Below are 284993 nucleotides of genomic sequence, written 5' to 3'. Positions count from 1 at the left end.
CTACCCTCTCCCTATAACCTAATGAAGCCTTCCCCTCTTAAGCTCCCTCTCCACTTTGCATTATCTGTGTGAATTTTGCATACGAGTATTGGATTTACAGGGTGGTATCTAATATCCTGAGAGTGGATTTGATCTCTCTCAAGGCAATGCTCATTTCTCCCAACCATCTCCAAGGAAAGAGATGCATTCTAAGTCAGGAAAAGGAAACAATAATTCCCAAAGTCCACCTTAGGTACCAGTCTACTGCTGGAACTCATTTGCCTGCTATATGAGAACAAGTCTCTGGCCAAGATAAAATGGAATCTGTAATCCCCAGGAATCAGGCCATTTTTTGTAAGAAAAGTTTTCTAGCTTCATGTGGCTTTCTCTACTTCCATTTTATCATCTAGCATTTATTACATTTTCAGTAACTATTCCTACTTTCTGTGCTCTGTGTTGGAGAATATTCAGTTTTGTCCAACTAAGCCTTTCTCGAGCACCATGGCTGGGAGTGGGATGCTGTGTTAAACACCTATGGTATGAGGATGAATAAAGATACAGTCCTCCCTTTAGGGTATTTCCGATGGGAAAGAAAGATATAATTCTAGGATCACGTAGAACATGATATTGCGAATCCGAGAGGCAAAAGGAAGAGTAAAAAAGGGAATGGCGGTAAGGGCTTGCTCAGAGGCAAACAGTGATAATAGTTGTCCATAACCAGCATTAGTACACCTGCTTCATTCATTAATTCCCACCACAACCCTATGAAGCAGATGTCTATCATTAATATCCCCATTCAACAAATAAGTAAGTGAGACTCAGAGAAGGTAAAAAACAAGCTGAAGTCCATGCACTTACTAAGCAGCAGAACCAGGCCTGGGAACCTGGCAGCCAGGCTCTGACTTTGTATCTTACTGCCCGGCCATGCTGGGCTATCCTGATTAGCCAGAACTGGGTCATGTGCCCACCCCAGAAGTAGACTGAGGCTTAGGTGGTTTCCCCCCAGAAAAAAAAAATCATAGTGTCAAAACCAGAAAAAAAAAGAAAACTGGTTATTGGGCAAGGAAAATCAGCAGTTGTCCACTGCAGAATCATTTCAGGAGTGCAGCTCTTCCTCTTGGATTCTCTGCTTGGGATAAATTTTCCATAGATGGTATCTCACTGGGTGGAACCTAAAACACATTAAATTGCTCTTGATATAGGATGCCAGGTAGTTTTTCAACAGGATTGCATATTTACATTCTGTTTGCCAGAATAAACCTATCTCACCACATCCTTATTTGTGTTAGATGCTATTATGTTTAAACCTAGATAATTCTGGGGCACCTGGGTGGCTCAGTTAGGCATCTGCCTTGGGATTGGGTTGTGATCGCATTGTGATCTCTGGGTCCTGGGATCAGACGCGGGCGGGGTGCCCTGCCCAGCAGGGAGTCTGCTTCTCCCTCTCACCTTGGCCCTTCCCACTGCTAGTGTGCAACCAAGCTCTCTCTCTCTCCCTCTCAAATAAATGAGTAAAATCTTTTGTAAGAATAAAAATAAAATAGGGGCACCTGGGTGGCTCAGTGGTTGAGTGTCTGCCTTCAGCTCAGATCATGATCTGAGATCCTGGGATCGAGTTCCCCATCAGGTTCCCCGCGGGGAGGCAGCTTCTCCTTCTGCCTATGTCTCTGCCTCTGTGTGTGTGTCTCTCATGAATAAATAAAATCTTAAAAAATAAAATAAACCTAGACAATTCTGATTTTATTAGATTCTGTATTTATATTTGCATCATCTTCCCTTTCTCCTTTCTAGAGCAGAAACTCTAAGTAAGAGAGCATATAAAAGTTGATTCAACACCAAGCTCTGAATCATCAGATGAGCCAGTTAGGGACCCTGGGGGTGGGGAAGGACAGGTGTGCCCAATGATCCCTGCAGTGTTAGGGGACAAAGGGCTGGGTCTTAGAGAAGAGAGAAGCAGGAGGTCTAGCCCCCGCCTGGGGTTCAAATTCAAAAGGTACTTCCTATGTAAAACCTTTCTAAAAAAATCATTTATGGTCCCTTCACCCGTGTTATCATATTAAAGGTAGATTTCATGCCAACAAAAAAGGTATGTGTGTATCCATAATAATAATAATAATGATAATGATAAACAGCTAGAGGGATGCCTCGGAGGCTCAGTGGTTGAGTGTCTGCCTTTGGCTGGGCTTGACCCCGGGCTGGAGATCCAGTCTGTGTCCCTGCCTCTCTCTGTGTGTCCCTGCCTCTCTCTCTGTGTTTCTCATGAATAAATAAATAAAATCTTAAAATAAAATAATAAAATAAATAAATAAATAAATAAAATAAAATAAAATAAAAATAAAAAACAGCTAGAGGGGCACCTGGCTGGCTCATTCAGTAGAACATGACACTCTTGATCTCGGGGTTGTGAGCTCAAGCCCCACCTTGGGCATAGAGCTTACTCTTAAAAATAAATAAATAAAAATAAAGCGCATTCTTTAAAAGAGAAAAAAAAATCAGCTAGAAAACTGTTGAGACATTCCGGGGTGCCTCATTATGAAGCCCATATCTCCATTTTTCTAAATCGTGAGGATAACTCTATCAGTAATGCTGCCGGATGCACACGTCAAAAGGACCAGTAGGGTGCCCCCACAGACACAGATCAGGGCTCCACCGCGCGGGGCCGGCGCCCCCTTTTCCTTCCCGCCAAACCGCGGCCAGGCGACCAGACCATAGAGGCAAGGAGACCTCCAAGGTCCTAGAGAGGAAACGCGACTCTCGGAGGAGGGACTTCCGCCGGGGGCCACTTCCGGTTCTGCTCCGCCCGCCGGAGCGGGAAGCGGTGTTCCCCGATGGCCGCTCTCGGGCTCCCGGCTCTGCGGAGGCGAGCGAGGTGGGCGCGGGCCCCAGAAGGCGGGGCGCCAGCTCGGAGGGACCCTCACGCCGCGGAGCTGGGGGGCTTCCCGGAGCGGCCACCCTGAAGCCGTGGCGCCGGGGCCTCTGTCCCCGAGTGATGCCTCGGGATGAGCCCCTCGGAGACCCGGAGCCGTGGGCTTGTGCCCTTGGGATGACTTCTCGAGGCCTTCGCGGTGAAGTTCAGGGCCCGATCCCGCCTACGTGAGACCACGACCTCCTTGTCCACTTAAAACAGGCTGGTAACGGGAACAGAAGCAGGTGCCTTAGTAGTTCATCGTGTCCGGGTCGGGGAGACGGGAGTCGGGTCCCGCCGGGAGGCACGGCGGCCGGGAGGAGGGGCAGGTGCCGGCTGGAGGGGCGTGAGTGCCCGCCCTGCGGGAGGGGAGGGGGAAGGCTCAGAACATCCCCCTACGCTCGCCGCGGCGGGTTCCTGGTCTCCCTGCCACCCACAGACTGCCTGAGCACTTGAACTCCATTGTCCTCGATTTTAGTTTTATTCGTATACTTAAAAAAAAAAAAAAAAAAAAAAGGTTTTGTTTATTCCTGAGAGAGAGAGAGAGGCAGAGACACAGGCAGAGGGAGAAGCAGGCCCCATGCAGGGAGCCCGACGTGGGACTCCATCCCGGGTCTCCAGGATCACACCCTGGGCTCAAGGCGGACGCTCGATCATTGAGCCGCCCAGGTGCCCCTCTCCTGGGTGTTTTGTTTTGTTTTGCTTTTTAATTTATTTTTTATTGGTGTTCACTTTGCCAACACATAGCATAACACCCAGTGCTCATCCCATCAAGTGCCCCCCTCAGTGCCAGTCACCCGGTCACCCCCACCTCCCTTTCTACCACCCCTAGTTCGTTTCCCAGAGTTAGGAGTCTCTCATTTCTGTCTCCCTTTCTGACATTTCCCACTCATTTTTTCCTCCTTTCCCCTTTATTCCCTTTCACTATTTTTTATATTCCCCAAATGAATGAGACCATATAATGTTTGTCCTTCCGATTGACTCTTTTGACTCTTTTCACTCAGCATAATACCCTCCAGTTCCATCCATGTCGAAGCAAATGGTGGGTATTTGTCGTTTCTAATGGCTGAGGAATATTCCGTTGTATATATAGACCACATCTTCTTTATCCATTCATCTTTCGATTGTCCTGGGTTTTTTTTTTTTTTATTTTTTTTGAATTTTTATTTATTTATGATAGTCACACAGAGAGAGAGAGAGACAGACACAGTCAGAGGGAGAAGCAGGCTCCATGCACCGGGAGCCCGACGTGGGATTCGATCCCGGGACTCCAGGATCGCGCCCCCGGCCAAAGGCAGGCGCTAAACTGCTGCACCAGCCAGGGATCCCCCCTGTCTTGGGTTTTAAGGCGAGGATAGCGTCTGCCTTCAGGCCCGCCCTGTGTTGACCTTAGGGGGTTGGGAGTGGGATGGGTTCTTTGGTGAAGCAGATTCACCTTTGCTGCTGTCTTAGAAGATCGTGTTGTGGAATATTTCACATAAAGCTTTTTTTTTTTTTTTTTTTTTTTAATTCATAGAGACACAGACAGAGGGAGAATCAGGCTCCACGCAGGGAGCCCGATTGGGATTCGATCCCGAGACCCCAGGATGTCGCGCCCCAGGCTGCAGGCGGCGTTAAACCGCCACACCACTGGGGCTGCCCTCACTTAAAGCTTTTACCATGATGTGCTTACCATCATGGGCAGGTTCAGTGTTGGATTTGGAGTAGGGTCAATTGGCACAGTTACTAGTAAAAACACTGAACTGTTCTGAAAAGTGCTGCAGTAATGGATTAATTCATCTGACTTTGTTTAGCCCCCTGTTTCTCAAGCATTTTGATCACAGAGATTTTTGAGTAACACCCTATTAATAGCTCTCCAGTGGAGGGGGGGGTGGTGTTTTCTTTTTGTTTTGTTTTGTTTTGTTTTGTTTTGTTTTTCCCAGAACACATTTTGGGAAATACTGACAGATCATTCACTTGGACACAGACCTGCTCAGAAGGCACTCCCCCTTCTCAAATTTCAGAAGTACTTTTTTTTTTTTTTTTTTTTAATCATCTCACTGGATTTTAGGAAGGCTAGTTGGTGTTTGAGAAAATGGTCCATAATTAACAAGTATTGCAAACCATGTAACATTTGGAAAAGGAAGTAAACCCTCTTTGGCTTTCCTCCTACATAGGTCATGGACAGTGAATAATATCTCAATATTATTGAGCAAAATACTGTCAATATATAGTTATAAAACAATGGGAATAATTTAAGGGGGGAAAAAAAAGCCCGTGAATTGTTCCTAGTGAAAATTCTACAGTTAAGCCACCTTAATGACAAACTGAGGAAATTTGTTCATGGACTCCTAGAAGGACCTACTTTAAATAGAATGTAGCTAAAAACCATTTAAGGGAGTTGTATGTATGACATTAAGTGACATTCACTGGAAACTTGCAGTAACATAGAATAAAATGTAATACAAGGGTTGTCTTGAACTTTGCTCAGGATTACTTAGTTACTGAAGTTACTGAATAAGCTCTTAATGAGGTAGTTTCATGTATTTGGCACAAACTTCTGTCAGATAGAGCTTTGAAGTAACTTCCTAGGACATTACTGAATTTGCAATTTCGAGCAAAACCTGCCTAAAGATGAGGGTAAAAATAGGTTGGAGTGCCCTGGCTCCATTGTGTAGGGCCAGAAACCTAGTTTCACTAGTTTGCACAGAGATAAGCAGGCTTCAGGACACAGACTAATGCTCACCAAACTCAAAAGGGACTGATGTATAAACCTAGAGTGTGAGTGAATTCCTTTCTAGTGAAAAATAATAATTTTCAGTCATCTGGATGATTTTATTTGCCAACAGGGTGTACCTTCCTGAAAGAAGATCTACGTGGGGGACCAGACTGTTACACTAGGGTGTGTTGTATGGAAGACAACTAGCATGAAATCAACAAGAAGAATGCTAGCCAAGTTTAATGGCATCAGGTGTCTTCGCTCCACAGATAAACCTATCAGAACGGCTAGATATTTATTTCCATGGGTAAAAGGCACTCTCTCCCATGGTGCTAGAGGCAAGATAAAAATTTGTCTTTTTGAATATCCCTTTCAGAGACTCTCTTCCCATATTCTTTATCAAGCTAGAGTACAAAGCAATTAACTTGGTTTAAGCTCTTCTGTTAACAGCTTCTCTCCAGCTGTCCCTCCTTGAAGTTGCACCCTGGTCACCGAGTTAGGATTTGAGGTCCTTTCAAATAGCCTCTTTGTCCTTTCTCTTGATGATTGAGATTTCATTCTATATATTTGATCTCTTTCTAAAGTTTAAGTATTGGGACACCTGGGTGGCTCAGTGGTTCAGCATTTGCCTTTGTCACAGGTCGTGACGCAGGGTTCTGGGATCAAGTTCTGCATCAGGCTCCACGCAGGGAGCTTGCTTCTCCCTCTGCCTGTGTCTCTGCCTCTCTGTGTCTCTCATGAATAAATAAATAAATTCTTTTTTTAAAAAAAGGCTCCCTTTGAAGTTTAAGTGTCTATTGGCCCTGTTGTTGGTTCGAAGCCTTGGGAGCTTCCTGGGTGAAATCTGAAACTGTTCTCCATACACAGCGCAAGGAGGGACCAAAGGCAAAGCGCAGATTGCCAGGTAATAAGCAAGGCTTGTCATGGGTGGTGGTAAGATGAGTAAATTGCATCCACCCACCAGAGTCTTAAAAACTATTCAGAAGCCTTAATGGGGATGATCGGTCATGTGTACTGTCCAGATGATCTCAACACACATTGCTGTCTCAAGGTTACATCCTTGAAAATGGCTCCCACCATGGGAACAGAAGGCAGAATGTATACTCTAAGGGTGAGGGACCCAATTGCGCAGGTCCAGCCTGAGGGTCAACTGGTAATCAGTGTCCTCTTGATGATTTCCTCCAACACCCATTTAACCCATCCAAGAACCAAAACCTGTGTTTATCTATTTACTCAACTTTCCTTTATGACACTACTTGATGTTAAGACTAACTGCATATACTTTTCTAATCAGATAAGACCCTTCAACTCCATTAGGTACAGAGTCAAAATTCCATTTGCCCATTGTTGCAATATAGCTATAATTATTTAGATAGCTCTTAGGTATTTTCTCCCATTTCTAATGATAAATTCCAGTAGTGACTGGCTTTCTGTATATTTTATATGTGCTTCAAACAACAGCTGTCATTTATCTACATTGGTCATAACATACTTGAAGAGTGGCCCTAAAGAGCATCTCCAGGAATTTGAAGAGCTGGTTTTTGGGGTTTGACCTCAACAGTACCCATCTGACAAATGAATACTCAAAAAGGACCCAAGAACCTAGGATCCTAGGATCCCCATCCTCCACCTGAGCAAGAGAAGGGTGGAAAAAGACGACTGTTGGGGGCAGAAATGCAACCAGGAAAATAACACCAGGCAAGAGATCTTATGTCAGCGCTTTAGAACATTCTCATACCAGGTGATGCCAACAATCTATGAGATTTTGAGCAGGCTCCAAGAGCTCTTTTATGAAAGGCTGAATCCAGACATTCACGTGGAAAAGCAGATACTGGAGCTGCTCACACCACAATAGTTCCTGATTATTTTCCAAGAGGATGCCAGACTCCTGTGGAAACCTCACCCACCGAGTGCAGAGGGTGCTGCAATTGTTTTAGAAGCTCTTGGGGAGATAGTGGGGTAAGAGGCAGGAGGTTTGGGCATGTGGAGAGTTGGGGAATGGGGATGCAGAAGGCTGGGACCACCAAGCTACAACAAGATGCGCAGTCCTAGCAGTGGGAGGAGATGCTAAGATGGTCTCTGCCAGGCTGGACTAAAAATACTGGTCACTGATCTCACTCCCTCAGAGCTTACCCTACATCTTACTGCCCTTGGAAATGAGTGAAGATTTGTCTTTGTCCAGGTTCCTGGCACAAAACCCTTGTAATCTCAGCAGTGTTGAGTGTCTTTTGGATGCTGAAGAGATGGCTGGTGGCTGGAGGCCCTGAGGGCTGATACCTAGAAAGACCAAGGCTTGACTAGAAGGTTGGAAGTTTCAGCCCCATCCCCTGACCTCTACGGAGGGGAGAGGGGCTAGAGTTAGTCACGTATATCCAATGATTTGAACAATCATGCCTACATAATGAAACCTCCATAAAAACCTGTAAACAATGGGTTCAGGAAGCTTCAGGGTTGGTGAACACATCCAGGTTCTGGGAGGGTGGCTCACCCTGAGAGAGCTTAGAAGTTCCAAACACACCACCCACCCTCCTGTACTTTCCCCTGTGCATCTCTGCCACTTGGCTGTTCCTAAATTGTATCCATTCAAATCAACTGGTAATAGTGAATAAAGTACTTTTGTGAGTTCTGTGAGTTGGTCTAGTGAGTTACTGAACCATGTGCATGGGGTGCTGTGGATTTACAGCCAGTCATCAGAAGTCCTGGTGACCTGGGACTTACACTGGCATCTAAAGTAGGGGCTGTCTTGTAGGACTGAGCCTTAAATGTGTGGAGTCTGACGCTAACTTCAGGCAGTGTCAGAACTGAATTGAATTGTTAGACACCTAGTTGGTGTCAGAAAACTGGGGAACTGATTGGTGTCAGGAAAGGAAACATAAAACAAAAAGCCCTCATTCATGAATATAGATGCAAAATCTTCAGTAAAATATTAGCAAATAAAATCAAGCATCCAGGGGCACCTGGATGGCTCAGTCGGTTAAGCATCTGCCTTCAGCTCAGGTCATGATCTCTGGGTCCTGGGATTGAGCCCCAGGTCGGGCTCTCTGCTCAGTGGAGAGCCTGCTGCTCCCTCTCCCTCTGCCTCTCCACCACCTCCCCACACTTTTGCTCTGTCTCTCTCTCAAAATCTTTAGAAATAAATACATAAAGTCAATCTTAAAAAAATAAAAAATCCAACTAGGGTTTATTCCAGGAATGCAAGGATGATTCGATATTCTAAAAATCAAGGTAATTGATCACAGTAGAAAAAAATTCATAAAACTACAGCTTGTTATGCTTCACTTTATCATACTTCACAGATACTGTGTTTTACAAACTGAAGCTTTGTGGCAATCTTGAATCAAGTGAATCTGTCAGCTCCATTTTTCTAATGCCATCTGCTCGCTTCATGTCTTTGTGTCATTCTGTAATTCTTACAATATGTCACACCTTTTCTTTTTTAAAAGATTTTATTTATTTGTTTATTTATTTGAGAGAGAACGCAAAAGAAGAAGAAGCAGACTCCCCACTGAGCATGGAACCTGATGCAGGACTCAATCCCAGGACCCTGGGATCATGACCCAAATAAAAGGCAGACATTGAACCAACTGAGTTACCCAGTGCCCCTTGAAAGAGGTAACAGGGCACCTGGGTGGCTCAGCCAGTTAAATATCTGCCTTCGACTCAGGTCATGATTCTGGGGTCCTGAGATGGAGCCCCAAGTGGGGATCCCAGCTTAGCTCAGGGAGGAGTCCGCTTCTCCCTCTTTCCCTCCCCCTACTTGTGGGGTTTCTCTCTCTCTCAAATAAATAAAATCTTAAAAAAAATAAAAATAAAAATAAAAACATTTAAACAGGAACTTAAAAGATAAAGATTTGGGTAGATAATGAGGCTGTATTAGGACAGGCTGGACTATGCTCTGGAATCCAAAGTTTAACACAACAAAGAACTCTCTCGTATGCAAATGTGAATTCAAGTGGGCCAACGTCCTACTACTAGGGAGAGCATGTTGCCTCACCACAGAGAAAAAGGGCATTCCAGACCGAGGAGCAAACGTGTGCAAAGGCACGAGAGCATAGAAGTACACTGTGCATGGGGAAGAGCAGATGGATCCAGGACGCAAGACCGTGAATGTCCTTTCCTAAGTGTATCGGCTTGCTCCCGCTGCTGTAACAAAATACCGCGGACAGGGTGGCTCAAACACCAGACCTTTATTTCCTCATGGTTCTGGAGGCTGGGAAGTCTGAGATGGCGCCAGCAGGGTGGGTGTCTTCCTGGCCTCTCTCCTTGGCTTGCAGGGGGTCGTCCCTGTGCCTGGTGTCCCTGGTGTCTCTCTATGTGTCTTCATGCCCTCTTCTTACAGGAACACCAGTCAAATTGGATTCGGTCGCACCCTAAAGGCCTCATGCTAACTTAATCTCCTCTTTGAAGGTTTTGTCTCTGTTATGAACTCGTATTTATGACACACACCCCCATTCATATGTGGAAGCTCTAATCCCCAGTATGACTGTATTTAGAGATGAGGGCCTTTCAAGAAGAAATTAAAGTTAAAGGAGATCAGAAGGATAGGGCCTGGCTCAGATAGGATTAGTGCTTGTAAGAGACCTGAGAGCCCACTGCCCCCGCCCCCTCTCTGGGCATGCAGAGAGGGGTCTCATGAGGACACAGCCAGGTGGCAGCTGCCTCCAAGCCAAGGAGAGAGGTGTTAAAATAAAATCTACTTGCTAGGACCTTGATCTCCAGCCTCCAAGACATTTCTGCTGTTGAAGCCCCGCCACCCCACCCCATCTGTGGGATGTTATTTTGGCAGCCCAAGCAGACTAAGATAACATCCGAATAGAATCACATTCTGAGGTCCTTCAACACAGGACTCTGGAGGACCCTGCAACAACAAGCAACTGGAAGTTCAGAGAGGAGCATCATAGTTTGCTTTGTTTTATAGACGGTAACAAAAAGAGGGTGCATGCAGAGGTGGGGGCCCTGTGAGCAGCGGTCCTGGCAGAAGCAGTGAGGACAAGACAGAGTGGAGGCTGGCAGCCCTGAAGGTGTAGACGGACCTTTGTCCTTGATCACTGGGTAGGACTTGGTGGGTGAGGGAAAGAGAACAGGTTTCCCAGGTTTCCAGCCTCCCTGCCAAGCAAATGGTGGCATCCACCTGTGTCCAGAATGGGAAACCCAAAAGCAGCAGCCTGTTTGGGAAGTGAAAGACTTCACTTTGTGCCATGCTGCTGGAACATACACGCGGAAGTGTCCAAGAGACACTTCCCAGGGAGCCCCAGGGAGAGAGGAGGGGTAGGGTGTCCCAGGAGGTGGGTGCAGCAAAAGCAGAGCGACAGAGGCAAGACATATCAGGGGTGGTGCAGTAACTACAATAAGACCCAAGGCCCTTCTGGCCCATCAGCACAGTCTTCCTTGTCCTCCCAAAGCCATTCAGCCTGGCCTGCCACACCTCCACCTGCAGGACTCCTGGGCTCCCTCCAGATTTCACTGTTTCAATCCCGCAGTGGCTATTTTCCTGCAAATTCATCCTAACTCTATGCAACAGTGTATGAGCCCTGAGTTCACAGAGCCCTACCTGTGCGTGAACCTACCTGTGGTTCCAGTGGGCCCCCTGGTCTTCCCTGCATCGGAGAAGCTTCCGCTGTCAGCAGTGTGACCCAGGACCCATCATTTAACCCCTCTGCATCTCTGTGTTTTCATCCACTGAGGGAAAAAAAATGTAGAATTCTGGTCCCCTCTCTTTAAAAGGGGTAGTCATGAAGACCAAATGAAAATATTGAACATGAAACAGATACTCTCTAAGGCAATACAGAAGTGGTGACAGCTGGGCCAGGGGTGGTGGTGATAGAAGTTATTGCCACAATGTGCCCTTCAGGGACCAGGCAGTAGAGCTCCATAAGAAAAAACAAAACAAAACACTTAACTAGCCAACTAATCCAGAGAGAGAAATTTAATTGAATCCTTCTTACAGAATCAGTTCTATGATTGCTAAAAAGAAAGAACATAATCTTTGTCCTCTGGGAGCTGGGGTAGCAGTACTCAAGACAGAGATCAACACAAAACACAGGATAAAATGTGTCCCGCGTGGGCCTTACAGATCCAAGCCGCACAGGACCTCAGGGGGAGCAGAGATTATCAGGATGGTCAGGGAGTGCTTCCTGGGGGAAGGGGACTTTGAAGGGAGCCCTCCACGTGGCCAGGTAGAGAGGAAGGTATACGTTGACCTGGCTGCGCTGGAGGAAAAGAATCGGGCAGGGGAGCCCAGAATTGGAAAAACTCGACCTGCCCCCCACCACCATCACCCAGCCCACCTGCTCCTGAGGCTGGAAGGCAGGGTGTGGGACAAGGTCCTAAGTCAATGTGGGGAGTGGGGGCTGGGATTCCTATTTCATCATGTCGCTAAGCCAGTATTTGCAGCTGAACCACCATCCTGAGAAACGGGCTAGAATCAGGTGCAGAGCTGGAATCAAGTGCACTGTCAGTTGAAACCAGTCCAGACACAGTGGCAGCCACTCAGCCAGCCTGTGAGAAGGGCTGGGGCCCAGGTGGCACCCAGGTGGCACCTAGGGCTCCTCGTGCAAAACCGGCTGCACGCTTCATCTGCACAGACACTTTCTTGGCTCACAGATTGCTCTGGATCGGTGGCAGCATATTGGCCACTGGGTCAGCCAGATGCCCACCGCAGCAAGGGAGCAAATGGGAGAGGGAGGCTGCTTCACCCAGACATGGGGGGCTGAGGAGCCATGGGCTGTGGGGGTCACTCCATGTGGAAGCAGCCAGAGATGCCTTCTTCCCCAACACACACGTACACGCACATCCTGTTAAGCCAGCATTAGTTTCTAATGACACGGCCAAATACTTCCTCCTTTCACTCATAACTTTTCAGGTTATAAATAACTTTTACAGAAAATACTATATTTTACTGGATGAAATGACCATCTTCTTACTAGAGAGTCTGGTTTGGTGGTTGCGTGTGTGGGGGTCCTAAGCAGCAGATGGAGGAGTTTTACCCACTTGGCCAATTAGAAATTTAAACTTCTTTGATAATATCAGCAGGTTGCTTTCTCTACCTTTGTGTTGAAAAAAATCAGTCTATGAAGAATTGGAATCTGACCTTCAAAGGGGATCAATAAGAACTATTTTTACATGGCCAAGGGAAAAGAGGCAGATTTCTTGCCAGCGGGGTCGGGGGGGTGGGGGGGGGATCCCACTTTGTACAAAGGAAGGTTTTGCTGGGGAGAAGGGAGCGTGTGTGTGCCATGTAGATTTTTCAGGAGTTGCCATGGTCTGAATATTTGTGTCCTGCAACAGTCATAAGTGGAAATCGTTAAAACCAAAAACAAATGAAGTCCAGCCTCGAAAATTCCCTAAGCAGAAAAAGAAAAAAAGAAAAAAAAAAAAAAACCAGTTTAGTCATACAGGCAAAGGTTGATGTAGCTTATTTTGCAAGGCTAACTTGACCCGGGTCATTTCTTGCTTATGCCTCTGGAAATTATCAGCAAAATGTGAACTGTTTCCCCAGGCTGACGTGAGGTAAGCGCTGCCGACTTCCTCATCATTTAAGAAAATTCTATTATAACCAATAACTGTAAAGAATAAACAGTCACTGCCTCCATGCTTTCTAAGCTGTTTTATTTTAAAGATTTTATTTATTCATGAGAGACACAGAGAGAGTCAGGGAGATAGGCTGAGGGAGAAGCAGGCTCCATGCAGGGAGCCCGATGTGGGACTCGGTCCCAGGACCCCAGGATCACAACCTGAGCCAAAGGCAGATGCTCAACCACTGAGCCACCAGGTGCCCCTCTAAGCTGTTTTATAACAGTATGTCCCTGAGCCTCATGCTCTGCTTTGGTTTGAGTGCTCCCAGTTTGCAAACTGTCTTTTTGGTGTGGGCACAATAAACTTTTACTAATTACCACTGCGGTGATTTGCTAGTTTTATTTCTGTCAAGTCTTTGGTCGATGAGATCAGTGCCCTCATAAAAGAGACCCCAGGGAGCTCCCTTGACCCTTCCCCCATGTGAGGACATGGCACAAAGTCTACGACAGGGAAGAGGGCTCTTACCATACCCGACCATGCTGGCACCCGGATCTCAGACTTCCAGCCTCCAGAACTTCGAGAAATACATTTATATTGTTTATAGCTACCCAGGCTGTGGTATTTTTGTTCCAGCGGCCTGAACAGACTAAGACAAAAGTCTTCCCACTAGGGCACAGAATAATTTTCCTCTGACCTTTTCTAATGTAAATTCATTTAAGTGGTTCCCTAAAAGAGAATTATAATGAATCTCACATGCAGAACATATGCCTGACTCCTAAGTCTCAGAGAGGTGATCTTGGCCATCTCCTTGTCTTTTTTTTTTTTTTTTTCCATCTCCTTGTCTTAAATGAGTACTGCCCACCAACAAGAGAAAAAGTCCACCTCGATTTTCAAGCTCTTCCTCCAGAAAGGGTGTTGCTGGGGCATTTCTCTGGGCTCCCCACAACATGGTGTTCGTTGTGCATCCCTCCTGAGGTATCTTCTCTTATTAGACACAGTGAAGACCACCTCCTGCCCTTCCCCACACTATTACCCCCATCATCCACACACACACACACACACACACACTCACACTCACACGGCATTGTCCAGACCACAGCTTCCTGGCTTTCTAGAATCCTGACTTCTCCACAACTAATTCCTGAGTCCGCAAACAAATGCTGCAAGAAAGAGGTCATCCTTAGCCTATCTGACCCCACAACCAGCCTAGCATTTCCCTTTTCAGATTCCAGCTGACTGAGGTATGACATCAAGCATTTCAAAGAATCCAGACCATCACTACAAGCATTTCAAAAGCAAAAGCATCAATATCCTGTCCACCCCAACTCATGGTTTCTCCTCATATTAAGTGGCTGTCACTCTCTGTAAGATGACAAGGAGCAGAGTGATCCCATAAACCAGAGAGGGCTTCCTGGAGACCTACTAATCATGGCCTTTGTTGTGCAAAGATGTAATAGGATCCCAAACCACTGCACTCCCTTCCCCGCTAGGGACTCACATCCTAACTCCACTGCTGCCAGACACAGTCTAAATGCCCAAGTCCCATAAGCCTGGCTATCTGTGTCCAGCCTCAAAAAGTCCTCATTTTTGTTATATCCTCACTAACCACTGAGAACCTTTCTCAAGTATTCAACCTCCCTCTAGAAACAGAACCGCCTGTTGGCCATCACCCATCCGACTGTGATCAACAACTGACACACAAGAGATCCACAGCTAAGTGTATGTTCCCCTCCTGCTCCTGTGTCCTGCCCTCCTCTGACACCCTGTCTGCCTCCAGAACACCCTTGCATTCTTCAGACCCCAGCCAAACCACCACAGAATCTTCCAGAATCCTTTCATGATATTCCACCCAGAATAAAGTGAAGATCACACTTAGGCACCTCCTCTATCCTCCAGGTGTCTGTCATGTGATGAGCGGTGATAAGCCACTGGACTGGCGTATGTGGCTGTCTCCCACTACTAGCTAGAAGCCACTCGCAGACAGGACCGTGTCTTGAATGTCTTTGCTATCCCAGCACCTAACAATGTCCAAAACACTGAAGATGCCCCATAAGTGTTTAATACATGGAGGAATGTATAGATGACACAAGCAATTCTATAATCCATCCAAGCCTCCTTATGATCGCTACTGCTGGGCACCTGGGTGGCTCGGGTAGAGTGTCTGCCTTTGGCTCAGGGCGAGATCTTGGGTCCTGGAATCGAATCCCACATCGGCTCCCTGCTTCTCCCTCTGCCTGTGTCTCTGCCTCTCTCTTATCTCTCTTGATCTCCAGGAATAAATAAAATCTTAAAAAAAAAAATCCCCTGCTTCTTGTAGTCCTCGCCCAAGTGTCCCATCCCCTCTTGAAGAGAAAAAACATTTTAGAGGCCTGGAGGAATGTTTTGTCCAGCTCACCTCTAGCTGGTCAGAGCTGCCGGGACAGGAGATAGGCTGGAACAGGAGCAGAGCCCTGTGGGTGCCGGTGGCCACACGAGGCTGCCTCATCACGCTATTCTGACTACTGTGTGTCATCAGCTCACTCTCTTAGGCAAAGCTCCTGGATTGCAGACTCTCCACCTCTTTCTGCCACTCTTTTTTTTTTTTTTTTTTTTTTTGAGAGAGAGAGATGGAGAGGAGCAGAGGGAAAGGAAGAGAATCTTCCACACCCAGCATGGAGCCTGATGCGGGGCTTGATCTCATGACCCTGACATCATGACCTGAACTGAAATCAAGAGTCAGTTGCTTAACCGAGTGAGCCACCCAGATGCCCCTCTTTTCTGTCATATCTTAAGTAAGACCAGGAGCCCTCTCTGGTGGGGTGCCAGAGATCAGAGCAGGGGGCTGGTGGGCCTGTCTACCCAAGAGTTGCCTTGCGCCCAAGTTGGGGACATGGCAGCCAGAGGAGAAAGAAGCGACCTCCTCGCCAGTTACCTTTCTCCCAGTCCTTGACGACCCTGTCACTTCCTAGGCAGCCAGAGTTGCAGTGCACACAGGAGGACTTGAATGAACTCTCTCAGCTCAGGGAAAAGAAGACAACCCATGCTTGCAACCAAGTGCATGCTTCCTGTGGCTCACATCAGACTGGGCTTTTGCACTTGGTTTTGTTTTTAATATTTTATTATTTATTCATGAGAGGCACAGAGAGAGAGAGAGGCAGAGACACAGGCAGAGGGAGAAGCAGGCTCCACGCAGGGAGCCTGATGTGGGACTCGATCCTGGGTCTCCAGGATCATGCCCCGGGCTGAAGGCGGCGCTAAACCGCTGAGCCACCCGGGCTGCCCTGCACTTGGTTTTGAACTTGAATCTGACCACATCACTCACCTGCTCCAAATCCCTCCTTGGCTTCTTCTGGGGGAAATGGGACCACCTTTGGAAGGCCCAGGAGCTGTACGATCTGGCCTGGCCTGCCTCTCCAGCTTCACACCCACCCCCCTCGCCCCCATATGCTAAGCTCAGCAATAGCACAACCTGCCTCCAGACTCAGACACGCCGCCGCCCCACCTGGGTCTTCCCTCCGCCCTCTGTCCCGCAGAGGTCCTCGCCTCGGGGCGCCTTCCCCTACTCCCCACACACAACTGGAAACTCCTACGCGCTGCGGGCTGCACACTTTGTGTTTTTACTGTTGTAGCGAGACCAGCTTCACTGTATCGCACCAGGTCTTCCAGCCTTGGTCCTTAACCATGGGGCCAGAACGGACCTATCTCGCGGTGTGGGTGCGAGGGCCGATCCCGGGGAGCGGCGGTAGGTAGCCGGGGGAGCGAGCCAGGGGAGGGCAGGGCAGGTTACCCCGCGGATCACCGGAGTTGGTGTAGGGCCCCTCCGACAGGCTCTTCGCCCTCCAACATCCGCCCAAGCCCTGCTGGTTCTGGAGGCCCAGGGGGCGGCTTGGAACCCTGGAGAGAGAACGTTGTTATGACAACACACGCGAGGCGCGGAAGCCCCAGGGGTGCCCTCCACTCCCGGCCCCGCGCCCCGCGCCTCCCCAGCATCTCCGCGCACACTTCCCGGAGTTGGGGCCCCGCGCACCGCGCACCGCGCACCCCGGGCCCAGGCCCCCCGACCGCGCTCACCTTCTGCAGAAATGCCATCCTCGGCCTGTACTGCTGGCCTTGGTGTCGGATCGTCATCCTGGACCCCGCGCCCAGTCGGAGCCAGGACGCCCGCGGCCGGCAGCAGGGGAAGCCCCCGGCGAAGGCGGCCGCCAGCCCCGCACGCGCCGCGGCGTCCCCGGGGGAGGAGGGCGGCCCGGAGCGCGGGGCGGCGGCGGGAGGCGGGAGGCGGGAGGCGGGAGGCGGGAGGCGGGAGGCGGGAGGCGGGAGGCGCCCCTCCAGCCGGCCTCGGCCCCCGCCCCGCCCCGCCCCGCCCCGCCCCGCCCCGGGAAAGCCGCGGGGCCCCGCCAGCCAATCAGCGCGCCGCGCCGCGGGCTCATTAGCATGCGCCGCGCTGCGCCGCGCCCACCTGCCGCCAGGGGGCGGGGTCCGACGCCCGGGGGCCCCCGCGGAGCCGCAGGTGAGCCCCGCGGTCCCGGGCGCCGCCGGGGAGGCTGGGTCGCAGACAGCCGGCTTCGGACCGCATCCCTAAACCTGGGGGAAGTGAAGACCGTACACCGTGGGGTCCGGATCCCGGGCTGGCCTGCCGCCCGGTCACTACCGTGTGGCCCTCAGCAGGTTGCTTCAACTTTCTGAGCATCGGTTCCTCATCTAACCGGAGGCGAGCGGCTGAGTGGTGAGAAAGGACACCTGTCTGTTCAGGTGCTTTGAGGTCAGAAAGAAGGGCGGAGGTAACCGGCAGTGGAGTGTGGTGGCCGGTGAGGTGTGATGCTCACCTGCCAGGTGGGCTGGCTGCGCACCCTGGACTTCCCCAGCTTTAGCATCTCAAGCAAGTTATGGAAACTCTTCTGGGCTTCGTTTTCTCCATCTGATCGGTGAGGCTAGTGCATCCTCGTTATCTGTTTTTTGGAGGAGTGGGCGGGCAGGGGCGGTTTGGTTTTAAGATTACTGAGCTAATGCACGTAAAAGCGCTCAGCATAGGGACTGACATGTGGTGAGTAGCAGGTAAACCATAGTTTCTCTCATGTCTCTTGGGACGCTTTCTTAAAAATCACCATGCCTAGTGGCTCCCTTGTATGCATAGTCAGAGAGGTGTCATCTCAGAATAATATGAGAACTCTAGTAGTAGTAGTAAATGGAGGTAAGGGTGTATATGTATATAGACTCTGGAATCGGGTCATTTGGGGTCAAGTCTCAACTCTGGTACTTACTAACTAGCTGTGTGTCTTTGGGCAAGTTACTTAACCCTTCTGTGCTTCGGTTTCTGTAAAACGAAGATGGTGCAATGACTGCCTGCTTCAGACAGTTATTAAGGGGACACGAAGGAGCAAACAAATGAGTATCAGTTGTTACTATTATTAAAATTTGTATCATTAGAGACACCTGGGTGGCTCAGTGGTTGAGCCTCGGCCCTCAGCTCAGGGTGTGATAGTGGGGGTCCTGGGATGGAGTCCCGCATCAGGCTCCCCTCAGGGAGCCTGCTTCTTCCTCTGCCTACATCTCTGTGTCATTCATGAATCAATAAATAAAATATTTTAAAAATATATCTGTATCATAAAGAGTGTGTAATAGTAAACACAAAACTTGAAATGAAATTAAGCTCAACTTGACAGTTACTTCCTTCCCCTTGTTCTCAATTTCCTCATCTATAAAGGGAGGGGTAGGACTAACCAATCCCTGGCAGGGCGAGACCTCCCAGGTCAGAGACACAGGATTCTCAGGATCCAGGACGTGCCTGAGTTTCATTTCCAGAGCCGGGCAGCTGGAGCACGACACATGGAAGCCACTGTCAGAAGCGGGCAGGTGGGTAACTGCCATAAGCGGTGCCCTCAGAGATCAACTCTTCAGATAATCTGGTTCCCATTCTGGAGGAAGAACCAAGTTCCTCCCAAGCCACCAAGACATCTTAGCTCTGACTTTAAGTGCTGGAAAACGGTTCCAGAAACCAAATTCCGAAGTCTGGTTGACTCATAGGGAAATGACTTGACAAAAAAAAGCCAAGTGCTATGGCTCCCAGTCCTAGCAAGGCCACTGCATTGGTGTATGACAGCAGAGAAAGCGCTCATTTCACCCCGATTTTCAAATTTATTGGAATGGGTTGTGCAAAGTAATTACAGAGTCTATTTAAATGTGTGGGTACCTGTGGTTATTTCTTCACTATCCTCTTTTGTTGCGTTCGGCTCCCTTTTTTCTTGATTAGATTGGATCATGGATTACCTATTATTGTGAGACTGTGTGTGTGTGTGTGTGTGTTTACTTGAGAACCAGGTTTTTCTTTCTTTTTTAAGATTTTATTTATTTATTCATGAGAGACACACAGAGAGAGGCAGAGACACAGGCAGAGGGATAAGCAGGCTCCATGCAGGGAGTCCGACGTGGGACTCGATCCCAGGTCTCCAAGATCACACCCTGGGCTGAAGGCAACGTTAAACTGCTGAGCCCCCCGGACTTCCCGAGAACCAGGTTTTTTTTTGTAAAAGTTAGGACTTTAAGACCATCTAGTTTATGGATATTTATGTTGTTTATGTGAGTTAACAGATATGAGAGGGCTCCGTAAACTAGAACAAACTTTAGGTATGTAGAATGACCACCTGCGTCACTTGACACCTCTTCTCCTGACCACTTTGTGGTCCCAAAGTGACCATATTTGGGTGGTAAATTACACACTCACCCTAATCACATGTTACTTTACACTCTAACAATAGCCTAATTGAGCCACCACCTGATTTCCTCTCTGTGGGAGACATCATGGGGCATCAGAGAGAGAATATGACCAGGACTCGGGACATGGATTCTGATCACAAATCTATTCCTGACCCATTGTGGGACTTCAAGCAAGACACATCAGCTCTCAAAGCCTCAATTCCTGGTCAGAGTCTCCAGTGCTTCCCAAAGCTTGCTCTACCAAGATGCTTCTCAGACATTAATGCACACACTAGTCTTCTGGGGATCTTGTTTAAGCACAGATTCTTATTCAGCAGGTCACTATGAGGCTGAGATTCTGCATTCCTAACAGGCTACCCGTTGATGCCCTCCATCCGAGTAGCAGGGGTCTAAAAAAGACTTGGTCCACAGACTATAAATCAATATGACATTTAAAAAAATACAAGGAAGGGATTATAGCAAAACACATTCAGAAAATCTTATGCCTACTATACTTTAAAGGGATTGGGGTGCCTGGGTGACAGAGTCGGCTGGGCATCGGACTCTTGGTTTCAGCTTGAGTGGTGATCTCAGGGTCTTGAGATCAAGCCCCACGTCAGGCTCCATGCTTGCCGACCCACCCCCAAAATAAATAAATAAATCTTTTTTTAAAATTTTAGAAAATAAAGGGATTGTTCACTGCAGGGCCTTTAACATACTTCCAAAGAGAATGACTTTAGCAACTCGGAATAAAAGATTTTTCATAAAGACAAAAGTGTCTATTTTATAAACGGATGTAACAGAGCCAAGAGGGCAACCAGTGTTCCCAGGCTCATGCTCAATTCCTCTCCCACATGAATAGATGAAGTCTTTGATTGCTTGCCATATTTAAACCTCATTGCAGGGAAAATGTTTCACCTGCAGCTCCCTCCGCATCCCCACCCCCCGACCCTGGCTGGTATTTTGGATTATGTTGCTCCATCCATGGTTAACTGATCAGAGACACTGGAGTAGCTGACCCAGACCATCACCAGTCCATAGACTGGCCAACAACCAGTAACCTGGCCAGATGTAAAATGATGACCTAGGAAACCAGATTATCACTCTTGGAAATGGCCACTTGAGCCAGTTAGTAGGCATGGCCAAGCCTGAAAAGAAGCCCCAAGCTGGAATCAGGCCCAAGAAGAGGTAAAGCTATAGGTGAGCTGAAGTAATGAAGGAGAAAAACTGGGGAGCCTGGGGTAGATATGAGAACAGAAAAGCAGACCAGAGCAATGTGAGGGAACCCCAAGAGCTCTTAGAACCGGAAGTGTAGGCCACAGGTGGCTATTGTTGGGTCACAAAGAGAAAATCATATCATCCTTAGTTTTTGGTGGAGGTGGTGGCTCCACCATAGGAGAATGATAGAAACATGGTATGGTTGTGCTTCAGCCAGATGTTTGTGGACCAGAGGGGAAAAACATGAACTTTGCTTCCTCTCCTCCAGGAAGCCCTCAGCAAATTCGCATCCAATTTGTAGCAATAGAAAGACTTTATTGCAATCATATCTTCTCTCTGGCCAACCTCACCCTGTACCTACCCTGGTCTTGACTCCATATTTCATTTGTTTTCCTTGCCTTAATTTATAATAATTTATAATTTACCATTGTGTATTATGCATCTTCTGTATGCTGCACTGACTTAATTGTGAAAGGAGATGTGGTAAAAATAAATAAATAGATCAAATGAGAGCTAACTTAAGTGGATTCATGTCTGAATGATTGTGTCCCTGATTCCCCCTTAAATGTTGGTGTAGGCATAGATTTCATCCTACTAAAAATCAGAATGATTGGATGATAACATTGAGGACACGGTTTTCAAAGATGCAAAAGAATGGCTAATACATTAGAAAATCCCATTTGCATCCCAAAGTTCTCACCAGTCTGAGCTTAATCCTGGGCGCCTTTGAGAGTTGATCAAATGCCCACACTGAATCAGCATCTCTGGGCAAAACTCCAGTGTCAGGATTTCTAACTCCTTACAAAAGACCTCATAAGGACTAGCCACGTGAACATCTTTTTGAAAAAAAAAAAATCATTAGTTGATCCAAAAACTGTTGCCAAGGTATTGTCCATGCTCTTCCCCTGCTATGTATCATAGGAGAAATTTCTTTCAAAGTGTAGTACCAACAAAAATTTAGTCTCCCCCTCTACCCTGCAAAAAAAAAAAAAAAAAAAAAAAATTAAAACCCAAAAAACAAAAAATCCCACAATGTTTCCTTTTCCCTGATCAAGAGATATGTGTATCATGTTTCTTTTTACATCCTGATCAGCAGAACACTCCCAATCAGACATTACCCTACTCGGAGCAACGGGAATTGACATTTAATTTTTAATTTTTAATTTTTTCTCCACTCTGTTTTCCTATTTGAGTTCATAGACTATTGGTTTTATTGGCTGGGGTTTTTTTTCTTTTGGTAAGCCACAACAACGTCTCTGAAGTGACTTGGGATATAAATAATTTATATATGAAATGATGAGTGGGAGGTAGCTTGATGAACTGCACAAGATGGGGGAGAAAGGAAAAAATGAGCAATCTGAACACTCTTCAAGATTCATAACTTTATTGAAATTGAACCCACATTGTTTTATTTTAGTCCACGATACCTGCTAAAGGGAGAACAGTGTATTGAAAGGTATTTGACTTTGATAAACATCTTGCTCTCCTTACAAAACGATTGATCAGAGTACATCTGTCCATCTGAATTGATTGGCTTAGCTTGAAATAGAAGGATGTCTCATTCTGCAAGCCTGGATCTCCTCTCTCCTCCCTGCTCTTCCATCATTTCCAGGTGAGATGGGTGAGGAAGGGAGGCAGGAAGGGGGGAAGGGAGGTAGGGAGGCTGCCAGGACTTCAGGGATTTCAGAATAACCTGACCTAAGTAAGACCTCCTAGTCATCCCCAGTATGCCATGCTATAATTAGGAAAGTTTCGCTCCATCCTTTCCATCTTAAGGAGTAGAGTTCCTGCGATGGGTCCAGAGGGGAAATATCCCAGAAATACTTGTTAGAAATCGTCAAAGGGAAATATGACAATACTGTCCCATCTTCTGAACCCTCTCCCCATAAAACACCATGATCTGCCTCCCTTAAACCACAGCCAGGTTTAGCAGGGTTCTGCTAAATAATATCAATGTCCTTGCTGTTACAAGTCTCTTTTTTCCACTGTCAATAGACATGCTCACTACCAAAAGTTTAGAAATAGAGAAGAGCAAATTTAAAAAAATGTAATAGTATGTAATCTGGGAAAAGAGATTTGAATGTCCTGAAATGAAAAAGGACGTACTGGGAGGCAGGAGACACATATTCGGGTCCCAAGGCTGCTACAGCTAGCTAGAGTTGCCTGGGGCAAGTGATTTATTCTTGATTTTTTTTCCCCTTATAAAAGGAAAAGTTTGGGCCAGACACACCCACTGTTCTAACACCCAGGATCACAGAACAAACAGGAAGATCCTATATCATGACTGCCTGGGTTTACACTCCCAGTGTTATTATATATGAGTTGTTTGAGCCGAGGTAAATTTCCTGGGCTATCCGTCTTTTGTTGTCACCAACTATAAATGAAGATCTTACATATTGATGGTGTGGTGAACTTTGGCTACTATTATTATCTTCAACATGGGCCAGTTGGCCTGTCCAGCCATATCTAATGTCACACAAGACCTCTTTTCTGAGAACCATATGCCCTGTGTTGTCTACACGGTTTCACCTTGAATCCCCGTGTCACTCGGGAATCTCAACTTTGTGATGTCCAAAAGTAAGTGAATAATACCCATGCATTTCAAACCTATGCCTCCTTCACTGTTCCCTATCTCAGCAAATCAGACCCATACCCACCCACTTGCTCATCCCACAAGCCTAGGAGTCGACCAGAGACCTCTTTGCCCCTTTGCCCCTTCCTTCTGAGATCTGATCAATCAAGTTATATTGACTGTCTCTTTAGTGTTTCTTTTAAAATCTACTTCTGGGATCCCTGGGTGGTGCAGCGGTTTGGCGCCTGCCTTTGGCCCAGGGCACGATCCTGGAGACCCAGGATCGAATCCCACATCAGGCTCCCGGTGCATGGAGCCTGCTTCTCCCTCTGCCTGTGTCTCTGCCTCTCTCTCTCTCTCTGTGACTATCATAAATAAAAATAAATAAATAAATAAAAAATAAAATAAAATCTACTTCTATCATCTCCCCTGCCACCAGCTCAATCCAAATTATCAGCCTCTCTTGCTTGGGCAACTACAATGATGCCTAATCAGATCACATTCATTCCTGGCCCCACACCTACTTCTAGCTTCCAATTCTTTCCTCTCATGGTGACCAGAGCAATTATTTTTAAACTCTGTATTTGGACATTTCACCCTTTTGCTTTGAGGGCCTCGATTATCCACTGTAGCTCTTAGAAAGAAGCCTATTTGTAGTGAGTGCTGCATGACCCCAAAACCCATCCCATGTCCCTCTCTCCTCATCTTTATGCCTCTGCCACAATGGCCCCCTTCCCATTTCTGGAAAATCCAAGCCTCATTCTGCCGCAGGCTGTCACGTATGGCCAAAATTCTTCTTCCCTTACCTTTTACCTGGCTAGCTTCTCATCCTTTGGGTTCTTGCCAACATGTGACTTCCTCTGGCAAAAATCTTCCGTGACTCCTCCTCCCGACTGGTCTAGGTCCTTCCATTATGCCTTTTCTGGGCCCACTTTTTTTTTTTTTTAACTTGGTAAAGGAAAAGGTTGGATTTGCACACCCACGTTCATGGCAGCTTTGATCACAATAGTCCGGAGATGGAAGCAACCCAAGTGCCCCCTCCCTCTCATTTCTCTCCATCGATGAATAGATAAGTAAAATGTGGTCTACACATACAACAGAATATTTTTCAGCCTTTAAAGGGAAGAAAATTCTGAAACCTGCCACAGCATGGTTGACAATAACATGATTCTCTCCGTGTTGCTGGAATGTCAGTCCCAGGAGGGCAGGGGCTTGCTTCTTTTATCCGAGTACTATAGCCAGCCAGTGCTTGGCGCCATGCCTGGCTTAGAGCAGGCTTTCAATCAACACATGAGAGAAGACGGAGATTCAGAAAGACACGCAGAGAACAGACATGAGGGAACCGTGTGGCCCAAGGAGTCACAATTTCTGTCTGTTGAGCTCCAGCCCGTGAGAGGCCCAGCTGTCCCTTTGACTTTGCCACCTGCCCCTTGGATGCACGGACTTGTCACTGCAATCCCTTTACCTAGGGTGCCATGAGGGTCTTTCTGTTCCCCTGGAACGGTGCTGGAGGCATCACTTCTCCTTCAAAACCCTTCAAGGCCTTTCAGGTACTGATGACCGCAATCACAAATGCCTGTGACATCAGCCGGTTATGAGCCAGGCACTATTTTAAGTGTTTTATTATTTATTTATTTTTTAAAAAGATTTTATTTATTTATTCATTAGAGAGAGAGAGAGGCAAAGACACAGGCAGGGGGAGAAGCAGGCTCCATGCAGGGAGCCTAGTGTGAGACTCGATCCTGGGACTTCAGTATCACAGCACCTATTTTAAGTGTTTTAAAGACCGCTCACTTCATTTTCCTGACAACCCCCAGAGGGAGGTACTGTGACACAGTCCCCATTGTTCAGGCAAGAACCTGATGGGACAGACACAGAACTAGGAAGTCGCAGAGGTGAGGGATTCAAACCTGACAGTCCAGCCCCAAAGTACCAAAGTTAATACATAACTATTATACTGCGTTGCAACACCCCCCCCCCGCCCCCCCACACACACACCCTGGTGAGTTCGGTATAAATGTCCTGTGAAGACACAAGACACACAGCATAGCTAAATTCAGGGAAAGTTGGTTCTCCCTGCTCGAAGTGTTCTTCCTCCACTGTGGCCCTACAAGAAAGCTACAATTATGATCCCCATCTTACAGTTGAGGAAACTGAGTCAAAGAGGCTTAGAGTCACCAGCTCAGGTCACGTAGCCTTGAACAGTAAGCAGCAGAGCTGAGACTCCCCTTCACCCCCACCCCAGGCAGGCTGGTTCTAGAGTGAAAACACTCTAAACTCTGCACTGGGCTGCTTTGGCCCAAGTGGACACCAGCTGATGACCCCAAAGGACACTGGCTACCAACAGGTCCCAGCCTCTGGGGTTTTGGGGTGCCCAGTGTTCCTGTGCCGGGCACAGACTCGGTCTTCCGGACCTTCAGCCCCTTCCTTCTGCGTCTAGCAGACAGCATCGTTCCTCAGGAACAGATGGGGGAGCCCGAGCCAGCGTCCATCCTACAGTGACTTTCCAAAGCGAGGGGCTTTCCAGGGTTCCGCCCAGCTGCCTTCGGCCCCTGCCTTTCCCGGGGAGGGCTCCTTCTGGAAGGGCGCCGGAAGATGACTGATCTTGGATAAGCAAAGGAAATGAAAGCCCGAGCACCTGCGAGCATTTTGACATTTGTGGGTTTCCCTTTGTGTATTTCGACAGGCTGTGCCAGATCCCAGCCCCTCCTCCCATTTCTCTGCTCCCTCCGTCTCAACTCAGCTTCCCTGCCTCCCTCCCCTCCCCCCTTTCCTCCCTCCTTTCTGGCTTTCTCCTTCCCCAGCAACGCTAGCTGGCACCTTGGCCTTGGAAACAGTAGCTCTGCCCCTTTGCCTCCTCTGTCTCTCTTCGGTGGGCAGCCGGCCCTGCTAGGTTCAAAGCCAAGGCTGCTCTACAGACAACAAACTTGGTTTTTTTTTTCCAATTTGAACCCTGAGAATTTATCTTCCTCAAGGATTGCTAGCCTCCCTTCCTCCCAAACCTTCTATGACTCCCAGTTGCCTCCCCAATAAGGACCGCACCCCTCCTCCTGACATTCCAAGGCTGGCCCACCCGCACCAACACTCCCCAAGACCCTGTTCTACTATGGTCAGTTCACGTGACTTGCTTCCTCCCCCCACTCCCTGCACATGTTTTGTTTTGTTTTTAAGATTTTATTTATTCATGAGAAAGAGAGAGAGAGAGAGAGAGGCAGAGACACAGGCAGAGGGAGAAGCAGGCTCCATGCAGGGACTCAATCCCGGGACTCCAGGATCAGGCTCCGGCTGAAGGCGGCGCTAAACCGCTGTGCCACCTGGGCTGCCCACCCCCACCCCCACCCCACCCCCGCACATGTTGAACCTGCTTTTGGCTCTGGCCTCTCCCTCTGCCTGAATCCCCTCCACCCCATCTTCTGCAGTTGCTGCAACCCCAAAGCCCTGCTTTGGGAAGGTCTCCCTGCACCCCCATCAGAGCCACGTTTCATTCTTCTTCTTTGGCCCTGGTGCCTGCCTGCTTGTGACACTGGCTGCACCCAGAGCGCCACATCCTCTCTGGACTGCAAGCGTCCCCAGGGGTATAGCCGGTGGCTCCAACCACTGCCTCACACCCCTCACCCTGCCCCTGCATTGCACACTTCTCCACGACCCACCTCTGCCCGGCTCTAGAAACCCCCTTCCTAAACCGACTCCCCTCTGTCCTCCCTCAATTCCTCTCCCTGCAGAACTCTAACTCCCAGGACACCACCTCTCTACTTTTCCCCTCCCCCCACCCCCTCGGCCCCTAGGCCACAGCACTGGTTCCCTGCTTCCTCGACACAGTTCCCTCTGCAGTTCTCCTACACATCAGCCCTGCTCTCTTCTCAGGCCTGACCAAACCTCCATCAGTCTCATTCTCCACAGGCCACATGGCATTAGTTTGGCTAAGCAGCTGGCAGCCTTGACCCCCTCCCCACCTCACCCCCTCCTCACACTCATCTCTGAGAGGGTAAGCTACGGTTCTCCTGCTTAAGGCCACCGTGTCCAGCTGTGTGTGCTCTTGGGTCTGCTTCTTACTCTCTCCTCTATGACCTTGCTCCATCCTGGTACTCTCTGCCTCTGTCTCTGTCTCTGTCTCTGTCTCTGTCTCCATCTCTTCCCTTGGCTACGGGCCTTGCCAAGAATGGTCTGGTAAGGCCGATGGTATGGATTGAATTGTGTCTCCCTTGCCCCAAAAGACATGTCCAAGTCCTGATACCCAGCAGTTCAAAATGTGACCTTATTTGGAAATGGGGACTCTCCAGAGGAAATTCAGTTAAAATGAGGTCAGGTGGGCCCTAACCCACTATGATTGGTGCCCTTATCAAAGGGGGAAGTTTGGACAGAGGGAAGTCAATGTGAAGACACACAGGGAGAAGAGGGCCAGGCGGGTGGAGTGATGCATCCACAAGCCAAGGGGTGCCAAGAAGTGCTGGCAAACACCAGAGGCCCAGCAAAGGGGGACTCTCCCCTGAAGTGTAGCCCTGTCCACACCTTGACTTAGAACTTGCAGCCTTCAGCACTGAGACAGTGCATTTCTGTTGCATCGAGTCACCCAGTTTTTGTACTTTGTTAGGGCAGCCCTGGGAAACTCTTGTAGGTGGGGGTGCTGACCCTAGGAAGGGCTTCAGCATCTCCTTGCCATGAGGCTAGGGGTCTGATAATACCAGCTGAATGTGGAGCCTCCCTAAGAGCCCGCTGGAATACTAAGTGCCTCCCTACTGAGTTAAAATTGTGCTCTTGGGACGCCTGGGTGGCTCAGTGGTTGAGCGTCTGCCTTTGATCCCGGGGTCCTGGGATTGAATCCTGCTTCGGGCTCCCCACAGGGAGCCTGCTTCTCCCTCTGTCTGTGTCTCTGCCTCTCTCTGTGTCTCTCATGAATGAATAAATACAAATCTTAAAAAAAAACAATTGTCCTCTCAACTGGCTCTAGTAACCCCAGAGTTCCGTACCATGTGGTAATTTATAAACCTGAGGTTCCCCCCAAGACATATCCTAAGTACACTCAAATCCCCAGCTCCAACCCCAGGACCTAATGCCAGCAGGCTCCCGGGGCTATGCACAGAGTCAGTCGATTCTGGCCAGCGAGGGTAGCAGGCAGCAGCAGCCCATGGAGAGTTTGGGGGTTGTGAGGGGCATCCCCAAGCCTGGCATGGTTCTTCTGCACATCCATGCAGGCCGGCCCATGGCACACATTCAGTCTCATGCCCCGGTAAAGATAACCACGCAAAAGCAAGTGATGTGCCGGGGGGTTCTGCAGACCGTTTCCCAGGGGTGACTCATAGTTCTGCAGAGAGTTGCAGGCTGGAACAAGAGCCTGTGCTTTCTTTCCCTTCTTCTGTCTTTCCAGGAAAGACAGGGAAGCCCTTGGAACAGGACGTAAAAGCAATTCTTTTTCATCTAGCCTGGCATCCTGCTTCCAGATGCAAGAGGCCAAGCAGGCCGCAGGGATGACATTCAAGTGACCATGACCACGATGTTCCTATTTGAAAACAGGAGCCCAGCAACCGTACTCCTCCTCCCCTGTCCAGGCCTTTAAAGTGGTCTGATAATACATTCTGATTTATCCGTCTTCCTCACTAGATGTCAGCATCTCGGAAGCAGGGAACCTGTCCTATTAATCTTTAGGGGCTGAGATTCTGTTCCTAGCAGGACGTCAACAAATGTGTGGTAAAATGAAATTTTTAAAAATATTTATTTATTTATTTAAAGGAGATGGAGGGTGAGAGGAAGAGAGAGAAGGAGAGAATTCCAAGCAGACTCCCACGGGACGCAGAGGCAGATGGGGGCTCATGTCACCACCCTGAGATCATGACCTGAGCCGAAATCAAGAGTCAGATGCTTAACGGAGTCACCCGGGGACCCTGGTAAATTTGTTTTATTTTATTTTATTTATTTATTTATTTATTTTTATTTATTTATTTATTTATTTTTGGTAAATTTAATTTTTAAAACAGTTATTGAGTTAGCAGGTCAATGGTGGAGCAAAGTGCCACAAAAGGACCTACTCAGTGGAGGTTTGCCTGCCACCCATTCTATCAGGCTCCTTCTTGCACTCTGCATGGTGACCGTCTTTAAAAAAAAAAATTTTTTTTTAGGACTCCTGGGTGGCTCAGCGGTTGAGCGCCTGCCTTCAGCTCAGGGGTGATCCTGGAGACCCGGGATCGAGTCCCACGTCGTGCTCCCTGCATGGAGCCTGCTTCTCCCTCAGCCTGTGTCTCTGCCTCTCTCTCTCTCTGTCTCATGAATAAATAAATAAAATCTTAAAAAAAATTTTGCAGACAAGTTGTTGCCTTACTTCCAAGGTGGTCACTCCCATCCTGCCAAGTTGGTGCTGGCTCTTGGGTGGAGGCTTCGGTTCTTCTTTACATGGACCCCTGCATGGGCCCCTGCATGGGGCTGCCTGAGTGTCCTCACGGTATGGTGGCTGGCTTCTCCTCCAATGAGGGATCCAAGAGAGCAAGGCAGAGACACAGAGCATGGTATTATGAAACTTCATGCCACAAAAACCCATCAGTTACACAGGCTGGCCCTGTTCATTTGGGAGGGTTACCCAATAGTAGAGACTCACAGGGGGCCATCCTGGAGGCTGGCGACCACAAGTCCTCAATTGGGTAGCAAAGACATGATGAGTTCCATAGGAGTTCAGGTTAGAGGGAGAAAAATGAAATGCTCGAGAATGTTTGAATTTTTTTTTTTTAAGCTAGATCTTGACCATTTCTTTTCTTCTCATATTCCTTACATCTGTTAGCACTTGGGAAAGAGAGGATGGTATGACTTTTACAACCATAAGGGCGAGAGGGAGGCAGGAATTATGGAGAAAAGCTAAGAAGGGGTGAGCAGGACCTGTTTAGGGGATCGTAAGGGAGAGACTGACACTGGGGGGGGGGGGGCGTGAAAAAAGTCTAGAAACAAAGAAGCAGCTGGCTTTGCTCAGAAGAACCCCAAAGCCAAGTAAATAGGCTGAAACTAGCTGCGGTAGGAAGTAAATGTTGAGGGCATCAGGCTTCGGCTAAGCACATTTTCAAAATGCCTGCAGCAGGCTTGTTTGATGTGGGGGAGTTGAGGCTGGGTGACGGATTTTTGAAGGTGAAAAATACTCTCCTCTAAGGGACATTCACTTCAATGTGAGCACGCCCTGGCGAGGTCAAGGCAATACCAGGAAATGGACTTTAATAGCTTCCTTATATCAGGGTAGGAAGCTTCAAGCTGATAAGAACTGCGGAATCAAGTATCCCACTTGGAGGAGGAGCCTCCCCAAAGGAAGCGTTGGAGTGGGAGATAGTCTGTGTTTACACAGCACACCAGAGATGTCTGCAGTTTATACAAACTGTACATCCTCAGGCCTGCAGAAGATAGACCCGCCTCATCTAGAAAAACCCATGTCAGCTGCCCAGCCAGCACTGGGAGGAAGTGCCTGCCCAGACCCACCCTGCCAGGAGCCTCAGAGCTGCCTGGACACACCGGGGGCTGGATCTTTCTTGCACACTCTTGCCCCCATGCTGGACACTGCAGTGCTGGGTAGGACCATGATGGTCACTTACGTATCCCTTTCATGTCCTGAATGGACCTACCTGTTGAGCCCTTCCAGTTATTCCCATCAGCATTAGAGAGGCCCTCGTGACCACCCTAAGACATGACTTTGGTCCACATATCAAGACAATAATAAAATCTAATGTTTGTAGATCAGTGTCCTCAAGAGCTCTGAGGTTGAGGCTGAGGGATTTGCAGGCCCTGGAGCGGTCCGTGAGCTGAGAGAGGAGGCGTGGGCCATGCATTTCTGGATTTGAATCAGCACCAGTCCTTGAGCCTGACCTCGGCGAGTGCATTTTACCGCTCAGAGCTTCAGTTTCCCCTTCTGAGAAATGAGGAGAAGGCTAACAGATGAGGAGCTCTTGGACAGTGCCTAGCATCTGGCGAGAGTTGGTAGACGATGACCACCACTGTAATCTCATTTATTAGTCCATTATTCCTCCATGCCTCCTGGGCTTCATCTGGATGTTATAATCCAGCCCAGAAGGCCTTCCTTCCCAACCCCCTCTTCTTCTTTCAAAGCTGTGATTCCAGGGGCGCCTGGATGGCTCAGTCACTGAAGTGTCTGATTTTGGCTCAGGTCATGATCTCAGGGTCCTGGGATGGAGCCCTACTTTGGGCTCATGCTGAGTGGGGAATCTGCTTGTCCCTCCCCCTATGCCTCCCCCCCCCCCCCATTTGTGCTCTCTCTCTCTTAAATAAATAATCTTAAAAACAAAAACAAAAACAAAAGCCCTGTGCTTCCAGAGAGGCCCCACACAGAGCTCCCTGGCTGGCTGAGATTCTCAAAGGTCTGGGCAGCTGTCCCTGCTGCCACCACTTAGCACAGTAATGGCTGGTTGACCAGTCGGCTGTGCCCACTGTAAGCTCCTCATAAACTCATTCTCCTCGTGTTCTCCCACATGTAGCACACATGTGCCTGGTCCAAGCAGGCACTCCCCACATGTCCAGACAATGCATTGTGGGGTGTGTTTCACAGTGCCAGGCCAGATCCAACTGTGTGCCAACAGCCCCAGGAGGCTTGCTTTTGACCTGGGCCATTGGCATGTGGAGACAGGAGATGACAGCAATTAGGGGGGCCCAAGGAGCAGCTTCCTTTCCAGCAGAGCCTTCCCCCTTCCATCTAACAAAACGTGAATTCACAGTAGAAGTAATGCTTTTCCCAGAGAATATGTCAGGGGTATGAAAAACTAGCCAGGGAATGGAAGGTTAGACCTTTCCTCTGGCTTGTAAAAAGTCCTTAACTCTGCTCCAGCCTAGACCCAGCACCCCAAAGGGTTCCCTAGAGCTAAGGAGTGTCTTCTACAATCTCAGAAACTCTGGGCAAAGTCCAGGGTCACCACGTGATTCAGAGGGTGGAGTGGGTGTTATAAATTCTACATTTGTATAAAAAAAAAACCATAAAAAACACAGTCTCCCAGGCCTGGATTCAGCCATTTGTCTTAGGGGAATGGCTTTCTGATAAGCACCAGCATCCTCCTGGTCTCTTAAGCCATCCCATGTCAACCAGGTCCCCCAAGCGTACAGCCCCCAAACCTCCCACCATCTAGCCCCTTTCCTTACCCTCACTCAGAAGAGCCTCATCACTTTCTAATCCCTACCGGGTCTCTGGATGGTTCTCTTCACTTCCAGGCTAGCCAGGTGCTATCACTCACACCTCAATTACCACAGCCATCTCCAAACTGCTTTTCCTGGCTGCTGTCTCTTCCCTCTCTGTCCCCTCATGGGCTCCATCTGGAGTGACAGGACACAGGTCACCCACCCCTTGCTTAGAAATACTCCAGTACCAGGCACCTGGGTGGCTCAGTAGGTTAAGTGTCTGAGTCTTGATTTTGACTTAGGTCATGATCTTAGGGTTGTGAGATTGAGACCCACGAAAGGCTCCACACTCAGCAGGGAGTCTGCTTAGGATTCTCTTTCTCCCCCTGCCCCACCTGGTGCTTCTGTGCTGCTCTAAATAAATTAATAAACAAACAAACAAATAAATAAAATCTTTAAAAAAAAATACCCAGTGGCTCCTCTTTAGCCACAGAATAAAATCATAACATTGTAACCCGGGATCCAAGCCCTTCCCAACCTGATTCCACTATGCCTCTTCAACCTCAACTGGTTGGTTCTGATCAAACCAGCTCCTGTGTTGTCCTGGACACACACCAGGTGCATACCCACCTGCCTGGAATGCTATTCCTCACCCCTTTCCTTGTAACCAGCCATTGAAGGTTTCTGTCTATTTCCCATGGGTTGGCCTGGGAATTAACCACTAGCTCCATGTAGCTCTTGAGCACTTGAAATGTGGCTACCGACACTAAGGAACTTAATTTTAATTTTTTAAAAAGATTTTATTTATTTATTCATGAGAGACACAGAGAGAGAGAGAGAGAGGCAGAGAGATAGGAAGAGAGAGAAGCAGGGTTTCTGAGGGGAACCTGATGAGGGACTTGATCCCAGGACCCCAGGATCATGCCCTGGGCTGAAGCAGATGCTCAACCATTGAGCCACCCAGGGGCCCCAGGAACTTCATACTTCAATTTTTTTTTATTTTAATTAATTTGGAGACTGATATTCAACTCACTTATTGGAAAATATTTGTGTTTGGAATCTACTTTTGTGAATCTACTTCTTCCACTCTAAATTTTATGAAATCTAAACACAGACCAGATAGATATCTCTGATGACAATTCAGCCTCTGAATTGAGATTGCCATGAATGTAAAACGCACACTGGGTTTTTAAGACTTTGTACAAAAAAAGAAGAATATAAGATATCTCATTAATAATCTTTATATCAATTATGTGTTGAAATGATTTTGGGGGTATATTGGGCTTAATAAACTAGATTGTTAAAATCAATTTCACTCCTTTCTTTTCTTTTCTTTTTTTTTTTTTTTTTACTTTTCTAATGTGGCTGCTAGAAAATTTACAATTACATATGTGGCTTGCATTATATTTCTCTTTAACAGCCATACTCTAGACTCCAGATCCCTGAAGCCATGATCAGTATAGTTCATTTAAAACTAGCATATGTGGGCTGCCTGGATGGCTCAGTTGGTTAAGCATCTGACTCTTGATTTTGGCTCAGGTCATTATCTCAGTCAGGGTCATGAGATTAAGCCCATGCCCTCTCCCCTGCCTTTTGGGCTCCATGCTTAGTAGGGAGTCTGCTTGAGATTCTCTCTCTCTCTCTGCCCCTCTCCCTACTTGCTATAAACAAACAAACAAACAAAATCTTTTTTTAAGTGCTAAAAAAATTAGCATATGTAACTTTGCATTAAAACATTTTTTTAATATTTATTTGAGAGAGAGAAAGCGTGCACACTAGTAGGGGGGAAGGGCAGAGGGAGAGAGAGGGAGAAGCAGACTCCCCACTGAGAGGGAGCCCAACTTGGAGCTCAGTCCTAGGACCCCGAGATCATGACCTGAGCCAAAGGCAGACATTTAACCCACTGAGCCACCCAGACGCCCCTAAAAATACCTTTATATAACAAAATCCTTTTAACAGCTTTTAACCCCCAATGCCTCGAAGCAAATGCTACTATTATCTGACAGCTATTTGGGGCCAGGTCCTTTGTGATGTTTTACATATGTGATGACACTTAATCCTCCCAGTAACCCAGGGAGGCGTGGGCATAATTGGCTCCATTTTTCAGATAAGGAAAATGAATGAAGCTCGGAGAGTTTAGGTGGTTCATGCCAGGATCCTGATGATAGATGGATACAAGAGATAGCAGAGCTGGTATTATGAGCCCACACATGCCCAGTTCTTGCTGATGTTCTGTGTGACCCCGGCTCATGCCTGATGAGAATGGGCACCCACTAAGTATCCGCCGTCACTCAAGTTGGAGTTTTTCATGACACTTACGGACAAACTCCACCATCCTGTTGGCCTCTCTGAGAGCAGGCTACTTGACTGACATCCATCATGTGACGGTGTGTCCTAATTGCCCCACCCCACACATGCCCTCCAGCTAATTCAAGGCACTCAGTAACCCATACTGTGATATTACCTAGCCATTCCAAGTTAGCATAGTAGGTAGCAAGGTCTGGGTCCCTGGTTCTGACAAGTCTGGCTGAGCCGAAAATGTGCTCCCTATTCCTTGTATAGATCCCTCCAGTGCTGGAGGGCAGCAAACCCAGCTGGTCACCCTTAGAAATGCAGGAAAGTGTCTTGGAAGTAGGCACATGGTTGCATAGGCCTTTAAATTGCATACAGTTAGCGAGCCTTGCAATAGGACACAAAATAAGTTAGCTGTGTCCCTTGCCTCAAAAGGCCCACATTCTTGAGCAGTAGGTGAGAGAGGGACAATCTCAGCCTAGCATCACCTGTACTGTGACGGGGCGGAGCGAGGATGCTGTAGGACCACAGGGGCCAGGTACTTCCTTTGACCAACCTGGGGAGGGAAAGAGGGATGGGAAGGGCCGGGAGGAGTAAGGAAGCAAGGGAGCTGGGGAGAGGAGGATGGGAGATGGGGGAAGATAGTCTGGAGACCCAAACAGGGAGAACTTCAAGTGTTTCCACCACTGCTGGCCAAACTGGAAATATGGCTGGTACTGCGAGAACAGGCGTGAATTTTACCAAAAGAATAAATTGCCAAAAGAAACATCTCCCTAAGAAAATGCGATTATTTCACAAGAGGGTTTACTGCAGGTTGGACAGAAACACCTCCTAGCAGGCTGTCAATGAAGTACCCATGGGATGCCTGGGTGGCTCAGCGGTTGAGCCCCTGCCTTCGGCTTGGGGTTTAATCCTGGAGTCCTGGGATTGAGTCCCGCATCAAGCTCCCTGCTGGGAGCCTGCTTCTCCCTCTGCCTGTGTCTCTGCCTCTTTCTGTGTCTCATGAATAAATAAATAAAATCTTAAAAAAAAAAGTGCCCACTATTATTATTTGCTCCATGATTTATGGAGAAGGTTAAATAACTAGGAGTAAGGCCATGGAGGAGCAAATCTTCTGGGGACCCAAGACAGAAATGGAGGTCTAGAGTTCATTCAGATTTTCCATCAGAACTCACTCTACCTTCCCCTCTGTGAGTCCGTTGGGTCAAGTATGCTTGTCCCAGGGGAAGTTAAATAGCCCCCAATCCCAAATCCTTAATTGTAACAAATTAGCATCCATGCTATGTGATTCTTCGAGAGAAAACTGCCTAAGGCAATAGGTGTTAATCTTTCTAAATCTGAGCACCTAGCCCCTTCTGCCCTCCTAAATGCACAGAGTTCTGAAATTACAGAGGATGAGCTCACCTAAAGGGCATCACACCCTGCCTGGGGCAGTCCCGCACAGCTCCCTCTCCTCTTAGAGCTGGGTTTAACTTCTGGAAGCCCTTAGCAGAAATCCAGGGTGAGGGAACGACTGAGGACTGTATCTGCTAGTCTATAAAGCACTCATTGATTGACTTCTTGCCCAGAGTGGCCTTGGGCAGGGCAGTGATAACCCCAAAACTTTGCAGGCTTCTACCAGAGGGATACAAAAGTTCCCAACCAAGGACTGGCTCATGGATGACTTAAATGCAGTATTTTCAGCCATTTTCTCCCCTGGGATCCACTTCAAGAGCCTGGGAACTTGACCATTTCTGAGGTTTCGTTTAAGCTCCATGTCTGTAAAATGGGGGCAATTTAGAGCCCCCTAGCAAGTACTGCCCTTAGCTCTGGGCAAGAGAAGTCTTTACTCCACCTGTGCTTTAGAGAGTCCTGCTCTGGCTCTTTCCTGGTGCTGTCCCTACTTGAAAGATAAGACCAAGGGACCCACCCAGCAGCTGGGCTTCTCCCAGAACAAAAGCCAGGTACCCAGGATGCCAAAGTACCTTATTCAAGCAGGCCAACTCTGTTTCCCTGAATGTGGCTCTGTCCTCAGGGGCGACTGCACCACTGGTGTGCCCATTGTTAGGCCCAAGGGCTGTCCAGTGGTGTCTGTTGGTGGGGGTGCGGTCAGTGCATGGGCTTGTCGGCAGAGGTATCCACATGCATGTCCACGAGGCATCCCTCATTATCCGTGACTTTCGTGACAAAGACACCATTTCATCAATTGGACAATTAAACATTTGACAAAAGGATACATGGTGACATGACTAAAAGCCTGCTCTGTTATTTTCTATAACTTCCCCCCAAAGACTCTAAGATTACTAGGTCTGCTTTACAGATTGGAAAACAAAGCCCATGCTCTTAATTCACTTTGCCAACATCTCCACTTGAACCTCTGCTCTCTGAGCTGATTCCTTACACTCCCAGTACTGATGGGAACTAACAAATCCTGCCCTTCTTCAGAGTTCAAATTTGGGGGGTAGTCCCCAATATACATGTATTTTCTCATTGTTGTATTAGATTCTTTTGACCAGAAAGAGGTCCTGTTTTGGGGCGGGGGGCACATCAGATGCTATGAATGAATCTGAGCAGAATACGTTGAAACTCAGAGAGAAGAGCTCAGGAAAGATCAGGAGACTATTCTGACCAGGATAACATGGCTAAATCTTCAAAGCATTCTTAAGGAAGTTTGGATGCTCCTTCTTCAAATAGTCTAAAACTGAAACTCTCATTTCTGGACAGAGATTGAGTGTGTTTGTTCTATAATCTGATTCTCAGGACAAATCTTTATGCATAAATGCTCCCATTTTACAGATACAAAGGGCGAGCCTAGGGGCAGTGGAGGGGGGCGGGGTTGGGGGAGCTCAGCAGTTTAGCGCCAGCTTCAGCCCAGGGCGTGATCCTGGAGACCCAGGATCCAGTCCTACGTCAGGCTCCCTGCATGGAGCCTGCTTCTCCCTCTGCCTGTGTCTCTACCTCTCTCTCTCTCTCTGTGTGTGTCTCTCATGAATAAATAAATAAAATCCTTAAAAAAATAAAGGGCGAGCCTCGACTATGTTGAGTTCTCACCGAGTTCTGCACCCATATTACATTCCGTCTCTGGGAAACCAGCAAAGCGACCGGCACACAATCTGATATGATTTGTATGATTTAGGCAGAAAAGAGGATGACCTCACTACTTAAGAGATTTTTTTTTTTTTACAGTTCTGTGTATTAGCAAAGACAGAGGGAAAACAATCCTAAGTGCAAAATTGCTTGACACAAAATTGCTTGACAAGGGAGCAGCTTCCACCTTGCTTTTATTTCGTCCTCCCATCGTTTCCTGGGAATGCCTGCATACCCCTCCCAACAGCCAAGAGAAAGCTAATGACTAAAGCAAGATATAGAGACCTTGGTGACAATGCTTCAGCTTCCAGACCTTCGATTCTGTGATTCTGACTCAGCAGCTGCCTTTCCCTGAATCTGACCATGAGCTAAGCTTGCTTTTCCTTAGCAGCTGACACAGGAGTTTGGAGGCAGAGGTGTGGGTGACATCATTTGCTTCAGGAGTCCGGCTGCCACATTCTGACAAAGTCTGCACAGACCATTACTTCTCTGGATGAGCTCTTACTGCTCAATGGTCAACTTGACCAGCTGACCCACCCTCGTATTCATACTGAGGAAAAGGCCGGATCTACAGGCCAGGCCATGACGTGTGATGCTACCTGGCTAGCCAGTTGGCCAGGAGTGTGGTTCCTGAAAGCAGCAGGTCTGAGCCTGCAATCGGGTGTTCTGTTTGAAAAAAAAAAACAAAAAAAAAAACACCCCAGCTTCCACCAGGTTGGGAGCAGAGGATTCTGAGATGCAGGAAGAAATGGAGACTTTGCAGCCTTAAATCTCTCTGGAGAAACAGAACTTATGTTAAAGATACCTGTGTCTGGCAAGGGGCAGTCCATTTACAGGCAATAAAACTAAAAGTATCCCTCATCTTTGAAAGCTCTGAGGGAAAATAAAGGAGAAGGACCGAGCAGGATGTTTTGAGTTTCTCAGAAAGAATCTCAGATTTACAGGCAGAGCTTTTTGTTAGTGGCATATAAATAGACTGCCCATAAATGAGTCCGATGCAGTAAGCAAGGTGTAAGGGTTTAATATGGGTGCTGGCATGTGTCTTTAAGACAGTACAGGCTTCTGACTTCAGATAAGCCGAGTGAGGTCACAGCTGGTCAACAGCAGCTCATGGTTCTTTCTCAGAGGCTGAGAAAAACACAACCAGTAATTAAAGTCATGTTTTCCATTAATAACAACAACAAAACCCCCCACCAACAATGCAATTCCACATGCCTCGTTTCATAAAAACTTTCCACATGAGAGGCAAATTTCATCACACGCAAAACGTTGCCTCCTCACATCTAACTCACGTTCGGGGAACGTCTGGGGTTTACGCATCGTGTAAATACTGCCATAAGCTTGGCTCCTCTTTTCTAATGTCTACATCAGCCACCTGGAACATTTGACAAACCAGGGGCTAAGCTCAAAGTATGGAACATCTTACCAGAATCAGCCTGAGAGCTGGTGAACTTCAAGATCACAGTCAACTGGAAAGAGGCTGGAGAAATAGACCAACCGACCAACCAACCAACCAAACTACTGGATTCTGTGGTGCCTCATGGTTAAGCACAGGTAGTCTTTTTTTTTTTTTTTTTTAGGTTTTATTTATTTATTTATTCATGAGAGACACACAGAGAGAGGCAGAGACACAGGCAGAAGGAGAGGCAGGCTCCCTGCAGGGAGCCCAATGCGGGACTCGATCCCAGGACCCCAGGGTCACGACCTAAGCCAAAGGCAGATGCTCAACCACTGAGCCATCCAGGTGCCGCCACAGATAGCTTCGTGTTTCTTAAGCCTGAACTTCATCCAGCTGGACATGTGGGGCACAACTGCAACTGTGGCATATCTTTCTGTGGCAGAAAGAGCACTGGATTCAGAGTCAAAAGAGGGAGGGCCTTCTGGTTCTGGCTCTGCAACTGGCCAGGTTGAATGAGGCTTAGAGTGTGTCATTTTTTTCCCCCTCAGCCTCCTACTGTGAGACAGGAGGTGAGTGAGGGTGATAATGGGTGTTCCTAGTAAAGCTATTGTGAGCAGAGAATGAGATAAAGTAGGTCAAAGTACTTTGGGGCCTTTAAAACATTCTACACGTAAGGGATTTGTGTCATGGGAGGGCTAGGGAATCCCCTTCCTTTTCTAGTGTGAAAAAGGAAGATATGAAAAATCCATGCCTGTTTTATGTGTAAGAAAGGATTAGAATCCACCTATTTTACATTACTGATGAGGCAAAATGGAGTTGTACAGCAAGAATGTCGGATGTGTTGTCATCCTTATTAGAACATTAACACAAGGTTTAACCATCAAGTAATGTGACTGATTTTTAAATAAACATACCTAAATGGGTGGTGTCTTATCCTGAGTGGTGAACAGTCACCTGGACAGGGGAAGCACTTACTTAAATTATATTTCCCATCATTCAAAAATTTTTTTAACTCTGCTTTTGGAATTGTTCCTAGAGCCTCTGGCTTATTTTTCTGAATATGTCTGAGGGTGACAAATTTTTGTCCTTTTTGGATAATAGTGGTTTTTGTAAATAGCCCACAGTTATCTGGCATGAAGGTTGGTCAATGAGCTAAAAAATACCATTTTTTTTAAATTGTAAAAAAGCTGTGACTATAAGATAGGAAGCCTATCTTTCAGTTCCAACAGAAGAGTTGCAAGTAGTTGGTTTCAAGGATTGGCAGTATTGCTGGAAAGGGCTGGTATCCTCCTGAAGTGACCATGTCAGAAAAGAAAAGCCATTGGGAAATGTGTTTCTACACTTTTAGTCACATCTTCACTATTTATCTTGTAAGACTGTTTGCCACCAGACCTTCGGTTTCCAGAAAGAATAGAGCATTGCAACTAATCAACCATTCAATCATTTTATCACAGCTCTTCAGGGCTTTTGAATCCCTCATTTGCCTGTGGATTAACTGGCTAGCAACAAGACAGATGTTTCCAAAGAATGAACATCTGGCTCTACTGGAAATACAGCATCTAACAGATTCTGTTCTAACCAATAGACTCTGTACTCCTTTAAAAAGTTTGGATTTTCCTTTTCAGTTATGAAACAATCTATATGGAAATGCAAATATCACTTATATCATTACAATGTAACCAGAAGCAACTGCCAGAGTAGATTTGCTTCTGGTGCAATAACTTACATTATTTTAAAATAAGCACGATCACATGTTCATTCATTGACTACTGGACTTCAATGTTAAATTATGCCTTTTATTTATTTTTTTAAATTATGCCTTTTATAGGAAATAACTATTTTCTCTAATTCATATTGTGGTAAAATTCACATACCATCAAATTCATCATGTGACCATTTTAAAGTGTACAGTTCAGAGCATTTAGTACATTCACAATGTTCTGCAGCCGTCACCAATGTCTAGTTCTTAAACATTTTCATCACCTCAAAAGGAAACCAAACTCTGTACCCATAAGCAGTCACTCCCCATTCTTCCCTCCTTCTAGCCCCTACTGATTCACTGTTTCTATGGATTTGTCTGTTCTGGACATTTCCTAGAAGTGGAACCTTACAACATGTGGCCTTTCGTGACTGGCTTCTTCCACTTAGCACAATGTTTTCAGGATTCATCCATATTGTAGCATGTGGTCATTATTTCAGTATTTCAATTTCAAGTCGTATTTCATTTCTTTTTAATGGCTGAAAATTCCATTTTATGGATATACTACATTTTGTTTACCCAGTCATCTATTGATGGGATATATGGGGTGTTTACATCTTTTGGCTATTCTGAATACTGCTGCCATGAACATAGGTGTATAATTTTTTGTTTGAATATCTGTTTTCAATTATTTTTTATCTATGGCCAGGAGTAGAATTGCTGGCTCATATGGCAGTTCTATGTTTAACTTTTGGAGGAACCACCAAACCTCTCACTCACTTTTATGCTTATAATTTCAAGGTGGCTTGATGACAGAAGCAGTTGGACTGCTATAGCTGAACCTAGTGCCGGGCCCAAAGATGTCCATTTTTCAGAAACACCGACTAGAGCAGCTACAGTTGATCTGAGCCAACCTCGTTCTAACACAGGGTTACAGGCAGGGCTTTGAACAACTTTCTCGGCTGCTCTGCATGTCACAACATGAACTGGCTGGGCAGGAATACCTTCTTGCCTCCTAGGCTCCCTTGGTTCTCCATTACACTGCACACACTTTGGGAAGAAGAAAAAAAAATATGTTAACTACCTAACTTATAGGCTTCTCTCCTGATTTTGCAGAAGAGTTCAGACTAGCATCTGGAGTCCACCTAGAAACGGTGCATGGAGGCCAAACCCGCTCCCCTGTCGTGGGCAGAGGTCGGAGGACAGGACCTCCTGAACACAGTTGAGACTCTAGAGAGATTTGCCATCCAGGGTAGAGTTTTACCATCCATTCTGCCTGAAGGCACCACCCAGTGATTCTGACCCTATCAACCCATAGATACTGGAGCTGAACCTACCGTACTTTGTATATTATAGATTGTCCATTCCATGGGCTTGGGCAGGACAACAGGAGATAATCCTACTATAGCCATTCTTTTACTGCAGCCTATTTACTGAGTCATGCATAAGGCTTCTCAGCCATTAAGCCAACCTGACAGTAAACTGGCACTGATTTTTTAATTTAAACTTGTCATGGGCAGCTCAGAGTGCTGACCTCTTACCCCAGCTCCCTAACACACGGGTAGCTTTGGAGCCACAGAGGCCCGGATCAAACAGCATTACCTTTGCACTGCCCAGAAGAGAGACAAACCAAAGCGGCTGTTTCCACTTGCAATGAAATACTGAGAATAAAGAAGCTGGTTTCCGGGGTCCTTGCTACGCACGCAGTCTACCAACCCAGCTGTCACTTGTTGCAGGTCCCCTTAGCAGCCCTTTCAGGTGTCCTGGCCTGAATCTGCTGTTAGGACAGAACAAAAAAAAAAAAACAAAAAACAAAAAACAAAACAACAAAAAAAAAAAACTGCCTTGGCTGCTCACATCCTCTGTAATCTGGCAGGAAACCGAAAATTTGCCTGCTCCGGTCCTCAGTCTTGTTTGCTTATCTGCTTCCTTGTAGGGAAGAGTCTGCTTCTCGGTGTCCGGTTTAGGGGGATTTTCACCATGACCTCACTCTACGCAGCCACCCTGCACACTGGCTTCGGTGCGGCAATTCGGGTGGGAATCCACATTAAAGAGATGTGATTAACAACCCTCCTCCCACGTCTCAGATGAACGTCAACTCCAGTTCCTTTCCCTGAAAGGAGAATCTTTTTTTTTTCTTTTCTAAGATTGTATTTATTTATTTATGAGAGAGAGAGAGAGAGAGAGAGAGAGAAGCAGGCTCGCCTTGGGGAGCAGCCCCATTCGGGACTCAATCCCAGGACCCCAGGATCGCGCCCTGAGCCAAAGGCAGAGGCTCAACCGCTGAGCCACGCAGGTGCCCCTGAAAGAAGAGTCTTTTGCAGGATCTGAGAACACCAAAAAGAGGTGGGGGCTGGAGAGTGAGAAGGGGGTGGGTGGGAGGGGAGGATTGATGATGCTTGGACGTCATCACTGGGCATCTCCCAGGCTTGGGGAGACCACCCCGGGGAAAGGCACCAAAGCCTCGCAGGCTCGCGCCCAGGCTCTCGAAAGCGGGCGCGCGGACGGTGACAGCAGGCGGCGGGCGCGGTAGGAGAGCCCAGAGGGCCGGGTCTGGGAGCGCGTGCCCGGCCTCCAGCGCTCCGGGAAGCCGCCCCCCGCGCAGCAGCGGGTGCAGCTCACTGAAGGCAAACAGCAAGTCGGGCCCCGCCCGCGCGCGCCGGGGCCGGCCGGAGCCCACGTGACCGCTCCCGGCAGCCCCGCCCGCCGCCTCCCACTCCCGCGCGCGCCCAGCGGGCGGCAGCGGCCGACGCCCGGGCCGCAGCGTGACTCCTGGAAGCCGAGCGCGGGAGGGGGCGGGGCCGCGGCGTGCGTGCGTGCGTGCGCGCTCCCGGGAGGCGGCGCGCGCGCACGCGCGGGGGCCACCGCCCCTCCTGGGCCCGCCCTCCATCCCTCCCTCCTCCGCTCGCCCGGCCCGCCCTGCGAGTCACCTCTCTGGTTCCCTCCCTCCCCGGGCGCGCTCGGGCCGCCGCAGCGCTCCCCGCCCTCGAGCCTCGTCGCAGGAGCCGCCCGCCGCCCGAGGAGGAGGAGGCGGTGGAGGGAGCCGGAGGGGCCCGCCGAGGCGGCGGCGGCGGCGGCGGCGGCAAGATGGCGGACTTCCTGCCGTCGCGGTCCGTGCTGTCCGTGTGCTTCCCCGGCTGCGTGCTGACGAGCGGCGAGGCCGAGCAGCAGCGCAAGTCCAAGGAGATCGACAAATGCCTGTCCCGGGAGAAGACGTACGTGAAGCGGCTGGTGAAGATCCTGCTGCTGGGCGCGGGCGAGAGCGGCAAGTCCACCTTCCTGAAGCAGATGCGGATCATCCACGGGCAGGACTTCGACCAGCGCGCGCGCGAGGAGTTCCGCCCCACCATCTACAGCAACGTGATTAAAGGTGCCGGGCGGGGGGCGCGGGCGGCGGGCGCGGGCGCGGGCGGCGGGCGGCGGGGCTGGGCTGGGCACCGCCCTCGTCCTCGTCCGCTCGCGTCCCCGGCCGGCGGAGGACCCGGCCCGGCGGGCGCGGAGGGGGCGCGGCGCGGGGTGCCCTCGGCCGCGGGGGGCAGGGATGCCGGGGGGCCGCCCCGCTGGCCCCCTCGCCGGCCGGCTCGAGTCACGACTGGCTCCCCACACCCCCCTCCCCCGCGGGCCTCGCCCCCCTCCGACAGGGAAGTGAGGCGAGCCGGGCGCCTCGGGGAGTGGGGCGATCGCCCTGCGAGGCCCGGAGACCCACACGCCCCGCGCCCCGCGCCGGCCTCGCCTCCCCTCCCCTCCCGTCCCCGGGTGGGTGACCCGAGTCACATGGGGCCGGGGCTGCTCCCAGCCCCTTGCTGCTCCGGCCGCCTCCTGAGCCAGGGCCTTCTGGAACCCTCTCCAGAAGGAAACTTTTGCCCGAGACTTGTCAAGGGCGGAGGGTGACAGCCCCTGGGCCCTTCTGGGCAGAGATGGGGAAACCTCAGGGAGTCCTGTGCCCTGTGCTGGCATCAGGAAAGAGTAGACCCGTACAGTTAGTCTGAAAAAATCGGCATCGGTGGTTTTTCGCCCCATTGTCACGGTCGGGCAGGATGTTTTGCCTGTAATCACTATGCAACACGTTCCACTCTCCTTTTTTTTTTTTTTTTTTTTTTTTTGCTTTAATAATTGCGGTGGACGGAAGGGGGTGGGGGTGGGGGTGGGTACCACCACTTGCTCTGCTATTTAAATGAAGCCTGTTTGTTGGTATGAAGAATCTTTGGCCTAGAAAGTGATGCGGAGCCTGTGCAGGTAGAGTCCGTGAATCACCGTCGGCGTGGGTCATTTGCTCTGCTTCCGTGGGAGAGTGTTTCCACGGTTAAACTTCGCTCCTAAATAAAAAGATAGACAAGGGATTTTATTTCTGGGCTCTCAGAGCTTTGGAAAAGATGGTTCTTATTTTATTTCAGCGATAGTTAGGCTCATTTTTCTTAGCATCAAAGCATCTTCCTGCTTTCTAAAAGGCGGCTTGGCAAATTTGAGATACATAAGGTGCATCAGGAAACCACCATCTGGGTAGCGATTGTCCTTGTTTCAGATTTCAGCAGATTTGCAAACAGTGTTTCTTTAAGTGAGATATTTTTGTTGTTGTTGTTGTTGTTGTTGTTCAGGAAGTTCTTAAGCAATTCCTTCTCATCACTTTCTTTTCCTCCCAGGATTGAGTAGAGGAAAAGTACCCCCTCCCTCACCGCTTCTCTCCCTCTCTAGGAGGCGGGGGTCGTGGAGTAATGAGAGGAGAAGAGCGCTAGGCCAGGGGCTCACAGATCACAGCCAGCAGGCTCTGAGTCCTGGCACTGCTACAGTTAAGCTGTATAAAACAATCGAATTTATCCCATCTTACTGTTCAGCACAAAACTAATTAAGGTCTCTTTCAAGGCTGTGAGCTCTGCCTTGCCAGTCCTTAATTGAAGGTACCTTTGTATCCTGATGCAGCTGAACTTAAGGAACTATGTCAATGAATAGAATCAACATGTTAACTGATTATGAGCCACGTAAACACCTGGTCTTTACTGTGCACTGGGTCCTAAGTGTGACCTACTTTGAACGCTGGTTATGAGATGAAGTAAGTCACTAGATACCTACTTTTTGAGTTGGCATGATCAGAAAATTGACAGCAACACGGTTTTTCAGTTATGGAGACAAATGACTGAATAGTCATGCAACTGTTAATTAAGATGAACCAAAGGTAACAGTTTAGTGATTAGAGATAATGGGCTTGAATTAATCTCTGTGAGTTGAAGTCTCTGTGTATACTTTTGGCAGTTGTCCTTCCTCCCTGTTAGAGAAATCTAAGGCCTTCCTGTGACTTATGCTTGGTTTGGGAGTTTTTGAGTTTTGAACGTGTTCTTAGAGGACTTGGTGTTGGGGCACCTGGGTGGCTCTGACTCTTGATTTTTCTGCTCAGGGCGTGATCTCAGGATTGTGAGATTCAGCCGTGCGGCAGCCTCTACACTCAACTTGGAGTCTGCTCGGGATTCTCTCTCCCTTCCCCTTGGCTCCTCTGCTCTATCTCTAATAAAATCTTAAAAAAAAAAAAAAACAAAACACAAAGAAGACTCAATGTTGGGTTAAAGCAGGGTGCTCGAGTAACAAATGAACTCCAAGTGATAATGTTTGACTCCTGGCATTTCATAAATATCTTTTTGAGGGGCTTAGAAAATCTTAGCTGCAGCTGTTGTTTCCCGAGCCTGGACATCTGGCTGTGCAGTGTGATTTCTTTTTCCTTCACTGGTTTTGGTTCTCTTGTGACTACCTTCTATTAAAAGTTTATAGTAACTTATTTTATAAATGAGAGCATGTTAAAATCCTTCAGAAAGAGCAGTTGTGTTAATAGTATTTGCTTTTCAAGGCTCTAATTTTGTGACTGTGAACAAGTGTTAGTTTTTTTAAGCTCTGGGAAGTTACGGGTGTTTGTTTCGACGTTGGCCTCCATTTGTGGAGGAGGTAGGCTTGGCATGGTTAAGCTTCAGAAAAGAATACTGGAATAGAATCACTGAGGATATCTAATGACTCCTAGCACACCTTTTTCTTTCTTTTTAAACAAAGGTATGAGGGTGCTGGTAGATGCTCGAGAGAAACTTCATATTCCGTGGGGAGATAACTCAAACCAAGGCAACGGAGACAAGATGATGGCGTTTGACACCCGGTCCCCCATGGCGGCCCAGGGAATGGTGGAAACTCAAGTTTTTTTGCAGTATCTCCCTATCATAAGAGCACTGTGGGCAGACAGTGGCATACAGAATGCCTATGACCGGCGTCGAGAATTTCAACTGGTAAGAGATCTGTTCTTTTACATTGTTGTCATTTTATTTTAATGACATGTACTGGAAGCTGATTCTAACATACTTTTTTCACTGACTTCCACATTAAAATGTCTCCAGAATTTTAGTCTCAGAAATTTGGATTGGATTAGAGGAGTTTCTTACTGAGGCAAGATAAAAATAAGGTAAACCCCATAGATTTGGTGAAGCAGTTATGTTTAACTGGTCATTTTTCCTTTTTGTAAGTAAGAGGATAGTGATTTTCTTAGACATTTTCTCCTAATTTTATTCTAGTTTTGAAAATAATCTCCTCCCAATTGCAGCAGTGATATTCATCCTTTTAAAAAATTCATCTTCTACTCTCAGGCTGAGAGCCCGGTAACTACACCTAGTTGTTCAAGTGTGTCTTTTATATGGTCTTTTGAGGTACTCATTTTATGATACAGATTAATTTATAAAGAGTTTGAAGCCCTTGATAACATTTAAGTCATTGTACTTTATATATTTGCATACTGTGTGTATTTCTCTAAGGTTTCTCAGCACATATTACAAAATGTTTCTTCGTTAAAACCATAATCTTGGGATCCCTGGGTGGCGCAGCGGTTTGGCGCCTGCCTTTGGCCCAGGGCACGATCCTGGAGACCCGGGATCGAATCCCACATCGGGCTCCCGGTGCATGGAGCCTGCTTCTCCCTCTGCCTGTGTCTCTGCCTCTCTCTCTCTCTCTCTGTGACTATCATAAATAAATAAATAAAAAATTAAAAAAAAATAAATTATAAAAAAAAAAAAAATAAAAAATAAAACCATAATCTTAGACTACGGTAAAGCTTTATAGCTGTTACAAAGCACTGTAGGTAGGGTGGAAAAGAAAAGATCTGATCTAGTTTAAAGATACAAATAATTATTGATACAATAATTATTGATAGTAAAGATACAAATAATTATTGAAATTGATTTTTTTTAATCAAGTGTTTTGCAGTTTAATTGTGAATGCTTTGATTATGTTCTGGGTTTTATTTGCCGAAGACCAGAAAGATCCCAGGAATGATAACAATCTAGACTGTATGCAATTTGGAGGTAGTTCAGATTTGAAGTGTTTTACTGTATTATGATCCTGAAAAAGTGACAGTTAAAAGTAAAACTGCTTAGAAAGTTGTTTAGTGATGTCACTGGCATTAAAGTGATACACATTTATGGGTGTGGCTACAAAATGATACACAGCCAGCAGTCTTTGCTATTACAGTTTGTACTCAGAGCAGCCTTGGCTACTAAAAAGTTCTAGAAACATGTTCATGACAGCATTTTATAAAACTGATTTTAAATCTTAACTTACTCTGAATTATGGCTCTCGCAGACACCATATAAATGTAGCACTTGATCACCTACTGTCTTGTATAGTTCTTCTCTTTGATGTGTGTATCTTGTCAAATAATTTGTCCATTAATCAAAGACTCATGTTATTATTAAAATCAAGTCACTGGCAGCATTCATCGTATATTGACAATTATGAATTTAACTTGACAAGTGACCTCTGTCCACTTCTCAGGCTTGTGGTTGATTTTTGTCCTTTGGTCAGTATTTCTTATAACTGATAGTTCCTACACATACTGCTGCTTCTCACCTGTTGTCACCCTGCCTCCTGTTTTTAAGTGCTGTTTATTCTCCTTTTTAATTCATTGATCACACTTTGCACTCTAAGGTTTCTCAGGATGTTATTCATTCTTCCAGGTCAGGGGAGAACCATCCATCTGTAAAAGCATACAGTTCATATTGATTGGATGAATAAACAGCAGTATTCTAAAAGTTTCTGTAGGAAAGTTTTTTAAGTCCATTTATCTAAAGTTGGGCCACACTTACACTTGAATTTGGATATTTACATCTTAATAGTTTTGTATCAAGACTGTCATGTTGGGGCGCCTGCATGGTTCAATTGGTTAAGCATCTACCTTCAGCTTGAGATCCAGCCCCCACATGGGGCTAGCAGGGAGCCTCCTTCTCCCTCTGCCTCCCTCACCTCCCTGTTCATGCACACATGCTCTCTCTTAAAATAAATAAAATCTTTAAAAAAAAAAACAAAACAAAAGACTGTCATGTCATCGTAGTCAAGAAAGCATTCCTAAGTATTTGCCATTAAGAACAAACAGCTAAAACCACTCAGGATGAGGACCTACATGTTTTTGACTTGACCCAGTAATGCTTTAGCAGCAAAGGTCTTGAGCACAAGGAGAGACAGGTTCCAGAAATACTTTTTGCCTCATAAAAAGTAAGGGCAAAATAAAAGAAGAACAGGGAGAGATGTAATTTTAAACCCCTGGAGGACAGGAATTTTTTTCCTGTGTATATCCTTGGTGGTGGTAATGGCACCTGTCAAATATTGGAAGGGTTGAGTTACTACATTGAATTAATGATTCTTGTGCTTGTGGATGCTGTGTGGTGCTTGACACAGTGTTAGACACAGAGAAGGCACCTGGCTCATTTAAAATTTTTCTCATGGTCCTCTTCAATTCCTTTTCTTCTCTACACACATCAAATCCCAAGTCCTGTCTTTTCTACCCTTGAAAAATCTCTTGCATCTGTTGCCTCCTTTCCCCCTTTCCATTAATGTCTTAGTACCTCTTACTTGGACTCCCAGATAATCTTATTCAAACACAGCATGAGTTTGTTCAAAAAGCTATACTCATTCTCCATTACTTCCAGAACAGAGTTCAGCCTCTTAGAGTCAGTGTATTCATCAGTTTCCACATACCTTGATTGTCTGCTTCTGTGGTGGCTGTCTTTATAAGGTCTTTCTGTTATGGTTTTTCATTACTGTATCTATGCAGTAGGTCTTACCCTTAACTTAGAAAAATGGTAGTATTTCAGTGTGACCAAACATGGTCCATGGACCCCTTGTATTAGATTCACTGGAATGCTTGTTTAATAAAAAATGAAATGAAACAAAAACAGAGTTCTAGACTCCCATCGCAAGAGGATCTGATTCAGGAATCTGGGATGGGACCCAGTGATGTGTATTTGTGGCAGACAGTCAAGGATGATTTGGATGAATTTGCTTCTTGGCCACCCTGAGGGATAGTGCTTTAGGATCAGAGATTTCTCCAGCCCTCCTGGCTGGAGCGTTTCTCCCTGCCCTGTGCTCTCCTTTGGTCGCCTGCACTCCACTTGTTTGCACTTGTATTTGGTTCTCCTACTTAAGTAGAAGCTCCGTTGGTATGCCTAGTTCATCTTTTTCTCTCTTGCTAGCATAAGCCTGACACTTATTTTATTTCCTCGTTTTTTTAGACATTCTGAATTCTAAGTTCTTCTGGAAAAAAAGAGACATCCCACATGAAGTGTCTTCTGGGAAATAGGAATCATTTCTGGATGCTAGCTTGTCAATTTTCTAGGAGATGAGAAGTCATTGTCTTACAGAGTCATAATTTTCTTTTTATGTTTGCCAGTGTATATTCTTGAATCTTGGATAGAAAAAGTAAACCATCAGGGGAAAAGGGAAGAGTTAGTAGAAAAATAAAATTTGTCTTTTTTTTTTGTTTTGAGTGATGATTATTAAACTTAGTATGCAAAGTGAAATGCAAAAAAAAAAAAAAAAAAAAACACCAAACAGGAACAGTTCTTAAGCCTTTTTGTGGTTTTTCTTGCTTAGGACGAACAACTGCCTTGTAATCAGTCTTGGGGCACAGGGGCTAGGGCAGTGGTATCACAGCTTAGGTTTTTAACCAGCCATTCATTTGTTAGTAATAACTTCGGGTGCAAACATGAATGTTTTCTTTTCCAAGTTCCCAAAGGCAAACATTTCCTTTTCTGGTTAGTTTCATTATGGGTAAACTAAATAGTTTACTGTAGAAAAAGAAAAATCTAAGATTTACATTGCTGTGATAGCTTTTAAGGTACCTTCCTAATTTTTGTAAAGGAGCTCACAGAATAATACAGCCTCAGAAGCGGTCTCTTTTAGTACTGGTTTATATATTTGTGATACTGAGCTTTGATTGTACATTGACTATGGCCTGCCACTGTACAAATGAGAGACCCTCTCTTTGGAAAAACTTGTGTGGCTGTGTTTGGGAAATTTGGTCACTTAGAAGACTGGAGTTGGGAGTGGGGGGTTGGCTGGGAAGTGATACAACTGGAGATGTGGAGCAAAAGTAACAAAATGACCAGGAATCACTGCCAGTTAATTTTTTTTGGATGTTTAATATCCAGTTAGTTATTAAGAAATATAAGCAACGTTCCTAGAACTGGTTCTATAGGGCAGGAAAGTATGTGCCTGGGAGGGACACTCCAGGGCTTCCTAGTTTCTATAAACACTTGAACTTGTCAGCATTAATACAACTTCCTGTAATGATCTTTGCAATTCCTGAAACCAAAGTTACTTTTTTTGTTATTGTGGTACCTTTAGTTGGACTTAATTTTTCTTGCTCAAGTAGTACAGTTTGTGCTGATGATAGTTAACACTTCTCCAGGTCCATGAGGTCGTTTATCCCTTGAGACAGAGCTTCTCTCAGTCTGGGCAACAGAGTAACTATTTAGCCTCACTCACTGACCTGGAAAGAGGAGCTGAGTGCTAATAAGTAAAATAGGAACTTCAGTTTGGGCTCACATATTTATTCCTTTATTTGTTCTGCAAAATGGATTTGAAATACTATAGAATTAGAGGCATTGGTTTATTCTTTAATTCTAATTTGGGTTGGCTTTAAATAGTGAATCAATTACTACTTTTCAGTCATGAAATACCATGTTTCTGTTGGAGAAGGAATTGATCTATTTTCTCTGAATAAAAGTCAAAATAGGACTTTAATTTCAAGCTGCAAAAAATCTATTATCCTCTGATTTTAGGATTATGGTAAAATATTTGAGCATATATAACAAAAGAAATATTTATACTGTAGAGATTTTTAAAATTCAGGCCTCTATTGATAGAATTGCCTTCTGGTGAATTTGATTAGATGAAAGTGGTTTCATTTTATCCAAATCTTAGAAACCCAGAGCTATTTATAGTGCTGTACATTAAAAACAGAGGATCCTTTAGGCACATGCTGATGGTTTTAATACGACTTTGTGAGATTGTGTGTGTGTGTGTGCGCGCGCATTTACATGCATATGTATCTTTATATATTATGTCAGTGTGTTCATGTTTATATCTTTTTTATTTTATTTTTTTGTGAAAGCTTAACTAGTTGTGGGATGTCTGGGCTCTAGGTGCTGAAGGCCATTGTAAAATACTGTGCTGCTTTCTTTATATTACTTTTTACTGCTAAAGAAAACTAGTGGTGTAGTAATTTATGCTGCTGTGAAAGTGTTCATTAAACACCTAAAGGATGAAGCAAGAAAATGGTTTTGTTATGGAAACTAGACTTTAGTTTCAGAATTCCTTACTAGAGTGGACCTAACCCGGGAGAAAGATTCGTGGCCTCTAGTTTAAGAAAACAATAATTGCCCAAGGCCTCCCTTAATTAAATATTCCCTGTTCATCTTTCATAGGTAGGCAGCAGCCTAACTAAGCTGGGGTACCTAATCATATTAGCCCCAAACAGGTGCCAGTTTCTTTCTCTAGAAAATTAATTCAAAGACTGGTAATTATATCACTTTTTAATACCTTATATTTTATAAAAATTGCTTATATTTTTCAGAGTCCTTATCACATATATTATCACATAATCCTTCAAATACTGTGAGAGGAGTGGAATATATGCTTTTGTCTCCATTTCACAGATGAAACAATTCAGATGTAGACTGGTTTCTTGATGCTTCAGATCATAGCTAGTAAAAGAGGATGGAACCCTGATCAGCTGTCCACAGTGCTGGCCAGTGAACCATTGTGAACCACTCAAGCATTATATCTGTGGAGCATTCTTTCCTTCCATGCCCAGCCTCTTCTGGCCAACACCCATGCACACAAATAATTAACATTCCCCTAGAAACTTCTAGCACACTGTTTTGAATATGTGTAAGGTTTTATTAAGACTGCATGGCATTCTACTGATGGATACACAGTTCTTCTATTCTGAACTTTTATAATGTCCTTGTGCCATTCCTTCTTTATTAATTTACATTATAGTTATGATCCACCATTCATCATGATAAAGGCTCTTTGAGTCTTCACCTCCCTGAAATACTAGTGATCCTCAGCTGATGTCCCATCAGTGAACATGGTTTGTAATGTGTGTCCTGAAAAATGAAAGTTTAATGGCAACCTGTTACATGAAAGGCAATTATATATTTTTCTAGGAAAGTGTCATTTGGAAATTGGCTCATATTTGGCATACAGTTGCCCAAATTTGCACTTGGTATGGAGAAGGGGGTATCAGAACGCTTGTATTCTGTTATTTTATGAACTCTGCAGTGTTTCTCATGTAGTCATCACAGTTTTTTTTACTGCTTGTGAGCATTCCAGATTGCAGTTTGTTGTAAGTTTTTATTCCAGTTAGAAACTACCTTTTTTTTTTTAAGTGCATATTTCTGGATATTGACAATTATTTTTATTATCTTATTTGAAAATACTTGGTATTTTCTAGCCGTATGATAGAGTTCACTTTTCTCATTATTGGGAATATATATATATATATATATATATATATATATATATATTTTTTTTTTTTTTTTTTTTTTTTTTTTTACAAGATGCTTTTTTTTTCCCCCCCAAGAAAATTTGTCACATCCAAATTAGCAAAACATTATTAGAATGGGCTGATAGGGATCAAGAAAATAGTGATTTTTGTTTTGAGAACCGGACTTTAGTGGCCTTGGCTAAAGTTACCGGTCTGTTGCAGTGATAGTAGTTGTTTATCTTAATCTTTCCAATTTAATCTCTTTCTTTGGCAAAATGAATAGAAAAGATTTTTAAATCAGTGCCATGAGTGAACTGTTTCATCCCCAACTATTACACAAGAGATGTAGAAAACTTTAGTAGAAGCCCTCTTCATTGATTTATTTTGGCTTTAGGTCTAAGTCATAAGATCTGTGTACTTGGTTTTGCTACATGAAGCTTTGTATCTTCTAAACAAATTAGAAAATAACCATATTCAAATTCATTGATTAATTTTACATGTCGTAAAACATTTTTACAAATCATTTTAATGTGATGACAATAAACTTTGACATGTGGTTATCTGCTATGCACTGGGATGACGTGGAACTGGATGACCAGCTAGAACTTGTGTCCTGGCTCTGCCCTTCGGTGTGTGATCTTCAGCCAGTCCCTCAGCCTTTCTTTTTCTGAAATTGTAAAAGGGGGACTATTTGAGGACCTATTATTATTAGTTGTAGAAATTACATGAGGTGATCCATATAAAATAAGCCTGTGGCACAGTGCCTGACTCCTATTAACCATATTATTAACATTAGCTGTTAACATTTCTAATAAACCCTATGCAGGTAAACCACAAGTAGCTTTTTTAAAAAAAATAAACCCCTATAGACATTGATTTGATCCCCTCTCTAAACTTGATTACCAATATGAAAATCCTGGAATTCAAAAAAATGCAGACTATGACTCATGTTCTCATTACACCGTATGTTGTCTCTACTGAAGGTAGAACATCCAAGAGAGAATTGAGCTCCTCAGCATTGCTGTATTGGTTATTGTTGCCTTCTCGCATCACGTCACTTGATTTTTAATCTGATGTGTAGGCTGAATTAACCAAATCCTTATCTTCCTGCTGGCAGCACAGTGTGGGGTAGCCTTTGGCAGAGGTGCAGGTGCTCTGCCTCTCCCACCGAATGTGCTTTTCTGCTCTGTCTCTGCGGTGTCCCTCCACCCATACACACGTGTTCTCTCTCCCTTTCCGTGTCCCGTGCCTGCAGCTGGTCGAGGCTTTGCGAGTACGCAGGTCGAAGAGGGTATTGGGACTTCTTTCCCAAGGTAAAAAAATATATATATTCCTTACAAAATACAGAACAGTGTTTTTTAATATTTCACATTACTTTTTGTGAAATTTTATAACTTTTGATCATTATGTGTAAAAACCATGTAAAACCATTAGTCTAAGGGGGAAATACCTGTTTCCTTATGGAGCAGAATAAACAAAATTTCAATCTGTTCCCCTAAAGGAAAAAAAAACATTTTATAGATTTTGGCATTTAAGAACAATATCAGTCAACAAACAGTGTTAATTCTATTGCTAAAATAGAATACTGTCTTTGAGTTTCTTGAGCCAGAGCAGCCATATTTAGCCTGTTAGTGGGATATTTCTCTTCTCTTTTAATCCTTCTAGAAAGGTTAAGAGGGCTAGACTAATGAATAATTGGTGTGAGAGACTTTCACTTTTCAATGTCCTGGTTACTCTTATTCCCTGGATAATCTTTTTAAAAATTATTTTTCTGTTAAGCAAGACACACTACCTAGTAGGAGTTGCATAGGGAGTCTGTCATCTTACTTCATTGTATGATTTTCATTTAGGCTTCATGATGTAAAGTGTAGTTGTATCAATTTATTGATATTAAGTAAAAGAAAAATGGAAGCTGCTAGGTTTTCCTAGTTGCTAGAGAGTCACAAGTTAATTGCTTGACCAACTTCATGCTATAAGAGGTCTAACAAATGAGAAGATCATGCTTTTAAATTGCTGTTCAAATGTGAGACGGTCCCTAAATTCCTGTTTATTGATTTTTAAAAGCCTAAGTAAGTGAATGCTGTATATTCACAAAGCTGATCTATCCTTGTTTGTTAGCTACAGCTTCAAAAATTATAGGGACTTTATACCACTTAGATGCTACACACTTCAATTCTAGACTAAGGCCAGAAGAATTATATGTACTTGCTTAATTTTTTTCCTTGACTTTTTAAAATTATGTTATGATCACATGTTGCAACCAGTTTTAAGTTTGGTGTTAAAGTTTAATAAGAAACCAAGATTTTTCACCTTGTTAAATAGCATTTTGCACATTGGGCTATAATGTAAAATATCTTTGTTTTGAAAAAGAAGGCTCTTTGTTTTTGTTTTTTAACTTTCATCCTGTAGAAATGCATTCTTTTGAAGGGAATGTGTATGTTCATCTTATTCTATTTTATTTTTTTTAAGTTTTATTTAAGTGGTCTCTATAGCCAGTATGGGCTTTGAACTCATGTCCCCGAGATCCAGAGTCATGTGCTCTTCCAATGAGCCATCCAGGCACCCCTCATCTTATATTTTTATATGTAATTATATTTTGTAGTAAATGCAAGTATTAAGGTTTAGAGCATTATTTTGAGCATCCATTTTCATTATGGTAATTCTTTTCTCAAATAGATAAAGTGAAGAGCAAACATAAAAGACACTGTGGGTAAGAAGGCCTCAGATAGCAGATTTCAGATCTGTTCTTTAACAAGTCTTAATAACAGCTAACTGATAAAGCTCTCAGCAGCTATTCAGTAACATGTTATTGAACACCTATTAATGAGCCAGGCCCTTTTTACTTGCTGAATATTTGGTAGTGAATCAAATGAAAGCAGTATCTGTTCCCATTGATCTTGGTAGTTGGAGGAATCTACATTAATATAAACAAACAGGGATCCCTGGGTGGCGCAGCGGTTTGGCGCCTGCCTTTGGCCTGGGGCGCGATCCTGGAGACCCGGGATCGAATCCCACGTCGGGCTCCCAGTGCATGGAGCCTGCTTCTCCCTCTGCCTGTGTCTCTGCCTCTCTGTCTCTCTCTGTGTGACTATCGTGAATAAATAAATAAAATATTAAAAAAAATATATATATATATATATATAAACAAACAAATAACTAATCACACGTGGTAAATGTTTTGAAGGACCAGAAGAGGAAGCGGTAAGGAAACAAGAGATTGGTCTGAGGAGGGGATCTGTAAGTAAGGACCCTGTGGATGAGAAAGGGGCAGCTGGCGAGGACAAGGAAAGTTCAGCAGAAGGCATACCAGGTGTGGGGACATAGGTGGGGAAAAGCTTTCCGGAGTGTGGAAATTGGGGGCAAATGAAAAAACAGTGATCAGTCAGCAAATATCTGTCAAGAGCCCCTGGATGCTAAGCGGTTCCAGGGTTAGGAGACTATTGCTGAATGAACAGCTTGTCGTCAGTGGTAGCTGTAAAGATGGAGAGCAACAGTGGTTTCAGGGAACACTTTGTAGGGAGAATCATGGGGATCTGACAGATTGAAGATGAGAGGAGGGAGGGGAGGCATATGTGAAGAGTGACTCTGCTTGTGATTTTAATAATGAGGTGGATGGTGGTACTTTTTGCTGAAATGAAAAGATTAAAGATTGTGTGAGAAAGAGATTTGAGGGGGAAGATTAAGAGTTTAGTTTGGACATGTTAGGTTGAGATCTCTGTGAGACATATGGATGGAATTAAGTAGACACTTTGTGATGCATGAGTCTGGAATCCAGAACAGAGCTCTGGCCTATAGATAGAGATCCAGGAGTTACTTGTATTGGGGTGATATTTAAAGTCTATAGAATGTGTACATTTACTCAAGGAAGGGGTGTAAAAGAGGATAAGGCTCAGGATGGAGTCTTCAGGAACCTTCAGACCACTTCAGAACATTCAGAGAGGGGAGGGGATGCAGGCAGACACAGCCAGAAAGGTAGGAGAAATTCAGGCACATGTGGGATGCCATGGGAGCCAAAGAAGTGTTTCGGAGAAGAAACAAATGGACAGCAGTGCCTCCTGCCACTGCGGTCTAGTGAGGCAAAAAATAACGGGAAAATTATTGCTGACTACAGCAGGTGACCTGGTGAGGGAGAAGCCTGGCTGCAAGGGCTCGAAGAGGGAAGAGAGGTGAGGAAGTAGCAAAGATTCACTTGAGATGAATCTGACTGTTCTCATTTCCCTTTAGCAGTACTTTCAACCACCTGGCTTTGGTAGGTTGGGCTTTTTCAAGACTTTCAGAGTTCAAGAGGAGATTGTGTTTATATTAACCAGTTTCTTTGAATCTCATTCTCTCAGAAGCAGAGTTTTTACCAGTTAATAATACTGTTAATGTTAGGCCTGGCAAACACAGAAGAGTTTTTTACTTCATACTTGATTGTTTTACTTATGACCATTTCCTGTTCAGTGAGGGCAATAACTTGATCAGTTAAACACATTTGTTCCTTTGTTCCTTCAGCAGATATGTATTGAGTACCTGCCCACACAGTATTCTGGGCTGAGTGGGCCCTGGGGGCTCAAACTGTGTGTGTGGCTGCCTTCATGGAGGCTCTCAGTCGGGTGGAAGCCAGATAAGTCCACCCACGGAGGTTGCCAGTGATAGGATAAATGCTATAGTATATTGCATTTGCTGCTTTTCTGCCAAGAATATCCAGAATCGCTAAGTGTTTACTAACCTAGAAAAGACCTATGAAAGAGTACCTGAGTCCAATTCACTTCATTTTATACATAAAACATTAGGTCTGGAGAGGTTAAGGTTATAGCTAGTTTTGATTAGAGCCGCTATTCAAGCTCAGGGCTGTACGACTCCATAGCCCATGTCTGATACTCCCTACCATGCTTTCCTGCATCCCTTTAATAATACGGTTAACAGTAGTAATTTGGAAACAGGAACTGATAGGCCAATATAAATTTGGAACTATTTCCCACATTCATCAGTATTCAGAAACATTCACAGGTTGTATTGCTCTGCTGTCTGACATGATTGATTGATTGGCACATAGGGGAAGGGAAGGTAGTTAATGCTCTGGTAGGCTGTGTGGAGCTTCTCTGTTGCCAAGAGTTTGGGATGATGAATTGAACAGTAACCTGGAACTAAAGTCATCTGGATTTTCCCCTAATCTGCTGTGTGATTTTAAGCATAGAATTTCTTTATTAATGTTGATTGTTAATGTTAATTAATTTTGCAATTATTGCATGTTTGAGTTGTGGGGATTTCAAGATGCATTGTAGCACGTCATCAGAGAGCAGAACTTTCCATCTGGTGTGCATTCACAAGGACTCTGACAGGCCCCTCTATTTAGATAGCAGGGGAATTGAAACTGTATTTGGGAAGTATGTCCTGTGTTGGAAAACTATTCTTTTTTCCTTTTTTTAACACTTGAGGTCATTTCTTTTTGAAAATTAAAAAAAAAAAAAAAAAAAAAAAGTACTACTGAAGATTCTAGTTCTGGCAGAGCTTAATGTTTCTTTATATGCTGCTGGGATTATATGTAATTGACCATTATCAAAAAAGTATTTTAACTTCAAAGAAATTTTACAGAGCTCAAACCTCTAAGCTTTTTAAGTGTTATGGTTATGTGGAAACTGAAAAGTAGGAAAGTTTTGGTTTTGTTTTTTGAGGAAATTACTTACAGCTTCCAGAATCCAGATTAGCTCTTTTTAAAGTTTAAATTTTAAAACCTATACGTATGTCCATTGTAGAAAATCATCCAGTTGGCCCCTAACCACCATCCTAAGACATCTTTGTTGACATTTTGCTGTATTTCCTTCCAATATTTGAAAACAGTATTGGAAGTGGAGTTAAACGTTCCTGTACTTTCTGTACAATTTTATGTCCTGTTCATTTAATATTGCAATGTTAGCATTTCCTGGAGGAGGTGATTTTCTCAGAGAACTGATAAGGCATCTTTCAAGAAATGGATGTGAATTTCTGACTTACATGTAAAATTCTTTCTCACCTATATTTTTTTAGGAACAGAACCTGGTGGTGCTAAATGGTAACATGGAATATGGGCTAAATCTTACTGTGTTGCCACCCAGTCTGTTGGACCTAGCACCCCATCTCCGCCATATTAAACTTTTTCCTCTTATTTAAAATTTGTATTTAATGTTTAAGGGAAGATTTTATTTTGTTTTTATAAAGATTTTATTTATTTATTCATGAGAGACACAGAGAGAGGCAGAGACACACAGGCAGAGGGAGAAGCAGGCTCCATGCAGGGAGCCCAATGCAGGACTCAGTTCAATCCTAGACCTCCAGATCATGCCCTGAGCCGAAGGCAGAAGTTCAACCACTGAGCCACCCGGGTGTCCCTGAGGGAAGATTTAAAAAGGAACACTGACTTCCACTCAAGCCTATATTATTTTAAAGAAGGGGCTTTAGAGTTTAGAGAATGATTGATACTTAAGATAACAAAATTGAACAGCTTATGTGTGTGAGGTCCATGCACATGAGTAGAAGATACATATGTAACTATACACACTCACTAAATGTAGTGCTGCTACACTTTTCTCTCTTCAGGATGAAATGTTTTAATAAAAATAAGGTTCTTTTTGTGATTTCTGTAGTAGAATTACTAAACTGCATGGTACATTTTGTATGAATTGGAATTTGACAGGACTACAGGAATACTTTTAGAAAACTATGATCATTAGCCTTAAATTATTTTGGTGATAAGCCTCACTGAAAAACTAGATGCAAAAAGGAACTTATTAATTTGTGAGCAAGAGCAAGAAAAGGACATTTACAAAATAAAGTGAAAACTTAGTTCTGTCCAAAGATTTTTTTAATTTTGTGCACTAGTTTGTTTTTTAGTTTATATACAAGGAAAATGGAAATTAACTGCCTAAATTAGGCAAAAGTCTTTTTGGGAAATTCTATTTAGGCTACTATAAACTATCTTAGATTAGTCTGAAGAAGTATTTAGTTTGAAAAAAAAAATGTTTTCAATACTGGGGTGGTTTTTAAATAACTAATTTTTGGCTCTTTTGTACGTTTTAAGTGATAACACATAGAAAATCCTAGCCAGAATTTGAAACTGCATTCAGTTGGAATCTACTGAAGATTGACCTGTTTTCCTTTGACAAAAATAACTTACATATTTTTGATATAAGTAAATACTGTCTTGTTGCTTGTGAACCAAACATGCACAAGTGATAGTACTTTAAGTATGCTTTCATAATGAAGGTGAAAATATGACCCTCATTCAAAACATGTGCTGTGTATCACATCAATACTTTATAATGCTTTTTTTCCAGAGAAAAATGAAAAGGGAAAGCTATTTTTTAAAACAGGGTAGGTCTTCTCAGAGATACAGAATAATAGGTCCTTTGAAGGACAGGCAAAATGAGATTGTTGGAAGGGCACAAAATGAAAGAAGAGCTGAACCTGCCCCATGACAAGCTCTGAGAACCAAGGGGAGGGTTTTGTGTGTGCCATGTGTGCATGTACTGTGTGTAAAACTAGCCTGTTTATCATATTTTAGTTTGAAGAAAAAAAATTAATGGTGGGAGGAGGGGAGACTGGAACTCGTTAGAGTATATTTCAAATATTTGAAATAGGATGGTTTCAAGGTCTTTTCACTTTAGAGTCATTTTCAAAGCTATGAACAAACTCATAATTAGGCTAGGTTTTATGTTTACTGTCTTTAGGAAATTAAGTATAAATGTTAGAATCTTAGATTTAGATAAATAGCATGAGCAGAGCAGTATCTTGGTAACTTTCATATTTTCATATGACTATGTGAAGAGAATAGAGAAAGGACAAATAGGATGAGAAACTGAGTCTTTAAATAATAAAAAATGTTACCATCAGCCTTTGTTATTAGCCACATCCTCAGATGGAATGAAGTCTTCATTCATTAACTAGTTTTAACCCCAAACTTTTCTGGTTTTGTGCTTTATTTATATTTGGCATTTGATTCTTACTGCGAACTTACATAAGTAAATGCTAGATGGAAAGGCTTATATTGCACAAAGTCTATTCATAGAATATTGCCCTAAGTCTCCTTATTTAGATATGGCTTCACCATATTTGCTGGACTTAAGTTACTAGAATACAAATATGAATTACTGATTTAAAAAAAACATATAGGTTGGGGCGTCTGGGTGGCTCAGTTGGTTAGCGTCTGTCCTTGGCTCAAATTTTGATCTCAGGGTTCTGGAATCAAGTGCCCCCCCCCCCCCCATTTGTGCACATGTGCTCTCTTTCTCTCTCAAATAAATAAAATATTTTTAAAAATTAAAATACATATAGGTCAAATGGATGTTTCCTTTTGAATAGGTTTCTCTAAATGTATGCTTAATGAGCCTGCCTAATGAAATATTCAGGAGGCTTTGATCTGGCTTAGTTTGGGGGATTATAAGACTGATGAAAATTTAAAAGACATATTATGGGCATACCAAAACTTTATGGCAATTGAGGAAGTACAATACAATATGGCAGTACAATTCACAGGTGTAATCAATTTGAGGAATAGACAGATTTCTAATTTTCTCTCTTATCTCTTGTTTTTTTTTTTTTTTCTCTTTGAAACATTCTGAACTTGCTTTTGAAAGACTTAATATGTATGGGAAGTGTGTAAACAGCTTTAAACCACAGGACTTAGCCATTTCAGAACACAGACATCTATTTTGTAGTTTACTAGTACTTCTTCAGGAAACGTTTTGCTGTTTATAGCATTTGGCTAGTGGTTGGTTCTCTATATAAAGAGAAACTGGGTATTAACTTTGAGTTATGTCTCATTTTCAGAATCACATGTATACCTAGATTTCAGAAGAAAATTTCTCACTGCTTAAATACCTTGGTAATATAGATTTTCTCTACTATTTCTTATACTATTATGTTTATTTTTAAAACAAAACTAGAGGCACCTGGATGGCTCAGTTGGTTGATTTTGGCTTAGGCCATGACCTTGGGGTCCTGGGATCAGTCCCTGCATCAGGCTTCCTGCTCAGCCAGGAGTCTGCTTGTCTCGCTCTCCCACTGCTGCTCCTCTCCCTGCTCACACTTGCACGGGTACGCATTGTCTCTTTTTCTCAAATAAATAAGTTACTCTTTAAAAAAAGAAAATGAAACTCTTCTAGGTAATGATGGTCTCATAACTAAAAGGGCCTCAACATGTAAAAATGGGATACTTTTTAATTCACTTTTTTTTTCTAATTGACTTTTTTCATTGAGTTTTCTGCCACTTACAGGCACACCTAATTGGCCTGCAGTTAAATTGTAAACATTTTACAGGATTAAACGATGGCAGTTTATTTAGTAGTACACCAAAATCTAATACATTACTTATACTTTGCATATGATTGAATTTTATTTGACCCTTTCATCCCACAGTGTAAAGTTTACCTGTTTACCAGATAAAAAGATAGAATTCTTCTTATCAAGCACCTTGAGTTACTTTATCTTATCATGCAAAGTAGAAGTGTCTATTGTAGAAGTAAAATTATTTTGAAGATTTAATTGAGGTTTTCAGTTCTTCAGGGTTCTGTGCTAAAATATAAGTAGTGGTTCTAATCATTTTTTTCATTTGTGCTTTTATAGCAGTTTCACAGTGTTATACTTGGATTACCAGGGTCATCAATTTTGATCATAAAAATTTCAGGGAGTTAGCTCTGAAGGCTGTAGACTCTGGCAGACATTTGAAAATAGGCTCTAGGGATGCGGAAAGGAAGGCAGCTAGAATTGTAGTAAGGTATGTCTGAGTTACCAAATCAATTTTTAAAAAGAGAAAGAAAGGGAAAGCTCTACTTGTTTGTAGGCTTAAGGCCACTGTTTATGTCATAATTCAGATCTGTCAAAGGAAGGCCTAATGTTTTACCTGTGAGACCTAGTTGAACGAAAGTGATACTTGAAACTTACTCTTGCAATAAGTTAAAGCTAAGTAAGTTTCTAATCTAGTTTCTTAATAATCTTGGCATTTTTGCAAGGCTTAAAAAACCACAGCTGATTTCGTGTAATCAATACTAAAAGTCATGAACTTGATATAAAATCCAATTTTGAGTAAAATGGGTATCCAGATCTGAACATTAGAGGAATGGCTGCATTAGAGGCCCTTCGTTAGGAGCTTATTAATAAGATTTTTGATTTGGTAGATTTGTGGTGGACCTTAACCAACTGAGCCACCCTCTGACCCTGGGAATTAGTATTTTTAACAAGCATATTAGAAGTGCTGAGGCACTGCCAGGTATAAGACAATAGGTCTAGAACTGAAGTCAGAAAACTGTTTCTGAAAAGGGCCAAGTTTTAGGAGTATATTTTAGACCTTGTGTGCCAACAGACAAAATCAAGGGCATTATGTAGGTATTTATATAACAAGAGAAAACACAATTTTCCACAAGTTTTTTGTTGGTGAAATTCAAAAACAGAATAATAAAAATTGTATACAGTGTTTTGTAGTGTAGGTTTACTAATGAGAAGAGTGGAATTCTTTTGGAGATGAATAACATTTTGCTTAATTGGGGTTCAAATGTTAGTGTTCCCTATCAAAATTAGTTGCAAATGTTCATTAATGCTGATCTGTAGTGAGATTTTACACATTTTTCATCCTTGGAAAAAAAAAAAACACGTCTTTTCATACAGATAGGTACTGCCAAATGAGCATATGATTTTAATTGCTTGGAAGACATTTATAGAATTCTGTTAGATTCTTCTGGGTTTGCCTCCTGGCATGTTATTTACATTGCAAATTACCCGTTTCCAGTTGGCGGTTATGTGGAAGCTCCACATTGCGCAGTAAAGTGGATTTTTAAAATATGAAAATCCCCTTTGTACTTGCATTGGGGTCTGCAGGATGCGATAGGAACTATAGTTTAATTTTGGAAAAATGTAGGCTGCAAATTTGTGAGGATAGAGGCCTCACTTCTTGTTTTACTTTTGAGAGCAAATGAATTATATTAAAGCGTTTTGAATGAATTACATAGTATAAGTGTTGCAAAAACCGTTTGCCTTTGAATTTGGAGTTGGATTCCTTAAGGTATATAACCAAGTCTTATCTAAAGTTAATTTCCAAAGCCATTCATGGTCTGCTTTAGTGACAGGATCATTCGTATTCAGAAAAATTCAATTTCATCCGTTCTAAAAATCTCAGTAAAAATTTACCTCTGCTAAGCTATTGAGCAGTGTAATAGGACAAACCAGCATATTCAGATTCTATTTTTTACAAAAATTTATAGAACTGATGACAAGTCCTTGGGAGTGAATTAAATTTATTGTTGACACTTCTGGTTCAGAAACATGATAGACCCCTATGGTTCTTCACACAAAGTACCTAATCATGCAATACGGAATCATTTTTACAGTCTTTCTAAATTTGTCTTTTTTTCTGCTGTGCACATACTTTTACTACTATCAGTTGTAACACATACTGGCATATTGCAATTTAGTTTGTACTGCTTTAGACTTTTCTCAGCTTCTTTGAAAGGATTCTCATCTGTAGTTCTCCCACACAGACTATTCAGACAGGCGAATTTTTCAGTCACTTCAGACTTGGCACTGATTCCTGGAGTAAACAACCACTGAGCAGTGAAGGTAGTCCTTGCTCAACCAGCAAACTGGAACCACTTGGAAATTGACTTTAGTTTCAGTCTCTTTCCATCTTTTACTTTTGCAAAGAAATCCTGCTGTGATGAACTATTCCCTTTCACATTTTGTGATTTCTGTTGTTGTTGTTGCTTTCCTGTGAGTTGGGATTATTTTGAAGAGTGTTTAGTCTGGTAATGTGGACGTGTATTATATTCTCTTAACAGAACCACAATGTCACTGCATAATAAACACAGTGCTTTTCCGTCAAATTTGCTGTATCAAAATTATCCACATGCCATTGTGCCTCAAAAGCAGGACATTTAAAGTCCTCTTTTGCTTTTTGTTTTGATGGGTATATGTTAGTAACATAGTAAAAAAAAAAAAGTCATGCTATGGCAGTCCCAGTGATGTTGATATTTTCAGGCTATAATTGTGTTAGCGCATTATGTCGTGCAAAGTGAAGAGAGCTCCACACACAGCCTATGTCATGACCGCTCGTGGCTCCTGCGGCGTGGAGGAGCCTTAGTGCATAAATGACTGAGGTCGTGCTCCGATACAGTTTTATTTATGGACACTGAAATTTGAATTTCATATCATTTTCAGATGTCATGAAGTATTCTTTTGATTTTTTCCCCCCAGCCATTTAGAAATGGGCTACATGAAAACAAGCAGTGGGCTGGATTTGGCCCTGGGGGTCATTGTTGGAGGATCCTTGCTCTAGAGTATAGTTGCATAAGAAAAATAATCGAATAGCTCTCAACCAGCCTTTCCTTCTGCCACAATAGTAGTTTACTACCACAGCTGTACTTGCATAGATTTTTCCTATAGTTCTGCAATGAGGATACTTTTTAAGATTCTTATTACACATTGCCCTAGTTGCTTTATCTAGAATATGCATGCCTTGCTTTTTAAAAATCTGTATATAAATCCAGCTTAAATTCCACATCCTTTTGAAGTTGTAAATTCTACATGCTGTCCTTTATACATTTTAGCTATGCAGAAGAGAGTATTGGATAAATCTGTCACTTGTTCAGGAACTGGGCAAATAAACTGCCAAGCTTCTCATACTATGACTACACATTTGTTTAATATAAATTACATCCTAATTTGTGTTCTCAGCTTCTCTGTTACCTTTAAACTCAGGGCCTCTTATTTTGTTGCAAGCAAAGAAAGAATCCTTATAACACATAATTCTTGTGAATGGGGGAACAACATTGAGGTGATTCCTAGTTTTGACACAACTTACAAAATACAGTTTGTAGAATGAATAGGATTTTTTAATTCAACAGGACACTGGAGCTAATCACCTCTCTCATCTTATTCTTGAGGTAACTTAAAGCTCACTGATACTATTTTGTGTCTAGAACCCAAGCCCACTGGCTGCCATGCCATACCCAGACAGTCAGTACTCTGAACAGAGGAAAAAAGAACCAAGGGATGACATGAAACATCTTATATTTTAAAAGTCATAGGTGTGAAAAGGCTTTTTGCAATTTTATGAAAATTTCTCTTTAGTAACATAAAAAAAAGTGGGGAAGGTAATAACAGAGTCTCAGGTCATAACCAACAAAAAGTGAGTGTTAGGCCCATGATGTGTCTTGTCCAATACATGAAGTTACTTCCATATTAACCAAGAGATTTTAATATATGTGCTGCCGAAGTGGGCACTCTGTATTAACCAAGAGATTAAGCAACATAACTTGAATAATGAGTCACAACAAAAGTGAATTTAAGATTAATAGATGGAGAGATTTAGGGAAAGGAGAATTTAAATTTAAACCAATTGTATAAACTGAAATTGTTGCCTAGAGCAGAACTTCAATGATTATCCATGGAACCATGAAACTTCCTCATTTTATTGACATTAAACTGAGGCCTGGAGAAGTTTAGAAACTTGCCAGACCAGTGTTAGAGAAAGGACTAGAATTCACATCTTTTCCTTGAAGTTAATAATAGACAACTGGAAGACTTTTTGGTCACTTCTGAAGCTATTAGGAAAAAAATATTTGAGGGAAATTTCCCCCTGGGAATTCATACTTCATTCACCAGACATTTTTGGGGAGGAGAGAGAGGAGGCCAGCAGGTGTTGGGTGCCAAACTAGGTACAAAATTTGCCTAAGAGCAGTAAAGCAGGAACAGAAGGTGACCTTCAGAACCTCTTAGGCTAACACAGAACAGAGATTCTAATACTCATTTTCTATGTCTTTCGTAATTATTACTTTTTATAAAGATTTTATTTATTATTTATTCATGAGAAACACACAGAGAGAGAGGCAGAGACACACAGGTAGAGGGAGAAGCAGGCTCCATGAAGGGAGCCTGACATGGGACTCGGAGATCCTGGGACTCGAGGATCATGCCCTGGGCCAAAGGGAAGGCAGGCACTCAACTGCTGAGCCACCCAGGCATCCCTGTCCTTTGTAAGTAGATTGCAAACAACACATATTTTATATTTTTAAATTTGGAATTGTTTTGAGATTATAAAAAGGCAGATTTTCTCTTTTTTTCCTCCAGTAACACCTTCTAAAGCTACTGTGGGAGATTTCTCCTAGGAAAATACTCATCCTTTTATAGCACACACGTTTGCACATGCTCGTGTGTGTGTGTGTGTGTGTGTGTGCGTGCACACATGCCTTTGTGTGCATGGGTTTAAATTTGCTTGTTCACATTAGCTTAATTTGGGGGGGAAGCACTGACCTCTTAAGAGAAGGAAACATTAGTTTACAGTCATGCACATTAAAAGGTTCTGAAGCCGTTTTTGTGTCCCACTCTGGATTTTCTGACTAATGGAAGGATCCATAGTATTACCTGTGGTCTAAAATGGTGAATTAACATCATTTTTTATGTTTGGGGAGTTATTTTAACCATGATCTGTTTTTCATAGGAATAATATTTTAAAGTATTTATACTCTGAATAGATACTGGCTGAGTGATAGTGGCATAGTATAATCATTTGGCAATAGGGCACTTTATTTGGGACTTTAAGTACTAGAGATAATCCACACTATCAAATGTGTGGAAATTAATTATAAATATTTTATATAGTCTCAAGTGCACAAAGGACTGTGTAAATTACACCAATGAAGCTTCCTTCGGTAGAATTTGAAATTTAACAACATGCCCATGGATATATCACTAATTACTATCATTTAATTTGGGTGAGATTATGAATTCCCAATAAACAGAGGCCTGTAGTAATTTGAACCTAAAAGATCTCAGATACACTCCAAGAGAATGCACTTAAATCAGGATGCATTAAGGAAAAAAACTTTTTTTTTCATATTTTTAACACCAAGAGATGAACAATTAGGAACAATTTTCTTTTCCTTTCTTGAAAAGAGAATATAGTCACTCATTGAGCTACAAAGCTGCCCTTTCCATATTTAAATAGAATAGTTAAAGCATACGTAATACAAATGCATTTTTATAAATCTTTGAGTCCAGATTTGTTCATGGAATTACACATTTTTTGGATTTCAGAAAGATAATACAGTGCATGTGCTGTTTATTATGGAATATCCATTGTTTTGCAGCAAAGCATTTGAATAGTTTTACTAAATAGGAGAAATAAAGACTGTAAAGAAACACATCAGTTCAGGTCAGGTTTTGCTCACAGTTAAGTGCTGGAGGCAAGCTTACCAAAAAACTTGTAGATGAGGGGTTGTCATTTCTTTGCAACCTTCACTCTGTGATCTCCTATTGTAATTTAGCATTTAATGGTGTAAATATGTCATATGTGGCGATTATATTAAAATAATAATAATTATTTGATGAATAGAATATTATTATATTAGTTTACTAAAGCTTATTAAATCATTTCCCTAATGATAGGTGGAAAAATGGACTTACAAACCTTGCTATCATAGGTAGCACTAAGTAAAATATCTTTTTGTTTGTAGCATTTTGTTTATATTGGATAAATTCCTTACAATGGGTAAAAAAAAAGTTCACTAAAAGTTTCCCTCATACTACTTAAAACTTTCTCAAAACTTTGAATTTGCAAGCTCACTAGAATGAGTATAGCAGCTTCTCTGTACCCTCAGAAACAATGGGTTGGTCATAAGCCTTTATTTTTTTACAGGGGAAAGGGGGAGCTTGCTGCTTTAGACAATGTGCTCATCTTAAGGTGACTTTAACTTTCATTTATCTGGCCATTAGTTAAGATAAACAGCAGTACTAATTGAAATATGTTTTTGTGCAGTTGAACTTATATTGTCAATTTGGATATGGAACCTGTTGTTCTCTGTGGTACACAGAGCCCCATTGCTCTGGGGGGAAGGGGGTCTGAAATGAGAAGCATTGGGGATCACAGCGTGGAGCCTGTCAGAGTTTGCACCTTAGTTTATTACAGACTCATCTGCAAAAGATATCTTCTCTGATCTCGACTTAGTTTATTTTCATCATAATTTCACACTTGTTGGGTAGGAGAGAGTCAGTAGAACCTTTGTGGCAGTGAGTAGTAAGCATCTTAAAAATGTTTAACCTCTTTGCCTTAGTAATTCTTTTGAGATCACTCAGGGCATAATTCAAGAGCACATACAGCTCTACTCAAAGCTATTTATCACAATATTATTTTTTTTTAAATGTTAAAAATGTTTATTAAAAACAATGCAAGTATTCAGCATTAGATCAGCAGTTTTATTTAACTTTTTACATAATAAATACCGGGAATTATTTTGACTATTAAATTTACTTAAGTTATTTAAGTGGAGAAATCAGGACACAAACTTGTTTGTAATTATTTCAACAATGTGAATTATACAAAAAGGCATTGGAGGAAGATGTCCTGAGATGTTAACTGTGATCTTTCCTGAGTGCTGGAGGTGATGGCTATTGCCTCTTCCCTCCTTTGTACCTTTATCTAGTTATCAGTTTCCACAGTGAATTTATATTAAATCTAAAATCAAGGATAAAACCAACACATGCAATATACAACACTACCAGTCAAAAAACACCTTTTTTAGAAATCTAGTTTCGTTTAAGGTATTTGACGTTATTACATAAGTATTCAATATACACATTACTGAAAGGTAACAGTTTTGTTAGACTCCTACAGTGACTATCTTTTATCATATTTGTCCAAGAGACTCTAGTGTAACAGAATCATTATTTGTTTGAATTTTACTTTTTAAACACTTTTGGGATGTACAAACAGTCCTGTAAGTAAATGTTGATATTTATAGATTAAGCCCAGATTCCCTTTGACCTATATACCTCGATCAAAACACAAAAATACTAATTTTTTCATTAAAATTCATGATACAATGCAAAAAAAAAAAATCCACACAATGTTGTCCAGATAATCTCTTCATTAATCCAAAATTAATTCCTTGACGATTTTTCCTATCTCCTAAAGATCTTTAGATATTATAAATACAAGTTCCAGGAAAAAAGCAAAATCATCTATCGTTGCTTACAATCGTGAGGAAATCAGCCAGACTCCCCACAGGTGCACAACCTATGTACTTCTCCATGCTCCAAGTGTGTCCCACAGATTGCGGGGGGGGGGGGGGGATTCTTGATACCCTATAAAGAGAGTTGTTAAGTCAACACTCTTTATAATGATACTAAGCTATTACTCCCCTTCTTCACTGTTCACACTGGCCGGGATGGTGCAGAGAGAACAGCAGAGGTCTGTAAACAGCCAGCACCTTAGCACAGGTCCAGGCATCAGCCCCACACAGAGTTGTGTTCTTCACCACCATGCAGTAGTGGTTATCATTTCACACACACACACCCCCCACACACACACAGCCACTTAGGATTGTTCCTAAATAAGCATTAAAAATGATTGTTGTAAATCTCGACCTTTGAGTCCCCATGTCTTTCCTATTCTGTGTGGTGGACTCGGAGGTGCACTAAAAGACCCCTGCAGTGTACTGGCAGCAGGATGAAAAGCACTTTTGCAGCTGGTTGGATTGTGAGCCAACTAACCATGTTTTTCATGGAACACCATTTTTTCTTGAGAAACCAACTAACTTATTCAGACTTGAGCATTGGACAGATATTTTGTAGAAGAGAAGTGAAGTTAGCCTATCACTTTAAGGAAAACTTGGGAAAGTATTTGTTGCCATTGATAAAACTTGGGCTTTGAAATGAAAATCCAGAGTTTAGGAAAACTTGAGTTGGTCCACCACTGTGAGCTTGTCAGCTTCCCAATACTTAGGACTTCTATGAGAGATGGAAGAGATGCTCATGATTCTGATGTTATTAATGTAGTATAGTGAAACAGGCCTGTGTTTGGAGGACCTGTATTATTCACCCACCGTGTTCCTCTGATTGGTGCCTGGTGTTACAAAATAGTGGTTGGGTGACAGATCCATTCTAAGTACAGGGTAAACCAGTGAACTTCAATGTCACAAAGTATGAAAAGTTCATTGGTAGGGTTTCTATGACTAAAACTACCCTTGTCAAGTATTGGTATAGTAGCAAACTACTGAAAATATTTTATTAAAATGCTTCCTTTCCAGCTACATTTTTGTAACAGGCCAGATTTTCTGTATATAGCCAGCCAGGACGACCTATAGTAGCAGTTCAAATGCAGAAGCAAATGAGTATCTCACTGTCTTTTATTGAGCTATACTAAAATATGTTACCATGTAATGGGTTTATTATTGATATTTTTAAACAAATTTTAAATAAAACATTTTTAATTACTTAGTTATACTCTCTAATATAAATATTAATAGCTATAACATACATAAACAAGGTCTGTTTGGGATCCTCAAGAATCTTAAGATTTTAAGATGTGTAAAGGGATCCTGAGATCAAAATGAATTGAGAACCTCTATAAGGCCTATGACCCGGTTTGGTTCCGAAAGTCACCCCAACTGCAGAAGCAACTGGGCAGTGATGTACCCTGCCCAACCCCTCCCCTGCTCCCTATCCCCAGCCCCAGAGCAGAACCTATAGATGACCAAGATCTTCAGGTGATTTCTCCTATATGTGAAAGAAGCACTACCTTCAGGAAGTTGTAGAAGCAACAGCCATGGGCAGGCGGAGTGCAGGGCCCTGGTGGTAGAAAACAAGCCGGAACCTAAAAACACAGGGAGAACGTCCTGAAAGAGCCCTTCTTGCCCCACGTGGCTCCCCTCTTCTCTGTCCTCTGTTCAAGTAGTTCCTCCTTGGATGTATTCTTATATAGTGTAGATATTCAAAATTAACTGGAAGTCTAATAGATATTGGGGCCCAGAGAGAGTAGGCTGGTCCCTCAGGAAGAGACCCAAGGAGACATGAAGCCTACGGCAGCATTCAAAATCTTCTGGAGCAAAGTGTGTCTGTCCAGACAAGTGCCTCTTACTGAAAGATTTTACGGTGTCCTCACCTCATTTCTGGTTTGCTCTGTCACTAAAGATAACCACCATCAGTGTCAACTTCAGGTAGATAAATGTAGACAATAAAAAAAAAAAGAAAAATGTAGACAGAATCCCCCATAAATTATAGTTGTATGTTTATCTCAAAAGCAGTTTTTACCTTTTATTTAATTACATCTTCCCTTTGGATATCTAGATTGTTCTGTCACTAAGTGTACATGTCATCCTGTCAACCAAGAGTGTTACTGGGGGACTGCCTATGGCATTTGTGAAGTTGACCAGGCTGGAGCTCTGGCAGAGGCAGACGCTGTATACGTTCTTAGTGGCGTTAGTTGTACCGTCTGAAATTTGTAACTAAACAAACTGTTTGGATTCAGTGTACGACCAGACAGTTTAATGTAAACTGTTGTAACAAAATCTTCAATTTCTAAGCTCTAATAACTATTTTCTTCTTGTTTTAGGGTGAATCTGTAAAATATTTCCTGGATAACTTGGATAAACTTGGAGAAGCAGTAAGTTTTTGTTTATGTTTATTGCCATTTGAAAGCAGTAGTCAGGATATTAGTTGGGAGGTTTAGAAAAATTATGTATTAAGCTGTTTGCTTCTTCCTCCTTCCTAGTGGCAGTATCCAGACTGTCCCTGCTTCATTTTTTTTTCCCCTCTGTTATCCAGATCTCTGCCATTTCCACGAGGAGTGCCTTATCCACCAATTCATGAACATAAAACTGTTTAGAGAAAGTTTATATTTGAAAATGAGATTGTACATTATCTGTTCTACCTCGGTGTGTGTGTGTGTGTGTTGGTAAGCAGAAACAGAATACAGTGGGTTGATTGATTTCAAAACCTTTTAGGAAACGCTGTTTTTCAGTTGAGAAAAGGCCTGCTGAAGAGACTCCATGAAGGAGGAGAAGGAGTTGCCCTTGGAAAGAGAGTTGATGATTTTCCTCTTGGCTGGCACTGTGGCTGGCTCTGGCCGCCTGGGCCTGCTGCAGACAGGGCAGCTGCTCTGTGTTCTCGGGGGGTGGACTCAGGCCAAAGACTGGAAGAAAGGTTGCTGTGCTCAGAAAATGTTTGAAAGTCACTGCCCTAGAGTCATTTGTTACCATCTAGATTTACTGAAGCATTATTTGCCTCCTCTTAAAGCAGATTTCTGGTAATACCTTTTAATATAGTCTTACACATTCTTTGAGATTCACTTTAAAAATAAAACTGAAAGAAACATGAAATGAAGAACCCACTGCAAGTAGGAAAGTGACATATTCAAGGACACATGATAATCTACCTTCTTTTTGCAAGATAACATTTAAATTCCCTTATTTTGGATTTTACTAAATTGCACTTGTCTGCACTTAAGCCAGTGTTTTTTTCTCATGCCTCTTTCCTAGATACTTGTGTTCCAGAAGTTGGGATCTCCATATTAATGGGTTTTTACTCAGTCCACATCATTGAAACTTGGTATTAAGAGTTTATTTCATTGTCTCTTTTCCATCTGGTTAGATTGTGAACCTTACATTATAGGCCCAAGTGGAAAGAGGAAAGCCTTAGTAGGTAAACTAATTTTTAAGAGTTATTTAGGGCAGCCCGGGGGGCTCAGCAGTTTAGTGCCGCCTTCAGCCCAGGGTGTGATCCTAGAGACCCAGGATCAGGTCCCACGTCGGGCTCCCTGCATGGGGCCTGCTTCTCCCTCTGCCTGTGTCTCTGCCTCTCTCTCTCTTTCTGTCTCTCTCATGAATAAATAAATAAGTAAGTATTTTTTAAAAAGGAGTTATTTAACAAAAAGGGGGGGGGGTTATTTCATATTTTCTAACCCAAACAGTGCTGATTTGACCTGTTCTCAATTTGCCTCTTCTTGTAAGCTTTCCTTGAATGTACCATTCAAATTAGGTCCCTCCTCTTGTGTTCAGTATCAGCCCTTACTTTTTTCAAAAATCATTGCTCTTCTACAGTTGGTTTATTTATTTATACGTTTACTTGTCTTTTACCTGTCTCTTGCCATAAGGTCAAGGACCTCATGTCTTGATTGTGAAGAGTTTGGTTCTGGATGCCTAGTAACGATGCCTGGAATACAGTAGGCACTTAACAAATAGCTCTTGAATTAATGACTCTAGGCCAACTCTATATTATAATAGTCTTAGGTTGAGAACAATTCTGAGGCCACATCTGTAATAAAATAAAAAATGTGTGGTGATTCAGTTGGTAGGTGTAAAGGAGGGGAGAGTAAACCGGCTGTCACAGATTGGCCATTCATTCTATGCATATCAGACAAGTTCCATGATTGCCTTTGCTTCTCCGTCTCTGATTGAAGTACCAGGGCATTGAAGCCCTGCTGTGTGCCAAGCCCCATGACCCTCTAGGGAGTGGAACTGCACAGGGGTCAAGGATGTGGGCTCTGCAGCCAGACCACTTGGGACCTGAGCCCAGTTCTTTCACAGACTAGCTCTGTGTGACCATAGGCTTCTCTAAACCGTAATTTCTTCATATCATGGACATAGAAAGAACCTGACCTCAGAGAGTTGTGGGATAATTACATGAAATAAACCCCATGTCTTCATCTGTTCAGGCTGCCATGACAAAACACCATAGACTGGGTGGCTTAAACAACAGACATTTAGTTCTCATAGTTCTGGAGACTGGAAGTCTAAGATGTAAGTACTAGTATGGTTATTTTCTGGCGAGGATTTTCTTCCTGACTTGCAGACTATAGCCTTCTTTCTGTGGCTTTTTCACACGGCTTTGACTCAGTGCATTCACGTGAGGAAACAGAGATCTCTTACTCTTCTTATAAGACCACCAAGATTATCTCATTAGGACCCTACCCTATGACCTCATTTAACCTTAGTTATGTCCTGTAAAAGCCCTTTCCCAAAATACAATCACATTGGGGTTAGCATATGAATTTTGGGGGGACATAGTTCATCAGTCTGTAACACTCAGTGAGGTATTCAGAATAGTGCTTTGCATGTAGTAAGTGCTCGTTAGCTATTGTGTTCTTTGTTCCCTGTTTTTAAGGAATTCATTGTAGTCAGAGACAAAATTATACATAAAACAAGCAGAGGACAAATAAATGATACCAGTCATGAAGATAAGTATTAGTTCGGGCAGCCCTGGTGGCGCAGCGGTTTAGCGCCGCCTGCAGCCCAGGGCGTGATCCTGGAGACCTGGGATCGAGTCCCACATCGGGCTCCCTGCATGGAGCCTGCTTCTCCTTCTGCCTGTGTCTTTGCCTTTCTCTCTCTCTCTCTCTCTCTCTCTCTCTGTGTCTCTATGAATGGATAAATAAAATCTTAAAAAAAAAAAAAACTGTCTTAAAAAAAAAAAAAGGTAAGTATTAGTTCATAGAATGGAGAGACATATTCTGACCAGGGAAGTTGGAGCTACCCCATAAGAGTAAGTGAATCTAAACTATCTGAAGGATGAGATGAATTTAGATATGTAAAGAGATGCGGCCCACCAAGATGGGAGACAGCTGGATATGTTTAATTTTAGGCACATCCTTCTGACAAAGGACCTGTGACGTTCTTGGCTTTAACTTATAAAACCAGAATTTTAGAAGGCAGTAGCTTGGGTCTGGATACATTGTTTATTGTAGTTGTACAGTTGTGCAAGTGAATGGTCATGTAATGGTACCAAGATGTGCAGCTTTGGCAAGTCTTGATGTGAGGCTCTGTGGTAAGCCTAGACAATGTAGAGCAGAGTCTCCGGTTCCAGAAAACTAGGAGTAAAGAGGTTCATGAAAACCAGTCAGCAAAGTTTGGATCGGATGCAGTGAGCAACCTCCAAGTAAGTTCTAAAGTTATGACGCAGGAGGGTTAGTTTGAGAGTGGCTTAGGGATGGAACCAAGAGATGTGAGACATTCAGGGCAGGGAAATTAGTGAAGAGGTGGTAATCCACACCCAAGATGATAACAGGAATAGCAGAAATAAGGAGAAACAGGATTTGAGATAAAATAGGTAATGCAGAGAAAAGTCCTTAGTCCCCTAGACGGGGGAGTCTTACCGCTGGGATTGTTAATGGAGCAGGAAGTAGAAAGGAGAGCATGCTGGTTGGCTTAGAGGAGTTGGTTAGGAAGAAAATGAGTTTTCTTAATTGAATATGTGTGTTTATGAATAGATTGTCAAGTGCAGAGTGAATGGTGAGCATTTAAAAATGAGAGAGCAGTGGAGGGGGCCCGGCCCGCCTGGGTGGCTCAGTCGGTTAAGCAGTCAGCTCTTGGTTTTGGCTCAGGTCATGCAGGGTCCTGAGATTGAGCTCCACATTGGGCTCTAAGCTAGGTGTGGAGCCTGCTCCCTTCCCCTCCCACTGCCCCCCCCCCAACGGAAAAAATAAAGATAATAAAGAAGATAATAAATAATAAGAGAACCAGGGGACGTGACAGGAGCTCACCCAGCTATCTCGGCATTCTGGATTCCTTCTCTACAGCTAGACTGTGCGGTGCATGCACGGTATGCCGGCCGGCCCAGGAGCACTTCCCTGTTGAGTTCATTTAGGCCTCACAGCCCCCTTGTGAATGTTACTGTCTGTATTTCACCAATGAGGAAGTGGAGATGCACTAGGACTAAAGGACTTGGTCAGGGTCACACGACTAGTATGTGAAGAGCTGGCTCTGGAACTGCCAGTTCTCTACTCCGTGCTTCTGCCAGAGCAGCTAGCAGTTGATTACATTGTACTGGTTTGGGGGCTTCCTAGGAATTAGCCTTAGCTTCCTAACTAGATTGTTAGCTTCTAAGTGAGCAAGAAGAACTTACAATTTTTATGGAATTGGAAAATTAACAACTACCCAGAGCTGGCATGTTTCTGAAGTAGTTGGCACATGTGCACTGCAAATTTGTACTGCGTTTCTGGAAAGCAGTTGGGCTTTAAGTGTCCAGTGTCATCAAAATATTCATAAACTTTGGCTTCCTAATCTTATTTCTGGTTATTTAGTTTAGGAAATCGTCCAAAGAGGGGAGGGGATGGTTACGTGTGTGAGAATTTTAATTGCGGAATTTCTATTAAGCTAAAAAATTGGAAGCAGCCTTAATGAACACTGGTCGGGGGTGTGTATATAAATGACAATACAGGGATCCCTGGGTGGCGCAGCAGTTTGGCGCCTGCCTTTGGCCCAGGGCGCGATCCTGGAGACCCGGGATCGAATCCCACGTCGGGCTCCCGGTGCATGGAGCCTGCTTCTCCCTCTGCCTGTGTCTCTGCCTCTCTCTCTCTCTCTCTGTGACTATCATAAAATAAATAAATTAAAAAAAATCTGGTGATAAAAAAAAAATGACAATACATTAATCCATTTGACACATTTATTTATACTCCTTTAAAGTGAAATACAACTGTCTCAGTGTGCATAACAGTTCATGATGAAATGTTAAATAAAGTAGGGCAGGCTAAAAATTGTGGATGTGCTGTTTGTAAGTAAAGTAGTTAAGTATGTGAACAGAAGCTAAAAGGAAGCCTGGAAATGCCAGCATGTTTTATGGAGGCCTAGCATTAGTTAATAAATGGTTATGGATTACATATAACTGAGAACTGCCTACTTTTTTTTAATGCTTAACTCCATAGAACCATTTTGAAGAAATACTCACATTGTAATGAAATTTCAAAATTATATTACACTATTTGGAAAAGCATAAAATACAGCATTGTTAACAGTCAGCGTTGTTTGAAAATCTTGCCTTGATTTAAAAAAGAAAAAATTGACAATGAGCATTAAAAAGCTCTCCTATTCAGTATTGCCAAAGAGCCAAGTCAAAGTTCTGAAAACACACTAGCCTGAAAAGAAGGAACCAGTTATACTGTATCTGGAAGTATGCTGTCTGGAGTAGCTGGTGACTTCTGAGACTAGCAACTTCTGTCTGTCCAGGGTCTCAAAGCTGACTGGTCCGCTTCACAGAGAAGGGCTCATCTGGTTTTTGCATAAGCTCTCCTCTGGGGCGGCCGGCCCTGTGTGGTCCCCTCCACTTACTTCACAGGCCCAGGCACTGACAGAGTGACTCCTTGTGTCAGAAGTGAGAAGGTGGGAGCACAGCTGCTTGGGCCAGATGCTGGAAGCACACCTAGGAGGCCACCCAAAGTAAATCCAGTACATCGGCTGTAGTAGAAGTGCCGTTTGCCATGCACATGGTGTGGCTGCAGTGATCAAGCGGAGTGACCATTGTGGGAGTTTTTAGTCGTGGAGGTAGGGCACAGGAAAGGGGTGTTTAGAAAGAGCTAGAGAGAGGTAGCCAGAACTGTGCGCCGGGAGGTGGCCTTCACGAATTGGCGCTTCAGCCCTCCTTGCTTTTCACAGAGAGATAAGAAGCAGGTTGGAGGAATGAGTAGGAAGCCCTGGGTCACTCTGGCCGGAGCAGAGGGTGGGTCAGTGAGGAGTAATATTAGGGGTAGAGACACGACAGTAGGCAGGACAATGGGACACCCGAGAGTTAAGACTTCAGTCTGAAGATACTGCAGGAGTGGAAAACATAGAATTTTGAACCAGTCTTCGTACCCCAACATTTTAATGTATCTTTGCATTTTGTAATGAGAATAATAGTGTACTGATGCTTTAATGCAGCCAGAAGTTATTAAAAAGATAAGTTGGTGTGGCGCCTGGGTGTCTCAGTCAGCTTAGCATCTGACTTCTGCTCAGGTCATGATCTCTGATCTCAGGGTCCTGGGGTCAGGCCCCGCATCCCTGGCCCTCCGCTCAGCAGGGAGTCTGCTTGTCCCTCGGCCCCTCCCTTTGCTCATGCCCACAAATGTGTGTGTGCTCTCTCTTTCTCATGAATAAATTTTTAAAATATTTTTTAAAAAATTAAAGATAAGCTATTTGCATATCCAGTCATTCAACCAGTTAGTAGTTCATCGGAAACGTTAATTACTTCTGGGTTACTGAGTGTAAAGCAGTTTTTTTCTTTTCCAGGATTACATTCCATCGCAACAAGATATTCTGCTTGCCAGAAGACCCACCAAAGGCATTCATGAGTATGACTTTGAAATTAAAAATGTTCCTTTCAAAATGGTTGATGTGGGTGGTCAAAGATCAGAGAGAAAACGATGGTTTGAATGCTTCGACAGCGTGACATCAATACTTTTCCTTGTTTCCTCAAGTGAATTTGACCAGGTGCTTATGGAAGACCGACTGACCAATCGCCTTACAGAATCTCTGAACATTTTTGAAACAATCGTCAATAACCGGGTTTTCAGCAATGTCTCCATAATTCTCTTCTTAAACAAGACAGATTTGCTTGAGGAGAAAGTGCAAATTGTGAGCATCAAAGACTATTTCTTAGAATTTGAAGGGGATCCCCACTGCTTAAGAGACGTCCAAAAATTCCTGGTGGAATGTTTCCGGAACAAACGCCGGGACCAGCAGCAGAAGCCCTTGTACCACCACTTCACCACTGCCATCAACACAGAGAATATCCGCCTCGTGTTCCGTGACGTGAAGGACACCATTCTTCACGACAACCTCAAGCAGCTCATGCTACAGTGATGGACAGAAGACTGGCCATTTTAATCCCTTTTGTCCTCTTGATTGTGTTCTGTTTGTTTTGTTTTTGGAAATAGCAGTTTACAACAGGAATGAGAAAAATCTTGATTCTAAGTTTAGCTTCTTGGAAATCTTAGTCCTCCTCCTGCAGACTTTGGTTTGTGGCTGGCTGAAAGCTGCTGAGTAACAATCGCCGATACCTGTCGATGTTCAGTCTTTGATCTGTTTCACTGTGGCTTCCCTTTGAGGGGGTTCTAGTTTCCTGCCAAGCCTCTGACTAGATAGAGTTCAGGCTTTAGCTTTTTCCACTTCTCAAACTGAATTCTGTAGTGCCAAGTATGGAAGGTGTCTTCGAATCTTTCTTGGTATGAGGTTAAGAATATTCGGTTCTGACACAAGCAAGGTCCCTTTTTTCTGTCCTGTGCACGGCAGCGACACTTGTGCCTCGCTTTACGGTGACCTGTTTTGAAAGGGCTATTGGAAAAAAAGTTTGATCTAAGGACTGGCATTCTGTAGCTTTACACAGATTTAGCCTTCGTGTTTTTTTTTAATTGCTTATATAGCGACAGTTGTTTAGTTTTAAAATTTCTGTGGTTTCTGAAGGTAATGTTCTTAGTGTTTTAAAGTTTACATAAGGATTCCTGGTCTGATGCTAATGGAAGTTCACAAATGGTACGGGGCTGAGGGAGGGGAGCAAGAGGGAGCCAATGCCGTACAGAGTGTTTTGATGCAAAGTAATGAGTGAAATATAGTGTGCCCTTTTCATATTTAAATATCATATAATAAATGTGCCATATGTGAAACATTCTGGCCATAGCAGCAGCTATAAAAATTGCAAGTAACTTGATAACAGAGCTTTCTAAATAAACATACTGTTTCCAGGATGTTACGTGCTTTATGCTCAGACTTGTATGTCCTGTCTTGGAAGATTCGGGTCCTCACTGCAGAGAATCACTGTTGTACCATCACAGAACATCTTTCTTTTGCTCTCCTGTTTATTCCCATCAACTCCAACTGTGGCATATATGGGAGTTTTTATTTGGAGCTTGCCAAGGTCAATGTTTTCCTGTCAGATGACTCAAGAAGGCATTGTTTGAGATTTGTGTTCATTCTTGGTGTGTCTCTAAAACATACACCTACATGTTCATATCATTATTGCTTATGAAATTCTAGCTTTATTGAGGTACATTTTGAATGTTTTGGGGATACTTCTAAGAATAAGCAGTAATTTTTTTAGGTCACACCGAAATATGATTGCATTTGACCTCACCACGTATGAAATGAAAGTATACTCTTGCAGCAGCTTTGTGATCTCAGATGTGGTCATGGTGAACTCATCAGAGGGACTGGTTTGCAGTACTGAAAATACTGCCTTGTAGGTTGTGTGTGATGTTAGACCAGGGCTAGAGAGGCAAATGCCCAAGGCTGGTGACAGTTTGGAAAATCTGACAGCTTTTCTCCTTTTCCTGAAAATTGTGATTAAGACTGTGATACCTGTCACTTTACTGTAGAGCTGTGTTCTCAGGTATTCTGTTGGCTAGAAAGTCCTTGAAAGATTGGTCAACATTATGGATCATGCAGCCTTTCCAAGATGGTGGCTCTTGGTGGGTCTGCAGTCTAGTGTGACAGTAGGACTTTAAAGTGAGCTAACCAGGGATTGTTCGTAACTGTTCTTGACTTTTCTTGCATTTGAAATTCCACCATCATTTTATCCATAGTAACTTTCAGTGTTTTCATGCCTTGGTCATACACGAGCTACAGACACGTAGCCCTGCATCATAATTCAAGTCTTCATAGTATACAGTTCGTGCATGTTTGAATAGTTCTACATCCAGTGCTTCTTGCCAAAAAGAATATAGTGTTTAAATTCACAGAATTAGAATAACTTCAGTGCTAGTGAATGTCTGAATATGCGCACAGTAACATTGGGACTTTTTGCTGGAGAGTCTTTGTGTAAATTTCGCAAATAGTTTAGTTGAATGGCCCAAACCATTGAACTTCAGTGAAGGCTAAAGTAAGTTCCCTGTACAAAGAGCAAACTTGGTCTTATTTAAATTATATTTAAGATCTGTGATATGAACCATAAATCTTGCCTGACAAAGCAGCAATCACCAAGACTACCACCAAGAAATGTTACAACACCAAATAGATATGGTATGATTTTGGGTATTTGCAACTTTCTTAACTGATGTTTGTGATGTCTCAACGTTTTTTTAAAATAAAATCTAGACTATATTTTGAGGCAGCAGATTACTTCTATTTAATGGCAGGCTTGTTTAGACAGTGGAAGTGTGAGGTCTCAGTCTGAAGCCTTTAGCTCCCCATTTTTTACATACTGTATTTAAAACCAATTGAAGGAGTCTTAATACCTGTACTATAAAGACTAGATTCTTTTGAAATACCACTATATGAAGAAGAAAATGAAATTTAGTGAACCAAATTGAAAGGGGGCTCATCACTTTACTATGCCAATATCCCTTCATCTCTAAAACAGTGGTTTAAAGTTCTTTGAAGTGTGTTTGCCTTTTTAAGTCTTAATGGTTATGATTTGGAATAAAATGTGCCTAATTCTCTATTACATTGTGTTCCTAAATCCAAATGTCTTCTCGTTGAATTCATAAGAAATGTCACAAAGGTGTCCTCATTGGCCTTGAAGAAATGTATAAGTATACAGAGTTGCCTTATAAATCAAAGAACACCACAAATTTGGGTCTCTGTTTTTATAGGGAAACGGTTTTGCCAAATGTTTTCTGAAGATCCACATGATATAAGGCTTGCCTCTGCCACTTAAATATAATTTTTTAATGCCCCAAATCATTGCTTCCTGCCAAATACTGTATGAAATCAAAGTCTTAATGTTACTGTCTGGAAAAGGTGCTTGGTAGCTGCAGAGCAACCACAGCCAAAGAAGGTGAGGTCGAATGAAAAAGATCACCCGTTTTTGTTGTTTTCTTTGAAGTTGCACTGGCGTGTGTTTTACATAGTGAAGATCCTCTGGTTAATCTCTCAAGCTGAGGTTGTTTAGGGAAATCCTTTTTCAGTTGGTGGCAGTGGTTGGTTTAAAGTTGAAGGAAGTAAGAGTATGTTAATACCAGAAATGATTAGAAGTATTGATTTAGATGCAACAGAAATGATTATGCCCTGTCATTTTCTTAAAGAGAGAATGAGTAAATCTTAACTCCCAGTGTGTATCCAAGTACGTGTATTTATGCTTTTGATGAAATGTATTCTCAGCCTTAGTACATATATCCGGTTATGCCTTATTTATGTGAAGAATAAAGTGACCAAGTCATGTTCTGTTATGTTCTGAAATTCAAATCACTATTTGAGAAGGCCTCAAATTGGTGCTTTCATTATGTAATGATTCATTTAGACAAAACCCCAAACCAAGCCATTTGAAACAAGTTTCTCTCCGTTGCAATTTGTAGCAATGTTATTTCTGTATATGTAAAATAAGAAGGCTAAGGATCAGTGTTAACTCTTAATTTCTTGTTTGAATCCATGAAATCATGCCTGTAAAGCTCAGTCAAACATTTGTAACAAACTCCCCAATAAATCTAGAGAAAGTTTGCTCTGTTACCTTTTTATTGCTATTAGTTTTCTTGAGGGAATCAAGAACAGAAATTTTGCATGTGTCTTTTTCAGTTGGAAGTTTGACCTAGAACTAGGTCACTTTATGTCATTTCCCATCATTTCATTCGTCGCACATGTTGTGCTGCTTCCCTGTAAGGACTGATTTTCTTTTATTGATAGGATGCAGGCTGGCCTTTCAGCCTAGTAAACATGAAAGGGGGGGGTTGTATGAGAGTGGGTGTGTATGAGTCTCCATGTTCTGAATAAGGCAGAGGTATAATACATACCCATTATTTTATGGTACGAGGTTAGGGCTTAATAAGTTTATAATAGAAATTGAAGTCTAAACCTGGACATTTTAAACAGGTTGGACTTTCTGGCTTTTTCAAGTACCATCAAAGCAATGGTAGCCTTAGGCTGGTAAGTGATTATTAACAGCATTAGAAGTACAGTGTTTGTACCACTAGCATTCTTGTGTCTACTTGAATGTATAGTTAGCATTTAAGTAAATATGTTCATTCTTGTGGCATCCAGGTCTGACCATCCGGTTTCAAATGCCAGAGCTCATATGGAACAAAAAGAGTTAATGATTGGGCAGTATTTTCTGGGTTGATGGGAGATTTGGGGACCTATCCAAATCTGCTGTTGATAAAAAAAATTTCCAGATAGATCAAAGTATGCTAGGACCCACTATGCATACATTTTCAATCTGTGAGTGTGGTGATAGAAATATGCTACTTATTGGGTATCTGATTTGGATTTGTATTTAGAAAGCTTGTTTATAATGTTTCTTGCCATAGTAAGTGATATATTTGTCCTCAGTTATGCCCATTTGATGGTACCAGGGGGGAACAAGGGGGGGGGGTTAGGGGGTTAATTCCCGGAAAGTATATGTAACAATGCAACAAACTATATACCATTTGCTCTCTCTTTACCTCTTACTTGAAAGCAGAATGGCAAAATGTTTTAAATGGCTTTTCTGTACCACTCTACCGTGATGAGAGCTCATTTACCACAAGAAGCCTTATCAAGAAGTATATTTTGTAACAACCTCACAGATACTGTACCCAACAAAACATGATTTGTATTAGCTTTGTATAAAAAATACTTGTGACTTAGGTTTTTTTATACGTATTAAATCTTTTTATAACTTTCCAGAAACTAAGAAGCAGGTTATCTGATATTGCTGTAAATTTTTTTTTTCCTGTCAGTGCTTTAGTTCAGGATTGGCAATAAATTATTTCTAAAGGAGGTCTGAAAGTGGAAAGAATGGTTTGATTTTATACAATGAATCGCTAGGCATTAAGGCTTTTTACTTTTGTACATATTTTGCAAAAATTTTGCCTCTTGCTATTAATATTTGCTTTGTAAAATTACTGACATTAATAAACATTTATAAACTATTCAATACTACGATGTTATTTAAACCAACAGTTTGATAAATGAAAGTGTAAAGCAGATACTTAGTTAAGCTTGAAAACAAAAGCATAGTGATTTTTAAAAAGCACCGAAATCTCTCTGCACAACTCCAACAATATTTCACCTTCCTATTAAGCTACAAACTTTTCCTTACTAAAAATGGGGATGTGGATCTCATCCAAACAAGCTCCCAGACACTTAATATGTTTGGACGTGGCAATGGGGAAAGGAGGGCTACTCCTTTTTCTCTCTGCTCCTTTTAAGATTGTTCAACCAACCCGCACTAGTCCTGGTTTGTCGGCCTGCAGGAGTATTGCTGTCGGGTCTATTGTAATTGAAATGGTGATTTAAAAACAAACCCACATATTAACCACTCATTTTTCTTGTTTCAATCAACTATTTTAGATCGTGATTTACAGAAAATTTACAAAGATCATGGAGTTTCTCCGGTATTCCACACCCTTTCAATAGTTGCCCTAATTATCATTACATCTTGCCTTTGTCTGGTACCTTTGTCATAGTGAACCAATACTGAGACTTTATTATTAACTAAAGCTCACACTTTATTCCGATTTCCTTAGTTTTTTCCCTGCTGTCCCTTTCCGTTCCAGAATACATCCAGGACACCAGATCACATTTAATTGTCTCTTCTTCGGCTTCTCTTGGCAGGTTCTCAGATTTTCCTTGGTTTTGATGACCATGGCAGGTTTGAGAAGGAATCCTGGGTGGCTGTTTTGTAAATTGCCTCTCTGTTGGGATCTGTCTCATGTGTTTCTCATGATAGACTCGATTATGTTGTTTGGGGGACCACAGAGGTAAAGCATCATCCTCATCAAATCCTATTAGGCATACCACCTATCTTTTTCCTTTACAGCTTCAGCTAAGTGGGAGGTTCTTAATAACTTTTTTTTAAAGATTTTATTTGTTTATTCATGAGAGACACAGGGAGGCAGAGACATAGGCAGAGAGAAGCAGGCTCACTGCAGGGAGCCTGATATGGGACTCGATCCCAGGACCCTGGGATCATGACCTGAGCTGAAGGCAGATGCTCAACCACTGAACCACCCAGGTGCCCCTGTTAAATAACTTTTGACATGTTCATACCTTTGCTTAAATGGCATATATCCAAAACAGCATGTACTTTCCCAGAGGAGAATGAAGGGCCTTTCCCCACAATCGGGATTGTATAGCTGATTCGGATAAATGTTCCGTGGTGATGGCTGTGCCCCAGAATAATGGGCTCCAGGCCTTAGGGGCAAAAAAGAAATTCTGTTCTGAGGTCTCACCTTGAACATAAATTTCACAGTTGGTCCCAAGAAAAATGGAGATTGAAAAACTTGGACTTAGAAATATCTACAAATCTGCACACACCTACAAATCTGTACCTTGAAAACCGGTCGTTAAAGGCTTTCTTTGAGAGATTTAAGATCTTAAAAAATTGACACTAAACTCACTTGAGCATTTAAATCCCCCAAAGAAGTCAAGACATCTTTAAAAAAAAAAAAAAAAAACTTGGGACACCTGGGTGGCTCAGCAGTTGAGCATCTGCCTTTGGCTCAGGGCGTGATTCTGGAGACCCGGGATCGAGTCCCACATCAGGCTCCCTGCATGGGGCCTGCTTCTCCTTCTGCCTGTGTCTCTGCCTCTCTCTCTGTGTCTCTCATGAATAAGTAGAATCTTTTTTGAAATTAATTTTTAAAAAGTATAAAAGAAAATAATTTCCTTACTGTTGTTGGAAATAGAATATTCCTTTGTCAAAGGAAGCAGCCAAGACTCCGGTATTGTCCAGTAAAGTGTTTTGGCACCATCATGGTTAATTGCCATGAGATGCTCTCAAAATGACCTGTTCCCTGTTCCTGTTGCCCACAGTGTGGGTTGTTGGAAGAGAAAAGAGAAGACTTTGGTTTCAAGAAGGCAGGAAACTCAGAGTTTATAGGTTAAACCGGAGGTTTGTTTTGGTGATGAGAAATTTGGCAAATCCTCATGAAACAAATGACCGAGGACAGTGTTTTAAAATACATGCTGTGATTTTTCCTCAGAAATTAGCGGGGCGACCGAAATACAGTCCTGTGGTTGCAGTAAGGAGTCTCCGAATGAAAACACTGTGCAGCTATATTTCACAAGGGTCCCCCTTCGAATACCAGAGGGAACAAAAGGCTCAAACAAGGATTTGATACAAACTCACTATTCAGGGCGGCTGTGTGAAGCTTCTCTGTTGGCGGAAAGAATAAGGAGGGAAGTTGTGTCCAGAATTAACATTTATACTGAGTGGAGGAGTGTGTTGGTTTTCCTTTTCCCCAGGGAGGTACATTGATGGGAAAATGTAAGCCGCAGAGGCTTTTTAAATGTTGATTATCCTTTTGCAATTAACTGCCCTGCAGCTTTAGACTTGGGTTTGAATTTCGGTCCCAGTCAAACATCACAGAAGACAGGGAACATGCCTCTAAGATGAAACAGGTTAAACTGCTGACCTTGGGAATGAAAAAGTATACTTGGTTTATTTTTCTATTATTCTGCATGGAAAGCCCAATTCTTGTGAACCTTGCGGGATTTAATTAGTTTATTTTAACATCAGGATAAGTTTGTCAAACCTTTATCCTGAATAAAAGAGCATCCCAGCACCTATGGCTCAGCAATATTGGCGACATCGCATATTGAAGTTAATTCTGGGGGGCACCCGGGCGGCTCAGTTGGTTAAGCGTCTGCCTTCGGCTCGGGTCATAATCCCAGGGTCCTGGGATCGAGCCTACTTCTCCCTCTCCTTCTGCCTGCCGCTCCCCCTGCTTGTGCTCTTTCTCTCTCACTCTGTGTTATACAGATAAGTAAAATCTTTTTAAAAAGTTACTTCTGGGGACACCTGGGTGGCTCAGTGGTTGAGCATCTTGCCTTTGGCTCAGGGCATGATCCCGGGGTCCCGGGATCGAGTCCCACATCGGGCTCCCCACCGGGAGCCTGCTTCTCCCTCTGCCTGTGTCTCTGCCTCTCTGGGTCTCTCATGAATGAATAAATAAAATCTAAAAAAAAATTAATTTTGTACATGCAATCCTTGCACGTATCACATATGTAGCAAGTTTGTAGTTTGGGGGAAGATGCTATGAATCTGTAAAGAGGACTCCATGCCAGGCTAAGAGCTGGATGCCCAACTTCATGGGAGTAAAGAGCCCCAATTTAACACCGGCATACTGTATGTACAGCATAACCCCTTCTAAAGTGCACAGAACAAAATTGCATTTGACCCCCCTGCCCAACATTCAAGGGATCTAGTGTCAACCTCCCTTGCCAACCGACCTTCCCTTCCAGCTGCCTTCATGCACTAAGTGAGCACTGCTGCTCCCCCACCCCTACCCCAAGTCCCCTCTCTCTGGCTCACTCTGCTCCAGGCCAGCTCCTGCTCATCTTCAAGCCCAGCTCTGAAGATCACTGCTGGCTCGCCACCCACCCTGGGACCAGGAGCGGTTTCCTTCCTTTGGGTACCACTCCCATCCTACTCCTCTCTCAGGACACGTCAAGCCTTCCACCTTATTTTAGAGCTGTTTCTGTTCCCATCTCAGCTCCTCTGCTGACGGTGAGACTAACTCATCATTGCTCTGCAGATGCTCTTGCTAAGCTCCCCGAGTGCCCATCAGACACCTCTGACTATTCCTAAGAGTAACCAACACAGTGTCCCCTTGTCCAGACACTCACAGTCAAGTCATGACAGGAGCCTGAGTGAAGCCAGGCTGTGAAGAAGAAGTAGCTTCTGAGTTGACTGTCACTAGCTTCAGGAGGGACCTGATCAGACTCCAGATCGGAGACATCAGGAGGTTGAGCTAACAATAATGTCTTCCGTGTTCCTTCCTACATTCAGATTCTTGAAAGCCTTCTAGAACATTCCAGCATGTAGCAAAAATTATTTATAGAAGAATATAGAATGTTATAGTACAAAGTTCCTATGACAAGGTCTTTATTTTTCCCTCCCTCCAAAAAAAAAATTTTTTTTTTAAAGAGGGAGACTGTAAGGGGAAAATTATCTCTAAAGATGTTGAGGGTAACTCAACAGGTTTTGAAAAGTTTGACCCTCAGTGTTTTGTAATTTTTTTCCCTGCGCTCTGTCCTCCAGGGGGAATTTCCCCATCAAGGGCGCATTCGTCTTTCTGAGGTACTGAAAGTTAGAATCTGGCAGCCTCTGAGAGTCATGGGTACTTTCAGATTCATTTGTGTTACGGCCACCATCTTAGTTGAGCCTGTTATGAAAAGTACCACAGATCCAGTGGCTCCCAAGTGACAAAAATGTGCTTCTCACAGTCTGGAGACCAGAAGTTCAAGATCAGGGTGGGAGCATGATGGGGTCCTTGGGAGGGCCCTCTTCTGCTTTTGCGTTGACAGAAATAGCTAGTTGGCCCCTTTTTCTAAAGATTACAAATCTGTTCATCAGGGCTCCACCCTCATGACCAGATTACCTCCCAAAATCCCCACCTCCAAATACCATGACACTGGGATTAGGGTCTCAACGTGTGAATGGGAGAGAGGACACACCATTGATGATTCATAACAGTCACCAAAATGTCATCAGGATTGGCTTGAATCCAGCTTGATCTTCTGCTTTTTTTTCCCCCCTCCAAGAAGAACCTTTTTTTTTTTTTTCAGTGATCAATGCAGAGATAAGGGCCCAGCAGCTTCTGAGCATCTTCTGTTTTGACACCATTTTTGGTATATTTTTTTCACATACTGTGAAAAACGTTTGGTGAAAAAAACCACCCTAATCCCACCACTGTGTCATCATCACTGTAAATAATATTGATGTTTCTGTCTAGTAACTTTTCCCTGTGTATGATTCAGTAACATGTCCTTAGCATAAGTCCCAAGGATAATTGTTTTAAGTAGTTGCGTATTTCACACGGTACCTGCCTAGATCTTTCTACTTGAACTTCTCGCCCAAACCAGAGATACCAACTGTTCTGACAACAGCAGCAATGATGACGCCCACTTTGTTTTCAGTTGCTTGCCAATCAGATTATTTGAGAGCCTGACTCTTTCTCCCAGGCAGTAGTGCTTGGTTCTGAAGTCCTCCTATGTTCTCATAAATCCAACATCTCAAAGACCTTCCAGATTGTCATGAGAACTGGACCCACATTTGATTCGAGGCACCGTAGAACAGAACAGAACAGTCTAAAATTGACTCCATATTGTGCAGATGCCTGGTATTGCATGAATAATTCTCAGTTTGGGGATGATATCTCAAAATGTGAGAGTAGATAATTTTATCCATTTAGCGATTGAAGAAAAACAAAAATGATTTTATTTCTGCATTGTAAAATTAAGCTTCATTTTACTTCTGTTCCTAGAATTGGAGGGCTTTTTAAAAATTAGTTTTGTGTGTCCAAGGACATTCTCTAGAACCACAGGGCTTATGTCCAAGGATATCCTCATGATTGTTTATAAAAGCCAGCTCAAAACTATCCATGACTGGCACCCAAAGGGCACTCAGCTACCAAACCTGGGGGGGTTTAGCTGCCCGTGACTTGATACTTGTCTTTAGTCCCGTCCTCAAGTAACCAAGGTTTTTGTAACAATGTCCAAATAACGTTCAATAAGTTCATGAAAAGATGCTCATCACTATTAGCCATCAGAGAGATACAAATCAAAATCACGATGAGTTACCACTTCAGACCTATTAGGATGACTAGAGTTTTTTAAAAATGGGCATAAGTGTTGGTGAGGATGTAGAGCAATTGGAACCCTCAGACATCGCTAGTGGGATTGTAAAATAGTCTGTAGCCCCTTTAGAAAACCATCTGTCAGTTCCTCAAAACATTAAATACAGAATTGCCATGTGATCCAGCAATTTCAGTCTTTGGTCTAAACCGCAGAGAAACAAAAACATGCATCCACACAAAGATTTGTACGTGATTATTCATACCAGCGTTATTTATAATAGACAAAAAGTAGGAACGGCCCAAATGCCTAACAAATGATGAATTCATAAAATGCAGCAAATCCGTTCAGTGAAATCGTAGTTAATAAAATGAATAAGGTACTACTGATCCATGCTATAGGATAGATGAACCTAGAAAACATTAAGTTAAAGAAGCCAGACGCAAAAGGCTTCATCTTTACAATTGTATTCTATAATTCCATTTATAGGAAATGTCCAGAAGAAGCAACTCTATAGATACTGAACATATATTGATGGTCGTCTAGGAGAATCAGGCAGTGCTGCTAATGGGTATGATCTTCTTTGGGGGATGATGATAATGTTCTCAGATTGAGGTAATGCTCACATAACTCCGTGAATATGATAACAGCCACTTATGGAACTGAATTTAAGATGCTTAGAGTCTAGGGGCTCCTGGGTGGCTCAGTTGGTTAAGCTTCCAATTCTTGATTTCGGCTCAGCTCATGATCTCATGGATCATGGGCTCTGAACTCTACAGAAGTCTGCTTGACATTCTCCCTCTGCCCCTCCCCCTGCTCTTGCTCACACTCTTTCTCAAACAAAGCAATAAATCTTAAAAAAAAAAAAAAAACATGCTTACAGTCTAGTGGGACAGAAAATACATGTGCATAAATAATTAAAGCAGGATATACAGTAATAAATACCGGGGACTAGATAAATTGCTGTGTGTCTTCAGAGAAAGGCAATTACTTCCATCAGGCTGGAATTGGGGACACTCTTGTGGAAGAGAAGGCCTTCCCAGATGACCTACACATACTGGGACATGAGAGTGGGGTAGGCTGCATGCCGGCTGGATGGGACAGCAGAGACACGAGAAAGCAGTGTTCACTGAGCAGCCTCTGTAAGGTGCGAGAAGTAAAGAGGACAAACACCTCCCCCTGTCCCCACCCCAAGAAGTTCACTGTCCAGTAGGGGAAACAAAACTACAAAAGGCTGTGATAAAAGATGAGTAAGTCAAAGGGAGGTTCTGTGCAGAGGGGACAGCATGTGCAAAGGCCGGGAGCTTACAAACGGGAGGAGCAGTAAGAACTGTCCCTGAGAGTTAGAGAGGCCCAGACAGGCAAAGCCCATGGCAAAATATTCATTGTTCATGAGGCTATTTCTGCAAATTTTGTGTAAGTCGAAACTTTCCAGAATAAAAGGTTAGAGGGGTGCCTGGGTGGTTCAGTCCGTTGAGCGTCTGTCTTGGGCTCAGGTCATGATCCTGGGGTCCTGGCATGGAGCCCTACCTCAGGCTCCCTGCTCAGGGGGGGGCCTACTTCTCCCTCTGTGCCCCCCTCCCACTTGTGATCTCTCTCTCAAATAAATAAATAAATAAATAAATAAATAAATAAATAAATAAATAAAATCTTTTTTAAAAAAAGGAAGAAAAATCTGGAAAAAGAGAAAGACATCATGGCCTTGTGGAAGTGGTGTTGTAAGTATTAAAAACAGTTTCAAAGCCTAGACTCGAGTGGAGTCCCTACCAGAAGGTGTGAAGGGCTGAGCCAGGCCAACTCCACGACCTCAAGATGCGTTTGCCTCTCAGCCAGTCGTCGAGTGGCCTCGTCACAGTGAAGCCCCCCGGGGCCGCCCACTCTCAGCAGCCTGTGGGTGGCCCATCTCTGGAATGGCTTCTGTGCTCAGTCATACAAGAGGTCCCAACCACCAATTCCAGCAAAGGACACATCTCATTATGTTGTTTTCACTCAAGCTTTCCAATCCAGATGACCAGATAACGATTTTCTAGAGAATTGCTGGGTGGAGATGAGAGGGGGAGGGGGCTTTTTCCTTTTATTTTGTGAGCTTGTTTAAGGAATGACCAGGGGATGCTTCTGTAATTGAGAAACCAAAGCTTGATCTTGGAAGCAAGACGTGCTTGGATTCACATCCCGGCTTCCCTTACTAAGCTGTGTGACTGCAGGCAAATGACGTAGCCTTTCTGGGCATCTGTGACAGCCTCATCTGTCACACTGCCTGCCCGACGTTGGTTATTAAACATTAAATGCAGAAACTCTGCGGTGTCAGGCATGAAATAGGACTTGGGGTTACCTACTGTTTTCGTCTTTAAAAATGTTAGATTTTTATCTTCATTTTCCTCTTTTATCCCCTTCGATTTCTTTGTCTTTCTTCTTCACCCTCCTTGCCCTCTGTGTCTCCTTTTTCATTTTAACAATCTTGCCCTCAAACAAAACGGAAACCAATGTGTGAAAGTCTCAGCTGTAATACTACCTTTGCCACCCAGAGGTGATACTTGAACTGGAAGTCCCTGAGAAAGGAGTTGTGTTGATATTTGGTTGGAGGAGGAGGGTACAGATACAAAAATCTAACTTCTATTAATTAAACCTTACATTAAAAGATCTGTAAGCAAAAATACATGGGCACCTCCATGTATTTCTTTTGATTGGCACTATGGGTAGGAGGTGTTATTGAATCAATGGCCATTGATTTAGCTCTACTCTATTTGAGCTCTACTCTATTTTTACTATGGAAAAACACCAAATACGTCTTTTTTTTTTTTTCTTAAATTAGCATTATGTTCAGGCAGATACTGAACATTCCTCAGTGGGTAAAGGGTTTAACACTCATTTTGCAAACATGTTTAATTCAGACAAGATTGATACAGAGAAAATGAGGCCTCTAGGTTGCCCCATGTCATTTTGGCCCTTAGAAAGTGAAAACCGGGGGCGCCAGCGTGGCTCAGATGGTTAAGCGTCTGCCTTCAGCTCAGGTCATGATCTCCCTTGCAAACCCACCCTGGGCAAGTGGAGACATCACCGGATCAGGGGAGGCCCCCTGACCAAAACTGGCCCATCCAGCGGCTGACTGGGTGGCCCACAACACAGCTCTCCTGAGGAGCAAGCTATTAGTTAATCAGACTAGCTCTCTGGACAGAGACAGACAGACAGACAGAGACAAAACAGAGCTACATTGTGTCCTGGTAGCTTTCCCGGAAAGGGCTCAAATACCCTCCCTCCCCATCCTGAGGGGAGCCCCGACGGTTCCCCATTGCTCCCTGTCCTTACACTGGCCCCGGGCTTCCTACACAGCTCAGAGGGCACAAGGCAGAGGCAAGGTGCACAGTTAGCAGGTTTCCTCCCCAACCCTTTTGCTTTGCATCTTTGCGTTCAGATGTCTACATTTTAAAATTCCTTTTTGTGGTTGTATATTTCTAGGTGCCTTCCTGAACTTATGTTGCTTTCGCAGGGCCAATCCACCCAAATATCCAGAATGTTCTCCCCATCTCAAGACCATAACTTAATCACACCTGCAAAACCTCCCCCTCTACATATGTGGTGACATTTACAAGTTCCAGGGATTAGGACTTGGACATCTTCTGGTGAAGGGGCAGGGGGTGGGGGCGCTGAGGGGAGTGTCCCAATCAGCTGTGATTCTCTGCCTCCACCTCCCATTTGCACCAGAGCTGTATCCTCCTTCTCTCCAACCTTCCCTAACGGCAAACACGTCCACTTTCCCGCCCAGCCCGGCTCCCCTCTGACTCCCTATCTCTGTGACAGCCACATCATTTTCTCCATGACCCCACTTGGAGCTGTCTGTGACCCTTCCAGCTCCTTCCCTACCCTGACCCCACCCCACCCCACCCACACTTTGTATTAGTCACAGATGGCAGGATCACGAAGAGAAACTTCCCATTGAATACTTTAGATTCGCAGAGACAGAGCAGAGCCTGAGAGGGAGGTGGTGACTTGGCCATGTCACGTGGTGATTTAATGGCAAGGCTGGAGGAGAGCCCAGGGCCCCCAGAACCACCTACGCCGGCTGCCCATCCTGGTAAAAGTCCTCTTGAGAATGGTGCCCCCCATCCTTCCTCTCTAGCCCTGCTCTCACCCCCTCTCCGAGGGGTACTGCAGAGGCCACCTGGGACCTCCCCATCTGGCCTCCCCATTGGCCAGTCGCCCCATCTTCTGTTCCCTGCTTTTACCTGACTTGGGTCACCCCCGTGGAAGTAGTTTCAGCATCTCCCTGTGACACAGAAGCCAAGTCCAACGAGTCAGCAAACATTTATCGAGTGTCTATGATGAGCTGGCTGCCTGGGTGTGTGGGGAGCTTGGGGGGGGAGCAGAGAGGATCCATGATGAACCAGACCCAGGCCTGGCCTTTGATCACAGTGTGCGCCATGGGCTGCCTCGGCCCAAGCACTCACCTGTGTCACCTCCCTCTCAGGCCTTGCCTCCCCGGGCCCCCGGCTGCCCCCAAGCTGCCCACCTCCACAGCTGGAGTACCTGTGCTCCTGCTTCTGCAAGGTCAGGGGCTGGCCCCCCATGTGCAGAATGCCCGGTCCCCTCCTTCCCCAGAAATGCAGGTGGGGTCTTCAAAGCCACAGCCAGGCCTTGCCCACGAAGCCCGCCCTGCACTCTGGTCCAGAGCCCTGGATCGACCCCCGTCGCCAGAATGTGGTTCCCTCCTTCCCGTCCTGCCTCAGAGCAGTTTTCTGTGTCCATCCCCACTCCGCTCCACCTGCCTCTTGTGGTTTCTGCTACCGCCTGGCAGGTGCAGGGGTGGGGGCGCCACAGTGGTCTGTCCAGCAGAGGCACCCCTGACTTGGTGGCCCCAAAGCCCCCTGTCTCTGAATGCTGTGCAAGGGCTGAGAAACCCTCAGGGGTGCCTGTCACCCATTCCCACCCCAGAGACTAGAAAGCTGGGGTCCTTGGGGAACTCCTGTTCGGTCCCCGGTAGTAGGCGCTCCTGCCTGTGGTTAAACGGAGCCCACCCTCTCTTTTGACCCTGAGAAACCCGACCAGCCTGAAGGCGCAGATTCTTGACATTTCTATGGGCGTTTTACCCAGTTCCTGTGACTGTGGGGCTTCATTACCTATCACTGTATAACAGATGACCCCCCCTCAAAAAAAAAACTCAGTGGCTTGAAACACCAGCGATGCAATTTGCATCTGTGGGTTGAGGATTTCAGCAGGGCTCACTCAGGGGGGCGGCTGGTCTCCGTCTGGGTGGGACATCCCAGAGGAGCCTCCACCACCCGTTGGGTGCCTCCCCTGGCTTGGCTCCCGAGTCGGGGGTGGCGGGATCGGGGGTAGCAGGGGCGCACATCAGGCCCAGACCTCAGCTCTCCTTTGCAGACACTCGGGGCCTGTCCCTCGCCGTGGGGCCTCTCCGACAGGGGAGGCAGACTAGTTCCCCCCGTAACGCAGGGAACTCAAGAGCAGAATCCGAATCCACCCAGCTTTCCTTTTCTTTTTTAAAATGAGAGACACAGAGAGAGAGGCAGAGACATAGGCAGAGGGAGAAGCAAGCTCCCCTTAGGGAGCCTGATGTGGGACTCGATCCTGGATCCCCGGGATCACGCCCTGGGCCGAAGGCAGACCCTCAACCGCTGAGCCATCCGGCGTCCCTCCACCCAACTTTCTTAAGACATAAGCCTAGAGCTGGTGCGGTGTCACCTCTGTCACATTCCATGTCTTAAGCAATCCAGACTCAAGGATGAATAACATCAATGCCAGGAGGGCATGAGTGCCAGGAGGTATGAAATCCAGGGATGGGGCTCACAGTGGCCACCACTGTGACAACCTCCTCTCCATGTCCTACCTTTCCAGGGGGAGTCTAATTCTTGGAGGCATGGAGGGGCGGCTTCAGCCCTCAACACCCCTCCTAAGGGCTGGCTCCGAGGAGTTGCTTCACCTATGTTCATTTACTTGAGAGAAGAGTAGGAGAGCCATATGGTGCCATCTGAGTGGTCCTGTCATACCTCGAGCCCCTTTGTCTCCAAGAGATTTCCTTTGGATCGGTTGAAGGGAAGGGAAGTGTAGCATTTTGGGCCACCTTCTCCTTTTACAGATGAGAAAACTGAGTCTCATTTGAGTTATTAGCTTATACATTTGCTAAAGGCCATATAAAAAAAGTAGCAGGTGAGACTAGACACCCCAGGACTTCTTTTTTACTGAAAAATAGGGAAATAGGGGCGCCTGGCTGGCTCAGTTGGTGAAGCATGTGACTCTTGATCTCGGAGTCATAAATTTGAGCTCCACATCAGGTGAAGAGCTTGCTTGAAAAGGAAGAAAAAAAGAAAGGGAGACAGAGAGAAAAAGAAAGAAAGAGAAAGAAAGAGAGAAAGAGAAAGAAAGAAAGAAAGAAAGAAAGAAAGAAAGAAAGAAAGAAAGAAAGAAAGAAAAGAGGAAGGAAGGAAGGAAGGAAGGAAGGAAGGAAGGAAGGAAGGAAGAAAGAAAGAAAGAAAGAAAGAAAGAAAGAAAGAAAGAAAGAAAGAAAGAAGAAAAGAGGAAGGAAGGAAGGAAGGAAGGAAGGAAGAAAGAAAGAAAGAAAGAAAAAACAAAGAAAGAAAGAAAGAGGAAAGAAAGAAAGAAAAAGAAAATTAGAGAAATAAATTTACTTTTCAGAAATTCCTTCCCCAGCCAACTTCTCCAGACTGTATCTAGTCTATAAAACAGAAGATATCCATGCTTTCTTCCACAGGCCACCTTCACCCAGATACTCACTGTTGTGCTTGGATATACCTGATTATTTCTCATGCCCTTTGCTGGAGCCCAAAAACGAGTTATATGGTGGCAGCGACTATCTGGGAAGGCAACTCACTCCAGATGTGATAAAACTAGTTCCCTGGAGGACAGGATAACCCGCCACCTTCTCTCCCAAGAGAATATTTGCAAACATTTCCATATTTGAAAACTACTTGAAAAAAGGTTTGGTGACTCTGGGTGCTTTTTTCTGGCTCATTTTCTGTTTGCACGTTTCTTTCTTCTAACTTATTTTTCCAACCTTAGTCTCTTCTTTGCCTCTTTACGTCTTCTACACTCTGCCTGAAGGAAGTCACCAGATACACCTCATCCTCTCTCTATATTTTACTTGTGTTCAAGTCATTATCTCCACTGAACATGCCAGACCATGCTGTCTCCACCTGGTGATTTTTTTTTTTTTTTTTAAAGATGCATGCAGATACCACCCCTGCAAAGGGGCCTTTCTTCATCTAGTTCCCTCCAAGCAAATGTGATCTCCCTCTCCTCTGAGCTTGGAACACCTGGGGGACCTTCTGTGTGGATCACCTTTGGGGCCCCTGGAGGGGGTTACTTGCACATTCTACACTGTAAGCTCCTGAGGGCAGGGCTTGTGATTTACCAGACTTTACTCTCTCTGAGTCACCCAGCACTGTGCCTTACATGGGGAGGTATTTGCTATTTGTGTGGAATTTGGCTTTGTGCATATAGAATTACCTTTCTTATCTTCCCAGAACCGTGTATAGGTTGTGTGAGCGAGCAAGGAGGTCACCCCCACCTCCAAGAATTTGGAGATAGGAAAAAAAAGATTTCCCTTGGAGATAGAGTTGCCAGATTTAGCAAATGGAAATACAGGATGCCCAGTTAATTAGAGTTTCAGAGAAACAACGAATAATTTTTTTAGAATAAGTATGCCCGATGCAATACTTGGGACATGCCTAGACCAAAAAATTATTCGTTGTTTCTCTGAAATGCAAATAACTGGGAAACCTGCATTATATCTGGCAATCTCACTTTGAGAGTTAAACCGCAAAGCTAACACATCTGGAGGAGAATAAAGAAAGGTAAAGTCACCTTCAGAAGTCAGAATGGGTCCTTCAGCCAGGCTTGATTGCAATTGGAGAATATAAGGAAAGCATATTTTCATATTCAGAAACACTTGAAACCTTCTATTGTGACGGATCTTACGAATGTGCCAGTCAGGAAGGCGGTTGGCCAACGATGGAAAATGGAAAGGCACCCTGACCTCATTGAGGGGACAGACTTACCAGGCCTTTGAGTGGCCACTGGGGTCACCCCAAAGTCCCCACATTTACCAGGAAAACTTGTTAGAATCTGGTGTCCCATTGCCTCCTGGGACTGCATGTGCTGATCTGGGACTATGTGGATTTAGCAGGGTGACAGTTAAAAGGCATTGGGATTTTTCTTTAAAAAATATTTGTTTGAATTTTATTCATTTGAGGGAAAGAGAGAGCACGTGTGGTGGAGCATGAACAGTGGGGAGCGTCAGAAGGAGAGAGAGAAGCAGACTCCCCTCTGAACAGGGAACCCAGGGCGAGGCTCCGTCCCAGGACCCCGGGATCATGACCTAAGCCCAAGGCAGGTGCTTAACCACTGAGCCCCCCAGATGCCCCGGTTTTGGGGTTTTTCTACACCATTTTCTCTGTGCTCCTGGATCACCCCCAAGTGACACCCAGTGTCAGTAAATTGTGTATTTTCAGTTACCACACTCTGTTCTGCTGGCTGTTTACTACAACAAATGGTAGAAAATCATTTCTTCAGGCTCGAAGTACGAGATCATATTAAGGGGGCACCTGGGTGGCTCAGCAGTTGAGCATCTGCCTCCGGCCCGGGGTGTAATCCTGGGGTCCCAAGATCGAGTCCCGCACTGGGCTCCCCACGTGGAGCCTGCTTCTCCCTCTGCCTGTGTCTCTGCCTCTCTCTCTGTGTGTCTCTCATGAATAAATAAATAAAATCTTTTTTTTTTAAAGATCATATTAAGTAGCATTTACTAAGTGCTTCCTATAGCTTACACAATCCTTATAACAACTCCATCCCAGTTTCAGAGATACAGAAACAGACCTAGAGAGATGTCGTGACTACCCGTCCCAGGTCACACACTCAGTAAGTGGCACAGCTGGGACTCAAACCCATGGCTTCTTCCCATTATTGACATTTCGGCAAGCATCTTTCTTCACACACACGCACACACAGACACACACACACACACGCACCCATGTTTTTATATAAATAGGCTCAAGTTATATACACTGGAAACTTTTTAAACCTTTTTTTTTTTTTTTAATTCAGCAAGGTTTGGGAAACATCCTTCCATGGCCCCCAACTGCCACGCCATAGTATCACACATAGGAGAGCTCTCAATGTTAATAAATCCTTTGACAACTCAAAAAACAAACTCAGGAAGACTCCAGATATGAAATCCAATGATGAAGGAGTAAGAAATATTCACCCTTGAAAGAAATATCCTCACGCCCTCTCACATGGAAGGCCATCAATAAAAGTCTCATTAGTTTCAAAGCCACCGGAGAGCCACCCAGAGTAAGCAGAGTCTTTCCACGTTCTGTGTTTTATGGGAGGACACTGAAGTTATTTGAATTTCCATTTAAAAGGCTTTACCCAGATCACGAGGCTGGATCCTGAATCAATGGAGGTGTGGCTGTCAAACCAGAGACTCTTTTTTTTTTTTTTAAGGATTTTATTTATTTATTCATGAGACACACAGAAAAAGAGGCAGAGACACAGGCCGAGGGAGAAGCAGGGACACAGGCCCAGGGAGAAGCAGGCTCCCTGTGGGGAGCCTGATGCAGGACTCGATCCCAGTACCCTGGATCACGACCTGAGCCGAAGGCAGATGCTCAACCACTGAGCCACCCAGGCGCCCCAAACCAGAGACTCTTAATAGGAGGAAAGAGAAGGGTCTGTAAGGAAGCACGATGGGGAGACCCTGGCCAGTTCTTTTACACCTGCTGTTTCAGAAGCCGGTCACTGTCAGGACTGTAAATTAACCCCTGGCTGGAAATGGTTATGAAATCACTGCTTTCTTACTTTCCAGTGTGCATGTCTCCAAACCCTTCCCAGGAGAGTTCCTGGCCTACAGAGTTAAACCACCCCAGTGACTCACGCCAACGGGCTGTTTTGTCAGAGTGCATTTCCATAATTAGAACTTGTGACTGACAAGTCCAACCACGAGGATATATCACAAGGACTTGTCGTGAGTGCCGATTTCTTAGCAAAAAATGACCTGCTAAAATGTCAGGGCTTTGCGTTTTTGCCTTTGGGGTTTTGCTATGCTGTTAGTAATGTGGTCAGCTTCTTGTGATAATAACCAGTTGTCAGGGGGCTTTCCCAAGTCTTGTTTCATCATCTCAGCCGCCCTACGGGGTAGAGATTCTTACTGTCCCATTTTGTGGATAAAAATCCTGAGGCTCGAGCTGCTGAAGTATTTTGTCCAAGAGGGGCGCAGTGGTGTCTCAACTTGAGCCCAAGTCCACTGATCATGGATTCTAGATTCTCTGCTCCTGGTGCACAGGCCTGAGCTTCCAGGATATTATGAAGTAGTTTGGTTTAATCCTCATGATCTCTACAGAACCTCCCCCCAACAACCAGGGTTGTCAGCCTGTACCTCATTCACTCGGGGCCCCTGGTGCCTGCTTGGCTGACCCAGGCCACCGGGCAGCCCAGAGAGTGCAGTGACCCAGAAGGGCAGGGAGGAGAGTTTCCAGGCAGGAATGCTCTGTGGTATCAGATGCCAGGAGTGATACGGCGGATAATGTACCACGCTTTGTTGTGACTTTGTACCTTTTGTACATGCTGTACCCTTTGCCTGGACCGTCCTGTACTGGTCAGTCCCTACTCCTTTAAGACTCAGCTTCAAATATTGCTTCTTTCTCCGCAGGGTGGAAATAGCATTATGTTTAAAATATAACACAACGTCATTATTTTAAAAAGCCAACACAAATAAAATTAAATAAATAAATAAATAAATAAATAAATAAATAAATAAATAGCTAGCCAACCCAAGGTAACAAGTTTTTAAACTTATTTTTGATACACACATTGAACATGTATGTGTGAATTTTATACCTGATGTGTGTCATTTACGTGTTTCTGTATTTGCAAATTTTACATATAAAATATGTACATTTGTATATAAGGATGTAAAATACCCAAGTGGTATCATATTGCATATGGATTTTTTTTTAGATTTTATTTATTTATTTATTCATGAGAGACACACAGAGAGAGGCAGAGACACAGGCAGAGGGAGAAGCAGGCTCCATGCAGGGAGCCCGACGTGGGACTCGATCCGGGTCTCCAGGATTAGGCCCTGGGCTGAAGGCGGCGCTAAGCTGCTGCACCACCGGGCTGCCCACGTATGGATTTTATAACTCTCATTTCCACTCACCGTATAGTGGATACATTTTATATGTGTCAGTAAGTACTGATTTGCATAAGATTTTTTTCAGAATACTCAAAAAAAAAAAACCATAAAACTAGTAAACACTCATCACAGCAAATAAATAATACTAAAAGACATAAAGAAGAAGGTAAACAGCACAGAAAGCCCTCCTTCTAGAGAGAACCATCGTTAGCATTTTGGCAAACATCACCTGTGCGCACACATACACTCGTGCCGTTTCATAAATAGGCTCAAGTTATATATTCTGTTTTGGAAACTTTTTAAAGAATTCAGCAGGGTCTTGGCAATATCCTTCCATGTCAATAAATGTAGCACAAGATTAATCTTTTTCATGACTGCGTCATATTCTATTGTGAGATTATAATTTTACGTACTTGACTGAGATGCTAATGATGAACGTTCAAGTTCTCAGGATCTTCAACAACATCATGATGAACACCCATGTATATAAAGTATTCTCTCTGGAATAAGAGGAATGGATGGAAAAATCAGTATGTACAATTTGGGAGCTTTCCTGTGATTATAGTGATGCTTAAATAACCCATACCACGAAAAAGTGTAAAAGTGCAGCTGGGGGCACCTGGATGCCTGTGGTTGAGCATCTGCCTTAGGCTCAGGATGTGATCCAGGGTCCTGGGATCGAGTCCCGCATTGGGATCCCCAAATGGAGCCTGCTTCTCCCTCTGCCTGTATCTCTGCCTCTCTCTGTGCATCTCTCATGAGTAAATAAATAAAATCTTAAAAAAATAAATAAATAAAAGTGCAGCCAGTGGGCAGAAGGACCAGGAGTGATTTGTCCTTCTGTCTACTTTTCTGTCCTTTCCCGTTTTCCTAGGTCTCATGACTGTCTTTCATCATGTCGACTCCAGTAGAAACATGTGTTCACGGGCACCCAAGGCCGAGTCTTTGAACCACTCAAGCGTCAGCCCTGGCGGCCTTCTGCCCCTGGTTTCCTTGCACACGCTTGCTTCCATCACTGGGCCTCACTGCCAGAGGGTGGCCGGTCCCCGACCCTGGCTGTCCATGGGCAGCAGCTGGGCCCCCTGCAGGGCCTGGGGCTCCCGGGGTCCCCGCACCCCCCGCGGTGACCACGGCCTGGGCCCCTGCAGGTCGTGAGCTCAGCAGGTGGAGCTTGCGAGGGAGAAGCCGGGGGACACACCAGGGCCTGGAGGCCTTTCCTGCCTGAGCGCACAGAGGGCCTCCCCGAACCGCCAGGCCCATCTCCCTGGGGTGCTGCCGCCGCCCTGACCTGGCCACAGGGAAGCTGGCTGCTTCTGGGCAGCAGCTGTCCCCTCCCCCAGAAAGGCTAAAAGGACGCCGCAGAGGATGTCTTCAGTATTTCCATAGAGGTCACCGATGGAGTGGGCTGTTTTATGTTTGCTTAGTGCTGAGACACTTCCTCTTTCATTTGTGTCTCATTCAGGCTTCCTCCCCCCCCCCCCCCCAGCCTTCTTGGAGCCTGAAAAAGGGGAACGGGAAAGAAAACTGAAAATTTCAGATGTGGCTGCAAGGCTGGAGTCTGTCTCCGGGGGTGGGGGTGGGGGTGGGGTGCGGGGGCAGCACCCTGCAGAGGGCCTGGAGGCCCCTCCACCTGCCTCCCTCCTCCCCTCATGCTACCCTCTGTAGCTCCCCCACCCCAGGTAACCTTAAATGCCCCCGGAGATCATTGGAAGCCCCACTTCTTTTGGGGGCGCAGCGTTCTCAAAGCAAAAACCAAAGTCCGCTTTCGTTCCCTTCATTGAGCTGATTGTACTCATTTGCAAGAAAGACAGATATAGGTAACACGAGTGCGTGTGTATGTGTACACACTTGCCCGTGCACATGCGCACACGTGCACACACACACACACACACACACTCAGATTGTGGCAGCTTTTGGAAACCCGTCTGAGGCACAGAAAGTAACTCGCCTGACATCAAAGGACTGCAAAGGGGCCACAAACAGCAAAAACCTTAGAGACTGCCTCGAAATTTCTGCATGATTGACGATAAGCATCTATTTGCTCCAGTAAGTTGAAGTAAAACTGTAACATTTTATTTGTTCCGGGAAACAGTAACTGAAGTCGCAAATCATGAATAATAAAAGATAGAAAAATCCTCTTTTCACCTAATGGGCTAAAAAGATCTCTTGCTTTTCTGGCCATTTCTGCTAATGGCCTCCCCCAATGTGGCGCTACCCGAGCTGGCCCCGGATGGGGCAAATCGAGCCTCAGTTCCCAAGCAGGACGTGGTCCAAAAGATCATTTAGAAGTTGGTTGTCTGGAACGCAGAATGCGTTTCCCCTAAAATCCGCTGTTGCCAGGGTGACTGGGCTCTCAGGTTCCCCTGGTACCATGCTGTCCAGCTCCTTTAGAACCCGGGCCCTGCGTCCTCAAGGGCAGGCTATGGGCCGGGGCAGAGGGAGAAATCAAGTCAGCTCTCACTCTCTGGGTGTAGCCCCGGCTCAGCACCATTTAAATGGAAGTGAATTTTCTTTTCCGTCTTCTCACCTCCTTTGTAGCATCCAGGTCCCAGTACCCAGATCCCCCTGGATCACAGCACCCTCCCCAATCTGCCTTATCTGCTCTGGGCGGCTCTTCTGCTGAGGAACTCTGTGACCCTAAGTGACTTACTTCTTTCCACTTCCTGAGCAGACTTCCATTTCCTCAGAGCAGCTGATATCAGCTAAGGGCTGGAGGAAAAATCAACTGAGCAGACACGAATTCATACTAGCAGGTAAATGACTGAAACCCTCAATGTATTCTCATGTTAAAATGGATTGGTTGTGACACTTGAGAATCATCGCAGAGGGTGAAAAACAAGGGAGTTAAAGATTTAGAAACTGTACACTTATTAGTGGGACGCTCACTCTGTTTCCAGAACACTGGCAGTCAGGAAACAATCCCCTCCCCCTTTTGTTATTTTTTTTTAATGGTAGGGTCACAGGTTCAGACACTAGGGAATCTCCCCTCAGTGAACCAGCTGGTCGTCTGCCAAATCACCCTTGAGAAACCCCAGTGGATAAGCTGCTTTCATGTACACAAAACCATCAACCAGCTTTGTGTGCCTCATGATGAAAGCTTAACAGATAGCCAAAGATCATCAGATGTTTGTAGAAAGTTCTAACATGAAAGAAAAAGACAAAAACAGAGGAAACTGCAGAACTAAACTTCAGAAGTAGCATAGTTCATATCCATAGAGAGACAAGAGAAGACATTTTACCCATTAAATGAGAAAAAGTGCAAAATAGTAAGAACAAGAAAGAATGCTTGGCTATTAAATAATACAATGTTTGGGGAAAAATACCCAAAAGACAGATAGATGAAAGCTGATGAAGACTTCAGAAAATATCACAAAAAGATAGACGGAAAAATCTTGAAGAAAAGATATGAAAATGAGAGGATCCATCTTGAAAGTCCCACATCCAGCAAATATGGAGAGAAGGAAATTTCTCCCAATGAAAATGAAAAGAGACTCAAGATTGAAGAGCCCACTGAGCAAGAAAATGTAACGGGGGAAACAAAGGCTCAGACCAGGTCATATCTTTAAAAAACTTATAGGGGTGCTTGGCTGGGTCTGTCAGAAAAGTGTTCCACTCTGGGTCATGAGTTTGAGCCCCACACTGGGTGTAGAGATTACTTAAATAAATATTTTTTTAAACCTATAAACAATATAGTTTAAAAACATAGAGTTTTTCAGGACTGTAAGGATAAAGGGAGGATTCTAAGATCTTCCTTTAAAAAAAAAAGGCAGGTAACATACAAAGGATTAGGAATCAAAATGGTTTTATTATTACAAGTCAGAAAAAAAATGAAACAAACCCTTCCAATGCTGAGGCAGGATGATTTTCAACCTAAAATTCCATACCAGCCCAGGAAAACTCTCAGTCAAGTATACGGATAGAATAAAAACATTTTTACATATGCCAGATTTCAAAATACTTATTTCTATGTATATATATATATATTTTTACAAAAGGATCTAAAGCATGTGCTACTACAATCAAAGGAGTAAACCAAGGAAGAGGAAGATAAGAATTCAAGAGACAGGACCTAACAGAGCAGAGTACAGCTGCCATCCCAGGGAGACCACAGCAGGCCCAGAGAGGACCCGTTCAGGTGGGAACAGGGGATAGAGAGTCGCAGGATGAAGGATCTCAGAAATAACAACAACAGCAACTGATGTGCTGAGGCTATGTAGAAAATATTGACAAGTGTAACAGAGATGATAAAGCATTTTTTTTAACAATAAAGAATTAAAGGAGGCCTAAGAAACTTGATAAATGAATCTTTTATAATTAAAAAAAATCAATCAACAGAAATGAAATGATGATTAACTCCAGGTGAAATAAAGAGAAAAGTTATATATACATACACTTTATATGTTATGTATAATTACATATATATATAACATATATATCTTTTCATTCTAAAAATAAAGCTTAACACACATGGGGTACTAAATTTTTTAAACAAGAAGTATTACTTTGAGATTGTACAGAAATGTGGTATCTTTCTAAAGTTTGGGAGCAACCAGAAAGTTTTTTTTTAATCCAGAAAGTGAATTTAAGTAGTTCAAATGAAAAAACAAAACAAAACAAAACAAAACAAACCCTGTTGATGAATACATGAGTTGAATGAAAAGCCAATAGATAACTTTTATGTTCCAGATACCTTGAATGAAAGTCTTTAAGCATCTCACAGTTTAGAAAGGGAGACACTGAAGAAATGTCACGATCATCGTGATAAGGATGATGACAGTGGTATGCACAAGGCAATGAGCATTGCAGAGGATGGGGTTTTGTGTTGCAGGAGGTGGGGGGAGGGAGGCCTCTAGGAACGGGTGAACACTGAGCTCAACGAAGCCCCTCAGGATGTCAGAAGGCCAGTAGATCAAAAGGTAAAATGTTCCCATACTAGGGAAGGTCTGTACTAGTATCATCTCTGTTGTACAAACCAGGGAAGAGATGCATAAGGTTAAAAAATGGATGCTGGCCACATGCTAATGAACAGAGGTGGTTCCAGGATTCAAACCCAGACCATCGTCTTAGCTCCTGTGCTACCCTGACTCTTGGGATGTCTGGAGATTTGCATTCAGTCAAAAGGCACAAATACCAAGAAAGCCAAGAAGTATCTCAGATACAGTGAGAGCGGTTGATGTTCTCGGTTTAAAACTTTGGGACCAGGCGGGATATGAACGCGTGTTACTGAAGAATGGGTTTGGGTAAGGGCGGACATTGGCACCGAGGTCAAAGAATGATGTGGGACATTTTAAGGTCCAGGGGGCGTAAAGAAGTGAGAGACCGAGGTGATCACTGGAGCTGAAAAGGTCAAATATTTATGAAGTTACAGTCCCCTAAGGAGAGATGACAAGGGATTAAGGGTGAAGATAACCTTCAGACGGGGCTGAAGTCATCCAGAGAAACGCATGTGTCCTTCCTGGAGCGCGGGAAGGACGATTAGGATGAGGAAAAACCAGCCGGGGATGCCCGGGTGGCTCAGTGGTTAGGCGCCTGCCTTCGGCCCAGGGCCTGATCCTGGGGACCCGGGGTCGAGGCCCACGTCGGGCTCCCTGCAAGGAGCCTGCTTCTCCCTCTGCCTGTGTCTCAGAAGAAATGAATAAATTCTTTAAAAAAGAAAGGAAAAAGAAACCCCAGCCTACGGTAAAATGGCCTGAACTTCAAAAGAATAGAAGTTGCCTGGTCGTGGTGAGCCGAAGGCTTGGAAATGAAGACCAGGGCTCAGGCGTGTGTTTGAGTGAAGGCTGGAGGGAGGAAAGCTGAGCGTCCCTTCAGGTGAGGTCCTGGGAAGAGCTGTGGGGAAAGGTGGAGGGGAGAGGACGCAGGCTGACCTGGACCTGGACCTGGACCTGGGTTCCTGGGGGCGGGGCGGGGCGGGGCGGGGGCCTTTGTAGGTAGCTGCTGGGGCAGACGGAGAGCGGGGTGGGTGGGCTTCGGGGCGGCCCGGGGGGCGACCAGCCCGACACCTGCGCCGGCACGAAGGGGCTGTGGAGGGCGCGAGCAGCGGTCAGGGCCGGCTCCTTCCACGAGGCCCCGCGGTTACCCGGCCCGCGCAGGGCCACCCGAGGGCTCGCTCCTCTGCGGCACCGGCGCCTCGGCCTTATCAGCGCGAGCGAGGCAGCCGGGGACGCGCCCCCGGCGGGGACCGACCCTGCAGGGCGCCCCCCGCGCCCCCCCCCGCGCTCCCCCCCCTCCCCCGAGCTTCAAGGTTGCGGCCGCGCCCAGGCGGCGCCCAGGCCGCGGCAGGCGGGCGCGGAGGGGAAAGCCCGGCGAGGACGGCAGGCGGGGCGCGCGCCCAGGCCGTGCGTCACCCCGCGGCCGCCGCTGACTTATTTTGGACGCGGCCGCTCGCGTGAGTCACGCCCAGGGCGCCCCGCAGGCCCGCGGGCCCCGGCGCACACCTGCGCTCGCGGCAAACCCGACCGAGAGCCGCGGCCGCGAGACCCGGCCTCTCGCCGCGCGCCCCGCCCCTGCGGCTGCCCCGGGACCCGGCGCGGGAGCAGCGCGCCCCGCGGGGACCGACTCGGACGAACCGCGGACCCGCTCGCGGACACCCGGACGGCGCCCGCCGCCCTCGGCAGCGGGGCGCGAGGGGGCGCGAGGGGGCGCGGCGTGCGGCGGGGGCGCGGCGTGCGGCGGGGGCGCGGCGTGCGGCGGGGGCGTGGCGTGCGGCGGGGGCGTGGCGTGCGGCGAGGGGGCGTGGCAGGGCGCTGTGCGCGCGCGACGGAGCGGTGCGTGGCGCGATGGGGCGTGGCGTTGCGGGTTGCGGGGCGCGGTGCGGCGCAGGGGCGGCTGCGGGGGTCGGCGGCGTCCTGGCCTGCGGGGTGAGGGCCGTGCGGGTGGAGCCGCCCGCCGTGGGGGCTTGGTCGTGGGAGGACGGGGGCGGTCGCGGTCGGCGGGGGAGAGACGATGTGGGCGGGGCGGCGGCGGCGGAAGCAGGGGAGGACGGCGGGGGCGGGGGCGGGGGCGTCTCCGGGGAGTCAGGCCCTCCGAGGAGGCTTCCTCTGGGCGGAAAGACCAAGGAGCCTCCGCGGGGGATCCCCCCTCTTCACCCCGACCGGGGACCGGCTCGCGGTTGCACGGGCCCCGGCCCAAGGTGCGGTTGCTATAGCAACCAGCCGGGGTGACCGAGTGGTCCAGGTGAGCCCAGGATGTGCTGGTTTTAGCGCCGACAGCACTGCAGACCCCCCCAGCGCATTTACACGATCCTGTTGTGCCCCCCGCGGTTCCGCCCAGGGACCTGGGGGGCCGGCAGAAGGCCGACCTTTCCCAGGAACACTGCCTTTCTAATGACTGTAGGGTGAAGGCGCCCGGCACAGCCCCTTCCCGGCCAGGCCCAGGCATGCCCGTCCCTGCAAGGCAGACACCTCGATGGGACCCTACCTCCCTGCAGGTAGGTATAGCACGCGGGAGGGCACGTTTAGCTGGGGATTTTGTCCTGTGGGAGAAGGACGATCCTATGCACATGTCAGAGCTTTGACCATAGTGACCTCCGACTGGGAATTCCGTGCATGTTCCGGCCTAAGGTTCTGATGTCCAGCCAGAACACATGTTAGCTTAACGTTTCCCAGCAATTCTCAAACATTAAACAGGAGAGGTGGGGGGGGGGGGAATCTAGATGAGTAGGAAATAGGATAGGCTCCAGACAGTGAAGTCCAAATTTTATTTTATTATTTTTGTTCCTTTTCTAAATCAAAAAGCCTCGCGGTGGAACAGCTGTTTGACGCATTCAGAAGAAAGGATGACAGCCCTACAGAGGAACACGATGTGAATGGAAGAGACCTGTCATTGTGAGTCTGGCTTTTGATTAGTCACCTGATGTCTTCCCCTCCGGGTGACAGGGCTTTGAGGCAATGCACTTCAGTGGCTGAGGTCTGTTACCAGCCTGCAGTTAAATTACAGAAATGGCAGGACTTACATCAGTTCTCTTTTTGTGTTGTCTGGAACATCTTTGAGTCACCTTGGAAAAGATGAGTATTTTTCATGTGGCCCTAATGACTCCATTCGTAATACTGTTACCCTAAGGACAGAAAGAAATAGGAAATCAGGCCATCCTCTTTCAGTTTTTATAATGGGAGCAGGTTCCATAAGGGGAGGAGGAATGAATTTCATGATTTTTCTTTTCACTTTTTCAGATACCCTTCCCACCCTTCCCAAGAAATTGATTGGAAATGGCAAAGGAACACAGTTGTTTGGTGTTAAAAAAAAAAAAAAAAAAAAAAGAGGCAATCAGTTTTTTCATTTTAGGGAGAAATGAGAGATGTATGTATGTGGAGGATAGGTAGATTAAAGTGACCGGAATGGATTTACATGGTGTATTTGATTACTTGTGTTTCCTGGTAGATGCAAACAGTACGGCACTCTGAACAGACTCTAAAAACAGCTCTCATCTCAAAGAACCCAACACTTGTGTCACAGTATGAGAAGTTAGATGCTGGCGAACGGCGTTTGCTGAACAAAGCCTTCAAGGCAGACAATGATCTCTTTGGACCCATTACCTTGCATTCGGAATCAGATTGGATCATCTCCCATCCTGAGGCTCCCCAAGACTTCGAACAGTTTTTCAGTGATCCTTATAGAAAGGCACCATCTCCGGAGAAACGCAGTATTTATATACAGTGCATTGGTATACACTGTTAACATGACGGATTTGGGTTGGTTAAGGCAACAGGGCTGTTGCCAGGGATAGCCTGGGCTGCTGATCTCATGCAAGTGGTAGTTTTTATGATCATTTTTTTGACATTCGTTACCATGGTGGAAGTTATATACCTAAATAGCCCTAAAACAGGACATTTTGTGTCTTTGTAATTATATTCAGATCAACGAGTGATAAAGGTTTATTGAAAATTTAGCGGTAGTTTGCTTCTCATTTCAGATTTCTAATTATAGACTGAGATGAAGACTGAATGTTTAATCACCTTAAAGTCTGTCTTTACATTTTTTTCCATCTTACAGGATCTCTAGGAAACACCAGGATTATCAGTGACGAATATATTAAATGGCTCAAGGGCTACTGTGAAGCATTTTTCTACGGCTTGACAGTAAAACTCCTAGAACCGGTTCCTGTCTCTGTAACGAGGTGTTCCTTTAGAGTCAATGATAACACACAAAACCTACAAATTCACGCAGGTGAATTAAACAGCTTTACAATTTGAATTGAGTAAAGGAGATATTAGATAGATACATGTATGTAATACATGTATTACATTGATATGTATGTGTGTATATATATATACACACATATATATATATCTCCATACATGTATCGATATATATATATATCTCATGTATACATTTTTTTTCAAATAGGAGACATCCTGAGGTTCCTAAAAAAGAAGAAACCTGGAGATGCCTTCTGTATTGTGGGAATAACCATGATTGATCTTTACCCAAGAGACTCCTGGAATTTTGTCTTTGGACAGGCCTCTTTGACAGATGGTATTCCTTTTTGACATTGTTGGTAGAAATTTCCTCAACCTGAGAATATTTGAAAATGTTGATAAAGGGAAGAAATTCCAACCAATTATAATTTTGATACTTAAGACTATAATAATTCTGGTGCATCATGCTGTGCTCAGGAAGTGTGCTGTGGATGGATTCTGATATTCTGGCTTCATCCCTATGATCTTGAGGCTAATGATACCTATTTCAGAGAGTCCTTTTGAGATAGTTTACCTAACAGTAAACTGGTACATAAAAAGTGTGTGTTTATGGGTGGCATATATATAGGCATTCAGCACAACAGATGGTAAATATCAGTAATTCACTAGCAAGGTGAATTAAAGATATTAAGGATGCTTGAAATATCATTAACATAGGGGCACCCTGGGTGACTCAGTTGGTTAAGTGTGTGACTCTTGGTTTCAGCTCAGGTCATGATCTTAGGGGCATGAGATCAAGTCCCATCGCACTCGGAGAGAATCTGCTGGAGATTCTTTCCCTCCCCTGGTCCCTCTGCCCCTCCCCCGACCTGTGCACTGTCTGTCTCTCTCTCCCTCCCCTCCGAATAAATAATTTTAAAAAATCCCCTATCATCAACATAAGTGAAAATCTTGCTAATTGATTTTCAGTTCTTTTTGTAGTTCTCTAGTATAGATAAACCATAGACTGATTGCACAAGTGTGCAAGCTTCTTATTCTGTGTCTTGTAACATTTTGTTATTTTACTTGAAAAAAATATCAACTTCAGTTTTCAACTTAGATACAGTAAACTTGGCTCATAAGAATTCTGTATGGTGATACTAAGGGTGGGAAAGGACCTGGAAGCAAATACTATTTTAGCCTAATTGTTTTCCTTTTTTTCTTTCTTTCCACTTCTTTTCTTCCCATCCTTCCATGTTTGCTATAATTTCTCTACCCTCATTCCTTAGGATCTGACAGGTTTGAAAGGGAAAGTCCAATGCAGTAAGGGGAGTGTCATCCATTAGCATTCTGGGGGGAGTAGGTACCCAGGACAGTATTTTCGGAGTACCAGTTCATGGACTGTCCAGGTGCTACATCGGCCTCAGGGTTGTTGGAGGTGGGCACCTTCTTTAACAAATGTTTCTTTCTATTAGATATCTCCCTTTGTGACACATTCACTAGAGGTGGGAGCCCAGGGCACCACAGAGCCTCTTCTTCCCCCTACTCTTTCATTGGTGACTTCCTTTACGTTCCTAGAGTGTCCCCCCACCCACCCTCCATCCCACCATCAACACACTCTTGGATACTCTGGCCACTGCTGTCTTTCTGATTTTTGTAAGAGCCATCTTTCTTTCAGAAATAAAATTTTTATTTATTTATTTTTAAAGATTTTATTTATTCATGAGAGAGAGAGAGAGAGAGGCAGAGACACAGGCAGAGGGAGAAGCAGGTGCCATGCAGAGAGCCCGACGTGGGACTCGATCCTGGGGCTCAACTGCTGAGCCACCCAGGCATCCCCAGAAATAAAATTTTTAAAATAAGGATTGTATTAGAGAGAGAGAGAGAGCGCGCGCGCGCACCCGCTGGGGGGAGGGGCAGAGGCAGAGGGAGAAGCAGATTCCTCGCTGAGCAGGGAACCTGACATGGGGTTCGATCCCAGGACCCTGGGATCATGGCTTGAGCCCAAGGCAGATGCCTAACTGAGCCACCCAGGTGCCCCTATCAGAAGTAAACTTTTATGAGCTAAATTTTTATCTCTCCTTTCATAATTAATCTGACAGTGATGAAACATTAAAGATATATTAAAACAATTTCTCTAGACATTGCTAGCTAATTTATCTTATTCCTGGTTGAGGAGGTCAGGAGACATTCCCCTAAAATGTTTCTACTGTAAACACCTCCACCCTTTTAAAAAGTAAGTTTCTTAAATATTGCATGGCCTAAGAGAAGGTGTAGGCTAGCAGCACTGAAGTGCCATGTAATGAGACAGTATCTTACTACATGTGACTGTACTCTCCAAGGGTACAAAAGTGAAGATTTTAAAATAGAGAAACAGTTAATTACTAAAGAAAATAAGTTTCCATTCATAGGATTATTAGAAGGAAAAAATGTTCTTGCTAAAGGTATTGGAGGGATGTATGCCCACATTTGTTTGGCCAGAGCACAGACGAGGTCAGCTGTGACATGAGCAGATTTTGTTTTTTCTTAACTTTCAGAGTGCTGTCTCTCACCCTAAATACCAGGCAACACTTCCAAGGGTGGGGTGAGGAGTGTTCTCTGTGGGTCAAGGTAGATCCAACAGACTTACTATGAATTCATTTCTTTAACCCCCCCCCGCAAAAAAAAATGCCGTATTACTTTCAAATAACAACTGAAAGAGACATAAATAACTGATAATGTAAGCAAGTCACATTCTAAAGCCATGCCCTTTAGAATGCGTTGTGCAGCAAACCCTGTGCTCCGTGTACGCAGGGATGGTTGAAACAAGCGTCAGTATAACAGGAAGTCAGTTAAAAGGGTGTTTATTCTGGTCATCCGAGGGCAGCCACACAGGCAGCCACACAGCAGAGTCGTGCTCCGAGTGAGGAGTGGGGGAGGGAAGAGGTTGTCTGAAGGCATGGTCTCCCAGCATCAGGGCAGTGGCACGCCGGTTTCCCTCAGCATGGCACCAGGAAGGTGCAGGAACCCTCAGCATAGCACCTGGAGATCTGTTTATTGTGTTCTGAAAGAGTAAAGTCATGGGTGCGTGGTGTGTGTGTCACCACTTCTTGCTTCTCTTAGAGTACTTGATTTGGACTTGGCTTTGAGAAAAAGAGGGGGTAAAAACAATTCTGGAACTTTGAGTTTCTCAATAATTTGATCTCAAGACCATTGGGTTTTACAGGGCAGAGGAGGTTGGATGGCAGAAGAAGATGTGGAGAGGGAAATCTGAGGGCAAAAGCCCTCCTCTGTCGTGGCAAACCTGAAGCGTATTGGACCGTGTGAACGCACTAGCACGGATTTGCACCCAATGACTGGACGCCCAAGCGGGCGCTCTTTCTTGGTCTTTCATTCAGAAATCTTACTCCCCTTCTGTTGTTGCTTGCTCCTCCTTTTATAGGTGTGGGGATATTCAGCTTTGCCAGGTACGGCAGTGATTTTTATAGCTCACGCTTTGAAGGCAAAGTGAACAAGCTGCGGAGAGTATCTTCAAGCGACTATTCCGTTTTTGAGAACTATTATACTCCTGAAGTGACCAGTGTTTTGCTGTTTCGTTCCTGTAAGGTGAGTCATTTAAAAAAAAAAGAAAAGAAAAGAAAACCCACCAGAGTATTTTTTAAAGAGCTCTTAATTCCTGCATTGTGTTATCAGCAGTCGTTAAGGTAATATTATACGTGAGGTTGTATCATCTATAGGCGTTTGGTGCCTATTGTTTGACTGAAGTTATCAATAAAAATTTAAATGGATGCCTTAATATTGGAATTGACAGTATCTGTGCTGGCTTTCTGTCTGGCTAGTTACATGCAGCCTTGGCTGTACCCACATCCTCGCCACTAGTCTAATTCCAGAAGTCTGGTATGGGTAAGGTAACTGACTCTTCGGAGCTGTGGTGGTCATCTAATAAAGCTCCCCTTGGAGGGCTTCTGCTCTCAGGCAGAGGTCTTGAGAATGGCTTCCTCTTGGGCTCCAGGCTACCTTCTACTGTGGTTAGTTCTAGTCAATCTCCCCAGCCCTTGCTATTTGGAAAGCCCATCTCCTAATGCTCCCCTCCCTGCCTCAGTAGCCAGAGACACAGGCTTTTCCCGCAGCTAGGAAGTTCTGTTTTCATAAGTACCCTTGCTTGGGGTTTGAGAGCTACGGTGTGTTCAGAGCTCATACCCCGCATCAGTATCACCTGGTGTGTTCATTAACATGCTAATAGCCCCCTCCCTTCTAGACCTACTGACTCAGCATCTCTAGGGGAAAGTCCCAGAATCTGAATTGTCCCACTGGCCTGGAGCAACAGGTGTCAACCAGGGGTGATTTTTGCCACCCAGGGACTTCTGGCAATATCTAGAGATATTTCTGGTTGTTGCAGTTGGGGCCGGGGTGTTGCTGGTCTCTAGTGGGTAGAGCCTGGGGATGATGCTGAGCATCTACATTGCACAGGACAGTTGTCCACTCCTCCCCACCCCCCACCGGCCCATGCACAAAGAATGATCACACCCCACATGTCAGGTGTATCAAGGCTGAGAAACCCTGCTCCAGGAGAAGTAATCAAGTATAGGAAGGAAAGCAGTAAGACATTTAGGCATTGAAATGAAGGATTAAGTCTTTGGGCAGGTTGAAGTTTTGGTGATGAATGTAAGTTTGTTTCTTGAAAAGCAAGAAAAAGGAGGAATGTCTAACCCTTTGATGATGGTGGCGCTATAAAGCCTTGATGTGAATGTCTTGCAGACTTTAACCCATGAGATTGGACACATATTTGGACTTCGACACTGCCAATGGCTTGCATGCCTCATGCAAGGCTCCAACCACCTAGAAGAAGCTGACCGGCGCCCCCTCAACCTTTGCCCTATCTGTTTACGCAAGTTGCAGTGTGCTATTGGCTTCAACATAATAGAAAGATACCAAGTAAACGAGGGGAAGAAAAAGAGGGGGAAGTGGTTATATAAGTAGCAAACTACCATTTTCTATCAGGCCCTTCTCTGGAGCTATAATTTATCGGAGGAAATTAGTGCAAAGATAAGCAGGAAGCTGTGGTTAAAAAAAAAAAAAAAACACGCAAAGAAATCTCTTAAACTGCCCGGCCTCTGAGTGCCTTACACTTGTAGTTCAATGAGAAACAGTGGAAGACGTTTCTGTGTTCCCCCTTCGCTGGGGGAGAGAGAACATGACTTGGGAGAACAGGGTAATGTTTTTTTTATTTTTATTTATTTATTCATGAGAGAGAGAGAGAGAGGCAGAGGCAGAGACAGGCAGAGGGAGAAGCAGTCTCCATGCAGGGAGCCCGACGTGGGACTCGATCCTGGGTCTCCAGGATCACGCCCTGGGCCGAAGGTGGTGCTAAACCGCTGAGCCATCTGGGCTGCCCTTTTTTTTAAAAAAAAAAAAAAAAAAGATTTTATTTATTCATGAGAGAGAGAAGAGAGAGAGGCAGAGACACAGGCAGAGAGAGAAGCAGGCTCCATGCAGGGAGCCCGATGTGGGACTTGATCCCAGGACTCCAGGACCACACCCTGGGCCAAAGGCAGATGCTTAACTGCTGAGCCATTCAGGGATCCAGGCTAATGTTACTTGGTGTGGCAGTTCTTTTTTTTTTAAACCATAAGTACATGTGGCGATGCTTTATTTTTCCAAATGTGGGACAGAGGTATGCTCTTCACTCAGAGGAAGGAATGGGCTACTTCGAGGAGGAAGAGGGAAAGTACCTAATCTCAGTATGTGTGTGCTTGTCTGAGTGTCCGCACACCCACAAACAGGTCCGTATCCATCACGACCCTGCTCAAGGGTGTGACTACTCCTGCGGGGATCTTCACATGTACGTGTCTGTCTCCACCTGTGTGCACACTTACTTAGGGACCCACTTTCACATCAGATCCGAAGCACTTGCCCAGTGCCCTGTGGAACATTCGGCATGTTGAGAAAAGCATAGTCCTCCCATCCAGAAAAACCTGGGAGGATTGGCGTGTTTCTCTTTAATCTCTTCTGTGCACACTTCTGACCGTCACTTGTAATCATAGTTTGTGTAGTCTTTTTTTTTTTTTTAATATTTATTTAGTCATGAGAGACACAGAGAGGCTGAGACACAGGCAGAGGGAGAAGCAGGCTCCCTGCAGGGAGTCCCACGTGGGACTCGATCCTGGGTCTCCAGGATCAGGCCCTAGGCTGAAGGTGGCGCTAAACTGCTGAGCCACCCAGGCTGCCCCGTAGTCTTATTCCATATTCACAAACGTCCTTATCAAACGGAACATCTTACTGGGGTAATAGAAGTCACAGAGTTAGATAACGTGATTTAGAAGCCAACATTTTTCTCCGGCCTAAGACTATTTTGCTCTGATTTGTTAACATGCGAATCTGCTTTCTGTTTTTCAAGGCGCTGGTGAGGTGGATTGATGATGAGTCGGCTGACACCCCCGGAGTCAGCATGGAACACAGTTGTGAGGATAATGTGAATTTACCAAAACCTGTGGAAGCCTTTAAGGAATGGAAAGAGTGGATAATAAAATGCCTTGCTGTTGTCCAAAAATAAGGACCTTCACATAGTTATTGAAATAAACACTTGCACATTATGCTTTCATTTGGATGGAGTACTTCATTAGAACAAACTGTTCACTGACTCTGCCCTGTGTCAAGTAACAGAATGGAACTTTCTTCTTCTTTTTTAAAAGATTATTTATTTATTCATGAGAGACACACAGGGGGAGAGGCAGGTTCCCTGCAGGGGGCCCAATGTGGGACTTGATCCCAGGACCCCAGGATCACGACCTGAGCTGAAGGCAGATGCTCAACCGCTGAGCCACCCAGGTGCCCTAGAACCTTCTTTAAAGCACCCGAACTGGGATGCCTGGGTGGCTCAGCAGTTGAGTGTCTGCTTTCAGCTCTGGGCATGATCCTGGGGCTGGGGATCAAGTCCTGCATCAGGCTCCCTGCGAGGAGCCTGCTTCTCCCCCTGCCTGTGTCTCTGTCTCTCATGAATAAATAAATAAAATCTTAAAAAAAAAAAAAAAAGCACCTGAACATTGAAATGCGGCTTATTTTGAGTGCTGAAAACTATAAACACTCTCTCGCCTGTCCTAGTAGCCTGGTCTGTTGTAGTGAGCACACCATGTCCATTCTTCAAATATGTTTACGTCTCATAAGAGACCTAGTACTAGCGGATAAGTAACCATTATAAAGATCGCTTTATATGACGCAAGAAAGGGTTTCCAAGAAACATAATTTCCAAGGGGTGATTTTTGGTTCATTTCTTAGAAGAGGTACTCACTCCCCCTCTAGACCCAGGCAAGTCACTTTCTCCACTTAACATCCCTCATCCATGGACTGTCCTTCCCACATGGGCCGTCTTGTCTCCTTCCATTCACTGGTTGTCCTCTTGAGCCTGAAAGAAGCAATAGCTCACTTGGGGTTTTAGCAGCTTACAAAATGTGACCTCCTCTCAAGAATATGGACATGTGAAAAGAACAGTAGGACTTTCTACAAAAGACAGTATTTGTGAAGGGTCTTGCACACAAGTCGTTAAAACTGGCCTTATGTTTGTGAACATTGCACTTTTCCTGCTGGCTGAGAGCAGGTGTTAGGTTTATTCCTACAGTAGGATCGTCCTCACTTTGCATTGGGAACTGTTTACTTGAGTACAGGGGAGAATGTGATGTGACACACCTGTCGCTGTGTCAGGAATGCCCATGATGGCCTGTCAGGCTGTGCACATCAGCTGGACTCCCTCCGGAGGGAACAGGTTGAAAGCCGCAGACTTCACAAATCACCTCTGTGAGATCAGTACCACTCAGAAATCTAGAAACTTGATTGGACCATTTGAATGAATGCCAGGGAGCAGATTGCATTTCCCACGTTCTCATCTTCACCTGGAGGATAAAACTTATGGGTAATTTTAAATTTTGAACTTTGGAACCTAAATTCTTCCCCTGTTCCTTTATTCATGCAGTGCGATTGAAAGCACCTATTATAACTGAACCCGCGGTTGCTCTTACTATGTTCACTTTCTTACTTGGTTAGACCCCTGAAGGTCATTTAGAAAAATGGTGATTTGTGTTCAAGCTAATTGGAGGGTGAACATTTGGTCCTTCTAAAATGAAAAGCGAACCCAAGGGAGTGTGGACTTGTATGCATTCTGTTAGGAGTTTTGTTTCCTCCTTGAAAAAAAGGTGCTACTATTGTCCACTGTGTTCAGTTTTCTTCTGTTTTCCCACAAGGTAAGCACAGGTTTAGTCCTATAGGTCACCGTGAGTTACACACCTACAAATTCAGATTTGGCTAGCTGTGTAAATCAGGGGTTGTGCTTGCTTGGGCAAGACGTGAAGTCCATTTGAACCTACTCTACACCCAAACCAGGAAAAACGTCTCTCATTTAAAGCATCAAATCGGCCCTGTTGAAAGTCGGACAAAAGTTTTATGTAATAGGCACTTACTCAGCAGTCATCAGTTGCGTATAGTACCGCCCTGTATTCTAGGGTTCAATTCAAAGAATGCAATCTGTTTCCTGCAACTAACTTGTAGGTACTACAGGTAAATCTTGTTCTGAGAAACGGGTTTTCACTCAGGGGCAAACGGAAACCCACGCAGGGTTTGCTCTGCAAATGCTGCACCAACAAGGTATTTACGACGGAGGAGAACTGGTAGGTCTCCGCGCGGTCTGAACACCTTCTAGAAATAAGTGGATTTGAAATGCTGTTCGCCTTGGCGCCTGCGGAATTAGTAGTCTCCTTCCCGGTCAGGGCAAGGATCCGGGGTCAACGATTAGTCCGCAAGCCGCGTAACGTGGGCTGGTCCGGCTCGCCCTCCGGATGCCCCCTCCCCGCCAGCGCGTGCCCGGCCCGCGCCCCGCCCCCGCCCCGCCCCCGCCGCTCGCCCGCGCCGCGCGTCCCCGGCCCGCGTCCCCGGCCCGCGCCCCCGGCCCGCCGCGCAGCCTTCCCGGCCAGGGGCGCAGGAGCCGCGAGGAGCCCGGCGGCGCGGCGCGGCGGAGCCGTGAGTGCGAGCGACCGGGCGGGGGGCGCGTGTGCGCGGCGCGGGCCCGCCGCGGAGCCCATTCCGCGGCCCCGGGGCCCCAGTAGAGCCGCTGGGAGCTAGAGCCGCCGGGAGCCAGAGCCGCCCCGAGCTAGAGCCGCCGGGAGCCAGAGCCGCCCCGAGCTAAAGCGGCCCCGACCTAGAGCCGCCCCGCGCTAGAGCCGCCCCGAGCTAGAGCTGCTTCGAGCTAGAGCGGCCCCGAGCTAGAGCCGCCCCGAGCTAGAGCCGCCCCGAGCTAGAGCCGCCGGGGGCTAGAGCCGCCCTGACCAAAAGCCGCCCCGAGCTAGAGCCGCCGGGAGCTAGAGCGGCCCCGACCAAGAGCCGCCCCGAGCTAGAGCCGCCCCGAGCTAGAGCGGCCCTGAGCTAGACCCGCCAGGAGCTAGAGTCGCCCCGAGTTAGAGCCGCCCCAAGCTAGAGCCACCCCAAGCTAGAGCCACCCCAGCTAGAGCCGCTCCGAGCTAGAGCCGCCCCGAGCTAGAGACGCCCCGAGCTAGAGCGGCCAGGAGCTAGAGGAGCCCCGACCAAGAGCCGCCCCGAGCTAGAGCCGCCGGGAGCCAGAGCCGCCCCGAGCTAGAGAGGCCCCGACCAAGAGCCGCCCCGAGCTAGAGCTGCCCTGAGCTAGAGCCGCCGGGAGCCAGAGCCGCCCCGAGCTAGAGAGGCCCCGACCAAGAGCCGCCCCGAGCTAGAGCCGCCCCGAGCTAGAGCTGCCCTGAGCTAGAGCGGCCCTGAGCTAGAGCGGCCCTGAGCTAGAGCCGCCGGGAGCCAGAGCCGCCCCGAGCTAAAGCGGCCCCGACCTAGAGCCGCCCCGCGCTAGAGCCGCCCCGAGCTAGAGCTGCTTCGAGCTAGAGCGGCCCCGAGCTAGAGCCGCCCCGAGCTAGAGCCGCCCCGAGCTAGAGCCGCCGGGGGCTAGAGCCGCCCTGACCAAAAGCCGCCCCGAGCTAGAGCCGCCGGGAGCTAGAGCGGCCCCGACCAAGAGCCGCCCCGAGCTAGAGCCGCCCCGAGCTAGAGCGGCCCTGAGCTAGACCCGCCAGGAGCTAGAGTCGCCCCGAGTTAGAGCCGCCCCAAGCTAGAGCCACCCCAAGCTAGAGCCACCCCAGCTAGAGCCGCTCCGAGCTAGAGCCGCCCCGAGCTAGAGACGCCCCGAGCTAGAGCGGCCAGGAGCTAGCGGAGCCCCGACCAAGAGCCGCCCCAAGCTAGAGCCGCCGGGAGCCAGAGCCGCCCCGAGCTAGAGAGGCCCCGACCAAGAGCCGCCCCGAGCTAGAGCTGCCCTGAGCTAGAGCCGCCGGGAGCCAGAGCCGCCCCGAGCTAGAGAGGCCCCGACCAAGAGCCGCCCCGAGCTAGAGCCGCCCCGAGCTAGAGCTGCCCTGAGCTAGAGCGGCCCTGAGCTAGAGCGGCCCTGAGCTAGAGCCGCCGGGAGCCAGAGCCGCCCCGAGCTAAAGCGGCCCCGACCTAGAGCCGCCCCGCGCTAGAGCCGCCCCGAGCTAGAGCTGCTTCGAGCTAGAGCGGCCCCGAGCTAGAGCCGCCCCGAGCTAGAGCCGCCCCGAGCTAGAGCCGCCGGGGGCTAGAGCCGCCCTGACCAAAAGCCGCCCCGAGCTAGAGCCGCCGGGAGCTAGAGCGGCCCCGACCAAGAGCCGCCCCGAGCTAGAGCCGCCCCGAGCTAGAGCGGCCCTGAGCTAGACCCGCCAGGAGCTAGAGTCGCCCCGAGTTAGAGCCGCCCCAAGCTAGAGCCACCCCAAGCTAGAGCCACCCCAGCTAGAGCCGCTCCGAGCTAGAGCCGCCCCGAGCTAGAGACGCCCCGAGCTAGAGCGGCCAGGAGCTAGAGGGGCCCCGACCAAGAGCCGCCCCGAGCTAGAGCCGCCGGGAGCCAGAGCCGCCCCGAGCTAGAGAGGCCCCGACCAAGAGCCGCCCCGAGCTAGAGCCGCCCCGAGCTAGAGCTGCCCTGAGCTAGAGCCGCCGGGAGCCAGAGCCGCCCCGAGCTAGAGAGGCCCCGACCAAGAGCCGCCCCGAGCTAGAGCCGCCCCGAGCTAGAGCTGCCCTGAGCTAGAGCGGCCCTGAGCTAGAGCGGCCCTGAGCTAGAGCCGCCGGGAGCCAGAGCCGCCCCGAGCTAGAGAGGCCCCGACCAAGAGCCGCCTCGAGCTAGAGCGCCCCGAGCTAGAGCCGCCAGGAGCTAGAGTTGTCCCGAGTTAGAGCCGCCCCAAGCTAGAGCCACCCCAGCTAGAGCCGCTCCGAGCTAGAGCCGCCCCGAGCTAGAGCCGCCCCGAGCTAGAGCGGCCAGGAGCTAGAGGGGCCCCGACCAAGAGCCGCCCCGAGCTAGAGCCGCCCGGAGCTAGAGCAGCCCCGAGCTAGAGCCGTCCTGAGCTAGAGCCGTCCTGAGCTTGAGCCGCCCGGAGCTAGAGCCGCCCCGAGCTAGAGCCCCTCGGTGCACGACAGAGAGCGCGCGGGCCGAGGTGGGAGCCTCGGGGTGCAGGCGCCACGTGGGGGCACGCGAGGGCAGGCGTAGCCGCACGTTTTCCGGAGCCTTTCCGTTTCAGCCCGTAGTGCACCTGCGCTTGGAGACCGCCGTGCCCCCGACGCAGGGCGGGCGACCCCCCGAAGTACGCGGAGGCCCGAGGCCGCGCCGCGGGGTCTCGCCGGGGGCTCGCCGGCTGCTCGCTCGCTGCGCACCTGCTGCTGCTCCGCGCGGGAGGACGTACCCGTGAGGCCGCATCACGGGCGTGACCGGGCCGCGCCCTCCGTAGGGAAAGGTTTTGCGGGGCGTCGGCAGTCCCGAGGGTGCTGCTCGCCCGCCGCGAGGACGTGGCCGCTCGCTCCGAGCTCCAGGGCCTCCGTACGGCCTGGCCCTTGGATCTCGCGGTTACGTCCTGCGGCCCTGGACGGCTTTTTACCGTCTCCCGTTGCCAAGGGCCTGGGCTGTCCCCTAACGGCGTCTTCATCCTTGGAATGCAGAATTTTGTAAGGTGCTGATAATGAGGATGTCGCTCAGGTCATTTCACGCGTGAAGACACAGGCCCGCAGTAGCCAGGGGAGCTTGTGCGCCGCAGTGGCAAAGAGAGACCCGGCCCCCCGCCCCCCACCCGTCCCCAATGACGAATTCGGCTTCGCTGCCCTGTGCTGCATGACCTCACGAGACGTAAAATACCACAGGCCAGAGACCTGATCTTTTTCCCCCAGATTGTTTATAGAAGAGGTTATAAGATTAAACTTTCTTTCAGCCTCTTTTCTGCTCAAGTGGGGCCATCTGGCGTGGCTCAAAGTCAGAGAAATCAGTCCATGCACTCTGCCTTAGCACCAGAAAAGAGATTTAAGATCCAGAAAAGCACTTGCTACCCATGGAGGCATAAAAAAAAAAAAAAAAAAAAAAGCATCATTATAAAAACATCTACTGGAAAATAGGTTAAGTTAAAACAAAATCTGCTCCCGCAATATGTTTAAACTGAGCCCTCCATCTGCATCCCTACCCTCGGGGTAATTTCTTCCCACTGTTTGTTGAGTCTGGATGGATCTATGTTTTCCTGCTGACAGCCGATTGGCTCGTCCAGCCCTCCTGCCGGGCACTAGGAGACCCATTCTCAGCTGTGGGGCCAGTAGGTGGGATCGCAGTGCTTTCAGTGTCTGAGGGCCACCCAGCTGCTTTGTAGCAGCACCAGACTGTCTTGAGCTGTAATTGTAAATAGATACCATTTGTTTTTCCTCTTGAAAAAGCCAGCCATTCATTCAACAATATTTTGGGAGCATCCCCTACTATGTGCACTACTATCTGCACTATGTGCACAGGCCCTGCTCAGAGCCTCAGGAACGTAGCCATGAACCAAAACGACTACCTTAATGGGCTAGTGCAAGAGACCTAATTAATGTGGGAAAACAAATTACTCCTATAACTTTTTTTTCAGAGTCAAGTGTAGACACGAGGACTGTTTTGGATAGGAGAGGCACGGAAGCCTCCTTTGGAATCTTTGGAGGAGACTAGAATAAAGGGTCACATCATGTACACGTCAAAGGGAAGGGTGGACCAGGGAAAGGGAAATAGAAATGCTAAGGCTGAAGGCTTTTTCAGGGCCCAGTGAGGAGGCCAGAGCAGCCGGGGTGGGGGTGGGGGGGGGGAAGCAAAGAAGTAAGAGCTGGCAGTTTAGGAAGAACCCATTGTTAGGGACTTTAGGTTTTATTATTTATTCAAAAATTTTTTTTTATTTGACAGAGAGAAGGAGAGAGAGCACAAGCAGTGGGGAGAGGGAAAAGCAGACTCCCTGCTGAGGAGGGCGCCCCATGCAGGGCTCAATCCTGGGACCCTGAGATCATGACCTGAGCCCAAGGCAGACGCCCAACAGACTGAGCCACCCAGGGGCCCCAGGGATTTTAGGTTTTAAATGTGATGGTGACTGATTTGTGCCCTAAAAGGATTATTGTAAGGCTTCTATATGAAAAATTAAAGCAGGGAAATTAAAGCAACGGTGGAATTGGGCAAACCAACTAGGAGATTATTGCAATAATCCAGCTAAGATGATATGGGCTTGGATCAGAGGTACCCGTAGAATTGGCAAAGGCAGGTTCTGGATATATTTAGAAAATAAAGCCAATAGGATTTATGGAGGAGCAGGTTTGGGGAGGAGGGTCAAGAGTTCTGCTGAGGACATGCGATATTGGAAATGCCTGGTTGGCACCAGGTGCTGTCACACGGGCGTAAGTCTGGAGCTCAGCTGCAAAGTCAGGTCTTACAACAGGAGTTGTCAGTGTAGAGAAGGTACTTAGAGTTTTGGCTGAATTCTAGGGCAGTAGGTTGCTAGGAGAGTTGGCGTGCTTCTCTTTTCTTGGGTTGCTGGAAAGGTATATAAATAATACAAATACATGGCCACCCATGTGTGTTTTCTCTCCATAATATTTGCTGAGCTGTGTTTTAAGAGCCGTTATAGATAAAATGTCCTGGAATAGCACTTTTGCTGTCCGGTTTTCCCTCTAGAAAATCCGTAGTCACTGAAGTAATGTTGATTTGGATGTGAGAGTTTTTCTTCCCTGAAAAGCGAAGTAAGTAGCAGGTTCTTGAACTTGTCCTTTTTCTTCTGCTGCCGCCCTCAGGGAGTCCTTACAGGCCTGGAACACCAGGGGGCGCTAGTCTCCTTGCTTATCCAGCGGCTGGCCCACCTGTTGGCGATTGCCGCCCTCCTTTGATTAACATCTGTATCAAAGAAAAATCTGAAAACAAGTACAGTTTCTCTTTTTTTCAGTGCTACGCGTACCTATAGGATTGACCTTTTAGCACAAAACACGCCCGAATTGTCTTTAAATTGGTCGTTTCCAGTAAAGCTCATAACCATATATAATTTTAAAGGCAACAGTATCTGAACTGCCAGCGAGCCTGATACTTGGGAGCTTTTTAAAATAAGCATTGGTGTTTCTTTCTTTCTTCCCTTTTTTAAAAAATATTTTATTTATTTATTCATGAGAGAGAGAGAGAGGCGGAGACATAGGCAGAGGGAGAAGCTGGCTCCCCATAGGGAGCCCGATGTGGGACTCAATCCCAGGACCCCAGGATCACACTCTGAGCTGAAGGCAGACGCTCAACCACTGAGAATATTTTTGAGAAAGAGTACGAAAATCTAAATGCAATAAATACCTCTAGTTGACTTGAATGGGTAAGTGGGCCATGGGAACCCTGACATAAGATCTATTTTCTATTTTATCACCAGGTATTAAGCTGCAGGAAAGGCAAAGCCATGTACAAAAGCTACATTATGCATTATGGGAGGACAAAACCAGTAACTTTGTTAAAAGGCTTGGAAACATTATATCCATCAAGGGTGCATTTGTCTTAAAAAGAGCACATGATCATAACTCAGTTTTGCCACTGGAATAATTTTACTTTTGGGGAGGGAAGTAGTGTTCATTTAGATGAAACATTATTAAGTCAGCAAGGTTAAACCAGAATCTCTTTAATCCCAGGAAATGAAAACTTGTAATTAACGTGCCATCAGCTGTTTGATCTTTCCTGTCTTTGGCACCTCTGATCTAAAAGCCACTTTGACCACAGGGATCCCTTCCTATATTGGGCAGGACGTTCCTTTTCAGAGGGGTGCCACCAGTGGCACTGACCTTTCCAGGGTCACCGAGGCACGGAGCAGGGCTCAGAAACCACAGTCCGCAGGCCAAATCCAGCCCACTGCCTGTTTTTCTTTCCTTTCTTTCCATAAACTAATAGGGGCTTTTGACACTTTAATGTGGTTGGGGAAAAAAAACCCCACCAAAATAATATTCCATGATGAAATTAAAATTTCAGTATCCATCAATAAATTTTTACTGAAGCAACCATGCTCATTAATATACATATTCTCTTTGGCTGCTTTCATACTACTGCTGTGGGGCTGAGTAGTTGTGGCAAAACCCACATGGCCCAGAGGGCCATAAATATTTACAGTCTGGACCTTTGCAGAAAAAGTTTGCTGACCCTTGCCATGGAGAGTATGCTATTTACTTAGAGGTCAGAATAGCTTTTAGTCTATAACTGGATATAGATAGTCTCAACGATGTAGTACTGTTGATAGGCTTAGCTATTACTCTCTGGTGACCATGATATCGTTTCATTCATATATTTTTCATTAAAAAAATAATCAAGCTCTGCAAACACTTCTTGGACATGTTTATGTGTCTCTAGTAGAATTAAAAGATTTTGCAGAAAAGTGAAAAGAAATTATTTATCTGAAGTGCATCTTCCTTGGGTGTTTATAACTTTAGTTGGATCAAACAATGAACGCCGATGAGTCTATAAAAAAACTAATCAGTCTCTAAATAAAAAAGCCATACATTTATTGCAAATCTAGAAGTACCAGAATGTCACAAATACAGAACAAATCAGCAATCCTGTTTTAATTTTCTTCCAAACATTTAAAACCTGATTATTGACATACTTAAATTGGCATACATTTTTTTTTCATGCAGTTAACAGAATGGACTTAGAGCAGATTGCTCAGAAATCAGTTATAAATATTAAATTGTATTGAACATTCATAGTAAAAAATGTTGTAAAGTGCTGAAGTCATGTAAGTCTGCAAAACTGCCACAAGCTCAAAGTCCTTCTCAAGCAGTGACAGAGATTTGCTACATCCACCTTGTGTTAGGTGTGTCTGTTTTCGACGGACACTTTGTCATTTTCAACCCCAACCCCCAAAGTTTTACAGATTGTCCTATTTCTATGGCTGATAAAATGCTATACAAAATGTAGCAGGTGGTGATGAACTATGCCACTTTCATTTCAGTGCAGAGAAATATTCAAGCTTGTGTGTACCTGTAACCAAACTAGGCTTGTTATATTTTTCCCCCTGAGTTGTCATAAATTAACAGTAAAGATGAATAAAAGATGGAGCAGCGAGCGACCATCACCTGTAGAGTGAGATTCAGTACATATAAGTAGCCCACACTTGCTCTCTTTACAGAAAAATGATAACATGAGAAATACTATACGTGTAGTGTAACTCCAAAAACAAACAAAAAATCCCAACAGCGACTAGTTACCTGATAACTCTGGCAACTTAGAGCAACTGAGGTTTATATAAGCTGTAAATCGCAACTTATAACTTAGGATGGTAAAATAAATGTCTCTGCTACCCCATGTGAAATACAGAAATGCTTCAACAATTAGCTGTTAAAAAAAAGAAAGTCAGAAATGCTTCAACAATTCAATGAAATATAATTCCGATCAAAGTAGATCCTCAAGTATTCTTAGGTGATAAAACAAATTATTTTTAAAAAGCTAAGGCGATTATTTTTTTCCCCTTCAAATAGCACATGTGGCTTTTAATCAAATTGAAGAATCATTACAACCTGGCCCTCTGATGAGAGTAGCTTTACAAGATAAGAAGTATTCTTTGAGGCATTTAAAGGATTGCAAAAAGGAGGTAAAAATGATGCTTAGGTCTTGGATTTTATTTCTTTTGATTAATCATCCTAGAATAACTTAATAATAAATAGTGGTTTAAATTAAAGACACTACAGTCACATATTTCTGAATAATTAAAAGCAATAGGAAAACACATTTTCGAATGTCATTCTCTATATTCTGTGTTGAAATACTTCTGGTAATGACTGGCCATAAAAAGAAGTGGTAATCTTCACATTTATGAAGTTCAAGTTATGTATCTTTTTAAAAAATTTCTGTTTATTAGCCAAATGTTTGGTCTTGGACTGTACTTCATTCCCACGGAATATCTGAAACACTGAGAGGCCACAGTTGGTGAATGGAGACCTCAGTGTTTTCCAAGGGGTTTTAAACAATTTGTTCATATTTCTGAAAATGAGAAATTTTAAAAGTGACTTAAGTTTTTTTTTTGTTGTTTGTTTGTTTGTTTGTCTGGAGTGGCCAATTTCATTTCAATGATCTGGGCTGGCTGTCATTTTGTAAGATAGTTGTTTATCACACGTGAGAGCTCTTAAAACCACTTCACCAATTCACGTCACTATTTTAAAATTGGAATGTGAACAACAGGGTCCTTCTTTGTATCTCTGTGTTGCTACTGAATACAACCAGATTTAGGTACAGAAGAATGCTGGGTTGTTTTTGTTTTGGCTTAAGAAACAAGCAAAAAAGAAAAACTTAAAAAAGAAAAAAAAAAAGGATGTTGGTAGTGCTCACATGTACATTCCCTTTAAAATGTAGATTGAAGTGTGGGTAGAGTGGATAGCCCCTGTACCTCCCTTGCCCCCCGTCCGCCCACCTTCCAGCCAACAGGGTGGCCGTCCTTATTTGAAAGCGTGTCATACTGGCTCCAGTTTCACGTGAACTTTATGCTCATTTTTCCCAAGGTCCATTTCTAGAAAGTCTTCAGGTATGTCTTGTAAAGCTTTCCCACGAGGATTCTCCACCTGTGCTTCCCCTGCAGGATGAGGCTGGCACAGTCCCTTCTTACAAGGTCTCACAAGCGCGAGGCACACGGCAGCCACACACATGCCAGCTGCACAGGAGTAGAAGGCTCGGCTGTAAATCTTACTCTGGTCCACCAGCAGACCTGAGAGAAATTCATATCTGTTAGCAACACGGGCACAAACCCTCGCTCCCCCAGGCTCCCCTCAGGCTCAGAGGCTTCTCAGGGGCTTAGCCTTCTCTGTTTTTATCTGATTCTCCTAAAGAAACAAGAGTGTTGAAGGCATGAATCACTTCTAGGCTGGGGAGGAGAGATAAGCCAGGACAAACATAAGGGCGGAGACAGCTGTGTTGCTAGCATGTTCTTCATGGGCTAATCTGTGCTCATAGAGAATAAAACTTGAGACAGTTAGATTAAGCCTGCTTCTCTCTTTTTTTTTTTTTTCTTTTAAGCCTGCTTTTTTTTTTTTTTTAAATTTTTATTTATTTATGATAGTCACAGAGAGAGAGGGGCACAGAGACATAGGCAGAGGGAGAAGCAGGCTCCATGCACCGGGAGCCTGATGTGGGATTCGATCCCGGGTCTCCAGGATCGCGCCCTGGGCCAAAGGCAGGCGCCAAACCGCTGCGCCACCCAGGGATCCCTAAGCCTGCTTCTCTGAACAGGAACTATTTCCAAGAGAAGGAAGAGCTCTATTATTTTCCCTTGGGATCCTCAGGGATCTTATCCAATGAGATACAACTTCTATCATAATAACTTTTGAGGACCTAATTCAGGGCTAAGGTATGGAGCACACCCAATCCTTCCTACAAGAAATGTTGTGTGGTAATCAATTAAGTATTTGGGGAGCGCGCTCTGGTTTAGTTCCCTTGTTCCCTTCTTAGAAGGGAAGATGACTTACAAAAAAGTCCCTCCGTGCTGCTGTTTCCAAAAGTCGGAGGCTAATGCAGTTCTACATGGATGGGGTCCCCTCTGGCACATCCAAGGCAAGGTGGTAGCAGAAGCTCGGGGCGGCCTGAACTGCAGGCGTAGGTTCTAATCCCGACTTGGTCACTAATTTACCGTATGGTGGTTGGCTGACCTTCAATTTCCTCATATATAAAATCAAGAGAGTTGGCTCAGCTAATCCTGCCAGCTCTGAAATTCTATGGGATGATAAAAAGCAGTCTTTTTCTTAAGACCGTAACGAGAAGTGAGCACCACTGATAAGGTGCTAGTAGACAAGGGTTGGGATTTTGTGTGTTCACATTACCTGCAAGGGGTGGTCCGGCCAGTCCCGCTATACTCTGGATGAAGACATACACTCCCGCAGCAGAAGACATCTTCTCGATTCCCACGACATCGTCCTCGGCCAGCAGTGGTATGTGGGTCCCCCCGACGGTCCCAACCATGAAGCCAAAAAAGATGCTACATGACATCAGACCCCAGAATTCGGTCGCGAAAGTAAAGGCAAACAGAGACACCATCAACAAGATGACGCAGATGAGCTCGATGTAGATCTTGCGGATGGGCTCTCTGTTGAGGACACAGCCAGCTCCGATCCGCCCAAAAACTTCAGCGATTGCCATTGCGGACAGCAAGAAAGCGGCGCGCTCCTGCTCAATGCCCAGGCTGATGCCCAAGGGAATGATGTACAAGGAAGGTGCAAAGAACCCCAGTGTTGCAAAAAGACCAAATAATGCATAACAAATGAAACTCTTGTCTTTCAAGATTGAGAAGTCCAGTAAAGGGGCTTTCTTATCGCTTGGCTTGGAGCTGGTCTTCACCTGGATCTGCTGCATGTCGGCCTTCGGCTCCAGTTCTACGTTGGCTTGGCTAGGCACATTCTTCGGTGAGGTAGTTAGTTCTACTCCTGAGTCAATGGAATCGATTGAGGTGCGTGTTTTCTCATTTTCGAGCATATATTGCACTTCTCTCCGATGTTCGTGCGCGGTTGCTTTCGGGGACCCTGGTCCTCGGATGATGATCGGCCTCAGCAGCGCGCCGCAGACGATGATGTTCAGCTGCAGCAGGCCCACGAAGAGGAGACTGTATCTCCAGCCAATGTGGTCTTTCAGAGCCGTGATTGCTTCAGTAGGGCGGGAGCGGAGAGGAAATAAAATCTAAGGTCAGAAACAGACTCAAGGCCCAGGAGAAAATACCCAGCAGAAATCAGGATTCAGATGTAGTAATAACTGTCCTAAGAATTTACCCAGCAGCGTGACCGCAGTCCACCTGTGCTGCATCCTCCGTCCTCGGTTTTGATGCTCTTATGAACCAGTAAAGGAGAAAATGTGCACAGGGGTCATCCTACATAAAGCAAACCCTGTTGGCTGAGGTTTGGAGGGTGCATTTTGCCAGGTGGAGGCCTAAGAAATGAACTAAGTTGGTGACCTACTTCCAGGTTTGGCGAACAGCGCCCTGCAGGCCAAATCCAATCCGCTGCCTGGCTTGGGTAATAAAGCTCCTTTGGTGCTGTGACCGCAAGTTTGAGGGGTTCTGACAGCTACCTCTAGTCCATGAGAGCCTAACGTATTTACTGTCTGGCCTTTTAAAAATAGAAATTCCCACATCTGAACTCGAGATCATTGTACACTCGCCCATTCGATCCTCAGCAGGAAGGGGTTAAGTAAAAAGATAAAGGAAGACTCCAAAAAGCTCGTGATTATCCCAGAATGAAATGATGACACAGTTCTGCTCGGCAGACTCTCCTTAGCTGCCGGAGTCCTGCCCTTCCCGCCAGTTAAGCTGGGGCCTCGGCTGCGGACCAGGGCAGGCCGGACACTGGAATGTGAGGCTGGGGGAATTGGCCACAGGGAGAGCCCTGCAGGGAGAACTGAACGATGCTGGCCCTGCGAGACCTGCAAGTATCTTTGTAATCGTCCCAGAAAGGTTAAGTGATAATCGGTAGAATTTTATTATGTTCCAATTCTTTGAGAGCACACAGGTATGAAGACGTGGTAAGCTGGTTATCCAGGAGATAGGCTTAGCAAGGCAGCCCCACACTCCTTGGAGGGGGGATCCACTCACTTTAAGCCTGTTTTCCTACCTCCTATCCCTCCCATTAATGTGGAAAACTTCAAATTGCGAAGTATTTTCGGCTTGGGTATTTTTTTTTTTTGGTATTTATGTATGTATTTATTTATTTTTTAAGTAGGCTCCACATCCAAGATGGGGCTTGAACTCACTACCCAGAGATCAAGAGTTGCTGGCTCTAAGACTGAGCCAGCCAGGCACTCCCTAGGCTGGGGTATTTTGAAAAGCGTTATGCTCCTCTGGCAAAAGTGGGTGCAATTTTTCTTTCCTCATTTTACATTTCTTGAGTGCCTACCAGGTCCCGGGGATGTGCCCCGTGTGAGAAAGAAAGCCGACCGAGATATGCTTTCCACCCTCAGGGCATTCACAGACCACTGATTCTCCTCTCCACATTTTATTTTGAAAAAGTTCAAGTGGACACTAAAGTAAAAAGAATGACACCGATGTGCCTGCCCTCCTGCTCTTCGCCTAAATTCTACAGTTAACATTTCCTGTCTCTGTCTGTATGTTTATATGCACACACACATTCATTTTGCTCAACTATGTGAAAAGCTTCAGACATCATGACATGTCCCCCTAAATACTTCTGCACTATCTCCTTTGAACAAAATGTAATCCACTGACACATTCTTCCAGAAACCGCAGAGTACCCTTCAAGATCTTATGACCTGCTGATACACAAGGAAGTCTTTGATTTGATAAATTGTTTCAGCCTTCTTGCAAGGAGCTTCCCAACGCCCAGCCCCAAAATAACCAACCAGCATTTCACTCTGGAGACCGAGTGCTTGCTGGAGCGGTCTGGGAAGGCCTGCGTACAGTGATGTTAGCCATTCCAACTGCGGCCCAGGGGGCCTGGATCCACCATTCCAGAGTCAAACCCTGGTCCCCACTGGGGCCTAACAACGAGGAACCAAAATCCCTCTGTGAACCCAGGGAGGATCTCAAACTAGTCTTGAAGAGACAAGACATAGATCAGTCTTCTTCCCCGTATTGGATCAATCCTTACTACATTCCTTTCACCTGCCTTCTCACGGTACATGGAATTCACCGAAATATCCTCTATCTCTCGAAGGACCCCTGGCTAGGCTCCATCTTGCATTGTACTTTGTGCATCACCTCCTAAATGCCCTAACCTGCTTTCTATCTCCCAGAATAAAGGTCAGCAAACTCCAAATGGTGGTTCAGATGGGGCCTCACATGGTGGTCAAACCAGACTTCTACTGGGGACCCTTTGCTAGGCCAGGACGAGAGGAACCCTGACTGCTGCTCCATCCTTTGCCCCTGGCCAGCAGGAAGTAGTCACGATTGGTCATTGTCCTGCTTCCCTAACAGCATTTGGGGTTACCTCTTCAGGGCAGGGAATGATGAAGGATGGCTGGACCGCAGGCAAGCAGAGACAAGCTCCACCCCCCCCCACCACCTCCCTGCCCTAAGAGGAAACCACCTTTAAAGGATTTCGCACCACCCTAGAAGGAGCCCTCCACCCTTTCCCACGGGATAGATGGATGATAAAAACCTGATTCGATGACAGGCGCAGGGAGGGTTGATTAGATTAAAACAGTCTGCCAGTGAGCCCATAGAAATCCCCAGACTTAGAAACTCTGGTGGCAACTCTCTTGGGTCCCCTCCTGCCTTGGGAGCTTTGTACTGTCACTTTGCTATCATTCAAACCTTGCTTTGCTGGCCACTAAAAAAAAAAAAAACAAAAACTAAAAACAGCAGAATAAGAAATAAATCTGGGTCTCCAAGGTTATTGGCCTACTACTTGTTAGACTACTTATAATTCACCTACTAATGTTGAGGTAGCAAAGAAACCAGGGGTAAAAATTTTGCTGTGAGGGTGCCTGGGTAGCTCAGTCGGTTAAGTGTCTGTCTCTTGATTTTGGCTCAGGTCATGATCTCAGGGTCATGAGATCGAGCCCCGTGTCTGGCTGGGTGTGGCATCTGCTTGAGATACTTCCTCTCCCTCTGCCCCTTCCCCCTGGTGTATGAGCACAAGCTCAACTGCTCGTGCTTTCTCTCTCTAAAAAAAAAAAAAAAAAATTGTTTTGCTGTGAGACTACCCACAGACAGAAAATAAAACTAATAACTTTATTAGCATATTTTAAATCCATGTTGAATATGGCACTTTTAATGAAGGAGAGAAATAATAGTGTGAATAATCTCAAATCATTAAATTATTTATTTTGGAAAGGATGTTTCAAGCCTTCCCACTGAATACGCATCTTGCACCCTTCCTATTTATGTCAACTTGGATTAGTATTACAGTGTCTGAAATCCTAAAATGAGATTAGTGAGGACAGATCCTAAAAATGTGCTGAAGGAGAGAAGGCAAATAACCTTTCCGTATGGATACAGTTATAGTCACCCATCAGCCCACTGTTGGCAGGAACGGCCGAGTGGCTTCCCCCAGCCCACAGTCCCACGTGGACTACTGTAGTTGCCTACCTGGGGCGAAAGCAAACATCGCAAAACATTCTCCCGTGGAAGCAACTGCAGTGACCATGGAGCGCCTTTTGTCAAAGTACTGAGATAAAATGGTGACAGTTGGTAGGAAGCTAAAGCAGTATCCCAAACCTGAAAGGAAGCCGGAAAAAGCAGTAAGAACCACATACTGACTGATACCAGAAGGGTGCATTCAAAGATCTGGGATTTTTGTGTTTATTTTTGTTTTAATATTTAATTCAACGTATGTATTATGTGTGTACTTTTGGGATTACTTAGTATTTTTATACTAAGTACCATATCAAAAAGACATTTTTTGGTTTCCCAAAAGATTTATGTGCCAACAAGTCAGTGCATGACAATTTGAAAATAATACTGAAAAAGTTAACAACCAGACAATCTAATCTCTTAGAAATCCAAACAATGTGTTTCCTAAATAATTCCTGGGCAAAAGGGGAAATAGAAGCTGCCATTATAAACTATTCAGTAGGGGAGGGGTGTTTATTTTTTAAATCATAAGTTCTGGGAGCCAAGAATTTCATTCTGGAAAAAGGTGCTGTAGTAAAAAATAATAGAATAAAAATAGGTTTCATTAGAGGTCTAGAGAAGCTGTAACCATTGTTTTGGGGATGCTAGGAGTATAACTGCTTTCTGTTTTTTCCCCCTATTTTTCTGCATCAAAATTGATATAATTCACAATAGGCTACTGTTGAATATAGTTTTTCTATAAGACTTTGGAAATAAATGACCTTTGATAAGTGCATCAAAAGTACAAATCTTTTTTTTTTTTAATTTTTTATTTATTTATGATAGTCACAGAGAGAGAGAGAGAGAGAGAGGCAGAGACACAGGCAGAGGGAGAAGCAGGCTCCATGCCGGGAGCCCAATGTGGGATTCGATCCCGGGTCTCCAGGATCACGCCCTGGGCCAAAGGCAGGCGCCAAACCGCTGCGCCACCCAGGGATCCCCCCAAAAGTACAAATCTTCACTAAATACATGTATCATCTGTAATGAGTGGACTTCTTTTAAAAGGAAAAAGGTATCTCAGACCCCTGGGATGACACCCAGTGCGCTCGCTGCCCTCTCCCTGACAGCCCAGAAGCCCCGGACTCCCACTGTGGGAATACCTGCTAAAGAAACTCACATCTTACTTTGTGAAAATGATGTCTTTTGGCTGCAAGCTCATGAAAAAGAGAAGTTATCTTTCTTGTTGGTCAATATTTTTTTAAAAACCCATCAAAAACTCTCAGGCCCTGATTCCCTTGGAGTCCATCCAGCCCAGTTCAGAACCATCCATCTGGGACACTAGTAATTTCAAAGGGAAAAAAGAGAAAGGGAGACAGAAGTACTTTTTGGGTTGGACCCCCTCATGCCCCATACCCCTTCCTTGTTCTTCAGATTGAGTATTTGGAGAACTTTTCGAGCCCAGGAGCAACACTTACCGGATATGATGCCAATTGAGATGTACATGTGGTACAGCTCCCGGGAGAAGGAGGCCATCACCATTCCCGTGCTGACAAGCAGGCCCCCAGCCACCACCACCAGACGGTGTCCGAAACGAGTGCTCAGGACAGCAGACAGGGGAGCTGCAGTGACGGACCAAAATGTGACATTTTAGTTTTATTTTTTTTTAAGATTTTATTTTTTAGAAAGAGAGAGAGCAAGCAGGAGGAAGGATGGAGGGAGAGGGAGAGAGAATCTCAAGCAGGCTCCACACTGATCATGGAGCCTGATGCAGGGCTCGATCTCACCCCAAGATCAAGACCTGAGCCGAAATCAAGAATCAGATGCTCTACCGACCAAGCCACCCAGGCACCTCCATAATGTGATATTTTAACTCCAAAGACATAAGCGTTAGCTTTCTTAAAGTTTCTCTTTTTGGGGCACCTGTGTGGCTCAGTCGGTTAAGCATCTGCCTTTGGCTCAGGTTATGCCCCAGGGTCCTGGGGTAGAGCCCCTGACCTCCATGTGGGGATCCCTGCTCAGCTGGAAGTCTTCTTCTCCCTCTTTCTCTGCCTGCCCCCCTCCCCATGCTCTCTTGTCTGTGCTCTCTCTCGCAAATAAATAAAATCTTAAAAAAAAAAGATTCCTTTTTTTTAAGTCTTGCACATGGGAGAGTTGACGTGCAATATATAATGCATTTTACACAATGGTTCTATTTGTTCAACTGGATAGTATGTTCTTTGGGCTTCTTACAGAGAAAGCCAGAATAACAGTATAAAACTTACAGTGATATTTTTAGATGAAAGCAATATAAACTCACCATGAGCACCTATAAAGTTAGATATGCATTTAATGTATGTTACTGTCATAAAAATGGGTTTTCTCATGATGGCTTGAACCATTTACTTTTTCTATAGTCACTGCTTTGGATTCTTTATTTTTTTTTTTTTTAAAGCTCCATTTAGGTTCTTTTCTTTTTGATTTTATTTATTTATTCATGAGAGACAGAGAGAGAGAGAGAGAGAGAGAGAGGCAGAGACACAGGCAGAGGGAGAAGCAGGTTCCATGCAGGGAGCCCGATGCGGGACTCGATCTCAGGACTCCAGGATCATGCCCTGGGCTGAAGGCAGGCGCTAAACTGCTGAGCCACCCAGGGATCCCCTTTAGGCTCTTTTCTAGCTCATTTACATTTGACTTTTCTGAAAATCTTATGAAAGTACAGTGAATTCTCTGTTGAACACTCCAAAAGGAGGAGAGCCGAAGGACAATTCAGAGTGGCTGATGAATGATCATCCCTTTAGCTTCTATATTCCATATCCTGCAGACCATGTAAATCTGACAAATTAGTTTCCTAGTGATATGTTATTCAGGCTGACCCTGATACTGACTTGAATGTACTGAGATGAAGAAACCCTTGAGAACTGAGTAAAAGAATAACATAGAACACACTTGATAGAGGAGGGAAAAGACTAAATTTTGTTGGCTTTGGTGCATATATGACTCTTACGTTAGTAGACTATAAGCCAATATTGAATATTGCTCATAATGAAACCACTGTCATCAGTTTTAGGTAGTATGTTGGCTCCAAGCATTAATTATTATAATAATAGCATTTAAGAGAACTGCCTTCTGGTGTTATAATAGTATTAACTGGAAATTTCTTGTTGACTGTATTGTTTTTGGTTATAAAAGAGCTCAAAGCGAAGCTTTGGCAGTTTCTTTTTATTTAGATTATCAAAGGTAAACTTTTCGTTCTAATTATCTCTCCAAGGGCAGCCCTGGTGGCTCAGCAGTTTAGCGCGGCCTTCAGCCCAGGGTGTGATCCTGGAGACCCAGGATCGAGTCCCACGTTGGGCTCCCTGCATGGAGCCTGCTTCTCCCTCTGCCTTTGTCTCTGCCTCTCTGTCTCTGTGTGTCTCTCATGAATAAATAAATAAAATCTTTTAAAAAAGTAATTATCTCTCCAAGAAAGTAAACTTTGCACAATTAAACAATTAAGTATCTTAATACTCAGTTAAACTGGGACTAGGAACTCTTCTGTGAAGCTTGCAGGAGAGAGTGCCAGGAGTAGTAAGTGAAGTTTGGTGCTCGATAGGAAAGAACAGGGGAGCTGCCTCTGTAAGACAGTATATGGCTGAAAACTATAGTTGAAGAAAGCAAATTTTAGAGGCAGGAGTTCCATTGGGAGGCTATTAGGGTAAAGTCAGTGAAGTGTAAGGTCAACCCTATTAAGTTTCCGAGGTGAGTTCAGTAGTTGTGTTTTCTGGAAGCCCTTGGTGTGCTCCCTGGCAGACGGATGGGCCGTTGTGAGAATCAGGCCCATTTGGGACCCAGTGAGAATCAGCATGTTGAAAGTTGTACTCAAATCCCACTTTCTCCAATGCTGCTGGATGTGGGGGTCCTGCACCTGGTTAGCCAATAAAACCCTTGAGGGAAGCAGGAGTCTGGAATTCAGAGTGTCCCTCCTGGATGAGATGTGTAACCTTACATTATATCCTGTTTCCACATCCCCTTGTTCTATATGGATCTACATTTACAAGTTCCTAGCCTGTTTGCCAAATGCGTTTAGGAGACCAGGTCCTAGAACGTCAAGTGCTTTTGCGGTTGCTTCTTCAGAAAGTGACTCTACAGGATGGGGGTTTAGTGCTGGTCTCAGAGTCATCTATTGTGTCCTAAGAGTGTGCATACAGTTTGTGTTTAATGCATGTGTGTACACACTGAAGGCCATCAAGGATGGCAGATAAAGCCTTTTCCTTTGGTACCTCTTATTTCTTGTCAAACCCCGAAAACCATATTACTTATTTGAGACTAGAAAGAGTCATATAAGGAAATGCATCGCAAACATGATGGGTACCATTGTGTAGTTAAGCCAAGGGAAAGTGGCACATGCTTACATGTTGTTTAAACAGAAAGAGGTACTGACCTGTAAATGTTAAGACAAATACACATATTGATATGACCCACGAAATCCTGCTATTAGATTCATCGAAACTGTCCATTAAGTCATTAAAGAAGACGCCAAATGACTTGATGATGCCGTAGGTAAAGACTTCAACGAAGAAAAAAGACACAGCTACCACCCAGCCCCATCCTCCATCAGGCACTTGAGTATAAACATTGGCTCTGGAACAAAGCTGTGATGTCTTTTGGGTCATTCTTAATCTGAAATAAAAAGTGAAAAAAAAATTCAGACCAGCAATAGCCCAAGGGGTGATGGTTTTGCTACTCTTTAGCAAACATAACAAGAACTACTGACCACATCTCTTAGGCTGATCAATATTTAAATAATGTGCAGTTATTATAAAGTCTTTGGCTAGCGATTACATATTTGTCACAGCTGGGAAGTGTTACTTCCAAATTCTTTGGTTCTGGAGATCTGTGTTGTATATGGAACCCCCCAAAGAATTTGGAAGTAAGACTTCTTAGCTGTGACAATAAATGGGAAAAAAACAAAAGGAATCAGAATGGCATAGGTAGAAACACGCTGAAGGACACAGAATGGCCACCAGACCCAAGTATTGATGTTGATCTTGAACTTGAAGACAAGCCAGGTAAAGGAGACCTGAGCTGATCATGAGGAGGGTTGATCAGAAATGAAGCCTAGACACTGGGGGGCTACGAGGCAGACATTGACATTCCATCTAGCACCTTCTGTGGGAGAAGTGTGCCTTCAGACATGCCATGCATCTCTACTTGATGCTACTGGCCATTCAAGATCATTGATCACATTTCCCGCTCAGTCAGCAATATTCTGATTAGGATCTGGTGTCCCAGGAGAATGTAGCTGTAAATAATATATATAACATGTATATGTTAAATATATATACATATAAATGTGAGAACTCTTGTCTTCTGGGAATTTGTTTAGCAGGAGTAAGTTCCTCGCAGTTGACCACCACTTGCTGTATTAGCAACTGACACATACCCTTGAATACATTGACCAAATAAAGCACTAAGGCGTGCAGGGCCCCGGCAGCCAGTTAGCGTAACCAAGTTAGCCCTGACCTCAATATACTTTTCCATTTGAACTTGCAACAAACATCAGAACAAACAGACCTGTGCCTGTAACACCACTAGTATGGCGAAATGCTGTATTTAACACCAGAGGGAGGATGGGTGAACTTGAATCTTCCCAATAATATCTAAAATAATACATGAGTCCATGGTCTTGGAACACTTGAATTTAAGAATTCTCTCCAACCAGGTGCCTGGGTGGCTCAGTCGGTTAAGTGTCTCCCTTTGGCTCAGGTCATGATCCCAGGGTCCTGGGATCGAGCCCTGTGGGCATGCTCTCCCTCTCCATCTGCCTCTCCTCCCACCCCATGCTCTCTCTCTCTCAAATAAATGGGGTAAAAAAAAATTCTCTCCAACCATACAGTTGTATACATGTGAATTTTCAGGATGTGTGGGTGTCTTTTCCTGGCCATAACTTGTCGTGTTCAAGTACTGAGGCAGGTTTCACTGATAACGCAGGGCAAATAAGAGGACACCACCTCATCTCTCCAGTAGACTTGCCAAGTTTGGGGATTAGGATCTAATATTTTGAGTTTACTCCATAAATCTTAAAAAGCAGCAAATCTGACCCAACTTAGTAGCGTTCATCCTATCGATGGCGCCGTTCCCACGGTAGCTGGGTCTCTAAAAGGACAGTGCATTCACTTTCTGTCCTTAACTGTTAAATATTTGATTGAATGAAATAGGGCATAAGATGCTTAAAAAAGCTTATGTTCTCTGCAGCAAAGACCTCTGCATTTTGATGTGCGTCAGTGTGTCTGTCCTGAGAGCACTTGCAAAGGGGGTGGGAGGGAAGGCCAGCAAAATGCCTCGAGATGTAGGCTGAGCATCAACAGAACAGTTTTGCCATCAGTATTCCCCAACATGGAAAGCAGCTGATTTAAGGTGGAAGGCGGGAGCCCTCCCTCCAATGAGGTTTTCACAACACCCTTCCTTCATTAGGCTTTCAAAATTCACTCCCAGGAGGAGGGCTGCTGGGGCAGAGGAGTGAAACAGTGCCTGGCTTGAGATCTAGAAGACATAAAATAAAGTAAAATAAAATAAAAATAAAAGTACTTCCCAGTAATAGGGTCTATCTAGTATTGTGTGTTTATCCCTAGGGAGAGGTATGGGGGGAGGGTGGGGGAAAGTGGTGTGAGCCCAAAGCTTCGGTCCTTAGCTTCACCCCTTTCAGTTCATTCCCCTACCAGGCTATTAGTTTGGGCTTTTCCTTGGGGAGCCCTAGACTCCTTTACTAGCCTAACTGGCTCCATGCATCCGGTACGATTAATCTCTTTGAAATGCTGCACTGTTATGACATTTTTCTGCTCAGTCCTTTTCAGTGGCTTTCCTCTTTCTGAAGGATACGTAAAACCCTCGGATTAGCCTGGCTTTCAATGCCTTCGTAGTGGGACCCCACCCTATCCTTGTAGCCTTCTGGCTTCCAGTTCTAAGACTCGACTCAGGCCGTGGTCCAAACGGACTCCTCCTTGCCCTCCCGTCTCTAACCACCTTGTCTGGGGCCACACCCTCCCCCACCCCTCCAAGGGGTTGGCACCTGTCAGGCCTTGCTCCATCAAATCTTCCTGCTTCCATAATGCTTCCTTTTTTTTTTTTTTAAGATTTTATTAATTTATTCATGAGAGACCGAGAGAGAGAGAGAGAAAGAGAGAGAGAGAGAGAGAGAGAGGCAGCAACACAGGCAGAGGGAGAAGCAGGCTCCATGCAGGGGGCCTGATGTAGGACGCGATCCCCGATCCCGGGATCACATCCTGAGCCAAAGGCAGACACTCAACCACTGAGCCACCCCGGCGTCCCTCCATAATGCTTCCTGACCCACTTAACCTACGGGGCTCCCTTCCTGTGACAGGTATCCCTTAGTTATGGGGTATGGTTTACTTGTGTTTATCTTACTTGCTCAAGGAAAACAAATCCTAGGGCCTTTCTCTCTTTGTACCTTCTTCTCCCTTCCTTCTTCCAGACCCTGCATACAGTCTGTGTTGAATTTTTCAGCAAAGTATCTATGAGGGGCCAGGCCCCATGCCAGGCCCCCAAGGTTACTACAGTGAGACACAGAGTGGTGGTCTGCTCTATGGACTTAAATCTTTGTGGATGGTAATGACAGGAATCCTAAGCCTGAAACGCAGAGTAAAACCATCTGCCATGACCTTCCAGAGCTCAGCAGGTTTGACAAGCAGTTAGACTAAGTGGCAACCAAGCCCAGCGACCTATTGGCACAACTGTTCTAACCCAGAAGGGTGCCCGTATGACTTTGGGGCTCAGGCCCAACCTGAATAAGAACACATTGGGATAAAATTGATCAAGGTCCCAAAGAGACAGACTGAAATATCTCCCTAGCCTAAAACCACTATGGGATCAAGAGACAGAACCTTTTCATAGGACTGCATTTAGGACAGGATTGCAATTTTTGTATGAAGCGGGGATTACCCTATCGTTAGAAGGTTCTGGTGATGGGTCCCTGTCTCACCCTTTCTTTGCCTGTCATGATTTGCGGTTTGGACCTGTGTAACAGGCGGAGTTCCCATCAACCAGTAGCCGGGAGTGGTGTTATAATGATCAGATGTTAACGTGGAAAGGGGATTTGGAGCTCATTTGTCCATCTCATCGTAAAATTTTACATGCTTTTTGAAGGGGGGGGGGGTGTAACTAAACCCAAGAGAAGGCACTCGACCTAAGTGGTCCAGAATCAGATCTCCTGCCTCCCGGGGCCCTGCCCTCAGTCTACGGGACAGCATGTTGAAGGCTCTGGTAGAGATTGTGAGGAATGCCTTTCAGGGACAAAAACTCTCTTGCCCTCTGTGTGTAAAGAGTTCTATAAACTGTTATCACCACTGTACTCTGTGACTTTGAGCAAGTCAACTGCACCCTCTGGGCCTGGGATCCTTGTTAAGTCAAATGAGGTTGGCCTGGAGGATCTTTTAAGGTCTCATTCTAAGTTAGCGGTTCATACTTTCTTATTCAGTAGGCCAAACCTGGGTAGCCCAGGGAACCCGAGCACAAGCAGGAAAAGTGCAAATGCTAGATGGTTCTTGCAAATGTGAGTGATAAGTAGTTGGACCCTGCTTAGATCTGATCTCCAGCAGGTGGTTAGATGGCAGACTTGACTGCTCCCTGGGTACTTTCTGAGCTCCCTCCGGGTGTTTTCCTTTTCTTTCTTTTCTTTTCTTTTCTTTTTTTAATTTTGCTTTACGTCTGTGCTACTCTCCTAAAGCAAGATCCAAGTAGAACGTTCACCTACATGGTAGGTTTTTGGATGACAGCAGCTTTCGTATGATCATTACTGGGAACATCATAAAGGGACAATGACACGCCCAAACCCACTCCTCCTCCAAACGTTATGCCTCTATCACCTTAAAGCATCGCACATCCTATTATATTCAGCTTTGAAGACAAGACCACAATATAAAATAATCATAGAATAACTTGGTTTCTAAAACACACTGGATGACATCTGTGTTTTGCACGTAGGATCACGTATAGGGCAGGCACCTTAAAGGGCAGTCGGCAGCTCTTTCTAGACCCAGTGCCCAGCGGGGCATTTGGCACATAGTATGTGCTCAATAAAAGCTCCCTATACAAAGTAGAGGTCTCGGGGTCTTCTTTTAGAAGCAGGGCCCTGCCCTATGCTTCTAAAAAGCAAGTAAGGAAGTCTCTGCTTGCAGAATGGAATTCCCTCCCTGGACTCTTCTCCTTTTTCTTTTTTTTTTTAATTTTAATTTTTATTTTTTTTCTTCTCCTTTTTCTTATGTCTATTCATTCTGCAGGCCAACTGGCTTTTAAAAAGTCCACCTCCACAAAGCTAGAAACAAAGGCCTGAATTTTGAACTCAGTGACTCTGAAGCCTCTATGGGTTCCAGAATATGAAATACGGTCTGTTTCGGTTTTACGGTGATGTGAACTTAGCTTATGTATGGAAAGGGAAATTGGTTTCCCACGTGGGGGTCTAACTGGTGAATCATGCTGAGTGGCCGAATCACTTTGCTCCTTGATTTTGTGCTGTCAGCAGGTAAAAAGAGTTTTGCTCATGATCTCCGATCTCTGCCTGCCCTAGGAATCTCCAGTTTTAGCACAGCTTTTAGCCTGACCTGCTCAGAGTTAGACTTTTCATCCTTCTTAACTCTTGAGCCCTTTGACACAAAGCCCATGGGTTGGTTGTCTTGAAACCCCCCTCGGGCTTTCTTTGTTGAATGTCTGTTTACTATTAACTGGCTGCACAATCTTGGGAAAATCACTTAATCCCTAAATTTCATCATCTGTAAGGTAGGGATTAGACACAGCGTACTTGAGGGTCTCTCCCAACTGTAAAATTCTATGACAGCGGGGGGTGGGGACAGGGGTGGGGTTCCTGGCAGCCAACCCACCTTCTACCCTCATGGCTTTCCAAAGGAAATACAGTGACAAAATACACTGGGCAGTTTGGAGTATTTCCTGTGAGTATGTGGTTGTCTTACCCTTAAATAAATGAGGATTGTGCCAAAGCGTGGAAATCTGCTATACCTAGGAATTTCTCCGGGAGTCGATTTTTGGAGGAAAAGGTGTGATCTGGGGGGTATCAAGAATGCAAGCTATTGGATTATCATAGAGCATCAGACTCTGTTCAGAGCAAAGTTCAAAATGCAGGCTTTGGATGGAAATGGTGGTGAGTGCTGGGATAAGCCAAGCCTCTCGGCAAACGCACTGCCAGTCTCTGTTCTTCTGAAAGGCGTAGCCTGGAGAACAGCTTTCGACAAGTTGTTTCCAGCCCCAGTTGTCCAAACCAGTCTGTATTTAGGTGAAGTTCATTTGAATTCTCTACTACAGAAGTCCCAAACCTAACCTGAAGTCCCCCCTCAGCAGCTCTGAATCACTGGATACAACCGATTCACCCATTTTACAAGATCACGATGTTGAAACCTGAACCCCTAGTTTAAGTGTCCTCCTCAGGAGTTCCACTGAGGAAAGTCCATTTTTGGAAACCACAGAAGGAAAACTCACAGTTAGTGGTACTCATTAAGACAGAAGGAGCTTTTCCACTTGGCTGCATTGTTTATTTACGTACTGGAACTCTCTATCTTGGCCACCCTTCCCTTAATTCGGAGGAGAGGTATTTCTTTATCCCTGGGGCAGGATGTATCGCCCACCCCAAAAATGCCGCGTAATTTTTGCTTGGGACATGGGAAGATGCATCCCTTAGAAATTTCAGCATAAGCACACTTGGTAGTTGTTTTTCTTTTTTTTTTTTTTTCTTTTTGTAGGCAAGACACTCATCTTCCTATGATTTGCAAAACAGTAAGATAACCGAGAAACCTCCTTCCCCGGGGGGTGGGGTGGTGGTGGTGGTGGTGTAGATACCATCTCCTTCAAGAAGGAGCTGGAGTGTCTCACTGTGCAAACAAAACCAGCTTCCAGGTGGTCAACTTGTAATAATGCTCTTCCCGGCTTGCCTCCGGGGAGCTTTTTTCTAACACTAACGCCCCCCGCGTTGGGTGACATTCTCCGTGCCACCTAAACAAACTTCTATCGGTCACCTGTCTGCTGGGGGAGGGTGGGGGTTTAATTAAAAAAAAAAAAAAACGGAAAGGAAAAAAAAATATATATATATGCCCTGAAGGAAAGAACCCATTTCCTCTGCAAAATCATCGTCCGCCACTACGGCCCGGCTGGGCCACCCGGGCGCTTTCCTGCGGTTGGCAGCCCCCGCCGGAGCCTTGGAAGTTGAGCGGGACCAGCGTCAGGCGCTGACAGCTCCGCGGTCCAGGTGTGCGACCCGCCCTGCCCTGCGGGGTCAGGCGCGCTGCCCCGGGCGCGCGTGCCGGTTGCGGGCGGGGGACAGGGGGTGCGGGGGGGACCCAGGGATTCCCACTCGCCCTCGCGCTGCCTCAGTGGCCGCCCTGCGCGCGCGCCAGCCTGGAAGGTACCTCTGACATTTCGCTCTGGTGACGCGCAGGCAACTTCATGCGGAAAATCCACGCAGGGCTCATCCGGGCGCCCCCCCCCCCCGCCCCCGGCTCGCTCGCCCGGTGACCTGAAGCCCCCAGCCCGGAGCGAGCGGCCACTGCGGCCGGAGCCCGCCTCCAGCGAGGTCCGGGACCCCCGACCGCCGGGGCCACGGGGCGACCCACTCTCGGCTGCCCACTGGCGAGGGCGCGTCCTCCCGGTGGCCCTGGGCATTCCCAACTGTCAGAATATTTTTTCAGCATAACCTCTCCAAAATGTTCGGCTGCGCAGTGGTCTCCTCCCGCCTCTCCCGCCCGCCACCTCCGCCCCCCCATAAATAAATAAGATAAAGCTCCCCGCACCGATTTATAAAAAAAAAAAAAAACAAACAACCCCACACCCCACAATCAAACTTTTAAACATGTAAAATAATAAAACCAACTCACCAAGTTAGAAGGGAAGAGAATAAACCCCAAAAGGCTCCCAATAAGGCGGAGGCTTGGCCTCCCCCTCCTTATAAGCCGCTCGGGAACATGAGAAAGGTTTAACCCCTTAGGGCGTGGGCTCGAGCCTCCCGCAGACGGGCCCCGGCGGCGGAGCACCGGGCGCCCGGCCCGCAGCGCCCCGGCCCCGGCCCCGGCCCCCCACCCGCGGCCGCGCCTCGGGCACCCCGGCCACACCCTCCCCCCGCCCCCCACCCCGCCGCCTGCGCCCGGGCCCTGCGCGCCGCTGCCCGCGCCCCGGCCCCGCGCCGCTGCCTATCCCTTATCCTATACCGGCTGCAGCCGGTCTCCGCCGGCCTCGGGGGCGCGCCGCCGCCGACCATGTGCTGCGAGCGCCGAGCGCCGCCAAGGAGGGGGCCGGCCTGGCGCGCGCGCGCCGGCCCACGTGGACCGGGGCCGCGCCAGGCGCGCGTCCGCCCGGGGCCCGGGCCGGGGGTCACGGAAGGTAACGGCGTCGCCGCCCGGGCCCTTCCCCGCCCCCGCCCCCCGCGCCGCCGCCGGGGTCCCTGGCACGCGCCCCCCCCCCCGCGGGCGCGGCCTTCCTTTCGCGCGCCCTGCCCGGCGGGACCCCGGCGCCCTGCGGGGAGCGCGGGCGTGCTCGGGCGGCGGCACCTCTCCCCCAGCACCCCCCTCGGCCGGGCGCGCGCGGGGCCCCGGGGCCGCCTCCCTTCCCGCGGCGCCCCCCGCGCGGGGGCAGGACTGGGCGATGGGGGGGGGGGGGCGCGCCGGGGCGCAGCTCGGCGCCCGCCCCGGGCAGAACAGGTTCCTGCCAGTTTGGGTGTGAGCTGCGCGCGCGGCGCCGCGAACCCCGAGTTCCTCCTCCTGCGCCCACTTCCCCCCGTTTCGTCAACTGGCGCCTGGTTCCCCCGTGGGGGGTGCGGGGGAGGGGGTGCCGCAGCGAGTCCCGGACAGCCAGCCAGCGGCGGGGCTGCCCCGGGAGCCTTGCTCTCCCCGCGGCGGCGGCGGCGGCGGCGGCGGCACCGGCATCCGCGCCGCGCGGCAGGGATGGGAGCCGCGGGCTGAGTCAGCATCGGCGCTCGGGGCGCGCGCATCCTCCCTCCCCGGCGGCTGGCGACGCGCGCACAGGTGCACGGCCACGCGGTCCGCGGAGAGCCCCGGGGCCGGAGGGGCCGGGACGCCTTCGTGCCCCCCATCCCGACAGCCGCGACCCCAAGGTCACTGTGAACTCCGCAGACGACGCCCGGGAAGCCGGTTACGATCTAGTCACGGGGACAAAGCAGTGTGTCGTGTCCCGGGCATCCCCGAGCCCGCGGGGGCGCAGACCGGGCTTCCCGGTCTCCACCTCACCTTCCCGGGGCCAAGTGGACACCTGCTCGGAAGCAAGGGCCTTGTTCTCCGCGTGTCCCCGCCGACTGGGGTGCGGGTTGCTGCCTCCATTGGGGTTGGAGAAAGTGGTTCTGATGTCAGAAACTCCAGGGAGCCTACTTTGGGAGCGCGCGCGCGCGCGCGGGGTCGCCATCGGGAGGAGTCGGGGATTTGAGTTTTAATAAAAATCCCTTTGCAGTCGCTGCCTGCTTTCTCTCCCTTAAACGTTGCTCTGTGCTCTTACGAGCTGTGGCGTGGGCTAGGTGGGGAGCAGGTGTCTCCGTGGGAAGTCCCCTGTTGGCGGCCAGTACCGTGCAGCCAGGGGGCAGCTGATGAGCTTTGCAACCTTGCGGGAACACCTTCACTTCTTGGGAGCGTCACTGTCCAAATCCATAAAATGGGGTCAGAGGTGGTATCCTCAGAATCGAAGGCTTTATGATGCCTGTAAAGTGCAGATCAAAGTGACTGGCATGCGGGGAGTCCCAGGTGCCCATTAGCCCTTATTGTTGCTATTATTTATGGCTTACCATACCGATTGCTGACTCCAACACCCCTCCAGCCCCGCAAAAGATTCTTTTTTTTCGAGTTGTTCTTGAAAGAATCCAGACGTGATGATGTTTAAAAAATGACTCGAATCACTGAAATGACAGCATTGCTAAAACTGGACTGACTCGAAGTGTAATCTTGGACATTTAGGATCTTGCCGTGCGTTAGGACCTGCCACTGCTCTTAGTATGGAATTGTCATATTTATGGCACAGTATCTACTGTATTGGGTATTGGGAACCTATGGGTGTAGCCCATTACTTATAACTAAGCGATTCAAATCAAGTCTGGGAAGTTCCTGGTGCTTCAGATTCTTGATTTAAAACATTAGGCAAATCATGCCCAAAGCTCTAGGTGTGAATGAATAATTGAGAAAGTCACATCTGAGTATTTGACCAGAGTGAAAGCACAGTTCTCTGGGGAGGCATTACTGCAATGATCATCACACGAATACTAAATTGCTATTATTTTAATATTAGTCCTTTTATTGATTTTTTTGCATGTTTTCTTTTTTTCCAACACTGTATTAAATGCCATACATACATGTGATCTTTTATTTTTTTAATATTTTTTTTATTTATTTATTTATTTATTTATTTATTTATTTATTTATTTGAGACACACAGAGGCAGACAGAGGTAGAGGGAGAAGCAGGCTCCCTTTGGGGAGCCATATGTGGGACTCAATCCCAGGGCTCTGGGATCATGACCTGAGCCAAAGGCAGATGCTCAGCCACTGAGCCACCCAGGTGTCCCCATGTGATCTAACTTTAACCTCATTCTGCAGGGGTAACATTCTGCCGTTGACACTATCCCCATTTTACAGATGAGAGTTGTCGAGGCACAGAGCACCAGAGGGATTCACCCAAGGTTTCACAACTTTTATAGACACACCCTGGCCCTTTTTGCTGCAGAACCTCATCCAAAGATGACATCTGTCACCTGCATTTGGGGAACAGAGAGGAGGTTGGAAACCCAGTCTCTCTCCGGTCTTGCCAGCCACAAGCCAGTGACTTTTGCTCGCCCTGGTTAGAGGCTGGCTCCACCTTGGTCCCTTTCCTAGTGAGACCAAGCGTGAAAACCCCTGCTTTTTTCACTCCTCCCGAGAAAGCAAAGAGAGGGAAAGCACTGCATTACCATGCTAATCAAAACCCCCCCAAACAAAACTAACTCTGTTTAGTTCTAAATGCGAACAAAAGAACCCTTGGAGTCTGGACGACAGAACCAGAAAAATCAGGATTTGAAGTTTAGGGTTCAGCTCCCCTTTTAGTATCTTCTCTTGTGTCTGCCATAAGCCCAGTGGCAGCAGAGCCCCTCCGGTGCTTCATTTACAGTGGGCAAGGCTGTGATGATGCCCTTAAAAGTCCCTCAACATCTTCTGGGGAAATAAATTGGCTCCTGAGGCTATCCCCTCTGCTCTCTCTTTCTAGCCATCTTGCTTTGGGTCATTTGCATGAGAACAGATTCCTTTGTGCAAAGTTGGCCAGCCTGTTCTCTGTCTACGTTTATAGCCCTTCTAGTCTTCATGTTGGGTTGCTAGGCAGATATGACCCTGGCTTGCAAATAAGCTCACTGCATTTACCAGCCCGTGAGAACTTAAACTTGGGTAAGTAGACTGAAAGGAATCCTGTGTGGACCTCAGAGAGGAGCAGCCTGCTTTTAAGGGTCTGGGTCTTCGGAGCAGCCATGAAGAGGGGCAGCATTTGAGGGGATTCCTATGAGGAGGTGTTGGTCACCCCCCCCCATTCACCCCCCCTTCCTGTTTCTGCACCACCACCCACTATCTCACCTGAGGGCCTGTGCCAGGTGGTGGGGTGGGAGTGAGGGTGGGGAATGGGAACCATGTGTATTTGAAGCAAATTATTGCTTGAAAACGTTAATATCTGCTTCTCCAGACAGCAGAGAAACCCACAAACTTCTGTGTAGAAATTCCAGGTAGATGTGTTGGGCTTATCTTGTGGGTTGGGGAGCCTCCTCTAACCCCCACATTTAACAGTTTGAGGGAAGGCAGAACGCTTCAAATGAGAACGCATTCTCCCAGGGTGTGTGTGTGTGTGTGTGTGTGTGTGTGTGTGTCTGTGCAGATTTGCCAAGGGACCTGAGGCACAGATAGTTTTAGGGCAGTGGGGTTTCAGAACATGAGCTCTCTGCGAAAGCCAATTTGTCTGAGAACCCACTGTGGGGCAGGCCTAGCGCTGGGTTAGTCTTGCATGGTTGGCTTCTCCAGCATAACCAGAGCCAGGATCTCACCAAGGTGCACTGTTCCAGCTGAAAACATCTCTGGGGGGAGCATTGAAATACTGTGTCAGGGAGGCCTCTTTGTTCAAGTCAGTATGTCCCATCCCCCAGTCCATCTTGTAAAGATGCTTTGGCAGTAGTAATAGCTTGTCCAGATATACCACATATGTTGTTCGATGATAAATGATCACTTATAGTAATAATTGTGATAATCATTCAACCCAGAAGGGATTTTTTTGACCTTGAGATGTAAATAACAAAATTTCAATTAGTACACAAAATCTGTGTTCAGAGACCTAGGATCATTAAGTAATTTTTTTCATTAAATAATTTTGAACATACAAGTATATCGTATTGAGATAGAATGGAAATACAGTTTTGAAAAAGAGAAAAATGAAACGATAGGAAATTTCTGACCTAATGAGAAGTGTTCCCATGTAATTTTTAAATGAGTGATGATGGTTTTTCTATTACTCTGATGTTTATCTTACGCTGGATACATTTGAAAGAGTGGTTTAAAATAGTTTTACTGAAAAAAAAATGAAATCGTTTTACTGTAAAAGTAAAAACCATTTACTGTAAAAGTAAAAAACAAACATTTACAGATACAATTGAAACAATATCTTTTGCAGCTAACATGAAACATTGAACATAACTTAAAACTGCATGAGGGTGGGGGCGCCTGGGTGGCTCAGTTGGCTAAGCATCTACTTTCGGCTCAAGTCATAATCCTGGGGTCCTGGGATTGAGCCCCACATTGGGCTCCCTGCTCAGCGGGGAGTCTGCTTCTCCTTCTTTCTCTGCCCCCCCCGGCCGCTCATTCTCTCTCTCTCTCTCTCTCTCTCTCTCTCTCTCTCTAAAATAAAAAAATAAAATTTTAAAAACAAAAACACTGCATGGTATGGACTGAATGTGGGCCCCCAGCAGCCCCCAAATTCAGATATTGAAACCCAAACTCCAATGTGATAGTATTTGGAGATGAGTCTCTGGGAAGTGATTAGGTTAGATGAGGCCATGAGGGTGGGGCCCCAAGGATGGAATTAGTGACCTTAAAAGAACACAGCCTTGGGGGACACAGTGAGAAGGCAGATGTCTGCAAGCCAGAAACAGAGCCCTCCCCCAACCGTGCTGGGCTTCCAATCCCAGGCTTCCAGCCACTAGAACTGTTGGAAAATGGATTTCTATTGTATAAGTCACCCAGTCTCTGGCGTTTTGTTAACAGCGGCCTGTGCTGACTGACCCCGAGAGGGTTTATTGTTTTTTCCAAAGTCTTTAGAGGATACCCAAGCAAAAAAATCTGCAGGCCACTGTAGGACAAGAAAGCTGTGGTCCCCACCCTCTTGGATAAATTCTCCTTGGGGTAAGAAAACAAACCTGAGAGTCACCACAGTGAGCCTCGTGAGGCCAGCTTGGGGCTGTGTAATTGAGAGGTACTATGTAAAGCACACGTGGGCATCGGCTCTAGACCTTGAATCCCAGGTCTGCTCTTGACTAGTTGAGCAAATTACTGAACCTCTGTGTACCTCGGTCAGCTCATCCGTGAAAGGGGGGATAATAATACTGCCTAGGGGGGATCCCTGGGTGGCGCAGCGGTTTAGCGCCTGTCTTTGGCCCAGGGCACGATCCTGGAGTCCTGGGATCGAGTCTCACGTTGGGCTCCTGGCATGGAGCCTGCTTCTCCCTCCTCCTGTGTCTCTGACTCTCTCTCTCTCTATCATAAATAAATAAATATAAATAAATAAATAAATAAATCTTAAAAAAAATACTGCATAGGGCTGTCATGTGGGGGGCTTAACGTTGTGTTGCTAGGTTAACTGAGTTACCATGTGTAAGGAGCTTAGCAGGTTAGTGATGTGCCTGGATCATGATGAGGTTCCTTAACTCTTGGCTGGAGGGCTGAGTCCTCTAGAGAAACCTAGAACCAGGAAAGACCTTACAAGGACTGGCAAGGGGGACAAGGAGGGGAAGGAGTGAACAGCAAAAGGTGCTGAGTTTGGGAACCAGAAGGTCCCCTCCCCATCCATGGCCTCTGATGATCTGATCTCGATCATGCCTGGTTACCATTCAGCCCAGCGTTGATGATGCATCACTGGGTACGTCTCGTTAACTCTGGAGGGAGTTTTACTTGATGTCAACCCTGATATTTGTTCTTAGCCTTCTCAGTCTTGATAGTCACTGCTCCTCTGGTTTTGCCATCCTCTTACTACTTAAAAAGAGAGAATGTCACCTCGAGGAGGTCTCTAAAGACCGTCTGAAGCCTGTTGTAAAGATCCTCACCACAAAAGAAAAATCAGGATCGTCAGAATAAAGTGATCTTCATCACATTGCTTTCAGGAGTGAGTACTTGCCGTGTTAAAAGCTTAAGACACGGGTGCCAGGCACGAAGTCTAATTGGCCGTGTTGGAAAGCGTGTGGGACCACTAGGTTTTGCCCCGATTATATCAGGCTTTCTTTGGATGGTTGTTGGAGTTGCTCCACCCACCATGTTGCTCAAGGCCAAGGAATAAAAACCTGCTCTCCTGCTACGTTTCTTGCCTAAAGGGAGATGCTGGCTCTCCCCCCTTCTTGTCTAAACACGCACAGCCTGTCCTGCTGCTCCCTGGAACAATACACAGTGTTAGGCTTCGATTTTAACCCATTAGGACCTGTGCATCCGCTCATTTCCAGATGGCTGGGGGACAGGGGATGGTTCTTGGAAGCTGGAAGTCTGCTCCAGGCTGCCCTATGGACATGAGGCCAGGAGGGGCCCTGTCCTGCCGTGGTTGGTGGAGGGCTCTGGCCTCCTCGGGGGAGCCCACATGCTTGGTAGGAGTCTGCGGTGCAACTGGAGGCAGGGAGTGTCCATCCTTCCTTCCACAGCCATAGCTCTTCCATCTGGGCCATCTCTGCTCATCACAGCCCACTCACGAGCCCTGATGAATGTGGTTGTTTCCCAGGCCCCAAAACCACACCCCAGAGAACGCCGTCCCTCCTCTCCGACTGTTTACTGTCTAGTTCACAAGACAGGACACACGTGTCATCATTACCTAAAGCAGCATTTCCACAGGTGCACTTTTACGAGGGAGGAAGCGGAGCTCACAAAGGCCATCTGAGGTTAGGGACATGATGAGGCTGAGCTGAGCTTTCTGGGCGGGACAGAGCGGGCTTGGCCATCGTTGATCATGTTTGATGCATTTGTTCAGCAAACATATTTTTTAAAATATTTTATTTATTTATTCATGAGAGACAGAGAGAGAGAGAGGCAGAGATGCAGGCAGAGGGAGAAGCAGGCTCCACGCAGGGAGCCCGCTGTGGGACTCGATCCCGGGACTCCAGGATCACGCTCTGGGTCGAAGGCAGGCGCTAAACCGCTGAGCCACCCAGGCGTCCCTCATTCAGCAAATATTGATTGGACTTCCTCTGGGCCGGGTACCAGGATTATGCAGCCCGTAAAGCACATAGACATTCCTGTCCTTATGCACCTTACAGCCTAGACTTGTGACTTCTCTGGCTGGAGCACCTAGCCCAGGGCCAGGGGCAAATCTTTTTTTTTTTGTTTTGTTTTTTTCGTATTTCTGATATTAACATGTGACTCCCACTTTTCGTTGGCATCCAAGGGGGGATTTCCTTCACACCCACTCTGCGTCTCGGCTTGACCCCCTACTGTTAAACTGTCTAAAACCAGATTTGCTGGCAGGTAGGTGGAGTATTCCAAAGACCATGTCGACTGTCACCGAGTCTCCCCCGGCACAAGGACCTAGCTCAGGTTTGGCCAAAACCGCACAGACCACCATGGGACTGTGTGGCGAGGAACTACAGTTTGGAGCTCTGAATACACAAACCAGAAGGACTCTTCTCTTTCTCTTTGGCCCATTTGCGACCCTGGTGTTTATGGCTGCGGGATCTACGAGGAGGACACGCTGGCAAACGGTTATGGCCAAGACGGCCAATGGCTACAGGGAGTCGAGATTTCACCATCGACCCTCAGAATAGTTTTGCTTCATATCAATTTTAGTGATGCTTTGGGCTTTCTAGAACTTTTTCAAAGCGTTCTCATATTTGTGATCATCTGTTTCTCTCAACACAACAGAGGGGCGGGATAACAGTGGCCAATGTTTCGGAACACTTATGGACAGCAGACACTTGTGTTGGATTATTTCATCCTCGCGTTGTGTTTGGGGTGGAGGAAGTTGACTGTGGCTTTGTTTTTCAGGGAAGTGGGTAAACTGAGGCAGAGAGTTTGTTTTTCATTTTTTCTGTTTTGTTTTGGTGGGGGTTTGTTTGTTTGTTTGGTAGGTATCCAAAATCACACAGGTAGGAAATGACTATGCTGAATCCTGGGTGCACGTTCTTCTGGAGACAGGTCACCACATCCCCCAAATCGATTTCCAAAAGGCAAATTTGCCCAGTAACTGCTTCACTGGATCTCTCCTTACTTCCTATGCCCTGAACTCCGCCTCAGAGGTTCTTGGTTAGAGCTTAGCTGGAATCTGTGTTGGTTGGCTCGGGCTGCCGTAACAAAACACCACACACTGCGGGGCTTACACAACAGAACCGTATTTGTCGCAGTTCTGGAGGCGGGGAAGGCTTAGATCAAGGTGCCAGCTGATTTGGTGCCTGGCAGAGGGCTCTTTTCCTGACTTGCAGAAGGCCACCTTCTTGCTGTGTCTTCACCCGTCACCCGTCAGAGAGAAAGACCCAGCTCTCTAGTTTCTTTTTTTTTCTTTTAAAGATTTTTATTTATTTGTTCATGAGAGACACAGAGAGAGGCAGAGGGAGAAGCAGGCCTAATGCAGGGGATCTTGATGCGGGACTCGATCCCGGAACTCCAGGACCATGTCCTGAGCTGAAGTCAGACGCTCAATCACTGAGTTACCCAAGTGTACCTCCGGTCTCTTCTTATAAAGGGACTAGTCCCATCGGGAGTGTCCCACCCTCACGACTTCATCTGCCCCAATCCCCTCCCCAAAGGCCCCATCTCAATACCATCACATGGTGGTTAGGGCTTCAACATACACATCTGGGGAGGACACGAATATTCCATTCATTAGAGAATCCCGCATGTTTCATTATAGAGGTGGAATAAACCCTGGGAAATCATAAATCTGCAAAAATAGGAAAGATAGCACGTGGCATTTAGTAGAAAGCTTCCAATTCTCATGCAGGGAAAAGTGAAAGTTTGCCACACGGACCACTGATCGATCTTAACATGACAGGGAGAAGGACAGGTGTAGGAGGTGGGCCTGCCAAAAAAAGTCAAACCTGGATCAGATCTCACCATTAGATCTACAAGTCAGTTAACAGGGAATTGGGGGCTCGGGGACATTTTAAACCACACCATGGGTGCAATCAAGTCCAAAATAGAAATGTTATGGGACAAACAACCGAATTTATTTACAAATATGTTCCAGGGAAGAGAGAGGAGGAACTTATACATGAAAAGAGAAGAGATGGGTGCCTGGGCGGCTCAGTGGTTGAGCATCTGCCTTCAGCTCAGGTCGTGATCCCGGGGTCCTGGGATCGAGTCGCACATCGGGCTCCCTGCATGGAGACCTCTTACCCCTCTGCCTGTGTCTGTGCCTCTCTCTCTGTGTCTCTCATGAATAAATAAATAAATAAAATCTTAAAAAAGAGAGAGAGAGAGAGAGAAGAGACACATGAACCATATGAAATGCGTGGTGAACTTTGTGTGGATCCTGATTAGAATTTTTAAAAAATTGTAAAAATGTTTACAATGAAAAAAAATAAAACATTGGTGAGACAGCAGAATTCAAACACTCATTTCATTTGATGATACTAACAAATTGTCATTAACTTTGAAAAGTGGCTACGAAGAGAGCTGCAGTTATATTTTAAAAGAATTCTTATCTTTTAGAGAAACATATAGAAATAATGTCGGATGGAATTATGTGACATTTGAGGTTTATTTCAAAATAATCCAGTGTCTTGTGGAGGATCAGAGAAAGGGAAGTAGAAGGGGAGACAGATGAAAACAGGCTGGCCGTGTGCGGATAGCTGTTGAATCTTGATGCTGGTTAGGGACGCATGAGTTTCTCAACTTTTGTAAGTTTGACAACTTCCGTAAAATTTACTTATTATAAATGATAAGTAAATACTGCTTTGTAAAAAGTCCTTAAATACTTAGCAAACAGGGAGTGGATGAAGGAGTGGAATCAGGTAATTGACCTTGAATCCTTTCTGCTCCACCACATTTCTTACGATATTTCTTCTCGAGTGGAGGATAGAATTTTAGAGAAAGGATGTCATTCAGAGCCCCATCCTCTGATGGGCAGAGAACTTTCTCTGTTCTTCTGACATGTGTTCAAGGACCAGATATAATTTCTGCTGGGCTGCTGAGCTTTTAGAGGCATGGCATGATGCCACCTTTGCTCTCCCAAATTGGCTCCTGCCACATGGCTTCCTTCTGTGACAGTTCCAACAGGTGGTTCTAGCGAATGCTGGCTGGGCAGGATGTCATACGTGGATGAGTGTCCTGGCCTTGTTGGCTTCACAGAAGTAATCTTCCCAACAAGAGGGTCTGGCTTGCTCCAGTGACAAGACATATAAGCGTTGGGGATCTACTGTACACCGTGATGACTGTAGTTAGCAGTGTTGCAATGTATATTTGAAAGTTGCTAAGAGAGTAGATCCTAAACGTTTTCATCACGAGGAAAAAACCCATTTCTCTCTCTCTCTTTTTCTTGTAAATGATGGATGTTCACTAGACTTATTTGGGTGATCATCTCACAATATATGTAAGTCATGTCATTATGTTGTATACCTTAAACGTATATAGTGCTGGATGTCAATTACGTGTCCCTAAAACTGAAAGAAAAAGAAACAGAAAAAAAATGCCTTTGCCTCTTCTGTTGAGCTAAGACTGAGACCCTCCCCCCTAGATATGCTCAAAGAAAACGATCTTTCCGAGTTGGGGCAGCCCTAAACTGACATGTTAGGGTCTCAGGGCAAAGGAAGGGACCACAAGGATTTTTTTTCCCCCCATAAGGATGTTTATTACACATAGACATTAAATAACCTGAATTTGTCTTGGTTCTCAAGGTAACTGGATTCTCCTGTCCACTTGGACCTGGATTTGGGTGAGGACACCTTCAAGGATGTGCTCACTGTTTAGAGTCACATGAGGGCAGGTGGACCCCAAGATGGAATGCCGCCTCCTTCAATTTTGAGTGCCGGGCACTGAGCCTGCTTCCTCTGCACTGTGTCTCACCTGGGCTCACCTGCACCGGTGCCACAGACTCCTGACTTCTCATCTTCTCTTGCCTGCCACTGTGGCAAAGCAGAGGAGGAACTCTGGTATATGTAGGTCGGAACTCACCCTTCCTCCCCCCACTGTTTTTACAGTGGCTTCTTTGCTGCTCCTCACATGTGCCAGCCCTTTGCCTCGCTGGATTCCCTGCCTGGCATTCCTTTCCCACACAACTTCCCCTAGCTGCGTTGCTTCCTCCTGCAGAACCTTCTGGAAGGACCTTCTCCATGAGGCTGTCCCTGAAGTCTTTTACTTTGCATCTCATGAGCTGCTTCCTGCCTTAATTTTCTCCCCACCCTGACGTTTTGCTCATCATCTTTCTTCCCATCCACTCCCAGAAAGTAAGCGGCACGAGGGCAGGGTTTTTGTGCCCTGCTCACTGCTGTACACACAGCCGGAGACTGGTCACTCTGTCCACGTTTGCTGGGTGGATGACAAGGCACGGGGTGGTGGGGGCATCCGTTCAGACTACATGCGGGGGAGCTGGTACCCAGGCCCCTCGTGGTGGTCCCCCTGGGACTCTGGGCCCTGGAGGGCACATGACCACGCTCTGATTTGGCAGGTAAAATAACAGTGATCCACCGCCAGAGATCACACTCCCCCTGTGCCGCTGTCTTTTTTGGCCTCAGCTCATCAGAAGCTTTGTCTCTGGAAAACCAACAGAGCCCTCTGCCAGAAAGGTCTGTCCAACCTTCTTGTTATTTCAGCTGTTTCCAAGGCCCTCCAGCGGGCTGCTTGGCCGCAGGGAGGCCCTCGGGGAGCCAGGTCAGGTGATGGACTTCCAGGCCTGGGATTCAGACACTGCAAAGCGCATCTTCAGGTTGACTCATTCCATTCCATTCTCAGCCCTTCTGGCCGACAGCTGCCCATCGGTCATTCCACAGCTTATGAGCACCCTTCCCCAGAAGCGAGCCCGGAATGGAAAGAGAGGCCAAAATTTAGCAGACCTCCAAGCCTTGCTTTACAATGGGGGTCATGGGAAGAGCACAAATCATCACTAAGCTGATGGGCAACCCAGGTTCATTCTGGGGCTGCCCAAGGAGCATCGATACAGGCCAGTGGCTCATACTCATGCTCAGCAGGGATGTATCCCTGTTTGTCCTGCTTGGCTGGAGCAGATGGGCCTTCCTTGTGGGGTTGGTTGAGTTAGGTGGTCAAGTTCCTTCCAGCCCAGTGGAAGGAGGTAGGGATGCTCTACTTGCCAAAGATTCCCCTTTTTCTTCCTTAGCCCACAAACATGCTCCCTGTCCACTCTCTCTTCTGAGAGGAGCAGAGTGATGCATAAAGAAAGTTGGGAGGATAACCTCAGTTGAGGCACTGAGCATAAAGTCTCAGCCTGCATCTTTTACAGACTTTTCCAGCAGCTTCACTGAGGTGTAATGGACAAATAACACTTGGGTGTGTTTACTGTGTTTAGTGTGATGCTTTGATGTACATCGACAGTATGAAATAGTGTCCACAATGTCATCAGCACATGCATCACCTCACCCAGTTACACATGTTTTAAATTTTTTGTGGTGAGGACATTTAACATCCACTCTCTCAGCAAATTCAAGCGTGCAACGTGATATCATTAACTGTAGTCACCATGCCGTACCTTAGATCCCCCCAAATTGCTCATCCTGCATCCCTGAAGGTCTGTGCTCTTTGACCAACATCACCCCAACTTATCCCTCCACCCTCACCCCAGCTGCTGGCAACCACCACTCTCTCCTTTGCTTCGATGTGCTTGGTTTTTTCAGATTCCACATATAAGTGAGATCGTGCACTATTGGTCTTTCCATGCCTGGCTTATTTCACTCAGCATAAGGTCTTCCAGGTTTACCCAGGTTGTTGCAAATGACAACCACTTTCTTTTCCACGAGTCTTCTTTTTAAAGGCAAAATACTATTCCATTGTGTAGATATTGTATATGCAGCACGTTTTTTTTTTAAATTTAATTTTATTTAAAATCAATTACTTAACAGTATGTTATTAGTTCCAGAGGTAGAGTTCAGTAATTCATCAGTTGCATAGAACCCAGTGTTCATTCTATCACATGCCCACCTTAATGCCCGTCACCCAGTTACCCCGTCCCCCTACCCCTCTCCCCTCCAGCAACCTTTAGTTTGTTTCCTAGGGTTAAGAGTCTCTCATGGTTTGTCTCCCTCTCTGATTTGTCTTATTTTATTTTATGAACCCATTCATGGACACCTAGATTGCTCCCATACCTTGGCGATTGTGAATAATGCTGCAGTAAACACAAGGGGTGGATATCTCTTCATGATACTGATTTCATTTCTCTGGGTAGATACCCAGAAGTGGAATTGCTAGATCATATGGTCAGTCTATTTTTAATTTGTTGAGGAACCGCCATCCTGTTTTTCATAATATCAGCTTGGATCTTAATCAAAGTCCGCGGCTTTGGGTCCGTTCTTTGAATATCTGGTTTGCCTTTTCACTGTAGTTAAAAAAAATAAATGGGGAAAGATTAAATATCTCCCTGGAGATATGGGCATGAAGGATAATGCAAGGGTGTACTGGCTAAATTAGCTTATTTCCATTCAGTGAAAATTTTAAGTATTAATGATTCTCTTTGAAAATCCTCAAAGGAATGTTTTATCATGGAACCGTTAAGAAAAACAATCTGTTTATGTTCCCACCTTCATTTTAGCTTTTTTCTTAAGTGAATTTTTTCCCCCTGAAGTCCTTCGTGTTGGGTCATTCCAAAATGGATTATTGACGAAGAATGAGGCCGCTCTAGAGTTCCAAGCTAAGTAGCTTTAAGAAGAAAAGCCTCCAATGATTGTTGCTCATGGTCGGAAGCCAGTAGAATGAAGCTGGGAATCAACCAGCAGGTCAACAAGTGTTTGTTGGGCGCCCTCCTTGTGCAAGGGCTCTTTCTTCTTCTAGAAAGGGAGAAGTCTTTGGGGCCTCAAGATCAACAAATACTGGTTGAATCTAATTGAGTTTGAAAGAATAACTCTCCTCTTGGAAAACAGAGGAATTTGCATTTCTGAACAATTGATTCATTGGCCTCCAGATGACCATGACTGTTTACTTGAACTTTCTTTTATTTTGATTAAGTATGTATCTGCCCATCCTTTTGAGTTTATCTGGGTCTTGCAGAATTTACATGCCTCCAACCACCCCCATTCACTTGGGTTGGCAGTTGAGTTGACTGGCTGGCTCTGTCAGTTTTGTGTTCCTTCCTCAAGGTCAGGGATACACAACTTCGAATCATGTCTATCATAATCCCAGCCCTAGTAGCGTCTTTATGCATTACAAATTGGTCCTCCTCTAATCCTCTTAATGGCTTGGGCATCCAACAGGTTTTTCTTTGGTCCAGAATTTCAAGTCTATGCCTCCTTACTGACCCTGTAGATTTAGGGCTTTCAAGAGAAGTAGGGATGATATGGTTTTCTTCTGTGGTTCCCACTTGCAACCTGCTGTTGAAAAGCCTTACCTTCAATTCCTGTTTTTCAAAACTCAACTGATTTATTGCTTTCAGGCTTGTCCACTGAAGCTGCATCATCTCCAGTAGGTTAAGCATCTCCAGTTAGGTTAGTTTTCTTCTTGGACAAGAATCATGATGTTTTTATTTCTAAGCCTCCTGGTACTCAAAGTGTGATTTAAGGGCTAGTAATATAGGCCTCACCTGGGAGGTGAGGGTAGTTAGAACTACCCCAGCCTTGCCTACTGAATGTGTATTTGATAAGACCTGTAGCTGATTTGTATGTACATCCGAGTGTGAGAAGCCCTAGTTGAGCATGTCTTTAGACTTTATTAAAAATTACATTGTTGAGATATAAAGGGACAATTTCCATTAACATTTTTTGGAAATGGGTTTTTCTGACATTTATTGTGAAAAATTTCAAACAGATAGCAAAGTCAAGAGTTCTACCACAAAGTACCCATATATCCTCCACCTAGATTATACCATTAATTTTCTTTACGTTTCTTTTTTTCTCAAATTAATTTCCATCAATAATTTTATACAGAAATATTAATTGACAGCATGACTGTTAGAATCATGTCTTGGTAACAAAGGTCTCAATCTTTCTTCTAGAATTTTCAATGGATTTGATAAGGTCACAATTCATTTGGGGACTTCTTGTGAATCAGAGAAGCCTGGTGGTGTGGGAGTGGGGGGAGAACCGGGATTTTGCCGAGTTGGATGCTGGCCCTTGCCCCTTCCAGGGCATGAGGTCTCAGTGTCCTCACCCATATAGTGAGCGGGTTGAGAGACCTCATCCCTACTGGCGCTCCCAACCCTGTGATTATAGGCCCATTGCAAATATTATTATCATCACGATTCCTCAGGTGGAGAAACTGATGAGCCAGCTACATATTTAACTAAGAAGGAAAACATCTGTTGGCATGGGAAAGAGATTATTTCCTAAGCTACTGAGTAAAACACAGCTGCACCGGCAGTTTCAACTCTGTTTTCTTGTCAATTTCTGTTCTTTCAGGAAACCTTACAGAAACATGAAGCCCTCAACCATCTGGAGCTGAGAAACTCATTCGAGGCTGACTGCGGCTTCTAGAACGTCCAGGTGTTCTGCAGATGTGAGAACTTAATCCCGCACTCTCCAGCTGGAGTCCCGAACAGATGCGCCGCTCATGCTCCAGCCCTAACATCCCTGAGCACAGAAGGCTTGTTCACGAAGTGGCCAAAGAGCATTTGTTGTCACCGTTGTCTGATGCCGGCACACCGCCGTCCTCTCCCTCGGAGCTGCAGTGGGGCAACCACATTCGAGGTTGCAAGTGTCCTGACTCTCCTGAATTAGGATTCCAGGTGCGGGCCTCATTTCTGTAGCCTGACCATCCTTACAGGCACCACCACCAACACGACGACCACCACCACCTGTATCTTCTTGCAAACTCCACCACTGCTCTCCAGGGACCCCCTGCCCTCCAGGGACCCCCTGCCCTGAAAGGGAAACAGGGGGAAGCTCCCGGAAAAATCTTTAGCTGTGGCCCATCGTCACTCCAGACAGTTATTACCCTCCCCTTCTCACCATGGGCTGGCTTTTTCTGAAGGTTCTGTTCCTGGGGGTGACTTTCTTGGGATGCCTTTATCCCCTTGTGGATTTTTGCCCCAGTGGGGAAACAAGAGGCCAGAAGCCAAATTTCGTGATCATTTTGGCAGATGACATGGGGTGGGGTGACCTGGGAGCAAACTGGGCAGAAACGAAGGACACCGCCAACCTTGATAAGATGGCTGCAGAAGGAATGAGGTGAGTCTTGAGGGTGCCAAGCCAGCATCTCTGTGGATGTCTGGCTCCCTGCGGGAGAGGGCAGCGGAAAGCACTTAAAGAACAATTGATGGGTCCGTGCTGATTTAGTTAATTGATTAATTCTGTTTGAAACTAGTACAGCATCTTGAAGAAATCCATCCATTCATCCATCTGATAACATTAGGGATGTGTGCGCGTGTGCGTGGGTGCATGTGCTAGGAGCTGGGAATACGGAGGTGAACAAGATCCCTCTGGTACTTAACATCTGTGTGAGGGGATGAGTTAAAAGGAAAGTAGGAACTACAACTGAGCACATGAGCCCGCATCAGGGAGTTTTGGGAGTCTGCAAGGTAGGCCGTGGAACCCAGCCTGGGGCCAGTTCAGGGGAGCAGATGACCTTTGAAGAGCCACTGAGTCAGCGAGGCCCACAAAGGTAAGAGGACTTGTCTGTGAGCGGATGGGACTTACTGCTCCATGGAAGGGCACACCATCCAGGGAAGGGCCTGTGCATCCGAGCGGGTCTGGAGGTTCATAAGCCCCCTTCCCGCTCGGAAAGAGAACATGTATGAGTGTTTAGCCTGCTGGGTAGGCATCTCACGCTGACGCCAGTCCAGCTGCTGGTCTAGCTCAGATTCCCACCTGTGCTGTGTCCTGTGCCTCCGTCCAGTGGGGTGGGGATCGGTCCGGCTAGCTGGTTGGGACACCACGTGGGGCATCACTGCAGTACTTCAGCCACTTGTAGCCTCCAGCCTGGGGCTTCCCTGGTGATAGAGTCTCGGGGTCCCTGCATCTGGTCTCACCCACTCGAGTCCGTCCTCCTCACCTTGGCCAAACTGAAAGTTCTAGAACACTCCTCCATTCCAATGTTTCAGTGGCATTTTGTGGCCCTAGGGATGCAAACCAAGCTCTGGACAGCAGCTTCCAAGACCAGCCCCTCCTCCACATTGGTACTCAACCCGCGTCTCCACCCCCACCCCCACCCCCCACCCCCCACCTTCACTTGTTGCCTCTGTCTGGGTCTCCCGTATGGGCCTCCGTCTTCCAGGGGCACTTTCTACTTCCAATGATGCATCAGTTTCTTCCTTCCTTCCTTCCTTCCTTCCTTCCTTCCTTCCTTCCTTCCTTCCTTCCTTCCTTCCTTCCTTCCTTCCTTCCTTTCCTTCCCTCTTTCTTTCTTAAGATTTGCTTTTATTTATTCATGAGAGACGCAGAGAGAGGCTGAGACATAGGCAGAGGGAGAAGCAGACTCCCCATGGGGAGCCTGTGTGGGACTTGATCCCAGGACCCCGGGATCACACCCTGAGCCAAAGGCAGATGCTCTGAGCCACTGAGCCCCCCAGGCATCCCTGCTTGGTCAGTTCCTACTCACCACCTGGGACCCTAGTGCCTCTTGAGGTCCCCGGGAAAGCTTCCGGGGATGCTGCCTGGGTTCCCTGCTGGGGTTCTCTGCTAACCCCCTTGCTGCTTTTCATGGTGATTGTGTAACCACCTCACCCCCTGTGTCAGGTTGGATAGGATGCTCCCCCCCCAATTCATGCCCACCTGGAAACTCAGAATATGACCTCGTTTGGAAACAGGGACTTGTTTCCTGTTTTTAGTATTTAGTTATGGATTTTTTTGAAGATTTATGTATTTATTTGAGACAGAGCACAAGTGGGGGGTGTGGGAGAGAGAAACAGACTCCCAATTAAGCAGGGAACCCGATGCAGGGCTCCATCCCAGGACCTCAGGATCATGACCTGAACCAAAGGCAGACACTTCATCAACTGAGCCACCCAGGCGCCCCTTAGTTATGGATCTTAATGATACCACCCTCCATGGAGAGTGGGTCCTAAATCCAATGACCACTGTGCCCATATAAGAAGAGAGAAGAATGCAGAGAGACACTCAGAGGAGGTGACCTAAGGCAGAGGCAGGGAACGCAGTGATGTGTCCGCAGGCTGAGAATGCCAAGGATCGCTGGCAACCGCAAGACGCCAGGAGAGAGGCGTGGGACAGATTCTCTCTCTGAGCCTCCAGAAGGAACCAAGCCTACTGACATCTTGATTTCAGACTTCCAGCCTCCAGACCCTTGGGAAAATGACATTTCTGTCATTTGAAGCCTCTAGTGCTAATTTGCTCTGGCAGCCACAGGAAAATCCTACAACTCCCTTCTAGCCCTGGTCTTCAGGAGGAAAAATGCCTGGTCTCTTCTTCCCCTCTTGTATTCCTAGCACAGAGCATTGTGCCTGGCACCCAGTAGGCAGTTGATAAGTCACTGTTTATCAGTGAATGGGCTTTAGGTCAAGATACCTTGACATGTCAATCCAATTTTGCATGTTGGATTCCCACCCCCTCCCCCGGGAGAGATTTAATCCATTGCATTTACTAAATCCTCAAAGGGAACAGGATTGCCAAATGCTTAAGAACTTCTGCTTTTAGTGTCAAGTGGGTTCGTGGGGAAGTATCTGGCCCATTATTTAAACCGAGATTTCTGGGGCCTGGACCTTCCCCTTACGGCTGTCCCCACCCTCTCATCCTGTGCAGAAACAGCACCTCGTATGCAGATGCAAGCACCGTTTGGTGGGCTCTCCTATTTCTTCCTCCCTTTATGAAAATGTTCTCTCCATTTGAGCCTGTGACAGGGGCCAGGCGGCTGGCCCTCTGGCCCCATGTCGGCAGCGGCTCTTCTCTCTGTGCTTTGTTGACAGGAAAGCAGGCTTCCTGTGAGGCCACGGGTTGATTCATCGCTGGCTTCTCCCCCTGCCTACTCACGGCCAGTGGGGAACCATGACTTTCAGACGAGAACTGGTTGCCAAACAGGGTCTCTGGGTGACTTGAGAAAGTGTCTTTGTTTTTTTATTGTCTCTTTTTTATTAGGGTATTGTTTCCTAAGACTCTCACAACAAATGACTATATACTGTGTGGCTTAAAGCAACTCACATTAATCCTCTCACAGGTCAGGAGGCTAGAAGTCCTGAATCAAGATGTCGGCAGGGTTGGAAACTTCTGGAAGCTCCGAGGCAGAATCGGTGCCCTGCCCCTCTTGTTTCTGGTGGCTGCAGGCGGTCCTTGGCCTCCTGGGCCTGTGGATGCATCACTCCGTTGTCTGCCTCCACTGTTCCATGGGGCTCACCCTGTGTGTGTGTGTCTAAATCCCCTTCTTCTCATAAGGCTGCCGTCACTGGCTTTCGGGCCCATCCTAATCCACTATGACCTCATTGCAACTTGATTACATCTGCAAAGTCCTATTTCCAAATGAGGTCATATTCCCAGGTTCTGGGTTGACGTGAAATTTGGGGGAGATGCTAGTCAACCCAGAACAATTAGCTATCCCGCATAGGTCTTTAGCTCTGCTCCTAACATCATCTGCAATGTGGCAGGTGCTTGATGAACGATTGTTGCTTTGAAGACTAAATATCCTGCTTAAGAAGTTGGTCTCAGGTTCAAATCCCAGCTCTACTACTTTCCATCTATGTGACTCTGGACAACTTACATCATTCCTTGGGGACAGTGGTAGCACCCGTCTCATAGGATGTTGTGGGGATTAGATTAAGTCATCCATGCAGGCAATTAGCACAGAGCCTGGCTCATGATAGACACAGATATATGTGAGCTATGGTTATTTTTGGTATTGGTCTTAGAAATAATATCCATTTGAATTGTTGATGTGAATTGGCTACTCTGCATAATGAAAGATTTAAACGGTAAATCGTGGAAGGAGGAGTGGGTTCCAGAGACAAATCCCTGTTAATCTAGATGTGGACCATCCACACTGAGCCAACATCTGTATTTGAATCAAATGTGACAGTTGTGATAATAGCTAACCCGTCCTGTGCCTATGTGAGGTTCCAGGCTCTGGGCATCACTCCGGTTAATTCTGGCCACCACCCATGTTTCTCTTCTTTCAGAAGAGATGAGGTGAGGAAATCAAGATCAAGCCATTTGTCCTCTTGGGATCTGCTTGAGTCTGTTCAGTGCTAGACCAAGTCCCCAAGGCAACATTTAAGTGTCTCCATAACATTTCTTGCCAGCACACACCATTAGTGTGGATTTTTCTTCTTCCCCATTTGGTTATGGTAGATGTGATTTGCCAAATTTATGAATGGAATGGGCCCCATTCACAACATGACCCGGATGTCATTGTTGCAGAACAAAAGGATTCCCTGGGGAAAGAAAGGCAGAGCTGTTAGTGCCTCAATTTTGGTTCCTTTACAGACCTCTTAACTTCCATTTATGTAGTGGTGAAGGAGGGATCGTGGCCTGAAACCCCACAATCTTGAGGGTTATGACAGAGCTATGTCATTTATGGTAGCTCAGGCCTAAGAGCATCTCATCATGTTATCACACAGGGGTAAACTGAGGCCAGAGAGAAGTGAAGTATTTTTACTACTCTGGTCGCTTTCCAGCAGGTGGGGGCAGGTTATCTAGTTTGCACTTGTCAGTAGGTTCACCCGACAACCTGACTTTCGCCCTTGACCTGGTGGGCTGGGCGTTTTGTCACTGTGCTGTGCAAATCTGAGCTGAGAGCTACTGTTGAACATTTGAAAGTTTAAGAATAATAAGATAATCCAAAGAAAATAAAAATGTCAGAATTCAGGTGAAAAGGCTAGGGATTTAGTAATCAGCTAAAACTTAAACCACTTGGAGGGACTCCCAGGCTGGCTCAGAAGGGAGTTGATAGGACACTGTAGGCTCATTCACTTGTGCAAATTGACTTGCAAGTACGTTACCTTTGCACCTTGATTTCTTTCCATCCTGTTCCGCCCCTTCTCAGTCCCCAGTCTAATCTGAGTCAAGTCAATGCTGCTGCTGAGTAGAGGCAGTGACTTAGCTAGGAATCAAAGATCGATATTCACCCCTGGAAGGTCAGAGGCTCTCGGGGGCTTGAGTCTGTTTCTAGAAAGGGCCTCAGTGAAGAATGAATTGATCTGTCAAATCAGTCAAACACCTTCTGTGATTTCTGTTCTCGGCATTGGCTTTTGGCAAACGTTCATTCATCCTGTTACCTCTCGGAGTTTTCTCAGCTGTCCCACTGCCTCCGGGGTTTTGCAATGATCCCAAGGAAGCTGGGAACCAGGCTGCCATTCATAACTGCAGGGGATGGTAATGAGGTCTTCCTGAGAGCTAGGGTAGAAAGAACATTCTGAGTGAGGCTTATCTTGATAAGGGAAAGTTTCCCTCCCCACCATGCAGTCCCCTTCCAGCTTTATCTCCATCCGCTGGTACAGTGATTCACTTGATCTTAGCCAAAAGGCTGAGAAGCGATTGGTACAGTGATTCAGACTTAGGGTTGAGGGAGAAAACCTCTTGGCCTGTGATCTTCACTGCTTAGAGAAATCTGCTCAGCATCCCAGGACAGGTGATTTTATCTCTTGGCCCTTAGGTCAGTAGGTCCAATGGACATAAAATCATGCAATGCCCACCTACCAACCAGGCAGGCCAAGGTGAAGCTTACATGAAAGGTTCTGTAGGATTTAGCCATGTGGTTCTGTGTAATAGAATGGGGACCTGCAGGAATGCAATCATCTAGATAACACCCAATCTTCAAGAAAAGGAGCTGAAATATTAGCCAATGAGGCCTTGGTGCCAGCCTGGTTCACAAGTGCAAGTTCAAAATTGCCTGTCTGATGGCTATTGTGCATTTTTGTTAAGTCTCCCGACAAGAGTCATTTGACAAGGAATCTCTGCTAAGAGCCCATCATAGGACAAATGCTGGAAGATCCTAGCCAGCTGTGCCCTAAGAGGCTTCCGCCAGGTGGTAAATAAGACAAAAGAAGCAGCTTTTATTTTTATGTATGTATTTATCTTTGCAGATTTATTTATTCATTTGAAAGAGAATGAGGGATGCCTGGGTGGCTCAGTGGTTGAGCATCTGCCTTTGGCTCAGGTCATGATCCCAGGGTCCTGGGATCAAGTCCTGCATTGGGCTCACCATAGGGAGCCTGCTTCTCCCTCTGCCTGTATCTCTGCCTCTCTTTCTGTGTCTCTCATGAGTAAATAAATAATAAGCAAAATCTTAGATTGAGTACAGGGAAAGGGGCAGAGGAAGAGGGAGAGTCTCAAGCAGACTGTGCTAAACACAGAGCCTGATGTGGGGCCTGATCCCATGACCCCAAGATCACAACCCTGAGATCATGACTTGAGCCAAGACCAAGAGTCAGATACCCAAGTGACTGTATCACCCAGGCACCCCAAGACATGCAGCCTTTAGCATGCAGAAGGGAGATGTGCTGTATGAGCAGGAACCCTGTACCTCCTGCCCCAGGGCTTTAATAACCTGGATAGAATGGATAGAATTGAAGCCTCTGGGATAGAATTAGCACGTTACTTATCCCTTGGTCACAGTCAAGAATGAGAAAGGTCCATGCTGTGCTTCTTGCCTTTTGATGAGAGAACCCAGAGCAAGAAGCATGTTGAAGACAGCCCTATGGGGCTGCAGGAAGAGAGAGTCCATTTCTCCCGAGGGAAGCCAAGAGGTACTTACTTGATAAAGGACTTCACTGTTGAGACCTTAAAGAGGAATAGGAATTAGAAGAAGGGGGAGGAAACCATGTTATAGTAAGAGGGAAAAACTTGAGCAAAGACCCAAAAATGCCCTTTCACTGGACACATATTTCTGGAGGTTCCCCCAGGCACTCTCCCAGGTGCTGGGAATGTATCCCAATCCAAACAATAAGAAGCCCTTACTTTCCAGGGTGACCATTCCAGTGGTTGAGTGTGACTGGGACGGAGGTGGAAGTGAGGCTGGGCCAATGGACCTGGCCGCTGGTGAAGGGCCTTGTGTGCATGCTCAAGTGTTTGGACTTGGTCCTGGAGGCAGTGGGGGCCTTGAGGAGTGAAGTCATTGGCCTGCATTTGAGATCGATTGCTCCAGCTTACCAGGGGTGGCCCATGCTGGCAGCTGGGAGGGCAGTGGGCAGATTGCAGGAGCCTCCAGGATAGTGTATGGCTCAGGGTTGTGGCAGTGGGGAGGTGTCCAATCTAGGAGGTACTGGGATGCCTGTGTGTGCATGTGTTCATGCTTCTTGTCCTGTGTCTAGTGTGTGTCCTTCCTGGAGTGTGAATGTACTCATATCCACAGTGAGAATGTGGAAGGGGAAGCGGGAAATTGCCAAGGATCATACCAAGCTCAGCTGCGATAATCTTTTTATTTTATTTTATTTTATTTTTTTTTTAAAGAACAGAGTATGAGTGGATGGAGGGAAAGATGGATGGATAGATGGAAAGATGGAAGGATGGATGGATTAAAGAAAGGATGGATGGATGAATGAAAGACTAGATGGATGGATGAATGAAAGACTGATGGGGGGATCCCTGGGTGGCGCAGCGGTTTGGCGCCTGCCTTTGGCCCAGGGCGCGATCCTGGAGACCCGGGATCGAATCCCACGTCGGGCTCCCGGCGCATGGAGCCTGCTTCTCCCTCTGCCTGTGTCTCTGCCTCTCTCTCTCTCTCTGTGACTATCATAAATAAATAAAAATTAAAAAAAAAAAAGAAAGACTGATGGAAGGAAGTATGGAAGGATGGATGGATGGATAGATGGAAGGATGGATGGTTGAAAGACTGGATGGAAGGAAGTATGGATGGATGAAAGGATGGATGGAGGAGTAAAAAAAAACACATCAAGTTTGCTCTTTGCTGCCACACTTGCATGTAGTTTACAAAGGGCTTGCCTATCAGTTCCCTCAATGACCCCACCTGACAACTTTCTGAGCGTGAACTTGGCGGTCTTCCCATTTCACAGAAGGCAACACGGAGGCCATGCTGTGCTCGGTGAGTCCCACCAAAGTGTTTCTCCAGCTCTCACCTCCCACTTCATCCCTCTACATGCAAAGGCCACAGCGAATAATTTTTAAAACCTGTTTCTGCCTCCAAGACTTTAAATTATGAATGGAGCAAAGATAGCCTTTATTCCAGGCACACAGCAATTTAGAGAGTTACCACGGAAAGCCTCATCATCTATTTTAAATTCCTCCTAAATGAAGACTGGACACGCTCAACCTCGCAACATTATGTCCCTCCAGGGCTTTTGGGGCAGCGTTTCCAGCACTGACGTTTTCCGATCCTAATACACGTAATTTATGCGATGGCAAGTTGCTTTGGTTTCTGTCTGGCTGTGTCTTCATTTGCGCCGATTTTCCTGTTAACAGGCTGCTGTAATGTCTGGCTCTGTATTTCCAGCTTGCCTTCACAGTGTATTTTCAGGCTTTAATTAGGACCCCTGTTGATGAACTGGCCTGAGCCTGCCCAGATAGATCTGGGGGAAAACAAAAGCTTTCCAAATAGCAAGACCATTTTATCGCTTATTAATTAGTCTCTGCCAAACAGAGACAGAGGCTGCGAGAGAGGAAAGGTGACGGGCAGGTCAGTTCACTGGGCCGCCTGGGGTGTTGTGAGGTTTTTTTTTGGGGGGGGGCGGGTGGAAAGGTAGCAAGAGTATGGTCAGGGCTCTCCAAAGACCTTGCAATAAAGGAGAGAAGATTGTTTCTGAGCGTTAAGCTGTGTGAGCTTTAACCCAAGGTGGGGAAAGAATTGAACCCTAAAAAGCATCAGCTTGAGCGATTTTGTGCAAAATGGACGAATGTATGTTTTCCAATCAAATGACCCCTTCAAGTTTTGTTTGCTCGCTCACCAGATGTTGCTGGGGTGGTTCCATGCCAGCAAGGCACGCCGCTGGGGGCTGCGCTTGGAACTCTAACCCCGTCCTCGTAGGACCCACCGTCTGGGGAGGACTGGAGGTTACATGTGTTGGAGGAATGCACTAACACTGTTCCCCCGAGGGTGGTGGTGTGTGTTCCAGGGGAGCCCACAGCCAGGCTAGTCGTTAAAGACAGGCAAGCAGGGACAGCGTCTAGGCAATGGGAGTACTGGTCAGCTCGGGCTAGTGTAACAAATACGATAGAATGAGTGGCTTAAACAGTAGGAATTGTTTTTCATAGTTCTGGAGGCTAGGAAGTCCAAGATCAGGGTGCCAGTGGGGTCCAGTTCTGCTGAGGACCCTCCTGGCCGCAGATGGCCACCTTCTCTCACTGTGTCTCACATGGAGGAGAGAGGGAGAGAGGAAGAGAGACCTCTGGTCTCTTCCTCTTGTCAGAAGAACACTAATCCTATCATAGGGATCCCACCCTCCTGACCTCATCTAAACCCGATTACCTCCCAAAGCTCCTACCTACAAATGCCATCATATTAGAGGTTAGGGCTTCAATGCAAACATTGGGTCCATAGTGCCAGGGAAGAAAATTGTGCATCCCAAACCCACTGACAAGCCTCAGTCTACAGAGGACAGAATTTCCCTAAGCTTAGCGGACTGAAGGGTTTTTCTGTGGCCCATTAGAATTCTCGTAGCATTGATTACCTCCACACTCACCAAGGCAAACTTTGGATTCTGATTTCCGCTGTAATTCATGCACAAGAAGAGAACCTGTTGACTGCTCTGACACTGGTTTCTGCACCCATCCCTGGAAGCTAGTTGGGAGACGGGCATTCTGGTGTCTCTCTCAAGCTCATATGGGTTGTGTGGATGTGAGTCAGGCCCTTGGGGCTGGCACCACCAAGGGTGAGTCTCGGGACCTCCCTAGCCCAAGACTAGCCACTTACCCAAGGCAATTCCCTCTGGGTTTACCTTACCAACCTCTGGGTTGGCCTAGTTCCAGCTACCTTCTCTCAGATGTGAAGGGAGTAGAAGGAGCATGGGATTTTGGTTGGGCAGGCCTGCGTTCAAGTTCTAGCTCTGTCATTTCCCCAATACGGGGGCCTATAGTCTTGCCTGTGGCACAGTGCGTGGGCAGGACAAGCTGCATCTGTACCCGTGCCAACTCTGTGGTCTTGGGAAAGCTGCTTGAGCTCTATCTGCCTCACCTCCCTTACCTGTAAGATGGGAATCCTCGTGATTTGAAATCATATATGCAATATGATTGGGGTGGGAGTCACTTGACAAATGACAGCTATTTTTACTCTGATAAGACAGACAAAGGTAATGCCTATTTATACCTTAGGTCTCCGCTTCCGTGTAGCTTCTTTTGAGAAGCACTTAACATGTGTGTATGTGCACCTTGTAGAGCCCAGGAACTTCCTGTCCTGCTTCCTGTCCTCAGAGCTCTCTCACACATTGGGATCCTCCACCACCCTTATTGAGCTTTGGGCAACTTGAGGGCAGGGCTTGACAGTGTCCTCTGTTATATTCTGGGCTCCTATCCTATTGTACGCACACCGTCATAGCCAGGACTGATTCTAAGTGGCAGCAGCCCAGCTCAGCCAGCCTAAGCACAAAAGAGGCGAAGCTTTTGTTCATAAATAAACTCTGCAGAGACCCCGTCTTGTGTCTGGGCTTTTGGGCCAGTTGCTTATTCTTTCAGGTTCCTCCATGTGATGGGAGAGGTGGCCCTTGCCCTACATCAGAGCTTGCGGTTCAAAGGGAACAAGAGAGCTATTCCTCACTGTCCGGTTCAGAAAATTCCAGATTGAAGGGCACCTGGGTGGCTCAGTGGTTGAGGTCTGCCTTTAGCTCAGGGCATGATCCTGGGGTCCTGGGATCGAGTCCGCATCAGGCTCCCAGTAGGGAGCCTGCTACTCCCTCTGCCTATGCCTCTGCCTCTCTCTCTGTCTCTCATGAATAAATAAAATCTTAAAAAAAAGAAAAAAAGAAAAGAAAAGAAAAGAAAATCCCAGGTTGGATTCTGAATAGCCCTGCCTGGGTCACGGGCTGTGGGCCCGATCCTTGAGGATGAGAGGTTGTGCTACTCGGCTTAGCCCACGGCAGAGTCTCATGCCCATGTTGGGGTGGGTGGGTGGGGGGTAGGACGCGGGCATCAGCCTAAGAGTCGTGTGGAAGGGGTGGGTGGGGAAGATGCCCGCCTGGTCCAGCCCAGATATTGTCAGGTGAATGTCTACCTTCAGACAAGAAAGGGCTGCCAGGAAGTTTCATGTGCCAAAGTCCAGACTAGAAGCCAAAGTCCAGACTCATCATTGGGGGGGTTGGCTGGAGGACGGGGGCAGGGGGAAGGGCGGGAGGAAACAGTGATGATGCTCACTGGTGAAGGACAGGTAGGAATTTGGAAGGACAAGAGGAAGAGGCAGACTTTCTGGGCTGAGGTGTCACAGAGTCGAGGTGTCGGAGAGGTGCGTGTGGGACATGTGGGAGGGAGGGGGGGCAAGGGCTGCCAGCTGCTCCGGGAACAGGAGTCCTGTTGGGCTGAGCTCCTGGGCTACGTAGGGTGGAGGGGTAGGGTCCTGGAGCTGCCGTGACAAAGTAGGACAAACAGAGTGGCTTAAAACAACAGCCGTCTCTCCTCTCACGCTTCTGGAAGGCTGGAAGCGAGAACTCAAGATGTTGGCAGAGCCATGCTTTCCCTGAAGTTCTAGGGTGGTTTCCTTCCTCGCCTCTTCCAACTTCTGAGAACCCCAGGCGTTCTTCAGCTCGAGGCCGTGTCACTCCATCCTATGCCTTTGTCATCATGTGACCACCTTCCCCCTGTGTGTCTCTGTCTTCTCGTGGCATTCTCTCTGTCTCTCTCCTCTTCTTATCAGGACACCAGTCAGAAGAGGTTGAGGACTCACCCCAATCCAGCATGACCTCACCTTGACTATTACATCCCCAATGACTCTATTTCCAAATAAGGTCCCATTCGCAGGTCCGGGGTGGGTAGGCTTAGAACTTCAACCTGTCTTTTTAGGGGACACAGTTCAGCCCACATTAGGCAGCAGTGACTCAGGGGGTTGAAGAAGTAGGTTGAGCCAGAGCATGGAGGGCCTTGATGGCCACACAGAAGGGAGTCACTGAAGACTTGAGGTCCGGGGATGGCCTGACCCACTGGTGTGCATGCTAGCAGGGGCTGGAGGAGTGAGCCTGGCATCTCAGAAGGTCACCGAAGTGATCTGGGTGAGGGACAACGGCTGTATAGCTGCGGGGTGACATTGTTTGGAGTGGGAGGAGCTGAAAGAGGTGAGAAGTGGTGGAAGGACTTGAAAATAGTATCTCAGTCTCCAGCCAGGTTTACTGGGAGGGATGTGGACATGGGGTCTTGGAGGGAGGATGCTGAGCTTGGTCCTGTGCACACTGAGGCTGAGGTGACGTGTGACGACATACCTGCGGCAGTGAATGTGATGCCTGGGTAGTATGAACAGCAGCGGGGGCCCCGCCTCCCCCACACCCCGCCCATTGGTGCCCAGTGCACTGCTCTCCTACCCACCTAGAATGTTCTCTCTCCCCACCATTTAGTGAGTCCTGACACCGATTACCTTGACTATAGTGAATTTTTAAATCCAGGTAGAGAACCTGGAACTCTGCTAGATGCTTTGTGCACATCATCCCACTGAATCCCTCAAATAAGCTGGTGAAGTAGGGGTGTTATGCTCATTTTGCAGAGGTAGATACTGAGGCCTAGATTTAGTTACCTGTCTTATCTCACACTAGAGGGAGTGGAGGCTGGGATTTCACACAGAGCTGTTTGTCTACATGTTTATCATTCCTATCACTCTGCCTCCCATAGCTCTTGCTTTAAATTTCTCTGACGAGGCTCATCTTGTCTTCGTATCCACATGTCCTAACACCTCTAAAGTTGAGCTACTCAATGGAAAGGCTGTGGTTCCTACCACTAGCTCCCCCAGCAAGCCCTGATGTGGTTGGCTGACCTCCACTGAGGCTCCTGGCAGTTGGAGGTGACCAGAGGGGTGCCCTACCCCAAGGGCCACTCCTATGTTGTGCTCTCAGAGAATTGCTTTCCCTGGAATTGTACAGGACACACACACACCGCTGGGGTAAGACTGCCCTGGGGACTCCAGTTGCCTGGGGCCCCATCTGGCTGTCTCTGGGGCTGAGAGGAACCCGATCTTGGAAATCCTGTGGCCCATTTGGCCCTTTGTGTGTGCTCCAGCTCCTGGGCTGGACAGCTCTGATGGAGGGGCTCTAGACCACCATAATGACTTTGGATTTACTCAGATTGTAGTGAGAACCTATTAGAGGGCTTCCAGCCAGAAATTAATGTTAGCTGATAAACAGTTTTTGAGATTACTTTGGCTGCCCCATGGAAAATAGGGGGAAGGGGAACTGGGAGCAGGAATGGAAGTGGGGAGCAGGGTTGCCACATACAGCTGGGCAGATTGTGTACTGCTCAACGCCGGACAACAGCATGAATGGCATCCCCAGCAATTCTACAACATGATGGCTCTGGGGAGACAATATAGACTATGGTGCTTGTCTTGGTGCAAGATGGTAGAAGCTGGGACTAGGATGTTAGCAGGTAGGCGGAGAGAAATGGATAGATTCTAGATCTCTTTGGCAGTAGAGTCCTATTAAGAATGTGCTGATGGTTTGGCTGTGGAGGGGGAAGAGAAGAGAGGAATCAAGATGACTCCTTTGGACTGAGTAATCGAGTGAGAGGTGGTGCCATTTACTGAGATGGGGAAGACGGGAAGGGGAGGAACAGGTGTGCAGGGACAAATCTAAAGCAGAACCAGATAAACTTGCAGAGACCGGCAGAGAAAACAACCATGGGCCAGATGGGAGCAACGTCTGGGGCCCAAGACCAGTGGGCCTTTCTCTTCGTGCTCTGGGAAGCCCAGTGGGCCCAGGGGCGACTGGGGTCTGAGACAGAATGGGTAGTAGTGGGCAGGGCCGTTCTATGGGCGTGTGACCTGTGCAGCCACACGGGGCCCCATGCTTTAGGAGGGCCCTGCTCTTGGCTTAAAGCTCTGTCACTGCCATCTTGAAATGCTTAGTAAATTTGGAGCAAGGGCTCCCTCGTTTTCTCTTGCACAGGGCCGGGCAAATTGCACAGCTGGTTGTCTTGCAGTAAAGAGATGACACCAACAGGCCTGGGCCAGCCCGCACAGAGCTTACAGAACATGCAGATTCAACCCAGGGTGAATCCCGGAGCAAGAGATGCTCACACATGCTGTGTATGTAAAGTGCCTGGGTTGATAAGCATTAACTGGGAGTGATAAGAATTATTACAAGGGACATTTAGGAGTGTGAGCTGGGAGGGGTCATGGGCCTTAATCTGGGGAGGCAGAGAACAGAAAAGGCCGGGCAGAGACGGATGTTTGTCTTGGGAGCAACAATGTGCTCTGCAAGGTGGAACCTGGTTTGGAATTCGAAGAGTGGGAGCTGCCGGCTGCCTGCACCAGCCAGGACCCCTGTGTCCCCAGGATGTCTGGCAGGCGGGGATGCTTTGGAGAAGCCCCCGCCTGGGAAATGGGTGCATAGGGATTGAGGGAGGGAAACAGTGTGTCTTCCAGCCCCGGGGGACTGAGGGCCCAGAAGGAATGTCGGCAGGGGTGGGAAGCCAGCGCCCCTGGGCTCCCTGAGGCCTGGAGGGAGGCCTCGCCCCACACCTGTTACCCAGCGGCGCATGCTTGGGCACCCACCTTCCCCGCCCTCGTTCAGTCAGATGGAGGCACCCACAGCCTGCTTCCAAGAGTGGCTGCAGGCCCAAGCCTGTGCTTCTGGAACTTCATGGTGCCATGCCACTGCTCCCGGATCATGGCCCCTCGTTGCCATTTGTAGCCTTGAAAGATGGCCTGAGGGAGCTAACCTACCTTCTGGGTGAGTTCTGTGGGGTGGAGGCTGTGGGAACCAGCAGGTGTGGGCTGAGGATGGGTGGCTGGCCCCGAGGAAGCCCCGTGGAGGACTCTTCTTTCCAGAAACATGAATTCCCAGAACCCTGGCCTGCTCCAGAGACCCCAGAGGTGCTGAGTGTGGCCTCTTAGTTCCAGGCAGGACTCCAATGAGACCAGATGATCAGGTGCCTGGTTTTTCTCTTGAAGGCTTTTTGGGATTGGAGGCTCTCGGGCCAACCCTGAATTAATCAAACCAGTGTTTTATCGTGTTATTTCAAGAAGCTCTTCTGACGCCCGGTTAGCAATTCTCTCATTTCACAGCCAGCTGCATTTTGGAGATGTGTGTGTGTGTGTGTGTGTGCGCGCGTGTGTGCGCGTGCGTGACCCCCACCAGTCTTTGGTTTTTTTTTTGTTTTTTTTTTTTTAATTTTTATTTATTTATGATAGTCACAGAGAGAGAGAGAGAGAGAGAGAGAGAGAGGCAGAGGGAGAAGCAGGCTTCATGCACCGGGAGCCCGACGTGGGATTCGATCCCGGGTCTCCAGGATCGCGCCCTGGGCCAAAGGCAGGCGCCAAACCGCTGCGCCACCCAGGGATCCCACCCCACCAGTCTTTGGATGAAGTCTCAAAGCTTCTTCTTATGCCAGCACCCTGCTCCCCCTCCCTTACCCGGAGTCTGAGGGACTGGGCATGTTTCCTCTCTGCTTAAAGTCCTCACTCTATCTCTTGGAGGGGGTCTCCTCCCGAGACAGGCTGTGCAGTGGGTACCCCAACCCCTCCCCTTCGGCTTTCCAGACACACTCTGGACTTCCTAGTGGAAGCAGTGTGGTTAAGTGGCACCCACATGGGATTTGGAATTGGATGGGCCTGAGTTTAAACGCTGCCATGGAAACCTGGCTGTGCTGGGTAACGCTGGGGGCCGACGTGGAGCGCAATGCCTGGGTACAGACCTTGGCTCCTCCGTGCGCGGCAGTGTGTTGTGCTGCCTCAGTCTCCCCATCTATAGTGGGAGTGCTTACCGCAGCACGTCCTAGGGCTGCCGTGTTAGATGAGTTGACACCCGTAACACGGTGCTGCATAAGGGATCACAACCATTCGTGGTGAAGCAGAAATGACCTAGAAAGGCTTTTGTGCAGAAACTAAACTGTAAGGTCACTGGGGACAGGGACTGTTTCTTTACTTCCTGAGAATCTGTCACAGATCTGCCCCTGCTTACTGTCTACTCATTATTTTGGGGTTAAATTAGATGAATTGGTACATCACCACCTGAGTTATAAATGAGCATTTTCTCATCTTGCGGACTGCAGACCCGACACCCAGCTTTGTGGGCCTTTTCTCCTACCTGAGAGAGTCTTTTCTGGCATTTGTCTCTGAATCCGTAAGCCTCGGATAGCTTGTTTTTTTTTTTTTTTCATTGAAGTGACATTCTTATGACATAAAACTAACCACTTTAAAGCAGATGACTCTGTGACATTCAGTACGTTTATTGTTTTTTAAGATTTTTATTTATTCATGAGGGACACAGAGAGAAACGCAGAGTTCCAAGCAGAGGGAGAAGCAGGCTCCATGCAGGGAGCCTGATTTGGGACTCGATCCCTGGACCCCGGGATCACCACCTGAGCTGAAGGCAGATGCTCAACCACTGAGCCACCCCGGCGCCTCTAGAACATTTAGAATGTGGTACGGCTACTGCCTCTATGCAGTTTCAAAATATTTTCATCATCCTAAAAGGAAACCCCATCCCCACCCATGAAGCAGAGTCTCCCCATTCCCCACCCTGCCTCCAGCCTGTTTTCCGTCTCTGTGGATTTACCAATCTGGGGCATCCGTATAAGCAGAATTGTACAGTATGTGGCCTTTTGTGACCGGTGCCTTCCACTCGTGTCATGTTTTCAAGGTTCACCCACGTCGTAGCAGGTGTCAGTGGTTGGTTCCTTTTCGTGGGTGAAACCCATCCACACCATTCCAGAGTGTGGATGTGCCGCATTTCGTTGGTCCACACCCCCGCTGAGAGCCAGCTGGGCCACGGCCACCGTCCCGCCACGGCTGGTAGGAGCACGCAGGATCTGTCCGAGTACCTGCCCTCACTTTTCCTGGGGAATCCAGTCCTGGTGGTGGAATCGCTGGGTCACCTGCCATCGGTCTGCCAGATTTTTAAAGTTTTGCCTTATGATCTCTAGGCTCTAGTGTAGTATATTGAGAGAGAGAAAGAGAGAGGGAGAGAGAGAGAGAAAGGGAAAGGAACAAGGGAAGAGGAAACCACGGCGTTGCCGACACGCCTTGCAGTCCTGACTGCCCTCCAGGGCCATCACCCCTGCAGATGCCAAGGTCATGGTGAAGGGCAGGGTGTCCAGGGCCCTCCCTGCTGGCTGTCACCGGGCTAGGGGTAGCTGCGTCGTAGGGCGTCTGGGAGGGGCGTGAAAACATGACAGACTTCCAGGGCTTTCCTTAGGCCAGTTGGCCCTGGTGGCTGGAGAGAGGCCGTAGGTGGTGTCCCTTCTAAGCACTGTGTTTTAACCCCCTCTGTCCCAAGTCTTCTGCCAGAATTGTGTGCTCAGAGAAACAGGGATTTGTATGCCTTCCTTCCCCCACTTTCTTATCCCAGGCTGGCTCCTATGAGGGCATAGAAAAAAAAGAAAATGTTTCCAGGTCGGTCTAAGCACCCCAAGCAAGCATGGCCCTGGGTGGGCTGCCCAGGCAAGTGACAGTCTCAGTTGAGGGCTGCTGTCAAGTAGTTTGGGGCCACCACCGTCCAGGGGTTATGGCAGAAACCAGAGGCCTGAATGGAGGTGGCAGGTGGCGAGCCCGCCAGGCTCTGCGGTGTGTAGGAAGGGAGTATTTAAACATGCACTGCTCTCTGCGACCTCACCTCCTTGCTCTCACATGGGTCCCCTGATGTTCTATCTCATGACCCTTCACATCATGACGTTAATGCTTGCAGCCCCCATGCAACCTCCAAAACTTGTGGTGAACCTGTTCAGGGAAACTCTGCTCCTCTGCACTCCCTCCCCCCCCCCACACCTTCCAATGACACTTCCCAGTAATGATTATTTTGAGGTTTGGTTGCATGTTCCATAAGTTGCTGGGAAGACACCTCCCCTTCCCTCCCTGCTCCATCCTCTCCCCTCCCCTACCCCCTGTATTTTAGGAGCTGGAGGTAAGCAGCCAGCAACGTAGGCAAAGCCCTCCTCACAGGGAGCTTGCATGGAGGAAGGATGACTCAAAACGAAAGGATGCAAAAATAAACCAGATGATTGGGGTTGGGGTCAGTGCTACCAAGTAGGCCCCAGGGTGCCTGATTAGAGCACAGCAGAGGCCCCCTTGCAGGGAAAGAGGGGAGGAAAGGCCATGCAAAGATGCAGGACAGCGTGCCAGGCCGAGGCTGACCTTGGGAAGGAGCTGGCACTTTGCAGACCCAACAGAAGACTGTGTGCTGGGGCCCGTGGAGGGAGGGAAGGGGAGGCCCATAAGATGGGCTGTGGGGGACTGGGTATTTAGAGAGCGGACCAGGCAATCATCTCAGGATATTAGGCAGTGGTCAGAGGGGCACTTGAAAGCCCCCCTGGTGGGGATCCCTGGGTGGCTCAGTGGTTTAGCATCTGCCTTCAGCCCAGGGCATGATCCTGGAGACCCAGGATCAAGTCTCACATCGGGCTCCCTGCATGGAGCCTGCTTCTCCCTCTGCCTGTGTCTCTGCCTCTCTCTCTGTCTCTGTGTGTCTCTCATGAATGAATAAATAAAATCTTAAAAAAAAAAAAGCCCCCCCTGGCTGTTGGGGGAGGATGTGTCCTATGTGGAGAGGAGGGGAGAGGCACGGAGCCCTGCTTTGCTGTGCTGACCTGGCATCTGTGGGCCAGTCCCTCATCCCACCAGACCTGGGGCTTCATGCTGACCTGGGTGGCAGGTCAGCTTGCGGGCCCAGCTTGGGGCACCCCGACATGCACACTTCCAATGTGCCAGGCTGTACCTGAAGCCACCCCTCCACCCTTCCCTCCCCTCCCTACCTTCCGGTCCACCTCAGCTCCCAACCCTGCTGCTGCCCTGCTCGTTCTAGACTCCAGATCGACACCCTTTTGAAACTTACAATATTAAGCATTATTGACTTTTTAATATTAAAAAAAAATCTCAAACATGATAGAAAATGAAAAGAGGGGCAGCCCGGGTGGCTCAGCGGTTTAGCGCTGCCTTCAGCCCAGAGCCTGATCCTAGAGACCTGGGATCGAGTCCTGAGTTGGGCTTTCTGCATGGAGCCTGCTTCTCCCTCTGCCTGTGTCTCTGCCTCTCTCTCTGTGTGTCTCTCATGAGTAAATGAATAAAATATTTAAAAAAAAGAAAATGAAAAGAATAGTCAAATAAACACGAGTATACTCAACCGTTAATACCATTCTGCCATTTTTGTTTGTCCTTGTTCTATCTATAAATAAGGTGGTGGTGTTTTTCCTGAGCCATGTGAAAAGTGCAGCTGTGCTCTTTTATTATAAACACTATAGCATGCATCTCTTAAGAATAAAAACATTCATAGTGTAATAACTTCCTTAGTGTAATAAAAATGTATTCTTTTAAAAAAAGATTTTATTTATTTATTCATGAGAGACACATACAGAGAGAGGCAGATGCATAAGCAGAGGGAGAAGCAGGCTCCCTGCGGGAAGCCTGATGTGGGACTTGATCCCAGGACCCCGGATTGCACCCTGAGCCAAAGGCAGACGCTCAACCACTGAGCCATCCAGGTGCCCCTAAAAATACATTCTTAATGTAATAAAAAATGTGGTATACATAGACCACAGGAGACTATTCAGCTGTAAAAAAAGAAGGAAATCCTGCCATTTGTGACAACATGGATAGACCTTGGGGACATGATATTAGGTAAAAGGAGAAAGACAGGGAAGCCCAGGTGGCTCAGCAGTTTAGTGCCTGCCTTCAGCCCAGGGCCTGATCCTGGATACTGGGGATCAAGTCCCACGTCAGGCTCCCTGCATGGAGCCTGCTTCTCCCTCTGCCTGAGTCTCTGCTTCTCTCTCTCTCTCTCTGTGTCTCTCATGAATAAATAAATAAAATCTTAAAAAAAAAAGGAGAAAGACAAATATTATATGATTTCATGTGTATGTGGAATCTAAAAAAGCCAAACTCACAGATGCAGAGAACAGATTGGCAGGTGCCGGGGGTGTGGGTGGGGGAGATGGGTGCAGGGGGTTAAAAGGTACAAACTCCCAGTCATGAGATAAGTAGGTTCTAGGCATGTAGTACACAGCATGGTGACTCTGGTTAACAATACTGTATTGTATGTTTGAAAGTTGCTAAGAGACTAGATCTTATAATCCTCATCACAAGAAAAAATTCATAGCTATGGGAAGTGATGGCCATTCACCAAATTTACTGTGGTGATCACTTCCCAGTATATACATGTGACAAATCATTATGTTGTACACCTTCAGTGGATACAATGTTATATGCCAATGCAACTGGAAGAAAAAAAAAAGAACAAAAACATTCTTCTACATGGTCATAATCAAGAAAATGGACAGCGATCCCCTGATGTCATCTTATATCCAGCCCACACTAAATTTCCCCGATTAGCCCTCAAATGTGCTGTAAGTATATTTGAACTGGGATCCAGCCAAGGATCATGTATCACATTTGGTTTGTCTCTTCAATGTCCTGTAGTATAGAATATCCTCCTCTATCCCATTTTTCCCTTGGATATTGACTTTTTGAAGAACTGCACCAGTTGTAGAATGTCATAGAATGTGCAGAATGGTTTGTTAGAATATTTCCTTGTGGTGTCATTTAACTTGTTCTTCTATTAGTTACATTTCCTATAACCTGGACATTGGGTCCAGAGGTCTGATTAGATTCAGTTTAAATATTCTTGACAAGAATCCTTGATGAGGGCAGCCCAGGTGGCTCAGCGGTTTAGTGCCACCTTCAGCCCAGGGTGTGATCCTGGAGACCTGGGATCGAGTCCCACATCGGGCTCCCTGCATGGAGCCTGCTTCTCCCTCTGCCTGTGTCTCTGCCTCTCTCTCTCTCTCTCTCTTTCATATGAATAAATAAATAAAATATTTTTAAAAATCTTAAAAAAAAAAGAATCCTTGACAAGATCAACTTCCTATCATCCCATCAGGAGACACACAGGTTGCCCTATTACGAGTGACATGAAGTTTATTCATATTTCTTGATGGTAGAGAAATGGCTAGACTTCTTATATATTTCTCCACAGTATCTAAAAAAGGGTTGAGCATCCAACAAAGTGTAATAAATACAGCTGGTTCTTGTTATTGGCAGTCGTTGCTCTATAAAGTCACTGAGAACACTGAGTTACGGAATACTGAACCATTGCTTCTAGGGCATCTACAGAGTTAGGTTCCTGTGGGCCTTTTGTTACATTTTTGTCAAAAGATCAGTACAGAACCCTGTTTTATTTATTTATTTTTAAAGATTTATTTTACTTATTTGGGAGAGACAGAGAGCAAGAGAGAGTGAGCAAGAGAGAGAGCATGAGCGAGGGGAGGGGACGGGCAGAGGGGAAGCAGACTTTCTGCAGAGCAGAACCCATCCCAGGACCCGGGGATCATGACCTGAGCCAAAGGCAGATGTTTAACCGACTGAGCCACCCAGGCACCCCCAGAACCTTGTTTTCTGTGTGTTTCTGTTTAAAGACATCTTATTTAACAGAGTTTTTGATTCATTAACATTGAGCTGATGGCCAACAACACTGTAATTCCTTCCTGAATGAAGCTTATCTAGCACTTGTATTTCTCTCTAAGGCACATGACGTCTCTCTAAGGCTGTAGTAGCCAGCCCTTCATCCCTACACTTGAGGGCCATTTTGCCATTTTATTTTATTTTTTTAAAGATTTTATTTATTCATGAGAGACACACAGAGAGAGGCAGAGACACAGGCAGAGGGAGAAGCAGGCTCCCTGCGGGGAGCCCCATGCAGGACTTGATCTCAGGACCCCGGGATCACACCCTGAGCCAGAGGCAGACGCTCAACTGCTGAGCCACCCAGGCATCCCCATTTTGCCACTTTAAACAGTAGAATCACCAACAGAAAGCACAAAAATGCACAAACTATAGCACTCAGTAGACTGTGGAAAGTAGGACACTTGCTTACAGTATGCAAGCCAAAACAAGAAGGGGTCACCTTTGTCATCCTCAGCTAGAGATGTGCATATGGGGAAACACAAAGTTTTGGAACGCCTTGGAATGTCCATGGGTAACCTCATAAGAACCACGAGTATTGATTTTGGAAGATACAGACAGATTTTAGCAGGTCGATGAATTCAAAATGTGGAAACTTTGGATAAAGAGGATCCATAAATACACTGGATTAAACCAATCCGAGCCAGCCATGTGACCTTGAGTTAGTTGCATTACCTCTCTGAGCTTCATTTTCCTAACCTGTCCCTCAGCAGGGTGGTCTTTGAGCTTTTCCCAACACTGGAATCCTGGGAACTGGGTGGGAATTGAACTTCTCCTGGCCTGGCTTTCTGTGGATGGAGGGACCCCAACCCCTTTTCTTTCCCGGCAGGTTTGTGGACTTCCACGCAGCTGCCTCCACCTGCTCGCCCTCTCGGGCCTCCCTGCTCACCGGCCGGCTGGGCCTCCGCAACGGAGTCACGCACAACTTTGCGGTCACCTCTGTGGGGGGCCTTCCGCTCAACGAGACCACCTTGGCTGAGGTGCTGCAGCAAGCCGGCTACGTCACGGGGATGATAGGTAACCCCGATGCTCCACAGCCTGGGATCCCCATCTCCCACAACACTTCTTGCAGTGCCTGCTTCGTCTCTGTGTAGCCCCGGCATGCGGCCACCTCTTCTGCTCCTCTCTGCTTGTCTTTATTTCTTGCTGCGTAAGGTTGGGAAGCTTTCAGCTGTAAGTAACTGAAAACACCTAACAGGGAACGAAACCATACATGGAGATATTTTCCTTCTATTATAACAACCTTAGAGGTGAGTGATGGCCTTCGTTGGCTCGGCAGCTCAAGAAATCCATTTCTATTTCTCTGCTCTGCTATCTGTAGGATGGTAGCCTTTGTCCTCATGCTTGTTGCTCTTGGTTGCAACAGCGGGGCTTCTGTACCACTCACCAGAACCTGGCTTCACGGGAGGAAAAACAGCGGGGAGGAGGTGCAGGCCTTGTGTGTTGGCTTCTACCCGGAAAGCCAATCTTTTCTCAGACTCGCCCCACCTTCCCTGCAGAAAGAAATGCACTTAAAGTCTTATTGGTGGGTTTGTGTGGCCACGCTCCGCTGCAAGGAAGCCTGGGAGGCCGGGCTCAGGGTTGTACTGATGGGCTTGGATTGGGGCACGTGTCTCTGATCCCCTAACAAATCCAAAGTTCTGGTAGCTGGATGAGTGGGGGAGGCATGGGGGCAGGTGAGGCAAGCAGCAGCACCTGCCACACAGGCCTTTTAGGATTTTTGTGGTTCCCTCTTGCTCAACATTTCCTACATGCGTGGCAGCGGGCTAGGTTTTTATTTGCATCAGGGTACGGAGATGCCTTCTGAGATCGTGATTGGCCCCGTGACGAGTGTAAGAAAGCCGAGCTCGGTGCTGCCTAGACGGGAGCAGGTGGGTCCAGGCAGGTGTGACTGCTCTGATGCTTGGGCCTCACTGCTGCTCCTCCCTCCGGAGGCCGAGGCAACGCGCCAGTCCCAGCAGCGTCCTCGGGCTGCCTGTGCTTGTTATTCTGACTTTCAGAGAGCTGGGTCCCGTGGGGGTTCCTGCCTCGCTCTCCAGTATGTGAAGTGGCAAGGGAGGCTGTGCAACCAGCAGGATGGCAGCGCGGGTCCCCGGGGGCAGTGATCGGTGCCTGGAGCTCCCCTGTTCACCTGCAGGAGGCTCCAGTTTTGGGTGTTGGGCCTGCCTCCTCCTCTTCTGGGTCAAGGAGCCCGACCAACTCCTACAGAGTGGAGTGGGGCATTCATGGTCCCAGGGGGGCAAGCCCCAGTGGGAGGAGGTATAAATTAAGATCCTGCTTTTTCAATCCCTTTCTGGCCATACCCCGAGGTATCAGGTATCGTTACTGTGAAGCCTCCCTGTGGGCTGAGTCTTCTTAGCGGCCCCATCCCTTGCATCCGAGTCATGCTCATAGGCAGGAAGGGTTTGGCCCTTGGGGCTCCCCGACTCTAAAGTTTCATGAGGCAACAGGGGACTGGGATCTTCCTGAGCTGAGCTGGATCTCACTCACCCTTCCCTCTTCATACCTTTGAACTCCAAGTGAGCAGCTGCTTACATATTAACCGTTCAGGGGCTCCGGTCTCCCCTCACTGCTCATTCCACCTTTTGCAAATTAGAGCGAGAATAGTCAACTACAACCATGTGTTGACAAGATGCACTTCCTACAAGCATGCTTATGGGAAAAAATCAAAACCCCTCCAAAAGAACATCAAGACCCTTTGCCCCACCCACACTTCACTTCTAACCTCATCCACGGTCATGTTTTCACCTAGGTTGTTTTTTTTTTAAGATTTTATTTAATTTATTCATGAGACACAGAGAGAGAGAGAGAGAGAGAGGTAGAGACACAGGCAGAGGGAGAAGCAGGGTCCATGCAGGGAGCCTGATGCAGGACTCAATCCCAGGACCCCGGGGTCATGACCTGAGCCAAAGACAGATGCTCAACCACTGAACCACCCAGGTGTCCCATTTTTACCTAGTTGAATACACCACTTGGTCCTCCTTTTAGCCCCTACCTATTGTTTTATATTTCTATGTAATATAATTTTACATATTTACAATAGCTTCAAAAATTTTAGAAATAACTTAAACACTTTAATATAAGTTAGGGTTTCCATGTAATGCTTAGTCCAAACCTATATTACGTTTCCAAACCTACAGAGCAGTTGCAAAAAGGGAACAATAGGCACTCACATGCCCTTTCCCTAGATTCCCTGATTATTACCTTTTGTTACGTGTGTTTGCCTCTAAAAGATAGCTTGGTAGTATTTTGCCCAGACCACGTGAAATAATTTCCGTAGCCATATGCTTCCTCGGTGGCCTGTTTCTTTCTTTCCCTTGGGTGTCATTCAATGGCCCTCTTTCAATCTTTGTACCACATTCTTTTCTTTGCCCCTTGCCTCGTGGTGGTTTCCCTGGGGTCCTCAGAGCGGAGTTAGCAGGTTGGGGAATTCAAACAGGGCCAGGGCTTCTGGCACACATCACACAGTCATTCTCCCCCCTGAACAAACACATGCACAGAGCAAGGAGCAGCCGTGGGAGTCCAGGTGAGCATCTCTGCGCTGGGACAGCCCTGGGAGGGGGAGGTGGTCTTCGGTCCGGCCTCCTCGGGCTGCTGCTGGTGGCCAGAGAGGAAGGTGATGGAACCAGGAGGGAAGTCGGCATCTCCTCGGCTGTCCGGGGCCCCACGCTTGTTCTGGGCCTCTGCAGGTCCCCTGCACAGGAGGGCAGAGCAGGTGCGAAGACGTGGGGCTGCTGTGGGCACTGAGCCCTCTTGTAGGAGCAGAAGCTCAGCCTGCTGGCTCCTTTGGGCCCCCAGTAAAGGCTTGTCTTCCTTTTCTCTGTGTGCGTTCCTGCGGAGGTGCTGAGTCATCCCTGCTTGCTTTCTGTGTCCCCCTGGGGTCCCTCTGAGTCCCAGAGAGCAAGGCTTGGCTCTCACACGGCATTTGCAGGGTCTCTGCTTGTCCTCTGTCAAGGGCAACACTGATGGAGGAGTGAGTATGTGTGATCAGCCCCCCCAAGGCACTGGGAGCCCCCGCGGGGATTCCTCTGAACGTCTCTCTCTTGCTTTCCTACAGGCAAATGGCACCTCGGGCACCATGGCCCTTATCACCCCAACTTCCGTGGTAAGAATTCTTTGGGGGAACGTGTTACCTGGGAAACAGAAAGCAAAGACCTTGGTGGGATAGGACTCCAATAATGTTGAAGCCATCCTGCTCCTGGGGCACATCCCTCCTGAGTTAGGGCATCTTCATCTCAGGGTCACTTAGGAGCATTTGGGGGACCCAGGGCTCCCGTTGGTTGTCTCACATTCTTCTCTCCTGGCATCTTTCTTGCCCCCCGCCCCTCCTTGGTGCCTGCCAGCCCTCTGGCTTTCTCATCGTGAGCCCATCAAGTGTCCATATCTTGAGACACATTTGGCACCTGTGAGGTCCAGATCTGTCTAGTGTGCAAAGAAATCAAGCTTGTCCAGCGGGTTCACAGAAGCAGGCCCTAAATTCAAACAGGAGATGTTCCCTCTTGCCTTCTTCCTGCAGCTATTCACTGCCTCAGACTCCTGATTCTCTGGCCTTGGGGATTAGGCCAGGATCAAGCTGCCTGAGCCAATTATCTGAAAATCAGTTTGCTGATCGATGACTTCTCTGAATGTCCAATTCCCCAAATTATTATTATTATTATTAGTATTATTTTAAAGATTATTTATTTATTTATGTATTCATGAGAGACACACACAGAGAGAGAGAGAGAGAGAGAGGCAGAGACACAGGCAGAGGGAGAAGCAGGCTCCATGTAGGGAGCCAGACGTGGGACTCTATCCCGGGTCTCCAGGATCACACCCCGGACTGAAGGCGGCGCTAAACCGCTGAGCCACAGGGGCTGCCCCAATTCCCCAAATTATTGATGGTTTTTCCAAAGTTGTGGTCACCTCTGCGCTCCTCCCTGACCCGCCTCTTCTATTTCAGATGGGAACCCACAGACGTTCTCTTGCAAGTGATTTATCGTGATCTCAACTTCTGAGGCTTCTCCCCGGTTCCTCCCTGGCACGTGCTTCCCAGCTGCTCTTGCTATTTTATCAGCAAATGGGTGGCCCTTTCCTTAAATGTTCTCTATTTTGCAGACTTTCCCCCAAGCCCCAATATAGCTCCATGGGAAGAGGCTGCAGTGCTCTCCCCTAGACCTGAGGAACTGTTTGCATCTGAAGATTTTTGCATTTCAATGGCTTCTAGAGAACCAGCCTTCAGCCTTGGGCTCCCATTGGCCAACACCTTGTCCAACTCCTTTCTCCCCTCTGGGGCTCCCTCCAACCCCCTGTCTTCCCTTGTGCCCTGTCTTTCAGTTGGGCTTCCATGGCATCTTCCACATATGCTTTTTAAAGAGTGACAGGTGAAGGAAGTGAAGACTTGGCTTTTCCACTAAAAATGACCACAGACCCTATTTTTCCCGCATGGTGTTGCTTCCTCCTTGACAAATGAGGAGGTTGAACTAGATTGAGGTGTTGACAATTTGAGTCAACTGGAGTCTGGTGCTGGGGGGATGGATCCTGAGACTGGATACTGCTCAGCAGGAAGTGGTGCCATTTTGGATTTGTGGTGTCTCCCATTGGGACTGAGAAGAGAGAGCACCTGCCATACATTTGTATCCTTGGACCAGATAGTCTCAAAAAGTCTGCTGCCTTGGGCATTCAGAGGTTTTCTTGATTCCTATCTCTGAGTTCACTTGTGTCCCCTCCTGCTTCTTGTACTCCTTTCCTGGTGCACTGTCCCATACTCCATTACCCTCATCCAAACCTCTTATAGTTTAATCTCTATATATCTTACTTCCCCTTCAATCCCTTGAGGGCAGAGTATTTTATTCCTTAAAGTGCCATGCATGTACTTGATTTTCATCAAATACTTAGTGTGTTCATAATCGCCCTGGGGACGGTAGGTGTGCAATACTTCTCTCCACTTCCTCCCACTCTGGGTTAACTCTAATCCCAAGATGTTTTGCAAATCTAGTCTTACAGCCAGAACCCAGCAAGGTATTTTCTTTGCATACTACAAAGGGATATTAATCAAATCCTCTTTTAATTACATACTCCATAGCACTGCAGTATTAAATCATAGAAAATTAAATTTTTGTCCTAGGTGTAAGAATGCAGGCTCATAGAACAGAAGCCAAGTGGGGGTGCTCACCAGTTGCTTCTCTTCCAGGTTTTGATTACTACTTTGGAATCCCATACAGCCATGATATGGGCTGCACTGATACCCCGGGCTACAACCACCCTCCTTGTCCAGCGTGTCCACGGGGCGACAGACCATCAAGGTAATCCCATCTAAGGAACTGGCAGTGGGCTCCAGAGCAAGGTGAAGTCCTAAGGGTGTAGTCCATTAAGAGTAAATGAGGAAGGTCACAGGAGACAATTAAGCCAGTAAAAAAGAGTATGTTTAGTGCCAATTTAAATGCATTATTTGCATGGGGAGTGAGAAAACTTTTAGCAAAGGTGAGGTCAGCAAAAGTATTTTATTGGACTTGTCCAGTTTCCTGGGATTTTTTAGCTCAGCTGGGAAGAGCCTGGTGCTGCCATGGACTTACCCTGGTAAAGCCTCGCTCCCCCTCTGCCTGCTAGACTACTCATCTGGCCTAGACACCAGACATACGAGGGATAGAGAAAGGGGAAGAACACACACAGGGCTGCTTACAATCTCCCCCCACTCCCCGATCCCCCTGGCAAAGAAGCCAACATTCCAGCTCTGAAATGCCATGCAGTCACTCAACAGGATGCTTGAACATCATATTCCATGAGATGGGGAAATCCTCAAGCCATACTAGTAAGGGAAAAAAGCAGAAAACAAATCATTAGCAGTGTGATCTTAACTACCTCTGTATCCACACCTTCACAGCCCTACCGAGTGGGACTCAAAGGAAATCAGCCAAAGTGGTAACTGGCTCACTCCCTCTGGTTGTGGGTTTCTTTTTTCTTTCTTGTTGTATTTTCCAAATATTCAGGAGTGAGCAGGTAGTGCGTTTGTTATAGAAAAAGATGCGGGAAGCCTTGGGTGGCTCAGCTGTTGAGCATCTGCCTTTGGCTCAGGGCCTGATCCCAAATTCCCTGGATCGAGTCCTACATCGGTCTCCTTGCATGGAGCCTGCTTCTCTTTCCTCTGCCTGTGTCTCTGCCTCTCTCTCTGTGCATGTCTCTCATGAATAAATTAAATAAAATCTTAAAAAAAAAAAAAGATGCTAAATTTTATTCAGGTAATAGAGTCACATAAACCAGGTGCCCTGCTTGCTCAGCCCATGCTCTGTGATTGTTTATAAGGTCACAGGTGTCTGAGCCACCGAGGGAAGACAGTCTCAGCTGGCTCCTTAATAACACCACAATCGTTAATATAGTAATGGCCATTTATTGAGAAATTGTTATAGTCTAGGCACTCTGCATGTTTGTCTGCAATCCACATGACCTGACTGTTGTATAAGGCAGGTATCTGACCTGATTTTATAAGTGAGGAGCCTGTAAAGGGACAGGTCAGGATCTGCTTGCCCAGGTCACCCTGCAGCTGTAATAGGTGGAGGTAATGGCTCTGGTCTGGGTCCCTCTGAGACCAGAGCCCACGTGCTGCTCAAAGCATGGGTGCTTGCCTGGCAGCGTGGCCATCACCTGGGCGCTTGCTAGAAGAGCAGCACGGAAGATCCCCCAGGCCTCAGGTCTGCATTTTCAAAAGATATGCAGGTGATATTTGTGTGCACGTTGCGGCAGGAGACGTGAAGCCATAGCACATCTTGCTGCTGTCCCTACCACCTGTGGCCTGTACAGCACACCTGTGGGCACACCTGGACATATTGTGGCATGACCTATGTCAGCCAGGTCCCTTTAAATCCATGTTAAATCAAACAGAAAAAAAAAAGGGTTGGGTTGGTGGGGGGAAGAGGGAGAGACTGTGGGTGATGGCGGAGTTGCCACAAAGTCATAACAACCTGAAAAACTTGACACTGACCGTGCGGTTGGCATTATGATGCCTAGTACGGTGATAATCTTTTCTCCCTTTTTCAAAAATTGTGGTCCTTGGCGATTATTTATCCCAGTCTGACCTCGTGTCCTAAGCTTTTATAAAGGGGCATGTGTGCATCTAGGTACAATGGGGGTTTTCATGTCTTTCCAGTCCTTCCCTGCACCATGAGGACGGTTTCCTTCTCTGAGATGTCTCTTGGTCCCCCTTCTCTCCCCATGGTTCGCAGCTCCTCCCCCCCGTCCTCTGTGGCAGCCAGGGCTGAGGGCCTGAGTGATGATGGGGTTGCTAGTATGCTGGGCAGCATGCAGGAGCGCCAACACTCACTGTCTTGTTCTGTCCTTTCAAGACCTCATCAGAGGTCACGGGCACTCGTCACATAAGGAGAGTTGGCCCTAAGAGCTTAGGTAACTTGCTCACAGGTCTAGCTCACAGCTAGAGTCATTACTCAGCCACTCATGTTGGGGCATTCACTCTCAGGTTCATCTCCATCTGTAAGACCAAGGACTGGGTTTTTGTTTTTGTTTTTGTTTTTTTTGTTTTTTTCCAGAAGATATAACTGGCTTGACTCCCACTTTTTCTAGTTGCTAAAGCTTCTCCAAATTCTCCAAACATGCTTTGAAATATTTAAAACTATCCCCAGTCATCTGTCTTATTGTCCAACGTCATTTCACGTGAAGTCCCGATGGTTGTCCTAGGAAAGCACCAAGCATTGTGCCCCATTGACAGAAGTCATCATTTAGGGAGGTCGGCGGAAAATGCCGGGGATGGGGGCTATTGATGGGCTGTGGGACTCCGCTTGAGTAATTTAGTTTGTTTGGAGCTCAGTTTCTCTCCCAACCAAATGGGAGTAATAATGTACGCAGCTCACGGAAGTCTTCGTGAGCATTGCTGAGTGGCCAGGCTTGTCCGAGGAGCATAAACATCTGTTAGAAGGAAAGGGAAGAAGATATTTTATTGGTTTTGTACTTGGAGGAAATGGCAGACTGGAAAAATCATCTGGGGCCGGGTTATTAAATGTTTTGTGTTCACGTTCATCGCTGCATAAAAGCGTTTTGCTCTACACCGTGGCTACTTAGGTTGTGGAAATAAATACCGTCTGTGGTTTCCACACAGAAGCCTTGAGAGGGACTGTTACACGGATGTGGCCCTTCCTCTGTATGAAAACCTCAACATCGTGGAGCAGCCCGTGAACCTGAGCAGCCTGGCACACAAATATGCTGAGAAAGCTATCCAGTTCATCCAGCATGCAAGGTAAGAGCCCCCTGCCCCCCACCCCGCACCCCAGGGCTGCCCCCTGCTCCCACCCACCATGTCCCCTGGCCTCAGCACCCTTCCCAACCTCGGTGGAGTTCCATCGCCCAACAGAGATGGATGCATGCATGTTTCCTATAAATAAAACTAGACAACAGTTTCCCCTGGAATCTCCAGGCCTGGGTTCGAGGCTCCTCTGGTATGTTCCCAGAGTTCTGGGAGCTTTCCCCTGCCCCTGCTCAGATCATGCACTATTGTCATCATCGTTTTGTCCTCTCCTCTAAGCTCCTGGACGGTAGGGCCTGCTGCTGGATCCTGGGCACTCAAGACGTTTGTTGATTCATTAATTGGCAGGATGTATTAGCGTTGTACTGCTGCTCTAACAAACTTATCACCAACTTATCAGCTAAAACAACAGCAGTTTATTCTCCCACAGATCTGGAGTTTGCGTGTCCAAAATAAGTCTTATGGGGCTAACATCAAGGTATCAGCAGGGCTATCTCCTTCTGGAGCTTCCAGGGGAGAAATGTTTCTTGCTTCTTCCATCTTCTGGTGGCTGCTGGCATCCCTTGGCTTAGGGCCACATCATTCTAATATCTGTTTCTATTGCCCCTTTGCCTTCTTGTCTTCTGTAGTCAAATCTCCCTCTGCCTGTCTCTTTTTTTTTTTTAACTTTATTTTTTTATTTATTTATGATAGTCACAGAGAGAGAGAGAGAGAGAGAGAGGCAGAGACACAGGCAGAGGAAGAAGCAGGCTCCATGCACCGGGAGCCCGACGTGGGATTCGATCCTGGATCTCCAGGATCGCGCCCTGGGCCAAAGGCAGGCGCTAAACCCGCTGCGCCACCCAGGGTTCCCTCTGCCTCTCTCTTTTAAGGATACTTGTGATTATGTTGAGAGTCTTCCAGGTGAATCCGAGATAGTTTCCCTATCTCCAGAACCTTAATTCAATTGCATCTACAGCATCTCTCTTGCTATAAAAGGTAACACTCGCAGATTCCAGGGATGAGCCCCAGATACCTTTGGGGACCGTTATTCAATGTAACACACAGGGTTTGCAAATTCTAGCATCTACAGGGCCCTGGTAGCTTACAGAGGGAAGCAGGCTGAGTGTCAGGCTTTAGGGAGTGGTGGGGGCTGTGGTGAACTTGAAAGCACAGGCCCCATCTAAGGGAACAGCTGCTACCTTGCTCTAGCTGCCTGTGGCTTCTTTAGGGGATGGGAGCCAAGACCGTCAGATCCTTTTATTTCATAAGACACACAAGATACCTGGCCCGGGTGTGAAATCTCCTGATCTTTAAATGTTAGAAATGACTCATTAAAAATAACGAAAACCAAAAAGCAGAAGCAGGCCACACCCCTGGGTGCTCATGCGCAGGCTGTGGGGTGTAAGCATGTGATCATACACGGTCATCCTGCCCCTACCACCTTGGCCTTGCTCTGACCCTTCATAGCTGCCTTTGCTCTGGCCTCTAATGAGCCTCTGTGTGCTCAGCTCATCTTTCTCCCTGGGCTGCAAACTCCTCCAGGGCAGTGGAACAGTTTCCAGCAGGTTCTTTGCTATTCCCTATAGCCTTAGCCTAAGAGGGCGAGAAAAAATGTGTCACATGCCTGTTTGCTTGTGCAGAATTAAAAAGGGACTCCACCTGTGGATAACTGAGCGTATTGGTCTTTAAATGTACAAGAATCCCTCCCAACCCCTTGCTCAGCCGCAGATTTTTCTAGAGAGCAGGGCAACAGGCAGAGCAGAGGCAGCGATTTATTCTCGATAATAAAAACTACTTATGGCCTAAATCTGGGGAACAGCCTGTTGGGGCTTCAGGGGCCGCATTTTTTAAGTGTTTTGGGGCTCTCAGAAACACTGGCCTTTTTTCACATGGCTGAGATGAAACAGGCAAGCCCCTTCTCCCATCTGGAGAGCTGAACACATGTCTGTTCCCTGGAGCTTCAGGATGGCTCAGGTCCCTGTGCCCTGTGACAGGTGGACGCTTCATGGCTGGTGGGGACAGTCTGCAGTGTTTTAGACAGCAGAGCACTCTCAGAGGAGGAGTGGGAGCCCACTGGGGATGGGGGACGGCTTCAAGCTCTCAAGTGGGCACAGGGCTGTTCATCCACCAGTTAACTAATCACTTACCAGGCAGATGCATGAATAATCTCCTTATCGTATGAAAAAGGTGAAGAGTTTGCTAATTTATTAATTAGCTATTTTTAAAAAATATTTTATTTACTTATTCATGAAAGACACACACAGAGAGAGGCAGAGACACAGGCAGAGGGAGAAGCAGCCTCCATGGAGGGAGCCTGACGTGGGACTCGATCCCAGGTCTCCAGATTCAAGCCCTGGGCCGAAGGCAGACGCTCAACCACTGAGCTACCCGGGCGTCCCTATTAATTAGCTATTAAGTGAAGAGTCACATGAATCCCTTGGGTGTGCTGATTTCTTTAGGATTTGACTTGCCAATTCATCCATGATTTTTGGAGCATCAGCAAGAAAGGTCCCCAGATCTGTACTCCTCCTCTGTGACGCTTGCCCCCGGGGCCAGGCCCTCCCTAACCTGGGCCCGTTTGTCAGAACTATGGGAAGTCTCCAGAGTGGGGTTTCCTGCTCCTCCTTGGCAAGAGCCTTCTTTGAAAATTTCTACTCTCTTAGATCTTTAGTCGAATGCAGACTCCTGCCTAGCAGCGTGCCCAAAGCTAACCCCGGATCTGGGTGTTTTAAACAGCAGGCGTAGCTCTTACCTGGCAAAAAAGGAGAAAGCAGATGTCATGGGCTCCTGGGTCATGGAGCTGCCAGTCCCGTGTGCCTCCCAGGGTCTGGGATGATGGCACGCTGAGCCCGAATATGAAATACGGGGCCTGACAAGGGTGAGGGTGCTGGGCTCAGGCCTGAGCAATAGCTTAGGGTACTTGAAGTCAGAGTGCGTGGTAGGCGAGGCAGAGTGTTCATCACTCAGAACAAGGTCCCGGGGGGACACCTGGGTGGCTCAGAGGTTTGGCACCTGCCTTCGACCCAGGGTGTGATCCTGGAGACCCCGGATTGAGTCCCATGTCAGGCTCCCTGAATGGGGCCTGCTTCTCTCTTTCTGCCTCTCTCTCTGTATCTCTCATGAATAAATAAATAAAATCTTAAAAAAAAAAAAAAAAAAAGAACAAGGTCCCGGGGATACACAGGTGCCAAATGAGCCCTCTCCACCCCACCTGTCTGGGCTGGAGCCAAGAAGCCGTGTCAAGGCTTTGATTCCCTCCTTCACTTGACTCGACCCCACCCCAGCATTGCCGTCTCCCTGCTGGTCTGCCCCTCACCTGTACCCACCAACCTGCCCCCTGAATCAGGGCTCTGCGTTCGACTATGAGCTCATGCCCCCCCCCCAACCCATGCTTTCCTCTCTCTCCTGTGGAAATAGTCCGATGAATACAGAGTGAGGAAAAGAAGGAGCTAAGGGATAGTGGGACCTGGAGTCTTGCTCTCCTGCAGCTTCTCCCTGGCCCTGTTGCACCTGCTCCAGCGGCCACCAGCACAGCCCACCTGTAGCCCCCCATCTGTAGGCTTCAAAGTCTTAAGGATCTCTTGCCTTACCCCAAAGCCAGCTCAGTTCCCCCATTACACTGTCCCACAGCGCCCTATATATAGTTCTTCTCCATCACTCCTACTAATTTGCAAATAATTATCGGATTACTTTTTTAGTTGCATTTTCCCCTCCTGTTTCCAATTAGATGTGAAGCTCCAAGAAGTTGAAAATCATCTCTATCATGTTCCTTGCTCTGTGCCCACTGCCTGAGGGCTAGTTAGAGCTTAATAAATATTCCTTGAGTGAGTGAGTGACTTTATCTTGCCCTGAAGGCGTGCAGGTGTTGTGCTAGGGATACAAACGTGAATTAGATCTGTCCTTGCTTTTGAGTGGCTCCCAGGCTGGTGGAGAAACAGATTTGTGGGAGGCTGGTGTTAACAGTGTGTATTATCAATACTGATGAGTACGGTGAGGGAGGGGAGCAGGACACCATCCGTGACCTGGGAGCACAGGAGGCATGTTGGTGGCTTAGAGCTGGATCTTAAGCACTGAGTAAGTATTTATAGGCAGGATACCAGGGAGGTGACTGCCAGGAGAGGAATAGCATGACCAGGGCACAGGAAGGCAGAAGGTGAGGCGTTTGAGAAGCTGGCATGTATAGAGAGGGTCTCTGAGAGGAAGGAGGGGAAGGCTGGAAGGGACCCAGGCTGGGAATGGCCTTGAATGCTGGGCTGCTGGGTTGGGGCCAACCCAGAGGGCTATAGTCGAGCTCCTCCCATGTGCTTCTAAAGAGGAACTGGGTTCACAACTGGGTTTGAGAGCGCTGTCTGTAACACTGAAGCCCCGAGAAACATGGAGAAATGTGGGGGCAAGCCATTCCAGAGACACCCCTTATCCAGAGCCAGAAACCAACCAGGCAGATGCCTAGCCCTCCTTGCTACCCCCGGCCGGTCTGGCTCTCTGGCCAGACGCCCACTGGGGGCCTTTCATGACAGGTGGGTGCCCCCCACCCACCACTTTCTATTTCCGATCAGATTATTATTTTTGAAAAAGATTGTATTTATTTATTCATGAGAGACACACAGAGAGAGGCAGAGACACAGGCAGAGGGAGATGTAGGCTCCCTGCGGGGAGCCCGAAGCGGGACTCGATCCCAGGACCCCGGGAGCACGACCTGAGCTGAAGGTCAACCACTGAGCCACCCAGGCGCCTCTCACATGATTTATTTAATTGCATTTATATCATTTAATCTTTAATCATGGCCGTATCTAACAACTGGTTTGCAAAATTCCTGGAGTTGGGGCGTGCCTTATGGTATCTACCTGTTAGAAAAAAGCACCCCCTCTGGGTGGCTGCTGATCCCTGCTGGAGCACCCAGGTTGGCCAGGGCACTGCAGGGCTGGAATTAGGCATCTATTCATCGTCTCGGCGGGACGTCCTGGTGCAGGACACAACTTATACAACTGTACTTTATCGTCCCCAGACACTAAGTCAGCACTACCCAATGGAACTCTTCACAAGGATGAGAATGTTCTCTATCTGTGCTGTCCAAGATGGTAGCCACCGGCCACCTGTGGCTACTGAGCATCTGACAGAGTCGGCTTGGGCAACCGAAACATACAATTTTAATATATGTGTATAGTGATAAAGATACATAACAGAACATTTCCCTTCCTAATCGTACATTTCGGTGGCATTAAATACATTCACGTTGTTATACAACCATCACCACCATCCATCTGCAGAACTTTTTTCATCATCCCAAACTGAAGCTCTGTACTCAGTAGACACCAGTTTGCCCTTCCTTTCAGTCCCTAGTTCCCATCATTCTACTTTCTATCTCTATGAAGTTGACCACTCTTGGTACCTTCTCTAGGTAGAGTCATACAGTATTTGTCCTTTGGCGACTGGCTTATTTCACTTAGCACAGTGTCTTCAAGACTCATCTGTGTTGTAGCTGCTGAGACACTGAATTCTTAATTTTACTTAATTTTCATTCACTGAGGGGTGCCTGGGTGGTTCAGTCAGTTAAGCACCTGCCTTCGACTCGGGTCATGATCCCAGGGTCCTGGGATTGAGCCCCACATCGGGCTCCCTGCCCAGCAGGAAGTCTGCTTCTCCCTCTCTCTGCTCATGCTCTCTCTCTCTCTCTCTCTCTGTTCCTCCTCTCAAATAAATAAATAAAATCTTAACAAAATTTTTTCATTTATTGAAATCTAAGCCACATACAAGTCGTGGCTGCTGCTTTGGACAACGCAGCCCTGGAAATATTGCAGAGAAACTGTCGGTTAAGATGAAGAGGAGTCCCCTGTCTCAGGACTTGTGTTCTGAGTTTTATGCCTATCGACAGGCACAGCCCTAATCAGGGAGGCCCGGGATCGGGATGCAAGAGGCTCTGCAAGGTGTGGTTTGAGGCAGAGCTGGGGACTCTCAGAGCTATGGGGTGGTGTAAATTGGGGTAAGCTAAATAATTGAGAGCCAGCTTGAAAATACAATCGTGGGGGAGCTGGTGTAAAGCGAGCCATGCTCCGATCACCTCTCTGTACCAACTTGATGGTGTTGTCCTTTTGTCCTTAATACATACCCCGAAAGATGTGCTCCCCCATAGGTGTGGTCTGTGGAATGGGGCTCCATGGAGGTCCCTGCTGCTTCAGGAGGGGCGAGGCTGGAATTCTGCGGCTGGCTGGATCCCGTTCCTTACCTGGGAATGGAGGTGGGGGACAGCCAGGAAGCAGAGGCCGCCCAGGCTCCCTCCACTCCCAAGAGGGGAAGCGTCAGGGTCCAGACGGGGGCAGCCAGCGCCTGAGCCACTAACAGAGCCTTGACCTAGATGTTCCCAGTACTCATGTGTGTCCCTGGAATTGCCTGTGGTCAACATGAGTCATTCATTCATCTCCTAGAAAGGGCCGAGGCTGGGAATGGATGTGACGACCTGGATGCCATTAAAGAGCAGATCCGGTTTTAAAATATGTTTGTACTGGATTCTAGAGTGTGGCATTTAGGAGCCAAGGCTTTGCTGTCAGCTGTGGCATTTAGGAGCCAAGGCTTTGCTGTCAGCCAGATGAGAGTTTTAATCCAGATCGTATCACTTACTAGTTAGGTAGCCGTAGACAAGTCCTTTTTGTCTCCCTGGGCCTCTGATGCTTCATCTGGGAAAGGAACTGGAGGGTTATTGTGAGGGTGAAAATAGGCAGCACGAATCGGGTTTCATAAGCTCTCAGCCAATAATAAAGGACAGTGACAATTATTACGATGACTCCCAGTTTGTAACTGGCTGACCCGGTGACCTCCACGTTCCCTTGGAAGGTTGTAGACCTGTGTGTATTCCTGAACACGTGGGGCAGAAGGTGTTCTGGGACTTTTCTCTGAGGCAAAGGAGAGCCACGGAGACAATGGACGAGCCAGCAGGGCCTTCCGGAGAGTTACCTCTTGGCTTTCCCATTGCAGCGCCAGCGGAAGGCCCTTCCTGCTGTACATGGGCCTGGCTCACATGCACGTGCCCATATCCAGGACCCAGCTCTCAGCAGACCTACGGGGTCGAAGGCCATACGGTGCAGGTCTCCGGGAGATGGACAGCCTGGTGGGCCAGATCAAGGACAAAGTTGACCGCACAGCCAAAGAGAACACATTCCTCTGGTTCACAGGTGAAGTAGTAAAACCCAGCTAGCTCCCTGAGATCTAATGGATAACCCTGCCCATGCCCCCTTGGAAGAGCAGAATCTGGCTAAGGGATCCTCTTTCACAGGGCAGGGGCCTGGCTTTGAACTTGGCGTCCTGCTAGTGTTTGTTGGCCTGAGTGCTGAGCACCTGTCCACTGGGGCCTCCGAGGCTGAGCCCCTGGAAAAGTTTGTGCAGAGAGCAAGGTACCCTGCTGGCCTCTTCCGTATTGGTTTAGGGCCATCTGGGTAGTGACTTTGACATTGCAAATCCGTGTAGTCCTCGGGTGGTTCTGAGGTTCCCTCCTCACCATCGTCCCAGTCCCAGAGACGCCAGCTGCCACCGGTGGTCACATCTTTTGGCCGAGTGCGCTGAACTAGTGAGCTGTTTAAAGGGCCTACGCAGGCATTGTGGGTCCTGGGTGCCTTTCTGGAATTGGGGGGAGTGGTGGTTGGAAGCGCTGCTCTCGGGGCAGGCAGAGACCTGGGTTTGAAACTGCTCAGAACTTGGAAAAGGCACTTTACCTTCTCTGAGCCGGTTTCCTCACGTGCAAAACTGAGCTCACACCAGCATCTACTGCTTAGCGTGTTGGACGATCCTGAGATCCTGTAAGGGAGGCGCTGGGTGCGTCAGGCTCTCAGGAAAGAGCTGCAGGGCTGAGGATAGTAAAAGCAAAGGAGAAGGTAAAAGCATCTGAGACAAGAGGCTCGCTTGCCCTGGGGCTCACCTGGGCCAGGGAAAGCCCACCTCTTGGAAGCCCAGCCTCATAGAACAAGTCATTCTTCGGGGGCAGGGATCATGTTTATTTTTACAGCTTCTTCTCCTTCCCAGCGCCCTGCTCTGCACGGAGATGTGGGACCAGGGAGGGAGCATCGGCAAAAGTGTCCACAGGCCAGTTGATCGCTACCTGTTGCTTCTTTTGGTTTCCAGGAGACAATGGCCCGTGGGCTCAGAAGTGTGAGCTGGCAGGTAGCGTGGGTCCCTTCACTGGATTGTGGCAAACTCATCAAGGTAGGGGCTCAACTGGGGTTGGTGCATCCCACTGGGGATGCTGAGCCCAGGTAGGGCTGTGGGGTCTGTCTCGGGGAGGATCAACTCATACGCAGGCTTCTTGGCCATCATCATGATAGTCAAAGTTGCTCACCAGCCACCAGCTCCCAGGGAAGGAATAAACTGAGAGATGAGAGTTTCTATTAAGCTTGGACCCACCCCTTTCTCTCCTTCTATCTCCTACCGCCCCCGGGCTCCCTCAGGGCATGAACTCTGAGTCCAGGAACCTTCCAACAAATACACTTTACCTTGACATTTATCCCACTGCCTTTACTCATCCTCCTTCTTTTCTTTTCTTTCCTTTTTATTTTTTTTCACTCATCCCTCCCTCCATCCAACCATGAATTCATTCCATTCATTTAGGAGACATTCAGGGCATAATACACAAGGTTTTGATATACATAATCCCTAAACCTTACAACGTTGGAAAGTAGGTAGTAGCGCCTCTGTTTGCAGATGAAGGAGAGCCTCAGAGACATGTGCTCGGGGACCTCACCTTCTAACACAGCTACTGCCCTGGGGACAATCTGGCAAAAAGGACCAAAGGCTTGGAACACAGGCCGGTGGATGCATCAGTTCTTCCGGATTAGCCAAGTGCAAATGCTGTATGTGAAAGGATGCTCATTGCATGGTTTTTTAAATATTTTTTTAAGATTTTATTTATCTATTCATGAGAGACACACAGAGGCAGAGACATAGGCAGAGGGAGAAGCAGGTTCCCTGAGGGGAACCCAATGTGGGACTCAACCCCCAAACCCCGAGATCACGCAGTGAGCTGAAGGCAGATGCTCAACCACTGAGCCGCCCAGGTGCCCCACATAGTTTTTAACAAACAAACCAAAAAAACCAAAGAGTTGGGTATTACCCAAGGATCCAGCAAGAGAGGAGTGCTTAAGGAAATGGTGACATGCACATTTAAGGAAATTCTAAGGAACTGCTGAAATGATGCATATTATTAACCTGGAAACATTCATCTTAAATACTTTTCAGTGAATAAAGCAGGTTACAGAGCGATATATAAAGTATGATCTTATTCTATGAAAATAAGCTACCAATTCTCAGAAAAATCTTGAGAGAGTTATGGGCAGTTGATAAAACATGAGAGGTGGTTACCTTTGGGGAGGGGAAGGAGGATCTAAATGTGATTTTTTTTTTTTCCTCACAACAACCTGGTCTTATTTGTGTCCTACAAGATTAAAATAAAATTCTGGAAGGTGCTTATATCCAAGGGGTTCAGAGGTGGGCTTGGGGGGATCACCCCCTCCCTGGGCTGGGCTTTCCCTACTGACCAGCTCCTGAGCTATGGCATTCACTGTCTCCAGGTCAGAGGACACAGACTGTTTTTCCTATTAGTCTGGCAGTTACCTAGAAAGTAGAACTTTTGTGCATCTCACGGTTGGGGACGAGAAGGAAGTGCTGATGCTTCATTTTTTTTTGTCACCTTTAACCTGGTGTCTGTTCAGATCTCTTGAGAACTTCACAAGTGGGTGGCTGCCCTTGACTATAGCCAGGTGCTGTGCCTGGAGATTCCAGCTGGGGATCAGGAGAACTGGGGGCCGCCTCCCCCCTGACCTGTTTGGTGACCAGTGGGCTTCATCGGTCAGGGTGTTGTGTCTCTCTATACGTATTGATCTCTTTGACTAGTCCCGTTCGGGAATGTTCTCTGGAAAAACGAGCAGACAAAGGTGCCCGGACTGGGGGTAGAGAGATACAGTGGGAGCTGGGAGTAGTTTTGCATTAGCTGATCCTCCTCTCCATACCTGGGATACCCTCAGACCAGGCTACTGGCCCTAATGCTCAGTTGGAAAGCCTGAAGGAGCCTGGAATTGGAACTCTCCAGTGTAAAATTCCAGAAAGCTATGGAGACCTTGGATGGGGTCTCCATGTACCAGTAAGTGGCTCTGTAGATAGCCCTCTGTTCCCTAAGAAGGTGACCTCTGATCTCCTATCTAGACCAGCCTTATCTTGTCTCTCTCCCCTTTATGACAGTTTTGAAATCACGAATTAGGTTTTGTGATGGGGAGTGGGGTCCTGTTCTGTGAGGGGAGTACTTTGCCCTGTGAGAAACAGAATTATGAGGGCTGCCTGGGTGGCTCAGTCAGTTAAGAGTCTGGCTCTTGGTTTCCGCTCAGGACGTGATCTCAGGGTTGGGGGATGGAGCCCCACGTAAGGCTTGGTGCTCAGCATGGATTCTGCTTGGGATTCTCTCTTTTCCCACCTGCCCCTCCCCCTGCCTTCTTTCAAATAAATAAATAAAATCTTTAAAAAAAAACAAACAAACAATTAGGGGCACCTGGTGGCTCAGTGGTTGAGCGTCTGCCTCTGGCTCAGGTCGTGATCCCGGGGTCCTGGGATCAAGTCCCACATCTGGCTCCCCACAGGGAGCCTACTTTTCCCTCTGCCTATGTCTCTGCCTCTTTCTCTGTATCTCTCATGAATAAACAAATAAAATCTTAAAAAAAAAAACACCCCACAATTATGATGAGCTGGGCAGCCTCCACTTCTCCTTTCCTTGGTTTGACCTTCAGGCATTTGTTGAGCACCTACTCTGTGCCAGCAAGTGGGGATGCAAAGATCAACAAAGCCCCAGGCTTTATGGAGTGACTGTCTAGAGCAGTGTTTCTCAGATTTTATTTTTTTTAAAGATTTTATTTATTTATTAGGGGGAGAGAGAGAGCACACACACATAAGCAGAGGGGGAGGGACAGAAGGAGAAACAGACTTCTGATAAGCAGGAAGCCTGACTCCAGGCTCGATCCCAGGACCCTGAGATCATGACCTGAGCTGAAGGCAGACACTTAATCAGCTGAGCCACCTAGGTGTTCCTGTTTCTCAGATTTTATTAATTAATTAATTAATTAATTAATTTATTTATTTATTTTTGTTGTTGTTGTTATTGTTGTTGTTGTTGTTTCTCAGATTTTAACATGCAGACAGTCCTCTGGGGATCCTCTAGTTCAGACTCAGTAGTTCTGGGATAACCATGAGCATGTTGCATTTCTAACAGGCTCCTAGGTGACACTGAAATGTTTGGTCCAGGAATCACTCCTAGAACCACCAACTAGAATATCCACGTGGAAACCATATGAATCTAGAACTTTCAGATGGAGACCAGAAGTTACCAAGCTATGGCCTCGGACTGGCAACAGTAACGCTACCTGAGAACTTGTTAGAAGTGCAAATTCTAGGGCCTCACCCCAGACCTGCTGAGTCACAAACTCTGGGGAGGGACCCTGGCTACCTGTGTTTTACCTTGTCCTTCAGATGATTTTTGGTGCAGGTTAAAATCTGGGTGCCACCTGTCGAGAGCTACCCTGTCTCGTACACCTGGCGCCCTGGCCACGCTGCAAGGGCCCAGAAGCCACATATGGCTGGTGGCTACCATAGTGGACAGTGTGAACAGAGACCATTTCCATCACTGCAGGCAGTTCTGTTGGACTGTGCTGGGAGCCTCCACTTCAGCAGGAGATTGTAATATGGGTAAGGACTCCCTGATAAAGAGGAGCACGAGGACATCTCATCCACATGAGAAAGACACAGGAAGGCTTCCTGGGGTTGTTTGAGTTTTGAAGAATGAGTAGGCCACAGCTAGGGATGTGCAGGGGAGGGGTTCGTGAGCAGCCCCGGGAAGCGGCGGGAAGAGCACAGCACAGGAGCTGCCTAGTTGTGTGTGTGTCCAGAGCTCGTAGAAGTGGGTCGTGTAGGGGAAGGCGAGGCAGGAGTGAGAGCCGGGGCTGGTGGTCAAGGGTCTTTTGTTTCAGACAGACCATTTAGGCCTTGATTCTAAAGAAACATGGATTCGTGGAAACGTTTTATGAGTAAAGGCGACATTTTTCGATTTTTTATTTGAAGTGAGATTCTGGGACAGAAGATGGACCCTCTTAGTGTGTACAACTCACTGGCATTGAGCACATTCACTGCAGAGCCCCCAGACATCTCCCCGCCCCAGAGAAAACCACATACCCCTAAACACTTGCCTCCCATCTCTCACTCTTTCTGGCCTCTTGCTCAATTTTAAGACATCCCTCTTAGGTTGGTGGGGCTGAGGGCAGAGAGAGGGACAAGGCTAGACCCGTTTCCATCAAGCCCTGGGTGATAAATGAGGACAGCAGGTGACTGAATCCCCAGCAATATCCCTGCACTCAAAGAATGCCAGGGTAGGAGGACACCTCCGCGATCTTTGTTCCAACCACCCTGTTGGCCACACGAGGAAACTGAGGTGGAGCAGGGCGGAGGGCTTTCCGAGGCCAGCCATTGGCCAAGGGGGCCTTGTCATCTGACCCCCACCAGCTCATAACTCAACCTACACCATGGCTGTAGTCACACCTTGTTCTACTCGGCTAACTGCTCAGCCGTCTGGAAAATCCTGTGTTGCTTCTTTGGACTTCACGGTTGTCAAGAAAAATGTCTTTGGCTCCCATAACAGTGTGAATCTTTCTAAATCTGCAGGAGTCTGAGTGGAGAGGTGGAGGGAGCTCATGGCTTTGGAAGCCCCAATGGGGCTCCAATCTCAACCCCACTTACAAATCGGTGCCCACCGGGCCCCTCCCCTGGACAACCCAGTTTCCTCCCTCTGTAAGGTAGGACTGTAGACCCCACTTGCTGGATGGATGGGAGCATCAGATGGGGTGCTGCCCACCATCATCAGATGGGGGCACCCAGCCTTGTGCGTGTCCTCTACTAACCCCCATGATTCTCTGCGTCTTCATTCCCAGCTGAGTCAACTGGTTGGTGTTAATTAAGCTAAACTGGTCAGTATTAGTGTCTAGCCCTACCGAAGGCTGCGGGCAACTTAAATAACATACGGAGGACTTTCCAAGTGTTTGGAGCCTCAGTCTTGGAAACTTTGTTCCGAAGCTGGATTTCAGTCTTCTCATTTCATACTCTGGCGAATCTGGATCTTTTTACTTGGAACACATGTTTTACAATACGTGTACGTCGGGGGTCACCGCAGTGCCTTTGGCACCAAGTCCGGTTCATTGTGGGATAGTCTGTTAACAGTCGTCGGGAAAGCCAAACCGGTTGGTATTACTGTCTGGCCCTCCCAGAAATAGCTAGTAGCATCTGAGGATGAAAAATGAATGAAGTATCTCCAGGAAACAGTCTGGCTTAACTATTTTTGAAAATATAACTTTTCCCCCTCTCAGCTGCTCTAGATGTTGCTTTACACGGAAACGGAAAATGGGATTTTTCACAGCTACAGCATGTGTGCGTGTTTCATCTGATCCAGCAGAGCCAAACTATTCATATCGAATAAAATTATAATATTAATCACTTAAAAAAGAGAGAGAGAGAGAGAACACTCTTTCTCTAGGAGCGAGGCAGATACACCTGTGGCTTCCTGTGGTGCCAGTGGGGCAAGGAGCTGAGTGGGGTGTTCTAGTGGGGTGGGGGCCGGATGCCATGCTCTTCTTTTCTCAGGAAAGCCTGAAGGTGAACTTGGCCTAGGGGGTGAACACTTCCCCTTCCTCATTCTCCAAACCGGCTTCCTTTTGGGGCTCCCCCACAGCCCTCCTCCTCCTCTCTGCTCAAAGCACCGCTTGGTGGGGGGGGGGGGGGCTCTGGAAAGTCAGGCTGAGCCTGCGTGGCAGGAGCTGTGTGCCAGGGCTCAGGTCACGGGAGGGAGGCTGGGGGTCCCTCTGGACCGCCTGCTCCTCCTCGTCCAGGTTCCTCTTTAGTGGGATGCCTTCACATCCTGCTGTAAGGGGCCCGGGTCTTGAGAGCAGATGAAAGGGAGAAGGCAGTCAGTGTTTTCGCAACGGAGTAGGACAAACAGTACCCAGAGCCCTGCTTCTTTCTCCCCGCAGCCAGCCCGCTACGTCAGGCCACGCGCTGCCTTCCCCTGTTCCCGGGGCCCCAGGCCCCCCTCCTCGTCTTCCCTTTCCTTTCCTGGCCAAGCCGCCTTGCTCAGCTGATGGGATGAGGCAGCGTCTCCTGGAGTCATCTCTGCACCCTGTGCAGGAGTGAGGATGCTCCTCTGGGCTTGGCCTGCACCCCTGCAGGGATGAAGAGAAACTGAACGCGGGTGGAGGGGGTGCTGGGCCCGAGCAGAGCAGAGCGCCCCTGCTTTCTCCCAAAGAGGACCCGCGGGTGCCTGCCCCCTGCTGCCCCAGCGTGGCCCTGGCCCGGAGCAGCAGGCCCTCCCTTCCCCACTCCAGACCTATTTCCTACCCGGGACACAACCAGCAGCTTGTTTGCCCCCTAACCGACTGCTCCTCTGTCTGGAAAATCTTTCCTTGTTTTATTTGAAGAGCAGAACTGTTCCTTCCTCCCCCTTGGTGATGAGGAAACATTCTGTTGAATTTGGCATCCTCAGCTTGTAGGAGACCTTGGTTGTTTGTAATTTGATGCTATCAGGTTGTTGCGTAAGCTTTCCCACTGGGAAGCGGCTCCGCATCCTGGGCCTTCTGTTCCGCTTGGGGCAGGGGGTGGGGTGGAGAGAGGTCAGAGGTGGGGCTGGGTGAGGGAGAGGGAGAGCGGACAAGAGATGTTGGCTGTTGGCCCTGCTGGGGGGCAGGGCCAGCTGGTTGGGGGACCCAGTGGAAGTCAAATTGTGTCTCCTTCCGGGACGTTGGCCACCCGGCTTGGAATGTCCCCATCACCCCGCTCAAGGCCACCCCAGGCCAGCCAGAGTCCTCCATCCAAACAGAGGCCCGTCTGCCCTGTGTTTCTAGAAAACTAGTATGCTGCGGGTATCCTTGGCAAGGACACGTATTTATATTTAGAAACAAAGGCTGCTTCTTTAGAAGGTTAGAGAATGCACACTCCTCGGGACAGGCGTGTCCCACCCGAGTCACAAATACAAACGCCAGGCAGGTAATGTGGACGAGCAAATGTTTGTTTTCCTAAGTGGTGGGCAGCACGTTAGGGGTTCAGTAGACTGCAGAGAGGGCCCCGTCTAATGACATTCAGAATTAGTTCAGAAAATCCCGTTCGTGCCAAACCCAACTGTCAGAGGGCTGAATTCAGCGTGTGAGCTGCCAGCTTGCAACTTCTGCTGTTTACCCTCCGTAGGTTGTTTCGTTTTTGTTTGTTTGTTTGTTGAGCTTCTTTGGACGGCGGCGTCTGTCAGGCACTTCCTGCAGGTGCTGTGCAGGGGGACCTTGCTTTGGAGCTTGATACACATGATCTTCTGTGGCTTTGCCCACCTCCCCCGTGAGATAGGCACAATCATCTTTTCCCCCTCAGAGCTGAGGGAGGGTAAGAATCCTGCCCAAGGCCACATGTCGAGAATGGCCCTGGATGTAGAACCCGGGCCTGCTGGACTCCAGAGGCATCCTCCCTCCCATCTTGCTAATATTTCTCAAACTCTGCTCCTCAGGCCACTGGCATCGGAATCAGCTGGCATCAGAACCCCACTCTAGGCTTATTAAGTCAGAATCGCTTGGGGGGGGGTCTTCTGGTGGTTCTCTTGTATTGAGCGAGCCCCCTCCTTTAGCCGGGCTGCCCTTGTGACTCAGTGACGTCGAGTAGGCCGCGAGGGGAAAGACCTCCACTTCCAGGCGCGGGCGGTGGCGGGGAGTCGTGCCCGGCCTCCCCGTCTGCCCTGCATCACGGAATGCCACTTCACTTCCGCAGCCAGGGGAGGACAAGTAAGCAAATTCATGAATCATGGTTCTGTTTATGTTTTGGTTGCTGAGGCTAAATATTTATGGCTTTAAGTAAGAGGTTCTGCCTTAATGAGAGTCATAACTAACCACGAGCGCACTAAAATGTGTTCTCACGACCATAAGACGTGCATTTCTCCAAAGAGAGCCAGATGTAACGGGCACTTTGAATGGGCTGGTGCCACTGATCAAAGTCTGAAGGTTTATCTAAACTGGCCAATAGCTTTCGAAATCCAAAAGTGCACACGAGTTCGATGGATGGGCTTCGCCATTAGGTTTACTGAGAGTAACAGGTTTACATTTACGATCCTATGGCATAAAGGTGTAAAGGTGTGGGCAATATGAAACACACGCTTAAAAAGCGGGTAAGCCACATTTAATTTTTTTTTTTAAGATTTTATTTAGTTATTCATGAGAGACAGAGAGAGAGAGAGGCAGAGACACAGGCAGAGGGAGAAGCAGGCTCCTCACAGGGAACCCAATGTGGGACTTGACCCCGGAACCTCGGGGATCACGACCTGAGCCAAAGGCAGATGCTCAACTGCTGAGCCCCGCAGGCATCCCAAGCCACCTTTGATTTTGAAACGCACTGTGTCCACTTCCTGATTTTGCCCCTTGCTCTTGTCCTAGATGGACGTTCTCCCATCTTCAGATATTAACTATTTTTAGATATTTACCTTTAGAAGATAGCAATGTCCAGGTACCATCCCAGGCAAATGAACCTAAAATTTCTGGGAAAGGAAACTTGGCCTGGGTATTTTTTAAAAGCTCCCCTAGTTGGGGGGCACTTGATGGGATGAGCACTGGGTGTTATGCTATATGTTGGCAAGTTGAACTCCAATAAAAAAAATTTTTTTTAAAGTAAATAAAAAATTCAGCATTTTGAAATGAAAACAAACAAACAAAAACTCCCCTTGTCATCCTAATATACATTCAGGGATGGGTGGGAGCCACTGTGCTAGAAGCTTTGATGGGTCAGGGGCTGGCTATGTAGTTAGACTTGGATGCAAATCCTGGCCCTGGCGTTTGCTAGCTGTGTGACCTTTGACAAATTGGTTAATCTCTCTGAGCCTCGGTGTCTTCGTCTCAAAAATGGGGATAATAGTGCCTAGTTTGCAAGGTTGTCAGTAGGATTAAATGGGATAATGCAGGGAAGCACTTAGCGTCATGCTTCGAGGTACTTTAACTTGGTGCATAGGGAAGGCTCAACAAATACGAGATATTGTGGTTACTGTGGTTATTACATTTAGCTCAGAATGAGTTTCCTTTCGTATCATTGCAGAGTATTGGGGGGCAGGCACTCAGCCTTAGCTGTGCAGATAAACTGAAGGAAACACTGTTAGATGTTTCTGAAATTCAGACTCCACAACTCTGGGCACCCCACAGAGGATGCCAGTGGGATCTTTTTAAGTTTGTCCACTATGCAGTCAGCCAATGAGATACTGGGATTTAGAGCAAGACAATTCCATGCTAAGGGGGATTTAAGAAAAAAAATGTAAATTTGCAATTAACATACCATGTTATGTTAGTCTCAGGTGTACAATGTAATAATTCAAGGGAGATTTACTTTTTTTTTTTAAAGGATTTTATTTATTCATGAGAGACACAGAGAGAGAGAAAGAGGCAGAGACACAGGCAGAGCGAGAAGCAGGCTCCATGTGGGGAGCCCAATGCAGGACTCGATCCCAGGACCCCCAGGATCACGACCTGAGCTGAAGGCAGCCGCTCAACCACTGAGCCACCCAGGCATCCCAGGGGAATCTATTTTTTATAATTGCTTACTCATTCTCTGGACTCCTTTAAGATAAATTCTGCTACAGTAGGAAGTCTGTGGGCCTGGCTGGAATATGTAATTGTGTCTTTCTGTTAAAGCCAGAAGCCAGGGTGCAGCCGGCGCTGGCTGGCTGGTCTTGACGACACAGAGTGGGGATCGCTCCTCAAGTGGTCATACTGGGGGGCTTCTCCCAGCCATCCTCTTCCTCCTGGCTCCAGAACCTCTCCATGTGGGCTCTCCACTGCACTGACACACATACTTTTTATAACTGGCTGGATTCCTTCGAATCCCTCCAGCTTTCCACCCGCTGCTGAAATAAGGCAAACATATTGAACAATTTTTTTCTCTGAGAACCAAATTAGGAGGATCAGTTGCCTGAAAAAGAGCCACACAAAAGGTGGTGGGGGACAAGCAGAGCCCCTCGTGGTGAAGATCAACCAGCAAATGTATTAATGGGGAGCTAGTATGTTCTTCTGGAAACATGCTGGGGGCAGAGACCAAGCCTGGTACCCATGCCCACCGCCGGGTAGGCCCTTGGCTCCTGCCTTCCCGTTGGCTGTCAGAATTCTGGGCTTGCCTCTCAGCACTGGGGGCTTCACTGGTCCTTAGCATCTGGCCTCAAAGACTAAGTCAATCTGTTTGAATTTTGTGCAGTGTGGATATGCAAAGAAACAGGCTCCATGCTTTCACCCACCTGTCCCCCCAGGCTTCCATACAGATGTCCCTCCCCGGGGAGGGGAATTATCTGCAGAGCTCTAGCACGTGCAGTTGGGATGCTTCCTCTCTGCTCTTTGGCCTTGAGCTGCAGCTTGAGTTATGCATTCCAAGGCCACGTGGGAGTGCATTTCAGGCTTGCCGCAGCTCTGGATTCTGTTCCATGTGCGTGAAAAATTGAGAGTGGGCTCCGAACGCATTTCTGGGAGGTGTGGCTTTCGACAAACGAGCAAAGAGCTTCCCGCTTTGCCTGCCGAACTCCACTTGGTTTTAAGAGTCCCACACCCCTGAGCATAAACAGTCCATAGATGTGAGTTGTTTTATGTTTTGTTTCTTACTTCAACACTTGGGGGACTCCAAAGCTGGTTAGGAGAAAATCCCAAGAATGCTGAGCATTTCCGGTGGGACGTGCTGGGCCAGGGACATTAGAGGTTCTGTTTGCTGCAGTGTGAGTGCAGAGCGACAGACGCCCTGGTCTTGTAGCCCCCTCCTGCCCATCATCGCCGCTTTCATAGCCATGCCAGCCAAACATGGGGAGGTTGCATGACCACGATATGTGTGAGCCACATACAGCGTCTGCCTTGGAAGGGCTTTCTACACGCTAACTTTGTGGAATCCTTGGCTCAGTGGGATGAGGGTGGGGTGTGTGTGGGAGTGGTGGGATGGTCATGGCTAATTCAACGCTACATGAATTCAGGATGTTTCCATAAAACATGACCTCATCTCTTCCAGCCCGCTGGTCATCGTTAGACTGGTGGTCACTTTTGAGTAGTGGTTATGAAAATAATTCCTTTTAATTACCAAAGTGGAAATTCATAGATTGCACATAGATTGTTCTTACCCCACCCACCCACCCCCAAAGCCCCCCAAGAGGCAAGAGGTCGGAGCTATTACTAATGCTGTCTCTACGACATGAGAACAACTCATTAAGTCAAAGAAAAACAAAGCGAAGCGAAGCAAACAGAAATACAACAATAAAATCCATGCCAGGTCAGTTGTTGGGCGTTGAACAGATCAAATAGCTGGGGGAGTTTCTGCCTTTCTGTCTTTTCAAATAATTGTAAATATGTGTATATATATATATGTATAATATATATATACATATATATATATATGTATATATATATTTAGCCTAAACAGTCATATGAGCAGTCGGAAGACAAAGTCCTTTTTATTCAACGTATTTGTTAAATACCTACCATTCCTGGTTGTAGGAGACTGATGGAGTCTCCTGGTGTGGAGATGACACCATCAGAGAGTCAATGAACAAACCTTAGACAATTAAAAGTGTTAAAAGTATCATGAAGAAAATAAAGTGACCTGGTTCCACAGAGAGTGACAGCAGCACCTGTTTATCTATGTTGAATCCAGGAAAATAAAAGCACAGAATGCAAGATGTTAGCTAGAGGAGTAAAAATAGCTGGTTACTAAAGAAGTCATCCGTTGGTTGGAGGGATCGGAAGCTCTCAGGGTGCCTTTAGAAAAGGCCCGTGGTGCTAGAGACCTGACTGCATGTGTCCTGTCGCAGGGGGCAGTCCAGCCAAGCAGACCACCTGGGAAGGAGGCCACCGCGTCCCGGCTCTGGCTTACTGGCCTGGGAGAGTTCCCGTCAATGTCACCAGCACTGCCCTGTTAAGGTATGAGACCCAAACTATCTTGAAATGTTGGGATTCAGAGCAAGAAAATCATGAATCGACGCTCTAATGGCCAAAAACCCCAAGAAGAGAGACCCCCTTCGGCCACCTGTCCTGGCCAGGTGTTCCCAGGTACCTGTGCTACTTACAGAGTGGAAAGAGTGGCTCTTTCCCAGCCATCCTCTGGGGGTCATGTTGGAGTGAAGAGGGGCCTGGGTGGGTTTCATGGCCTCGACGTGGAGACAGGACGGTGTCTGCTGACGCTGCGGTGGCAGAGAAGTTAGCAGCAGCATCTCCCTTTTTGGTCTGGGCTCAGCTGACGGGAGAGAATAGACCATTGAAGCCATAATTATTCCATCCTCGGGGGTGAGGGCAGGTGGCCTCAGGATGCCTGTGTGAAGCCAGCTTATCATCAGCAATCACATGGGCCCAATAAAGGAATCTAGGTGTCCCCCTGCCCTGGAGGGGAGGGAGAGGAGGTGGCCCCAATGGGCTGACCAGGAAAGAATGAACCCTAGGTGAGGACATGCCTACCTGTGGCCTTGAAGCCTCCCTTTCAGTGAGGTGAGCTGATGGGCTGCTCCCTTTACTAGAAGGATGACTCTAAAATGTGATAATATCCCACCCCCCGACTCTTATCTTGTTATCTTAAGGCAGATCCAGGAGGCCGTCTCCTCGGCACAGCACGTGGTGTGGTGTGCCATTCTCAGGGCACTTGCATGCAGCTCTCTGTATGACCCAGTCTTACGATGGGAACTTGTCACTCACTCCGTTGGGGACTTCCTCTCTGTGGTTCTGCTCTTGTACTCACTGACAAGGGGGACTGGGTGCTACTCTTGTGCTCAGAGCTTTTGGGCTGGTTAGAGACGAATGTGTTAGTTCCACAGGCTCTCTCATCAGCCGAATGAGTTGTAGCCTAAAGAACCCAGCCTCGGGATCCCTGGGTGGCGCAGCGGTTTAGCGCCTGCCTTTGGCCCAGGGCGCGATCCTGGAGACCCGGGATCGAATCCCACATCGGGCTCCCGGTGCATGGAGCCTGCTTCTCCCTCTGCCTTTGTCTCTGGCGCTCTCTCTCTCTCTGTCTCTCAGTCTTTCATGAATAAATAAATAAATAAAAAAAATCTTAAAAAAAAAAAACAAAAAAAACCCAGCCTCACAGAGGAAAACAAGCCTCCTGGGCTCCTTCCAGCATCCCCAGACCTGGTGGGGAGCAGGGAGGAAGGCTGGAGCCCAGGCGAAGGTAAACAGCTCTGATGGCCAGAGGGGGGTGGGTAGGCACTGTCCCTGGCAGCCCGGGGTGGGGGTGGGGGTACCGGGGCAGGCCCCAGGGCTCGGCTCAGCCCTGCCCAATACAGTCAGGAGGGGGCAGCGTGTTGTCAGGGGGGTGCCAGCAGGTGTGACAACAACAGCGTGGGCTGGAGTCCGTGATGTCAGGCTGGCCGGGAAGAGGGCCAGATGGGCTGCTTTTTATGGGGCTGACTTGGTGCAGTCGGGCCAAGTGTTCACAGGCTGGGCCGCACATGCACAAATAACTGGGCAATCTCTCAAGTTCCAGCCCCAAAAACCGAGCGCGTGCTTCTCATCTGAGAAGGCTGTTTGCACCCACAGTCGGCCGTCGCAGCAGCAGTGCAATAACATTGCTCCATTAATGATTTAAGGCCTCTGAGGGGGCACCTATCTTAGGGGATATAGCCGGGTGGCTGAAAAAAGGTGAGTCTTGGTACAAGATAACGTCTGCTTGAGGGCCCCTGGAGTTTCGCCAGGACAATACCAATGTCACCCCATCAGCTCCCCGTAACATGTTTTTGTTTGTTTGTTTGTTTGTTTGTTTGTTTGTTTGTTTTTGGTGCGAAAGTAGACTCAACTGTAGCAGGAAAGTTTGTGTCCATAGAATTCACCTCCTAGCTGTTGCCCCACATGAATCGATCCACGTATAGCAAGCTGGGGTGGAGTGTCCTTACTGCCAGGACAGGCCACTGTGTCTCTGCTGCTCTTTTCCGTGACTCCTGCAGGCTCAGCTCTAAGGAGGATAGCCTCATGATCCGTTTTTAATAAACCGAGGAGACTGCTTCATGTCCTTGGGAGCCCAGCCAGGCTCTCCCACCCAGGGTGCTTATCACCTTTGCCAGCACTTTATTCTTCGGATGGATATAGATCTTCTTCTAGAACAGAGATAACTCCCCTGAACCATTCAGAGCTAAGCCCTTACACCTCAATTCTGGTGGCCCTGAGAAGTCACGGGAAGAGAGTAGACAGCTTGATATAGATACTCACGTGAATACACAAACGTAACAAGTGTGTTGGGGGGAGGGGGATAGCAAGGGAAGAGGGATCCACACTGACTCCATTGGTTCCCTTTTAGAGATGCTCACTGTTAACGAAAGTTCCACCGCACACCCATGTCATGTAGTGAGGTCAAAGAAAGGCCTCACCGTCTCCTGGCCCCCAAGCCCAGTGACACAATCACAGAGTGAGGGAAATCTATTCATTCATTCACCAAATTTTTTTTAATTTTTATTTATTTATGATAGTCACACACAGAGAGAGAGAGAGAGAGAGAGAGAGAGGCAGAGACACAGGCAGAGGGAGAAGCAGGCTCCATGCACCAGGAGCCCGACGTGGGACTCGATCCCAGGTCTCCAGGATCGCACCCTGGGCCAAAGGCAGGCGCCAAACTGCTGCGCCACCCAGGGATCCCCATTCACCAAATTTTTATTGTTGTGTCCAGCTGTGGGGCAGGCATTGCTCTGGGGACCGGGGATGGAGTAGTGAGCAGATGGGACAAAGTTCCTGACAAAGGTGAGGAGCTAACCTGCCCCCAGGAGAGCAGGGCTTTGGTTTCACACGTCAAAAGGGGCCGGTGGTTTGAACCTCCGACTCTAATGCGGGACAGCTCAGCCTTGGCACTGTTGACCTTTTGGGCAGGCGCATCCTGTTTGGAGGCCTCTGCTGCACACACACCGTAGGATGTTGAGTAGCCTCTACCCACTTGTTGCCAATGGCAACCCCCCACCCCCACCCAAGTCGTGACAACCAGTGTCTCCAGGCAGCACCAGATGTGCCCTGGGAGGGCAGACTCGTGCTGGTGGAGAACCATAGTCTGTGATCTCTCATCGCCATATGCAAAGAGGTAAAGATTGTGCCCTGCGTCTCGGAGCCGGGAGACTGCCATCTGTGTTCAGAACAGAGAATCCCAGATTCCGGGGACAAATACAAGGTGACCGGATCTCTAAAGGTTCCGCTTAGCCAGGAGAGCACACAGTCCCCTGGGCCGCCTCGTGGCTGTCTCCGGATACCTGCAGTGCTGTCAGTTGTGTGGAAGGGTGACTCGCCTGCCTCTGTACTGTCCCCAGGCCCAGGCCCAGAAGTCCATGTTCACATCAGTGTCCTGTGGTTTAGGTGTCACCACGAGAGCAAGGTCTAGCCACATATCTCCTTTCAGGGTCCCCCACTCTTTCCTGTGGACAGTGGGCAGGGGAGCGGGAGATGGGGAGGGGTCTCACACCCACCCCTGCTCCTAGCTGTGCTCTACTACGTAACCTGTGTGTGTGCTCTGTGCTGGGGGGGTGGTGGGTCCTGACACTCTGGGACCCCCATGTTCCCTGGAAACAGTGCAGTGGGGGTTCTGCTGGGCTCTAAGAGGGACCCGAGGTGGGGGTCTGGGGGCAGCTGCAGCCTCTCAACTGCTCGCAGAGGGGCTTAGGCCAGGAAGGGGTGCATACCTGCTTTTCCCAGGGCTCGCGAGAGGGAAATCCGACAGGAAGAGACTAACAACTAAATGGGGAGCTGCTCCCACGTCCTAGGGACAGTTCTCACTGTCCTGCGACCTGGAGGAAGTTCTGTTGTCTCCTCCCTCTGTGTTCAGGCCCACGCACCCTCAATCCTTCCCCTGGCAACCCCCTTGTCCTTCCCACTTCCCGTCTTCAGATCACACCGCCTTTTCCCAGATATAACCTCCCCAGCTTCTAGGAAACACCTCCCTTCCCAGCCCTTCCCTCTGCCCTGGGATGCTCTCCCCCTAGGACAGCCCAGCACGGCCCGTCCCCAGTTCCCATCCACACATGGCCTCTGCTGCTGGTCAGCCCCAGCGAGCTCCTGGCGGGACCCTCGGACCCTCCGGCATCCTCCTCCTGGTCGGTCGCCCGCTCTCTACGCCCAGGTTCCTATGGCAACACCTTGGATAGGAACACAAACATGCACACTTCCTCCGAACAACTTTCAGTGCCCTGGGCTGGCGGAAGCCATATGAAGAAAGAAAGAAACGCTTTCATATGGGCAGCGGAACCTGCAAAGGCGGCCCCCTGCCCACTCTGATGGCAGCATTTTGTGTCACTGTGCAGAGAAACCTCAGGCCCAGGGGGGTTTCATCCCTCCAGAAGCCAGGGCTGACTTGTCCCTTAGGCTGGGGAGGGTCAGAGCCAGGCCCATGAAATTTTTAGGGATACAGATTTTTAATTTCTTCTAAAATCAGAAGGAGAAAAAAAACCCCAACTTTTATGTTGGAAAAATGGTTTAATATCTACTATTTCTATGTGCGTCTTTCAGTCAACACAGTTGTGAAATATGATTTTACATATTTTGTATGGAAGCAGCAGCCCACAAAGATCCCACGAAAGTCAGAATGTGGCCCTGCCCAAAGCCTCCATCCCAAGTGGCATTAGCCACAGAAACTTGAAAATGTAGGTTCTAGGTTTTTTGTGTCTCTTTCTCGAAGCTTTCGATGACTCCCAGGACCAGTTTCTTGGGTGAGTTTTGAGGTTTGGAGCAGCTGGGCTCCCTTCGGTGGCTTCTGTAGGACACTGGTTTCCTCTAAACTCACACCTAGGCTGGGGGCCCAGCTCTGGGATGGGGGCGCCCACCTCCGGGCTGGCACTGGGACTGTAGTGTGCCCAGGAGGCCCTCCCTCTTCCAAGGCTAACCTCGGGGGCTTGGCTTCCTCCGAGACAGAAGGAAAGCCTTGGTGGTAGCTTGGGCTTGGTGATCAATGCTGGACTGGCGAGTCCGGTCGTCGGAGATGTTTGAAGACTCTCGTGGGCCGAGGTTTTCTTTGTCCTCTGGGAGGACGAGGTACCTCTCAGGATCCTGAGCAGTTCTGAGATGCTAGGGTCCCACAAACAGTAGACTTCGGGCTTTATTCCATTAGGATGTGAAACCTCATGACACTGGGGGAGAAAAATATAAGATAGAAAAAGAAAGTATGCCGTACATTCCGATCTAACACAGATCCTGTTTTTCGTGCTCGCTGTTGTGACCCCTCTGTGGCACCAGCCTCTCTTAGGGGTGCTATCTAGAGAAAGCTAGAGCCAAGGGGCCCCAGCCGTGTGGCCTTCTCGGACTGTGCTGCAGTGCTCGGCGCTGCCCAGTTTTTCCCAGGATCCTTGGACCCTGGACGGGTTTCTGGACTGTGCCGGATTCCATTAGTGCTTACTCTGCACTCCTTGACTTTGCCCGTGTGAGATGCCAGCTCCTGGAACACGTATCTCGAGAGATAAGCCACCAGCTGTGTGGACTGTGAAAGTTGAAGGCAACCCAGAAACAGTCTGTGCCATGGTCCAGGGAGAGGTTCTGTCCAGGGCTGTAGGCAGAGCCACATGGTGGGTAGAAGCTCAGTCCTTTCCCCAGCCCCTCTTGCTGGGCAGAGAACCCCTCCCCAAACTTCAGGGTGGTGGCAGTGGGAGGTGCAGCCCCTGAGGCCTCCCTAAAAGTGTGCCCGAAGTGTGGCACTGTGCCCAGCCTCAGGCCAACGGGGCCTCTCTCCCGGGGGAGTGCCCCTCGCCCTGGCCCTGCGTTCCTGACTGCATCACATCCCACTGACTCAGTTGGCCTGGCCCATGGATATAAACAGCTTTGTTGAAAGGACAGTCCATTTGTTTATGCTGGAGAGTTTTTTTTTCCTGACAAAGCACAGCAGGCTGGCAGGAGATGTGCCCTAGAAGAGAGTAAAATTGTACCACATGACTTCAAAAAAATCACATTAACAAAATTCACCAAGATGGTAACAGTGGCTACCTTCGGGTAATGCACCCATCGTGCATTGTTCTCTCTTTTATATTTCTGGATGTTCTTTTTTTTTTTTTTTTTCACATAAACATTTACTATTTTGTAATGAGGAAAAAGTAAGTGAAATAAAGGGGTGGAATGTGTCACATACTATGGCATTTTAAACAAAGACTAAATATTTGTGATCCAAAGACCCGGGGAAGGAATAATGAAGTGTACGTTCTCCAGCAGGTACCTGTCACACAGTGTCCCCTCTCAGCCAGTGGCTGCGGCCTACCTGGTGACAGGTGGAACCCCTTTGTTCTTAGGTAGGTCCATAGGGGTGCTTTTGTGAATAATTATTTTTTTAAAAATATTTTATTTATTTGAGAGAGCAAGAGATGGAGAGCACAAGTGGGAGGAGGGGCAGAAAGAGAGGGAGAAGCAGACTCTGTGCTGAGCAGAGTGTCCAACACAGGGCTCGATCCCAGGACCCTGGGAGATGCTCAACCATTGGAACCACCCAGGCACCCCTCTTGTGAATAATCATAACACAAACACCCAATGAGCCCTTCCAGAGTGCCAGGTCTTCTTCTCTATGCCTTATCTGTGTGCCTCATCCACACAGTACTCTCTGAAGTGGGCACTATCCTCATGCCCATTTTAGAAAATAGAAAATGAAGGCATTAAGAAGCCAGATAGATACAACCCTGGGATTCGAGTCCAGTTAACTCTCAGCCACCGGGCCTGGGTGGGAAACCACTGTGCCATTCTGCTTCTTCCAGAAGAAGAAGAAATCCAGGTGGAACCCAAAGAAAGGACGGGCAGGCAGAGGAGGGGGCCATATGGGAGGATGTGGATGCTCAGTCTGGGCTTGTTTGGGTGGGCCTTGACCATAGCATGGCCAGGGAGAGAGTCTGGGAATAGCCAGGGTCAACACTGTCTTGTTCTTTCTGTAGTGTGCTGGACATCTTCCCCACCGTGGTAGCTCTGGCTGGGGCCAGCCTGCCCCAGGACCGACACTTTGACGGTTTGGATGCCTCCGAGGTGCTCTTTGGCTGGTCGCAGACTGGGCACAGGGTAAGTGAAGGGGGTGTGCGCCCTTCTCAGGCTCTTCAGGAGATTGGCCAGCTGCCTCTCATCCGGGGCTGCCTTTGTGCAGAGAGAACCATCCTTGGACGCTACATGGAGGTGGCTGCTCCAGACCTAGTTTGAGAAAGCCTGATAGATGGCTCCTTTGAGACGAACCTCTCTTTCTACCCCACCCCTTTCTCCTATGATCAATCCGGTTTGCCAATCCAGACTTAATTTAACGCCTTGGCTTAGAGCGGGTGTATGGGGATGCTTATTCCCCATAACATATGATTTGTTTTCACAGTTACTGAATGTTCTGAGACATCGTAGGCACCTGGCACATTTTTGTTGGATGAGATGGCTGAGTAGTGTGAGTGACTTGTGTATCGTGGGGCTCCCCGACTAGAATGGAACTTTCCCGAAAGCAGGGATCTCACTGAGAATTCCCTGTGCGCCTCACAGTGCCTGGCACCCACGGGCATGCAATCACTACGGATCTGACGAATAAATGAATGAACAGACACATGAATGAAACAGCTCTTGGACGACAGGGCCAACGAGGGCTTTATGCCTCTGACCTGCCCCCTGGCTCCTGGACGGCCCGACATGTGACTCCGCAGCCCCTGCACTGGCTTTGGGTTTCTGCTTCCCAGGGCCCCAGGGTCCCCTCCTCATGTGTGCTGAGGCACCCGGGGGCAGTGACAGCCCGGAAGCATCGGGCCCAGTGGCCTTTCCATGTCATTTCCGTGTGTTTTCCTTTCACCAAAAGGAAGAGGAAGTGGGAGGAGGGAACCCCAAACCCCTTTGTAGGGCCCGGTGAGAGCACATGGCTTCTCAGTTAGGGACCCACACATCAAAGGGTCTATTTGCGTCTCTACCGAGGGTCACATGGAAGTGACTCAAATGCTGCTCAGATGTGCGGCGGCGGTCACCCAAGCCGCCCCTGTGGCTGGGCCTACCCAGGGCAGGCGGCCCTCTGGCCTCAAGAGGGCCGCCCGTGCTTCTGTGAGCATTCGTGCAGTTTCTAGGGCTCATCAGACGTGCCTGAAATGCCCTCCGAGGAAGCACTACTTCTCCTGGCGTATGGAATCTTCTAGAACTGCAGACCCTTCCAGGCTGAGCTGTACTGCGGAGCAGCGGCGAGGCCGCAGGAAGATGGTTTCCGCCTCGGGGCTGGAGGTTGGCAGTGTGTGACCCTGGGGGGTTACGGAAGACGTCAGTGCAGAGGTGCTCCCGAGTGTTTATTAGCACAGCTACTAATAGAATAATTGGGGTCACCAGGAAGTGCTTCAAGGACTCTGGGCTCCTTGCCGTGGCCGGTCTCCTGTGGAAGCCAGCTCCTTCGCGCTCGCTTCCGCTCTCAGGCAGGAGAGCTCACTCTGGTCGCTGCTTTGCGTCGGGTCATCGAGGCCCGGGCTCGGGGCCTCACGGTTACTGGTGTGGTGCCCGGCGGTGGCTGGGTGGGGGCACCAGGCAGGAGGACGGGACCCAAGCCCCAGCACCGTTGGGGGTTCGCGTGGGGGACGCGGGGCGTGTGTGTGCAGCTGGAGTCCTGACCACACCCCAGGGCCTGGAAGGAAACAGCCTCCCCGACCGCCCGCCGGAAGCCACTGATGGTATCTTCAAGAGCAAAAGCCTGCGGGTGCTGGCACCTTCGGGCCACGCCCCGCTTCCCAGGACCCTAGATTCCCACAGAGTTTCGAGTTTGAGGGCAACACAGGTAGTTGTGGGCTCTGAGTCTGGTCTTTTCCGGCCACCTGCCGAACAGACTAGAATAAATTGTCTTGAGTTTGCAGAAGGGAGGCCAGGAGGTGAAGTGAGTGATCACACACACACACACACACACACACACACACACACACACCTATCCATGTACATACGGGATACGCACATACGTGTCCCCCCGCCCCCCCGGGGAGATTTTGAGAAACACAATTTACTTGTGTTCACCACCCTCGGCTGTGTCCTGGGCTTGGTTTAGAAAACAGTTCCAGTTTCAAGAGGCTCAAAGTAACTCCTAGATGATCATCTCAAAACAGGATGCAAATAGGCCTGAGCAATGGGGCTCTTCCTTATTTTGCAAATGAAGTCACCGCAAGTGGGAAGTGCTGAAGCCACCTAGGGCCACGCGCCCCCTGGCAGCCTCCCCAGGCCCTAGGTGCAGGCATTTAAAGGCCAGTTGTGGGCTGTCGGGTTTCCTGCAGAGCGGCCTTCTCGACCTTCTTCTCATTGTCCCCTTGGAGGTCTCTGGGGAAGTCGGGTGGTATTTAAAACCCGCAGCAGCTGCCACCAGGCTGCATGGTGGGTCTTGCACCTGGGTCTGTGTCTGGGCACCGAGGGCAACCGCGAGGAGGGGGGTGGAGGGGAGACGGGTAGGAGAGGGTGCCTCCAATATCCCACTGGGGGCTTGCCTGACTCTCGAAGGCAAGCTGGAGGTTGTCACGTTGCCGTTGGTCAAGTCACACGGCAGCTCCTGGTGGCCACCAGCAAGTCCAAATTTTGTTGGCAAAGGGAAGGCTTCTTTCATGGCTCTGCACCAGCCAGTCCAAACCGGCCTGGGGCTGCTGTGGGTCCTAAGACACGTGGCTCCTCCCTGGAAGCTATACATTGAGGGGACAGGAGCTGGGTTGCAGGCTCTGGAACTCCCATCACTTCTCTTAGGGAGGCCCCTAGTGGTGAGAGGCGCCATCCCCAGTGGCCCACCACTTTTGGAGACAGAGCTTTGCAGCCCCACCTGAGGGGACTGGGGGAGCCCTCCTTGTGTGAGTGTGTGTGTATGTGCGCGTGCACACACACCACATATGCACCAGCCCCCAGGGCCTAAGGAGATGCTCCCCTGCTTAAAACGACAAAACCAAATGAAACAAAGCAAAAGCAGGTAAGAAAGGCAACCAGGAACGTGCACCTGCTTTGCAGAAGACACAGTCATCTTTGAAATTCGGACGGGGTGTCCTCCCTGCCCTCCCCCGAGGACCTAGGACCTGTCTTGGGCTGTGGTTCATGTGCACATTTGCCAGCCCTCTTCCTCTGTGGATGGGGAACCCCAGCGCCCTGGCCAGTGTGCCCCCGAGGAAAGCAAAACCCATCCCTGTTTCGGGGAGTGAGCCATCCTCAAGTTTTGCTTCCTCTTCCTCTTGGATTTTGGAAGTTGCCTCTGGTAACGCTGCATAAATATCCTGGACGTGGCAGGAAACTGATGGAGTTTCTGAGGCTCAAACGATGCCCACGGCTTGACCTGGCGGCGGACTGCGACTCCCACCTCCTGGATGTCTGAGTGCGTCTTAGGTCGGTTGACAAGAGTCCCCCACTTCCTGCCCTCTCCAGAAGGAAACCAAGCGGCCTCCTGCGGTGACGGGCTTGGCTTCCTGCAGGGCTGGCAGGAGAGTGGGTTTTGAGTTACGACTTCTTTTCCTGTTTGGAAGGAGCCTGCTGTCATCACGCTGGCCGGGGACCTTGCGGCGACTGTCACGAGAGCCTGTCACGAGAGCCCAGCACGGAAGCTGCAGGTGTGGGAGGAGCCCCGCCCTCGGCGGCATCCTCTCAGAGCCCGGGAACTTGGAGGGACAGCTGTTTACTGCTCCAACAGATGTTTCTCATTTTTTTTTTTTTTAGCCCCATGGAAACTTTGAATCACGTAAGCGCCTTTCCAGTGATATATATCGGTCATGATTCATACCAGGGCGGTCTCACGCTTCCAGCCCAAACCCACCAACCGACCAAGGACACTGGTCATTTATTTTCTACCAAATCCTGCCCTTGGCAAGCCTGAATTAGGTGTTTCCGCTTTGTAGGGTGATCCTTTCATCTCTGGCCCGATGAGGGAGGATTTCCTCAGTCCGAGTGGGGTAGGGTTGAGTCAAAGGTGAGGCTGTGCATGTTAGGCCGCGCCCGGTTCCGAGACATCACGCCGAGCCGTCCTCTCGAGCATGCCTTCTTAGGCCACCCTTGCTCGAGGGAGAGCGAGAAAATCACCTGGATGCCGAAGTCGGTTCTCCAAAGAGATCCGAGGAACACCTGCGTCCGAATCCCTGGGAAGGTCTGGAAGGCATGCAGGTTCCCAGGCCCTATCTTGAGCCTGAGGGCTGGGGCCTGGGCCCGTGTGTGACCAGCACAGTCATCTCTCACCCCATCCCCCTGGCACTTAGGACAGCCCCGCAGCTGGTTTAAAGAGCAGGTGCTGTGCCGTCTTGGAACTCTCCAACGTTGAACAAGCTTTCTCTCACTTTGATTTTGCAGTGGACCCTGCACATGCTGTAGCTGGTACTGGGCCTGCGAATCTGACCAGAGAGGGGGCCAATCTAAGTAACTGGCCAAATAGCTATTTCATGGAGGCATCCACTCCCCGGGGTGGGGTTGGCCAGTGTGGACCACAGGCCCCAGTCGGTCAGCATTTGGGACCAGGGTAGGGTGGGGTGGGGGTGCTGGGCCGGGCCCCATGACAGAGAAAGAAATGCTTTCCAGGGAGTCCCCGGGAGCCTGGCTGGTTAGGAAGCTCTGCTGCTCTTTCTCAGGTGCTGTTTCACCCCAACAGCGGGGCTGCTGGAGAGTTCGGAGCCCTTCAGACGGTCCGCCTGGGGTCTTACAAGGTCTTCTACGTCAGCGGTGAGTCGGGTGTGCTCAGTGCACCATCCTCCCTCAGGCCTCTGGCAGTGAGTGTGGGCTGCCCTCCTTCAGGGGCGCTCCCGGCACCCAGGGGCCCCCCAGCACAGGCCCTCGGCCCCCACAGATAGGAAAACAAAGTCTGTCTACCGTTCGCCGAAATTTCCAGCAAGCTCCGAGCTAGTCAGCACACTTGACACAGCCCTTTCCCCACCAAGAACCGTTTCGTTCCATTGTTGTGCTTTAAATGCCAGTTTGGCCGAACATGAAATGGGAGCTTAGAGATATTTTAAAGTGTAATTTACTTGACAATAGACTGTTTCAGAAAATAGACTCTAGGGGTTGAGTTAGCAAACCAGCAGAAGGCTCTGCTTCTTGGTTCATTCGCTGACCGTCTTCAATGTATATTTTAGAAATGTGATACTGGGTCAGGATGGTTCTCAAAACCTTCCAGTGGCTTCTTGCTGCCCACTGAATTCAGGCTCCTTCCATCCTGGGTCCCTCCACTTTTCCAGGGTCAGTTCTCCAAGGACAATGGCCTTCTTCCTTGGCCTTGTATCGAAATCTCTCTCCACTGCGAGGCCCTCCCATCAAATTCTAGTACCTTGGTCATAAAATCCAATCTCATCTTGCCAGCTGCGTATGATTTGGAAAAACTCTGATAAGGATCACATTCTGCTATATACGCCAGTTATTTGGGTACATGTTTGTTTTTTGGGAGGGGTCCTGGGGGGTACACATTTTATTTCCACTACTAGTTTTGAGCTTTAAATTTTTTTTTAATGTAAGAGAGAGAGAGCATATGAGAGAGAGAGACAGAGAGAGCGCACAAGCAACGGGGAGGGTAGAGGGAGAAGCAGGTTCCCAGCTCAGTAGGGAGCCGCATGCAGGGCCAGGACCCGGAGATCATGACCTGAGCTGAGACGCTTAACTGACTAAGCCACCCAGGAGCCCCTAGTTTTGAGCTTTGTAAGGTATTTCGTTTTTGTGGTCTCTAAGTGCTGAGCACAGCATCTTGTACCTCGTAGGGACCCTAACGTCTTTCTTTTAGTGAATGAAAAACAAAAACAAAACAAAATCCGGGACCTGGTGCAGATTCCAATTTGATTCAATTATTTAACATCAGGGTGTTCCAAAGAATTATATAATAAAGAACGGAAATGATTATCCCTGACTGTAAATCCGTGATCCTGGAGAAAACATGGCATAAACACAAAACAAGTTCTTTGAGTTCGTAACTTGAGGGATATTAAAAAAGCCACAAGAATCGTTGATCCTCCAAAACCTACAAGGCAAACCAGTCAGATATTTGTTATGCTTTCAGATGGAAAGTTTCCAGATTACAGTCCTTACATTACATTATCTCAGAGGTATGGCTTCTCCAGGCTGAGTTAATTTCAGAAGTCACGGCCCTGCCAGAAAGCCCTTGGCACCACGGTGTTGGAATCCTGAATGTTGCTATGAAGTAATCGGACTGTTTAGAACGATCACAATTGGACAGGAATTATGATACCCAGGGGAGGGGAGGTCTGTTCTGAGGAGTCACCAAGGTCCCAGGAGTGTTAGCATGAGGATGCGGAGGGCAGACCTCTCAACAGCTGGAAGTGTGTGTATGTGTGTGTGTGTGTGTGTGTCTTGAGCCGAGGGTGGGGCGTGTGACACACATGTTCTGACCCCTCCCTTCCCCTTCTCATTGAGAATCTGCATCCCTGTTTCTTAAAACTGCTTTCGGATAAACTACATGTGTTGACATCTACTACATTAGGTTAGAGAACGGTGCGGAGGGACTTTATGGATGGATTTTCAGGTTGCTCCTCTCTGGCTCCCTCCTCCTTCCTGGGATTTCACCCATCAGTTCTCTTCCCTTGTGGCAGCCCTGAGCCCTGGCCCCTGACACCTCAAGCTAAAGAGATGACAGCTTTCTCCCTGGGCTCTTACTGCTCCAAGCTGCACAGACTGAGGGGGGTCCTGTTGCGGGGGGAGGGGGCCGCACAAACTCCTAAATGCAGACTCAACCCAAGGAGACCTCTGTCTTTCATTGATCAAATTCTTTCCGGTCTTTGCCTGCCTTGGTAACTTCCTGGTGCCTTCAGGGTTTCTTTTCCCCCCTAAATATGTCTAGAATTCCAAATTGTTCTCAATAGGAGGGCTGGTCCTATGCAAGCTACCCCCCGTGGTTCTCAAAGTGGAAGTCTTAAATTTTTCCAAGAGGAGTCCAGCCCTTGCTCCACTGATCGCAAACCTCATTCGCTGCCCTTTACTGGCAACGAAGGAGAGCTTAATCTGGACTCCAAACTTGGGGCAAAGACAGTGACTCTGAACGACCCGAATGTCAACCACAGCAGGAAAACCATTAAGGAGGGCTGCCTAAAAAGCTGTGTGGTTTGCCCATTCTTCTTGGGGAAGCCAAGAGTTTCTCTCACATATATCAGTGCCAGGAAGAGCTGGGCTTCCCCTGAGCCGCTGAGAAGTTTCTACCCTGTTGTTTGGCTGCTAGGAAGCTCGGATGCAAAATAGGCATTTGGGATTTACTGTATGTCTGATGGCTGTCCCTTGCCTTGATTGCTTTCATTTATTCAATCATATTAACTCCTGTCCAATACCTTAACTACTTTTGTATGGAAAAGGCAAAAAAAAAAAAAAAAAAAAAAAAGTCACCCGAATCACTAACCGCTGCTGCCAGTACTCCATTTTTGTTACTCTTTGGAGGCTGCCTTCATGGCCAGATTCGAATTCATGTAAGAATCTCAATTGCAACCCAAAGTGAAATTACTCACCTCGTCTTCCTGCCCAGTCCACCAAACTGAGTATCATGGTGTTCAAGAAATCAGTGTTTGGAAAAAGAAAAAAATCAAATTTCCTCACAAAGGGTAGAGATGAGAGAGAACTGGTTGACTGTCGAGTCATATTGGCTCTGAAGGCAAGTCCCGGAGAAGTTCCAGATCACTCTGGGCAAGAGGAGCATCACTGGTCTGAGCACCAAAAATCTCAAGGTGACTTGACAGGCAGAATGGTCACTTGAATATTCAAGTCCTGGGATGTTTGGATTAATGTAAAATCAATCCGAATTCTCCTCTTTCCACCATAGGGCCAAAGCTGGGTCTGACGAGTTATTTGCTGTCACCTCCTCTCTAGGCGGAGCCAAAGCCTGTGATGGGGACGTCGGACGGGAGCAGCATCATGACCCTCCCCTTATTTTTAACCTGGAAGATGATGTTGCAGAAGCTGTGCCTCTAGATAGAGGTAGCGCCGAATACCAGGGCGTCCTGCCCAAGGTCAGAGAGATTCTTGCAGATGTTCTTCTAGACATTGCTGGGGACAACACCTCCAGAGCGGATTACACTCGCCATCCTTCGGTGACCCCCTGCTGCAATCCCCACCACGTCGCCTGCCGTTGCCAAGCCACCGGATGGACCGATTTCCCCACAGGCAGATGTTAGGAAGCGAGACAGGGCAAGTTCACACTCCAGCTCCGGATGCTGTAAAACTAAGTCTCAGAATTTTGTTCTGAAGCTCGAGCTTTGCATTCCCCCCTCCCCGCTTGAGAGAACAGCTGGGTGGGCCTAGAGCAGAAAGCACCCAGACTTTGCCGTTAGATCTGGATCAAAGCCCAGCTTTTGAATGTGGGCATTTAGCCTAGCTTGCAAGCTGATTTTGAGGACGAAAGATGATGATACATGGAAATGCCTGCCACGTCACATGACACAGAACAGGCACTTAATACATCTTAGTTTTTCTCTGTACCCAGTTTCGCTGGTCCTATTAGCATAGATTCATCCCAACTGGGATCTAGGGCAGTGCTTCTCCATCTCTGATCTGCATACGTATCACCTGGGATCTCATGGAAGTGCAGATTCTGACCCAGTAGGTCTGGGGTGGGGCCTGAGATGCTCCATTTCTGGGCGGCTCCTGGGGGAGGTGGGGGTTACCCTGAGTAGCACCAAATGCAGGCTAGGACAAAGTTAGATGTTTCCGGGTCTCATTGCTCAAGAGGTCTCATCGCTCAGGAGCCCACAGATTAATCCCCAGCCCTACCCGCCTCCTCCTTCCCTTTAAAGATCAAACGACTGTATCCTAAAGATTTTAGGCATCTTCCTGCTTCCTAAAACCAAGAAGAAATAAAAAATTTAAAACCTCAAAGATGCATTGCCATGATTTTATTATTAGTGTCCTGAATGGGACTCAAAGGTAATAAATGATTTATCCCAATCACTGCAAAAATACTTTGCGTGGCTGAAAACAGTCTCTCGCTATACGTACGTAATATACAAGAAATACAATTCAAAGAGATTTTCCTATAAGTACATTTTTACACGGCATACATTTAAAAAGGATGCCCTTTATCGTATAAAGTTCCGGTTATAGACCAATATGGTTAGTTAGCATTGACACTATGGCTGTAACATATTTCGAGTAGCAGGATGTGTATATAAGGGTCTCCCGTACCCACTGGCAACGAGGGCAGAGGAGAGTTTGGAGAGCCGTGGACCATGTCTCGTGGCTTAAGCAGGCGGCACCTGGGATTCCTGCCCCCCCTTTCTGCACACACAATTTGTACTCCATTCTTCCACCTTCCTGATAGGGGGGGGTTTTCCTGATTTGAGGTGCGCTTCTCATCATGAATGCTTCGTTTTGCCCTTCTGACTTCCACGGCACAAGTTTATCTACCAAAATCAAAACAGAATGGCCTTACTCCTTCCAGGTAGAGGCTGTTAGGCAAGGCTGCATTATCAACAGATCTGTGCCCATGCGGGGTCAGCAGGGGGAGGCTGGCACAGTTTTTGCGTATGTCCATGGACTGACCCTCACTTGTGGCCACAGAAAGTCCACCCGTCTTGTGTAGGTGTAGACGAGTATGGCACAGTTTCAGAAAATACTGACTATATATAAAATACGTGTGTATGTGTGTGTATTTATATGTATATGCATGTTTGTTTTTTTTTAAAGGCTCATCTTACTTGTAAACACAGACTGCTAAGTCACTATGAAAAAGTCAGTAAATACCCTTGGTCCCACTTCCCTTACTCTTGCTCATAGGAGTAAGACCACTGTCAGAGAATGTGTAGATTTGTAAAGGTTGGCGTGTTTTTACAACAAAAGCTGCTTCCTGAATACGGCACCTTTCTAAGGTACCAGAAATGATCAGTTCTCTTTTCTCATTGTGGATGGAGCAAAGGAAATCCCCAGGAGATAAGAGTGATCATATTCAGGAAAGTGTGAGTATATTACAAAAAAAAAAAAAAAAAAAAAAGACCCTACTCACAAGGACTTGTGTTCTGAAGGCAAAGGCCTGGGGAGCCCCTCATGAGATTAGGCAGGCAAGCCCGTGTTTTTAACCATGCTGACTCCAAGATCACAATTAAGGGATGTGGGTAGAGGTGTGAATTTTGGCCAAGTATGCGTAATAGGCATGCTGGCGCAGAATAATGGCAGGGAGGGGAGTTGTCCAGCATCTCCTCTCCTGTTGGACATCGTTGCCAAAAGGATGGGAGATGGTCCACGTCGAGAGGACATCCCAGTGGCACTCACGCCTCTGGTCTCCATGAAATGAGATGGAGAAGACTGTCTGCTATGACACTGGGAGGTTGTAGAAGCTCGATCCTGTCCTCCCTGTCTGCCTGGAGGCTGGACAGCAGGGCGTCTGGGATCTGTTGGCTTCCATGACCCCAACCGCTGGCTCTAGGGTCTAACAGGGGCCTCATTCAGTGATCAATGCTCTCGCTGGCAGGAAGCCTTCCTTGTGTCTAAAGAAAAATCCCAGAGGCAAGTTAAATTGACTTTCTCACATTTGGTCCTGAAGAGGGAGACAGGACAACCGGCTCCTACCCAGCTTCCTGGCAGTGTTTAGGTGAACAGGCCTCTCAACAAATTCTACCACTAGATCTTAAGCATCTCCATTGTTTTTTTTTAAACTCCAAACAAATGATCTACACAGTGTACCTATTATTTTATACAGGTTTTCCTTGGCAAGGGACCGCCTCCTGAAAGCCAGTATCTGATGTACCCCAATTTGTACAAAAGGTTTTAGGGTTTACTTTGATTACAGCTAAGAATCTAATTAATAATCTAATTGTCTTTTGGAGCAGTCACAGACTTTCGTCACAATCACTGAGATGGAACCTAGTGAGTGGCCAAAATCACTGAGATGGAACCTAGTGAGTGAAGGTTCCAAACCTGGGCAGAGTAGGACACGTATATCCCCGCTCTATCTACTCTGCTCTGGTTCCCAGAAGACACAACTTCAGGTAAGTGACCACCAACTTTTAGGGGGCCGGAAGAGCTCCCTTTATGGCTAGTCAGGGCATGAGAACCCAAAGGCAAAGGAGGCAGCAAGCCAATGGTTGTTTTTATATTTATAATTTGTATTTTTAAGAACCACTGCTCTCCAGCCCTAAAATATAAATTGTACTTATTGGCACTGCATCTGGCAGTCTGCCTCTTAAAAGCCAGAAACGTAAATCTCAAGCTGCAGTCTGTAGAGCCTTCATGGGCAATCACACACCCCACCCTCCCATATCATGCACAGAGGACTCTAGAACAGCCTTTAAAAAAAAATAAAAATAAAAATAAAAAAGCTGACTGGGCTTAACGGATTGTCCCAGGATTTATAGGAGAAAGAAACTAGACCTGCCTTCCATCCTTTTGCAAATGAGATTTCAACTGACATTATAAGATAACAGTCAGGAGAAAACATCATATACCAAGACCTAATGGGCTCTGAAGCAGGGCCCATTCTGGCTCCAGGAGGCTCACTCAGTTGACTCTCTAAGTCTTGGTCCAAACACAGCTTCCATGTCTCGATGATTTTAGGTTCACTCTCTGTGCCACTCTCTAACCGCAGCTCACGAGAGCGGTCTGGATGGTGCTCTAAATGGAAGCTTGAAGGATCAGAAAGATCTGCTAAGCTAAGCTAAGGCAGCCACCCAGGGAGAGAACCCTCTCCTCAGACGCGGATGCAGGGAGAAGCCAAGCCTTGCACCCACCCAGCCAACCCCGAGGGCTCTTGCTGCCAGAACAGCTGAAGCAAGATGCAAGGAAATGCCGGGGAGCTCTCCACCGAGGCTCCCGCCCTCCACCCGGCTGCTGGGAGCCTGGGGTCCGCCCCATTAGAGCCGCGCGAGGGTGAGGGTCTAGCTGGCTTACAGAGCGCAGCGGCCCACCCCGTTAGGTCGACGTCTTTAGCAAAAAGGCAGCATTCTGCAAGGACATCCTTAGGAGCCTCAGGCAAACGGGTTTATGCAGGCACGAATTCCTACCTTGTGAGCAGCACAGAGAGTGCTAAAGAAGCCAAGTTAAGGATTCCAGGCCTCTGGAGGTAGTGAGGCCGCCGAGACTCCCTGGGTTAGTATTCGGTTATTCTACGGCTGCCGGCTTTAGCCTGACACCTGATGGCTGGTCTGTCGGGCCCGAGGCACACAGCACAGCGCATCACCTAGGGCTTTCTGACTAGTGCAGAGGAGGTTAGTTGTTACAGGACTAGATAACAGGGCAAGTGACTTCGCCTCTTGCATGAGGAGAAGGCTTCCTTCTAAGCACACAGACTGAGCCACTCGGTTAGGGGTTCCTAATGCTCACAGGGGGGAATTCATTCTCATCATCAAGACACACTGGTCCCGTCGCAAACTCATGTTCAGGAATAATCTCTCCTCGGAGGGCTCCGCCGTCCTCAGAATAACCTGGAAGCCAAGAATGAGACGTTGAGAGAAGCCTGGCGGCCTGCTGTTCTTATGCTGTGACCCGGGGGCGGGACCTCCAGGGAGACCACAGAGGCTGCCTTTGCCTTCTAAACGGAGAGACTGAGCTTCAGAGGAGTCCAGAGCCCCACCGTGTGTGGCATCCAAGCCTCCGAACAGGCTGGTCTCACCCACGTGTCTACCCTAGACACCTCCGACTCGCTACTGGTTGGCAATTCTCAGAGAGGCCAAGGGTTGACACGACTTGTTGGGGGAGGCGATAATTTGGGGCTGTGCCTGCCGGGTTTGGGGACCCGACTTTTAAAGGCTGTTCTTGCGGTCGCGCCTGGGAGGAGATAAGTGGTTCGGGGAGAGCATTCCATCTACAGGTGACCGTGAAGACAGAGGAAGTGGTGTCAGAAACAGGTCCCCACGGTGCCCCACACCCCCCCCAGCCCCCACCAGGCCCCCACATCCACTCACCTGGCACCGTGGAGGCGGACCAGGTGCTTGGTCTGGCTACAGTTGCTGCGTAAGACTGAGGTAATGAAGGTCTGAGGTCATTTTCTTTATTTTCTTCTGTTGTTCCTGAGCTAAGCAAGCTAATTGCAGCAATTGTGGGGGAGGGGAGGAGAAAAAAAGAGATCACATATCCAGGATACCGTCACAAGGAAAAGCGCTGGGCAGCTCAGGCTTGCCCACTCAAGTTTAAAGTACGGACCTAGGAGTTCAAGCTGGGTCATGTGACCCCGCCAGTGGCCTTGCACAGCTGGGGTCCATCACGCAACTCCACAATGGACCCCTTTCTCTTCTATGCACTAAACGAAGACTGGCCCTTTGCTCTTCCTGGTATACCCTGGCAAGGACCCTAAGGCACGCTCACAAGGGGGGGTGATCTGTGGGCGAGGGGGCAGGGGCAGCTCACGGTGTTCTGGCACAGCAGGGAGAGGTCGCCTTGTTCTCGGTCATAGACATCAAGAGAACTTTTCAATTAAGTTTGGTCAGTATTTTTGAGCACCCAATGTACGAGGAGGAAAGGCCACAGGAAGACATTGTGTTTCTTCAATTGTGTGTTACTCCTCCTGGCACTTTTCCAGAAGTGCACAGCGTAGTGAGGGTGCCTGACATCGAGCCCAGCACAGAGCAGGTGCCTTTAGAGGTTTGCCACCGAGATGGCAGGCAAAGAGGACAGACAAGCAATGGCCCTAAAGCCTGTCGTTCTTGGCCAACTGACAACCTGACACAAGCGGCTCTTAAAAAGGCTTTTTGAAAACTAGTCTCTTCACCTGTGGGTCTTGATTAAGACACATTCTCCTCCGTCCTGAGGGTCCAAATTGTAGATGTAAAGGTGTCCATCGGATGATGCGACCAGCAGCCTTGGCAATTTCTGGATCCTAAGAGCCAAGGAAAACACATGCTGTGATTATGACAAAGACGAGCAATGGGCCAGCTTCAAATGACAAAGCCTCACCCACCCTGGCTGTCACAAGCTGCTTCTCCTGCCATCAGGAAACGTTTACCCGGTCTGCTGGCCCCGGATTCTGGGTTTCTGGCTATTTCTTTGCATTCTGACCTAGCGATCTACCTTGAGGATTATTTCTTGTCTTTGAAAATAATTGTGTGGGTGATACAAAACCATGCGTGTGCATGCTATTACTCTATGAAGAGCCACTGCCAGCAAAAACATCAGCTGACCTGAATGGGACACAGCCTCTGGCTTACGTGTGTTTCTGCCTTTAACAGTGACAGAAAGGACAAAATTAGCTTACCGCATTGCTGGCCAGTTTTATCAGATTAAAAAAAAAAAGTTTACCTTCTTTAACTCTTTTCAATAAAATATCTGTCAGCCCCATAGGTGTCTGAAGCTGGATCATGGAACTAGAGCCTTTTTAGAGAGTTACATAAGAATGGGAATTGTTTTCAAGACAGCGTTATGACCAGAGAGCTGAGGCTCCCATGCCGACTTCCAGCTGTCCCCAGAGCACAAATGATGACTAGGAGGAAAGACAGCGGATGGACACAGCGGGCTTCGATTCTGCATGCCCTTCCTCCTGGCCATCTCGTCTTTCTTTTCCTCTTTGTACATGTTTGGGGGTTTTGCACTTTGGGCAAACAGCTCTGTGAGAGCTTATTCTTGTGGAGAGTGGGTGGTGCCATACGTACGTTGAGAGAGTGCAGATGTTCCTCTGACCCGAGAAGTTCAGACGTCCGGTGGCGAAGGCCCTGTCCTGGTTCATCATGTCTGACACCTGGGTGGGGAGGTAGTTGGAAGCAGCCATGAACATCTTTCCCATGTAGCCAGTCCAGGTCGAAGGCTCTTCTGGTCGGCTGGGGGAGCAAGGCACAGGTGGAGGTGAGCCGGCCCCGCAGGCCAGGGCATCGGGCCAACGGTCCACATGCCCAGGTGCAAGGAGCTGTGCTCACTGCAACAAAAAGGAACTGTGCCTTTAGCATAATGTTCTACCCCCCAGGAACAGCCCGGGATGTACTCTTCTGGCAACAGCAAAAGGACATTGAGTGCTCATTCGTCCTTCGGAAGGGCCATTGCAAAACTGTTAAGAGGTTCCCAAAGCTACCACTTCCCTACATTAAAGAAGTTGCATGTAATGATTAGTCTGATTTCCAGATTTTTAAGAAGGGGGCTAGGGTCGGGAGTGAGATGGGATCGATATCTGGACTCTGAAAAGGAAGCTCAAGCCTGTTCCGGGCTCGTGGAAGAACAGAGCGATCTCGGTGTCAAGGCCTCCCTAGCCAGACTGAGTGGGAAGCAAACCTCCGGGCAAGATGCTTTGGGTGGTGTGTGATTACAGCCCTGCAGCCACCCTGCTCCCCGGTGATTCACGACGGTACAGATAATTCACGGGGACCTGGTACGTCCCCTGCAGTCATCAAAGTTCATCCCAGGGCGGCTGCCAGACAAAGAGGGTGGTTGCTCTGTTGGTGAGAGGTGAGAATGGGCAGGAGCACACACCCTGCCTTCATGCTGTGCACTCCTGGGAGCACCTGCTGAGAGGCCACTTGTCCTCAGGGCCAGAGCCTGGTAGGGCACACGCGCTGCAGCCCAGAAGCCCTGGGGTTTACTTCTCACTCTGTTTCCCAACCAGCTGGGTGGTCTTTGGACAAACCAGGGAGGAAGGGGTTGTTCCTAGCTATCTGAGATCCCTGACGGAAACAGGAGAGCCTGGACGGGGAAATGAGTTCAAATGGCAACTTCCTGTCTGAAGCACCAATAGCAAACTCCGATGAAGACATGGGGTCACTTTGTCACAGCACCTTGGATTGAAGGTCATCCCAGCAGGCCAGCCACCCTCCTAAGCTCTGAACAGCTCCCCAAGAGATCCGGGCTTCTGTTTTACGAGCTGAGAAGTGATAGAAAAGTCCAGAGAACAGATAAAAGCCCTAGGGAGAACATGCAGGGTTAAAAGTCCAACACACACTGCGCTCTGCGATGCACATGACCAGGGGTGGACACTCGCGGGGTTGCTGGGACACAGGAGCAGGGAGGGGGCAGCCCCTGGGGTTTCCGACACCAGTGCTGGGGGCCGGAGGGGAGGGATGAGGTTGCCAGAGGAAGAGCGCTGCACTAGCCCGTGGAGGGAAAAACGGAACCAGGCTTTGGTTGCTGGTGCCCATGGATGGAGCTTCAGAAGGGGGACAGAGGCCAGGTGCCGTGTCACATGGACACACTAATACACACATAACAGCAGCCGCGTAGAGTGTCAGACAGACACATGCTATGCTGAACACACAGAACAGAGCCCGTGTACCATGACCTGCTAATTAGGTGGGAAAAGTAATTTTCTCGTAGAAGTTCTATCCCACGAGAAGAATTCAGTTACAGAAGAGGGGCCTTTCCTGGCACAAGTGTGAAACCCAGCGTGGAAGTAAGTCCTTGGGACATTTCTCGGACACCCCCGGAATGTGCACTCTGCAGCAGCCCTAGAAGCTTGGCGGGCTGTTAAAACGTGGCCCTTCTTGTAGACGGAGGCCAGCTTTGAGCAACACGCTGGACTGCTCTGAACCCCAGCTGCCTCGGTTATGAAACTTGGACGCCTGCCTTCCAGGACTACCATGGGGAGCCGAGGGAGGAAGTGTGTGAGAGTGCTCTGTAAACTACTAAACGCTCTATCGATGTGCGAGTGTCACTGTCATCGCTAACTCGACCGCCTGCCTTCCGTGGGTAATGAGCTCATCGCTAACATTTCATGTTTCAATTTCCTATGATGGCACCCAAGAGTCAGGAGCCATGAGGTGTCTGAAGTCCCCTGAGGAAGGCATGACCTGTTTACTGTGCTACCAGAAGCAAGATCTTGACCTTAGGAAGAGGACAAGAGGCCAGGGTGACACTGCCACGGACAGTGGTTGGGTGGGAGGAGAATCCCTCACTGCTTTGCTGCTTCCCAGTGTAGGACAGCTCCAAGGGTAGGCATGGGCATGCACGTAGCAGGTAGTTATATTCTAGTGCTCACATGCTACAGCAGAATTTCTAGGAATGGCCTCAAGATTCCACGCCCTGGTCCCTAGAACATTGTAACAGTGACAAAATAGCCCTCTGGTGACTGTGTTATGTTTATGGCTCAGACCACTGTAGGTAGAGAGATTATCCAGATGGGCTTGATCTAGTCCCAGGAGCCCTTAACAGCAGAGAGGTCTCTCCAACTGGTGGCAGACGAGGAAGGCAGAAGGAGAAGTTGGAGCAATCCAGAGGACAAGAAGGAATCTGTGTGACACTGCGGGATCGAAGGCTATGTGAGAAGGGAAGCAGGTGGCCTCTTGGGCTGAGGGCCACCAAGCATGTGGGCATCTCACTGCTACCACTGCAAGGCCCTGGATTCTCACCAGGAACAGGACTGAGTTTGGAAGAGGGCCCCAGGCTCCAGATAAGAGCGTGGCTGCCTGGCACCTGGATTTCTGCCTTATGAGACCCTGGATGGAGAACTAGGCCGTGCCACCTCGGGCTAGCGACCTACAAGGCTGTGGTATAATGAATGTGTGCTGCTTTAAGCCGTTACGTCTGGGGTCACTTGTTACAGCAGCAAGAGGAAACTAATACACACGCCACTGGCTGCAGGGGAAGGCAGCTGCACTCCTGCCACTGGTACAGCCACAGGCACTGGGGGTGTCTCCCATGCGCCCAGTGGCAGGCAAGATGGCGGAGATTCACATATTATTATACCCATAGCTCTGCTGCCCCCCCCCCCTTTTAAGATTTTATTTATTTATTCATGAGAGACAGAGAGAGAGAGAGAGGCAGAGACACAGGCAGAGGGAGAAGCAGGCTCCATGCAGGGAGCCCCACGTGGGACTCGATCCCAGGACTCCAGGATCATGCCCTGAGCCAAATGCAGACGCTCAACCACTGAGCCACCCAGGCATCCCTGCTGCCTAATATTTCTTAATGTCTACCGTGTGCCAGGCACCATGCTAAACACGTTGGCTCAAGGAACTCACTTAATCCCCATGACAAGCCCAAGAGGCATTGATGATTATTTTGTACGGAGGTTACAGGAAGGTTAAATTACCTGCCTGGGTCTCTCAGTGCAGGGCAGCCTGGGCCAGAGCCAGGGGTTGAGCTCAGGGGGGTGGCCCTGGATTTTGTGCTTCCATGTATTACACCACCGAGGTTTGGTCAGCATACGCTCACCACTTCGGGGAAGGCAGAGCCGGTAAGGCCGAGTGCATGGCATTCAGAAAGCGAGGAAACCACTTACGCGGGCAGTGGGAGCACAGAACCACCTGGCTCCTCTGGTCAGGCACTGACTTACCTGTTAGTGAGGTGCTCCAGCTTGAAGATGTGCACGGTCTCGGTGTTGCTTGAGGCACAGAGGAACTGCGAGTCCATACTGAACACGAGAGAGCTGATTGTCACGTACCTAGGGAACACGGTGACGTGGAGATGGACTAGTGAGCCCGACAGGGGAGGGTGGCTGCTTTACAGTTCAAAACCCAGCTTTGTAAGAAAACTGGACATGTCCTGGGGAGTCTAGGTATTCCAAATCCCCCTGCCGTTGTGTCATTCCTAATTTAGAAATTCATTTTGGAAAGATTCGTAAAGGGCCATGGTCTTGGGTGGGAAGAAACAAAGCACCGCCCCTTCCTGTCACCTTGGACGTCTTCCAGCGGCTCTGTGCACCCATCCAGCTGCAAAGGCTACCGCCAAGAGGTTCCCCGCCCATCACACTTCATGGATTACTTTTGGGTTGTGACTTGCCTGCGCTCTCGTTTCTCCTTTGCTCGCTGCCCTGGCACCCATCACAGAAGGCTTCCCGTGGCTGAAGCCCTGTGCTAGGACAGCGGCCGAGCTGTCAGGTGTACTGAGCACCTAGCACAGCGTCTAAGGCAGGTGACCTCCTCCGGGGGAGAGGAGGGCACAGAGCCACCCTCCACGCTCTCCCTGGACGGCTGCCAGCCGCCCACGGCGGGTCTTTAGTGTCTACTGTAACATGGGTTTCATGGTGGACACAGACCTTTTCATGCCCCTTCGAAACTCGTAGAGCTTTTGCCCATCAGGTACAGAGAACACCCGGATGACAGTGCCCTGAAAAAGACAGCAGGGGGACATTTCAGACCATGAACGGCTTCAGACCAAGATGTCCCTTCAGAGAGGAGCTTGTTTTATTGGTTTTGAACAGCTGTCTCTGAGGAGGAAGCACGAAGTGTTGGGCATAGAGGCTTTTTTGTTTGTACACTGCCACAGAAGTGATTCTTGGGACGGGTGTGAAACACTGTTCCCCTTTCCCTCCATGCCCTAGCTCAGGGCTGCGTGTGTGCGCGCGCGTGCGCGTTCAAAATGCTTGGGCTTCCTGGAATAGCCAGTCTCCGCCTGTCAAAAAACACATGCTTTTCATGGCATTTGAAATCCAACTGGATCGCCTTCCCTGCCCATCCCAGACAGAAGAGATCAATCTCTCCTGCTAAATAGCACAACATTTTGTTTACACGGTTCATGAAATGCAGCCTCTGTCTGTTTCTAGGGAAGATGTGCATGCGTGTGTCTCACTAAGACCACACGCTTTTGTGTCAAGCAGCTTGCATCTTGCATAGCAGAGGCCTTTGCTCTGTTGAATTATGTATCCACATACACAGCATGCATGGGTCAGAGGCTCCCCTCGGAAATGGATTCCAGGTAGGCCCAGAGACCAGTCAGTCCTTGTCCCCAGCCCCATCTCATTGGATCTTTGGCCCCAGGGAGCCGCCCGGTGGAGCCGTGACAAGAGAGCCAGTGGAGATGCGGCAAGTGCACTCACTTTTTCAGAGGCGCTCGCTAGTTTTGAGCCCAAGGCATTGAAGGCGATGGCGGCCAGCGTCCCCTCGTGGGCAGCAATTGTGCAGACTGTTTTCTGTTGGTGACAAGGGAAAACAGACACGGATGCTGGGACAGAGGGAAGATGCATTTCCCCTCCCTCCTCTCCTTCGGAGATGCCCTCCCGCCTTTGCTGGGCTCCCTGTGTCTCTCTCTGCACCAGGCCATTTACGCAGGAGCCATACAGCCTCTTCTGGTCTATCCAGATTCTGCCGCGGTTCCTGCCCTCCTCCTGCCCTCTGGAAGATGGACAGCCAACCGCAGGCCCAAGGCGCAGCGATGCTGCCGCGGCCCACCCTGCACGCCGCTTTCGGGGGCTTCCCGCAGCAATCGTGCCCTGCCCTGTGAAGCCGCGGGGGGCACAGGGCAGGAAGTGGACATCCGTACACTGTCACCTACTTCAGCCAGACAATGGGCCACCTGCTGGCACGTGGTTTCCACTCCACTGTCTACGTCTGCCTCGGCTGGCGAGCCGCCTCGCAGGTTGACTCACGGCAGCCAGGACGGGTATCATTACCTTCTCCTCCATTCCCAGCCAGACTGTGGCCAAAACAAACGCCCCCGGTGTCGCTTCTCCCTCTACACCCTGCCTGCCGCGACCCAGCCTGCTCATCACCTGCCACTGACCACGCAGCCAAGCCGGTGGGCTGGGTCAGCTGGGTCACTGCCAACTCACCAGGGAGTGTCCATCGTAAAGCACAATCTCGCCTGTGGTCAGGCTTCCAGGGTAGGCCACATACGAATTGGAATGGTTGATGGAGAGGGCACAGAGACCTGGCAAAGAAGGGACAGCAGATGAAGAGGCCACGCAGAGACCAGGCCTGGAAAGGGCATCTGAAAACAGCGCAGCTGCAGTGCCACCTACTGGCGAGGGGAGGGACGGCTTAGCCGACCTTTCCTGCGATCAGGGAATCTCTACAGTAAAATTCACACTTGATGCTGGCCAGGTCTCTGCAGCAAAGCAAATAGAACTCAGAATACTGAAAAAGTTCTTCTTGACATTTTGCCACGGGGCTCTGAAACCGCATCTGTTTCTCTTTCATTACCCTCTAAGGCTCTAAGAGACTTTACGGAAATAAAGGCAGTATGTCTCAGCCTTCCTGCAGGTGACTACATGCAGCTGGCCACTCATAGCCAGTTGGGGAGCCCAGGAGGTGGAGGGTCGGGGGGAAGGACCTATTTAGAAACTGTTCATTTTTTTTTTTTAAGATTTTATTCATTTACTCATGAGAGACAGACACACAGAGAGAGGCAGAGACATAGGCAGAGAGGGAAGCAGGCTCCACGCAGGGAGCCCAGTGTGGGACTCGATCTCGGGTCTCCAGAATCATGCCCTGGACTGAAGGCAGGCACTAAACCGCTGAGCCACCTGGGCTGTCCGAAACTGTTCATTTCTAAGCCAAATAAATGTCTGCCTCGATGAGGGAAATGGACACCTCCAGAAATGCAAGTTCATTTGAGGGCTGAACCTTCAGGTAAGATGGATCTCTGCCATTGAAATAAGCTAAAGAAAGAGGACATTTTGGTCTTAAGGTGCTTTGACAATATTCCGGGAGAGCAAACAGCCAATCACATCACTGAACTGATGTAGACAGTTTTTGTTTATAAGGAGACTCAAGGTGGGGGTAGTTCTAAAAGTGTTTAAGTAAAGGATTTTCACAGCAGTGGTCTGGATTAATAGTAGAGGTGTCTGTGACAGGAGTGAATTCAAGGAATTAGTGGAACCAAAAGCATTACCAGAATAAGAACTTTGAGATTAGGCAAGTGTGACCTCTTTTTAAATGAAAAAGGCAATTGACAACTTTGTCACAAGTTAGGGTATGTGTGTATATATATATACACACACACATAAATGGTGGGTGTAGAGCCCACCCTTGTGGGGCTTGAACTCACAGCCCTGAGATCAAGATCTGAGTTGAAAAACCAAGAGTCAGACACTTAACCAACTGAGCCACCCAGGTGCCCCACAAGTTTAGTATATTAAACAATTTCTTAGACAAGTATAAGAAAAACTTTATATCAGGCTAAAATGCACCCAACCTAATCTGCTGGGGGCGGGGGATGAGCAGAGAAAAAAAAATCCAACATTGAGAACTGAAACCGAGGTCCTCCTTCCTGCTCTCTGGCTTTGATGAGGACAAAGCCAGGGCTGTGTTCTTATCACTTGCCACACAGAACTCTGGGGAGAACGTGACTGAGCCCAGAGCCCTTACCTGCGTGCTTTGGCATCCTGCAACCCCTGCTGGTACAGGGTCACTCTCAGCCCTAGCCTTAGGGAGAGAGACTCCTGTATCTTCCCAGTTTTGCTTGGGGAACCTCAATTCCCCCATCTTCTCTGGGCTCCTTGCAATCCAAGTGCAATTTCAAGAGCAGCTAGCAGGTGGAAGGCATTCTGGTCTTGTGAAACAGGCGGGAACAGCATGGGAGGTTGGGTTGGCTTGCATGGTGGGTTCCCATAGGGCTGCTTAGCAGAAGAGATGGTAAGACTGGACATGGCAACTGGGCAAGGACTTGAGGACCATGCCAAAGAGTTAAGATCTTTAAAATGCAGTGGGTATGCGCCAGAGGTTTCTAAGCCCGTATGTTTAAAAAAAGCAGTGTTAATCAAGACCACAATGAGGTACCATTTCACACTCACTAGGATGGCTATAATCAAAAAGACAGATAATTGGAACCCTCCTACGCTGCTGCTGGGAATGTAACATGGGACAGGGCTTTGGAAAACAGTCTGGCAGTTCCTGAAAAGGTTAAACACGGAGTTATCATATGACCCTCAAATTCTACCCAGGAGACATTAAATCATACAGCCATATACAAAGCAGTATCATTCCTAAGAGTCAAAAAGTGGAAACAACATAAATGTCTATCAACTGATAAATATGGGTAAATACCCTTATGATGGAATATTATTAGATACAGAACAAATAAATGTTCTAACATGTAAGTGAAAGAAGGCTGATACAAAAGGCCACATATTATATGATCCCACTTACATGTAATACCCAGATTAGGTAAATCTAGAGAGACGTAAAGTAGATTATGGTGACCTGGGGCTGGGGGTATGGGGGGGGTTAAGGGCTATGGGGTTTCTTTTTGGGGCGATGAAAATGTTCTAGAATTGGTTGTGGTAATGGTTACACAAATATACAAATACACTAAATATACTAAATACACTAAATATACTAAAAGCTATTGAATGGTGCACTTTAAATGCGCGGATCATACAGGATGTGAATTCTAGCTCAACAAAGCTGTTAGGAAAAAAAAAAGGAGTGTTTTAAGAATATTTGTTTGGCAGAGATGGGCTGAGGACATGGAGTCAAGACCCAGGTCTGTCTTCGACTCTGTAACTCTGGCTGAGTGATTTGTGGCCTTTTGAGGCTCACATGTTTATTATCCATGACATGAGGGGGCTACAGTGATCTTTCCAGCTTTAACATTCTAAGATGCCAAGTCTTCGTTTATTTACATCCTCCTCTGAAAATATCAAGGCCCATCTGTGTGGCAGGGAGAACGGGGAGGTTTTTGAGCAGAAAGCTTGGACTTTTGAGTTGCCCTTTAGAGTTCTTTTTTAAAATTTAATTGAGGTAGAACTGACATATATAACATTATGTTAGTTTCAGATGCACGACATAATGATCGGATATTTGTATATAATGTATCACGAGTGAGGGATAGTCTAGTGAGTCTAGTTAACATCCGTCACCATACGCAGGAAATTTTCTTCTCATGATGAGAGCTCTTAAAAGCTTACTCTCTTACCAACTTTCAAATATGCCATAGTGTTAGTAACTATAGTCTCCATGCTGTACATTACATTCTCATGACTTATTTATAACTGGAAGTTTGTAACTTCTGACCCTCTTCGTCCATCCTCCCTCCCTCCCCATCTCCCCACCTCTGGAAACCACCAATCTGTTCTCTGTACCTTCTTTTTTTTTTTTTTTTTAAGATTCTGTTTATAAGTGAGATTATACAGTATTTGTGGTATTTGTCTTTCTTTGACTTAACCCACATAGCATGATGCCCTCAAGGTCCATCCATGTTGTCCCCAATGGCAAGATTTCCCTTTCTTTCTTATGCCCAAATAACGTTCCATTGTACATATGTATATACCACATTTCTCGATCCGTTCATCCAATGGGCATTGGTGTTTCCATGCCGTGGCTGTTCTAAATAATGCCGCAGTGAACGTGGGGGTGCAGATGATCTTTTTCGGGTTAATGTCTTCATTTTCTTTGGATAAATACCCACAAGTGGAATTGCTGGGTCACATGGTAGTTCTGTTTTTAATTTTTTGAGGAACCTCTGTGCTGTTTTCCAGAGTGGCTGCACAGTCTGCGTTCCCACCAGCAGTGCACGAGGCTCCTCTTTCCGCTGCATCCTCGCCAGCACTTTGTAGCTGTCTTTTTGATACTAGCCATTCTGATGGGTGTGAGATGGCCTTCAGAGTTTTTGTTGTTGTTGTTGTTAAAGTGTAAATATCCCAGAAAGGAAGAAAAGCTTACATTTCTTCGAGTAACATCAAACCTTCGGTAGTATCTGACAGTGGGATGACACTAGACTCTAACAGGGAAAGTTCGATGGCCAGGGCAGGCCTACTCTGACACATTACACCTTATCTGAGAGCTTTGCCTCCGGGCTTGCGCATCTGCCAATCCACTTGAATTTAGCCAAAGGATCCTGCACACCAACCTTTGCAGACTTAATGAAGGTCCCCAGAAAGGTTTCCCACGAGTTTCTTAGATTTCGCATGGTTCAGTTCTCAGAGTCAACCAGCTACAAGAATGCATTTTTATTCCTTCTGAAGCCCCCGAGGAAAACATCAAGAGCTCACTTGAGGCTTAGATATTACCATTCTCCTCGTCCTGTTTCCCATCACAGGTGTCACACTAAGCCTACTCCAGGAAGGAAATCAGCTTTGTCTCTGATATCATTTTGCATCACAGAAAAGTCATAGTGTAAAAGACTTGCAGAGTCCAGAAAATACAAAGCAAGAGAAAAAAAAAAAAATCACTCATTGGTCTAAAACCCAGAGGCTTTTCACCATTCTCAATATTCGAGCATATTTTCTTCCAGTCTTTTTTCTATATAGGAATTCGGTTTTGGGCAGCCCCGGTGGCGCAGCGGTTTAGTGCCGCCTGCAGCCCGGGGTGTGATCCTGGAGACCCGGGATCGAGTCCCACGTCAGGCTCCCTGCATGGAGCCTGTTTCTCCCTCTGCCTGTGTCTCTGCCTCTCTCTCTCTCTCTCTGTGTCTCTCATGAATAAATAAATTAAAAAAAAAAAGGAATTCGGTTTTGATGTGGCTTTTGGGTTTGCTTTAGAATTGACACAGTCTCATGAATCACTGTCCGCTCTAACTTCACTGAAATTGTTTGGCTGTAATTGTTCTGCAGTGGGAAAAGAAGTGCCTGTGATCGGTGCAAGAACCAATGGGATCGTCGGCTGGAATCAGAAGGAAGTCCCATGATTCTAGATCATCCTCACCTTGGTAGTTATAGTATGACTTGACAAACTTCAAGCAAATTAACAGCGACTTATACACTGCAGTTCCCTCTGGGTCGATTGATGTCTCAGAAGATGCTTTCCAAGTTTCACAAATAGAAATCTCTGTATTTGCCAATGTTCTAGAGCCACTTACCCCACTTGTATTACCCTTTTTCAGAGGGAGCGCTGGCTTGGGCATAAACCGCTCCTTTGTTCTACCACACACACTGCTGTGTGGTATAGACGGTTCCCTCGATGTTCTGTAGAAGGTCTTGTTTATGGCACCGCCGAGTTCTGCAGTTGGCAGAGCTTGCGTGGAGATCTCCACCCTCACTGCTCAGCACACAGACTGCTGTGCTGGCAGGAAATTAACTTCGAGCCCCGTCTGGCCAAACCCTTTAAAGGAAACAGCCTGCAATCTTTGACACAACAGGATTGGCCGTGACATAAACACAGACGAAAGGAAGGAAATTTACAGCCGCATTAGATACTGGGTGCGAAGCAATGGTAGAGCTCTGTGTATAGCATTTATTTATAATTCACTAGGTTACAATCCACTTGGCATCAGTGCGCTCCAGCCAGTTGGACAAGGGACTCCGTTTCTCTTGTGTACCCATTAAGCATTTATCAAATCGAGAGCCAGAGTTTCCGTCTTACGTCTCCGTTCAGAAAGTGAATGAGAGAAGGGTGACAAATAAAGGAGACTCCCTGTGTCTGAAAATTTTACATTCCTGGGTCTGACGGCTCAGAGTCAGCTGAGCGAGGAACTGGTCGTGTCCCTGCAAGTGCAGCTTTGACCATGTCAGGCTGCCCTCCAGGCAGGGGCTGGCTAGGGAGCGAGCCTCGCCTTTGCTCTCCCTGCCTGGCTCTTAATCCGCCCCAAAATAACTCTGTGGGATACACATTATCGTCTCTCTTTTGCTGGAGAACAAAGGGAGCTCAGTGGAAGTTGACATGATAATTATAAATTGCAGGATTTGAAAAAGTCTTGGGCTATCTCTCCAAAGAACACCAAAGGTGTCGAAAGACCGTATTTGGGTCTTTTCAACCCGCCTGTGGTCTTTCAGAAGGAAATGCTAACTTTGTCCTTGTATCCATTCATAACGTTTATGGGAGGCAGAGAAAATACCTCCCACTGTTTCTAATTTTTCTTGTGATAAAATTATTCCTTTACAAATCATACCCATTCTCTCTAACATAAAATACAAGGGGCCCAACCACCCTTTCAAGCCTTCTTTACACCCTGTTTAAGCTGCAACAAGTGAGGCAACCAATGAATTTTTGGAGCTAAGAAAAACAGGTACATTTGCTATAAATTAAGAGTAGATGGGGAGAAACCGTTTTTCACGGGAGGAGTGGGCCCAGTCCTGCGGGCAGAGCTGTCTTGCAGGCTGAGCATGTGAAGCCGACCGCAGCGCTAATACACAGACCCCTCTGCTGGAGAGGGTACTGACCATGGCAACCCCTGCCTTTCAGAGAAATAGAGAACCAAGGCAGCTTCTAGCTTCCTGGCCACCTGGGTGGTCCCTTGCCGGAATCCATCAAGGTCTAACTCAGGTCCATTCCTGCATGAGATCTGCTCTGATTTGGCCACAGAACTGCTCCTGCCTGACCTATAGAAGAGCACATGTTCCTTTCAACTGTTTGCACCCCACAGTCCCACACTGGGTCCTAGCCCTGCAAAGTGCCAGAGCATTTGTCTTATACTCCATTACACAAAACACATTTGTCTCCGGGGACTCGTGTGGCTAGATTTTGAGTCCCTGCTGGGTACGTGCCCTACCTATACCTGACAGCGCCTGCTGTGGCTCCAGACACACGATACATCTTCAGTACCTACTTTCCCCGATCAGTTCAACCTCATATTTCTGGAACAAAAACCTGACCATCCACAGCTCCTTCACTTACCATCCTTCATTCTATGAAATATGCTTTAAAGTCATCATCTCACAGAATTTTACAATGGCCTCAATGCCTTTGATCTTTGAAAATATATTCTTTCATGGCTGAAATGTTAAAGCACTGAAGTTGACAGTAAAGGGCCATCTATGTAACTGAGAAGAGGGAAGGAGAGCAAGCATAGGAGATTTTACTGCATGGTGGGCTGGGAGCTGGTCACAAACTTGACCTCTTGTCATTCTCAGGTGATCCTGCAAGATAGCTATTAGGTATCCCATTTTACAGAGAAAAAACTCTGAGGCCCAAAGGGCCTCGGGGACTTGGGTTGGGCCATACAGACCCTGCAATTCAGTGAAAGTCAAAGGATTAGGAAACTGCTGTAAACTGGAGGAGCCACTTACTGATCCTAAACTGATCCTAAACCTGAATCCCTGGAGACACCAGCTGTTCTCGTGTGAGGACCCCCTACCCTCCCACATGATGAAGGGCTTCTTTCTCATTTACTTCTTGCTTAGTGAACCCCTATGCATTATCTGCTCTTTCAATCTACCAAATCCAATCTAGTCCCATTCTTACATGGCGCACTGGTTAAACAGTGTTAGAACTGAAGGATTTAGTAAAGACCAGTATCCTAGCACATCACCCACGTAGAGAGATTTCACTTTAACATCATAAAACACATTCTTCATAGCCTTTTTCTACTCCTGCAGACACACCAAGTCAAAACCTGCTTCTAATTATTACACCTACTCTGTACTGAACAATCACAGAAAATAATTAGGGGTAAACATGTTTTAATATCAGATGCATGAAATCTCCTACGCGTCTACCTTAAGTGTCTTAACACATTTGCTGAGAATGGGTCCCAGATGAAAGGGGTTTCTGGAAGGCTGCGGCCTTCCTGAAGGATGCACTGCCTAACATAATTGGGATTTGCCACCATGAAGAGAAACCTCCCAGGTAAACACCACTGAGACTCAAAACCCATAAAAATACTGCCTTAGGTTTTCCAGTGAGGAGGGAATCCAGCCTGTGAAGGGAGCAGGTGGGGGTGAGACGAGGGTGGGTAGGGAGGGGGGCATCCTCCCTGATTTTGGAGCTCACCTGTTGGGTTTGCAGGAATATCCAGGATGGTTTTCAACAGTTTCATGTCTTTGATGTTGTGAATGTAGATGGCCTCCTCCAGACACACCAGCAGCCTCTGCAATCACACAGACTCATCAGTCCACTGGGCCAGTTCCTCCCAAAGGAACCAACCAAACGGAAATCACTTATCTTTCATGTAAGCCCTAAACTTGCTTCAGAGCCTAAAGGAGGAAGAATTTCAAGGATCGATTTGAAGATTATGCTTATGTACGCACATGCATGCACGCACACATTATCCACCTGAACAGAACCATAAAATACAAGATCTTAAAAAACTTCATTTAAAATTTTAAAAAGATTTGTGCGGAGGTGCCTGGGTGGCTCAGTTGAGTTAAGCGTCTGCCTTCGGCTCAGGTCATGATCTCAGGGTCCTGTGATCCAGCCCTGTCTTGGGCTCCCTGCTCAGTGGGGAGTCTGCTTCTGTCTCTGCCCTCAACCTCGTGCTCTCTCTCTCAAATAGATAAATAAAATCTTAAAAAAAAAAAAAAAAAAAAAAAAAAAAGAAATTGAGATTGTGTGTTTGTGTGTGTGGTACTTTCCCTTCTCTTTAGAACTGGAATTCCTGGACACTTCCTGATCAGACTCCCTTTACTATTTAGGACAATTTTGGGTAACCTTTTTGGTTCCTATTCCCACCAGACAGGCTCCCTTTCAATGTCCATAATGAAGTCTCCCTCTTGCACAGACATGGGTTTCTTTACTCCTCCTGTATTACCAATCTTAGGCTTTACCCCCTCCAAAGAACTGCCAGCTTTACCTTTGTTCCACTCAACTCTCATCCACACCTACTTTTAAAAAAAATTTGTATTTAATTATTCAGGAGAGACACACAGAGAGGCAGAGACACAGGCAGAGGCAGAAGCAGGCTCCCTGTAGGGAGTCTGATGGGTGACTTGATCCCAGGATCCCGGGATCATGACCTGAGCCAAAGGCAAATGCAACTACTGAGCCACCCGGGTGCCCCTCCACACTCACTTCTGCGTACTCTCTCTGGCCCTGGTATAGGGAATTGGAAAGCCCTTCTGCCCTCCTGTGCACACTCGGCCCCAGGGTGCCGCCTGCTCAGGGTCCCTCCCAGCTTGGCTCCTTTCCCTCTCCAGGGCAGGGAGGCCCTTCTCTTCCTTTTCAAATGAGGATTGTCAGGTGTAGAGGTTCTTCCCAATGGCCATGCTCCTACCAAGTGGAAACAGGACTCGGGGTCGATGTTGGGTGTGTAAAGGAGTGGAATGCATAGCTCAGTGCGATGCGGATGCTGGGTGCCAGTGAGGGGCTGTTGGGAAGGAGTTTTTGGTTGGGTAGCTCTTTCCTCACTCTAAGCAGCTGCCCATGACCCCTGCACAAGCCTGACTAGCTTCCTCTAAGCTGGTGGTTCTCAGGCTTTGATGAACCAGCCGAGGACCTAAGGGACAAGACCTGGCCTCTCCCTGGAAATTCTGGTTTGAGAGGTTTTAAACATGAATCCTGGGTCATTCTGCTGCACACCTGAGTTTGAGGGCCACTGTTCTTAGGCCAGATCCTTTTATCGCACAAGACAACACTTACAGAGGAAGGCACCTAAAAATACTACAAAAATCCCTAGGAGGTTCTCCTCCAAGGGACTAGACTGCCCTACTGTTTTCCCAGTACGACTTCTCACGGCTCAGAAAAATGAAGACCATCACTTTTACCAAGCAGAAAATAAAATGTAAATGCCTTCCTCAATTTTAATTAAGGTTCTGTGGCCACAAGTCTGAGCACCAAGGGGTAAGAAAAAAAATCTAATAGGGTCTCAAAATTGATGGCAAACATTCGCGTTTCTCTGAGAAACATAGTCCCTGAAACAAAGTCCTTGCCGTTTGCCAGCACTTTCTATGGTTTGGACTATAGTAGTATATGGTAATGTTCTTAGGTTTCTGACGTCCTCCTGTATCCCCACACCCAAGCCCCAGGACACTGGGTCCTCAACATATGCCTCTTGTAGGAACAGCCTCCATATCCAGCTCATGCCACCTGTCGGCATCCGTCCCACCAGCTGTCATAGCACCAGCTGCTCTGTGGCCCACTCAGTGAGTTTCAGGTCACCCCTGCTGGCCACAGACAAGAATAAAATGGGAGGGAAACAGAGATAACAGCAAGGGGGAAAGAGGAGGCATCGTGTCCCAAGTTCCTGCGCAAGACTCTTCTGGGGCCAGCGTGACCCTGGAAACTGCTCTTTAGTGATCAACGTTCAGCCTTAGCAGAACCCTGGGTGGGCCTTCGACTCCGCTCGTTCCCAGTCACCTTGGCTCTCATCAACTCTTCTAGATTTTAGAAGTAATAACCCCTTTTAGTGATTAAGAAAATATTGATAGCATCTGCCCTCAAGCATCACAGATTCAGAGGTAGCTCCAGAGAGGCTTCGATCCAGGGGATGTGCAGCTGGATAACCCAGGGCCCCTCAGAACAGATGGTCAGACCACCGTCACAGTTTACATATGGAAATACATCAAATGTGTCCTCGTTATGCCACAAGATACATCTCCTCAATTAAGGACAAGGGGCACGACATTAACTGAGGTTGAGAAATACCTTTACTAAATATTTTTCCTTTCTATATACTTAGAAAAAAATAGAGATGTTCTCTCCTCATAACTCCCTACACAAATCTTTGATGGTTTCCTGTTGTTTTTTAAAAAAGGAACTGCACTGCCCAAAGACCCGCTGACTCCCACAGCGGGCAGGATGCGCAGCACTCACTCCTGTTCATTTCCTGCAGGGGGCGGCAGAGCCCTGGCATCATGGGACCCTGGCCCCGCAGGGAGGGGCTGCTGCAGGTGCCCAACCCCAGAGCTGCCAAGGCCCAAGCCTATGTTTTAAAAAAAAGCACCCCCCCCCCCAACTCAGGGCACCTGAGTGGCTCAGTTGGTTAAGCGTCTGCCTTCAGCTCAGGTCATGATCCTGGGGTCTTGGGATCGAGTCCCTAGTTGGGCTCCCTGCTCAGCCTGCTTCTTCCTCTCCCTCTGATAAATAAAATCTTAAAGAAAAAAAGAGAAACTTCTTAGGAGAAAAAATGCTAAGGAGGAGAGAGGTGTCTAAGTGGGTTCCAATGAACCTGCCCATTCACAGCTGAGCAGTGCTAGGAGCATTGACCTTCTAAAGATTTTGGGGCAGGGGAGCCTCAGAAGTCACAGATGTTATACTGAGGACAGGGTGGCATTGAAAGGCTAGCAGACTCACACACTTGAGTAATCCTCTGTCCCATTTGGTAATGAAAATGTCAGAGAACAAGTAAGAGAGAAATTACAGAAATAAATTCCATAGGTACTATTTGAAGGTTCTGATCTTATAGGACTTTGGCCTAAACAATCTTTTTTTTTTTTTTAAGATTTAAAAAAAATTATTTATTTCGGAGAGAGAGAAAGAGAGAGCATGAGCGGGGGTGGGCAGTAGAAGAGGGAGAGGGACAAGCAGACTCCCCACTGAGCAGGGAGCCTAATGCGGGGCTCCATCCTAGGGCCCTGAGATCATGATCTGAGCCAAAGGCAGACGCTCAACTGACTGAGCCATCCAGGCACCCCTGGCCTAAATAATCTTAAAAAGACAATCAGGTACCAAAATAGAGATTTTAATTTTCATATACTGGCTATCACTGCATGCAAAGATAATAAAATTTTGCAATGAATTTAATGTGCTACCAACAGATTTTAGAGAGAGCCCTTGAGCCAAGAATCAGGCTTAAAAACCTTCAAGTCGAAAACTCTCAAATTGCCTTTCCCTCCCTGGCCAAGAGCCTGGGCTTACTTCCTTCTTTACTCCTGCTCCTTACTTAAATAGCCCCACATCCTACTTCTTAGGCTCTCTTCAGTACACTGCTTTATATAGACCTAAGTGGGTATCCAATCAAAGTAGTTGACCAACTCAACGAAACAATCTCTTCCTTCTCATAAACGGAAGAGAGCACTTTGTCTCATTTGTTTAAAAAAAATTAGCATTTAATAGTTTAGGTAAGAAGACAAGAAAATATTGTCCTTGATGAATGCAATGACCTCCATCATCCTGGAAATATTGAACAGAAAGATCTGCATAGTCATATAAAGAATGTTTGTTTACTTATTTAATAGGTGGTCAGGAAATGGATATTCACTGAGTATTTTTTTTTCCACCAGGCACTGTCTTTTCTACTAGGCCTACAGTAGTGAACACAACAGATACAATGCCTGCCCTCATAGGATTTAAAATCTAATGATTTAAGATAAACTCATTCATAGCCCCAAATATTTATTTAAGGAAATTTTCTATTTTTTTTTTAAGATTTTATTTATTTATTCATGAGAGACAGAGAGAGAGAGAGAGAGAGAGAGAGAAAGAGGGGGGCAGAGACACAGGCAGAGGGAGAAGCAGGCTCCATGCAGGGAGCTCGATGTGGGACTCGATCCCGGGTCTCCAGGATCACACCCTGGGCTGAAGGTGGTGCTAAACTGCTGAGCCACCAGGGCTGCCCAGGAAATTTTCTATTTTTAAAGAGAACATATTATATATTTGATATAAGAATAATCCTTCTTTTGACAAAAAAAGAAAAAAAGAAAGAAAAAGAAAAACACCACAAGTAAGATCTGTAGGGTGAGCCAGGACAAAGAAATGGGCACATGAGCCTGGACACTTGAATCGCTGGGAATGTCCAAGGAGAGAGCAAGAGAACGGGTAGTTTTACAACTGCTTTCAGAGTGAGCTGGGGAGGGGAGGGCACACTCATCCTTAGGAATTTTGTTCTAAGAGGCATTACTGCTCACAGGACTAAGTCACAGCCAGATTTCTACCCAGCCTGCACCCAGTGGAAGAGGGTTCACTCCACCAGTGGCCAATGTTCGAGAAAGGACATGAGGCTGAAGGGCCAGGGAGGCCACATCACTGAAATGAGTACCCGGAGTAGGCTTATGATGTTCCCAATCATACTCGGCCTGAGTATTAAAATCCCTTTTAGAATCTGATGTTTGGTTTAGAAACATTCATCTTTACAGGTATTCATCTTTCTCTTTGGTGCCAATTAACAGAAGCCCCGCAACCCCGAGAGGTCTCCCCGAATGTACCTGTCGGTTCAGCCTTATGGACAGGATGTTGCTGGAATAGCTGTAATTACAGATCTCTGTGCCTTTCTTGAAGTGATAGACGTTCATTTGCCGTGGCTTTGAGTGACTGACCACCACCACCAGGCTGCTGGAGAACAGGCGCTCCACGATGTAAACGTCTGGGATTTCGTCTGGGAGGGAGAGCAGACTGAGGTCACACAGATTTCAGCCTCCCCTGAGCTGAGCTGACACCAGTTAGCCGAAAGCCTCTAGGTCTTGCAGACTGGGTGCCCTCCATTAGCACACATTTACAATGATTTTCCTTCCCCCCTGCAATGAAGCTTTAGCTGTTTCCCAAGGTAGCAATCGATTCCAATTGCCAATAGGTATTGGCCCTTGCCAATACCTAAAGAAAATGTTGGTAACCAGAACCCAGAGTCCGGTCTTTCAGAGCTTCCCATGATCCTGTGTGCGGTAAAATCAGCCCTAGGGCCCCACTGTTTGCTCTGTGAAACATATTTGGGAGGTTTGGCCACTCTCAATCTAACTTTTCTCCCTGAGAGGTTTCAAAGGAGTGTCTACTCTGGGGAACCTCTGCTTTCAGGATTCCGGGCCCTGTTGCCAAGAGGTACACTATGGACAGACACCACCATGGTGGGGGTGGATAGTAATCTAGTTGAATCTGTAACCTCTCCCCATCTTGCTGTGCAACCTGGCCCTCTCTGCAATCCCTTTCCTGTTGAAGACAAACTGGACATCTGTGTTATGACCAGGGAAGTAATTCCATACTCAGAAAGAAGGTAAATAAATAAGCCTCCCGAGTGCCCACAGGTAGACACCTCAGTGTTTTCCTGAGAACATTCTTTTTGTATGCTTGCCTTCCTTGTGCTTAGGCAGGTCTCACAGGGAATGACACAGGATAGATACAGAGTCAAGTATTCACAAAATGGTGTGATAAAAGTAAGATCTTATAAATATATTAGGGACCCAATGTATTTATCTACTAAACCTTTCTTTCCAGGAAATCCAAAGATTGTGTATTCTTCACTATTACGATGGCATAAATTATTACTTACCCTGAGAAAATATGAGAGTCACATTTCTAAGCTGCATTTTTTGGTAATATTCCTTAGAAGTACTTGAACATCTTCAATATGAGCTATGCAAATGGGATAGTGTTGCTTTATTAAAACAAAGAAAAAAAAAACAAAGAAAAGACTTCCACGACTGAATGAATGTTAGCAATATTCTAAAGTCCCAGTACAATGGAAAAAAAAAATCATAAGTGACCTTCTGGTTTGACAATTATAAAAACCGATGGCTGTGCACAGAAGTGTATGAAGAAGTGTCAACAATATGGTTTCACACAAAGGATTTCTTAATATAAAAAGAAAATGTTACCTAAGATATTGCCAAACCAGGGTGCTTACTTGTGGTTTTTTTTTTTTTTTTTTTTTAAACCAAGTGGAGGCAATGATTTACATTTAAATCTGAAAAATACTGACTCCCTCAGGTTAACAGTTAAGGTAGAAAAATGCAGACAGCTCAGGAGCACCACAGATTAAAGTCTGGAGGGAGGATTTGGTGTCCCTGAGATCTCACACACACACACTTACTGCTTCCATGGACTTGGTCCAGATGCTCCACAGAACTCAAAGAAAACAGCTTATAACCGGCTTTGGTTCCAATTGCTAGGGATCTGTGGAAGATAATGAGAGCATGGGAATGACAGGAGGTACTGTATTCCAGCCACAGATCTGCTGAAGATAGACATTCCCCTTCCCCCCAGTCTCCTAGTAGACAGACAAACATCCATCCTCAGGTATTTCGATATTTGATAACTATCTAAATGGTGAGGCACACCTTGTCAGGTAGGCAGGTACATTAAAATGACAAAGCGCAAAGATAACCGCACACACAGAGATGTGAAATGGTTAAGAGATCTGAAACTCATCCATAGAAATGTCAAACCTACTAGCGACTATGCTTTCCCAACTGGACAGAAATAGGAACAATATAATGCTTAAGAATACTCATCCTGGTGCTACTCCCAACACTATTAGGGGGCTCCTGTTTGTTTGAGAGGTACTTTACCAAGAGATAAATTTTCTATTTCCTTTTTTTTTTTTTTGCTTAAAAAATAAATACCTGATCATAGTGGGCACAGTCATTAGTAGGTACGTTTTATTTATTTATTTATTTATTTATTTATTTATTTATTTATTTATTTATTTATTTATTTATTATAGGCACACAGTGAGAGAGAGGCAGAGACACAGGCAGAGGGAGAAACAGGCTCCATGCACCCGACGTGGGATTCGATCCCGGGTCTCCAGGATCGCGCCCTGGGCTAAAGGCAGGCGCTAAACCGCTGCGCCACCCAGGGATCCCTTTTTTTTTTTTTTTTATTTAAGTAGGTACAATTTAATGGATGCATCCTTTCATTGCTTTTCACGAAAATATTCCAGATATTTTATAACAGTAGCTCTCATTCCCAGATGTATATTAAATTCACTTGGGAAGCTTTTAAAAAATACTAATTATTGTTTATTGTTGCTCTTCCAACTGAGAGCTTTTTTTTTTTTTTAAAGATTTTATTTATTTATTCATGAGAGACACACAGAGAGAGGCAGAGAGACACAGGCAGAGGGAGAAGCAGGCTCCCTGCAGGGAGCCTGATGCAGGATTTGATCCAGGACCCTGGGATCACGACCTGAATGAAAGGCAGATAATCAACCACTGAGCCACCCAGGTGCCCTCCAACCCTGAGCTTTTTATTTAATTGGATTCTTTCTTTCTTCTCTCCTTCCATCCTTTTTTTTTCTTTCTTTTCTTTCTCTCCCACCTCCCATCTCTCTCTCTCTCTCTTCTTCCTCTCTCTATTTTTTTCTGTTTTTAGTTCTTCAGTGTGCAGCCAGGGTTGAGAACTCTGCCTTATACCATGTTCCACAAAGCTAGTATCACAACCAAACAGCAAAACAAAAAATTAAACACCCATCTGAAACAATATGGGCTAAAAAAAAAATCTTTTCTTATTTTCTCACTTTCAACCAACAGATAAAGACGGAGGGTAAACCCCAGTTGCCTTGGCCTTAGGATGAAAGCAAAGGAGTCAATTTTGTTCAGCAGCTGGGATCCCCAACCAGCTCTCTCCTACTTTGCCTTTAGCACCTCACTGATGAGCAAAACCTCACACAGAGCACACTCAGAATAAGCAGTCTGATCTTGAGCACTTCTACCCTTGGGAAGATGCGATGTCAGAGCTGAAACGGACCTTAAAATGGTCCTAAGTGGACCTAAAAATTAGCCCGGCTTCCTCATTTAAAACAAATATCTGAAAAGGTGAGATTTGTTCTTCACAGGGAAGCATATACGAACAGAAGCAGTTTACTGGGGCAAGTTTGGATGGCCAAGGCTCTGGTTTCATTAGCCTAAAAATTAAAAAGGAGGTCACGTGATTTTCCCTGGAATTGTTTTTTTTCTACCCAAACGTTTGTTCTTCTCTGGGTCACAAGGATAGGAGAATATGGTCAACTTTTAACCAGTGAGGAAGTTGCCTCTGTCTCTCAGTCCTCCAACCTGCTGGGGGGCTAACATGGTGTGCTGTGCACCCAGAGCTGACCAACAGTAACTGAAGAGGCAAGCCAGCAGCATCTTAAAACTTCAAAACACAGCTCCAGGCAAAAGAATGAAACTGGACTACTAGCTGACACCATATACAAGTGTGAACTCAAAATGGATTAAAGATTTGAACGTAAGACCCAAAGCCATGAAACTCCTAGAAGAAAACACAGGCCGTAAGCTCCTTGGCATGGGTCTTCGAGATGATCTTTGGATCTTACTCCAAAGGCAAGGGAAACAAAAGCAAAAATAAACAAACAGGACTACAACAGACTAAAAAGTTTCTGCACAGCAAAGGAAACCATCAACAAAATGAAAAAACAATCCACTGGGTGGAAGAAAATATTCGCAACAAGGGGTTACTATCCGAAATAAATAAATTCACATAACAAAAAAACAATCTGATTTAAAATTGGGAGAGGATCTGAATTGACATGCAGATAACCAACAGGTGCATGAAAAGATGCTCAACATCACTAATCATCAGGGGAATGGAAATCAAAACCACAATGAGATATTACCTTATACCTGTAAGAATGGCTATTATCAAAAAGATAAGAAATAACAAAGTGTTGGCAAAGATGCGGAGGAGAGGCAGTGCTCGTGCACTACTGGTAGAAATGTAAACTGATGCAGCCACTCCAGAAAACAGTATGAAGGTTCCCCAAAAAATTAAAACTAGAACTATCCTATGATCCAGCAATTCCACTTCTGGGCATCTTTTTTTTTTTTTATTTATTTATTTATTTATTTATTTATCTATCTATTTATTTTTTTCATGAGAGAAAGACAGAGAGAGGCAGAGACACAGGCCGAGGGAGGAGCAGGCTCCATGCAGGGAGCCTGACTTGGGACTTGATCCCAGGACTCCAAGATTATGCCCTAGGCCGAAGCCAGGTGCTAAACCGCTGAACCACCCAGGGATCCCCTCTGGGTATCTTTCTGAAGAAAAAATGAAAACACTCCAAAAGATATATGCACCCTTATGTTCATTGCCATGTTATTTATAATAGCTGAGCTATGGAAACAATCTAAGTGTCCATCAGTGGATGAATGAATAAAGATGTGGCATGTACGTGTGCACATACACACATACACACACTTCTCAGCCATGAAAAAATATGAAATCTTGCCATTTGCAGCAAAGGATGAGAGTATTTTGCTACATGAAATAAGTCAGATGGGGAAAGATAAATACCACATGATTTCACTTATATGTGGAATCTAAAAAAAAAGAACACCAGAAGAAAGCAAAACCCAGACTCAGAGTTTACAGAGAATAGGTTGGTGGTTGCCAGATGGGAAGGGTGTTGGGTGGGGGGGGGGTTACGAAATTGGTGAAGGAAATCAGGAACAACGAACTTCCAGTTATAAAATAAATATGGGGATGAGTGGGTGGCTCAGTGGTTGGGAGTCTGCCTTCGGCCCAGGGCATGATCCTGGAGTCCCGGGTTCGAGTCCCACATCGGGCTCCCTGAGTGGAGCCTGCTTCTCCCTCTGCCTGTGCCTCTGCCTCTCTCATGAATAAATAAATAAAATCCTTTAAAAATAAAATAAAATAAATATGTCATGGGGGCTAATGTACAACATGGGAAATACAGTAGCTAAAATCACATTAACTTTGTAAGTCAATAGATGTTTAGAACACTGATCATGGTGACCATTTCCCAGTGTATACAAATGTCTAATCACAACAGGTCATACACTTGAAACTAATATAATACTGTATGCCAATTATACCTCAACTTTAAAAGGCTCCTTTTTATTTCTAGGATTCAGAAAAAATGTTTTAAAATATACTCTGTAGGAATTACTGCTTTTAAACTTTTTTCACACAGGACTTTTTCACATAAATATAGATGCGTTTAGTAGCACACTGAGGTTTCTAAAACTTGCAAGTGAAGGAAAAAATGTAACTAGAGTCTTGTGATATTAACCATAAGGTCTGGCAATTTAAAATAATTTTCAAACGTAAGCCCTGCTCCTAGAACAGAAGGATTTTATACATGAGAAAATGGCAATGTGATTACTGTTAGGTTTTAAATGATTGATCAATGGCCACAAAAGATGCTGAATCCAGGAGTTCAAAGTAAAATCTTATTTTATCTGTAAGGCCTTCCTGCAGGAAAAAAAAAATTCTCATCATCTCTCACAGGAATAGGGCTTGGGACAAATACATACTGCCAATCAAATGAAAAAATGTACCCAAAGTGTCTAGCACAGTGCCAAACATGAAGTATGATCCAAGGAGACTGGCAAGGGTTAGTTGTAGTACTGGATTTCAAACTCAGCCTACACTTACAGAAAAAGACACTCTGATACTCCTAAGTGCATTCGTAAGGGGCTTGACTTATTTTAAAATCCAATGTCATACCCTCTGTGGCTCAGAGCAACTGACTGTGACAAAAACTTTTATTTATAGGTGAGACAGAGCTGTCCAGCAGAGCTTTCATCCAAGAAAACAGAACTGACAGTAGAGACGAAGGAAATTAACTTTCCAACCACCCAATAGCTTTGAAAATAACATTTTTTACCCAAGTGTTTCAGAAAGCTGGGACTCGAGAGTAAAAACCAACATGACTTGAAAAAGTCTAACAACAAAAAAAATAAATAAATAAAAAATAAAAAAAAATAAAAAGTCTAACAAACAATATCCACAAAGCAGAATTTAGAACATTTACTTCCAATAAGCAAACTGACTCCTCTCCTTGTCCTGTGTTCATTTGGGAAGGAAAACATTCTGGCATTTCAACAGCCATCCTCTCTTGCAAAATGCTTCTTACAAAACGTCAAAATTTTATCTACACCATCATTTCTGTAAACTGCGGGTCTCAACCCATCAGTTGATCTTAAAAACAGTTCGGTGTGTTAAAAACACCTTTAAAAGAGGGTATCACACATAGGAGGGGTAAACACTGCTTAATGAAGCACTTTTCAGGGATATCCTATGCATGTGGGTATAAGGGAATGTTGTAATATGTTATTTCTTAAAATGGATTATGGTTAAAAGAAAAAAAAAAAAGCCTGAAAGTCACTCATAAGTCACTCATGCAACCAAGCTGTCCAGCTACCCTATTACCCGATTACACATCCAGTTTTTCTTTTTTTTTTTCGAACAAAGGCATATTGTTTGGCATAGGGTGTTTTTAAACTGAAATACAAAGGGAATGGGAGCCAGATTTACTTATGGTACAGGATGGCCTTAATTACACCGCTGAATGTTCAATATTAGCACAGCCTGGTCAGAGGCAGCCAAGGCCCAAGCCTGAAGCCGGCTCCAAAACAAGGAACACAACAGAAACTGGTACAGCAGGAAGTGGGAAACTGGAAAGTGGACATCCCTGCTTGATGCTCTGGGTGCACATTCCAAAGGCATGATTCCATATGGTCCCGGGGACTGGCGTCTAACAAGTCCAGGCCGAGAGGGAAGGAAACAGGCGTTTGCTTCTCAGGGAGGGAATCCTCGAGATGTCTGCAATACAGCTCGGCAGCTCACTCTCTGGCCTGAGTCCAAATGTGCACATCGAAGTGAAATATTAAAAATCCGCTCCAAAAAAAAAAAAAAAAAAAAAAAAAGCAACAGGGTGGAGCTCGTGGGAGGGGGGGTGGTCCGGGAAAGGGCTCTTGGCCTCGGGGGAGGGGAGGGGACTCTGCCTCGCCGAGGGGGCTCGGTGAAAACAGGGAGAGGAGGGCTGGGAGGGTTTCTGACGCCCGGAGGCGGCAGGCCAGGTGCCCCGGGCTAGGCTGGGGCAGGGGCTGGCCCGGCCACAGGGATAGGCTGCCTCTTTGTCCCAGGCCCTGCCCAGATGCCACGTTGAGATGCTCAAGGACAAATGGGAAAGTTTTCCCCGTATTCCCATCTTCTTGGGCCCCAATGACCTAGCCTGGGGTCAACCCGCCGCTGCCCGCTCCCCTCCCACCTCCTTTGTCTTGGCTTCCCCTCCCCCCCAGGCCCCCCGCTCGGGTCGCTCACCTCCGCCCCTGCTCCGGCCCCCCTCCGCCCGCGGACTCCCTCCCTCGCTCTGGCTCCGCGGCCCGCAGCGGGGGTGGGGGCGCTCGAAGCCCCTGCCCGGGAGGGGGAGGAGGAGGGGAGGAGGAGGGGGAGGAGGAGGGGAGGAGGAGGGGGAGCCCCCGCCCCCCGCCCCCTGCGCGGAGCCAGCCCCGGGCCGCCCCGGGCCGCCCCGGCCCGGCCGCCGACGCCCTCTTGGGGCGTAGGCCTGCGCCTCTCCGGCTGCAACTCCGCGGCCAGGACCCGACCCCCGCCCGCGACCTCCGCCCGGGCTCCCCGCAGGGCAGGCGCCGCGGCTTACGTGCAGTCCTGGTTGAAGGAGAAGCAGCTGAGCGCCGCCTCGACCCCGCCCGGGGGGCTTTCCGCCGCCTCGGCCTCCATCGGGGGCTCGACCCGGGGCAGCCGCAGCTCCGAGCCGGCGACAGCCACCTCAGCAGCCCGCTGGCGCCGGCTCCGCGGGCCGGGTCGCCTCCAGCCCCCCTCCGCCTCTGGCCCCGCCCCGGCCCGCCTCGCTCCGCCCCCCCCGCCCGGCCCCGGACCCTCCGGCGGGTCCCGGCCAAACCTCGCCGCCGAGAGGCGGGGCCCCACCGCCGGCCGCCATTGGCTACGAGTCCACGCCCACGGCGCCGCCTTGGCCAATTGGCGACGGCTGCGGGCGGCCCCTCCCCGGTGACGGCCCGCCCCCGGCTCGGTGAGGCGGCGCCCCATTGGACGAAGGCGCGTGACGCGGCGCTGCAGGCCACGTGGTGGTGTTGTCATTGCCAGATGCTGCGAAGCGGGAGTTGGGAAGCAGCAGCGCGGCTGAGACCTCCGCCGCCGGCGTCCGCGGTGGGGCTGCGGCGACCAGGGCGGGCGGACGCGCTCGGTCTCACCCCGCCCAGACCGCTGTCACCAGTAGCTCTCTGCCTATTAAACTTAACAGCGTTTAGTAGAGAGCGTGAGACGCGGAAAGCCTCACCCTTTTGTAGAGTCTTCAAGCTGCCTAGGGAAAAAAGTTTCTGAGATGGGGATGCTAAAGCCGGAGAGATCTCAAGTTATTTTACCGATTGTCCTGCAGGGGAGAGCTCTTCCTGCATGCCAAGCACTGTCTTAACTGCGTGTGGTATCTCGCTGAATTCTTATAAAACAGGAAAATATGCTTTATGCTCGATTTTTTTTAAAAACAGGGGCAACTGAACAGCTAACGAGTCTGTCTAAAGTAACACAAGTGGTAGAAAGTGGATTTGTCTGATTGCAAGGCCCGTGAACCAGACAATTCTGCTGGAAAGTTTGGCAAAGCCTATCTGATCTGTAGTTGAAAAAAAATGAAAAAAAATGTGGGGTCCCTGGGTGGCTCAGCGGTTGAGCGTCTGCCTTGGGCTCAGTGCGTGACCCTGGGGTCCTGGCATCAAGCTCACATCAGGCTCCCTGCAGGGAGCTTGCTTCTCCTTCTGCCTGTGTCTCTGCCCCTCTGTGTCTCTCATGAATAAATAAATAAAATCTTTTTAAAAATGAGTTTAAGATGGTGTATTTGATGAAAGGGATGAGATCTTGAAGATGGCACAGTTCAGAACTCACATATTTAAGATGAATCCTGACAAGGATCATGTTGCCATGTAAAATACCCAACACAGTGTAGAAATCAGTAGCTCTGCTGGCTTTGGATTTATATAATTCCTGATGAATTTTTTAAAAGATTCTATTTATTAATTTGAGAGAGGGAAAGCAAGCAGGAGGGGCAGAAGGAGCAGCAGACTCCACACTCAGCAGGGAACCTGATGTGGGGCTCCACCTCAGGATGCTGGAATCATGACCTGAACCAAAGGCAGACGCTTAACCGCTTAACCGTAACCCAGGTGCCCCATTCTGATGAATTTTTAATTCATATTTTGAAAGTTGAGATGACATTTTAATTGTTATGCCACAGTAACTTTATCTATTTTGTGACTAAGCTATATATACGTGTGTGTATGGAAAACCGGACCTAGAATGGATGACTGAAGAACACTATTTCACTTAAATTTTTCTGGTTGCATTTCCGGTTTGGATTTTCTGAAATGCAAATATAAGAGTTTCTTCACTCCACACTCTCATTCTTTTCTCCCAACTGATGTAAAAATAGTTCAGCTCACAGATCCACCCACAGATATTGATTGCTCCTTAGTTGATTGAAAGGTGTTGTATAAACTATCCTCCCTGAAAAAGGCTTCTGTTTGGCTGTTTTAACTGCATCATCTTTGTTACCTCTTGGAGCAAAGGTGCTTCTCCACACCACTCCCAGCTTGGCCATTTAGAAAACCAGGAGTCTGGTAGGCTAGGTGCAAGGTTGTTTGAAGAATTAAATGAAATGCAGAATAAGTTTTGTTTTTTGTTTGTTTGTTTTTTTTTGTTTGTTTTGTTTTGTTTTTTACAGTGGAAGCTGTTATGCTCAATAGTTTGGACTTTATGGGCTAAAGTTGGGAGCTGGTGTTAGTTTTTGAGCAGGAGTGTTTCATGATAAAAGCAGTGTTTTAGACAGATAAACTCAGCCAGGGTGTGCACAACAGATTAGAAGGGTGAAAAATTTAGACTAATGTGAAATTCTCAGAGTGACAGGACATGAGATACAGGCTATTGGATGGCAGCAAGAAAGGATAGAACAAACCCAAGAGAAACTTTTTTTCTATTGAAATATATTTGACATATAACATTGTGTGAATTTAAGGTGTATAGCATGTTGATTTGATACTTACATATTATAATATAATTGCACTGTGGCTATGATTAGCACCACTAACAAGTCACACGAAGAGATATTTTGAGGCACTGCTGCCCAATAGAAAGATAATGAGCCAAAGAAAGAAAGAAAGAGAAAAAGAAAGAATGAAAATGTCAGCCACAGATGTAAATCCTATTTGTAATTTAAAATTTCCTAAAGCCACACTAAAAAAGGCAAAGAGAAATGAGTAGGTGAATTTTAGTAATATATCTAACACGATATGTCAAAAAATCTTATTTTAATGGGTAATCAGTGTAAAAGTACTAATCAGCCAGTTTCGATTATTTTCTGTTTGACATAAGTCATTAAAATCCAGTGTATCTTTTTTCACATAGAACATACCTCGATTTAGGCTGGCCACACTTAACATGCCTATGTGGCTGGTAGCTATTTTACTGCTCAGTGGAGTTGGGGGAGAATAAACCGCAGAACCCGGTGGCTGATGGGGGAGGTGTGGTGTGGCAGGGAAGAGGAGGGAAGAGTCAAAGCTGATTCCGTGGTTAGGAAAATAGAAGCTTATGGTGCTGCTTTCAGAAACTAGTGGTTTGGGCAGGTATTCAGGAAGATGCAGTTAGTCATATGTTGATGCAGCAGAACTGAATGCTCATTGGGATTATGGTTCAGGCCTAGAGATGTGGGTATGTGAGAAAATTGATCATCTTCCCAGCCCCACCTTTCCTGTGAATGGTCCCCCTTGGGTGTTTCCCATTGAATTAATGGTCCACCGTCCACCACTACCCATGAGCAAAGAACATCCCAGGGTTACCTCAGCTGGACTTATTTTTCCCAAGATAATATCAAAATCTGTATTTTTATATAAATACATTTTAAATAAATATTTTATATACCCCTATATTTTTGTGTAAAAATTTAAAATGTCCATGACCAACTCTTATAAAAAACAAAAAAACAAACAAAAAAAACCAACACTGTGTGGACCAAATTAAATAGACCAGCTGGCTGAATGTGGTTTGTGGAGGTCCAGTGTGTGACCTCTGTTCAAGGCATAAGCAGTCTCTTTGAGAAGCTCCACCCTCAAAAGAAAAAAAAATTCCAAAGAAAATGTTACAAATAAATTCAGAGGTGTTAGATTCATTTCTGCTCACGCTGATTTTTCTTTTTCTAAGTTCCAGTTCCAGGTTCTGTGGGAGAGGAAACTCCTGATTTATATTGTTATATTTATAGCATCCTAATCCTTCCACATTCTTGGAGCAGAAATTTCAACACCAAATAACAGAAGCAGAGGTTATCTGGAAGAAGAGGGATATACAACACTTGACCACAATAAAAACAAGACTTCAGCTTTTTGTCCTTCTTCCAAATGAAACACCTAAGTGTCTGTCTTTTCCCAGACAAAATGTCTATTATTTCTAGGGAAACAGTAAATCAGCAAAATCTGGAAGAATAAAGCTGAGCTTGGGAATTAAGTATCCTTGGTAATACAAAATTGCAGACCACAGTTCAGCTAATGGGAAGACTTCCTATTTGTGCAGCAATCAGGTTGTAATTTTAAAATGCTGATGAGGGACTGCACAGGGCAATGACAGGGGAAGTTGGAAATGACACATCCTGTCTGATGCAACCCGCATGTCACCCAATATGGTTGTGCATAACACCCAACTGTCTATAATTAGAGTAACTATGAGGTGAACAAATACCATTCCTGTCCACTTCTTTGTATAAAAATCCATTCTATTTTTATAAAATCAAGTCATAGGAAATAAGCTCCTTCTTCTTTTCTGATATGTTTCAGCACTCAGAACGTGAGCTGAAAGAGTAGAACCGGAATGGACGAGTGTATGGTAGTCCTTTGAGAAAAGGATGAAGGAGGAAGGGCCTGGGGACTCGAGGCAGAATAGGTAAGCCTTGAGGGTAGGGAGAGAGAGGGGATGTGTCCCAGGCTCAAGGAGTCACCCCTCTGCTACCATTCTAGGGTAGGAGGTAAGGGGTTGGAGCGTAGGATGATTTCTGGGAAAGGAGGTGATCCCATCAGATTGGCAAACAGGAAGTACCCAGCCAGAGGCATGACTAAACAGTGGGCACAATTGGCCTTTTTAAAACTAATCACAGGCACAGTCTGTGTGTGAGGGCATGGCTGCAGTGAATGAACAGCCCCTATAACGTGCCTTTGCTCCCAAAATGGAACCACTCTATCTGGCTTTATCAATTAAAAAAGGGAGGGTGGGGGCAAAGACCAATAACCATTCTAACATTCCTTGACTTACATATTTCGTCTCAAAAGCAAGAAACAATGACATTTCATTGAAGAGTGAACTAGTGTCTTTGTCTACATTGTCTCCCATCTGTCTTATTTTTGCTTCCAGAATAATCTTAAAATGCTGAGGCAAAATCACAAGTGGCCCACAAATACTTGCTAATTGGCTGACATTCATGAAGACAGTAGCTTTCTATGTGTGCATTTGCAGACATACCTTAAGCTAATGGTCTGTTAGTCAAGGCAGTATAGAGAAGCTCCATCATGGAGATTTTGTTCACTAGTCCATTTTAAGACCAGCCAGGATTACAGAGAAGTGTTCATTGGGTCAACCAATCGCCCCGACTGAGGTTTTTGAGTATAGATATAGGTGACATCTGGAAATGGAAGGCAAAGCTTTATAGAAAGCTTGGCCTGAAGCCTGCCTCATGCATCTTCTCATTTAATGCTCACTACATGTCCTGTCCCAGAGATTTTAATCCCCATCACACAGCTGTGGAAACCAAGGTCAAGAGATGTTGGATAAGTAGCTCAAGGTCCTAGGGCAGTTTGTGATAGAAATGTGTTTTTTTGCTCACCCTTTTACTGCACTTCCAGGCTGCCTCTCATTCCATGCTTCCTCTCGGACTGCTGTGCCTCAGATCTGGTCATAGAATTGGCATCTTAACCTGTACTCCATTCTCTAAAGGGACAGAGAGGCAAGGGTAGAGAGACAGAGGGAGATTATGCCAAGAGGGCCACTGGCCAAGTGCAAGGGGCAGGACATCCAGCCTAGAGGTTTTCAAAAGGAGCCAAAGCTTTGCTTAGGTTTGTTACTGGTGGTACTACTAGAAGTATCTAGAAATAGCTTTTGCTCTCAGATAAAAGATTAACCTGCACTCACGGGTGATGGTGGCTAGTTAAGTGGTGCTCTAGGACTCTGGGTTTCTTCTTGGTCTAGAGAGCTGGCATGAACAGTCACTATTCCTTGGAATTCTTCACTTCTGGGGAAAAGGTGATTTCAAAGGCCTTAGGGGAGCCAGGGAGAGGGCGAAGAATGCCATGATTCTTGGTGAACAGTGCCATCTAGTGAACCAATTCAGTTCCAGGCTGGTAGGTGGACATTGAAGGAGAGACCGGCTTGTGTGAGAAGATAGAGAGAGCTCATCCTGAAACCCTGGAAGAAGAGTCTCAGACTCTCCATGTGTTCTTCCAAAACCTCTTTACTGTCTGTACATGGAAAATACAGAGGCCTCACTCAGCACTCTTTTGCAGAAGGAGAAGAAATTTGGAAGGCGTTGGCCTGTTCATTCATTTGACACATCTTTATTCAGTGCCTGTTCTGTGCCTGCCATGGTTCCAGGTCCGGGGGATGCATCTTGGGGAAAAAATTAAATAAAAATCCCTGCTTATATGGGCAGAGAGACCATAGACAAGAAAAACAGAATGGAAAGTATCTCAAATGGCCGTGAGAGCCAAGAAGGAAAATAAAGCAGTGGGAGGGTGTTGAAGGCTGTAGGGGAGGGGAGGCATCACTGGAAGGTCCCTTATGAACAAAGACCTGGGGGAGGGAAGGGAATGTGTGGGGAAAAGCTGTCTGGGTAGGAGGAGCCTGAAGGAGGTGAGCATGGTTGGTGGAGAGATAGGAGGCGTGGATAAACAGGAAAAGAAGTGGAAATGGTAATGGTAATGGTAATGGAAAAGAATGTGGGAGAGGGACAAGAAACCACTGGGCATTTTGACTTTCATTTGAACAGAATCACTCAGGCAGCTGGGTTGAAAATAAATTAAAGGTTTCTTGGTAACTCCAGGAGGGGATCCCTGGGTGGCTCAGCACCTGCCTTTGGCCTGGGGCGTGATCCTGGGGCTCTGGGATTGAGTCCCGCGTCGGGCTCCGGGCTCCCGGCATGGAGCCTGCTTCTCCCTCTGCCTGTGTCTCTGTGTCTCTGTCTCTCTGTCACTCTCTCTCTCTCATTAATAAATAAATAAAATCTTTTTAAAAAATAAAAAATAAAAACTCCAGGAGGCCCAATTTATTGTTTCACATTGTTTAAGAAGTACTTTCCAGGCTTATGTAGATCTCTTTCTTGTAGGAACACCCACTAACTTCTTGTGGGACCCAAGAAAATGAAAGTCAGCCCTGATAAGCAGACTGTGATGTTCCCAACAGTCATAAACGAGGCCAGCACGAAGCCAACAGAAAACAGTGTTTTTCCCAAGGCCACACCACAGCTGCAAAGGGGCTAACATTGAGTGATTAAGTCTCTTTTATCAATGCTTTCCACAGGCTTTCTCCATCCCTCCCACCCGCTGAACAAAGATTTGTGAGATGCCCAATTATTAAAGCACCCTACTTCATGACCACCTCCACCCCTGGTCTGATGTCTGTTCCCCTACCCTTCCCACCTTAGGATCACTTAGTGCAAACCCAAACCCTACACAAAGCCCCTTTTCAGAGCCTTTTACTGAGACAGCCCATGGTTCATTGGCTGTACACTTTCCCTTAGCATACCAAGTTAAGAACATTAACATAAATTGGGTGAACTTGGTGGTCTTTCCTACGACTTCATCTGCCCCCAGTATTTTGGAGAACAAAGTTTAGGAAAAGCCAGGCAAAATAATTACTTCCTTCTCTAACATTCTGTGGGCCTAAAGCTGAGATATTGCACCCCGCCTGAAATCTTGTGTACCCGTATATGATCGATGAAAGCGCTGAGGACCGAATTGTCAAATATTTAAAAAAAAATAATCTGGATGTTTCCTATAAATGAGGTGATACAACATGTGACCTTTTGTGTCTGGCTTCTTTTATGTAGCATAGTGCTTTCAAGGCTCATCCATGCGGTCGTCTGTGTCAGTAAGTATTTAATTTCTTTCTACTCCTGAATAATGTTCCATTAAGTTATATACCATAATTTATTTATCCATTCATCAGTTGATGGACATTTGAGTTGTTTCTACCTCTTGACTATTGTGAAAAGTGCTTCTATGAATATACATGTACAGGTGATTATTTGAGTATGTGTTTTCAATTGTCTTAGAGATCTATCTATCTATCTATCTATCTATCTATCTATCTATCTATCTTGGAATGGGATTGTTTGATTATACAGTAATTCCATGTTTAACTTTTTTGAGGAACTGAAAAACTGTTTTCCAAGGGGGCTGAATCATTTTATATTTCCATAGCAACATACAAGGGCTCCAATTTCTCCATGTCCTTGCCAACATTTGTTAGTTTATGTTTTCATTTTTTACAATTATTATAGCCATCTCCAAGGATGTGAAAAACCTTGAGTTTTTTATGCCATGTCTGCAAAGCTGCAAACTCTTGGGACACCAGGTAGTACTGGGTCCCTTAGCACTAAACAATGAGCCAAAGCCATGAAGTATTTCTGGGTCATGCTCTGACAGTTGGACAAAGAGCTTTGTATCATATAGAGACTCATTCAGCTTCAACGTATAAAGCTGAAATGTGAGCCCATGAGGCCAAGTCAAGGGAGAAATATCTGAAGCAGACCCTGGGCTGCCCCTTCTGGCCTAGTCTCTCTGTTCTTATTTTATCCTCCTTGTTAAAAGCTGTTGATGCTATGACATGGTCTTCAGATATTTCATATGATTAACCCCAGCTTCAATTCAGCCGGAGTACCCCATTGTGTGGGTTTCTTGTTAGGATAAAAAGTGGTGCTAACCCTATAACTAATGACACAAAGGACAAAGTCATTTCTTGAACTGTGAAGACCCTGTATGACATCAAAGAGGGAATGTCTCAGAGGCATATCTGGAATACATGGCATAGGGTAGGTATATGGGATTGAGAGAGAGAGAGAGAGGTTTGGAATCATTGGTGAAGATGTAGTAGCTGAATCTACGAGAGGAGGTCAGATGTAAGAAAAATGTGTCAGTGGTGAAGAATTGGGGTGAAATGTCCTCTTTTGATGTTTTGAGTATTCCTTTAATTAATTTTAGGAACACTACAGAAAGGAAACTGGTGTGTGCGCTGAGCCGGCTGCAGCAGCTCTACGTTTCACATTGTTGTTGAGTGAGAACCTCTGTTATAAATGGAAACCTGAACTGGCAAATGCTCATTGGCTAAAACTGAATGCACCAGTTTATTTTGGTACCTATTATCTACACAATCTCCCATTTTGCTTATTGATAGCAAATATGCATGAGGAATAGAAAGCTGGCATGTTTTCCAAAAACAAGACTGAGAGTTTTCACTGCTGCGTGTCTGAAGTAGGTATGACTTGGACTTTTCATCTTTTCTCTGCAATCAGAAATGTCCTTTGGTGGGTTTCTACTTTTTTTATAGAAGTTTGGTTCCAGAGGCTGTTTAAGAGCTTTTCAGAAAGATATCAAGTGTTTGAGGAGACATATCTTAAAATACTTAGGGTAGCTATTTCCTAGGCCCTCGGCTCTTCTTTCTACACTTTCTCTGCAGGCATCTGTTCCCATATGTGGAGGTTTAAGTCAGCCTCTATCTACAGATGACCCTTGTCTGACCTCACTCTCTGGAATGCTCTGCCTGCCTCTGTCTTTCATCCCAGAGCACATCAACACTAACTTCCACTTGGCATTCCTGATAGGATCTCATTCTCCTGAGCTCTTGAAAGAATCTTGCTTTAGCAACTCCCAGGGAATGGTGGGGGAGTTGTTTTTTAAAAAGAGATTTATCCCATACCAAGGACAGCAATAATTTATCGTGTACTGTTTTGTGCATTGATTCTTTTTGGTGGGCTATTCTTCTTTTCTTCCAATCCATGAACATAGTATAGATTCTTAGGTCCTCTTGACCCAGGCATGTAATTTCCCATGACTGCATAAACAATTCTGTACATTCCCAGGGATTCTTTTTTTAAAAGGTTTTATTTATTTATTTATTATTTAGAGAGAATAAATGGGGGAAGGGCAGGGAAAGAGGGAGAGAGAAAATCTCATGCAGACTGTGAGTTGAGTCAGAGCCTGATTCAGGCTTGATCCCCTGAACCCAAGATCATGACCCATGCCAAAACCAAGAGTCAGACGCTTAACCAACTGAGCCATTCAAGTTCCCCATTACCACCGTGGATTCTGATCACATTAACCTGTGTATTTACTTCAAAACAGTCATCAGACCTGAAATTATCTTGTTTATTTGTTTACATGTTTACTGTCTATCTCCTCTATCTAGAAGGTAAGCCCTGTGAGAGCAAGATCTTATGTGTCTTCTCCCAGCATCTAGAGCAATGCTTGACCACATAGTAGGTGCTCATGGAATATTTGCCAACTGATTGACCTAAAGAAACAATAATTGAAAAATCATACAAAAATTTGCTTTCCATTAGCTTCATAAGTGTCATTTCCTTATCTCTCTTGGACAATGTTATTGCCCAAATGTAACTAGAATTATGAATTATGACCAAAGGTCAATTAACTATATTAGAGGCTCTCAAAATTTTTGGAACCCCCCCTTTACACCCATAAAAATTGTTGAAAGCCCTAAAGAGCTATTGTTCATGTGAGTCATAAGTACCATTATTTAGTAAGAGATAAAAATTAAAACTGAGAAGAGCTCAAAATATTTATTAATTCATTAAAAATAATAAACCCATTACATGTTAACATCAATACCATATTTTTTTCTGATTCCAAAATAAACAAAATAACAGGGAAAAGAGAGGCATTGTTTTACATTAAAAAAACATGTTGATGTTTGGCTTAATAGAAGACAGCTGGATTCTCATATCTGCTTCCACACTCAATCGGTGGTGATATCAAAAAAAAAAAAATCGGTGGTGATATCACACATCACATAGGCTTTATGCACTTGTTGAGACAATAGGAGTGAAAAAGGCAAATAATATCTCAGTGTTATTAAAAAATAGTTCTGACTTTGTAGATGCCCCAAAGCCCCAGAGATATTCAAAGCACACTTTGAGAATGAGTGATTGATATTAATGGAGAATAATACTTTACTTTTTTAAAAAAGGATTTTAAAAAATTTATTTGAGAGAGAGAGAGAGAGAGAATGAGATAGATAGTCAGATAGACTAGATAGAGAATGAGATAGATAGTCAGAGGGAGAAGCAGAAGCCCCACTGAGCAGGGAGCCTGATGCAGGGCTCAATCCTGGGATTCCAGAATCATGACCTGAGTTGAAGGCAGATGCTTAACCAGCTGAACCACCCAGGCACCCCTTTTCTTTACCTTTGAACCACATTACCTTTAAATAGTGTATCTCCCTCTTCAACTTCCTTTATTTAGCTTACTATGAAAATGTTTATATTCCTCAACACTGCATCAGTGCCAAAAGCAGCCAAGATGCATAGTGAGTGATGAGTGATGGAGAAGCAAACAAAAAGTTAATAATTTGTGACATTCATTCAAGACACATCCACACACAAACAACACTAACAAAAATGCAAGCCTTTACTGAGCATATACTCTATGTTCCACATTTTCAAAAGATGGTATCTCTATTCTTTATAATAATAATTTCAGGTAGAAATTACTAACTTCATTTCAAAGGTAAAGAAATGGAAGCTCAGAAAACAAACCACTTATCCAAGGCCACCAAGCTAATAAGTGACAGAGAAGCGATGGTCATACTCCAGTCTCTCTTACCATCAGAGGCTAAACATGGGGGTAAAAACCCAGAAGCAATTAAGAGTGCCCATCCATAGCCTCTTTCTTCTATGGCGCTGGCAGGTGGCTGGTGAGGCCCTTCAAGATGATTCCAGCCTCGATAATTCCTTCAGCTTCTGTTACCTGGGGAGCTCATAAATCCTTACCTTGTCACAGCTGGGGTAGAGACTTCCCCACTGCTACCCTCTCTCTCCTTAGTCTGCTGGTGGGGGGTGAGGGAGTAGGCACTAGGCTCTATCTTCACATATTTCCCTCCCACATTCAGAAAGACACAGGCCAAACTCCATGGACTTTCCTCCTGTCTCCGCTCAGGCACACTGGGATGGGTCTGTGAGACCTTACAGGGCAACAAATCTCCCAAAATGGACCAGTACCTGATTTACAAGGTCCAGTGCAAAATGGGAACTCAGGGTCCCTTGTTCGAAAAAGCGGGAAAAAGTGTTGATAAAAATCACTAAAATATAAGGCTTTCCCCTAAAAATATGTTATTACTTATAAAGTATAATAGGAGTAAGAAAGATACTTGAATATTAACATAAACTTACAAATTGCAAAAAATAACATTTTGATGTCAAAATTTTATTTAACACAATAAATAATGATTTGTTTATGTGACATCTATCTTGAGTGATCATTCAGTTTTTCTGGCTCATTTTTATGCAAATTCAATTATTAGGCCACCAAAATTTATACTTTCAGCAGCTTCATTTTTTGTTAAAGATTTATTTATTTGAGAGAGAGAGAGTGAGCAGGGGAAGGGCAGAGGGAGAGGAGAGGCAGATTTCCCGCTGAGCCCGACATGGGGCTCCATCCCAGGACCCTGGGATCATGGCCTGAGCCAAAGGCAGACACTTAACTGACTAAGCCACCCAGGTGCCCCAGCAACTTTATTTTTAATTAATGTAATTGAAAGTGATGTGAGTCACTCATGGCAAATGCCAGATTGTAAATAATTTTTAATTTTGAGAAAGATTATTTTGTGCATGTAAGTTTCATATTCTTATATGACTTTTACAAGTTACAGGAAATATCAGAAGAAACATTCAAAATGTCAGGTACAAATTTACATTTAAACTTAATTTCAGGGCCACCTGGCTGGCTCAGTCAGAAGAGCATGTGAATCTTGATCTCAGGGTTGTGAGTTGTAGAGATTACAAAGACAAAACAAAACAAGCAAAAAAACCTTTTTTTAAAAAAAGATTTTATTTATTTATTCATGAGATACAGAGAGAGAGATTGGCAGAGACACAGGCAGAGGGAGAAGCAGGCTCCATGCAGGGAGCCTGATGTGGGACTCAATCCCCGGTCTCCAGGATCACCCCCTGGGCCCAAGGCAAGCGCTAAAACCACTGAGCCATCCACGGATCCCCACAAAAAAACTTTTAAAAAGCCCTTAAATTCAGACTTACACAGAACTGATTATTATGAAGAGATAGGACCATTAATTTAGCTACTGATCTGTCAATGAACCAATCAACTGGTCTCCCTTGGAATGCAGTGTCAATTTCTGGAAAGATGGAGAGTAACTGGAAGGAGTGATTCCCCTTCCCAAAGCCTTTGAAGCTGGAGAAATGTGGTAGGAGGGAGCTTACTCTTTATTTGTATAATTTGCCACTGTTTGGCTTTTTTTCTTTCCTTTCTTTCTTTCTTTCTTTCTTTCTTTCTTTCTTTCTTTCTTTCTTTCTTTCTTTCTTTTCTTTCTTTTTTTTAAAGATTTCATTTACTTGATAGAGAGCACACGCAGAGGGAGTAGCAAAGGGAGAGGGAGAAGTAGGCTTTCTACTGAGCACGGAGCCAGGTGCAGGGTTCGATCACAGGGCCGTAGGATCACAACCTGATCCGAAGGCATATGCCCAACCAAGCAAACCACTCAGGCACCCCTGGCTTTTTTATTTTTATTTTTATTTATTTATTTAAAATTTTTATTTTTAAGTAATCTCTGCACCATACATGAGGCTCAAAGTCACACCCCAGAGTTCAAGATCCCATGCTCTACCAGCTGAGCCAGCCAGGAGCCCCCTGCCACTGTTTGGCTTTTTAAAAACACAGGCATGTACTCCTCATTCAATTTCAAAACTTATTAACAAGAAAAGGAACTCTTCAAAAAAGGAATGCATGTTACCTTGTAATCTCGGCACTCAGTTGCTCATTGGTAACGTTTTGATTCTTGCCCATCTTTCTGAAGCCGTTCAATACATTTTTTATATTCATTTTATATCATACATAGCTATGTAAACTTTAGCATTCCTCAATTCAGCCAAAAAATGTAAGGCCTGGAACATTTCTAGATTTAGAGCATTAAGTCAGATCCACTCTGCTTTTTTTTTCCTCCCCTATGTTTTTTGGAAAGGGTAGGGAGCAGCTGTAATTTGTTGGCTGTTTTTAAAAAGATGAGGTGTGCTTCCTAAGGATTGAAGAGAATGCCGGCAGAAGGGTACTTCCTGCGTTGGACATCCGTGCGTGAACAAGAGGAGTTGAGCGCTGGGTAATTTGGACAGCAGTGCCCCAGGGGCCTGCTTGATCTCCTGCTGCCTGATGTCACACGTAGTGACAAGGCTGACAGCAAGCGGGAAGGGCTGCCTCCGGTCCCTGTGATGAATGTTCGGCAGAGCAGGATGCCAGGTGATGTGTATTGCAGCTCCCCATCCAGCTTCTCAACCAGTTTCTCAAATAAAAACCAAAGAATGCCAACAGTCAAAATCAAAACACCTGAGTTTTCCTATGCACTTAAAAAAGGAAGTAAAACATTTTTTAAAAGATCTTAAAAATTCCAAAATCTAAGCTGGATTTATTCCTGTAACAAAAGGGTGGTTTAACACTCAGAAATCACTTGCTGCATTCAAGGCGATTTTAATGTATTAATGGATGAAGGAGGAAAAACAGTCCTCTCAATAGATCTCTTTGTGGATTGATAAATTTCAAGAGCACTTATGATAAAAATTCTCAGCCAGCTGAGGATAGAAGGGAACTTCCTTAACCTAAGAAATAGTATCTACCAAAGACTTCTAGAAAATAGCATATGTACTGCAGAAACATAGCAAGAATTTCCTTGAAGTCAGGTCTATGTGCCCTGTGTTTCTACGTAACAGTTAAATGGCTCAATTAAATTTTCATGTGTCAATGACATACCGAGAAACATAATATTGAGCAAATAAAGCAAAAGCAACAGAAGGATGAACATTGGATGAGACATTCCGTGGAATTCCTGCTTTAGCTTCAACCCAGCCATTTTGATACAGTTTTTTCATTGCTGCTTCTGCCTAAATATTTTCTAATTTCTAATTTCCACTCTGGTGGAAACATATATATGCATATGTGTGTGTGCGTGTGTGTATGTGTATATGTATATTTGTTTATTTATACTAAACTGTATTAAACTATTAAACTAATATACATCAGGCTCTGAGCTTTGCAGAAAGTCTGCTTGGGACTCTCTCTCCCTCTCTCTCTGCCCTTCCCCCAGCTCATGCTCTTTTTGTCCTTCTAAAATAAGCAAATAAATCTCTAGAAAAAAATTAAGGGAAGACATCCAAGACCCTAGAATTTTAAAAGTTTGATTTATTTTTTTAAAGAAATCAAGTAACTTCTAAAAACAAAAAACAGGGGCAGCCCGGGTGGCTCAGCAGTTTAGCGCCGCCTTCAGCCCAGGGTGTAATCCTGGGGACCTGGGATCAAGTCTCACGTCTGGTTCCCTGCATGGAGCCTGCTTCTCCCTCTGCCTGTGTCTCTGCCTCTCTCTCTCTCTCCCCCTCTCTGTCTCTCATGAATAAATAAATAAAATATTTTAAAAAACAAATAACAAAATAAAAATGAAAAACAGGGTCATTGAAATTACAAGTTCATAGACTGGTTGAACAGCATGTTAAATACAGAGAAAGAGAAGATTTGTTAACTTTAAGGAAAAAAATCATGAGGGATGCCGGGATGGCTCAGTGGCTGAGTGTCTGACTTTGGCTCAGGACATGATCCTGGGGTTCCGGGATGGAGTCCCTCATCAGTCTCCCTGCAGGGAGTCTGCTTCTCCCTCAGCCTATGTCTCTGCCTCTCTCTCTCTCTCTGTGTCTCTCATAAATAAATAAATAAAATCTTAAGAAAAAAAAGAAAAAATCATGATAAAATTAGGTGGAACACAGCATAGAGAGATAAGAAAAAATCAATTACCGTGGTAGTGGAGCCCCAAAGACCTCAATTTTATGCAGGGGACTCAATTTCAATTTCCTGCTACAAGTAGGTCCAGCATTTCATCTCTTCTGCCTACGTAGGCACTGCAATCTAAGCCTGTCATTTACCAAGCCTAATAGTCATATCTTTCCCTACCCAGTCATGGCATCAGCTCATCCCCCTTGTGGGTCTGGTTTTCCGTGTGTTTTTGTTTGAACTTTTTACCTGTTTGTGCCATGTTTTTGACTCCTGAGTTTCCCTTTCCTCCTTGAGAACTTAGCTATGCATAAACACATTATTATATTTGATCCCAAATTTCCAGGTGAAGGTGGCCAGAATGTCTCCTCTTTATCACAGTCTCCACCATGATAATTACTCATCTAACCAGCCATTCATTCATCTATTCATGTGATATCACTTGGGGATTCATATGTGTGGTACAAAGATGACTAAATATGTAGAAATCAATAGCACCATACACACACACGCGCGCGCGCACCCACATCCAGTAACTATGTGGGATGATGGGTATATAAACTAGCTTGATTGTGGTAATCACTACATAAGGTATACTTATATCAAAACATCACATTGGACACCTTAAATGTCTAGACATTTTTTAAACGTCTAGAATGAAAAGTTAGCTCCACACAGTTAGGAGAGTCAGAGATCGTGATTGACTTCACCGCCACAGAGAGTGACCAATGCCGAGTGACCTCCAAAACCAGATCTGGCTGTACAGGGTATTATCTTAGACCTCTGAGTTACTCGGTGTGCTTGGATTATGTCGTATTAGTACAGCAGTAGGTTTGCTTTGTAAAAGAGAGAGGGCAAAGGAAAAAGAAGGCATCTGTTACTTCCACTGAGTTAAGCCTTCTAAAAATATTTCCCTTAAAGTGACCACTTGTTATTCCGACCCTTTGATCTTTTATTCTGGAGATGAGATCTTCTAAACTCTCCTACTTCTCTCCCTGTGTTTGTAAAATGGTGATCATGCCTGAACCCCAGAGGCAGAGACTTCATTTTGCATCCACAGCATTTGAACACTGTGTGAATAAAGGAGGAAACATTTCGATTGTTCTGGCACAGCCTAAGAGGGCTACATTTTTCCTCACTTAAAAAAATTATGTTCATTTCATTGATGCTAAACACATAAGCTTTAAGCTCAACGATCAAGTCCTGTGGTCCATAACATATTTAGTGATTCAGTGAGCCGTTGATTGATCAAAATGGAAGAAAAGATTCTCTCAGGAACCAGCCAACTTTGCAATCAATTTCACATTAGTCAAACTGATGTCTGGGCTAGGCAGAAAAGACCCCGTGAGGTTTTTAAAATGTCTGCATGATGATGATGTCTTGAAAGCTAATGGGTTTCCAGGGGACTGTTCTATAAAAATCATCAGGCTGAAGTCTGCTGTAATGTCAGGAGGCGCAAGCTCTTGATTAGAAGCTTCTTCTTATTCATCTTCCTCTCTTTCTCCTTCTCTTACTCCATCTCCTCTTTTTTTCCTTTTGTTTTTATTTTTAAAAATATTTATTTACTTTAGAGAAAGAGAGAACGTGCAAGCATGAGTGGGAGAGGGGCAGAGGAAGAGCATCTCAAGCAGACTCCTTGTTGAGCGCGCAGCCCAATGTGGGGCTCTATCCCACTGACCCTGAGATCATGACTTGAGCTGAAACCAGGTGTCCCTTCTTTTCCTTTTAAGTAAGCTTTCCCTCTCCCTCCTCCTAATAGAAGAATAAATTGAGCTCATTGTAGAAAGTAATAACATAGTGTGGCTATACTTTTTTTCCAGAATCAACCTGGAGTTTGAAACCTGGTTCAAATTCCTAGTCAGGGAGCTGACTACCCGTACCTTGCAGAAGTCACTCATGTAATACACCTCAGTTACCTAAGTCTTAATGGGTACACTAATGTTGGTTACCTCCCAGAGCTGATGTGTGGATTTCATAAGATGTTCGTGCACACACGTATGTGCCAGGCACACGGTGAGAACTCAAAACATTTTATTAATAAAAGTCAGAAAAACATAAATAATAATGAAAAAATCCAGTAATTCCACCGCTGGAAAATACACTTTACCCTCAGATACATTTTTTACATTCTAGAGTTTTCAAATGAAGGTCACCAAATTAGTTCATCAATATTTATTTAGGTCGACACTGTGCTATCTAGGGAGAAGCATCTGGTTATAAGTTAAGTCAACATTTTCTGACTTTCTCTGGTGCCAATAACCTTTCTAGTATTCATTCATCCATCACTGAATCATCCAAATATATTTTTTGGCAACTTTTATATGCCAGATACTATTCTAGGTACTGGAGGCATTATAGTGATCAAAACAAAAACTCTGCTCTCGTGAAGCTTATATTTCTTTTTTTTTTCAATTTTCAATTTTTATTTATTTATTTATTTTAAAGATTTTATTCATTTATTTATTTAAGAGAGTGAGACAGAGAGAGAGTGAGCACAAGCAGGGGCACTGACAGAGGGAGAGAGAGAAGCAGTTTCCCCCTCAGCAGGGAGCCGACGCCGGGCTTGACCCCAGACCCCAAGATCATGACCTGAGGCAAAGGTGGATATTTGACCTACTGACCCACCCAGGCGCTCCTAATTTTTAATCTTTTTTTTTAGGTAAACTCCACACCACATGTGGGGCTTGAACTCACAACCCCAAGATCAAGAATTTTGTCCTTGACTGAGTACACCAGCCAGGCATCCTGGAAGCTTACATTTCTTTGTGTGTGTGTGTGTATGTGTGTGTGTGTGAGAGAGAGAGAGAGAGAATAAACTAGTAAAATACATATAACATGTCATTCAGTGATAAATATGGAGTAAGTGAAAATATAGGGAGTCAAGTGGCATTTAGGCACAGACGTGAAGGAGGTGGACCATGAGCCCTGAGGCTCTGTGGAGAGGTCAGTGTTCAGGTGGAGGGAAGAGCCAGCCTGAGGTGGTGGGCCTAACTTGTGGGGCCGTTGCAAGTCTTCTCTGCTCTGCATACAAGCTCGTTGTCCTGTGATCTGCTTTGACCAATGACATGCACGAAGGACTGACATGTATCCCTCCTTGGTAGAATCTTTAAGAGCCAGTATTTCTTTCCCTGTGCCACAATGTTCTACAAAGAGGTCAGTCTTGAAACCTGAGACCCATGTGAAGACAATATGGAACCAAATTTCAGGCCACCTGGTGGATAGATGTGGTGTGAGCAAGAGGTAGGTTTTCAGATGACCTTTTCCAGCCTGTTTCAGGATTGGGCTTGTCTTGAAGCTGTATTTGTGAAACACTTTATACAATATTTTTTGAGATTAAATTGTGCATATCAAAAAGATGAAGCGGGGAGAAGCTCCTGGAAGGGCAGAACTCTCAACCTCGCAGGGGCCACTGCCTCCATCATAGAGTAGCTGTCCAACTGGTCTCCCTGCCAAGCTCTTTTCCACACTGATGCCAAAGTAATGTTTCAACAAGCAAATTAATAATGTCAATTTCCTGTTTAACATCTTTCAGTGGAAAAACCCAAAAATACATGGAGAGTCTGAAGAGATTGATCATCAAAAATACAGAATTCTTCACAATGTTGTGTGATAGTTTCTGGGTGGTGGGATTGTGGATGATTTTAATTTGGGGGGTATTTTTCCATATTAATAATGTTGAAAGAATCCACATAGTCCCTCCCACTCCTCAAAAAAGCCCTTTACTTGCTCCTGTATTTCTAGTATGGCAGATTCAAGGTGGTCAAGGACCTTGGTACTCCTTGACTGAGAGATTGGGTTCAATGCCCTTCCCTTTGGATCTGGGCTGTCTGAAGTCATTTGTTTGACCCAGAGAATGTGGCAGGAATAACATTCTGGGACTTCAAGGTTAGGTTGCAAAAAGCTATGCAGTTTTTGTATGGTGGTCTGGGGACACCCTGTGAGAGCTCTGGGCCGTGATGGAAGAAGCTTGGCATCTTGAGACTTCCATATTATAAGTGTCCCAGCCAACAGCTCCACTGGGGTCCATTCGCTTAATCCTCCTCACCACAGCAGCAGACATTTGAACCCCTTCAGACCAGCGCATCCTCCAGCTGAATACCACCCAGGGACCTCAGTTGATACCACATGGAGAAGAAGATTCACCCAACTGAGTTCTGTCAAAATTCCTGATCCATAAAATTATGGTACATAATACAATGATTACTGCTTTAATTGTTGGGTCAATTTGTTGGGTGGTAATAGATACCTGCAATTGCAGTAGGCAAAGAAAGGCTTCTCCATGGGGCTAAGGGCCTCCCAGATCTGGCCTCTGCCTACCTTTCCTCTCATCTCTTACCCGTCCACTCCTACTGCTCTCTTATAATCTCAGACTTCTTGGTCTTCACCCTCTGTGCCTTTGTCCACACTCAGGCTCATTTTCCTTTTATTTTTTTTAAGGAGTTTTATTAAAGCATATTTGATACCCCAAGCCTCCTACACAATCGAGGTAGAAAGCATATCCATCACCTCCAAAAGTGTCCTCATGGCCCTTTGCATGTATGTGAGTGTGTGGTAAGAATGCTTAACATGACATTTACCCTCTTGGTAGATTTTAAGAGCACAATGCTGTGTTAACTCCAGACATGATGTTGTACACAAGATCTCTAGAACTTGTTTATCTTGCACAACAGAAACATTATACTCATTGAGCAATGTCTCCTCATTTCCCTCTCCTCTGGACCTTGGCAACCACCACTCTGTTCTCTGCTTCTATGAGTTTGACTATTTCAGAAACCTCGTGTAAGTGGAATTTTCTATGCTAAGTGAAATAAGCCAGTTTCAGAAGGACAAATCCTATATGATTCCATTTACATGCTGGGCCTCTTTTCTTATTTGTTCCATTTGCCGAGACTGCTTGGGCTAAGGTTGTCCATTGTCCTGCTTCTTGTTGTACTCATCTACACATCACATTTGTTCCCTGTCTGACTTTACTGCTAGTTTGTGTGTTAGTTTCCTGTTGTTCTTGTAACAAATTGCCACAAACTTAGTGCCATGAAATAACAAAAATTCATTATCCAGGGCTCCAGAGGTCAAAAGTCTTACATAGGTCTCACTAGACTGAAATCAAGGTGTTGGTAGGATTGCATTCTTTTCTGGAGGCTCCAGGGAAGAATTTGCTATCTTGCGTTTTCTATTGTCTTGAGGCCACACATGCCTTGGCCTATGGCCCTCCATCCCCTTCAAAGTCAGCAATGGCCAAATAAGTCTTCCTCACATCACATCCCTTTGACACTGGCTCTTTTGCTTCCCTCTTCCACATTTAAGGACCCTTGTGATAACGTCGGGGCCACCCAGATAATCTGGAATAATCTATCTTAAAGTCATCTGATTTGCAACCTAATTCCATCTTCAATCTTAATTTTCCTTGGTATGTAATATAACAAATCATAGGTTCTGGGGAGTGACATGGGGACATCTTTGGGGGCTATTATTCTGCTGCCTCTAGTCTGTGAACTTTTACAGTACAGATGCTGTGTCTTGGGAGAGTCTCCCAAATGTACCAAGAGTCCACTACATAGCAGGCTTTCAGTGGTAGGTATTCCAGGATATGGAGCTATGAATGAGATGGAAGTTTTATCTAGAAGAAGCCTATACTCAAGAGCAGAGGGTCATCAAACTATGGTCCACCTATTGTTTTTCTACAGCTCACAAGCTAAGAATGACATTTACATATTTAAGTGGTTGAGAAAACTCAATATCTTGTGAAATATGAAAATCATTGAGATTCAGTTTTAAGTGCCTATAAAGTTTTATGGAACACAGCCATGCCCACTCATTTATGCATTTATGCATTGTCTATAGCTGCTTTCATGCTATGTTAATGAGGCTGAGTAGTTATGACAGAGACCATATGGCTGCCAAGCCTAACATAATTACTATCTGGCCCTTTTTGGAAAAATATGCCAATCCTTGTTTTAGACCTGCACTGTCCAATAGAACTTTTGTGTTAATAGAAATGTTCTTTATCTGTGCTGTCCAAAATGGGAGCCATTGGCCACATGTGGCACTTGAAATGAGGCTAGTGTCACTGAAGAACTGGCTTTTACACTTTTCTTATTTATTTAAATGATTTATTTATTTATTTATTTATTTATTTATTTATTTAAGTGAGTAAGAGAGAGAGTATGGGGGGAGGGGCAGAGGGAGAAGGAGAGAGAATCTCAAGCAGACTCTATGCTGAGCACGGAGCCCAATGCGGTGCTTGATCCCACGATCCTGAGATCACAACCTGAGCCGAAATCAAAAGTCAGATGCTCAACCAATTGAGCCACCCAGGTGCTCCCTGACTTTTGCCATTTAATTACAACTGATATTAGTTTAAAGAGTCATGTGTGGCTAGTGGCTACTAGGGACACTAGTAGCCACTCTAGTGGCTACGAGAAGAGGGACAGCTCAACAGCTACTAGTAGAGGGACAGCTCAACCCTTGGGGAGATGATTATGAAGATGCTGGTGATTTCACCATGTGCCAGGAGCTGTGCTAAGAGAACAGGGACAATGCTCTTATAATTCCTACCTAACAGATGAGAAGATTGGGGTATGGAGATGAAGCAATTTCCTGGAGGTCAGGCAGCTGGTGGGTGGCAAAGGGGGAACCCAGGTAGGTTGACTCCAGAGTTGTCGCTCTAACCAAGAGGCAGTACTGCTTCAGTAAGATAAGACCTATACACATTGAATTAGGACATCTAGTCGAATATGATGGGTGCTATGGAATTTGTGGGAACAAGGCAGGGAAGTGACATCTAACCAAGGAGGAAAGAGACAGCTTCATAGGCACCAAACTCTCAAAGCTGGGCTTTGACATTTGGGCAGGATTTTGACCATCAACTATGTGCTTGTAAGCCAGGAGGGTCTGATGCCCTAAACACAGGCATGGCTTTGGGAAAGTTGACCGGCTGTTAAGGAACTGGAGAGCAGTCCAGTTTGGGAACCCATGTCAGAGCTTCGCCAGCCAAGGGCCACAACAATTTTCTTGACAGATGGGGCATTTCCTCTTTTCTATCAATAGCAACCATGTAAATGACCTTGTCTCTCTTTTTGCCTTGTCAGGAAGCTTAGCAGCAAACTTGAACTTAGCTATAGCAACAGTAGGAAAATCTTACAGCTTGGATATTTATGTTTCATTTTCCCGCCCACCACCAGCTTGATTTCTGCTCTTATTTATGGTTTCTCTCCCCGCTTTGATCTTACTATTTATCCTTATTCATGTTTTAATCTGATTTTATTACATGCTTTTTTTTACTAAAATGCTCCTCAGTCCTTTTGTGAACGTGTCTGAGTATACATAGGAAACTAGGTTCCGGGGCACCTGGTGGCTCAGTGGTTGAGTGTCTGCCTTCATCTCTGGTCGTGATCCTGGGGCCCTGGGATTGAGTCCCACATTGGGTTCCCTGCAGGAATCCTGCTTCTCCCTATGTCTCTGCCTTTCTCTCTGTGTCTCTCATGAATAAATAATTTTTTAAAAAATTTTTAAAAATTTAAAAAGAAAGAAAGAAGCTAGGTTCCAGTCGGGTGCATATCTCAGGTGAGTGCAGGCAGGTGAGTCTGAGAAGAGAAGAGGACAGTCTGAAAAGACACTTGGTGTCAGGCACTGGGCAGTCACGGGCAGGTGCAATCCCCATGTCCCTTTCTCCTGCAGCCTTGACTGGCCTCCTGCCAGCTCCTCACTCAGCTCTTGGAAACTTGGCAACTGACTTTAATTCCATCCCATGCTCTTGCCCCTTGCTTCCTGACTTGGCTGATGTGTGTTGATATCTCCTTCGAGTGTTAACTCCCAAACATCCTTGGTGTCGGCTTTGCTGTTAGCACCAGAGAACACGCTGGCATCCTGTGGCCTTTCTAAAGCACACTTGACCAAGCCCCTCTTTCCACTGAGGTCTTCAGTTGCTCTCAGGTGAAAGCCCAAGTGCCTTGGCTTGGCTCCGGGTCTTGGTTCACACCGCAAATCTACCTCTTTCTACCACTATGGCTTGGGGCAAGTTCCTTAGCTTCTCCTTGCCTCAGACTAATCTGTAAAATGGAAATGACAGTAGCCCCTGCCTTAGGAAATTGTGACGAGGATGGGCTGAGTTAGCATGTATAGAACACAGGAATCACTCTAGGCACAAGCAAACACTGTGTGTGTGT

The 284993-nt window shown here is 46.7% G+C and overlaps 5 protein-coding genes and 3 long non-coding RNA genes across 28 annotated transcripts; 5 read left to right on the top strand and 3 right to left on the bottom strand.

Moving 5' to 3' along the window:
* The first annotated feature begins 2766 nt into the window (after positions 1 to 2766).
* LOC140606933 (uncharacterized) lies at positions 2767 to 8213 on the top strand. Of its 2 annotated transcripts, XR_012009146.1 has the most exons (3): positions 2767 to 3129; positions 5713 to 6486; positions 7044 to 8213. It is a non-coding gene; the product is annotated as an uncharacterized lncRNA (long non-coding RNA). The 2 variants fall into 2 exon arrangements; XR_012009145.1 differs by having other exon boundaries at positions 5713 to 8213.
* Positions 8214 to 16670: 8457 nt separating this feature from the next.
* LOC140607553 (uncharacterized) lies at positions 16671 to 17306 on the bottom strand. The gene is made up of 2 exons (XR_012009526.1): positions 17148 to 17306; positions 16671 to 16970 (listed from the first exon to the last, which is right to left on the bottom strand). It is a non-coding gene; the product is annotated as an uncharacterized lncRNA (long non-coding RNA).
* A 242-nt stretch (positions 17307 to 17548) lies between these two features.
* LOC140606932 (uncharacterized) lies at positions 17549 to 29841 on the top strand. 2 transcript variants are annotated; one of them, XR_012009144.1, is made up of 5 exons: positions 17549 to 18001; positions 22405 to 22599; positions 23196 to 23564; positions 29287 to 29441; positions 29673 to 29841. It is a non-coding gene; the product is annotated as an uncharacterized lncRNA (long non-coding RNA). The 2 variants fall into 2 exon arrangements; XR_012009143.1 differs by lacking the exon at positions 23196 to 23564.
* A 14151-nt stretch (positions 29842 to 43992) lies between these two features.
* On the top strand, positions 43993 to 85198 carry GNA13 (G protein subunit alpha 13). Of its 2 annotated transcripts, none has more exons than XM_072781046.1 (4): positions 43993 to 44472; positions 47133 to 47359; positions 73226 to 73276; positions 79653 to 85198. In XM_072781046.1, the coding sequence occupies exons 1-4, from the start codon at positions 44190 to 44192 to the stop codon at positions 80223 to 80225; spliced, it is 1134 nt and encodes a 377-aa protein (XP_072637147.1). In that variant the 5' UTR covers positions 43993 to 44189; the 3' UTR covers positions 80226 to 85198. The 2 variants fall into 2 exon arrangements, with proteins under 2 accessions (XP_072637147.1, XP_072637148.1); XM_072781047.1 differs by lacking the exon at positions 43993 to 44472 and adding an exon at positions 45265 to 45338.
* Positions 85199 to 108301: 23103 nt separating this feature from the next.
* Positions 108302 to 117708, top strand: AMZ2 (archaelysin family metallopeptidase 2). Of its 6 annotated transcripts, none has more exons than XM_072781051.1 (9): positions 108302 to 108400; positions 109348 to 109441; positions 109749 to 109838; positions 110392 to 110674; positions 111004 to 111177; positions 111358 to 111486; positions 114550 to 114713; positions 115866 to 116042; positions 117505 to 117708. In XM_072781051.1, exons 4-9 carry the CDS (start codon positions 110392 to 110394, stop codon positions 117658 to 117660), a joined length of 1083 nt encoding a protein of 360 aa, XP_072637152.1. In that variant the 5' UTR covers positions 108302 to 108400; positions 109348 to 109441; positions 109749 to 109838; the 3' UTR covers positions 117661 to 117708. The 6 variants fall into 6 exon arrangements, with proteins under 6 accessions (XP_072637152.1, XP_072637150.1, XP_072637149.1 ...); XM_072781049.1 differs by lacking the exon at positions 108302 to 108400 and adding an exon at positions 108727 to 108779; XM_072781048.1 differs by lacking the exon at positions 108302 to 108400 and adding an exon at positions 108780 to 108872.
* A 2318-nt stretch (positions 117709 to 120026) lies between these two features.
* ARSG (arylsulfatase G) lies at positions 120027 to 229109 on the top strand. Of its 10 annotated transcripts, XR_012009137.1 has the most exons (14): positions 120027 to 120113; positions 162140 to 162907; positions 184978 to 185165; positions 188206 to 188253; positions 190321 to 190432; positions 193234 to 193371; positions 200329 to 200525; positions 201469 to 201549; positions 213212 to 213320; positions 220256 to 220376; positions 223793 to 224004; positions 224607 to 224753; positions 224882 to 224972; positions 228105 to 228137. XR_012009137.1 is itself a non-coding variant. In XM_072781039.1 (12 exons), exons 2-12 carry the CDS (start codon positions 162690 to 162692, stop codon positions 228407 to 228409), a joined length of 1605 nt encoding a protein of 534 aa, XP_072637140.1. In that variant the 5' UTR covers positions 120027 to 120113; positions 162140 to 162689; the 3' UTR covers positions 228410 to 229109. The 10 variants fall into 10 exon arrangements, 5 of the variants coding, with proteins under 5 accessions (XP_072637140.1, XP_072637137.1, XP_072637141.1 ...); XR_012009136.1 differs by lacking the exon at positions 224607 to 224753 and having other exon boundaries at positions 228105 to 228154; XR_012009138.1 differs by lacking the exons at positions 223793 to 224004; positions 224607 to 224753 and adding an exon at positions 220675 to 222671 and having other exon boundaries at positions 228105 to 228145.
* Positions 126927 to 147788, bottom strand: SLC16A6 (solute carrier family 16 member 6). Of its 3 annotated transcripts, none has more exons than XM_072781042.1 (6): positions 147643 to 147788; positions 138825 to 139063; positions 135901 to 136044; positions 134462 to 134590; positions 130251 to 131066; positions 126927 to 129142 (listed from the first exon to the last, which is right to left on the bottom strand). In XM_072781042.1, the coding sequence occupies exons 2-6, from the start codon at positions 139054 to 139056 to the stop codon at positions 128892 to 128894; spliced, it is 1572 nt and encodes a 523-aa protein (XP_072637143.1). In that variant the 5' UTR covers positions 139057 to 139063; positions 147643 to 147788; the 3' UTR covers positions 126927 to 128891. The 3 variants fall into 3 exon arrangements, with proteins under 3 accessions (XP_072637143.1, XP_072637144.1, XP_072637142.1); XM_072781043.1 differs by lacking the exon at positions 147643 to 147788 and adding an exon at positions 146608 to 146690; XM_072781041.1 differs by lacking the exon at positions 147643 to 147788 and adding an exon at positions 146278 to 146460.
* A 2-nt stretch (positions 229110 to 229111) lies between the features above and the next one.
* On the bottom strand, positions 229112 to 261613 carry WIPI1 (WD repeat domain, phosphoinositide interacting 1). Of its 2 annotated transcripts, none has more exons than XR_012009142.1 (13): positions 261435 to 261613; positions 255120 to 255202; positions 253525 to 253694; positions 248438 to 248534; positions 240622 to 240719; positions 239890 to 239982; positions 239110 to 239180; positions 238408 to 238515; positions 234806 to 234970; positions 233929 to 234036; positions 233126 to 233244; positions 232226 to 232645; positions 229112 to 229633 (listed from the first exon to the last, which is right to left on the bottom strand). XR_012009142.1 is itself a non-coding variant. In XM_072781045.1 (13 exons), the coding sequence occupies exons 1-13, from the start codon at positions 261512 to 261514 to the stop codon at positions 229586 to 229588; spliced, it is 1341 nt and encodes a 446-aa protein (XP_072637146.1). In that variant the 5' UTR covers positions 261515 to 261613; the 3' UTR covers positions 229112 to 229585. The 2 variants fall into 2 exon arrangements, 1 of the variants encoding a protein (XP_072637146.1); XM_072781045.1 differs by having other exon boundaries at positions 232545 to 232645.
* Positions 261614 to 284993: the final 23380 nt, after the last annotated feature.

Source organism: Canis lupus, chromosome 16 (genome assembly GCF_048164855.1).
Source record: "Canis lupus baileyi chromosome 16, mCanLup2.hap1, whole genome shotgun sequence".
Lineage (NCBI taxonomy): Eukaryota > Metazoa > Chordata > Mammalia > Carnivora > Canidae > Canis > Canis lupus.
The sequence above is the reverse complement of the archived record's forward strand: the minus strand, read 5'-3'. Positions and strand labels throughout refer to the sequence as shown.

Coding starts and splice junctions, on each gene's coding strand:
- GNA13 (XM_072781046.1), top strand. CDS start 44,190: ATGGCGGACTTCCTGCCGTCGCGGTCCGTGCTGTCCGTGTGCTTCCCC. Junction 47,360..73,225: donor GGCGTCGAGAATTTCAACTG/GTAAGAGATCTG, acceptor TTCTTGTTTTAG/GGTGAATCTGTAAAATATTT. Junction 73,277..79,652: donor TGGATAAACTTGGAGAAGCA/GTAAGTTTTTGT, acceptor TTTCTTTTCCAG/GATTACATTCCATCGCAACA.
- AMZ2 (XM_072781051.1), top strand. CDS start 110,392: ATGCAAACAGTACGGCACTCTGAACAGACTCTAAAAACAGCTCTCATC. Junction 114,714..115,865: donor TGCTGTTTCGTTCCTGTAAG/GTGAGTCATTTA, acceptor AATGTCTTGCAG/ACTTTAACCCATGAGATTGG. Junction 116,043..117,504: donor ACATAATAGAAAGATACCAA/GTAAACGAGGGG, acceptor CTGTTTTTCAAG/GCGCTGGTGAGGTGGATTGA.
- SLC16A6 (XM_072781043.1), bottom strand. CDS start 146,657: ATGGTCGGCGGCGGCGCGCCCCCGAGGCCGGCGGAGACCGGCTGCAGC. Junction 134,591..135,900: donor CTCAATTGGCATCATATCCG/GTAAGTGTTGCT, acceptor GCTTCCTTTCAG/GTTTGGGATACTGCTTTAGC. Junction 131,067..134,461: donor GATGTTTGCTTTCGCCCCAG/GTAGGCAACTAC, acceptor GCCCTACTGAAG/CAATCACGGCTCTGAAAGAC.
- ARSG (XM_072781036.1), top strand. CDS start 162,690: ATGGGCTGGCTTTTTCTGAAGGTTCTGTTCCTGGGGGTGACTTTCTTG. Junction 193,372..200,328: donor CAGTTCATCCAGCATGCAAG/GTAAGAGCCCCC, acceptor TTCCCATTGCAG/CGCCAGCGGAAGGCCCTTCC. Junction 220,377..224,881: donor GGTCGCAGACTGGGCACAGG/GTAAGTGAAGGG, acceptor GCTCTTTCTCAG/GTGCTGTTTCACCCCAACAG.
- WIPI1 (XM_072781045.1), bottom strand. CDS start 261,514: ATGGAGGCCGAGGCGGCGGAAAGCCCCCCGGGCGGGGTCGAGGCGGCG. Junction 253,695..255,119: donor GGACCAAGTCCATGGAAGCA/GTAAGTGTGTGT, acceptor TCTCCCTCCCAG/ACGAAATCCCAGACGTTTAC. Junction 248,535..253,524: donor CCATAAGGCTGAACCGACAG/GTACATTCGGGG, acceptor GTGTGATTGCAG/AGGCTGCTGGTGTGTCTGGA.